Source organism: Chroicocephalus ridibundus, chromosome 1 (genome assembly GCF_963924245.1).
Source record: "Chroicocephalus ridibundus chromosome 1, bChrRid1.1, whole genome shotgun sequence".
NCBI lineage: Eukaryota > Metazoa > Chordata > Aves > Charadriiformes > Laridae > Chroicocephalus > Chroicocephalus ridibundus.
This window is the reverse complement of record NC_086284.1, coordinates 84,945,284-85,221,872: the sequence shown is the minus strand read 5'-3', so window position 1 is coordinate 85,221,872 and position 276,589 is coordinate 84,945,284. Positions and strand designations below refer to the sequence as shown.

Genomic DNA, 276,589 nt, shown 5'->3' with positions numbered 1-276,589 from the left:
TCCAGAAGCATTAGAGTGGTGATGTTTTCAGTCTGAGGTATCTTCTCATGTTGGCAGCAGGAGTAAACCAATGCAAACCTAAACAAAACACCATCTAGAAAAACAGTAAATGAGAGAACACTGCTTGATAACTTCAACCCAGTTTAGTAGTCTCACTTTTGAGATACTCAGAGCACTAAATGTCTCCTTTTGGGTGTTCTGTAGAAGGGAAATTTTGTATTAAGATGTCAAGGATGCCTTAAGAAATTGTCACGGGCATTTACTGGATAAGAAAGAATTGTTAAGAAAAAAATCTTTGTTAAGCTGCTGTTCTCTTCAGCCCATAGTCAAAGCTTAAGAGCTCATTGTCAGGGCTTGGCAGTCATTGTCACTGGAATTTCCAGAAGAAAGTTCCTGATTATAAACGCTTAAATGAAGCGAAAAATTTAAAAGCTCTATCCTGTAGCTTGCAGCTAAGGGCAAGACCTTGGTAAACCAGCTGAGCAGAAACTTTCAGAACAACAAAGCTGCTATGCAGCTCAGGGCACTTGAAGGAGTTTATGCAAAGTGATGTAAACAGTCCAGCAGTTTGTTTTGTGTTTTTTTTTTTTTTTTTATTCGCAGTACTGTAGCAGCCTGGTGTCATGTTGTAACTCTGTCATATGACTGTCTGTGTTTAAAGAGAAACTTCCAGTTGTGTTTGAATCCCTTTATTGAACTAGTAGAGTGGGACAAATGAAGAGAAGCTGCTAAGGAGAGAAGTTGCCAGTTTCTGTTTCCATGAAGCTGTTACTTAAAAGAAGCAAACAGTGAAATCCCATAAGTGTAGAAGTGAAATTATTAGAGTAATAACACATACAACAACATGTTCCTACTAAAGAGTCTTTCCAGAGGCATGAATGCTTAGTTTGTATATCATCAGATGAGATCATTAAAAGCTTTCCTAACAGCTCTGGAGTGGTTCTCCAACTGATGAGTAATGCATGATGACGTTGCACAACTTCTAGTGGTAGTGATGCAACTGGGAAGTGTATTGCATATGCACGGCAGATACTTTTCCGTGCCAAAATGTAAAGTCTGCTGGAAATACTTGGAAGGTTTATGCCGGTATGGGTTTTTTTGGCCAGGATTAGTGGAAAAATGGAGTGGGTTTTAACAAAGGTTCAGGCTCTCTACAATCTTATCTTCAAGTGGCAGCAGCAGGAGTTCTGTTTAGAGGTATTTGCTTTCCTAAACTTGCCTTTCAGCGGTAAAAGCCACTAAATGTGTTAACCTTCAGTTTATTTGGTCTATTGTGATTGATTAATCTCAGCACATGCTGGTGTTCAAATGGAGAGCCCAAATTGCACGGACTAGGAGAACTGGTTAGGCTGGCTTACTATGTTTCTGTCATGAACAGTGGGAGTCCCACTTTCTGAGCTTCCAAGGAAGTCTTGGAAGTGAGTTCTTGCACAGAGTGAGTTCTCCAAGTACTTTTTTGAGCAAGTCTTTTGGGAAATGAAATCAGTTAGTGGCAGAAGCAGTCCTACTTACTGGGGATTAATATTGCCAAGAAATAACTGATAAATAGTTGCATGTTTGATTCTGTAAATTACCACAATAGCCGGAAGTAGTTGAGAAAGATACAGGTCACAACCAGCAGAAGCCTTTTTGTTAATAAAGCTGTTACTAATAGCAGATAACTATTCACACAACACATTCACTTACTCGCACGCTCGTAATTACTCTGTAGGAGCAAAAACTGGGAGGCCAGTCCCAACCCCTGGGACCTCTGGTTCCTAGGTAGGTAGTTTAGAAAGTCCCTCGAAGAACCCCTTGCCTATTCAGGCATGCCTATGTAACCCTATAGGGTTTTTTTTTCCCTGTATGTAGCAACCACTACCTGCTTGTACAGGATCCAAGTTAATGCAACCCATGGTTGATACTAATGTGGGTAGTGGCTTTGTACACAGACAGCAGGCTCTTGATGTTCTGTATTTATCAGTTCTGGTGGATTTAACAGGACAGCTGGTCTCCAGAGCTTATCAGTTCCTGGGAGACTGTCACACGCTGCTTCTCAGCGTGTAATCTTCTCAGCCTGCTTCTTGCTGGTAACCATTCCTCTGTCCGAAGCTGTAGAACCCCTTCACACAAACTCGCACAGAAGGGGCTTCTATCACATGTAAGCTTTTGACAACGAAGTAAAATTATGCCCAGAGTCAACTTGTCTAGACCCTAAAGGGTCAAGAAAACATAGTTTTGATTTCTGAAAATCAGCAGATGTCAGTGGTTTCTGGCAGGTATCTATAGGAATGTTTCCAGTCCTCTGTCCAGGACAGTGATCGGTGTGTAGATGTGTACCTTGTCATGGCTCTATTACCACCCCTTTCAAAAGACAGATAGAAAAGGGAAGCCTGGCGTAGGAAGTGTGAGCTGTGATGCCTAAATGCACTCTTACGTCCATCTTAGCACTTTGAAAGCCAGCATAATTTAAGGCCCTAAGAAGAGGGGTTGTGTGTCAAAGAACTGTTTTTCCAGCCAAGTTGGTATAATAAATAAATCTATTTATCATAGTCATTTTTCTCTGCCGTTCTCAGGCAGGAGAAATCTGTCTGCTCTAGAGTAGTCTCTGTTGGATAGCAGTATTTCTTTTTTAAGTGTGTGTGTATGTATGTATTTCAGATCAACCAACAGGCTGCTGGCTTGTTCATGGCAGTGAGAGTTAAGCCTTCTCTCTCAGCTACTAATTTTTGTTTTCCCACAGCTTTTGGCAGTTTGGGGACTGTGACAGTCTTATGACTGCTCTCTTCTGAATCATGCTGACTCTACTAAGACAAAACAATAATGCTAGCATGTTTATCCATGAGTGAGTTATTCATTAGAGACTATTAACAAAGATGATAGGGTCAGCAAAAGGAGTATCCAAATAGTGGTGGTTTTCTTCTCCTCCCTTGTCTACTTCCTTGGGAGAGATGAAGTTTTAAACAAGTGGAAGGTAAGTGCCAATGCAAGGATTTAAAATCTTGAATAGATGTAAAGGCATAGCTTTGAGCATTTTTATTGGTGGTGGGTTTAGTTTCTTTCAGTTTTTTCTTTGGGTTTTTTTTTTCAGTGCTCTCTTCTCTGCACTCGAGGCATGCCACTGGGCAAGGACAAGGTGAACATCTTGATCAGTAGTACATAGTAGGAGTTTCTAGCCAAGAGAAAAGCTGTTCCAAATCCTCCCAGGGGAAAGGCAAAAGAGTAGGAGGTTTAATGCTGCTGTTTAGTCATATTAATTATTGCTTTAAGGAGGTGATACTACTTTGGTCTTTTTTGTGACCTCAGGTTTCTGGTATGTGGCAACCTTACCCCTTGAATGTATTGAGAAATTAATTTGTAGGTGCAGACAGCAGCTGCATGTTTACAAATCGCTTCGTTAGAGCAAAGACTGCCAAAGCCAAAGCGTGCAGGTTTCTATCAGTCCAGTTCCTGCCTGAAGTCCTACATTCACAAACCCCTGTTGCTTAACTGTGGTATTTAGGTCAGATCCACAGGTTGGTAAAGCAGTCTCAGGTGAACTAATCCTCCTCCTTACTGGCTAAATGGAGAGGTGGTGAATCATTTGCCCGGCTGGAGTCCTTACCTGCGCAGAGAGGTATAAAGGTAAGTGCTTCGTAATGAGTCCTTCAAAACAGCCTGCGCTGCCTCTGTACCTGCCCCCTTTCCTCTCCCCCGAGCCCCAGTCACAGTTTCAAACGGAACATGTGATGTCGTCTTTTGTAATCCTGCCTTTGAAATGTTCTCGAGCGCCAGAGGAAAAGCAGAAACTGCCAAAAACTTCCAAAATTCATGGTTGGTGGGAGTCTGCTGTTTCTGTACAGCCTGTGCTATTCCCTCCACACAGGCTCTGCTGACGGTGTATTTTGGGAGCTTCCCTCCCCCTCTTGCCCCAGTGATCAAATACTGAAGACCAAAAAGACAAACCCTTCTAAAATGCAAAAAATTAACTTTGCTCACTTAATCTTGTAGGAAACAGGTATGTTTTCTTTTCCAAGGGGTATAACTCTGCTAAATCAGATAATCTACAGATGAAAGTCACAACCCTGATGCAAAATGTACCTTGATGAAGCTTTCAAACGCCTGGGGCACACGAGCTAGTAATTGTGCAACAGGGAAGAAACTTCCTCTCTACACCCCTGACACCACTTCCCAGCGGAGTACTTCGTGGCTATTTATGACAATAAGCTATTGGATTTTTTCAATTTTTTTTTTAAAGATTTCTGCAATTAACGCTTATTCTTAATTTAGCTCTATTTATTGGCAGTAGATTTTAGTGCCACCTACAATATTTTAAACCTTTGCTTTAATTTTGCTTCTTCTCAATCTCATTTAAGAAAATTCAGCACTCGTTGGATGTGTTAGTATACTACTACAATTTTTAGTCACTGTGAATTTTTAATACACAAGCTTTGTCGAACTCCAGAGAGGAGTGAATCCCTGGGGGTTTTGGCAGAATCTTTCTCCTTTCTTTTTCCAACGTAGTATGAAATTTCTTAATGATGAAATCGTCCAGGTGTCGCCAAATGCAGACAACCTGTACCAGCTCCTCAGTCCCCCCAAATCAGCTGCACGAGGTAGTTACATCAGAGAGAATCATGTAACATTGTAGGTGTGTGTATTTTTCAACACAGCTGTAGAAGAAATGATAGGAGACAGGCAGAGCAGTTCAGCACTCTTCCCTGTTTGTCAGCTTTTTTTTTTAACTTGTCAGCATAGTCTAAAATAGTCACCGAGAATAGTTGTTGGGTTTGAAGATCCCACAAACTTTCTTAGAATATGCAGCGTGGGTAAGAATTAAATCACGTTTGCGATCACCTCCATTAGATCATGAATTCTTACCCAGGCTGGAGAGTCAGTGTATGTCATGTCGTATGTAGGAGTGGGGTTCGTTGTCTTTCACTGTCCCATGCAAAGACTGTCCGTGAATTAATGACGGGAAGATAAATACAGCCACCAGCCTATGAATAACAGTAATTGCCACCTCAGCAGCAACAGAGCTGAAATTACAGGTTCCAGCGGGAGGTAATCACCGATCGCCTAATGCTCATGGTTTCACTGGGATTATTTTTCCCTAATGACGTCCCTAACTTCCTCAAAGTACATGATTTATATTTAGTTGCTCAAACACGGCATTTCAGCTGTCATTTAACTAAAACACTGAAGAACTTATAATTTCAGTTTACTCCGTGTGGTTTCAAGTGATGCGCGCTACAGCATATTTTACCTGCCACTTGGCGAGAGGAGTGCCTGTGTAAATACGGAAATGAAAAAATATTATATTCCTGAGGTAATATCTTAGTGTTTTCATCTCACTGCAAAACTAAGTGAACTAATTCCGATGCAGAGTACCTCAGTAACGCACACCACCTTCTCAATAAATGTGGTATTTTTTGTAGCTAGAGGTGAGCTTTTAGTAATTTTTTGGAAAGAATATATTAGTTTCATTCTTTTCAAAGTAGCTCACTTTTTAAAAATGTGCTCTGAATGCATGTATTACTGATACTTTTCACCCAGTATCTGGAAAAAGCATGATACTTTATTACTGGGGTGTTTTACTTCAGAAAGAAATTGCTAATTTAAAAACTTTTCTCCTTTTTTTAGGATTGGACAATAAAATAGACTTGGCAGAAATAATCAAAGATGAAGAATAAACGATCCGTGCTTATTGCATTTTCCCCAAACATGAATATATTGTCTTCTGAAGTTATAACTAGATAATCCACTGAAATAATATAAACTGTATAATCTTCTCTGAAAAAAAAATACTGAAAAGGCTTGGGAAAAGAATAAATCCCTACTCTATTTTCCCACCAAAGAGATAGGAATTTGTGCAAACTACTGTATTTTCTTGATAAATTGACATGTTGTAGGCAAAAAGAGGATGAAGAACTGAGGTGTCCCGTCATTTGAAATTGAGTCCTTCTACGTTAAGTACTCTTTCTTACTGGCTGTTGAAAACACTTGGAGTGAATTGGATTCTTTAAAAATCCACATTAACCTTCTAAATTAGCAGCACGTCTGAATCGTAGAACATTAACAGTATCAATGACCCAGGATTTGAATGTTTTAAGTGACTGCGGATAGCTGGAGGTTATAATAATGATTACTTTAACACCATCTGACGTGCTTTTTTTTTTCTTTTTTTAGGTTGCTGGAATTTGTGGCGTATTAGACAGCTCATACACATGTAAATCTACCCAGCAATACAGCTGGTCTGGGGAGAACTCACTTCTCATGCTGCCGTAAACAGGCCACCATCTTTCCCAGTACTATTTCTAATGCCCTCTTAACATGCGGTGTTCAACCCACCCCACGTACCTCCCATGCTAGCTTTGTAGCTGTGGAATTTAATTTTTGCCGTATCCCTAAAACCCAAGAATCTTTGCTTTTAAAAGTCCCCAAACCTTCGACATGTCAGCAGTTTGTTTTCATGTGGCTGGGAGGTAGCAATTCATCTGTGTACAGCTACAACTGTCCTTCCTCTCTGAATGTCAGTTTTTAAACCTCTTGAGATCACAGGCAGTGCCTCCTGCTCTCCACTGCCTGCCCTTTCCCCATCCCAAACTCCTTTTTAGACCTCGTACGCTTCTTGGTTTAAATCCTGGCCTCATCCAACACAATGGCAAGGCTTTCTGAGAGCTTCCAAGGTGTGGACATCCCCGTCATGATTCAGAACCTGCTTTTCATCTCAGCAGTTTTCACATACCCAGATTCACAAGTATTCTACACTTTTGCCCAGGCTTTTATCAGGAGTCAGTAGGTACAACCTGGCTGAATTTCAAAGTTAAAGGCAAAGAACTAATAACTCATAAACACAGTAATAAATTTAGATTTGCATTTATTTTGCAGTTAGTCACTGTTTATTTGAGTCTCTGTGGTTACTTATTTTTTATTTACACTGGCAACAGATGTGATGCTTCAATTTTATTTGAGGTTGTTTGCAATAAAGCTGGCCAATAATGTGCCCATATTCCATGAGGTAACAATACAGCTCGTTGGAGTATTTCAGGTTGTAAATCTTCATGGCACAGCGCGCATTTTGACGGTTGGATGAACAAATACTAAAATACATTTGGTTTGAATACCAAAGGTGTGCTGAAGAAGAAAACCAGATTCCAGTTGAAACTATGAGAAATCATTAAAGTTACATACAATTTCAGGGCAAGGAAATACCACTGCTTTTTAAAATTGTAGTAGAAATACTATATGGTGTTTTTTTTCCTTTTAGGTTCAAATTCTTTTAATATCATAGCAAAGGAATAAAGATACACTTAGGAGTTCATGTTTCCAACTTGTAACATAAAGTTTTAGATGCACAAAGAGTAACTCAAAAGCTAAATTGTCCTTGCTGGTACTCAACTAAACATCTCCAGAAGGAATTATCAAATTGTTTTGAGTGTGCCAGCCAAAGCATAAGGAGTTTTCTGTCCATTACCCTCCTACTCAAAAATCATGCAACTTCCCTGTGACAGGTACTATGAAGTGAAAAAGTGCTACTGCAATAATTAATGTAGTTAAGCTATTTATCTGATGAGTTTGAAAGATGAAGAACACAAGCATTAGCCCAGCAGCGAGCTAGCTGTAGGGTACTCTGAGGTGATTTGTGAGACTGCAATTTGGGAATCAGCTTGCTTGCTTTGAGGCATTCTTTATATACTGCTTTGGTCTTCTGTAGATAGCGATGTTAGTACAGAACCTGTTATTTATCTTAAGAAGCTTCTACAAGATAGCTGATCCTGATATAATGCTTCAGAGACATCTGTTGCTGCTAAACAACATTGTTACCTAATATCGCTTACTGAAAAGACACAGAAGCATATAAATTCCTCAGCTGTTCCTTATACATTTAAACAGGGTTTATCTTTTCCTTTATCGGTTTACAAGTCTTATCTTTATTGCAGCTGATGTGCATTGATTTACCTCACCTTCATTCTGGAATCCCTTATCAATCTCACCTCAGTAAACTGTGCTGAGCTTCTCCACTTATAACATACTGCAATTACAAAACCATTTGCAAATTTGTGTTTTCCACAGGAAAAAAAAAAAAAAAACCCGAGTTGAATTTTTATTGTCTTAAAAACATGACTGTATCACCAAAGAAAGAATAGAGAAGTTCATTTAATACCTGAGAAATGAAATATTATTTCCAAAAGAAAAAAGTTATTTTGGTATATTATTTGAAGTTGTCAAAATACAGTCCTTCAAATACGCTTGGAAGAAACAAAGTTGTATTTAAATCTCCTTGTGACATTTACTTGAATTTAGCCTACAGCGTATCTGATGATTAATAATCAACAGTAGACTAAGATGCCGTTTGCTGAAAGCGCATCTGTCTGCAGTTGGCCTTTGTGGGTACGTAAAAATAGCAGATGGTGCCGTAGGTGAGGCTGTTTGTCTCTGTGTGCAGTGGATGTCTGCCGTCAAACTGCACGCAGAATTTTTAAGACGACCTTTTGTGGCTGCGTTTCTCAGCGGGGCAGGCAGGAAGTTTGCCACGACCACGAAACCGTTTTCCACCTCCCACCGTGCTGGTGCGGCCTCGCTGTCCTCTGCTGGGGAGGAGGTGGTCACTGCTTGGAGCAGCCTTGCAGTCGCTCCCACCGGTGGGCAAGGTTGGAGGAGAACCCTCCCTGGGATCCTCGGCCACAGGGATGGTGCTTGTCTAGGGTCAAGCATGCATCAGTGCTTCCCAGCACAGTTTTGGCCACGGATCCTCACCCATGGTCCCAGGGCACAGGTCGGGAGGACCGAGGGCCAGTCCTGTGGGGCCAGTCTGGGAGGAAGAGGGCTTAGCGATGCAGAAGCAAGAGGCAGCAGCTGTGGGCCTGTTTTGGTTAGCGTTGACGTGGTCTGTGTGGTTGGAGGTGGTTCACTCGTGCATGGCATGAAACCAAACACCAAAAGCCCTTTTGGTGACTAGCAGACCTCAGGGTGACCTCTCGTTGTGTTTCCTGTTTGCTTTGCCCAGTAAGTGTTTTGCAAGCCACCAGAGGAGCAGGCAAGATGGCTCAAAAAAACCCACACTGGCCAGCTGAGTTCTCCACCCCGAGCAAGCGGTGTTTCTGCAGTGCCTCATCGCAGGGCTTGAGCTGGAGGGTGCCACAGGGCCGGGACTGTCGACTGCTGAGCGCTCGGTCTGTTCTCTGCACCCTTCCAGCCCTGACCCAAAAAGTCAAGGAGAGAAAAGTCATTATGGAGTGATAACAGCAGAAATCGGGCCTGGGGCTTGTTGAACTGGTGCTTTGTTAGCCCAAGCCTTGTTGCATCCTCCCTTCCCTGGGAGAGGTTCCCCGTGATTTTGGAGTTGGTGGCACTGGGGATGCTCTGCATTCCCCAGCAGCTGCTACGGGATGTGCTGGCCTCGAGTGCCCCATGTCCGCAGCCCACAGGCAGGTGGCTCTCGCTGTGGCTGCGATGCCACAGCTGGAGACGGTGCTCTGGGAGATGGGGTAGCAGAAACAGTGTTCCCGCGTGTATAAATAGCTCTGTGTACTGCTAAAGTGACAGTGGCAGGGTACTATACTGCTGGTTTATTTATATCTCTGGAAGCGCCCTGAGCTTGGTAACAGAGCATCAGGTTTGTCCTGTGAATTATTTTGATTCTTCTTCCTCTCAACACAATCAGATTCATAAAAATCCTTGTTTTTCTCCATCATTCTCAGTTTCTTGCCTGCAGTGATAGCTACCAAAAAAAGTTTGCCAAATTAACGAGCAGATCCCAGTTTGGGAGTTCTTTACTAGTGGCCCAGAGTAAAAGCTGTGTATTCATCTGTTTGCACGTGGAGGACCGGGAAGCAGAAGCCTAGCTAGCCCCAGCACGGTCATGCTTTTCAGCTGCTGCCGGGCTGGGAATGACCCGCCTAAGAGACTTCGTGATTCAAACCTGAAGCAAAATCATTTTTTATGAGGCAGGTGGTTAGACGTCACTTTGCAACACCGAAAAATAAACATCTCCATTTCCAGTTTGAACACGAAGTGCCACCGTCTGACTTTCTGTTCCCAGCACTAATTGACGGATCCATTTCCGAAGCTCTCTGCTGGCGGCGGGTGGATGCAGGTGGCAGACCAAAGAGCAAACGTGTCGGGAAGGGACTATTTCTGACATCGTGGCTGAAGGTTGGCAGTGTGTGTGTGATGATTAGGATGCAGGTGAGGAATCCTTTGCGGTGAGTAGGTTAATGCATTAGTCTCGTGCAGCCGTCTCACCTTTAGATGGACCTCATGTTTCAATCCCTGCTTTTTGCCAGAGAAACAGGCCAGCATGAGGGAGGTAAAGAAGCAGGTAGGAAAACACTGTAATTCTGCAACTTCGCTAACTTGACAATTAGTGTTCATGGCCCTGACTGCATGATTATGAGCCTTCGGGAAAAGGGGTGCAATGTTGAAGTGGGCAGAGGAAATAAATGGCTCAATAAAAGGCTCATGAGATGGGCTTTTTCTGAGAAACGGCCTCCTCCTCAGGTATAAATTGTGCTCCTTTGTAACGTGCATTATGGAGATAATAGTTCTGATGGAAACCAACCGGGAGGCTGCTCTCTTAAAGCATACTAATAAAATCTAGTATTTGTTCAGGTGAATTAATACACTGTGACTTACTTTGCCTACACCCAGTAGTTTACTTACTTGCTTCAGTTTTTTTTCAATTAGTAGCGAAAGGGACGTCTCAACAGTCATATATCTACGGATGACTGTATGGGGAAATAGCTGGTATGAGCTATGTACTTTTTTGTCTTTGCTCAGCAAAAAATCAAGAGGCTTCCATATTAGAGATGAAGGAGGACTTGGTGTATTTGTGTGTAGGAAAATGTTTATTTCCCTAATTTTATTTGGCCTTTTTTTTTTTTCCTACTGTTTCACAGTATTATTATAAAGCACGCTGGTTTTTTCCTGGTAAGAAGTGCCAGACCTGCTTTTAAAACAAAAAGACTTCCCAGCCCCCTGCACGTGCCCAGGTAGTAAATGTCTAGAAGTAATTCTAGAAGCAAAGTTAAGGAGACCATTTGTAATCAGTTTTTCTTCTTTCCAAAAGGCAGACAAAACACAGTTTTGCTTTCCAAAAGATTTCTTTCCTCCTTGATTTTGTCCTTCAAATGACAAACAAAACATTGACCTCTTTCTGGATGGTCTTTTTAATCCTTTGCTGGACCTGGAAGGCAATAGCGTTAACAGGAGATTTGGAATACATGTTCTTTTCAGCTGAGAGCAAAGCTGTGGCCAAGGCACCTCTTAACACACTGAATTCATACGTCCACGGACCGTGAGGACTCAGCAACACTTACATCTGTGTCAGTACAAAGCAGTGGTTTGTATGACAGAAAGGAGGAGAGGAACTTGCTGCCTGGATGCTTCCTAAGTAGTGTGGCCTGTTTCGCTCTGATCTTGCTGGATTTGGTGAGAGAGCTGCCTTTTGGCAGCCCTCTGAGCCCAGCGAGGAGGGACCCAGATGGGTGCGCACCTGCCTGGAAGGAAGGAAGGAAGGAAGAAGATCTGCACAGGAGCAGACACACAGACTGATGTGGCCCCTGCAGCTGCGGTCTGTACGTGGACGCCCTGGAGCACCCTGGGGTGCCCAAAGTCACCCCCAAGGGACTACAGTGGTTCTTTGCTTTTCTCTGTTTTACATGAGCCAAGGGGCGAGCCGAGCGATGTACCTGGATTCCACCTGACCGGCATGGGCTGATGGCCAGGACATCACCACAAGCCTAATAGTTACTATTCTCTCAATAATAAGCTTAACCAGACTTTGGCTTTAACGCTACTTATCATCAAGCACCTTACAGTAATGGCCTATTTTGTATATTGATTCTAGCGTTTTTATGGACCTATATCTAGCATCCATCCACACCCTCATTTCTGTCACTGAACTGTTGCTTACGTTTCATTACTCAGTATAAAATCCAATACTCCCATTTCATTTGACGTCCAAAATCAAACTCTTCTAACACAGCCAAATGCCACCTAGTGATTAAAGTAGGAATTGCACTTAATCACTGCTGTATTGCGTGCGACAAACCCTGCTGGAATGATTTTTAAAGACAGCTAATTTATCTTTGTGCTTGGAGAAGTCTGTCATAAAATTCATGCTTGCTGTGAGTAAATCAAGTTTTTGTCTCCTAATTAGAGTACTGGAGAGTTGCGAAGCATCATCTAATTGTGACGAGATGCGTTTTCCCAGAGAAAATGTTTCCCACTTCATTTTAACTATAGTTTATATACAGAATATACATAGTGAGCATTTCCCAAAATACCTCTTGGGTCGATGCATTGCCATAGACAGGATGGAGGGCCAGCTGGATAGCATGGGACGTCTGTTTTGCCTCCTACATAAGTGACATTTGGCCACTTCTGAAAATCCACCCAGAATTCTGTTACGGAATATTGTGGCATTTCTGTTTGTGTATTCCTTAGTTATTTTTGTGTTTTGCAAAGACATGTTTTCTCTAGTGTTGTGTCATTCTGCTTGCAGAGGTAATGTGAAGACAGAACCCGTTCCGTGGAGAGGAATTGCTTTGTTTTCCCTGTTATGATTTCATAGCAGGAGCTCTCCTCTTGCAGGCTACTCCATTCTCAAGCTTTGAACTTTTTTTACTCAATTTTCCCCTGTTTGATGGTACCCTCGTGCCAACTAGGAGCCTCTCCTCCAGGGATCAGCCTTGTGGGCTAGCCTGCCTTCACAGGGAGCAGTGTTTGTGCAGCACGAGGGCTGGCTGGATGCTCCCGCAGGGTACTAAGCCTCCCCTTGGGACTGGTACCTATGGGCATACCGTGTTGCTGTCAGCCCCAGGTGAGGAGGGACTGTGCAACCCAACGGCCAGAGCTGCTCGCCTGACAAATCATGTCCTGCCGTGTGGGGAGCGAGGCCGTGGGCCCTGGAGAGCAGGCGAGGTACCGTGTGCTTCTGCCTGTGCCCCTGGGAAGGATGCTGTGGCAGCACCCCGCTGCGCTTGCTGGTGGTTGGCACCCTCTAGCACTGCCAGGGCGGGCTGACAGTATAATGCTGCTGAGGGAGGACAGCGTGGGGCACCCGATTCCATCAGGTCTGCACAATGAGTGAGGCAGATGATGTAATTTTTCCTCCCTTACACAGCTTTCTGTGACACTTTACTAGTCATGTCCTGATGCTTGCCCTGACCCAGCCTGGAATAAAAATTTCAGGTGTGTACAGTGTGAGTGCTGCGATGCCGGCAAATCCAGTGCCTCTCCAGGTGTAAAATACCACCCCTGGTCCTGGCACAGCATGCGAAGTGTTTTTGAGAACTGTAGCTGGTGACATCTGACTCTTTGCTTGCTCGGTCTCTCTCGATGCACCACAGTTCCTGATGCAATTTCCTATTGCTCTGCACTCATTTCTCTTGTGCTGACCCACAGGAAGATCTTAAGAAAGGGAATTGTTCATCTGCCTTTGTATGAAATTGAGCTCTGAGTGGTATAGGCTGTAAACAAAACTAATAGCTTCTGAAAATAAACTAGTACCCAGAATGCAACAGATAGACTCCATGCACAGAAGAAAACAATGCCTGGCCTGAAAGGTGTAAAGTCCTAAAATAAACAGCACAACTTTTAACAGAGAAATACATGAATTTTTCAAACTAATTTTTATACTTATATAATTATATTCACATAGAAAAGAGAGAAAAAAATAAGTTATATATTATTCTGGCCAAACTCTTCTCTGATGTCTGTGGAGTTACAGGAGGAGAGGGTTTGGCCTTTCATCTTGGTAGTGTGAATGTGCTAGAGCAGAAACAAAGAATTTGTCAAAGCCGACCAGTACACTGTACATCTATTTATCTATGTTTTGGCAACATTTTTTTTGCCATTTTTTTTTTTTAGGGAAGATATCTATATAGAGGACTGAAAGACAATTGTCATTAAAGTTTCCGAAATGTTGGTTTACTTTTAGTTGGCACAGTAAAAAGCCCAAGGAAAAAAAAAATCCTTTTTACAGGAACCGATAGTCATTTATAAGGGAGCTGGTCTCACCCAGCAGACTTTGAAGTTGATAATTAACCAGAAACAGGAAGGTTCATCATTTGGTAATGAGCTGCCTACAAACCCATCTGATGAATAAAGGCTGTCAAACAAAATCTCTTGGCATGGCACATCCACCTGCAGGGCTTACTACAGATGGCATGACAGCGTCTGACCATCTGATTCAGTCAAGAGACGCTGATGAAAAAGCTGCGTGTGCTCCAGACAGTATTTTCTAATTCTTCAAAGGCTGCAGGAACAAATGATAGAGTTTCTATATCCTCGACTGTGAATTTCAGGGGAGGGAGGGAAAGACAATCCCAGTCCGGTGTTAGAAGCAAAACACAGAGTAAAACAACAAAATTACATATGCATTATTTAACACCATTACTGGAGAGGATGCAGTGGTAGGGAAAAAGCTACTATGAGAAGACGAGATGGAATCCCAGAACATTTATAATATCCATCTTCCCTGTGGCACAGACTGGCATACATACAGCTAGCTGTTATTTGTTGCAGTTTGTACAATTCGAAGCTGTTTTTCACCCCTTTTTAAAAGGCTTACCCAGTAGCCTTTACTCAAAGGAAAACTGTAAATGATAGTTACTGAAGGCTGGAGCTCCATTCATCTAATAATATGCAGCTGAGTTGTACAATGAAAATTGTCAGTTCTTTAAGGCCGTGTTGCAGTGCTGTAGGCAACCGCTGATGTTAGAGCTTTATGGGGCTTATAGGCTACCATGCATGTGCATAAAAGCCAATTGGATAGAAATAGATGGCGATAAACACACCTTTCCTCTCTCCAAAGCAAAACGTGTTCTGGGCTTCATTCAGTCACCGTCCTCATGGTGAAGAGCCTCATTGGCACTTAGCTCACAATTGCTGAGACCTAATCCCAAGCAAGACATAAAAATGAAAGAAAAGAGCCCACCACAGCCACGTGCAGAGGCAGCTGGTGTGCAGCCGGCTCCATGGGTTTGCAGGAGCAAATGTAGCAGTGCAGTTCCCAGGGCCAGCTTCTCCTCGCGGGAAGGGAACAGTGAGGGATTTTCTTGGTGACGAGCCCAGATCTCTCTGATCAGTCATGGTGACATGGGCTGCACCATTCAGAGGGGACAGGGCAGTTGCTCTGCATTGTCCCCCATTGCTACGACTCAGCATAATAACAGCAAAATACCTGCGAGCACCCCCAAATTCCTTTCAATACAAAGTGCTTCTCTGCATCAGCTGCCAAAGAGGATGTAGCACAAGCAAGGGTGTATGGCTTGCTGCTGTTACCAGCAGATGGTGTTGCCTGGATCATTTGGGCAAAAAAGGAGCCAGGTATACAGCTGTGCCAGCCACCTCTGTGCTTGCATCATACCCCATCTCAGGTAGGGAGTCTGCCAGGAACCTGGGAGAGCCCAAAGGATGGGGAGATTTGTAACAGGACCATGAAGACTGGCAGGAACAAAGTGCTAAGGGAAGCGAGTGTGTGTGATTGAGCACCAGCAGAAGCAGCAGATCAAAGGGTTAAATGCATGGCCTTTAACAAAGGACACACACCCCCCAAGACACCTTTTCCAGCAGTAAAACGGAGGCAAGGGTTGTTATACCAAGCCAAGACGACCTGCACTATGGGAGGATCCCAGCCCAGATGACTTTCCAACAGACCCTGCATCCTAACAACAGGAGGGTGGCACCAACACAGCACCAGATCACACGTAGTGTATCACACATACTTTTTCCCACTAGCCCACAAGGAAGATAGATCTCTTTTCCAAACAAGTAAAAACAAGCAATGGGCAGCAACCTGGTCTAAGAATTAGACACCTGAAGTCAGCACGATGCTCAGACTCTGTAAGAGCAGATGCTTTCCAATGGATAGAAGAGATCTGTCCAAAATGTCATTTTGTGTGGCCCTCAAGAGGAACCCCAGGGACAAATGGAGGACTTGACAGCTTGTGTCTCCTGTCCTCGGTGTCATACACAAGTGATGCAAGTCCAATCTGGGCACAGACATCTTGGAGCTTGTGAGTACATGATGTGAGAGAACAGGTGAACAAATTGTATGAGGGAATGGCTGTGAACAGGTAAAATTGACTTTCTTGGAGATGTTTGTAAAGAAATAACACCTCCCCCTTCCATCATATCTTACAGTGAGTTTTGTCCCACTCATTTCCATCAAAGTAGACATGTCTGGTCAGGTTTAGTAACACTACCTGCCTCCCAGGCAAGCTGGATCAGGGTGGGTCGTCCTTGCAATTCTTTACCCAGCTGTAGGGACCGTGTGCCTGCAGACCCCAGTTGGCCCCATGTGCGGTGAGCTTAAGTTTGGCAGGTTGGGCCCAGACTTCACGCCAAGCTGAAGCAGTGTAGCTGTTTCCCAAGACAGCCTTGGAAACAACATAGTCACATTCATACCTAATAAACCTGGATCTATGTGAGCTGCCTCTGACGGAGGCAATGTGTGCATCACTGGTGCCAAGCAATGGGTAACTGGGGACGAGATAAACTGCCCTCCTTCAAGTTTTTCCAGTGGGATGATTAGCTGACCAGTGGAGGTTACTGGCATGTGACAGGCAGGCACAGCGTCTGTTGTTCATAAAATCATAGAATCATAGAATCTTCATGGTTGGAAGGGACCTTTGAGATCATCCAGTCCAACCATGCGCACACAAAACCCCCCCCTACAATCTCTGTCAGTAGAGCATGCCCTGAAGTGCCAAATCTACACGTTTCTTAAATACCTCTAGGCATACTCCCAGCACAAGATCTCCCTTATTTGCCTTCCCCTTCATCCTTACCCATGTTCCACATCCGTGGGATTTCCTAGAGAGGGCTGTCAGCAACGTGTTGACCTGCTGAATCCCATAATGGTCTATAATTATTGATTAATCCCTTACAGAGTCATTTGTTATATTCTGTACGTGCAAACCAAGAATAGATTGACTTTTTTTTTTTTTTTGTAGATTCATTTCAAGGTAATTGAGACTAAAGTTGCAGTGAGCAGAAAAAAGATTTCCCATTCTCCCAGTCTCAGCACATACAGGACAAGTATGACTGCTGTAGTGACACCGTCTGTCTTGAATGTAATTTAATTCGTGGAGTTTCATACATGCATCAGTAAACAATGTCCTGACTGTATAATTTGACTGAACTCACAAACCTTCACTTTAATTGTATTTTAAGTTATTTTTTGACATTTGAGATAGTTTAATTATGAAGGTTAGCAGCAGCTCCACAGGCAGGGTTAAAATGAATTTTGTACTCAAAAAGTTTCATTTTCTTAGTATGTGCGCTTCCCAAATGACATCAATTGCATTTTCTAAGGCTTTACAGATTAAACGTACTGATTAGAAATTAAAATTAATTCATATTAGTATGCCAGAGCACGTAACAACCAATGTACAAATTTTTTTTTGTGTGCGCCCTTTATCTCCCTAGCAAAAGCACACAGTGTTATCTCTTGCTTCGTACATGGCAGCAACATTATGAGGGAGCTGGCTCTTCCCCTTCCCTGCAGCTGAACTCAAAACGACCGTGTTTACTCGCAAAACACGAAGGCTGCGAGCTACACGAACCCTGCTGCGTTACCTGGTCTCTGAAACACTGAACCAGAGCCCCGCTGGAGGAATTATAAAGCGTTTTGAGCGCTGACCTGCTATTTGTCTGCACGGCGCAGAGGTACACCTCACACTTACGAAAGCCTTGTGCCAGTGTCAATTTCCATATGAATGCCCTTTGGAAGGAGCAGTGGTCACCTGCAGCTGCTCTTCCTCACAACTGACTGTCCCTCAGGCACTAGAGATGGTTGGTCGCCCGTAGTTTGCTAAAACAGCTCCGCAGAGGACATTTCCCCAAATGTCTGCCTCTGCGCTCAGCAGAAATGAGGCCATGCAGCCCTAAGCAGGGTCCATTCCCAGGAGCACACCTCTGGTGCCATTCTTGGGTCATGGCTAGACAAGGGCTTGTACGTACTACCAGCCTTTAGTGTGCAACAGATAAACTCGCAAAAGAAAAGGCCATCGAGGGGGACAGGGTGAAAGCCCCCTGTGGCTGCAACCACCAGGCTGTCCCCACAGCCAAATCTGCCAGAATCCCATGGGGATGCCACCTCCAGGTCGCACTGGGGCCTTTAGTTCTCTCCAGGAGGTCGATCAATTTATTCTAACAACACAAGGAATAAGAGGTTGCCTCTTCTGAAAAAGAACATCTTTTCGTGGAAGATAATTTTCAAATGCAGAAATAATAAGGTCAAAACCAAGTGTTGATCCAAAACTTTTTTTTGAAAATCACAAGATGCTTGCTGTATCTCCTCCAGCGAAGAAGAAAAAGGGAAAGGAAAATTAGATTGTAGAAGTATGGGATGTGTACAGGAGAAGTTGGGAGGTTGCACGGCTAAACAGAAGACTACTTGGCAGGAGTGGTACTGTAAAGGCCCACATTGTCATGAGTTGCTTCAGGAAACCAGGCGGCTGCCTATCCAGGTAGTCCTGAGGCTCCTGTCTCTTTAGCGCTGATTTGAAATGCGTGTTCTCGTTATTTATTTTTAATGTTTTCCCCTCAAGGTGTCACTGCAGGGTAGACTTAAGGCTATTTATGAGAGCCAGCTGTGTATTTTCATTCCTAAAAGTGTTTGCCTTTCTTTGAAATGCAACCTTAACTACAAACACCTTGAGTAAATAATGCATGGTTCGAAGGTAATGCAACATCTCCATATAATGTCAGCCTCCCTTAAGTTACTCTTCTTCACTTTTTCATCTTTTTTCCCTCTTTGTGTAGTTCACCTGGGAAGAGGGAGAGTTGTGAATGGCTAAGGCACTGGGTCTAAGCCCACTGAAAAGCAGCTCTTTTGCTGGTAGTGGAGAAATGCTGATCTGGGATACCACATGTCCTTCCCGTCCCTGCAGTAAGGCTGCTACCCCCACTAGCGTACTATTGATAGCCCTTTCTGGGACGCCTTTAGTTTTCTGTGCAAGTCTTGAACCCAAGAGGCTGTCAGCACCTGCTGACTCTTTATCTGGGATCTCAGGTGGTCAAAGGCTTAGGGAGAACAACACAGGCTTACATCAATGCTTGCCTCTTTTTTGAACAGGAATTGAGGCAGACTCCTTTTTTGTTATTTACTCTCAAAGTCGTGCAATTGGTAGGTGCCTTCAGTAGTTTGTGATAGGAAAAATCAATTATTCCACTGGCAGTAGGAGAAATAGATCCTTATACTCCTAGGCCTTCCTTACTTTACAGTAATCCCACTTGCCTTGTTTAGCCCCCATGACACCTCCATCTGAGGGCAAGATACTTGCCAGTTGGACAAATGTGTTGATTGTCCGGCCAGTGGTTGTTAAAAAGAATGTGTAGCACCTGACATCTGCCTATCTTGCTGTCAAGGAGATGAAGGGATTAAAGAAGGGATTAATTTTTTTAATTTTTTTTCTCCTAAGACCTTGGTTTTCATATGTCTTGCAGTACATTTTAAAAATGTGCCTTACATTTGGTGACAGTTAGCCAGTGAGCTCAAAAGTGATGGTTCATACACATTGTTTTCTTAGGACCCCAAGCTACTGGATAAAAAATACCCAGCAGATGAGATACGGAAGTTTCTTCTACTGTCACTTGAATCCTGCAAGATCACTCATCTGCTTGCATATGTACAGGTTGCAGAGATGCGTGAGAAGATGTAACTGCTTATTTAAGTATCCTCTAGAAAGGAGTTAGTATTCTCTATAGGCATGGAAGAGAATAGGGAGTTGGTTGGAGTTGGGTTGGGTCCTGCTCTGCTCCCTGCTTATTCTGTGTCCTATATGTAATGCAACCAGCTGCTAGTGACAAGTGTCTTCATCACAGGTGCTGCTTGCAACTAATGTTCACCTTAGTCTTAGCAGATACTGTGATAGAGCTGATAAGCCATGGAACACAGCCCATCTTCTTAGCCTGGAGCGCTTCATGCGTGTTGAGTTCAAATGTGTCTTGGTGGGAGAAGGTAGCTCACAGTGGTGGTGCTCATTCCATTTCTATCTTGTAGACGTTTTAACTCCAGGATTTCTCGACTTTTTTCCTCTGTCCCACCTGCTTAGCCAAGTACTTGATCAAGCATCCCTAAGATGGAAAGTAAGCACACAAGGAGGGTCAGCAAGTGGAGTCTGGCTTCTACTTCTCCTCTTCCCCCAATTGCATTTTGTCTTGTGCCCTTCATCTCCTTCTTGTGACATTTTCCTATTGCTGAAAGCAATAACATATTAACATTGCTACTTTTGCTCTCAGTAGCAGAGCATCAGAGCTACCTCTCAGAAAACTGACTGGGTCAACAGTGTGTAGTACGGTGAGAATCTGAATTAAAGCACTCCTGGCTGACATATAGAGAGATATGCAATTAGGGACCATAAAGCTGAGCATCTCTACTTGTGATGCAATTGTGATGGCATTTTAAGCCAGCATCTGCAATCTAATTACATTCACTAACTATATTAAGAGGGTGTTATGAGGGTCATAATTCAATCATCCGAGAGTTAGAAAATACCAGCATTTAGGTTATATCTGTGATCCAAAGTGCATATTATACAACAGTCTCCAAGTACTTCCTTTTAGATATATTTTGAAAATCCCCTTCAGAAAATGAAATCTGAACACAAGAGCGGGACTTGGGGGCTAGGTGTGGGCTGAAATCTTCCTTGTGGTTGCTATCCCAGCTCGCAGTGTGTACATGGTTAGTGAGAATTCGCCCACGCACTCCAGTTCACACCCCTGTCAGCTTTCAGATACCTCCGGCCACCTCTCTCCTCGCCCTCTGCTGCTGCTCTCTAAAATAACATTTCTGTTTTCCAGCAGGACAGTGGTGCACTGAGCTCAGCAGCCTCTTTACTGCTGAGCTCCCACCTGCAGATTCCTGTTCTAGCGGACCCTCATCAGGATTTCTCCCTCGCACCTTAATTCATGCGGGCACCACTCTGTGGCAGGTAGACCTCACAGCCATCATTTAACACTTGAGCGTTTGTGAAATTTGATTGCTGCCCAGTAAAAGGATAGAAATGAAGAGTGGAAATCCCACGATGCGTGGAGCCTGGGGCCTGGGGCTTGCCCAGAGTGACAGGTCTAGAAAGGCAGTCACCAGCAGACCAAGAAGGCGGCAACATGCAAATCATTCAGAGGAAAAACCATCACAGATTACTACCCCTGCACCCACAAAGGTTATGTACACATTGCAGCCACAGATGTAATTGCTGTATATGCTGGCATATCCGAGCAGGCTTAACCTCACTAATTCAGTAATAATAGCAAGTTCAAGCAATTCAATAACAGTACAAGCTCAATCACAGTAAAAACAGCGCTGTAGATATAACACGAACTTTATCTCCATGCCGTTTCCCAGGCAGCCAGAGTCTCAGACAACGAGGACAGCTTAAAGATACCAGGACATAGGCTTCAGTGCATTGTTATTATCATACCTGTCAACTACATTAAAGCTCGTTCATGTTTGCACTACAGTGCATACCTCGGATTTTATCACAAATGTAAGAAACAGCATGATTTAAGAGTGGCATATACAATTTACCTGTCCCTGGCTATGATTATGACAAATCAAATGTGAACACTGCTAATCAGTTAGACAAGTTGTGATTTATTTTCTTCAGGCACAGCTAAGTGCCAGGTATCAGTAAGGCACAACCATGTGAAAAATTTGAGGACTCTATACAATTACTTTATCAAGCTCATTAGAGCTAACCAGTATGAAATAGCTCTCACTGAATTAAAAAAAATAAAATTAAAAACATTCTTTCGGAAACAGGAAATACCTGTTATATTTACCTCAATAACCTCAATATTTCTCTGGAGAGAAAGAGTGTTGTTTTTTTTTAAATAAAGTATCTCAGAGCAGCCCAGACTCAGGCCACAGGGATACAAAGTAAGGATGCTTTTTCATTTCAGAACATAAAGACCGCTGAGTTACCCAGATCTGTTCAGCTCTTCAGCATTCATTAAGGTGCAAATGTTGAGGTTCAGAGAACACAGCAGTCACCTTGTAGTCTAGGATGTATAATTGCTCTATCCAATCTTATTTGCCCTGCTTAATGCAGTATGTCAATTCATGACATATTGATTCAACTTACAGAAGTAATTTTTTTTTCCAGTTCATTTAAATTATAGTTTAGGCTGAACATGCTTGAAGGAGATGTCTATAAATTATGTCAGCTTTCAGTAAGTCTACATTCAAAAATACAATTTAAATCAAAAGTGCTAACTAATTTTGCTTAATTATTGATTTAAGCGTACTCTGCTTCTGGAAAATGTAATTACCAAAGTTGAATTTGGCCAGATCCACAGAGGATTATACGGATTCAAATGGTAAAGGAAAGAATTCAGTCTCCTAGATCAATGATGGAAACGTGTTCTTTGATAGCTGCTCCAAAGAAGAAGTCGGACAGCATTTCAGAGTGTCTGGTTGTCCTTCTAGCCATTCCCCCAAGGACAGCAAGTGTCAGTGAGTTTCGGGGTTCTTTCCAACATGGTATCTCATCGAAATACTGACCAGAGTGATGCTGTTTGAATGAAAAGGAGGTCAGATAAGATATTGAGTTGAAATTAATGTCTGCTACGAATGCCTCATACAGAAATCATACCTTCCTGACTGCATATTTATCACCTCTGGAGGCTGTTTTACTTTTCCTGTACACCCCAATAGAAACTCCAGCAGAAGGACAGGAGGAGTCTTCTCAGGAGGCTCTCAGGAGTGGATGAGCCCTGGAAGCATCTCTGCCAGCCTCAAACCTGTGGAGTAGAGAAGGACAGAGTCCCAGGCCCTGGCACGAGAAGAGGCCTTAAACAAGGATTGCAGTATAAATTGTGATTATTCAAATGATTCCTGCATGTAGCCCAAGAAGGAGGCAACCCCCTGAGGCTTTATACACCTGAGACTTTATACACCCAGGTCCTTGGGAGGTGTGTTTTGACGAGATTCCTCCCATCCATATGAGGTGATTTTGCCAGATCAGCAGGTTAAAAAGTTGTAAACCAAAAGTTTTTAACGTAAACCTTTTTAGACTACCAAAACATGAATTCAGTTGTCTTTAATGAATGCCGTAGTACTCTTGAAGGTTAGGTTTATTAGTCCTAAAAGATTTCAGCGGTGATCAAATAAAAATCTTTTTCTGATACATTCCTGAAGGATAACATTGGGTTTGTAGGAGGATTTGAAAGATTATGTGAGGGATTGTGAAACAATTTCAGGGTAACCTCAAAATCATGTTTTTGAGTGACGGCAGCCTCAGTGCAGAAACCACGGCGGGATGCTTTCCTTTCATTACAAATCTTCAGCTTTTTTTCTGTCAGGAAGACGGGAGTCTCTGAAGGCCTCCTCTTTCCCAAATAATTTAAGTACACTTGCAGTCCTCCCTCTGATAGAAGCTGTGTGTTTTCCACTTGTTTGCACTGCTGAGCAATTAACGGGTCAAGAAGAAAGTCGGGGCCGGCAAGGAACCCAGCTGCACTTGCTCTCCTCTGTCTGCTCAGCTCACCCAACCTTTGCCAATCTCAGCAATCTTTTTGGCATGGCAGTGAGAAGATCAGGAATCTTTGGACAAGGATTTGAAGATTCGCCAGAAGAATTAGACTGGGAGCAAATGTCAGGCTGCAGAGATTATTTGCTGCTAAAGGAAGACTCATATTTATTCAGGATTGACTGACAAACTCCGTGCTCCTTGTAAAGTCAGGAAGCTGAGATCTGGTTGGTTTTTCTTCAAGGCTGTACATTTGAGAGCCTTTCCCTCTATAAACCGTCACCTTATGTAGTATCTACAGGAAAAAGGTTCCTGTGAGGAGCTGAGATAAAGTTGATGCATCTCTGCCGGGATTTCCCTGCCAAGATAAGCAAATCTGAGCTACTGCCCATCTTGGTCGGCAGCAGGGGAAGACGTCCCTGCTCACCAGGCAGCTTGGGTTATCTCCCTCCGAGCTCTTGGCCAAGAGGAAACAGCTTGCAGCCCATGTGGCACTTCAGCGTAAGCAGTAAACATCACATTAATGTTTGTAGGGACCCAATGACCTGTCACTGCGGGTTTGGCAGCACCGCCTGAACCGCGCCAGCATCTGCGAGCCGTGTGGCCAAGGCAGCTGGGAGCGCTTAGGGACAGCTTGCCCCTGCCCCTGGGGGCTACACGGGCTTGGGGAAGAGGAGCAAGGGAGGTCACCTGTGGCCAAGCCATCTCTGCACCCACCTTGCGAAGGAAAGCCAAAACTGAAATAAGAACCAGGCCCTGTGAGCTCAGCCTTGCCCTGGCCCAGGGAAGCGTGGAGAAAAAGCAGTGGATGTTAGTGTTACCTAGCATGAGGAGGAGACAGGGCAGGTCCCACCTAGCCATGGGTTGGCAGCCCCCTCCCCAAAGCACAGCGGAGACTAAAAGCCACTGCTGGCACTCCAGAGACAGTCTCTGCAAAGCTGCCCCGGGGCTGTAGCTTTGTAAAAATACATGCTTTTACCCTCTTTTCCTTTTTATTCATTATTTCTGTTCTTTCCTTAAAATAGGGACTCACTGTCTTGCATAGGGACATGGGCTGGAAAGCTGTTGAGTTCAGCCATAGCTGGGATAAGGCTATCTGTAGGGAAGGGCTGACTGGAGCAACCCCTGCTGCAGTGTTCCCTAAGGTCCTGAGGAAACCTCGGTCACTTCACAAGCGTGGTGGTGCTGTCAGGAGGTTTCTCCAGGGGAAACTCATACCCCTCCCCGCACAAAGCCCCATGGCCTGCCCTAGCTGGAACCAGTACATGGCTGTTGGAAAAAGCAGGGGCCCAAACACACTGGGGAAGTGCAGAAAATGGTGAATGTGGAGAATCATTGTAGAGCACCTCACGGCTCTTACTAGAGGATGCTGGAAGTGATGTGACAAACAGATACATATGCATAGCTCCAGCCAGAGGACATAACCGAGATCTATACCCCACTGTGTGGGAGAGTTGCTTTTTTGGATATTGACAGTCCTCCAAAAGCCTTTGCTGAAAATGAGACAGGAACAATGGGGAAGAGATGTGTTGTCTGGGAAGATTTGGATGTCCTTTTTTAATCTTCTGGTTCTGAGATACATAGGCAATGTTAACATAATGAAACAACCTTCTGGACTCACCTTTTCGCTAGGATGCTCTTCCTAGAAAATTGCCTGACAGGCATCTTTTCCAGTTTTTCTTTTTCCTGTTAAGACAACTTCTTCAGTCCTTTAAAATTTTCCCACTGCAGAGACAAAAGGTGCAACCCATCATGTCCCTGGGGGTTTTGGGCTCCAGGGAAAAGGCCAGAGGTCTGCTCAGAAACTACTTAATGGGAGAAAAAAAAGAAGAGGAGAGTTAAAAATCAGTGACCAGGAAAAACTCCAGGTAAAAGAAGTAGCTTGACCGCAATATTTAAGGCTGAGATTTCCAAAAGCACTTAACGATTTTGAGTGCCTCACTTCTTGGGTATTCCGCCAGAGAAATCTTTGGAGGCCTTACGCTCAGAGAATAAGTGCTTGGCATTTCCTGAAAATTAAGTCTCTGTTAACATATCTCAAGTGGTGCATGAAGAAAGGGAGCTATTGAAGAATCATAAGGCCAAGATGTTCTTTAGTGACTTAAAATGGTCAGACAAAAAATATTGTCATGCTGAGACACGACTCTTCAAGGATTTTGAACATTTTTTTTTTCTTTCTCTGAAAGAGAGATTAAATAATAGTATATCTGAAATCTTACACTGCACTTCAGTTGTGTCATGAAAGATAGAATTCATATTTGATATTAATGGAGCAGGTGAAACGTGAAATGATATTTCTTTAATCTTTAATGAAATTTCTGGTTTTAGCATTTAGCTCGTCTGTTCAGTGACACAGAAGAGCTAATAATATCACTGTTTTTGAAGGATTCATTCACTACAGGCAGCCTGATTTTCTGAATCTGTAGAAGACTGTTTAGGTGCTCCAATGATGCATGAAAATAATAATAATAAAAAAAATCCCGTGTCCTTGAAGCTCAGTAAGCAGAGTTGGAAAGGTATAATTAAAAAAGAAAAAAGTCTCCCGATAAGCTACCACCCTGCAAGAGATATGCAGTAGTTTAGAAAATAACAATTCTCTGGGAATTAGCAAGAGCAGCAGGGTCTCAGATAGTCTTCAACTCAGCAGGCTCTATAACTTGGATAACCACTTGTCCATTCAGCACTGAAAAGTTGAATGGTGCTTTCCGTAGCAAACCGTTTCTTTGCTGAATGATGTCATTGATTTAAAATTTAATAATTGCTTTTGCAAAATGCCCTGAGATGGGAAAGGTTGCTAATGAAGCTGCAAAGTGTTGTGGGGAGAAACCGAACTCTTCTCATGAAGAGTAGGACGTATAAATGAGAAAATACTGTGCATGACAAAAAGTTTTCTATCTGTTTGTCTGTTGATGTTTGTCTCTTAATTTCCCTCCAGGTCCTAGCTGCTTATCCTTCACTGCATGGCCTTCCCAGGGCACAGCATCAGGAAGAGCCTCTTGACTGAAAAGTGAGACAGAGCAGAAACAAGAGGAGGTCCCTGGGGAAGCATGGGGGAAGCTCCCGTGACTGTATGATCTGAGCGCTCACCATGGGCAGTGGCCAGGAAATAAGGAGTTACTGGGGCAAAGACAAACACATAACTTCTTATAGATCCCCAAAATCCCTCCCACAGACCCCTTCCAGCCTCCAAACCCACTGATATACACCCAGTGTCCCCTCTCCAGCCCAGCCTCTTTGGGGCAGAAGTAGATTATGCAATCTCTTAAGGTCGTTCCCACCTTGATTTTCCATTATTTCAGCCTTCTTTTTTGTTTTCTTTTTTTTTTTTCTGAGGGGGCAGTGATGACCTTCTCAAAACAAAGGAACATTGGAGGAGTGTCCAGTAGACGCAGTTCTACTTCCAAAAATCAGAGATGCTCTTCAGTACCCATTAAAGATAGCCGGTAATGGAGCTAATATAAACCTTGGCCATTCTCCCAGCTGACTGTCCTAATAATAGAAATACCCCTCTGAGGGAGTAGCTGATACTGGGGATCTGCCAGGTGATTTCCATTAAAAAGAGCAATTGGTGACAATATCCTTGGTGGAGTCCTGCTTGTCTTCCTCAGCGCAGCACTGGGATGAACAAGAGGAGGCCCTTCCTCCACTTACTGCTTTAAATTCTCCTTTTATCATTAGCACTTTTCTGAAGTCTCTGCTCTTTTTGAGGTCTCTGCAAAACCTGCTTCTCTTTGCTTTCCAGTTACACAGTTTTTGCACACATAGTGCTGCAAACAAATTCACCCTCTCACCCTTGCACCAGCTCAGAGGGAATCTCCCAAGCCTGCGTGGCTGAGCTGGAGAGCAGCACTGTGTGTGGTTTGGTGTTGGTAGGTGGGGTTTTCCTCCATCTGTCTTATTTTATAGAGGACTTGGCTCACTTCTTCCATCCAGCCTGAAGGGAGAGCAGCTAGCGAAGCCAGGAGGGCAGCTAGTCAACCCATCAGGTTGCAGTGGCCAGAGACGAGATGTGCATGAGGCAGATGGAAAAGCCACCGGTGTGTAACTACACGGCCATTTATCCGCAGCTTGAAAACACCAGTGTGAACATTAGGGCTTGGGCAACCTCAAAAAGACAATTTGACCAAGTTGTGATGACGAGATTAAACTACTTCAATGTAGCCTCATCTTGGACTGCTGCAAGGACCAACATCGCTCATAGCATAATCTAGATGTCCAGCAACCTCTTGCTGCAAGGCAGGACCCCCCATGCCCTGCAGGAGGCCTGGGAGGTTGGGGTTGCATTCCTAGGCACCGGTGCCATGGGGACCCTTCCCAGCTACAGATGGGCCTTTTGGAGTCCTTCTGCATCATTGCAGCTCTTCTGACAGCATCAGGCACAGGGAAAGGTTGAAGAGCTCTCCCCAGGCTTTTTAGTTCATGTTTCCCTTCTGACCTATTAACATCAGCTCAGATTTTAATTTGCAGGAAAGATGTACCTCAGTAGTGCCCACAATCACATTTTCTGCTAGATTCTTCAGATGTGACCCAGAAACCTTATCGGAGAGCACCGGGCAGAGTGCCTGCTTAGCAAAACTCACCGCAGGTACATCTGAGTGCTGCCATTTGCAGGATGTCTGCGCCATGCCTCAGCTCTTTCAGATGAAATCTATATATTTAATCCGTGGCAGCATATTAGCAGATCAGACTTAGATTAATCAGGCTGAAGATAACTTTTGGACCTTTTCCACAACTAGGTCAGACGTAAATAAGGTAGGTATTGTTCTGTGCTATAACACCAGCAAGCACTGAGTAGCAGGTGAAATTTTCAGGGACATCAGCCAAAGAGATACAGTAATAAGATTAAAGGAAGGAAGGTGAAAGGGGTGTGTGTGTATCTGCACGTGTGTGCGCAAATGAAATTCAAGCTTTTCAATTTGCAGAAACCCTTAATTTCCAGTGAAATTTTCTCTGCTGTAGCAAATATGCAAATTTGCTTTATGCTAAAACATCCTCCTCTATTTCCTTAGTGTCATAAAAACAGCCCTGCCCACTGATATTAATACAGAAAGCTACAACTAGCATAACAACGCAGTTGTTCAAAAGCAAGGAAAACTACCGCATGTCAGGAATGGGCCTTACATTTTGAGGCTTACTGATGCCTGGAATAAGTCAGCAAACGCATGGGAATTAGTTCACTTAAAAATAGAACAGGTCACATTTAGGATGTCTAATGCAAAATGTCACTGTGGGTATTAATGGGGCACTTCTTTTCTGCAAATTAAAAACTGAGCTGATGTTAATAAATCAAAGGAAACATTAAAAAGCTCTTTAGCCTCCACCAGTGTCCCTTGGAAAGGGCCTCTGAAGCAATATTATACACACGGATTCTGATGAGAGGAAAATTTGATTGAAATTCTAAATGATGTTTCACAAATTCTTCATTTTTGTGCTCACTTACCGCACTTGCAACACCAGAAGGGTCAGTGATGAAATCTCTCATTCCCGTAATTCACGGAAACAAAGTCATTGGGCTCCAAAGTGAAAAGCAAATGTGCCATAACAGCAGACGGCTGAGACGCAGGCTGAGATCTTGCCCATATTGAAGCTTTCACCATTAACTTGTAATGGCCCAGATTACATACAAGGTCAGCATAAAAGTTTCTCTTCGTTTTCACTTGAGAAAATAAGAATTTTCTTTTCACATAAGAAAAAAAAAGATGCTCTTTTTTGCTTTGCTCCTTTCATGAGTTAGTGGAAAACTCTGATATTCTTCCAAGCAGACAACTGCTTTCAGGACCCTATTACAATGAATGTAATACATATGGAAGAGGAACACAATTTTCCTGCAGCAGGCAGCTCTTTCAGCTCTTGTTTTTCAAGCTAATGGCTCAGTAGCAGCCCTGCTCTTCACTCCTCCTCTGAAGAGCATCTTTGGCAACCCCTGTTAGGACCCTCACTGATGATGTCCCACATCTCTCCCATGGGACAGTGTTCATTATCTTATTACAGGAAAAATGTACTCACTCTTCTTTTCTGAAGGTTAATTACCTCATCATAGACATTTGCCCGTGCTGTTCTTGCTGGTCTCCCACAAAAGCAGCCATACATACCCCACCTTTGCACTCCAAGCAACGGCTAAGAGGACATCTTTTAACCACCCAGTGGCAGGCTTCTTCATTTCCAGACTCTCATGCCTCTTCTTAATATCTCTGCCTGACAATGCAGAGAGAGGAGGAGGTAGTGTCTCCGGTGTGAAATAAATGGCTAGTGCTCTCATTTTCTCACTGAAAACCTCTGCTAAAGACTCTCTCCAGTTCTAAACACAACATTACGATTTCTTCCTGTTGGAGCACATGCCCGATCAAATGTTCTGCAGTAGGATCTTTGTTTTTATTAGCAGGATCATACCCAGCAGATGAGACTGAAGATATTCTGTAAACACATATTTTAGACTTGACTTTTCTTTGATGAGTTCTTCCCCTTCCAGTTAGTCTGATCTAGGATGGGCTCTGCTCTTGGCCCCACCACTGCCATAGTCTGTGGCTATTACTGGGCCACTTCCCATCCCTGGGTAGTCCCCTTTCCCTGTTCCCCTTGGCTGGACCTGCTCAGGGGTCCTGTGCTGGGCACAGTGGGCTCTCACCTCAGGCCAGGCTTGTAGAGCAGCCCAAGACGGTGTCTGCATCCGCTGGCTCATTCACACGTCTCCCTGCTGCCAGCACCCTTGAGCTCCCTTTCTTCCTGCACTAGTCCTTGTGCTCCTCAAATCCATCGCTGCACTCTTCTGGCACCTGGCTCAGGAAAAAACAGGCAATTCCCAGGCTACTGTGGGGTCACATCCTCACATGAGGGTCTTTAGCACTGCTGCAGGTACCAATAATACATTGGACTTAGTTTCTGTTGCTTGCATTGGCACAGCACTTTTCTCTTTTTTTGAGTAAAAGGAAAACAGGGAAGATGTTTTTGAGTGCTGCAGTGTTTCTCAAACTATTTCTGCAGCCACAGATGCAACCTCATTGAACGTCTTGGCGGGTGGGGCGGGGGGGTAGATAGGCTGAATGTGCTAGTAAAGAGGTCTCTGAGCAGCACTGGAACCAGGTTCAGCAACCACAACACGGTCAGCTTCAGGATGTGCTGCAAACCTGACCTGTGAGCCTCAGAGGACCTTCTTGAATGTACATCCCGGGTTTGGGCCCTCAGGGGGGCCAGGAGAGGCAGCCTTGCGCATGTGGTCCTTCTCCCACACCAAGTGCTGGTGGTGCACCCTCTTTTCTCTGCTCTTATCTCCTTGCTTGGGAGCCAATCAAATCAGAGTAGCGTAATGAGAAATCTTAAAACACTTTCCCCCCAGCTGTCCCTTCTCCCTGGGCTCAACTTCACTCCCAATTTCTCTACCTCCTCCCTGTGGATGCGGAATGGGGGTTGTGATCAGTCCATCACACATTGTCTCTGCTGCTCCTTCCTACTCAGGGGGAGGACTCCTCACACTCTTCCCCTGCTCCAGCATGGACTCCTTTCTCCAGAAGTCCACAGGTCTCTGCCAGGAGCCTGCTGCAATGTGGGCCTCCCCTGGGGTCACAGCCTCCTTCAGGCGCATCCACCTACTCTGGCATGGGGTGCTCCACAGGCTGCAACTGGTTGTCTGCTCCACTGTGGACTTCCATGGGCTGCAGGGGGACAGCCTGCTTCACCATGGTCTTCACCATGGGCTCCAGGGGAATCTCTGCTCCAGCGCCTGGAGCATCTCACGGAATCACAGAACGGTAAGGGTTGGAAGGGACCTCCGGAGATCATCTAGTCCTCCTCCTCCTTCTTCATTGACCTTGGTGTCTGCAGAGTTGTTTCTCTCACATATTCTCACTCCTCCCTCCTGGATGCTGTTCCACAGCAGGCTTTTTTTTTCCCCCATCTTAAATATGTTATCACTGAGGTGCTACCACCATCTCTTATGGACTCAGCCTTGGCCAGCTGTGGGTCTGTCTTGGAGCCAACTGGCATTGGCTCTATTGGACATGGGGGAAGCTTTTAGCAGCTTCTCACAAAAGCCACCCCTGTAGCCACACGAACATAATACAGCTGTTTTTCAAAGGCACATCTGGATTGCTGCTCTCCAGGGACCCTGTGTGGCTGAGAGAAGGGAATTGTCCAGGAGCCACGAGTAAAGATGAGATTTCCAGCCATGCCCAGCCATGGGCCTGATCCTGCTGCTGTGGTGTCAAGGGTAACACCTTCATTCACCTTAGGGAAAATGGAGTCATGCCAAAGCAAAGGGAAGGTGGAAATCTGAGAATCCTTCAACCCATCTGGGTAAATGCATTTTCACTGAGCGCTGCTAAGGGATATATTCCCCCTGTGCACCCTCAGGGGTCTTGCTGTTTTTCCCAGGCAATGGACAGAGGAGCAATGCATCCAGCTGCCAGCTCCCTGGCACGGCACACACTGTCCTCTGGCCCCAGCAGCAGGAACCCACTCTGCTGAAAGTCCAATTTGGATCTTCCTGTAAGCTGAAAAAGCTGGTTTTGAATCAGTTATACAGCTGTTCGGATGACTAGAGAGCATTTTATATAATTTGTCCCAGTAAAATCGTAGTTTTTAGCACAAGTGAAATACTATCAGGTTCCCCAGAATTCACTGCTTTCTTATTAATATTGCCTCACAGAGTTTCTCACAGCAAAGATATTAATTTAGCATGTTTGTTTCACTGGGAACTTAAAGAACTGAGTGTATGCATTTCATAAACTCACTTTTCCTAATTATTATCTGAGATGCTTATTTTGACTCAAGTTTCTATTTCTCCTTAGAGGATACTGAAGAAAGTTAATCTACTCTGAATATTTTCCCTCCCAGATTATTTCTGCTGCTTAGCATTAGAAACTTATCCTTCATTAGGGACTGATCTAGAAGCTATTGAAGTCAATGAAGCACTTTTTTTTTTTTTCCTTTCTGATTTCCGAGCACTGCATTGGAATTGGAAATAAATTGGCTAGATGTTGTCTGGAACTCATGAAACTGCTCTTGTTTTGAAGCTTAGCCCTAAATATGATGACATTTCAGATTGTCCATGCAAAAGTAGTAAAAGTATCTTCAAATGGCATAAATATCTTCTTTTCCTGTCAAACCAGAGAAGATTAATTTTTAAAGTAAAATCTGTAAGGGGCATTTATGGATAAAGCGTGACTTTGCTGAGATTATTCTCCTAGGCAGAGTTCCTCTAGGCAGCCTTGGTTTTGGTTTTGGTTTTCTAGTTTTCCAAAATATTGTAAGACATGAACTTCTATGTCAAAAAGCATTAGAATAAATTACTTTGAAAGTCTGGCAGAAACTTATTTTTCACAGATACTATATTATAGATAGTGAAAATTAATAGATTCATTAAAATTATTTTTGTACTACTTTGTGTAATGCAAATCTCATCCTTTCTTTGTTCCTTGCTGTGTTATAATTTTAAAGGAACAAGGATTAGAAAACTGTGCATGCACTCTTTACGCCCACACATCAAATATATGTTTAGAAATATATTTCTAAATATAGAAATTCTAATATATTTCTAAATACAGAAATGTCAATACTACACTGGGTCAGATCTTTTGAATAAGTTAATGAAATGTGATTTCCAGGTGATGCAGAATCCTGTTGCTGAGCCAAAATGTGAGAGCCCTTTCTGGGAAATGCCTAGGCCTGCGATTTCAAAGATTAGTTCCCGATTCCTCCACAATGCTTTCAATAAGGTAAACTATGTAAGGTTGTATGTTTTGGCTGGTACCTCACCTTTGGTCAGCAGCTCCTGTGCCACTAATGTCAACGGCAGGTTTGCACAAAGACGAAGGGCTGTAGCAGTTCAGCCTGCAGTAGATGAATGTTGTCTTTCCATCAGCAATTTCCTATTGCCTTCAGCATCTCATGCTGGGAAAGAAGGGAAGCAGACGGAGAAAGTCTCAATGTGTGTGGATGAATGGGGTTGCCCCTTAGTCCTCGTCTCTGTGGCCCAAGATAAAATCTGACTCCAGAGGCATCATCTATCCTGTGGTTGCCCGCCAGCTGTTGTGAATTGCCGGTATCTCATATCAGAGACTCCAAAAGCCTCTGTTGCTATACCACCTGACACCTGTGATTCAGTACATCCAAAGTGATGTCTCTGTGGCCTGAAAAAAATAGGGAGAAAAAGAAACAGAAAAAAGGAACAAAAATATCTCTCATCTCATACTGCACTTTTCCCCCCTTTCCTCCTCCTGTTGCAACAAGGGCTTTCTTAAAGATCTGTTTTATCAATTAGGCTTTATCATAGCACATGACAGCATCTATCCAGTGAGAGATGGCTAAACCTTTCTCCTCAAGTACTGAACCACTCGGGTCCAGCCTGTAACAACAGGATGCCAATGACCTGACCTGATGTCGCATCCTTTAAAGACATGCTTAAAGCTTTTTAAGCTTTCTTGATAAATTAGAAGTCATTATAACTGTTTTATAGCTAAATGCAAGTAGTTTAAATGCCCTAGATCTTCATTTTATCTTACCAGCTGGAATTGTGACCCGCAGGTTTTCCAATATGCCTGGAAGCTCTTCAGAATTAATCCCGGGTCTCTTTCTTTCCATCCCGCTGTGTCTCCTGCTTCACGGAGACTATTTGTCTGGGTTTTATTTTCTAAGCCATTCTTTTTCCTCCTGCAACAGTGTCTTGAAATGAAACTACTTCACCATTTAATTCTGCCACTTCTCTGAGTAAGAGGTAGCCGGTATTTGAGTCTTGTTTCTCTGATAACCTTACTAAGCATTTGTTTAAGGAAGTCACATCCTTCTGTTAGTCCTGCTACCCTTGTTATTTGACTTTGTATCTGCAGGCCGTTTCTCAGCCAGTATACATCCTCATGGTTCCAGCCATGTTCTTTGAGGAAAGGTTCTTTGATACCCACCTGGTATCAAACCATCTCCGTGAAAGATGGCCCATAGGCCACTGAGAACTCTTCTGTATCATGTGGCCATTATGAATTGCCATGCTTGGTGGCCTTTGTCCATTTGCATGTATCATTTATGTCCAAAATTTAGATACTTTCAAGACTAACAACTAATTGCCACGTATCTATAAATTATGTCTGTCTTCAAAAAGACAGATACCTGTAAGGATTTTGTGCACAGATTACTCCCATGACTGGACCTAAGTTTATATACAAGGCAACAGCAGAGCAATCTTCCCATGAATGCTGTCAGCATGCCGCAAATCTGGTCAGCAGAATATCTTTTAGCAAAGTATTTGGTCAATGCTGATAGCCAAGCACTGCAAAGTGTGCAGGTGAGTTTGTGATGTGGATGCCGGAGGCAGAGCAGCTTCACCTCAAAAAGGGACATACAAACATCCAGCAGCTGGGAATAGCATTGCATTCCTGTTACAGTAGTCTGTGGTCATACGAGGGAACTACGAGCAGTAGGCTCTGGCACTCATTAGCAACACATCTGTGCTCTGAGGATTAATATTAATCCTGGCATTACACCTTCGTTTAAAGCAGAGTTTCTGGAACAAGGGGATGGCAAAAGTGAGCTCTGAATGTTTATGTACGAATGAAGGCTCCTAACTTTCCACGCAAACACAGCTTACAGATGGGTGTCCTCACCTTGCCAGAGCTCATGAGGCTAGAACTGCACTGAGGTTACCCTCAACTACATTATCCATTAATCAAATACTGTTCCACTGTAAAAAGGAATAAAGGCAAATCTTACACTATGAAAATAGTAAATATAGTGTCTTGAGTTCTCACTTTAACTTCTGCTTCCCCCTTCAGGGGCTCTCAGTCACATCTGGATCCATGGTCTCAAGGAGATGAGGATGACTGTTGCCACTTCTGTCACAGGTGTAAATGACAGGGAAGTTTACAGAGGTGAGCACGGTACAAGGAGATAAAATGCACAACAGGCTTTTTACTATTAATTTATATAACTGTTTGGGAATCAGACTTATCAGGATCTCAGATGCCCTCCCCGGTAGTGGGAGAGGAACAAAGCCTGGCAGTCACAGGCAGCTGTGTGAGGAGAGACAGGGACATGGACACAGACACACACACAGACAGACAAATATAGGCTCTGCCAGGCTACGGTACATGTATCCACAACCTCTCAGCAGAAGCTGGTCTGGGAGTCAAAGTGGAGAGTGGGAGATGTTGCAGGTGCAGTATGTCTCTGTACCACATCTCACCGGGGGAAGGGGGGAAAAATTCGCTCTGCCCCCACGCCGGGGGCAGCACAAGTGAAGCTGAGGTGGGTTTCTTGCCATGCACGGATGCCGTGAGCGGGGAGCAGCATGCACCCTCCCCCAGCCCTGGCTCCGCAAATGCAAATATTCTGCAAATGCTCCTGTCATGCCCTAGCCGCATCTCTGACACAGTCCTTGACGTGCTCCCAGGGGCTGCAACAGCCCCTTTGCTGCAGGACAGATAGATAGCAAAATTTGGTGGGCTAAGCCAGGACAGCAGAAGGTTGCTTTTCACCCTCTTTCTGCTGACAGCAGTGGAAGAGCTGGGCACTGGCACAAATAGCCCTGCTGCTGCAAATGAAGGAAAGAGGGAAGAAATCTTAGTACCACATTTAACTTTATTGAAATTGAACAAATACCTTTTTTTTTTTTTAATAAACCCTTTTACAGCAAGTGTAAAATTTTAATGTTTGATTCATCTTATGTTACAGGTTGTCTTCTTCTGTGTAAGCAAAAATACCATCTTTTTAAATTTTTTTTAATTTTCTACTTTAAAACATGTAGCAAGGATTTGAATAACGCAGATCTGGCACCAAAAGGTAACAGGTTCTGAAAATCACAGTACAGTTTTAAAATTCTTAGGTTAGTTAATGATATTTAAAATGATAGCCACTTTGAGTAAAGATATAAATTAGAGGTCTGTAAACAAGTTGTGTTTACCTATAGAGCTATTGATTGCAGCTACAATGAGAGCAGTAATAGAAACTCAATGCTAAACTGAGCTACACCTTTGAGGAAACAAGTTCTTACTAAGTAGTGTGGTACAGGGTAGCACAATAGGTAAAATACAGTTTGGCACCTCAAGTTGCATGTAAAATCAGCAGAAATAAAATGAAGTAAGTGCACTGTCTTCCAACAAAAATAAACCGGTCAGTTTCACTGGTTTTGGAGTGTCAACTATCAAATAAATCACACGACACACAAGTTCAACCCCAAAATTACAATTCTAGTAAAGCAAGATAATATTAAAATGCACACCCACAAGGATAGTAAAGTATAAATCTTTTTTTTTCTTTTTTTTTTTTTTCCTCTCCCCTGTCAGTAGAAATAATTTACAACCCACAAAAGGACTCCTTGGTGAAACCACTAACTACAGACATGGTTATGGAATGTAGCTCAGTAGACTTGTTTCAAATAGAAAGGCAACATTATCCTGAAAAAGTTTGGTCCTCTTATAACTCACTGTACTGTAGCCATCACAGTCTCTTGGTAGATGTTTTAGGAGAATTGTTTGTTTTCTGATTCTCTTTTGTTTTGAAAGATAATATCTTGGTGATAAGGTCGGGTAAAATTTGGCCCCATTGACAGATGTTTCATCAATGCTGAATCTGGAAGAACAACACTGAGAGTACAAAGGGAGAACCTTTATTGACTGGTCTCACAGCATATTTTTTCATGCAATCACTTTTCTTTCTATACTTCTTTTCTTCTTTGTTCATTTTTTCAGCGTTCCTGTGGGGGGGGAAGAAACTCTTAGTCCAAATGACAGAAAGACATTTCACTGTTTATTTACATGTGGATTACTTTGGCTAAGAAGTCCTGGCAAACAAATGTAGCCTATTTCTTGTGAATGTCCTCATGCCGTATAATTTTGTATGTAATCCAGTAAAAGATGTTGAAAATGAGGAAGGCGAGTGGGAATGCAGCGCGGGATATTGTATCAATCCTTTTTGCACGGTCAACAAACTTCTTTTTGATGGAATCTGAATCCTTTGGTGGTGCCGGAGGTGGGTTGGGTGGAGTAGCCTTGACCGCTGTGCCGTCTTTGACTTGGAGACAGTGACCCATGCCATAGCCGCTGAAATTGAATCGACTGTCACGAGCAACTTCATCTTCCTGGGGGATAAAGAAGACAAATAAGATACATAATCACCTCTTTATCGAGCACACCATATACTTGAGTAGTTGAGGTGCACCCCTCCAAAGCACCTAAGCAAATTAGCTGGTTAAGCTATAATACAAAGTCCAGGTTTCAAAGACAAGCAAGCAGTTAAAACTCACATAAAAATACAAGGACATTAGATGACTGCCAGTGTTTGTGAATCAGAGCTTTAATTTCTCTAGCTATGACTAAATCAGTTGCCTTGTGCAGCAGGCTGCATCCCAGCCCCATAGGGAAAAGACCTGACTCCACAGGTTTCTCATCGCTGTCCTTGGGCTTGCTGTGGGAAGGAAACATGGTCATGTTGGTAGAAGAGAGTCTGCCCCAGACGGGTTGAATTGAATGACCCAGAGATCCAGGGGCCCAAGCTCATGACAATGTGTATCCGTGGTTCAATCTAACTGCAGCGTTGCATCTCCATCTCTGATCTACAAAACAAAGACAAATCACGGTCCCTCCTTGTGCACAGGAACACTCTGACAATCAGTACTTCAAAGTGCACTAGGCACTTGGATTTAGTGTGAACCGGGAGATAGGTGCAATAGTGCCAGTTAATATGGCACCATCTTGCAGAAATCCATTTTCTCTCTTGTCTGAGTGGGTAATATTTGTTTTTGGAGATGTGAGTAACTACCACTGAACTTTGTCACCATGATAACTGTGTGATGAAAGGTTTGTGACTGTGCTGGTAAATTCTCACTGCTGTTTCTCCTGTCTGATAGCACAATAATACACAAGTTAACGGCTACTGGCAGCCCTCCATGAAGGATACAAAACCAACAAACAAGTAGCTCTATTCTTTTTCATTCCAGCAAGGATGAATTGCAGGTCCAGCAGCTTGCCCTAGTTAAAGACCCTCTCTTCGACCGACAAATACTTCATTGTTGACTTAAAATTAGCGCTTCCTGGGCTCACAAGGAGCCCACTCCCTCACAGGTAACATTCCCTCATATCTCTAACTAAACCACGGAGAATCAGAGACTGCAAGAAAAAACTTCACAGCAGCAAGATATTGAATAAGGAATACATTTGCTGAACGTGGGGGTGGGGAGGGAGGATAATTTACACCTATTCAGGACGTAAATCACTGCTCCTTCACAGAAGCACCTCTTTCAGTAATTGCATTTTTCTCTCTCCCCAGCTTCAGCATTGAAATTGAATATATCACCAGACTTGCTTTCCTTACCTTGGAACTGACACAAAAACGTGAATAACCAGTTGTGTGATCCAAGGCTACCAAATGAGAAGTAGTCACTCTGACTGCTTATGACATTGAGTGCTTATGGAAGGAGGATAGGCAGTAAACAGTGCTTTGGAGCTCCTGTCACTTCAGCCTGAGGACTATTCTACAGTGTACCCACGAGCAGGTGGAAAATTGTGGTTTTGCAAGGCTGTTTGAGCACTTATCTGGGGTTTATATCCCTTTCATTTCAAAAGCTCACCATCATTAAGAAAAAGAAGCATGGTCCTCTCCTTCTTTAATTTTATTTATTTACAGTTTTCAGTCCTTCTGTGAAAACTTTGAAATTCTGCTTGTCCTAGCGATTATAAATATGTAAAGTATTTTTACGATGAACCCACTGAGACCTAAGTTCTGGATAGTCTTACAGGCAAGACTTCTCTTGCGTGACTTAATAACACCACAAAGGCCCCCAATAATACAGGCAGCTGCCTTCCTCACAGCACATTCCCTTTTATTGAATTTAAAGGATAAAATGCATGCCCAGGACATGAGAGGTGATTAAAAAGGGTAACAGATTTTCAGCAGCTGTGTTGCCATATGTACTTCATTCATTTTTAAAAAAAAATAATTTCTGTTACTCATGAGGGATCTGTGGGAGGAAAGAAAATATACTGAGCTCAACGCAGGACTTTGAGAGTCCCGACTTCCACCGTGACTTGCTGGGTCACAGCTTTGTCGCGTGGGGATGAGCAATTAGTCTTCAATGTCACAGCCCTGCTTTTGTGCTTACGCTGTTGTAACTCAAGCACAAAGCCATCTGAAATTAGGGACAGGCATGTTTAAATGTCATTCTTTCAGCACCCGGCCTTTAGCTATAAGGAGCCACTCATTTCCCAATGGGATTTAGGGCCCTGCTTTTCCCCCCACAGACAGCTGGCTGTGCCACTTCTTTCTCACAAAACCCAGAGGGAAGTGTACCAAGTCCCCATGCTAGTTTTTTGTATAGGACTGCAGTGGATGCTGATTTACCCTGGATAAAAGAGGTACAGCATTGACCACCTGGAGTATGAGGAGCACGTGCTTGGTTTCCTTCTCTGCCTGAGCAGATTTGAATCTCCTTCTCCGCAATAAATCTCTGGATCAGTTTGTTACCTGTTCTCCCAACATGGAGCTGTTCGCTTGTTGCAAAAAAAGTGTGTGTTTATGTAGCTTTAAAAAAAAAACCAAACCACTTTATTAGAAGAACCCTTTTCAAAGGCTAAATAATTAATTAAGAGAATGGCATCGTGTTTCTACCCTGCCACTTGTTTCTATGTTCGATATTACACTCTTGCAAAAACTTAGCACTGCAGACACTCAAGCTGTAGCTGTTGCAATCATCTAAGTGCCAGGGGAAGCAAGGAAAGCCACAGTACTTACAGCCCCACCTCCAGCCCTGGAGGTGCCGCAGCTCCACAACCACCATGTCATTTTCAGCAGTAAAATCCCCCAGGAGGCAAAGGGGCTTTGCAGTCTGGCACCTGCCTGCCCTCTGAGCGCTGCCAGCATTTGCAGCCTCACAGGCAAGGCCTGACCCCACCAGAGCTTTCCCACCTGATCAGACATCACCTGAAAGACCTCACGGTGGTGAGGTCTCTGCCCTCTTCAATGAAACTGACCTACACTATTGAAAATACTATAGGAGGGTACTTTTCCCATGAGACTGCAGTCGGGCATGTGTCCAGTTGGCCCCCTGAGCCCTTAAACTGGTTCCACCCAAAATGATAGAGCAGGGACAGAAAGACTTCCTCCCCGCTGCTGAAGCTAGCTGGGGGTTGACCCAAGTGCTGGAACTTCATTGTCCACACTGCTTGTGGGTTAGCTTACTCTGTGTGGACCACACCAACAAGCTTCCTCCGAGATGAATCTGCTCCACTGGGGACTAACACTATGTACTGTGGTCATGAGCCATGTGGTGATGGCTGGCATCAGCAACAATAAAAATCCCCAACGTGATTTACTTTAGCAGTACAGATGTAGTTAAAAAAATTGTCTCTAAAACACCATAATCTTATGGCAAAGCTACAATTTGACATTTCAGATGATCTTCTAACAATCTGTTACACAGAGAGGATTTTGGGGAATAGTCATAGAGAAAGAAAATCAAATTTAGATTCTTTAACAAAGAGAACCCTTTTCTTTTCATGTTTCAATATGTGAGATGAAGAACTGACCTCAAGCGCCTTCTCTTGACATAGCGGATATATCTTCTTTTAACTGAGAGGCTTGGTGAATTACTGGGCCTCCTACCTAGGTAACCCTCTGATGTGGTTGTAGAGTCACTCTTCAGTCTCAAGGTCATATTCAGTTCACACCATCTGACATACCCTACCATGGAGACTCATCCAAAGGTAGTCCTCGATCTGTGCTGTTCACCAGCTTAGTCACTGGTAAAATAGTGCAAACGACTTTGCAAACATTTCTATCATTATTTTAATCAGATTACCCATAAAACTCACATTCATTTTAAACTAGCCATGATCTCACTTCCTTAAATCCCAGGCTATTTATGTTTTCACAGATTTTAAAACCAAAATCAAAGAGCAGCTGGAAGCCACTAGACATCAGCTGGAGTGGCACTACCATTGAAGTCATTGACTTTATCCTTCTAAAGGGATGTGAAGTTAGTCTTGACTAACACCTAGTCATAACTCAATCTGTCCTTGATAAAGACATGGGGAAAAGGGTCACAAGCTAGGATGAGAAACAAAAAAGAAATAACAGTAAGGTGAAAGTGTTCTTTTGATGTTTTTTGATGGCTCACACTCCCAAGTATTTAGAAGAATTATCCTTTGAAAACTAATTACATTTCCTGAGATTTGCACAAATGCGTTCTACAGACGCTTTTTCAACAACATAGGTTTATGTGTATTATCTTATGGCGTCATACTGAACATGCTTAGGTGTTGGCTGTAAACAATTTTCATCAAATGAAATACATTTTTTCCTCAATTTTTAATTTCCCTTTATGAATGTCACAATTTTCTGTGATTTACAAAGTAATGAAATTAAATTATCTTGACTTAGCTTTACAGTAGGCAACATGTAAAGCAGGGGGGTTATATTTCTGACATGGTTTTCTTTCTTCATCTTCCATCTTTGTAAAGCTTTTATTTCTACTCCATCAGTTCTAGAATTTAATTCAGACTGCCAATTTCACACCAAAGCAATCAGGAATGGGAAAAACACTTTAGAAAACCTAGACCATTCCATGCACAACGTTCTGTACAATGCATTCTGAAGTGCTTTGTCCTGACCACTTTTAAATGCTTATTGTCAGCATTGACTCAGTTTTAACAATGAGGAAATGAGAGAGAGGCTAGCTTCAAACAGTGTATTTCATTTACTCTCTGATGTGATTTATTCGTTTAATTTTCCTACTCTTTTTCCAACATATGGTGGGCAAACGATTTAAAAGTCTATCTGCTTTAATTAAATTTCAAGGACATAGGAGATTAATTTTAGGTATAGGGTAGAGAACATCAGGGAAATTTTCCTTTTGGCATTCATAAGCACAAAGTTAGAAAACCAGAATAAATTCAGACTTGAATGCAAAATGCAATCAATAGGAATTAGATACCAAAATAGCTTTGGAGACTTCATTCCTAAATCATCTTTATGATTGAGACACCTCCCATCTCTCAGTACTTTGCAAAAGCACACTGTGAATTATGTAAAGACAGTCGTGCTCACATGGTTTCAGTTCTCAGGAGCCACTGAGGATGTGTATGGAGGTGGCTCAGCTGAGAAACATGCTTGGACTTTCAAATCCTCTTTGGTTCCCCACAGAAGGCTCTTACAAAGCTAAACCGTCAGGAGATGAGAGGGAAGGTCCTTTCATATATTAATTGTTTAAAAGGCAGTACTGGAGTAAAAGATCGATTTCATAACTGAGGGATTTGCTGGAGGGGTTCCCCAAGAATCTGTGCAAGAACCCGTAACAAGGAAGAGATTTATAAATGAGCTGGGACGAAGGTTCCCAATGGAAGGCATACAGGTGAAACAGGCTATTCAAAGCAGACAAATCTAAGGTAGGCTTTCCAGAAGGATTTCTAAATGCTGAGTGACTCAGTAACAACGTGGCAGTAAGTGAAATACAGGATTGATAAGTGCAAGGTAAAGAACATTGTAAAAGATAGCCCTAATTACACCTAGGCAGTAATGGACTCAAAATTTGTTCTTTCCCAGGTGGAGTTTGGAGAATTCCCATGTAGATGATTCCCACGTAGATGGTCATAAAATCACTGTGAATGTTAATAAATGGAAAGAAAAGGAGTAGGTTTTTTTTTTTGTTTTGTTTTGTTTTCAAGGAAGGAAATAGGATAAAACACAATGACACTATGAGGGAGAAAGGAAGAACTAAAAGGAAGTTATCTTTCATTTGCTGATGTAAATCATTGTGCAAGAACATTTCAGAGGATGAAAATAGGACAATGGCATAGATTAATAGATTCATGTGCAGCTATTGAAATTGTAACCTAATACATGCAGAAGTGAACCCTTGGTTGATTATTTTCAGAAGATAGAAAAGTCCTTTATCGTTTGTCTTGGAGCTTTTAAATACAATTTGTCTCATATCCATGCCAGACCACTGCTGGAGAAAGGATCCTGGAACAGAGGCCTTTCCCTTGCATCAAATATGGCAAGTCCTATGGGAATTCAGGTCTTCCACTTCTTGATAATATGTTGGCAGCTGGAGATAGTGTTGAAATGTCCTGCGTTTCCGCTAGGTTTTAGTACCTTGAGCGTATTTTTTTTCTCTTCACATAGTTCTGCCCTGAACCTAAATCCTGTTGATGCAGAAAGAGATGACTCTTACATAGCAAACATACACATTCCAGTTCCTTAGACGGGAGGAAAAAGTGAAGTTGGAGCAGCTCTGGTGGCCTTTGGCAATAAAGAGTCACTAACAGACTTGTCTGATTTGTTCCACCCTGAAGATCCCTGGATCTCAGCTCATCTATGCCAGATGCCATTCCCACTCCTCCTTAATCCAGGCTTCAGAGGAGCAGAAGGTGATGTAAAATTGTTGGTTTGGGTGTAAAATTGTCAGTTTCTCACCTCAATCCTGCCCAAAGTATAGCTCAAACACTTACCAGAATTTTGCCTAAGTATTGTTTTTTCTAAATATTCACCAAGGTGTTTCGTCAAAAATATAAGTGGCCTCTGACCGATCCTACTACGTAATGTTGCTCCATCAGGAGCAACCATTCTGTGTGTGATAGTGGCATTCACCCCTTTTCTACCTCTCTTAACACCAATTTTCTTCCTCACTGAAGTTTGGTTTCTCTCTTGTTTGGACACACATGTCTTACAAAATCTAAGTGAAGCAGACCTTGGATTATAAATAGCAGCGACATTTTAATTAATGGAAGAGAAATTGGTCATTGTTGTCTTCAGTAAGGGTTTCCAGTGGACAAATATAGGTTTGTTTTAGAAAGCTATGTTTAATTATACCTCCTATCTCCAATAAACAGCAGAGGAATCTCTGAAGCATGAGTGATTTACTTACTCACTCTGTAAGAACAGCAAGTGAACTGTTGCTAATACAATAATGAAATGGTAGTTAATGTGGCTTTGCCCTCTTCGAGTAGGAATTGAACATTATCCAACTGAAAGAGTAACATAATTTAAACATGTTGTGGAGCAAAAATATTTTCCTGGCTTGAAATGTCTTTAAGTGGAATCTAAATTTTTCAAGGATTACTTTAATAATAAAGATTATACAGTCAGGATGGGTGATCGGTTTGCTACCAAAAGAAAAAGATTTTCCTTTTTCTTTAGTAAAACAAGGCTTTCTTCTTTCCATTCTGCAAACTCAATTAATGTAAATTTCTTATTCAACTTCATGTTTTATATATAATATAATTAATATTTTAATTTTATGGAAGGAGGGATAACCAGATGAACTGCTGTTTTGCACAGCATCATAAATGTTACGATAGAGTTATAGCTCCTAAATAACAGCAGATCTGTTCCTGACACAGTATCTTGGTTGCCCTTTGTTTTAAATGAAGGTAATGCCTTAAAATATCCAGACCCGGTGATCTGTGAGTGGCCTATAGACATCATCTGCCTGGATATTAAATCCTCTCAGGACAGTGAAGTCTGGAGACTTGACTGCTCTTGGATAACTCTTCTGCCAGTCTCTCTCTGATGAAAGAAGAGGTTGGCCAGTTTATCAGTGGGAGTAGCACATTAGTCTGTTTTACATCAGACAAATACAAGTTAAAGACCTAGATTCGAAGGATAATCTGCTCTGACCAGAAATCTGTCGGATACAGGGCAACTAATTTCTGCTCTTGCTGTCTGCATGCAAGGCTGAGCAAACTGCAAAGCTAGTGTTTGAATATGTGACTATTTGAGCTAGAACGTGGAATAATGTTTAATGGGCACATCAAAGCAAAAATAACGTAAAGCAAGGCTATATTTGCTGAAATTTTAGAACCTCAAAAGCCTAAAACGCCAAGGAAAACATTCCTAAAAGTCACCTTTCTCTCTTTCTCTTGCTCTCTGCAAAACATCTCTCCCAGGAGAGATGAGGTGGGGCACAAGCAGAATCTCTCACCTGCCTCCTGTTGGCAGCGTTCAAGCTCCAGCTTTAGAATTCAACGTTCTCCTGCCCTGAAACCTGCTGCAGGACCAACACTGCCCGGCAAGTCCCATCCTGGGACGAGGGCACATGCTGCCCCAGCTTGGGGAACCTGCCACGGCAGCACATGGGGCAGTTGAGCTCACAGCCCCCAGTCACGGATGGGGACCTCTGAGCACACACATCCCCACCCCCGATGCCCCCCGGATTTTTCTTATCAGGTTCTCTGGTGCTTTTCTCCAAGCAGATTTAAATATTTGGGGGAAGAACATTTTTATTGTACCTTTGGGAAACATCTCACTGGTCTCTGCCTCATCTGTAATCATCTTAGATCACTTTATTAGAGCAACCCTGTGCCCTGGCTGTGGCATCTCAGAGTACCTCATTTATTAAACCATAAAAAATTTTAAAAAAAAGAAAAAAGAATAAGTGTATATGTGCATACAGGGCCCACAAATGTCACTCATGATTTGATTCGTGCAGATTACCCTCTAGAACAGTGTATTGCTGGGCTTTTTTTCCGGCTCGTGTTTTGATTCCCTCAGGTCCCCCAGTTTTTGGGGACAATCCACAGCCTAGCCCATGGCAGGCCAGGGACAGTGGACACCATCCTCCCTACCTGGGCCAGGGCTGGGGACAAAGCGCTGGGACCTGTGGCATCCCTGCCCCTTGCTGGGCAGTGGCTGTCTCCCACTTGGTGCATGGAGAAGGAAGACGAAGGGGAAGGGGAAGACGAAGGAGAAGAGGAAGGAACAGGCTTTTTTCCTCTCTGTTGATGGATTCTCTCCTTCAAGCCATTTGCTACAACAAACACCCAGAACAAACCCCAACAAACACAGAAGGAGATTACCAGAGCTCTCTCATTCAGACTTCATGAATTTAATTTATGCAAATACTGCACAAAACGAATTAAATATTGCAAATTATATTAATAATTTAAATTCTGTAGCTAAAAATACTCAAGAATATCTGAATAATCTTAAAGTGTTCACATGCAAATTTTATAAGTTTTGCGTGTTTTTTTTTTTTTCTTGAGAAGACAAGCCAACTGATAAATAAATGCCCTCCTTTTCCAGTTATCAGTTCTTAATACCAGACTTCCAATAAATAATGTTTTGGGATGGGTTTTCTTTTCTTATCTTCTATTACACAAATTATCCTTCCTGGCTTTGCATATCATTTCGTTCTTGTTGTTAGCCAAGATCTCAATCTGGATTTCTCTAGCTGTTTTTACACAGCTCTGAAGTGTGATTGGGTTAAACAAAGTATTTGCCAGCTATCTGCACTTCAAACTTGTTTCTAAAATTAAATTGTTGCATCTTAGAAACATCTTGGCTGTTTGACTGTATTAGAAATTTACTACACAAATAGACTTCTGTATTGTCATTTTGATTTGCTTCTATAAGGGTTGCTCTATAAAGCTCCGATATTATTTATTCACAGGAAAATAAACATTCATCATGAGGCAAAAATCAATGGCACTCAATGCCATAGCAACTTGATACTGTAATCTTTACACAGAATTGTTGGGGTTTTTTTTTTTCTCATCTGGTAAGTAATAAATCCACAAATCCTACAAGGTCATTGTAAGCATGCATACAACAGAAATGAAATAAGATTTTGTTTAAATGGGTTTGATAGTTTTTCTTTTACTGTATTACTTGCACACACATACTTATACACACTGACACAGTCTGTAGGCACCCACACATGTAGATATGTGTACATACATATACACGTGGGCATCTACTGAATTTAGTAATCTAATGCCTTTTGTATTCCCTAAAGGCATTTGTTAGTGGGAAGCCCACCTAGTGAAAATTTTTGTATTCCAGTTTAGGATTAGGAGACCTCTCCAGAGCATTTAGCAAACTGTAAACTCCATTTTTAATAACTTCTCAAAATGCTAACTTTTTTGCTAGTTTTTCCCCTTCAGATGGGAATGCAGTTCTGCGGAGCAGGGATACAGAACACATGGGCAAGGGTCATTAAACCTTCCCAATCCTCTCTGCCCATGAACAGGCTCTGTGGTGGGGTGCTGGCACCTCTCCAGGAAGACCATCTGCCCAGGCCAGTATCTAAGCAACAGATCGCCTGGTGGTGGACTTTTATTACTTGGCAAAACTGATTAAAGGATAACCTGAAACCATGGATTTAACAGTATATGTGAAAAGTCAGTCCTGAGAGGTACAGGCGGATGAAACACAGAAGCGTGGCTATAGCAGTGGAAGAGGTATTCTTGAGAGAGAATTTCAGATGGTCATTGGAACTCCGGTCTTGCTCAAGAATATCAAGGAAAATGGGAGAAGAAATGTCCAATTAATTTATCTAGAGGAGAGAGTATAAGAATAACACCAAAATAAAGAGTCACTATGCCAGCAGACTTCCTGAAATGTGCATGTTGTATGTTTCATCTTTTGTGTGCCATGGAGCAATTCTAAATCAGTGTTGGTAGTGCTGGAGCTCTGGAGAAGCCTGGCCTTTGGTATACTGAAGAGGTCAGGACTCACTTTGAGGGCCTACAACTGCCGGACCTTGAGGTACTACTTCTGTGAGGGAATAACACCTGGGGAAGGATCGTATTCAGAAAATATGCCTATTGTCAGAGAATGAAGCAGCGCAAGAGACCTCCCGAGACAAAGGGAGACCTGGCAGCACAGTTTTCTACTTCATTGGACCCCCAACAGCCTCAGGAGTACGAGGCAGGCGTGCTCTACCAGGATGAAAGAACACAATGGATTTGGGGGCAGCCTAAATAGGATAGCACAATAGGATATCACACACTCTGTGCATTTACAATGAGTGGGCATTAACCTCATTTTTTTGTACTCTGAGGTGGAAACATGAATGGGGTCTTAAAATCACTCATGTGAAAGACAAGAAAATTGATTAAGGAAATGGTATTCAATAGTCACTCTTGGCCCTTTTGCTTCCCGTTCCCCTTCCTTCTGCACCTGTCTCTTTTCTTCTTGACCCCTTTCCTACATTTTTATACCTCACATTTTTCCTCACTAATTCCCAGTTCTGCACCTTGCCAAGACCCGCTCCGAACTAAGAGGTGTTATTCTACATTTTAAGAATAACCAGGAACTGGTTGATTTTTTTAAAAATTAAAACCTTCCACTTTTGGATATCCACAGAGCTCCTAATTGCTCGAAGGGTTTCCAGTACCACAAAACCTTTTGAAATGTATCGCTTCTCATTTGTACTACTGTTCATGACACACAGCATTCCCCATTGCTGGCATGGGAAGCAAGATGGCCAAGTGTGTTGTCCCACAAGGAGTCTGTGCCTTTGCTCTGACCCAGAGCATGCAACACGAACCATTTGGAGGCTTTGGAAAATGAACACAAAGAGTGCTGCAAAACCAGCAAGTGGCATTTTACTTTAATTCTAACTTTAAAGCTTGGCAAAAAAAAAAAAAGAAAAAAAAAGAGTTGTTGTTTGTGCATAGTATACATGTTCTAGTCTACTGAAAACTGAGTAACATGGTAGTATATGCAAATAGTAATAGATTAAAGATTTGGCATGCTCTAGAATACTCCAATGACATGTGCAATCACAGCAGTACCATCTGCTTTTCCTTACACGTGCTAAATTTATAACACTGTGCTAGTTTCTATATTAGTTTACACACTACCTTGAGGAAACTATACTTAAAAGATAAGCAATATTTGGGCTTTGTGACTTATCTTTAGCAAACAGTTAGTAAATGTTTCTCCAATTACTCTCAGCTCTGTTCTTAGAGAAAGGAGTTTAGAAATCAATAACATTGATTATGTACTCTTTTTATCCCTGAAGGAATAGCAGTGACTTGCAATTCAAATGTTATTTCCCTAAGTTTTTTGCTCATTGAGATCTGGCTAGAATTTTGACAGATAGAAAGGTGATCAGACTTTCATAGAATCATAGAATAGCTTGGGTTGGAAGGGACCCTTACATCTAGTCCAACCCCGCTGCAATGAGCAAGGACATCTTCGACTAGATCAGGTTGTTCAGAGCTTGAATGTTTCCAGGGATGGGGCATCTACCACATCCCTGAGCAACCTGTGCCAGTGTTTCACCACCCTCAGCATAAAAAATTTCTTCCTTATATCTAATTGAAATCTACCATCCTGTAGTTTAAAACCACTACTCATCCTATCACAACAGGCCCTACTAAAAAGTGTCCCCATCTTTCTTATAAGCCCCCTTCTTCTCTTCTCCAGGCTGAACAACCCCGACACCCACAGCCTGTCCTCACAGAAGAGGTGTTCAAAACCTCTCATGTTCACCTGGTTCCAACCCTCTCCTGTTCACCTGGAGCTTGGACACCAGTACAACCTCAGTATTGTATTGTACAGCTTAATGAAAATTAACCCCTTCTGTATGGAGTGGAAATTTTACCATATTGCTAACCGTATCTTCTCTTCAGGTGGTATTCAATTTGACACTACAGGAAATACCACCTTACTGATCAAGGCCATAAATGAATCAACAAAACACATGGATATATTCTCCCTGTAATTTGGAAAGAAAAAAAAAGTAATGGAAGAAGACTCATGGAAAAAATTGACAACGCCCTGCCCATCGCGCTTGGTCACTGACACTCTGAAGCCAGGCAATGAAAGGTTCCTTTCAATGGTCGTCTGGGGTTTCTATGGGTCTCGTGCTATGTCGACTTCATGGCTGGGTGGTTTACTGGTGATCCTGGAGCTCATTTGCAGTGTATCTGCATGACGCTGCACCGAACGATTTCTCCACACAGGATGAAAGGCTGAATTATCCCTTCTTTGGGTCTGAGGGGAGCAGGTATTTCAAAGCGCAAGACCATTGAACCATCATCTGAGGGGACAGCTGTCTAGAGGATATTTTAAACATGTTTGACATGTTTAAATAGATGCTTTCAGCTTGCCAGTCTTGGAACGGTTCCTAAAATAAACGTCAATGTAAAGAATAAGGCAATTTGTTTTGGATGATTAAGAGAATCTGGCTCATATATACAAGGTGTGACAATTCCAATCACATCTTCTTTTCAATTTACAGGAAAGAAATAAACTAGGCTTCATTATTGTTCATACTGCTGGTGCTATATATTTGACATGATAATCTACAGTATTAGTCAGTAAATTGACTCACTGGACTGCCCTTGATCATATGCTCCATTTTCCGCTCAGCAGGGCCCTCTCTAACAGCTATATATAACCAGGGAGGAAAAAAAAAAAGGAGAAAAAAAAAAAAGACAGTTCTCTCTTAGCTCATTATAAGATGATGTTGCATTCAGTTTTCCTGTTGCTTCAAAGGTTATAAATGATGTGATCTTTTCGCCATCACAGAGAATATATGGCTGCTGTTTGTCTGAATTGTCAGCTCCTCACACAGAAATCCAATACTCCCCACTTGTCACATATTCATTTCAGATGTGTGTTCTCTTGCAGGGCCCAAAATGAACTAGTCACTGTATTCCTGCCTGCCAGTTTTCAAGCCTTGCCTTGTGTGGTTCTTCCTTGTAAAACCACCGCTGTCACGTTAGCAACCCACAAGAGTACTTGCAGTAAACGTAAAAGCTCCTGACCGTAATTAAAATTCTGCATGCTTTTCTATTAAATAAATAAAATCATCGTGCATCTTAATCTGTAGCTCTGCTCTTTTGCGACTGTTTCTTAAATGTCTGATTGCTGAGCTAATTGCTCAGGCAGGTTGTTTTTAGACTGCATCATGCACTTACGGCTTTTATATCACTGTCAAAATAAGTATTGAATTAATCCTGGCTCTTCATCTATGTGTTGAAAAATTGTTTCTTCAGTCCAGACAGAAGTTAAAATTAGGAGCAACCTCTAAAAGGGGCTAGAGGGTGAAGGGCAGTTCTCAGTGCTAAGAAAGGATGAGAGCACAGGCTCAGAAAGCAGACAGCTCCGCTGGAGATTGGCATGAGTTACAAAATACAAACTTGCGTAGCTGTATTTCAGCAGCCTATCTGCAGCTGTACCCTGTGCTGTTGCAGAAAGAAGGGGGACCAAAGAGCCTTAGGATAGAAAGAGCCTATTGCTATTCCTGTTCAGAATGGTAAATAATTGTTCAGAGACTTTTTTACTGACCTTTGTTCCAGGAGTACTTGCAAGTCAAGAAGAATTACAGGGTGTAAATCAGAAATACTCAATTGCAGGTCAGCACATCCACAAAGAGATATAATTCAGCTCACGGTCTCCCTGAGGAGCAATCCCTCACAAATCTCTCTTAAACTCACTCCTGATATATTGGGCACATTACAGAAGAAACTGTTTAAGAGTACTGATTAATATTTTCAGTAACTGTAAATCTCCCAGCATACTGCCTGGTGCCAGCTCTGCCAGCTGGCTCTCAAGGGCTCTTCTGGTCCTGTTCCCTGTCATTCTATGATGCTGTGTTTATAGTTTGAAGAACAGAATAGCAATCAATAACGACCCAGGCCAAACAGCTTTCTCTATGTTGTAACACTTTAAACATGCAAAGAGGCTAAACTCTAAGCCTCTTTGCTTTGAGGCTTTGAAAACTGCTGGCAGAAAAGATCCCCAGATTCATATGTATTTGGTACCAATTCCTAATCTTCACTTCGTTATGGAAGGCAGAGGGATGGACTTGTGGGAAAAGAAAGGTCAAAATTCACCTCCCACTATGGCACGCTGATCACTCCTTGGGCACCCCTGTACCCCCAGGATACAGTGCTTTGATACAGACGCCTGCCTTGGGCTAAGGCAGCCCACAGCTCACGCAACAGATAATGTGTGGTACGCCCCCAAATACCTTTCTATCTCCCTTCTGATGAATAAGGAGAATCAGGTTCTCCAGAGCAACTAGGTTCTCTTTTCATAGCTGAAGGAGGTAAATATTTGACAGACTGACGAGGGTCATATCAGGCAGCAAGGAATGAATAGCAGTGACAGAAAAAATGTGAGTCTCGGAGAACACTGTCTGGGATGCCACATGCAATAAAGCCATCTATTAGTCTCACGTGGGGGTTGAAAAATATTCAGGAAATAACAGCTATTAGGTTCAAACACAGCATCTGATGAAAAAAAATCCATTGTCATGATATAAGACTGTTATTCAACCCCAGCTACGCAAATACCCACAAGATAACTCACCAAAGAAAGGGAAAATCAGTAACGGAACAAAGAAGGGTGACAAAATCATCAGTCTTCACATGTCAAAAAGCAAAATTCAAATAGATTATTTTTACAACAAAATAACACAAGATAAGCCACAAGGGAAAGTAAACAAAGATCAAAGAGCAAATAAGAGACAGACAACACAAACAGGCATCCCCGGCATCTAGAAGTAATAGCAGAACAGGAGCATACAGCACCAGAGCATCTTAAAAGAGCTGTCGTGTATTTGGGGAAAAACGTCTTTTGTGCAAACTTGAAAAAAAAGACTATTTACAGCTAGGGAGCAAGACATTTTATGTGCCTGCAAAAAGCTACCCTCTTTGGATTTGTTATTACTCTTTCCTCACACGCTTGTTTGGTCCCTATGAAAAAGCGCAGTTTGTATCTCCACTGTATGAGCATTCAGCACACATAACAATAAGGGCAGAATAATAAAAGACCAACCCATTAGCAAAAAATACAGAACTGACTCCACTGAAGTTCATGACAGACAAATCTGGGACATCTCCAAAATAAGGAACAAAATGGCAGAGCTCAACGACATTTAAAAAAAGAACTGCGACAGCTAGCTAATCAATTGCTTTTATGCAAGATCTGAAGTTGACGTGAAAGGTGAAGATTTGGAACAGCAGCACTGACTTAGTGCTTCATGATACCTTTTTTTTTTTTTTTAGTTATGGGAGCAAATACTCTTACTTTCCTCCATTGTTTTTAATTCTTTGCTTGCATAGACTAAAGACCCCCAGACACAACCTGAGAAATCTGAAATGGCGGGATGAAGTTGGCTTATGCAAAGTCCTCAAATATGCTAAATTTGTTCCTGCTCTTGTTCATGCAAATGTAAGAGAAATACCTCAGAAAGAAACCTAGTGTAACTAGCTCTCCTCTTCCTCTTTCAACCCTGCCCTCCTTCCAGCCACAGTCACTGAACTCAGTATTACGTTGTTCATGACAAATACCGACTGAACTGTGTGAATATGCATTACAATTTGCAAAACCATCAGTCATCCTGTTTGCTTTCATCTGATACATAGCTTTGGTTATTTCTGTTTCTTGATTAACCTTGTACAAGTTCTTCCTCCACTTCCAGCACCCTTCTCACTTGTGACGTGCGCTCCTGGCAGCACCAGTGGCCATATGTACTCCTAGTCCCACAAATGCTGAGGAGCTAATATGAAGAACACATAGCAAGTTTAAGAAAAATGTTTTAATAATTCATAAATCATCACATTGAACTGACTGCTCTATCCATAAATAGTAAAGGCTGCTCACCACAAAAATACCACCTCTGGCTTAGAAAGTCCTTAAGCTGCAAAGTCCTGGAGCCGGAGGGTGCATCAAGGACATATCGCTGTCACAGAGAGTGTCCTGCACCAGACAGAGCCCTGGCCTAACACGGGACAGCCGCCTTTGTCATCTCCAGATGGAGCTCTCCACAGCAAAGAGATGCAGCTGGTTCCTGAATAGCTCCCCCATGAATTTCAAAGCTACACTGGCTGTTTAACTTCTAAGTTTGGATAATGACCAGAAGAAATGTTCCTACCAAGTGTCTTTGCCTTCTGACTGTAATGCAGCATGGTTAGCTTAAACAAGTGACAAGTTAATTTTGCCTAAGAAAGATGTAAATCTGAAAACAAGAATCTATTATTATAGAATTATTATATTATATTACACCTTTCTGTAGAATTATTATATTATATTATACCTTTCTGTAGGCATTACTAAAATAATTGTTCACAAGCATATTTTTATATAATACAGATCTTTTATTTCCACCCTCTTCTCTTTCAGAAAACTGATAGGAATCCAGTTTTATGGGGTCTGTGATAAGAAATTTGGCTATAGCTAGGTAGAGAGGTTAAGCTGAAAAAAAAATGCTACAGGAAGAACACATTGACTAGGTTGAAAAGCCAAAATCCAGATTTGCAAACCGGATAGGAAGAGCAACTAAGCTTGTACTTGGTAGGGAAAGGGTTGAAAAGTAATTTAAAAAAGCTACATAGAGCAATAATTTTGAAAGTATCAAACAAATCAAGAAACAACTAATCCTCTTTAGATTTGCTGGGAAATCATTACTAGAAATATTGATGAGGCTACCTGGAGTGAGAAGCACGGTACCCAAATGTGAGAGGCTCAGAGAGAGAACTAAAATTAACACATTCAGAAAAGCTGAAGCCCAGGCATGGCAGGACATGCCCGCATATGAGAGCCTTGGGGAAACTGGCAATTACTAGGTAGACAGGCACAAAAGAAATACAGTGACCTATGTGGCAAACACACCGAAAAGCTAATGCAGGGAGAGTAATATCTAAAATACGTTATGCCTCCTCTGCTTTTTCATGTTAGACACACACACATGCATGCACAAATGTCCAAGGAGGGACCTGTCCGATGGACAATTAGCTGACATTATGGTCTAATATGGAAACTGCAGTTGAATTGCTGCATAATTTCCCACTATTCCTCTGTAAAGAATGGGACAAGAACTTGCAAAACTTGCAAGACAGGTAATTGTCTTCCACAAGAGCCACTGGAAGCCACTACATAGGAAATACCTATGCAGTCTATTGATAGGGCTGGAAAATTACTGAGCAAGAGCACAAAGTGATTTTCAGAAGACCTGAGTACCTGCTCATTGGTGTAAATATCTGCAAACACAAGAATGCCCCCCAAGTTTCACATGGGAAGTCCCGTGACAGTGTCAGGGCCACCACAACCTTTCAAAGTTAGGACAGAGTACTTACGCAGTACAAGCACCCATGTTGCACGTGCAATGAAACACATGGGACCAGGCAAATACATCTTAACTCATCCAGGTATGTAACGGTGAAAGAAAAGAGTATTAGGACCTTGCAGTATGTCTACCAGACAGAAGATACCAAAGGTTCTAAAAGAGCACGCTGTGATGCACAAGTTGTCTCTATTTCACCAGCCTGTAGTGGCATCACAATTGATTATACTTGCTCTAATTTCCCTTGCCTGCCATGCTCAGCACAGGAAAAAGCCTACGAGACCAAAATTGTGAAGATGGGGCAAATGTAGTGTCCAATTCTACACTGCTTTGCAAAACCTGAAGATACTGAATGCGTAAACCCCTGTGGTCTTTGCAGAAAAATCTGTTGTACAGCTTTTTCCTGTTAACTTGACAACAGAGACAAACCATAGTACAAAAGTGAGCCCTCCATGGAAGTGAAACAGAAAGCTGGTGTAAGTTAACAAACAACAGATAAATTAATTTCTCGTGAAGTTTGTACTAGAGTAACAGGGCTGCTCCTTGCAGGTACCTGTAAGACTTTACATCCTGAAGAGGAAATGCACAACTTGCTTTCCTAGAAGGGCATGCAAGATCTCACATTTGTGCAACTCAGATGATCTCTAATGAACAGAGCTTGTGATCTCCATTCTTAATTAGTTATTCTTTTGACAGATGAAGATTACAGAGCACCTGAAGGCAAGTCTCTACCACCAGCAGGCTTGGAAAGGCTTAACAGAAAAACGAGTCAGTCACAGCAGAGCACTTCCACGTGACTAGCAGAAAGAGTTATCTCAGAAAACTACATGGAGAACTGCTTGAAGGGAGTGAGGTGAAGCGTGAAAACAAAGGCCTCATGTCTCCTAGGAGTCTTATCATGATATCACAGAGAAATTAAAACCTTAGCACCTTGGCAAAATAACTTGCACTTGTGCAAGTGGATTATATATGTCTGTCTACCAACGCATGGACAGTATCTGTGTGAGAAATTACGTCCAGAGGTTAGAAGTTAAATGATTCGAAGAGCTATGATATAGCTCAGAGAGAAGTTACAGGCTCAATGCAGAAATTCACATGTAGGATTCTGGACTTCTGTTACTCCACGTGTTTAGGCAACCACAGTAGCCTTTTCTGACCTTTCCAATCTGTTTATCCAAGGGCTGAAAACACTCTGGCACACTCAGTATGCCAGATATATTCAACTAGACACTGGAAAACTGAACTTTCCAAAAGTCCTTTTTGACACTGATTTTGCTGTAGTAAAGTGTTGTGTGGGAAGAGCCAGGACTGTGCCAGCTCTGAGATGCCATGAGGAGAGTCCACTCACAAAAGCAGAAGTGGGTACACTTTTAGTGACCTGTGGCTGGGCTTTGCAAGGAGTTTTCAGATGCTTCCAACTTGAAATGGGTCTTTGGGAGGACTCTGGGAAGACTCAGCAACAGGTACTCAGAATATGTGAAGCTTCAAGGTGTTTATTCCTTCTAGTGTAACTATCCCTAGCCCCCTCCTCCTGTTGTAGCAAAGAAAATCTCCTTCCTCACCTATCCATCTACTCCCAGTTGGCCAATCGCTTCTCTTGTAGAGGATAGATTAGTGTTATTAAAAAGAACAAAACCATCAAACAAAAAAACCCCAAACCAACCCAAAGAAACCCCCAAAAAAACAGGCAGCAAACAAAACACCCAAGTATGGATATCCATATTTACGTAAGTAACAACTTGTTCCAATAGTGGATCAAGTGAAATAAACATGTCTGATTATTAAATCACACTAAATGTATCAGAATCAGGCTCTGACTGATCAGTTCGCCATAAGCAATGGCTGCTAACTTGAACAGAAATGACTAAACAATGTTGTTTTCCCTCTGGAAAAAAAGATAGAGAAACAAAAGACTTCAACACCACTTTTTTAAAAGTGCTATAAAAACTGGCTTTTACTGGAACCCATGAAGTTTTTCAGACCTTGAGACAGCATGAGGTTTCAACAGTCTAGTTAATACAATTTGGTTTTGCACAATGTCATTTGGACAACATCATTACAGAATGCTTCACAATTAATTACATTCAAATAGCAGCTTCTATCCCCTGTGGAGAACGGGATTAATTGGGTCAGATGTAAATATGCATTTCATGGTTCCTACTGAACACTAGCCCATCTCACCAATTTACCATGTAATTTGATACAACTGGTGTACTATGCTCTGGAGATGCACAGGGCGAGCACAGTTGCAAGTCAGGATAGAAATACATGGGTATGGCAGCGCTGGTATTCTCAGCCTGTATTCTGCTTGGCTCTAACTGCGCGACCCTTTCATTCTCTTGCAGAAATACTAATCTGTATTTATTCATGCTGAAATACTCTGCTGTTGAAAAGAAAGCCTGGGACAGAACTCAGAACTGATAGAAGTGTCATGATGGACCCCTGGCAATGAGAGATCAGAAACTTTTCCCATCCTGGGTGTCTTCACCCCTCATTGGAAAGAGGACCTGGCCATCACTGCAATGAGAAACCCTGAGACCAAGGCCTTAGTGGGTCCTGACTCTGGGCAGAGAAAGAGTAAAGATACACTACCTGCAAGGAAAGAAAAAAGGAGACAATGCTGGGGCGAAGTTGTTTCCTTGACCTCTTGTGCAGCCCAAGCCTAAATCTTGTGACAGCAATGGCTTTTCACTCTCTTTCTGAAGTCTTGGGTATGGGTAGTTTAAAAATACTCCTCCTGAAGTCCCCTTTCTTCTTTTTTTTATAATGAAACACATATTTAACTGGCTTTTCTTCCATGAAATAAGGTGGGCCAGAACATATCCAGCAAAAGAATCACCACTTTCTAAAATAATATGGAAAACAAAAGCTTGTGGCTGTGGCAGGTGGTTCTTGAAAAAGCTACTTCTTGTTGCTTTAAAGCATCAAAAATAAGAACACTGTTTCCTGGCTCTTTCTAGCTTCCTCTGCCCTATTTTCAGTTTGCACTCTCCCCTAGGTATAATAAAAAATGAGACATTTGCACCCAGCTGGAGAGCACCTTTCATGAGCTGGAAAACCGCACACTTCATTTCTGGCGTGTTTCCTGCTGTTCATGAGTAACTATGGGGACAAACTCACTTGAGTGAAGTGCAAACTTCAGTCCCCAAGGCTTGTCAGTTCAGAGCCACTGCGTGCTGGGTAGGTACAAGAGAGGACTCGGAGTTTCTAAAGCAAAGTAACACTACTGAGAAAGCAACAAAAAAAAATATTATTGAGTACCCTTTCCGGCTTTTCCAGTCCTTCCTGTCCCAGGTGGTGCAGCATACAGTCATTTCGTTGTCCCAGATCTGAAATATTGTAATATTACTGCTCTGAAGCCCCTTTAAACAACGCTTATATCCTGTTCCTATCTTATTTAACATTGAGTAATTTGCTAAAGTATTTTCAAGCCGTCCAACATGAGTCATTATACTGTATCATGTCCTGCTTGCTGCTTTGGTGCTGTGCCTGGTGCCTCTGGTTTGATTATCTGTCCCTTGCTCCCGCAGAGTACTCTGTGTCGCACTGCTCTGATCATTTCAGGGGATATAAAGATTCACCATTCTGCAGCCTTACCAGCCTCCCCATCAGTGCCTCACTTCTCTAGTTTCCACCACCTCTAGACTAGGCATTTTTTTCCCTGTCCTCAATTTTTGGTTTGTTTGGGTTTGGTGGCTTTTTTAAATTTGTTTCCCCCCCGACCCCACCCCCCCCATCCCCCCCGGAACTATGAATTTTGTTCTGATTTTGCTCTCCTGCCTTTGCCACTGCTCTGACACCTGCATTCCATTGCTTCAGCTTGAGCACTTGTACTCTACCAGTTTAAATGAATGCTTAGATATTTGGGACTTGATATTTGGAGGTCTTTCTCAGGAACTGGTATTACATATTCCATAAATTAGTCTGCCTTTAATTACAGAATATTTAATATACCTAATTTTTTATTTGGTTTTCAGAGTTCTCTCCCTTGAACTGCAAGTACACTTTTTCTCTTCTGTTTCTTGTTCTGGGGTGAAAAGTCCACCCCATATAGTCCATCACCTTATGTTGTCTGAGGCTGTAAAACACATGAAACACAGATACTTGTTTTGCGTTTTTTACCTTCCCTCCTCTGATAAGGGAGGGAAAAGCTTCCATTTCTCTTTCGCAACACTTGTAAACAGTCCCTTATAAAAAACAATTTCTCTCTTCCGCTGTTTCTTTGTAAGTGGTTGCTTTTCACTGGAAAATCTGCATTTCCAATAAGCTTAGTCTGCCCACCTGGACAGATTTTGCTTGGATACCACCCCCAGGGCTGAACTGCTTCTTTTCCTGCAGGTGACTCTTTTTCTGGGGACTCCTGTGTCTCTTTAGACTTGTGCCTAGAGCTAGACTAAGGGTTTATATCCAGATGTTTTTCCTGTTTGAAATTATGCTTTTGTTTAAATGTTTAAACTCGCTGTAGTAAGTCCATTTAATAAACAATAAAGATACTTTGACTGATGTTAACTAGGGCCATTGCTAGTCTATCCGTGCTCACAACAAAAAGACAGACAAGGTCATTCAGATGAAGTCACGAGGTGATATGGCAACGTGTTGAAATGTATTGTGCCTATTATTTAACTGGTCCTGTGCAGTCATCTGTGGGACTACGACTTCAAGCTAAATGATCACTTTGGTGTGTTTATCTTCTGCTGGATTTTTTCTGCGCAGTTACATTAAAGTGCTAATGCAATTGCCCTGGAGAAAGAAAAGTAACCGCAATATCTTGAGGGCGTTTATCTACAGCAGAAGCTATGTGCTCTTTAATCTGTTAAGTAAGCAAGATGTGAGAGAGAAAGCCATTCAGACTCGGATTCCTATTTTTCACAATGAAACTCGTGTGCCTGAGCTCGCTTGTTGAGTACCAAAAATAGCTCAGCAAAAAGGGCTTTCCTTGAGCACTTCCATTATTCACATGATGCGGCACCTTACATAAGGCGAAGCGTGCACGTCATCCCGCTGAGCCCCGTGCACACGGGGGCTAGCAGGCAAAAATTTCCACCGGGGACAGTACTACCAAGCATTTTTAAAGGCAAAGTCAGGCTGAAGGCACTGATTTTTTCCACTGGGCAAGTCCAGAAAATCTTAGAAAATTGTTTGGGGGGGTCTGATGGAGGGATTTCAATATGATTTGATATGATTAAAATGTCAGAGATGGCCTTCGAAAATCAGCGTTGCTCAACGCATACCTCTTCTCCTTTTTAAAGATGGAAATACTATATTATCTTGACAGTCACAGTGACTTTGTTTGGGCACTTGATGTACCTGTCTCTCCACTCTCCACCAGCAGCTCCATCCAGAGACCAGCAGTTCTCTGGAGCTGCCAGGTGCTGCCATCTTTGCTTAGTGGAGTTATCCTTTGCTGCTGTAATCACTTAGTCTCAGTCCCAGCTCTTTCATTTGAAAACACCATTTGTGCCTCCCTTTGCTAATCTGCATGCATGTGAACCCCCCTGGCTGCAGCATTGTTATTTGTATTGTTCTTTGTTCCCTGCACATGGGATTAAAATCTGTCACAGCCTCCAGCTGCACAGTTTTTCTTTCAAGCTATAAAGTACTGCTTTTAACACTAGCGGTCCCAAATTTAACCCCTATTCTGGGTCACAGCGGTAACCATCACACATACAATTTAGGAATTCATCTTTGAGATGATGGTATGAATACTAGTGTACTTTGACACTTTTTGACTACTGATCATATAAAATAATAATTACTGTTTTTAAAAAGGGATGATTGAATCTGTGTAAACAGAGTTCTTGTGCCTCCCTGGAAACCCATTATTTTGAAAAATAAGCAAATCTTGTTTCAATAATACAAATCATATTTTAAAAATAAGTTATTTTCTTTCAGGTGATCTGGCACTATGCAAATTTAGATTTTAATATAGTGAAACTGTACTACATCCTCAGCACCATCAGACTCATGGCTTCTGCAGCCTGTACTCTCTCTATGCAAAAAGTAGTATCATGATATACAATAAAGAGGCAACCATTTCTCTCAGCAGTGAAATATTGCTACACCGTGAGTGGGAAGACTACACAAATCTTTAGGACAAGCATTGAATGCTTGCTCCAACAGAAACTGCATGGGGGAGGCAGACAGGCTGAAGCACTGATTACCTGAGGATATAGGGATCTATTCTGTATGGAAGAAGGCAACAAGTCCTGATAGTGCAATCTTTTCTAACACAATCACAGGTCAATGTTTCAGCTGTAAATACAATTTCTGGACCATCAAAAATACAACCCAGACTTTCCTAGAGAAATATTAACCAGTTTGATCTTTGGCTTAAGAGATCTGATGGTCTCTTAAGGCGCCTTGTGTTTTCATGCAATGACCTGAGGGTAGCAGCACTAAGAAGAATAAGACCCAGCAGAAGCAATAATGAAAGCAGTGACAGAGATACAGGCTTACAAAACTGAGAACAGTATTTTTCTTGTTTTGTAAATCTAGCCACTAAATCCAGGAATCCTGGCCAGGTGCAATTTAGCACCTATTTTTTCTCCCCCCAGATTAGCACTGAATGATGCAGTATAAATATTCAATCACGCTTCTTTGACACTATCTCCTCTTGACTATGACTTTTAGATTTGTATTCACCATAAACCAGTGATCAATACCTCAGCAAGTCAAGTGCCCTGCTTGTGAGGATTCTTGTGGCACCACAGGCTGTGTTGCTATGTTCTCCTCTGCACACAAACCTTCTCTTGAGCAGAAAAGTACGGAGCTGCAGCTATGGTAACGTTGCTCCAGAAACCTCTGTCTTGGTAGATCTCCTCTGTTCACCTCTCCAGTGCACATCACTTCAGTGGTGGGAGTTCTCCAGGGGAAAGCAACGCCAGTGCAGCTCCAGCTCCTAGGGTTCTGCAGCAAAAGTACTGCAGAGACATGGCCCCTCGGTGCACTGCCCCGGCTGTGTATGTAATACACAATATTCAAAAGCAGAAGAGAGGTTTCTGCAAGCTTTCCTTAGAGAGAGGATAACTGGGCCTTACACAAACTTAGCTGGACCACTAGCCCTTTGTGAGTGGTAAGACACGCAACACTGAGTACTTACTTGGACTGGTTTTGTAGTTGTGTGGCATCAGCTTTCCAGTGGCAGCATAGTAATGTTAGTCATATCTTCTAGAGAGATCGTGAATTTTTTCTTTTTATGTTCAGTTTTGCATATATGTAAATATGATTATTTCTACAATAGAAAGTATCCAGAAATGAAGGCTCTACTGCTTGATATCGTAGCTCTGAATGTGAACAATTTATTGCATTGTAAACCCTCTATCTTAATTTTGCCTGACTGCTTTTTTTTTGCTTTGATTTTGAAAGCTACTAATTCCCTTTACAGTATACAAAATCCACTGAAATCATCTGCATCTTATAATCACATAACTTTACAGAGCTTGATCAAAGTCAGAGGCCCATTACAGCTCAAAAGCTGCTCAAGCAATGTTTTTGTTCTGGGAAATCAGGTCCTGAAAGATTTAAATCCTGGTCCCATTTTATTTAAAAGAATACATTTCATTTCTCAGCCACCAGTACTAAGCAGTGAGCTGCACACTAAGCTCATTTCTCTCTCCACCACTGATTTTATTACCTCCACAACTCACCCGTAATCTGGATCTATCAGCTGCTATCACATTGCTTCTGACCTGCTACACGTTACACTGTGTAAAAGATTTCAGCCCCATGGCTCTTCTCCAAGCAAATAAAAAGAAACCAATGAAATACATTTTTTCATTCATAGCTATTCATACTCCACTAAGCAGGGCTCAGGACATCACAAGGAGGAACACTGCAGGTTGACAGTTCAGGAATAAATACCATACCAATAAAAATGCATTTCATTATACATACCAAATTTTGTTGGAATGTTTTCATCTGAAAGATGACACAAAGTGGGATTTACTGTCTCAAGGCATTTCCTATGCTCCTGTCCCCCCCATTCACCCTGCATTTATACAGAACCAGGCTACTGAATATACATGCACTTTCCTTGGGCGGCTTGGAATGGGAGTGGCACAACCAACCATGGGAAAAAGCAAGCATAAGGTTGGGCTACAAGAATGTACAACATGAAACTGCTGTTCATGCTGGGGACAGTTCTTTGTATTTTGCAGGGACATTCAGCAAAGAGAACACAAGAGACGACCAGTGATGCCATCAAAATCATCCATTTTGCTGATTTATGGCATCATTGCACATACTAAAACTCTCTCTTGCTTTCTCTTTCTCACTACAGTTTTACCCTCAAACTTGAATTGCCGATCTGATTCACTGTCCCGTAAGCTGATGACTCTTTGCTCCTCAAGCCATTCATGCGCCGCACGGACTCGACGCTTTCATTCCCAACAGTCATAGTCTGTGCCTGTCCCCAGAGTGTCAGCATAGATAGCAGCAGCAAGAATGAGAATAGCACAGCGGCAACACAACGACAAACATACACAACACGCAAAGAGAAGAATGGCTCAGTTAGAGAAGACCACCATGCAAAACAACGTGAATCACTTTCAAGGCAAAATAAACTGAGAAAATCGTGAGAGACGAATTCAAGTAAAGAGATGCAGAAAACATCTCCTGAAGAGATGGCCTTAGTGACATTATTTCCTATTTTGAAATTCATGCAACCAGATTCATAGGAAAAGTGAAAGAAAGCCTGTGCAAACGGATAGGTGTCTCTTACTTCAGCAGAATATTGCCTTGTATTTAATTAGGCCATTACACATTTTGCAAAGAATCTGTGTACTGACTGGCTTAGGATAAACACAGGTCTTCTGGTGATTTGCTTTGAAATAACTTTCTTTTAATAGTCACCAGAAAAATCATTCCCACAGCAGATGAATGACCACTTCCATGGACCAAAACCTCGTAATTTTTGAGTGATGCCAGTGGATACTACTAGTTACCAATGGTGGCATCTTGCCTACTTGTTCTTCTCTCAAGCAGACGTTGTTTCCAAAACTGAAATTACAGACCCCATACAGCAGCTTCTGCTGCTGCCACACTGGTTTTGGAAACAAAGGCTTCCAGTGGCAATGCCTCCAGCACGCATGCCTGCAGACGGGCAAGCATCTCTTCTCTCTCCTGTAATCTAATCTTAACGGGAATCTCAATTCACCTGACAATAATACTAAACCAGAGAGCAGCACTGAATTGCTTCCTAGAGCATCCATCAAATATTACATTAACTACAGGACATTTATTAGACATACCTGTCAAAACACAAATGCCCTGTACCATTGTTGTCATCCCTCTTGTAAAGGAAACCATTATTTGTGGCTTGAAGCACTCGTGCAGCTCAAGCAAATATTTACTTCACCTAGCAAATGCATATGTACAGAGTAAACCTAAATGTTTCTACTGATACCAAAAACCAGTGACATAGATACAGAAAAGATGAAGCCTTTATAATTGCGGGAATGATCGTAACTGGACTAAAATTCAATTTAATGTTTATTCTTGTCTTTCCATTTACCAAAGAAAAAAATCAGGGAAGATGGAAAGGCTTCCAAAAATTATTTCTAGAATGACATCTACGTTAAAAACAAGACTGTCTTCTATATTTCAGTCACTGGCATAAAATGACGTGATAATGATACTCACAAATAGGCCCTTTGTTAAAAATTTGAGGTTTGTATCAGTAACAAACTGTGAAATAGAATCTAGAGAGGAAATTCTCCTAATCCTTCTCTGTGCTTAAAGTGGCCATGTTTCCTGGTTTCAGCTGGGAAAGACACCAGTTGCTGGTGGTTTAAAAGCGAGGGCAGAAATGCCAATCGCTCTGCAATGGGCTACCCTAAGGAATCTCCCATTTTAGCCTGACTAGCTTAGGGTAGCACTAGAAAAGACAGGCCTCAGGCATGTGCTGATCTCAGCACATCTGGATGACGTCAAGGAAATACTTTTGGTCTTCTTATCTATGTCATTGCTTGCAGCCGTGGGTGCCACATAGTAGCACAGTATTTGTAAAGGTACATCTGGCTCAGCAATTGCAAGAGAATAAAATTCTTGGAATCAGTGACCAATCCATTGACATTTATCATAAGCTGCAAATAAACTCAGCTCTTTCTCAAGGAGTAAATCACTCAAAAGGAAACTTTAGAATGAGACTCCACTACAAGGGCAAGAAGGACTGAGATAAGAAATCAACTGCACGTCAGCAGGCTGACAGGGTGGACTCAGTCACCCCAAGATAAGAGCAGCTGTACCTTGTTTTGTCTTCTTTGCCTTCTTCGAAGCCTCAGAAACTCCTTGTGCTGCCGTGAAACAAAGTTGACTGCTGCATATTCCAGTAATGCAGCAAAGACAAAGAGAAGGCACACGGCCATCCAGATGTCAATAGCTTTTACATAGGAGACCTAGAAAGAAATAGGACACAGCATGTTATCTTTCAAACTTCTTCGTAAGCTGAAGATATTGACATGAAGAAATAAACACAATTCTGCACAACATGAGTTCCAGTTGTTCAAAGAGATGTGGTTCTTCTTGTTTTGTGTTTTGGCTTGTTAGTTTACTGGCTTATAATAAATAAATAATCCAGCTATTAATGGAAGTGTATGCCCACAAAGAATACACAAATTATGAGCTACTGCCTTTAGAATTAATCTAACAAAATGCAAGTGCTCCTATAGTCACAATCACAGCTTGTCAGAAAGAATACGTATTTGTGACACAGGGCGTGATACAATACTTATTGAAAAACAACTCAATAAAGCTTATAATTATCACCTTTTTCATCTTTTATGAACCAATTACTGTATTGATTAATTAGCTATGTTTGGTATACATAGCCTCAAAGTAAACTCAGGCTACTGTATCCTATGGGTTGATATGACTTTACCAATTAAATATTAGATCCTAGTTGCTTGACCTTTATCCAACAACTCTATAAGAAAAACAAATCTTCATAGACATTATCTACTACAAATACCCAAATACCAGATGCCTCTGTTTGATTAAAAGCCTATTTTGATTTGAATTGACTTGTTCACAGTAAAATCAGATATATTACGGTACTGCAATTTCACAAGATTTTTATCATCTTACCCGCACTGGGCCAAACAGTAGCCAATTAATGAGCTACGCACTATGCATATCAAAGGTACATTGTTCTCCATAGCTGTATTTGGTCTCTGCCTTTCTTTGTAGTCTTGCAGTTCTTAAGCAGAGATCTTATGATTAGGCAACAGCAGGTTGTCTCATTTGTTTATCAGGTATTACATCCAGGGTGGAATTAAAATCATCTGACTTTTAGTGTCTACAACATACACATGAGCTAGTTGCCTAAAGTACTTTGATATAACAAAATCAAGGAATGAGGAAGAGCAGGCATTTCTAGGATGTAATGCATCTGAATCGTTTTAGACGTCTTCTCTAGGATGAGATGAATAACACCCAAATAGTGCTTCTTCATCTTCGTGTCTGTAAAGTGGAGCTTATAACCACTGAGTAAGCATAGATACATGAGGCTTTACTCAGTTGTCTAAATAAATAAAGTAAAGTACCACATACAGCCACATTAGGGACCTAGCCTCCATTTGCTAAATCATGACATCCAACAGAGCACAAATCTCCAGTATCATACAAACCAATCCTCTGGAGATATCTCAGATACCAAAGGTCACCTCAAATGGCACCACCATACAACTGAATCAAGACAAGCAAAATGGATCATACCTAAACCCTGAAAAATTATAATCAAAGGTATTTAACATCTGAATAATGCCCTGCAGACCAAACGTTCTGATGCGGTCAAAACATACAGTGGTCTGAAAAAAGAGTAGAAAAGGATATGTTGTGCATCTAACACTCTAATGTTTAGGAGACCCAATCTCCACCTTGGGAAGCTCCATCTCTACCCTTTGCACACACTATTTAAAATGACCTTGCTGTTATGGTCATGGCTACCTTTTCATGAGGAAAGGAAGCACACCTATTTCAGTAGATTTTGCTCCTATTTACCATGTTCTTGAATGGCATGCCTTTTCAAAATCTGTAGAACATTTTTTGTTAATGTCAAATGGAATATATTGCATTAGGTGCTCCAACAAGCAATACGAGCAGAGGAACTAGCATTTAAAGCATGGCATGAAGGATGCAGAGCTTCATCCTGCAGATCCTGAACATGAAGCAGGACATTTTAGAGGAGCCAAGTACTGTTATTCAGCCTGCATCACGGGAACACACATTTCAGTAGCTGAGCCTATAGTGCAGCTCCACTCTGCAGTGCCCACAATACAACATGCATAGGCTGAGATGGAAGAGGAGGATTTAGCAGGCTGAGGCGACACTATGAATCTGTGCCTTTCAATTAGGTACACAGCAGGTACGCCTTTCTCTCTCCCACACATAAAAAAATTTTACAAGTTACGTATTTACTGAGCAGCTGTGAAACCCAGTGAAAACTCGACAATGTCCCAGACACTCTATGCCACAGGCTGAGGCGCAGTAGGAATCAAGTCACTGTAATTTCTGTAAAATGCAGCTGAGTTTAGATTGTTTGTTACCTTCCTTGAAGGGGCAGCTTGTTTTCCTTTACAAATGCCCTTAGGAAACGTATTAGACATGCATAAACAGCTGGACTGTGCTGCCAGAGACGGCACAATGCAGGGAGCTGAAGCCACAAGAATCAGCATTTCTGACGGTGCAAATCCTGTCCTAGTGGGCATAAAGCACGCAGGGCAAAATAATAAAGGAAGCCCTGAGTTAGCCTTCCTGCCACTTATACAGTGCTGCCGTAAATGGCATCCACACAATTGCTGAGACAGCTGGATTATTTTAACTCCAGCCTGCTGGGTTGGTATCAGAGGATCACGACATATTTGGCAGGTATGTAGCTTGCTTTATTGTTTAGCCATTGCCATACTATGGCACAGCTTTAAATGAGAAAACAGAAAGCAATTGCTTCCAACAACACATTCAAATTAAATAAATGGAAAAGTCCCGCAATGAGTGAAAGCTGACCCCTTTGTTTTCAAATCACTTTATGTAATTTTATCTATGTATCTCATGATGTGCAGAATTATGCTGCTAAAAGCCTAAAAAAACATGCAATTTTCTGAAGACAGACTATTTTCTAGCCACCCCTATGAATGGAAAATGGTGTAGATCTACTACAGCAAGCCTAGGAGGGCCTCGCCTGGTACACGCTTCCAAAGAAGTCATAAAGTGAATGCCCAGATTGTACACTAAAAATTTGGTATTTATAACATGCACAGTGCAAAGTTTCGGTGGATTTTAGGGTCTCTGTCTGCTTCAGCTGACTTTAACTTGTGTCTTCCTTCAACTAGGAAATGGTCACATCTACCAGATTGCAGACTGATCTGAAGTGGAGCTCTCTCAAACACCCCTGCTGAACCTGTTCCACCTTGTATGAAAACATTTAAAAATACATTGGCTTGAGGACTGGCAACACAGTTTCCCCTTCCTAGATGTAAATCTTAAGCAGTGGAATATGAAGTCATTCTCTGTCCCTGCGTCCCAAACGCATGCAGGGACCAAGAAAGCCCTAACACAAGAGTATTCCATGGTGCTTTAACAATTTCCTCAGTGAGATGAGCACAGAAAGGATGTGAATTTGATCTGCACATTCCAGGTGAGTGCTATAACCACTTGCCTACCAGATGCTGTAGCTTCTTACCGCAGTGTCTCGTGTGTCAATTAAATGCTTTTTTCTAGGAGCTCCTCAGCCATTTCTCACTAAACTCCACAGGAAACTTTCCATTCTGAGGCTCTAGTGTGTATCTCATTCCTAGGTTCTTATTTTTCCTTTGCACTGTACAAGGAACCTTTCACATCTAATTTTCAGTTAAAAATATTGCTGAATGACATGCTCATAGGAGCTGGGGTCTGCGAAACTGAGAAACTTTGTGATATCACAGGCACATCCATTGCTTTGGGAGATTCTCCCACCAAAATCAAAAACAGAGTTACCAGATATGTGGGTTTTTTTCCCAGATCATAGCATAGCATAAAACTTTTATGTTTGCTCAGCTAAAACACCTAGATCACCTGCTTTGGTAAGGACTCATCAATGAATATTGTATCCCTAGATTCCTTAACTACCACGTCCATGTTCCATGCTCCATAGTCACTACTGTCACTATACAAGTCAGTATAGGCCCAGATTTTTTTGGAGAAGGTTTCCTCTCACCTAACTTAAAACATGTTATGTGTATGTGTTTTTTTTTAAATTAATGGTAAGAAATAAGCATTTTTAGGACAAAATGCATCTAAGTGGAAGGTAGATATCTATACTACAGTCAAACGAACCGTACCCTAAAAATAGCAGTCTCTCATTTTTGACCAAGACTGTAGTTTTTGATGGCTATTTCTGCTATGTATGTCTGCTTGATATAGGCCAACTTTGGTTAGATAAAGCCTCTGTTAGCTCATATCTTGATGTAATCCTAAAGAGAATAGACCAGAATAACAAAAGTTACCCCACACAAGCGTATGTAACAGAGACTGTTACCTGAGGATTTGCCACCTTTCCCACAATTTCACACACAGGGCAGAACACAAGATCTGCAGTAATACTACAAATGCAGACTTGACATTATCAAGCTACCAAGTATAAAATGAAAAATTAGTGGTGATTGTTTTTTTCAAAGGTAGACCTTGTAAAAATTCCTCTGAAAAGCCTGTAGCCCCAACATAAGTTCCAGCACTTTTATGAGCGGGTATTTGGAAACTCTGCCTCATTCAGCATCATCGTGTTCAGAAAGAACAATAAGATTTTCTTGCCCTTTTCTTTCTTTAAATAGCTGCTCCATTTTTTACTGCATGTTGCAGAGCTTCGTCTCTAACGTTGTTTGGGAGGAGGGGATTCAATGGCTCCCACCAATAAAACCATAAATTATATCAATTATTCAGATACTCTGTAAATGTTTTAGGGCCAGTTAATGAGAGAACGTTTTCAGAGTGAGACCCGTCTGCACCAAGAGCCAAGTATGATAAGGTTAACCATAGTAAATGTGATAAAGCAACTTCTTTCCTTTCATAATTTCCCTCATTTGTTATTTGGCCGTGCCCACTATGTAAATAAAAGACCAGTTTATGCTCTATACAGCACTGCTGTAGCATCAATGAAGCAAAATTCCTGGAAATGAAAGTCCAAGGAGGATTACACCATTAATGATGATCTTGTAAAGATTAAACCTTCCACTTTTACAGCTCTTTTTATTTTAGCACTGTGACCCTCTCACAGCTTCTGGGTACCTTTTGGCATATTGCCATGTGTCACCACCAGAATGAAACATGCTTTTGTGGAGACAAGCCAGGGAAAAACATGGTCATGGGTCCTGCAGCTGAGCAGCTGTCATTTGTCGACATTTGTGAATCAACCCAAATGTGGAGCTCTATTTCTGCTACAGCACCAGCCTCATGAGACTCCAGACAACTGCTTTGACTCTCTGATTCTGTTGAACAGGTGTAAAATGGAAATAAAGACACAGCCATTCTCTCCCGGACTTCTGCATTGTGAAAATAACTTCAATATGCAGTGCAAGGTGCAAGCCTGTGTTAAAAAACATATATTCACTTATTTTGGTTGATAGGATCTCATGAAAACAAGATCTTTGACTTGTGATATGAAGCCCCAAGCCTCTGCTTTTGCACAACACCACATTCTAAGCAAGACTTTTTTTAAACAAGAAAATTTTCAGCTACTGTTACAATTTGAAATTAGTTTCTCCTATGCAGTAAAAGAATCTCTTGGGGAAAAAGGTTTCAGAGAATTTTTCAGGTTGGAAATATGAAACAGAACAAAGTAACATTTTAAATCAAAACTGAAACAAAAGTTATGTAAAACTGCCTTCCAGTACAAGGCATTGATGTTATATTAAATTTCACTTTCTTTTTTAAACCAAAGCAGTAACACGGAATTCTACCGTCATAAAACTTACTGGATTTTTTTTTTTTCAGATCTTGAATTCATAAAGAAATTGATAGCTCTTTCTTATATATCAGCTTTATATAGCTGAAGCTGGTTTCATCACAATTTCCAGGCAGAAAAGTTTCTGAACGAAGAACATGTTGTCAGCTGCTATTATAGGGAAATATTTTCTTTTTGTCTCACTCTTACTCTGGAGCTTTTTTTTCACCCAAGTGTTTCACCCCATGAAATATCATCATTCTAAAACAAATTCACACCAGAAAATGCAGATTACTTTCCCAGTCCTAAAAGCTCGGTCATTTCATACTATTCTGTTGTTGCAACACTTTCCAGCTACTTATCCTTCACACCGTGCAATTTTAAAGGTTCATAGTCACTGTGCAATACCTTGATGGGTCAGGTCAACAAGACTTTTTAACTTAGTGGACATTATGGCATAAAACAGTAAGTGGTTTAGATTCCACCAAGTTTAAAATGGAATTGTTTGCCTGGTACGGAAATCTTCATGAAGTATTCAGGAGAGGTCAAGTAAAGCAACTGTCCATCACAGCTGCTTTGGGACCTGCTCTTGAAGGGGGCTGCTTCTGCAGGGGGGGGAATGAGAACAAAAGCTTTCATCTTCCACACTGTGGTAAATGTTTGTTTGCCTCTTCAAGACTTTAATGTCCATATTCTTTCCATAATGTACTTTGCAATGAAAAAAGTTAAGCAATCAATCAGAGCTACTATTCTGTTACTGGTCAATAAGCACTTGTAATATGGGACAGATTTTGATGGGAGATCGTTCATTGATGAATGAATCCTGGGGAAGTTGTAGGTGTCCTTCATCAGCTCATTTACTGCATTGCTAGGTGGCTTGGGAAAACAACCAGCCTGGCTGGTGGCCTCCTTTCCTTTTGAGGTGAAATGGGGTTAAAATCAAGTCCCAGATGTCCCACCCAAGAACAAAGCTACTGCCCTCAGGGTAAAATGCCTGTTCTGAGATGATGACATAACTGATTTGGTTGGTGTGTTGGATGTATGAAAAAATGATAATATTTGGTGAATGTGCAACACACTTTTCCCAGTTATTTTAATAAAACAACTCGTGGGGTTTTTTTTAATCGACCAAAATACTTTGTTCAACTCTTTTTTCTTCTTTTTTTCAGGAACATCTACTTCATCTTCCATTTTTAAATGAAATGTGAGCAATTTTCAAAGTAAAACAAGAAACAAGAAGAAATATTTAATCTAAAAATGCTGAAACAAACTCTCCCACCCTCCCTCCATTATTCAGATTCCATCTGAAAGTATCCACCTAACTCAGCAGGGACTCACAAGTTGTTCCAGTCACCCAAAATTGCCTTTTTCAGTGAATAAACTATTCATACAAAATTTCTTGCTCTATTTCTATCGCTGGTTCTGCCAAGTCATGAGATGCTAAACCTCCCACCCACTGCTGATGCAGAACTAAATGCTGACTGCACTCAAGCCAGGGAAAGTATGGGAACCATTTATGGTTTGTTTTTCCTTCAAAGATGAAGGAAAATTTTCTTCAGGTCTTTGAAGACGATCAGAGAGTTAAGGTTTTTACAAAGATGCTCAGAGAGAGGACCCTGGGCAGGGGCCAGAAGGGGTGATCACAGATGTGCAACACAATTCACTAATACAGCTAGTAGCTATTTTTGTTGTGCTAACCAGGCCAAGATGCCGCAGATACAGTACTGGTTTGTGAGCGGTGACTGCTGTCACTGTGCCCGTTCAATCCTACTCCCACCGGAGAGAGCGAGCAAGATGCTACCCACCTTCAGAGTAGGGCTGGCCCCCAAGAAACTGCAGGTATTACCCAACACTTTGTGAATGTCTGCAACACATGGCTAACACCTGATTCAGATGACGCAGGACTGCGTTATAGTATGTCCTGCAGGGCGCGATAAAAGGAGCACAGAGCAGTAACTGCACACCAGAGGCTGGTATTTCTTTAAATTATGTAACTGTACTCTATATGACACATTACAAAAAAAAGTAAACTTGTGTTCCAGGTAAAGGAAAGCCATTCTAGAGAACCAATAAAATATTTCTTTTTAGCATGGGCTGTGTCTATTCATACTTTACGATCTTTCTTCTCAAACAGCATATTTCCACCCTCGAAAAATGTAATCCCATAAATAGAGAATCAGTTATCAGATTGGTGAAGCCAAGACTGTTTGTTTTTCCTTCCCCAGAGCGTATGAAGTATTGGCATATTCATCGTGTGTCATTTTGTGCAATCATACGGTGTAGTTGCCTTGTATTTCCCATTCCTGACAATTCATTCTTTCTGTACAGGAAATTTAGACAGAATGTACCATTTCCACTTCAAAAGCCCTTGACTTCCTTGAAAATAGTGTGACTGTTTTTCAGACATAAAGAAAAAAAATAATATCTGAGCAATAGCTTAAGGCAGTTCTTCTAACCAAGCAGGTTACAGCTGAGAAGAGAGTCTTGTGCTTTGGACAGATAACAGTGCTGGTGTTCAGCTTGGGAGCAAACTGGGGCATTTTATTATGCATGGATAATGCAGGGACGGGCTGACCTTTGCTACTGGGAATGAAGTAGCACTAATTGAAATTGTAACCAGGGTCAAAAGCCCACTTTTGCAAACAGGTACTGAACTGTGTGTTGTGTCAATTTTCGCTAAGATGAGAATAAAGTGAAATGTCTCTTATATCTAGGCCAGGAGTTCAAGTCTAGCTCAGACCACTACAGAAATAGTTAACAAGAAGGTACAGAAGGGAAATGCTGAATTATTTGGAAACAGGAGCTTCTGGCGGCCCTCCCCATTCTCAACACCATGTGGTAAATAGGAAATTGTGATTCTTGTCACTCTCCAGCCTGGTTGCCTCTCTCTGCACTCTTGGTAAAAAGAGTCTGGCGTAACTGGCCAACGAAAATGTACTCTACAGTAGTGTTGCAGACCATGGCAGCTAACCCACCCCCCCATGTCATTGTCAGAGATGGGATGGGTTCGTCAGTTCTCAGACAACCCAGTAAGACCCATGATCTGCGCTTGAGCTGTCTCAGAAAGAAACCTGAAACACCAAGCATCGGCTTCTTGCCACTAGTATTTGGCACATCTCTGCTCTTTTACTCAGTCCCACTTTTTATGTTTTGTCGTCTTCTTTATCCAAGAAATTGATCTTGAATAAGAGCTTACAACCATTTGATTAAGTGTTTTTCTTTTTTCCTTCAAAACCAAGCAGACAGAATCACAGAATCACAGAACTGTAGGGGCTGGAAGGGACCTCTGGAGATCATCTAGTCCAACTTCCCTGCCAGAGCAGGGTCACCCACAGCAGGCTGGACAGGAATGCATCCAGGCAGATTTTGAGTATCTCCAGAGAAGGAGACTCCACCACCTCTCTGGGCAGCCTGTTACAGTGCTCTGTCACCATCAAAGTAAAGAACAGTTTTTCCTCATGTTGAGATGGAATTTCCTGTGTCCCCATTTGTGCCCATTGTCCCTTGTCCTGTCACTGGGCACCACTGAGAAGAGCCTGGACCCATCCTCTTTACACCTGCCCTTTAGATATTTACGAGCATTGATGAGCTCCCCTCTCAGTCTTCTCTTCTCCAGGCTAAACAGACCCAGGTCTCTCAGCCTTTCCTCATAAGAGAGGTGCTCCTGTCCCTTGACCATCTGGACTCTCTCCAGCAGTTCCCTGTCCTTCTTGAACTGCGAGGCCCAGAACCGGACACAGTACTCCAGATGCGGCCTCACAAGGGCAGAGTAGAGGGGGAGGATGACTTCCAATAAAGCTTTCTACAGTCAAAGGGAAAACCAATCCTCCTGCCTCCACAAGAAAATTATGACTCTGTGTGCACATAGATGCCCCACAGGTTACTACAGCATCTCAGTGCCCCACCAATTAATCCTTCTGGTTTGACTTGTGAATAAAGCAAGCTTATGTTGGCAGAAATAAAGTAAATAGTTCCAATATTTGTGACATTTCTTGTGTATGGACCAAAGAAAGTAATCAACAGATTGGTGGAGCCATGGTGATCAGTTTATGAAGGTGACAAATAAGGATTGATGTCTCTGCTACAAGGAAGCAGCTTCTTATTGTTAAGTAATTGGAAGACATTTATCACACAGAAACACCCCCATATCCAGCTGGGATCAGTGCAAATTGAGAATTATATATGGCTGCATTAAGACACAGGCAAATAAACGTACAGGCAGACTTTGTAGCTAGATGACAATGTCAGTCTCGGGTCTCATTCACAGTAGAACTTTCTGTCTCTTCCTCCCTAGTGAAATCAACAGATAATATTTCTTTAATGCCATTAAATGCCCACTTGACTACTTGGACTCTAAGTGGTAAATTCTTCAGTGGATGAGAGCTTGGATAAAAACAATCACCAAGGAGAAAAAAACTGAGGAAGATTAAAGAGGAGCCACAAAACCATGATTGCATGATTGCTAGCAAGAACCGCTGGCAGGATTTTGAAACAATGTCATTAAATTCATAAACAGAGTAAAATGCTGATACTTACCAAAGGAGCATTTATATTTAAGATTCATTTGAAATAAGAAGCCAGTTTGGTCTGAGTACAGCCAGAGTGCCTATTTCTAAAATGCCAGCTTTTCTGCTGTGATTACAGTTTTCTGAATTTTTTTTTTTTGTTTGGGTTAGTTTTGTTGTTTTGCTTTTTTTTTTTCCAAACAGAGCATTAAGTCAGGTTCAGAAAACCTTTCCATTTCCTCTGTAGATCCAAAAGCGCCTCAGCCACCTCAGGTGAAAAGTAATCTTCATTCAGCTCAGCCTCAGCCATGCCAGATGCGGTTATTACCTCTGCTACCCAGTTAGGAAGAATTGCACCAAATTGCATTATTCTTTGACCTTTGAAGAGTTAACTGACTCAGTGAATGACTGTTATCAAATAACAAGTCAGGATTTCATTTTTGTAGCAATAGGAACAAATCTCTTCCTTTCATGTAAAGTGGGTAAGGATCCCAGAACTGACGGATGGCAGTAGTGGATAGCTACTATGGTCAATATCAAGAACATTTGCACCTATACATTCATTTTTAGGTATTATTTTTCCACTGGATAGCATGAAAATTGTGTTAAAGCTCAGGTGACTGCAGAACATTCTACAACATCCTCTCTGGGCTGTATTTCCTATTGTAGTCACAACTATGCGAACCATTAAAAGTGATCCCATTCATTGAACCAAACAAAAAGCTAAAATTAGAAAAAGGATGCCTAGGGCAAAATGCTTTTTTTTTTTTTTCACTCTTGGTCTCTGCTGTTTGTCAATAGAGACTTGATTTCCTAGTTCTTCCCTAAGATTATACTCCTAAATTCTGGATTGCTTAGGACTCGCAATGTAATTTGGTGGGAAAAGGCATTTGTTTGTTTGTTGTTTGTTTTTTTTTTTATGATTGCCAGTCTCTTTAGATTAGAGATGGCTAAATTAAATTAATCCTTTGGTCACAGAAAATTGCCTTACCAATACTAAATATAACATGAGAGTAAACCAACTGAGAATGGGATCGTCCATTACATTGCTCAGTATCTCCATACGCTTCTTTCTTGAGTATTGCTTGACCTGAGTCAGAAAAATCATTCTTAATTATTCTTTTGGCTCTGTATTCTGAATTGCTACCTTCATCTGATTAAACTGAAAGGAAAAAAATGGATTATTTGTGGATAATTTAAGCATCATGCAACTAACAATAATGGTGCAAGAAATAGATCTGTATATGTCCACCAAATTATTTTCTTTCTATCTTTGGAAAAAAAAAAAGAAAAATAAAAATATCCTTAGAAAAAGATCCCGAAGCTGACGTCAAAGAAAATATAGGCTCAGAAGGGATAACATGGTCCAATTCCAATTGTAAGTGTGAGTCATATTTCATGTACAGTAAAGCACTTAAGGAAATGCAGAATTGAAAGAGGATGTACAATGGGAATAATAGAATATGGCAAAGGTGAAAATGTACGTAGAAAGAAATTGATGTCTGAATATTAATAAGCATAGAGAAAGAAAATGGTACAAAGAAGGCAGGTTAAAGGAAAGAAAATGGAATTCAAATAAAGGGGGGAGTGAACAGCAGCATCTGTCAAGATTTAATCTTTTTTTCAAAATTTCACTGAATCAATTTCCATATTCTAAAGGGATCAGAGCTTCCACATTAGTGTGAATGTACCTGTCACACACACAAATTAGCTCAAGCCCTTAGGCTTAGGACCTGGGATCAAATCTGCGCTTGGTGAAACATGGGCTGCATGCCCAGACTGCTGGCTTGTGGAAGGTCACCTCACTCAGGATGGTGCAGAAAGCCAAGCACTTCATCCTTTCCCATGGACTGTTCCACCCAAGGACCTGTCTGACCCATTCTGTAGGTCCCACTAACCAGCTCCAGACCGTCAACCTGCACTACCTCTTTGGAAGAAAAAGGCTGGGATGAGGGCTCATATCGCACCGGGTTTCGTGATAGAAGGAGACCCACACAGCAGGTTTGAAGCAAGGTACTGGCAAGTACCTCCTTCCCTGTTTTTCTTGTTCATGTTCTTTGAACAGATCCTTCTGTTCTCTTTTCTAAAATCAAGTAGTACTTCCTAATCAAAATCTACCTGTCCTTTCTGTCCAGAGATGTCTAACCAATTAACGTTTGTTAAATGAATTCTGGTTTCGATCCACTTGTAGAAGGCCAGCAATGGAATAAAAAAGCAGGAAAAAACAGCACAGGAACACATCATTGTACGTTCCTTTTGTGCTCATGTAGAACCACCAGGAACCCCTGCGAGGACTCACCAGATGCGTCTCAAGTCCTCACCAGGACTCACTGAAGCACAGAAGAGACAGTGTCATCTTTCACGCTCATTTTCTGCTGCAGATTCTGATTATTTGTAATAGTTTACTGGTGGTCTGCTACTAACATTGAAACTCAGAATACAATTCTCTCCTTGGCAATTCAAGAGACAAAATAATCTGTTGATTTATAGTAAAAATTGGGCCTCTCAAATTCTGAGACTTTGCTTCCAAGCAGAGTCTTGTACTAAGGTTTTGTTTGCAGCTATCGCGTTTTTCACCGAATTTCATTTTCACCTGGGCTGTAAATCCAAGTACTTTCTGAATCATACTGTAACATTAAATTGTCTCCAGGATTCTCATACTAAGAGCTTTCTTCAAAATAGTACCATTGCACAGCAAGGCTGAGTGAAGTCATTTAGGACAGTTAGGAATCAAGTGCAAATACATAAAAAAGGCAATAGCTAAGAACATCATCCCTTCTCACTGAAAGATGTTTATGCAGAAGCCTTCTAGCCATGCAGTCTTGTGTTTGGGGCACATCTATATTCCCTTCTCAGCTTAACTTTGAGCCAAAGTACTGGACGTTCATAACAGGAGAATACTTTTCTGAAGGTTTTTTGATTGCTTAGCCTAAAGCCCAATGTATATTCCTATAAACTGCTCTTTCTTCCTCATCCATTTTCTCATCCCAGAGTGGGTGCATTTGTTCTGTACTGTCTGCAGTTGTAGTTAAAGCATCCAGAGACTCTCCAAGGAACAGGAAATCAGAGCAACATTGAGCACTAGCAATGCCCACAGCGCTCTCAGTACCAGTGGCTGAGGCAGTCTAGAGCACGGATGGAGAGCTGTATGCAGGATCATGCGGGCACATCTCAGAAAGGCTGCTGTTGGCCCTGGAGGTTCAAAGCACCACAGCCCAAGAAAGAGGAATGGTTTTCATGTCAGTCTGATGCCACGTGCTCAAGACTTGTTGAAGACTGTTGCCCCTTGGCAAGCAAAAGCTTGCTGGCTGCTTGCAGGATGACTTCATGATACTGACAGATGCATGCTCACCTTTCAAAAAAGGCTGGAGAAATCCTGGAGGGAGCTGGCAATTGTATATCTACTGAGCATATCACTGCTGCTCAGTGAATATTCCCAGTGAAGATTGCTCATCTGAGCAGGAAGCAGGGAATCAATCACTTTGGTTCTCTTAGTTCTATTTGCAATTTTATAGGCCCTTGCATATCATGTATTGGGTTATATCCTTCCTGCAAGTGTGGCATTATAATTCATGGTATAGGTCCCTTTACTTCTTTTTTTGTGTGCTCCTAGTTTGTGTCAAGTGCTGTGTCTGTCAAACAGTGAATAGGTGAGGTTGACCCTCCTACAAGGAGGGGAGACTGCTGCATCCTTGGGGAACTGCTAATCCTGCTCAAATGGAGAAGGTTGAAAAGACTTAATGGTATGGGATCTGGAGAAACTGTACTGGGGAGAAGCCAGACACACCTCACAGATGATGGACAGTATAATTTTCTAAGACTCAGAGGGGAACAAACTGAGTTTTCTGCCACTTAAAATCATTGAGATGGCTGGAATTGAGGACACGGTAGGTAGGAGGAGAGCTGTGTGAGAACCTTTGCATTTCTGCTTAGTCTTACCTACTTGCTTTGAGTTTTCTTTATTTAAAAAAAAATAATAATTCAGCTTTTCTTGTTTTATATGTGTTCTGATGAAACGTGGGTAATTTTTAAGTTCAAAAATACTTTTAATCTTTGGCAGCATCTCATTGTGAGAAGAAGATACAGAAGATACCTCAAAGCTCTGGCTGATACAGGGTCTTGACACAGGCACCAATTTGCAAAATGAAGAGACTCTGTGCCTTTCAGCCAACTGCCCAACCTTTCATGTGTCAGACACAGAGTCCGTGGGCGTTTCCTCTGATACTCCTCTCTGTTCTCCTGGGGCTTCAGAGCAAGAAGCAAAAGCCAGCTTGTTCACCAAGAGCATAATTTACGGCTGGCCTGCAATGCCCCTGGAAAGGAGCAGCCACGGAAGGCACGGGGATTCTTCCTCTTTTGAAGCCACAGACCTGGGTGCCCAGAGCCTGAATGCTGCTTTCCATCGGAGTCGGGGCCACCTGGCACAGATGCTGCACCAGCCCGAGTTCTGCAGGTCAGGACCAGCACACGTCCAAGGCGGGAGAGAAAGGGAACAGCTTTTTCGACTTTTTGGGCAATTCTGACCTGCTCAGATGATGAGTCGTGTAATGTAAAAGAAGCTGCAAAACTGAGACAGCCTATGCAACAGAAGACAACAGCCTATATATAAATAACAACCTATATAACTTTTCCCCTGTCAGTCCATGAGTAGCTAAAGAAGAACAAAGCTTTGAAGTGAGTCATGTTAACTTCCTTTCTCTCTCTCTTTTTTTTTTTCCTAACTCTGAATGTTATAAGGAAGCTCAGAAAACACATTGGTTAGAATTTTAAACCGTGAAGATCAGGGTCAAATTATAGGTCTTTCAGGAGATATTAATGAACTGCCTAAGCCAGTAATTCTATTGCATAATTGGGAATGAACATGTATCTTCCTCGCATCATTTCGTAGCCTAACTGGTTAGTCTAGGGTAGTAATAGCTCACCACCAGCTTTCTTTCCAGCACTACATATTCTTGCAACATCGATCTGTTCCTGCTACTAGCTTAAGTGCAGGAATGCACACCTACGTCTTTTATATCCACGTGGTTATTACAAGCTCCATTTCCATTATGACTCAGCAGAATTAGCATATAATACACAGGTTTGACTCCTCTTAGATCAAAAGAAGAGTCTGCTGGTCCTGTATAGAAGCCGAGATTGTGCTGCCCTGTTAACCAGTACTTGCGTTCAGCTTTAATAAATGTATCTTTTGAAAAGTCCCTACCTCTTAATAACTCTGACCCCACTAGCAAGTTGCTGAGGAGAGTGACACATGGCTAGAAATACAGAGACACACTTCATATTTAATTTAAGAGCTATCTTTATGTCTGATAAGTTATTAATAGATGTCAGAAATTTCAGTAACACTTGCTCTATCATTATTAATTAGAGCTGTGGGGAAGTACTTGCCTGGCTGGTGAACCCTGTTAAATGTTTCTCACATGAACTGACATTTACTCACTTGTCTTTATGTTGGAGATGAAAAAGAAAACAAACAAATAAAAAAAAAAAACAGAGAACTATTCTGTATGGAACAGTACATGTTATCAGAGAGTAGATTGCATCTGATGAGACTCAAAGACTACAAAAAAGGTCTCAGTATTTCTCTGCCCCTTTCCCCTGAAAGATCTTAATGAAGACTGCTAAAGAAGCTAAACCACCTGCTTCTCAAAGAGTATGTGCAATGCAGGAAAACATTTCTAGTTCCATTTTACAAATAGGGAAATTAAGGTGTGCATAGAATCATCATTCTATGATGATTCTATGATTCTATACAGCAAGTACATTGCCCAGGACTACGAGAGGAGCCAGTGGCAGAGCCCTGACCAAAATCTTAATCTTTTGGCTACCACATCTGTGGTTTAGAGTCCGGATCATCCTTCCCACCTGGCTGTGAGAGGGATCCACATTGCTGGCTGTTCCACAGAACTGCCTAAATCCATGAGAACTTTCCTGGGGAGACTCTGCATCACCACCACACTGCAAATGGGATTTTTTAAAAAATGAATATTTTTATCACTGTCAGACATATCAGGAAGATAATGGGAGAAAGACAGGGAAAAAGTGTGCAATAATAGTACCTACTCCTTCTTGACTGCTACTGTCAACTTGGTTTTGGACATAACAAGCAGTGAAGAGAAAAAGATTTGGGTTTTTTTCAGTGTAGGTTGTACTCATAGTTAAGTGTTGGGATTTTTTCTTTTTTCCAGCATATGCAGCTGCAAGAGAGACTTTGCTTAAGTTGTCAATACAATATTTATTTTGTAAACATATTTGTCAAGTTTGCAACACTTACTCTGCCTAAAGGGTACCTTGAACCTAATGTTATTCCAGCAGCCATGACTTTGATTGATTGCACATCAGGAAGCTTAAGTGCAGAAAACTCCCACACAAAATCACTTTAAAGTATGGAAATTAAAATTTAAAGGCTACTTCTTTAACATGCTTCGTGTGCCAGAGCAGCCACAGACCCAGTCTGACATATGGGGGCAGCAAGGAGGAAGTGGGGCACGGCCATTCAGCCCTACTCCCACAGGACATGTCACAGGCACAAACATTGCATTAAGAGGTGCTAATGTGGGAGGGGAGCAAAGGAAAAGAGCCTCCATACCCTCCTGCTTCTAAACGCACATCTGTTTAACACCCCTAGCTGCCAATTAACTGGAAAAGAGAACAGTAAAAGCTGCAAGCAGGACCTGGTTCTCCAACAAACATGCTCACCATATCCCTTTCATGCACACCGCATCAAAATCCATCATTGCCATACGGTTGATATTAATATGTTTTTCACCAGAGGAAGGGGTGCACACAGCATCCTCAGCCAAAGGCTTCTTATCCTTAAGGAACGTCTTCAGAGCTGCCCAGCATGTTTGACAGCAGCCTTTCCTGCACAGGACGGTCTCCACAGTGGATCTGCTGAGCTCTTGTAGAGTTCTTTGCATTCTTATCTGATGGCGGTTATTTTTAGAGTACTCCTCAATATATCTTCAGGAAGGCTGCGAGTCAGTGTTCCTGTTGGCACTGGTGTTGCAATGCAGCAGGTGCATTGGCATTGGTTTTCCATTGCTACAATAAACCGTCCCAATCTCATTCCTGAGGAAAATGTCACTCTCTTACAGGGCAGGTAAATTCTTATGACTGCATTAGGTCAAATGGCCTGTGAAGTCATTCGCTATATCATACTATGTTCTTTATTTCAACTCAACTCGAGCAATGTTCCTCTCTTGGCCTTTCTTAACAACCAAATTCTCTTAAGTATTTACTTTTTTCTTTTCCACCTAATGGCTGTACAAAGGAATAACAATTCGCTGGAGGGGAGTGTTTATTTCATCTCTCCTCTCTGTCCAATATCCTTTTGATCATAGATATAGAAAAGATCTGGGCACTTAAGTCCAAACACTTTGCCCTTGTTCAGCTGCTGCTTAACTCTGGAGATAACTTAAGATCAGTAGGTCCTTCATTGTTTAACTTCAATGTTTTCTGGGCAGCTGAGTTCTGCTCATGCCCAGAATATCTCCTTCTACGTGCAGGGAGATATCTAGCTCCAGCCTGGGTCCAAACATGATTCAGGAGCTACAATGAGACCATATAAGGACTGTGCACAGGAGTTTGTTCGGAGTCCACCAAGCACACACTGACAGTCTCAGGTGCTTTTTAAAAAATGCCTTGTGGCTACCGGTATTTTAAAACAAAATCATGCCAACCTTTCCATTGGAAGCTTTGTGGTACCGGCACTCACCAAGGAAGAGGGAAATACACCTTAAATGCCTTTCCAAGCCTGAGATGATATCAGTGCACCTCTTCTACCTCCCACAATATCTATATCAGGCCACAGCCAGGGCTGGGAAGAGAAGGGGCTTTAAAACTCAAATGGGAGCTGTTCTGCTGCACAGAAAGGAAAGCAAGATTCATTCATTTTGTGGGATGGAAGAGGAGAAAAGGAGCTATGCCTTAGATGCCTCTGGTATATTGTCAGTCACTGAATAGAATGAAGCAGCACCTTATCTCATTGGAAAGTTTTTCTCTCTCTGTCCAATTTGGTATAATGGTACTGCTGTTGTCAGAGGAACGGTCCTCAGCTATGTGAATGATAGGGGGAGGATTCAGCTCACCATCTGAACAGATAGGCAGCTCCAGGGTAGACTTCATCCCATCTACTTTAGCTGTTGTTTGGCCATAGGGATGAATTGGCTCTCTCGAAGTATTAATTTCCGTCCACTGAAGAAGGAACTAAGATAAAGAATACCTGCTAGCCAAATCAATCCGAAAAGCCTGGTCGGGCATTCAAAGGTGGGAGGAAGGGGAATCTAGAAATATAGGGGAGAAGAATCCAATGAAATTAGCTTGGGATTCAATTCAGTAACTACAAAGACGTAGGGTTCCCTGACTCACTCTGACCTCTTTCTTGCTGCAAATAGTCTCCGAATTGGAAGAGAAGGTCCCGTGTTTTATACTGGTTTGTCTATTTATCTTCAAGGCTTAACAGAGACAAACATGATTAAAACACAGTTTGGAAAAGCCCTTCAACACTGACATTTATTTTAAATATTATTGTTTAATCACCAATTTCCCTGTGGTAATTATGCTACGTTTAGGCTTTGGGGTTTTTTAATCGGTGTTTTCCTGTGGCTTGGGTGTGATTCCTGCAGAAGCCTTGTAATAACCAAATAACTAGGACAGCCTAATCTAATAATTTGTGCATGCATATGATGTTCAGGGGGATTATAAAAGTTATTTTCTCACTAAAATGTTATCAGCTTAGAAAGCCGAGCTGTTCCGGGCCGATGGCTTTTTATTGCAAAAGTGTTTAATACAGCTGTATGCACCAGACTGCAGTTGCACATGCTAATGTCATTTATTCCATGGATTTTGCCTTTTGAAAAGAACCTTGCTGGTCTCTAATTTTTGCTTTAAAAAAGTCCTAACAATGAAAATATTGTTCAAATGGTAAATGTTTGCTGAAACTGAAAGCTGGAGTATTTGTCTAGATTTTTGTCTAGGGTTGGATATGCTTTAATTTGACAGGACTTGTTATTAACTTAGGACATGGGGCCTTGAGAATTTTCTCCTACTTAAATAGCATTGTATTTCAGGCCCCCAGCACAACTAATTTCAATGGTTCCAGGGGTAGAATCTAATCAATTTTGCACAGGAGGATGGAAGTCAGTCCCTTAGTACTAATTTCCCTGCAATGTTAAAACAGTGATAACAAAGAAAGGCAAAAAAATTAAAATTAAACAGCATGAATGCAAATAGCATTACTCAGATATTTTTTTTCTGCTGGCGTAGTCTAAGTTTCAAAGCCACCTCCCACACATACACTTATATATAGCGTTTTGAAATACAATACTTCCTCAGACATTGCATTCATTGTCATACAGTTTATTCCTAGATATGGAGTATTTTGCTACAGAAAGCAAAACTACATCAGTATTTTTCTGCTCTAATGGTTCATTCTGGACACTGAAAGAAAGACCTGATATACAATAAAACAGGAGCACAAGCAAAGGGAAAGAGATAAAGATATGGGCAGACAAAAGTCAAATATTATTCAGTATCTTGGCCCATGATATGCACAGTGTGTCATGACTCTGTACTTGTACATGCCTCGTATTTCTCATTTGAATGATAATTCTTCTTGGTGTAATTGTAGCAAATATAGCCATACTGCAATTAACACTGTATCCATTATCCTTTCAGTAAATTATCTTAGACTTTTTTAGAGTTTCAGAACCCACACTAGGAAGGCTTTGTTTAATCGGCTAGAGGGACCTTAGCACCGAACATTGACAAGCCTTTCTTAGAGACTCTAAGGAGGCAAAGGCTCAAGCTGCTATTTGTATACCCTTTTTACTTAGCCTTGATTATTGCACAAATAATGTTTACTGCAGAAGAGTTCAAATAAAGCATTGCCTTCTAAAGTTCAGTTGCATCTGAATGTTGGCCTATTTTTTCAAGAGTGTTATGCAAAGCCTCTTGTTAAACAAGGACACTAGCACATGTGGTAGGGAAATGAAGATATTGTCACATCCCTAGGGGCTCCAGCAAGGCTTGCTTGCCCTGACCAGTCTCACCTGAGTCCCCAGCCAAGCTCCCTCTGTCCATGGACCCAGGAGTACCCTAGTTTGGGCTGTGTCCAATATAGGCTGTGCCCAGCTAGGTCTCCTGCATGGACCTTGGACCTGCATTATAGTTGTCCCTACCACCAGCCTGGCCTCCAACTATCCTCACTGGCTGCTTGGGCTTCCTGGATCAACCCTGGTTGGATCTGGGATCTCTATTCCTTGCCTACAGTCTTGTCTCTCCTCCAAGTTCCACCCCAGCCCTTGTCCATCATCTCACTTCATCTGGGACTGTCGTTGTATCGCATCACTGTCACCACTCCAGCCCTGCTCACATCCTGTGGGTCAGTGCCCTGGCCTGGTCTACGCTGTAGATGTCCTTGGCCCCTGGCTTGCTCTCCCTCATGGAGCAGCTTGGCTTATCATTGGGCTACCACTGCTGCTATCATTTATGACTTACTTCATTTTTTATGGGTCTTTCCAACTGCTATGGGTTTGGACTCTGAAGACATTTCAATATATAAAGAACAAAGTGCAAAACTCTACCTGCTCTAGTACATTAATAATCGACCTGGGTTTGGAAAGCTTGCTTCATCAGGGAAGGCAGTTGATGTGGGGATATTTTGATTTCAGCAAAGCTTTTGATACTGTGTCTCATAGCATCCCTCTGGACAAATTGTCCAACATACAGCTAGACAAGTCCATAATACATCGGGTGAGCAATTGGCTGAGTGGTCAGGCTCAAAGAGTTATAGTGAATGGAGTTACATCAGGCTGGCAGCCAGTCACTAGTGGGGTTCCCCAGGCCTCAATTTTAGGGCCAGTGCTCTTTGATGTTTTTATAAATAATCTGTATGCAGGAATCGAACGTACAGTAAGAAAGTTTGCTAATGATACTAAACTAGGAGGAGCTGTGGACTCTCTTGAGGGTAGACAGGCCTTACAGATAGATCTGGATAGACTAGAGAGCTGGGCAATCACCAACCATATGAAATTTAACAAGACCAAGTGTCAGATTCTACACCTGGGACAGGGTAATCCTGGTTGTACATACAAATTGGAGGTCAACAGGATGGAGAGCAGCCCCACAGAAAGAGATCTGGGGGTTTAGGCTGATGACGAGTTGAACATGAGTCAACAGTGGGCCCTGGCAGCCAAAAGGGCCAATCTTGTCCTGAGGTGCATCAAGCACAGCACCGCTAGCAGTTCAAGAGAGGTGATTGTCCCACTCTACGCTGCGCTGGTGTGGCTCCACCTTGAGTACTGTGTGCAGTTTTGGGTGCCTCAATATAAGAAAGACATCAAACTATTAGAGTGTGTCCAGAGGAGGGTGACCAAGATGGTGAAGGGCCCTGAGGGCAAGACTTATGAGAAATGGCTGAGGTCACTTAACTTGTTTGGCTTGGAGAAGAGAAGGCTGAGACTGACCTTATTGCAGTCTACATCTTCCTCAAGGAGGGCAGCAGCAGAGGGCGGAGGTGCTGATCTCCTCTCTCTGGTGACCAGTGACAGGACACAAGGAAATAGTATGAAGCTGTCTCAGGGGAAGTTCAGACTGGACACTAGGAAAAGCTTCTCCACGGAGAAGGTGGTCAGTCACTGAAACAGGCTCCCCGGGGAAGTGGTCATGGCAACAAGCCTGTCAGAGTTCAAGGAGTGTCTGGACAACACTCTTAGTCATATGGTTTAGTTTTTGGTAGTCCTGCAAGAAGCAGGGAATTGGACTCGATGGTCCTTATGGGTCCCTTCCAACTTGAGATATTCTATGATTCTATGATCATACAAATCATTATTGAAAATTAAGAATAAATATTGAGAATATTTTTTTTTCTGTAGAAAAGTCTGTCAAAAATCAACACTTAGTGTGGAAGAGTAGTTTTCTAGCAGAAGTATGAAAGCTACAAAACTTTCACATAACAGTCATAGCGATGCTGGGGATCCTGAATATATGATCTTGTTTTAACTTATCAAATCTGATGAGGAAAGACACAAGGTAATAAATACATAATAATTCACTACAGGATGGTTAAAAGCTGTGGATGCAAAATTATAAAGCTTCAAGACATCCTTACCACTTTAGGTCTAGCCAGAAATATCAGACTTCCCAGGACCTACAGGACAATAAATACTCTACAATAGAAACAACTCAGGCAGTATCCCCAACCTTTTGTGCTGCTGGGGCTTCTGGTAATGCATCTGTTTTTCTTGAGTTGTCTCTGGCCCTCTTCACAAATAAGAATGAGAGAGGACAGAAAGCTTCTTTGGGGAAATTTCTGACTTTCTCTCCATATGAGCCCTTGCTTTCTCTGATTGCAAAAAAATGAGTCAATGGTTCCCTGCTTACAGGAAGCATAGTCTTCTCCACTTTTAATGGGTTGGGTTTTTTGTTTTGTTTTTTTTTTTTTTTTTGTTATGGAACACATATTTTTTTTTTCCAGTAATCCAGAACAAACACTTGGAAAGTAAAACTTCTAGTAGTTTTGCAGTTTCGGGAATTTAATCCTAGTCTTCCAGGCCATTATAGCAAATTCTGTCTTCAAATTATGACCCATTGTCTACACAGATTCATAGAATCATAGAATCATAGGGTTGAAAGGGACCTCTGGAGATCATCTAGTCCAACCCCCCTGCCAGAGCAGGGTCACCTAGAGCAGGTTACACAGGAACACGTCCAGGTGGGTTTTGAATGTCTCCAGAGTTGGAGACTCCACCACCTCTCTGGGCAGCCTGTTCCAGTGCTCTGCCACCCTCAGGGTAAAGAAGTTCCTCCTCATGTTTAGGTGGAACTTCTTATGTTCAAGTTTGTGCCCATTGCCTCTTGTCCTGTCCCCGGGCACCACTGAAAAGAGCCTGGCCCCATCCTCCTGACACCCACCCTTTAAGTATTTATAAGTGTTGATAAGGTCACCCCTCAGACGTCTTTTCTCCAGACTGAAGAGACCCAAATCCCTCAGCCTTTCCTCATAAGAGAGGTGTTCCAGTCCCCTAAATATGAACATCGTCTTTCTAAATGTAGTCATTGGTCATGAATCTAGGGTAGAATGTAAGAAGTCCCAAAATAGGGCTATTTTTAATACTTAGTTTGTTTTTCAGTGACCTTATGGTCACAGAAACTTCTACTGCCAGGTAAGAACTCTCTTTTTGGCTTTTTCACTGAGGTCCTGCACAGCAGAGATTTTTCCATTAGCTTCTGTGAGCCTGACACAAAATACCGGTGTGAAAAGATGCCCTAACTGCAACTTTTAAGAATCTAATGTAGCTTCTTTACCTGACCTTACATTTTCTGGCAAACAACTCACTTTTGATCAATGTCACTGTCATTTCTAGGCTCATCTTCATTCACGAGTAATGGCAGAACCTCCTCTCTCCATTTCTACCCTTAGGTAATGGCAGGATACCCATGATTTGTGGGTACTGACTGTTTCATACAAGACCACAATTGACTACATTGAGAAATGCACTATAATATGCACATCACTTCTTTGGTCCTTCTAAGACAAGTGAAACATCATAATGCTATGTTGGCATCTGAGGAAGCCTGATGCTATTGTAACCTGCCACTTGAAGCATCCCTCGGAAGCCCCCTTATCTGCAGCAGACAGGAATCAACCAAAGTCTCCAGCAACACACAGTCTCCACATAAACATTCACCGAAACCTTGAGTCAGTGCCCAGCTGCACTGCAGGACTTCAGCTCCGCAGTTCACATGCTCCAAAATGAAACATGTGGCTAAATTTGGACAAAGGAGGAATACTCAGCACCTGACAGGGCAGACTCTAACAGAGCCAGCAAGGTGACTTCTGACAAATGGAAAGAACTGCAGTTTTCCCTACATTATTATTTTACCTGCTTTCAATAAGTAATGCCATTCTGAGAATTTTAATTCACAGTTGCATATGTGTATGCAACTTCAAACCTTTAAATTTTCCTTGTAAAACATGTAATTTCTCTGCCAAAAGGAGATATGATGAGTTTGAATCCCTTTTAATCTATATTTGGACAGCAGCAGTACAGTCTAAAATCCCTAATCACATCTTGCGTTTTACCAGGACCACCGGTGAAGACACGCTGTTTAACTTTTCCCAGCCCCCATTCAAATGCTGCTTTTATGGATAATGACCTCCAGGACTACATGAAAGCTTTGGTCCACTTTACACTCCTTGCACTGAGATGCAGAAGGATGGGGACACAGAAACCGTCCATGTGTGTCTGGACAGTTTGGCCTTTCCTACGCTTGCCCAAGGACAGTAAAATTCCTGTGCCCATCCCTAGAGATCTTCTGCTCTCTTCCAAAATGAAGTCCAATGCTTAGCTCAGATGCACTGGAAGCACAGGTCAGCACTGCAGACTGGGCCACCGGCACCCAGGTTGTGCTGTGGGGATATGAAGAGCAGCCAGGGAGCACGGCCTGAGCAGGAGGACACCTTGTCTCTGCCCGCTTATATCAAAATCAAGCAGGAGGGCACATAGGATTCACTTCTCACAAGCAGCTACTGACAGTGAACACACAGTTCACCCTTTTCTCTGTTGCTCAGAGCTGAGGACCAGGTGTTTATAAGCAATGATTCTCTAAACTCTCCCCTGGAGGTGCAGCTGGCAAAGGCAGTGTGTTAAACTGCCTGTAAAATCCCCTTCTAGCCCCGGTCTGCATGGCGCAGCAAGCACAAGCGCTTACAAAAAGTCACTATTTCACACCAGCAAGTTTCAAGAACCTGCATTTTCCCTTGGGGCTTGCAGTTTTAAAATACTTGAAATATATTTGTATTGTGTTTATCCTCTCCATTTTCACGTCAAGGAAACCTGTCAGCAATTTGCTATGGGGACAGGTAGAAGGGATGGGAGGAGTGCGCTGGAAATACTAGAAAATCGCCTGCCATCTTCATCAGCTTGATGCACAATAACACGTCAAGCCAAGTGCAGCTCAGCGGGGCTTTCTCTCATGACAACACAGAGCTTTAGTGTAAGCACCTAAAGATACGTGCATATAGAGATAGCTGTGGCTGCACCACCTCAGCTTTCAGCTTTTCCCTTTTAGGCAGTGTCAAACCAGTCGGGCAACCTGTACAGCAATTTTGTCACACAGGAATGGGCAAACCAACTTCTCTGTGCCACAGATCTGACCCAGAGGTTTTTTCCAAGAGACTGTTCATTGCAGCTGCCAATGCTTTAGAAATAAAGCCACAATTTTTAGTGAGGTAATGGTGGAAGACAAGAAATTTCCTTGCCTGTTGTTCCTCTGTAGAGCAGGGCAAACTCAAACCTTAGTGATATCAGCCAGTTTGTTGTCTTGAGGAAAGTGTAGCAGAGGTCTTCTGGTTTAAATTTGCATTGTTCCTACCTTTAAATCACTCAGATTTTGGAAGGATTCTTCCCAAGAAGCAAGCTTCATGTTATTATGGGAGCAATTTTAAAAAGGTGCCCATGCAGTAGTGTTCAAAAAGAGTTTCATGAATTTATAGCACTCATATTAATGTACCTTTGAAATAGCAAGGTTCCTAGGCAAAATAAAAGCATTCTTTCTATTTCTTTAACAAAAGGATAATCACATTAAGATTCACAGCAGGCCTTCTATTCCTTTAGGTTTTTTACGTGAATGCATGCTGAAATAAAAGATCAATGATGGTGTCATCGGCACATAATTTGCAAATGGCTTTGTGAGATGTTTATTGCATTTTGTGTAAGTATTTTTGCGTGACCCATGTATTCAATGTGGGTGAGTTGTGGGAAGAGAATGAGTATGACAACTCCATAATCTCCATATAAAAATAAGAGTAACAGGCCAACACTAGTTACTCATACCTTGAGAAGGTCAAGAAGAACAGCTTATTTACTCTTTGCATGACTGACTCATTGCTTTTTGTTCTCTGAAAAATGTCTAGCTGAAATCCTTGCTTAAATCATGACATTTTTACCCTGCTCGGGTCCTGAATTTAAAACAAAACAACATAAAAACCTGCATATGATAATGTGATGTAATTGTGATGGATGTCACATTTACTCACTGCCTTTCTCTGCCATGAATTTTAGGCAAATTGCAGATATCCAGACCCTGGAAAGGTGTATGTGCAAGGATCACAAAATGTTAGTCAAATTCCAGATGACCAAAATTGGTCAAACAGTTATGTATGACATCTTTTGCCTACTTCAAACAACCACTACAATAACAAGCAAGTTTCCGGTTCTCTCTCATTAACTCTGCCCTGGCAGAAGATAGACTGCCAGCTCCACCATTTGGTGGCACCCATGTTTGTTGCACATTCTTGCTGAAAATGGGACCTGGTTTATCGCAATTTAATGACATGACTAACCGGACACAATTGACTAGCCAGTAACATTCAACATTAACTGACAAGAGCTACCTCTCTGTCAGCTATTTAATCACAATTAGTTGACATGATACTGGAGGTTAAGTTCCTCGGAAGAGTCAGTCATGCAGAGCATCATGTTAGATAATTTTTGGTTTCCGCATTCCAAAAAAACATGATGTTTAATCAAGAAAACATGTGCAAAGTCTTCCGCTCTTTTTTCTTGTGCATGTTATAAGGTTTCAGACTGCACAATCAGAACTCTATTGACTATGTACAACATGTTTGAAAGTGAAGGAAGGCAAAAAAGTTCACTGTATATACCGCAACTTTCAAAATCCCAGTTTCTGGTGGAGTAACACCTGTAACAACTTTTTTCATATTTTTATTTTTCGATTTTTTAGCCTGATTTCTAAGGAAAAGAACTCTGTATTGCTGTGCATGTCCCTCTTGCTGATCCATGCATATCTCTCTCTGCCACTTCTTGGAAATTTGAAGAAATCATGCCATTTCAATTTAATTCGACAGCGGGGCAAAAATTCAAAGTTATCAAACTCCCAAAGCTATTGAATCAGCAGAGATTCGTATTCTAGGAAAAACATCCTAGAATCATAGACCAGGCCAGGTCGGATGGGACCTCCAAAGATCATCTGGTCCAACCTTTCATGGGAAAGGGAGCCTAGATGAGATTACCTACCAACCTGTCCAATTGCATCTTGAAAACCTCCAATGATAGGGACTCATACCACATCCCTGGGGAGGTTTTTCCAATCAATGATTGTTCTCACTGTAAAAAAAAAATATCTTTCTTATATTGAGACTTCTCCTGATGCAACTTTTACCTATTGCCCCTTGTTTTCTCCATGTGTTTCCTTGCAAATAGACGGGGAGGAGTTTTCTAGTCTTCCAACACTATCCTGCTAAAAAGTTGTGGCTTTATTTCTAAAGCATTGGCAGCTGCAATGAACAGTCCCTTGGAAAAAACTCTGGGTCAGATCTGTGGTACGCAGAAGCCAGTTTAGCCATTCCCGACTGACAAAATTGTTCTATGTTTTTTTTACAGCTAGTTTGACGCTGCCTAAAAGGGAAAAGCTGAAAGCTGAGGTGGTGCAGCCACAGCTATCTCTATATGCACGTATCTTTAGGTGCTTACACTAAAGCTCTGTGTTGTCATGAGAGAAAGCCCCGCTGAGCTGCACTTGGCTTGACGTGTTATTGTGCATCAAGCTGATGAAGATGGCAGGCGATTTTCTAGTATTTCCAGCGCACTCCTCCCATCCCTTCTACCTGTCCCCATAGCAAATTGCTGACAGGTTTCCTTGACGTGAAAATGGAGAGGATAAACACAATACAAATATATTTCAAGTATTTTAAAACTGCAAGCCCCAAGGGAAAACGCAGGTTCTTGAAACTTGCTGGTGTGAAATAGTGACTTTTTGTAAGCGCTTGTGCTTGCTGCGCCATGCAGACCGGGGCTAGAAGGGGATTTTACAGGCAGTTTAACACACTGCCTTTGCCAGCTGCACCTTCAGGGGTTGATGATAGCTCCCATCGCCTCTATCTCCACTGTTACTTTCTCTCTGTGGGACTGCATGTATTAGAGCTTGCAGTGTGAAACATAAGAAGAGCAAATGTGGAAGTCCCATGTTTACAGCGTGTGTTGTGACTGTCCTGGGGAAACCTCCTCATCTCTGTTTTGAAGCTCAGAAAATTGAAGAATGCGGAGTTTGGTGACTGGAGCGGAACTATCTGGCCTACAATATGCAGAGCTGGGTAGAACTGTCTCAACCATAAGGATGTTTATTTGGCAGAGCAGTCGCTGTAGATTTTATATGGCAGGCGCAGTGAGCCCACTGTCACAAGGTGCCCTCACTCAGCTGTGTGCCGCATACGCATGAGGTCCAACGTTGACTCTATTAAGTATGGATGCCCTTGTAATCTGGCTGCTTCTGGACCTGAGCCATACCCCACAACCTCAGAGAAGTGGGGAGTTGACCCTGAATCTGAAAACACCTGACTCAAGGAATGCTGGAATTCCTCACCTGTGGAAGTATCTGTACCTACTCTGTTTCCAGAGTATCTCACACTGAAGAGATGCCTGTAATTAGTGGCAGGATCTGAACGAAATATTACCCTGAGCCCTGAACAACAATCAGTAGAAAAATAAATTCATTGTGATAGGTATACACTGTTAGTACTCCTCTGTGGCCAGTTTACAGACTGCTAGGTTCAGAGCCATTCCCCAGGAAGCACCTGTTCCCCACTGCCTTCCCTGTGCCGAAGGACCTCTACTGAGCCTTTCTTCTCTCCCAATCAACTAATTAATTCCCACAACGGGGGGCAAATTGAAACAATCTGGGATCCATCTTGCCTTCTCCAACTAATCCCTGCACGTGTAACTAACCTCTACTGCCTGTTTCTCTGCTCCCCACAGCCAGGCACCTTCCCTGGTCTTTCCAGCCCATTTGACAATTCCCTGCCGCGCACAGGCTCTGTTCAGGAGCTGAAGAGTCCATCACAAAAGCTCCTGGCTTTCCAAGGAGCAATGCAGAGTGATCAGGGATTCCTCTAAACGGCCTTTACATGCTCTCTCCTTCCAGCCTCTGCAGCTGAGAGTACACATTTGCCATTCTCATTTGGCTTCTCGTTCTACAATAACCTGCAGCAGATGTTTGATGTTTCACTTGGTACTAACTAGAGATGCATATTGTTTTAATTTCCATTACTGAATCCCTGACACTTTGAAAGTCTTTTTTCATGTATTTTAATAGTCAGCTGATATTCAACACAATTAAAATCTCTGTCTCACAGAGGCTATTCAAAATGTGTACTGAAACATGGATTTTCTCTTTCTGAGAAAAAGTGATTAGACTGACCGTGCAGCCTACTGAAGGGTTGCCTTGGCTGAACAGTTTTTTTTAATACAAAACATGCAGAAAACAGTGATGACAGAGCTTTGGTCAGAGCCACTCCAGGATATTATTCCAGGACCATCCAGCCAGAATCCAGCCAATGCTGAGGAAGGATATAGCCATATGACTGAGTTCCCTAGCACTGTTTTTAGCAGCTGAGACTTGAAATCTGCTGCAATTCAGCAGAACACAAATAACAACAGAGGAGTTGCTGCAGCCGTGATGGGCTACAAACTTAAAAGAAACAGGGTTTGAGGAGATGAATTCCTTCTTATTAGAGCAGATGATGTTCCTGAGAAAAGCAGACTGGGGACAAGAGACCCTTCATGAGCATAATGCTGACATGAAGCATCACAACCCAATGAAGCAACAGAAGTACAATAAAGGAGCCGGTTGAGCCCTTCTCCCTCTCCCTGAGTTGATTCTCTGCTCTCACCCCTGTCATCCTGTAAGTCTGACGAAGGGCCATGGTCCCTGTCTCAGAGACTGCGTCACCAGCTCAACTCTCAGCTGATCTGTGCTCTTGAAGGTGAAGGCAGGGTGGAGGTCCCAAGGACATACAAGAAGCAGATGGAAAGGTGTACCGAGATACAGAAGCCTGTGTTTTTCCCCAGTCTTTGTCTCTTGCAGTGCCTGTCCAACGCTATGATGGCAACAGAGTCAATGACCCTACATTCTCCCTACTCTGGCTTTGCTAAGAGGCTGCTGTAAAGAAATGGCTATGGCATGGCAAGATATGGGGGCAAGGGTGGTCCGGAGAAGCTTCTGAGGTGAAACTGAAAGAAGAGAGCTGTAAAGGCACCTTCAGTAAGGCAAAGGAGACCTCTAGATGCAGTTGCACCTTTTCTCTGACTCTTCCCCTGAATCCCATCTCAGCTGGAGTAAGGATGGGGAGAGGGGGAAAACTTATGTGTCTGGACAGTGGATGGCATGGCAAAGACAAGTCATGGAGGGCTTCAAAAGGCTTTTTAAGATTTTAGGCAAAATTGACTTTTTCCTGATCAGGCTTGCATAAAATTGATTTTCTTCTATTTAATAATAATAAGAAAAAGCAAATATTCGATATATCCCAAAACATTAACAGCTACTTCCTTGATACGCTGAGGCATGTTAAATTTCATTAGTATCCCTTTCTTATAAAAACACCAGTTCCTTCCCCCCACCTTCTCCCCCACAATGTTTGCTTGGATTTCTATCCCAAGGAAATAATATATGTTCGGAAAATAATTTTCTTGCCAAGAGATGTGTATTTGCTTTGAATAAGGAAATGGTCATAAAAGGCTTCAGGGCAACACTCTTGCAAAGGATTAAAACAACCCAATTATATGAGTTGCTACCACTCTTCCTCCAGCAGAGTTTCAGCACAGCAGCTACCACAGCTCAGTGGTCCCCTAGCCATTTGCAAGGCTGTCACTCCCACCACCCACCCCGCTAGACGCTTCTCCTGGACTCACACAGGTGCAACATTTGAGCTCCTTCTTCTGGAAAGTGGAACTCAGCTGAGCCCTAGGAAGCAAAATATGAACTTCAGGGTAAGGATTTATTTGGTTCTAAGTGTGTAACCAAAAGCATGAAGAATTGCCAAAAGCATTATTTTTAGTTAGGAAGGAATACTCAGGTGTCCTTATAGGGGGTTTCTATATTTAAGCCACGAACATAGAGGCAAATCAGCAGCATTCAGTTTGAGTTATTTCTTTGAGAGGGGGCAACAGGCAACCCACTTTTACTTTTCAGTTCTTATTAGGACTTGCGCACTTATAAAAAATTAATGTGTGCTATTGTCCTAATGGTTCTGAGGAGGCACAAATCTGTCTGACAAACAAGAAGAGATGAGTGATGCTGCTCATGATGCTTATGTAAAATCCTGTCTCTCTCATGGTGTTTTCTTCCTCAGGCCTTGCATTTGCTTCCATCAGTCTTAGACGCGGGAACTCAGCAGTTAATGTGGCTTATTTTCACACCTTTATAAAAGTCACAATCAAAAGCAGTAGGACCTCTGCCCTGAGGGCTGGCACGTAGCAAAATAGTTGTTCTTTTTCCATAAAAGGTGAAGTCACCAATTATTCTTGTCCCTTCACACAGGCCCTCATTTGCTCAGTAAGTTTTAATTACTGTAATCTAAACCTCAGTTTCTTTTTTCATCCTGGCTACCTGCAGTAGATAAGTTGCCTTCTAAAGGATTTCATGTGAGTGCACAGGACTAACTCCTTATACAGGCTAAAAATATTTGCTCTCTTAATGCCATGGTAGGTTCTGTCCGTAAGAGGATTAATTAAACCATGGCTGTGAATATACAGATATCATGGTCACCAACCACAGAGCACATATGCACACACATGGAATGAAATGAATTAATGCTTCCAGAGAACTGCGTCACTTGATCTACCAGTGAACTCCATCCGGGCCCTGTTTGGCTGGCTCTGAAGTGGATACAAGGGACCTCATCCCAGTTTTGGGTCCTTTCAGGCCAGATTGAGTCCTAGCACACAGGAGACAGCAGGGAGTGCTCCAGATCTCTTCTCCTGCCTCCACACAGACCCAGAGGGTGCCAAGAGAGCCTGTCAGGGACTCCCCACACACAGCCTACTGGAGGCTGCATCTTACAGGGCAGGATTAACCCACACTTCACCAAGGAATACTGCAGATGACTTTACAAACCAGTTGTTGCAGGACTGAGGGTGACACAAGCTGTTGCCTGGGGGACAGAGTGTCTTTGTAACCTTATGATATCACAACATGCTAATAGCAACAATACTTTTTTTTTTAAGATGGTTATACAATAGCAGGCTGGCCAGAGCAGAGCTGAGAGTGGAGTTGGCTCACCTACCGTATGTCAACTTGAGACTGTTATTTCACTTGGAATGGGTTTGGAGTTAGCAAGTAACCCTCTGTGATGCAGAACCTAATATGGATCTAGGGTAAGTCCAGAGCTGATCAGCCATTTTCCTAGCGAAGTTCAGGGCTCCTCACACCAGGGCAAGCCAAGGCCATCAGGTCCTAATGGTATCAGTGGTAACTACCTCAGTCATTTGAGATTCTCTTCCCTTAAAAAGATGAAGTGACAACTAGAAAAGTGGGTCACAAATAGATTGTAGGACAAAACATTAAGAAATGATCTTGCACTGGCTTCATCATTGAAATGATGCTACAGTGAATTTGGTGTTATGTCTCTATTGAACTTTTTGTCTTGCTCCTGAAGAAAGCATGGGCAGGGGGAGCAGGCTGTTAGTGCCTGAAGTTTCCAGGATTTGTTATAACAGGAATAGGTGCCATTCATTTGTTGGCTGATACTTCAGGTGAACCCGGGGGCTAAGGCTCTCTTCTTACGTCCTTCCATGTCCTAGGCAAAGCCAGCCATGTAAGGAGATCATCAGAAACCAAACTGAAGTATGCCTAAGCTATTCAGGAATGAGGTGCAGAGAAAAACAAAAATGCTTGTACACATAACTGTCTGGACTTGCTATGGACACAACTGCCCTGCCTTGCATTTAGGGACTACTACTGTCACTACTACTACTTCTGCCAGCACATCATCACTGAGAGAATCTGCCAACTACCAGCAGCCAAGTAATCTCCAACTTCACCCACAGTCAGCAGTGTCACCCACAGCTACTGATGGGTTCTGCTGTTGTCCAGACTGTCAGCCAAGTAGGATACTGAACTTTTTTTATATTATTGACCAGGGGTAGGCAAAGGTCGAGAACCATAGGTGCACAGCAAGTATTCAGCAGTCATGCTCAACAGGATTCAGAGAAAAATAAGTACCAGCTGAGTGCCTTACCTCCTAGTTGCCTACTCTAGAAGACAGGAAAAGTGCCAAGAGATCAGGGGACAGAGAAAGGGAAGAGGGGGAAAGAGGTTTTTCCTCTCCTGCACAAATAACAATAGACTTTTAATTAAACATATTTGAAGAAGAAACTTCTTGTCTTTAGCTTTAGGCAGAGCAAGAAGATAATTCCAAATCTTTCATGTCCCTGAAGTGCTGCTGGCCCTAGGACATGACCATGTCTTCCCCCTGTCAGAAAATGCCTACAGCACATCTCACAGCTGGCGACACACACTGGTTCCAAGAGCTGCTTGCCAGGTCTTCGTCATGAACTTGGGTTCCTCACTTCTCGTTGGGCCAGGGGTGAGGCTGCTGGTGAAACAATATAGAGAGCCTAGACATTTAAAGGATTAAGCTTCCAGTAACGATGGGTGTGGGCCCCTAAATAGCATGAACCATTTGCATTTGATTCTCAGATATCACTATGGGGTTTAGAATATGTCTGTGTGGTATGAGACGTCTTTTCAGAAGAGTGAATTAACCCTTAGCTGATTTGCCAATATACCTTTCCCATGTCTGTTTGCTTGCTGGCACCACAAAACGCTGCATTCTCAAGCAGATTCTGTAGGAAGCTGATGGTGAAAGTTTTCTCCTACAATTCAGAGGTTGCTATGTCTGTATTGCAAGGTGTGTGTGTCTACGCCACTGGCTGTACTATCCCAGTATCCGTACAGGACAGCCCCTTCCTGTTCAGAGTGCAGCGTGAGTTCAGGCACCTGACATAACGCATCAGCCTTTCCTTCGTATGACACTGAGCTTTTTTTGGAACCTATAGGTAATTTGTCTTCTCGATGCTGAACACGTGGTATCACTACAAGAAACAACGGGGTAGGTAGAGGTGGACGCTGGCTGGGCATAATCTACCTGATTCACTCACATAACTTGCCCTGCCATAGTCCGCTGAGTTCCCATATACCACAGAGGACCATAAAGCAAGCCTGGCTTAACCCCAGCCCTTGGGAGTTTAATGCAGTTTGCCACTGGCTCTTACTGTGCCGCCCTTGACAGCATCCAAGACAGCCAGTGTCAAGGTAGTGCAGCTGAGCTTACCCGCAGCAGCATTGCTGGCACACTGGAGACAGCTAAGCAAATGGATTTTCTGTTAGTTAGTTAGATTGGGAATTTATTTTCAGTTAATCAAAGGCAAACTACAGAACAGAGAAGTGAAATTCTTGCGAAGCAATTTAGCCACCTGGATTACAGCTCTGGATCGCATTTTATGACAAATGAAAAAGGAAGGCAACTCTGAAACACGTCCTTATCATTTTTGTCAGCGCCGATGCTGTTGTTCTTTGTATAAGTGGTGAGCACCTTTATAGATTGCAGCTATCTGCATGAATCTATCAGACCATGCAGAGCTTTATCGTATAAAATGGCAGGACAATGTCAAAGCCTTTCAGCACAGAACGTGAAAACAGAGAATGCAAGGAGAGGCTGGTAATCTCAGCAAAAAAACAGATGAGAGTAAAACTGCATCCAGGACCATTACACAAATAATACAATTTTTAGTTTTATAAAGTAGGTATGAGTTATATCTTTCCTGTTCACATAACAAAGGCAATACCCAACTGTTAGACATAAAAATGCTATATGAAGAGGTAAAATCATCTTTCCACTTGTATCCACAGCTGACACACAACCCATAGACCAAGTTAGCCCCTTTTGCATGGCATCTGTTGGCAGTTCTTTTGTAATTGCTTGTCCACCTTAGTTTCTAAAACTGGGATTTACTGCTTTCCAGAACATATTTCCTGAACTGTGAGCCATGCGTGTGTAACAGTCTGAAAACAAATATTCTGTCTTGGAAATGCTTGGAGTTTGATTTTTTTTGTTTTTTTTTTCTACTATTTTAAAAAAGAATGGTTACCTGCCTATATTTTTCATAAGACACTGTGGAGGGAGAAGCTCATAAGCTAAAATAGCCAGTAAACCAGTAGTTAGCACACTAGTGGCAGATACGTATAATGGCAGGAGGAGGTCATTTCATCTAACTGCAGCATCTTTGCAACTCTGCATCTTACCTGTTATTTCTACAATAAGGGGAGAGGAACAGATATCTCTGGGGCATAATTCAGCTCATCTATTTGAGTAATTTATATTTAGTCAGTAGAGTTAGGGTTTAGTTTACTCTACTCAGAATTAAAATCAGACCTTGTTTTAATCAGACCCAGAGATTTCAATTTCCCAGTTTTATGCTTCAGTCTGCTAGTTACCCATGGATCATAAAACGTCATCCTGACCCCAGAAAACTTTCCTGAATTTCACAAATCAATATTTTCAAATAAAAAAAAATAAGATTTTGCTAAAGAAATCCCCCAATATGGCCAAAATCCCTATTCTTCAACAGCCAGCTTGGGCACTTTGATACACAGATATGAGTCCAGAACATCACTTGGACCTCTATGCACTGCTGGAGGGTAGAGTAGTTGACATCAGCACCTTTTTTGCCGCTTCTCCAAGAGACAGAAATGCCAGGTAAGCTCAGTGACGCCTAACTGAGACAAATGTGAACGACACACTGGAAGGAGAAAATCTCAAGAAGCATGTGCTCCAGTGTATTCTCATGTATTCATGTGCCTCACCCAGAGAGCACTAATGGAGGTGGCCCCATACCTCACTTCTGATGCATATCTCCTGAGCTTGCCAACACGGCATGAAAACTCTGCAAAGAGAGGCCCTCCCCAAAGCAATCACACTTCTGTACCTGGTCACAGCTGGGAGCCCTGTAAAAACAACCTTCCTCACAGTATCCTGGCAACTCCGGATGGAGTGTGCTTATGTGGGAGGGAAGAGAGGTAGGAGCGGGGAGGATGCGTGGCTGTTTGAAAACATTTGTATAAATGCGTTCAATTCAAGTTCATTTCTACAAGTGACATGAATGGCACAATTACAGATTGCTTTGTACGTTTTTTGCAGTGCAGATTTGGTTCTGTATGAAACCACCAATTTGCAGATTTTCGTCCAAGATCATAGTGTCAGAAATGACAGTTAAAGGCACAAAGGATGCAAGATAATTACATTACTCCAATACCATTCTAACGCTCAAATCCCAGTTGCATTTCTTGTATCTACTGTTATATCTGTCTGTTATTACCGGGCATTGGTAGCAATGGCAAAATAGTTAAAGGCTTTTTGTGATATAATGGTAAGCAGAAGTGTTGAACATGTACAATATCCTTGATAAAATTCTCAGAGGAGGGGAATGTTCTCTGCAGTTGGAAAAGCATGTGCTTATTTGTTAGGTAAAATGGAATTGCACTTCTAGTTTAATCTCATTACAGAATTCTTGCACTTTAATCCATTTTTGAGACTGTAAACTACAAAATATTCTGCTTTTGTCACCAAATTCTTGTATAAGCAATGAAATCTAAAAATTTAAATAGTTGCATATGAGAAGTATGGTGCAATGTACAGAACACTGCTAGTTTTTGATCTAAACTGTTGCACTGAAGGTTATCTGGTAGAATAAAATAAAAGCAAACATTTATACAAGATGGGCATATTGGGAATTTGTGGTTTCAAAGAAGTGTTTTCCTTAATCAGCAAAACTTACTGTTGTTTTAGGATCCTAGATTGTAGAAATGACCAAGACACAACCACATAGGTAGATGATAAATCACATAATGTACTCAGTACTGGTGAGGCTGCACCTCAAATACTGTTTTGGGCCCCTCACTACAAGACAGACATTGAGGTGCTGGAGTGTGTCCAGACAAGGGCAACGAATCTGGTGAGGGGTCTGGAGAACAAGTCTTGTGAGGAGCGGCTGAGGGAGGTGGGTTTGTTTAGCCTGGAGAAAAGGAGGCTGAGGGGAGACCTTGTCACTCTCTACAACTACCTGGAAGGAGGCTGTAGAGAGGTGGGGATCGGTCTCTTCTCCCAAGTAACGGCGATAGGACAAGAGGAAATGGGCTCAAATTGCACCAGGGGAGGTTTAGACTGGGTATTAGGAAAAAATTCTTCACTGAAAGGGTTGTCAAACATTGTAACAGGTTGCCCAGGGAAGTGGTTGAGTCACCACCCCTGGAGGTATTTAAAAGACGTGTAGATGTGGTGTTTAGGGTCATGGTTTAGTGGTGGACTTGGCAGTGTTAGGTTAATGGTTGGACTCGATGATCTTAAAGGTCTTTTCCAACATAAATGATTCTACAATTCTATGATTCTATAAGCAATTATGTGAACAGTGTTGAAATCTTAACAGCAGCTTCCCTTTAATATAGCACTGGAACTAGCAAAAGCACACACAACAGCATACATGTGTCAGCTTTCAAATTTGGAACAAAACAAAAATCGTTCAATAAAGAAGGGCTACCACATATTTCCTGGGGTATGGTTTAGCACTTTGTTCCCCTGGGATCCCTATAGGGTTTTCTTTCAGCTCAGACTACATGTCCTGTGATACATGCTCTTGGAAGGAGCTGGTAGTGCATTATAGAAGGTAATAAAGCATGTGAAATGTCAGGGAAGGACATAGAAGAAAGGGGACAATGACACAAGTGATTCTCAACTTTCCTGAAGCAATTGCAATAGTGTATCCAAATGGAAACACTTCAAGCTTTTCTTGGGTGTTTTTATTTTCAGTCATCTGAAGAAAAAAATCCCTAAATTTTCCATTAAAAGAAGATGAGATGACCTCGATGCTCATCTCATACGCATGGAGCAAGCACACACTCAGTTGTATGGTGTGTGCTTGCTCCATGCATATGAGAGATACACAGATTTGATAATACTTCAGAATTTATCCAGAGAAGCTTGGCTTTTTATTTTCTGTAAGGTTTTAGACTCTCCCCACGCAGCCTGTTGGGCACACCAGAGCAAAGGAGTCAATTAAATACTTTATATTAGATTCTGAGACACGCTTGTAACCTTATTCACTCACTGAATTCTAAATGCATTTACACAAAACAATAGCAAATAAAATATGACCCCAGCGAGTAAGAAGTTCTGACATTATATGCTAGATTCTAGACTTGGTCTTCTGCACAGAGGGAGAGATACCTCCTGAGTTGGAGACTGGCGCGTGCCTTGCCTTTGCCTCTCCCTCCTTCAAACAAGCAGAGTCACAATGACATCCACAAAGGCCTGAAAATCCCCTATGTCAATAAACGCAACGCAGAGCTCTCATAGAGTAAGAAACATTATATAAATGCTCTATGAATGGCACACCTAGGCATAAATGGAAAAATGCCACTGATATATCACTCAAAATGATGTAAGAAAACCAATGTTGCCTCCAGTCAGTATGCAATGTGACCATGTTATGCACAGGAGGATTTGATAAGATTAGTTGATGACAATCCATTCTTGAAATGCTTAAATCATTTTTATCTAGAAATGCTTGCATTGAAGAAATGACTAACTAATATAAGCCCTTTTCTCTGATTTCCTCCTAGAATGCACAAAACCGTGTGCTAGTTTATACTGAGAATTGATTTCTTTAATCCACTGTGAAGTTACATATCTACTGTTTCAATTATTTCTACTTTGTATGTATTCAATTTTCTTTTCTAATTTACAGCTCCAAAATTCAAACTGAGTCCTTGTGATCAAGCAGTTCTTTGGCTGTAAAACTGGTACTGGACACCGAATTACGCCCTGTGGGCAGCCTCACTGGCTCTGTACAGGGTCTTAGAGTCACCTCCTGTAACCTATTTGTCTTAAATATTAACACATGTGTAACAGACTGTAATCAAACAAGGGTTTGGATACCACCTCATCCACAATTCATTCGCATTATAACCGTGTTGCACTGCACACGAAGAAGAATGAGGAAAGAAATTAATTTCTTTTCCTAAATACAACAGGTTTGACCTTAATCACACACAGATAGTAGATGTAGGTAAGAAGATTCTTATATATCCACTTGTCTGGAAATAAAAAAAAAAGAGCTTAATGTTTTGAATATTCCTGCATTGTGATGCACATTTTACTATTTTCGTATTGTGTGTTTGGGATTGGATTTGCCTCACACTACTTCAGACATCTGACTTTCAGACTGGTCGCCCTGGTTTCCCTTGTTGGCACTTGAAACAAGCAGTTCATCTGCCCGACCTTGTGTACCTGTCTGAGCGTCAGGACAATTTGGCAGAGTGGAGGTGTCTCCTCCTCTCTGTTGACTAGAAAGGCAGTCTAAAACAACTTTCAGCCACCTCAGTTTTGACAGTTGGATCTCGCTGCAGGTTTATGAGTCCAATATTTACTTTCTGATTTAAAAATGGTTGTGAAATACAGATGCATGTAATAAAGGAGCCATCATTAGTCTAAGTGGAAAGAATTGCTCTGGCTTTCTCCGGAAAACTTTAGAAATGCAAATGCAAATGGGACACAATTTCTTCCCATTATGGGCTATTTTACTCTTTCCTCAATCTGTTATTACAAACCACAGCTGAAAAATATTCCTCTATTCATATTCTTCACATACAGCTACATATGAATATTTTCAGTGCATGTACATCACTAGTTGGTTTTGAGCAACAACTATTAAGGGTCTTGTTATTTATTTCCTCCTCTCTCTTCCCTCTATCCCCATATGTTAAGCAATTTTTCTCTTTTTCCTGTGTATTTTTTATCTTGCACGGATGGAAAACTAACTCTTTACATTACTACAGTTCCTCAAATCCAACAGCAAGTCTACATTTTTTAATTTTTACTATTTTTAACATTGTCTTTATTCACTTTAATTGATACTAGAAATGATTGCCTATCCAGTTTTGCTTATGAAGAGCTTTTTCTCCTCTCAGGCTAATGTTATCACTGGAAGTCTTGTCTCACAATTAATGAAACTCACAAACTCCTCTTTTATGTGTTTCGTCTTAACCCACATTGTTCCTATTTGATGCTGCACAGACTTGACTTCTTACCAATTCTTACTTCTCCTCAACTCATGCACCCAAACTGTCAGCTGCTTGTCTGGCTGGCTGGGGACCTGGAACTCCTCTCATTCAGTCATGCCTCTCGCAGCTCCCCTAGACTCTATTGCTATTTAACTGGCTAAATGGACAAAACCTGACATTTTTCACACTGTCTGATACTCCTTGCAAGTTACTACTCAATTTAATCTAATTTTTCCCTTTTTATTTCAATTCAGTTCTCTGTATACCTTCTTATTCCACGAATGGCAAGAAAAGTGGCAGAAACTTCCGGAGTCCTCCTTTGTGTCCTTATTTACACTCTGATATGTCTTCAACTATAGCTTTCTCTCCCACTGAGAGTTTCCTCCCACTGAGAATTAACCATTTATAATCAGCTGGGTTTTCAGAAAGCAGCAACTTTTTCCTAATTTACATGGCATAAGCACAGACTGTCACAAATCTTTTTGTATTTACTAGCACTAAGTATGTTATAACTATGCAAGAGTTAAAGATTTTAATAACTGCAATTCCATAACCATCAAACAGGATAAATTTGGTTTTTAAATACCCTTAACAGCATCACACCAGAAGCAGAAATAGCTGTTACTATTGAAAAAAACACCAACAAACCAAAACAAAACAACAACTGAAAAGGAAATACTTAAAAGACCAAGTAAAACTGAAAGAAAATGAGCACCAATGAATAGAAACAAAAAGTCCTGGAAAAATGAAGAAAAATATCAGAAGAAACAAAGGACTATAAACAATGATATAATAAGGTATACGATAAAGTATCACTAGGATTACTGGGCACGTCCAAACCAAATGTTTGTTAAAAGAGGCCAGCACCAGGTCACACTGCTGGAGTGAGGGAGGGAGCCACATCTGTAGGCAGGGTGGTACTGAAAGGGAGTGACGGTGAGCATCGGCTGCGCAAAGCTGTGGGGAAAGGGTGAATATAACCACTGAGTCTATAAACAGAACAGAGGAGGAGGAGGAAGAAAGCTGTTTTAATAGTTCCCACAGTAGCGTAGTTGTGGTTGCTATATTTAAAAATGTGATATTGGCACAGTGAGGAAGATAGAAGATTGAAGGCTGAAGAAGACATTGTACGAGTGAGAGACAAAAGAAGCTCAATCTGTTTAGTTTACCAAAAAAGAGACTAAGAGGTTGCTCGATTTCATCATAGGATTTCTTGAATGAGAAAAGACACTGGGTCTGGAAAGCATTTGTAGACCAGTCAAGAAATGCATAGAAAGGACCACTGGCTGGAGGGTAAAGCCAGAGAATCCCTAGTCTCTACAAAACATTTCCTTTTAAGGGTGTGCATGGGTAGCTATTGAAATAAACATCCACACTTCATGTTCAAACCAAGACTGCACACTTTTAAGCCATGCTTAAGCCAAATATAGAATATTTATAGAACACAACTGCAAGAGCAATTGGATGCAAAAAACCAGTGTTATCCTAGAAGGTCACATTGTCCCTTCTGGACTTGGAAAAAAAAAGAATATCTGTGATTTCTAGAAGTCACTAAGCCACATCAGAATAGAAACAGCTGATTAAACTATGCTCCCATGACTCGAAGCTTCAAATGCTGCCAACAATGAGCATGGCTGGAGCTCGCTATGAGGCAGTTTGATTTTATTCTCTTCTTCTCAGAGTGTTTCAGTGCCTAAGCTTGATCTTGTGGTTGTAGTAAGGTTTTAATTAGAACAATTTTTCTCTGAAGTCTTAATATTATTTAAAGTTGAAAAGTGCCTACCAGTATCTCAGTAAATGTTAAATCCGAGTGGGATGTGGTTTTTTCCCTTCCCTGGGGATTTTTGACGTTTCAGAAATGTCTTCTAAATTAGAATAAAAAAAGAAATGTAAAAAAGTCACAAATCACAAATTCAGTTTCTTAAAATCATGTCAATTGAGCTATTTCCATTATTTCCATTTTCATGTCAAACTTTTCAGATATTTTTAGATTGGTTAACTTTTGATTTCCAAGTAACAAGACAGATTCAAAAATATAAAAAGGTGTCTTGGAGAAATCAGACAGTGGTGGCTGGAAGTCAACAGCAATTGTTTGGGAAATTTTTCCAATAAATGAAAACATTATTCTAAAGTATCCTTTGCATAGCTTCAACAAAGGGACAACAAAGAGAAAATATCTGACCCCGTTTAAAATGTATATCACTGCTGGAGGACAGATTTAACACAAGGTGTACTACACAAACAACGAGGAGTTAGGAAGAACTATGTGTTTTTTATTTTAGCTGAAAATAGTAGAATTTGGTTTTAGCTGAAAATATCATAGCTGAAAATTCATTTTAATTCTCTCTTCAGGGTGATTTTCAGTTGTCTTTCAGAAGAGCATCTCCAAAGAGTATGAATTGCAAAAAAGAAAAGATCATAATGAGGATAACGGCTAGTACTGGGAAAGATTTATTTTAGAAGCCTGTTTCACAGATGGCAGACAGAGGAGCTGGGCAAGATCCTTTTGAACTCTGTTGTGGTCAACAGCTGCTATTGAGGCTGCCTTTCCTTAACTAAGAAGGAAGTACATCTGGAGGAAATCAGCCTAATCGCAGAAATCACGAGTGAAACTCACCCGATGAACTTGTCATGAAGTGCAGTTCCCATATTCAGGCAATCCACAGTCTTTTAATTAGATATGCCTTTCAATTTGGGAAAAGCTTTTACTGAAACCTCATTAATGTAAGAAGGTAATCAACTCTTATAGCTGCACTCACTGAGAGAGTTTTACCTTGAAACAATTCACCACGAAATCATTTGCCAAGCTACAAGTCTTTCCTGGAAACATGTGTAGTGTACACTGCTTTGACTTTTTGCAAAACGTCTGTCTCCTGTTGCAGTCAGCGTAGAAAAAGTGAGAAGTCACCTCTATATGCAGTGGTGTGGTTGGCACATAGCACTTCTAGTTTGAGCAATGCAGTGTTTATCCCCATTCTAACAGAGCATTGGAAAATTGTTAAAAGAAATAGAAAAGTGCTAATTTCTTATTTACCAAAAATGTCAACACTACCCAGTTTAAATCAACTCTACACCACTACTAAAGAACGACAAATGAACCAACTTCAGAGAGAATAATTAATCAGTTAAGAAAATAATTATGTCTATTCTTCCCACTCACTAGATGGGACAGATAAAGAAAACGAGATCTAAAAAAAGGCTACATTACTTCCTGGAGTACTATTTTAGCCATTTTGAGATATATAAAAGCAATGTTATTTTCGTTTTCGTATCCAGGGACAGATATATGCACAACTGAGTTGTTCTGCACTGTTATCTTCGTGGCATAACCTTGTCATCCTTGACTTTGGGGAGCCCTAGTAAAAAGTAACAGGAGTGGTAAAGCCTGAGCATCTGAATGCTTTAATTCAAGTCATTCACAGTGACAGGATTTTGTTTTCATTCCAAGCAGATTCTGCTTCTGCTAGAAGGTTCGGGAGACAGCAAAATGCAGCCAGCAAACTCATAAAATGGATCCTGTCAGACAACTACGGCTCCTTAAAAAAGCAAGCAAGTAGTTCGATTGTTTAAATAAGAAAAAGCAACAGAACACGCTGTCTAGCTGTAACAGGTTTTATTATAATCCTGGCATTTGGGCTGCTTCACCTTCTTAACTTTTCCTTTTTTCTTTGTCAAGCTCCATGCAAATTTAAACTGGTTTTAAGTCAGTTTTTGATGAGCAGAGCACACTCAAGCCTACAGTGGTGCAGTTCAGGGAAGTGGTACTCTCATTGCTGTCTGTGATCATCTACATGGTTCCCTGGAAAATTAAGAGGTGTTTTTAAGTTGATTGTGCCCTATAAAGTGGCATTGTTCATCACATTTTAGTAGATGATTGCCATTATGCACAGAGGGAAAATACCCTTCTGCAGAAAAGAGAAAAAATGCAATCATTTATATCAATGAAATACTTTAAATTATTTTTAGCTTCTCAGTAGACCATCTTCTAATAGAAGTAGTTTCTCCTGTATGTGACAGATACTGATATGTTCTCATTATAATAGTGTCATTACTGATAATTACTTCTAACATAACCTGTACTTTCTTTTCTATGAATACATGTTCTGAGGAACATTTGTTATGTGTTCTCCCTTTTTTTGTGACTTATATTTTCTGCTGGGATTTAGTCACTTAGGTTTCCCTCCAGACACACTGAGAGTTCGGGCTCAATTCTCCAGAGCCTTAACCTTTGGTAGAATAAGGAGGGAGAACACGCTATGCCTATTTCTCACAGGAAGGGAAGCCTAACACTAGATACGAGCTACTGAGGATCAAAGCTCTTTGCCCTGTTACTCCCTTCTCTTTGAGGAAAGATATCTCAATTAACTCTAAGCTTCTAGGAAGAAGAAATAAGGAGGAAAAGAGACTATATCATCAGGGGTTTGGACTTCACTATTAAGATTTTGTGAATAATGATGCATTCTAGAGTTCATGACTATATTTCCATGCCTTGAAAACAAATTATTTTTTTTCTTGCCAGTGCCTAGTTTAGAATTGATTCATTTCCAAAGCTGATGTTACTACAACAAACAATAGCGCGCCCCACTACTGGCAAATTAAAGTCATAGTCATGTTATATCACAGATATTATATTTAAAGACAAAAGACCAAGTCATTTAGTTGCTCCTCTTGCAGAAGTTTGTTTGATGCATCCATGAAGAAAAGTAAATTGCCTCTCTCCATTGTCTTGGTAGGGTGAGAGGAAGGGGTTAATACATCTAGGCGTCAATATCAGCAATAATTTTTTTTCCAGAGAAATGTTTCCAAGGGAAAAAAAGAGACCTGTCATTCAAGCAACGGAGTTCATACGGTTGTACTGTAACTCGAAGACACCTTTGGGGGAGCAAGATGTCGGTGGCCCAGCTGCCTTAACAGCCATGTGCAATGTGCACTGGTGTTCAGGCTGGGAGGCGGTAGCCTTAAGGTACACTGCAAATGAAAGTGTTTTGCTCAGACTCCAGGGGGTCCCATCAACATTACTTCAAATTAAATATTTACAGAGGGTATTCATAAGTAATACTCCTAGATGATCTAATAGAGTCAAGGCTTGCAATTATTTGAAATGAATGAGCCACAACAGCCTACGTCGTTGCTTCAGAGTGGGTTTGCAGTGCGTATGTGTGTGAAAGAGTGGCACGGAGTGTTCCTCAGAGAGCCGCTAAAAGCTGCCAGAAGGTCCTGGAGGGTGCGACAACGAAGCCAGAGAGCCCCAGTACCGTGCCAGGGTTATGAAACAACCAGCAGACTGGTGTGCACAATAACTTCAACTCTTCTCTGATGCCTGAAATAGGCTCCACTGAATGCCAGCCCTCCCAGATGACTGCATTATAAAACCTGCTGAGGAAGTGCCAGGAGTACTCAAACTACATCCCAGAGGTATTCAGACACATCTTATTGCGTATTTTTAGCTGTCACGCATGGCAGCAACTACTGTTTTTGTAGTACAGTAAATACCACTGTCTTCACTATACAGAAAAGCAAACTTTAAAGTTTAGATTAGTAGAGTGAAAAAAGCAACTGATTTACTCACTGGTTGTTTTACTTTCATAGAGTAGAATTTGCTATAAACCCAAATGTATTAGTCTTTATCCGGTCACCATCTTGTCAGTCAGCTTTGCGTAGAATGAAGGACAGCAAGACTTTCACGACATAACCACTTTAAGACCCAAAGATTGACCAGGACATCTCATCGCTGAGGCCAAGCTAAAAAGAACAATGTGGCAACATCTTGCAATGGATTTACGTGCTTTGTTTAACACCTACATCCTTCTTCCTCCTGCTGTTCTCACAAGAAGCATGGATCCTGCTGTTTTTTCTCTTCTTACCCATGCAGCAGACCCAAATCTTTGAATTTACAGAACTGGAAATGGTTGTGGAATGGAAGAAAAAAATTTCTTCCTATAAAGGATGCACGAACACAGCATATGTAACTGTGCCAAAGCTCATCCAACATTGCTTTAATTGAGCTACTGCTCCCAGTGAAGTTGTAACTGCATAGGTTAGCTGTGTAAGTATCTACCTAGATTTCAAAGGAGCAAGATTTGCAAGAAGGGAAAGTCTGTTTTACAAGACCAGCTGATGTAGGTGGAAGCAGCAGAGAAGTTTCTGGGCACCACACACACTTTTCTTCAGGGCCAAGCATGGATTTTCAAACCGGTATTAACGTGGCCACGTTGCTACTGATACTTGAAGGGGCTAGAAAGTTACCCCTGATACATCACATATTATCATACCACCTCTTCCACTGCAGTTCACTCTCTTGCCCTCAAGCACAAACACAGTAACATTTTGCCTTGAAAGCATTCATAAGAAAATATAAGCAAAGGTGGAAGAAGTAAGAATAAAGACATGGAATATGAAAAAGCTGTAGAGCAGAATCAGAAAACACCTTTTCTGAACTATAAATTACGAGCAGGTGTTTATAAACAACTTGACAGCAATTTATTTTATAATATTTTGTAGGAATAATTATTTTATGCACAAAACTCTCTAATTAGTCACAATCAGTTTGTACTCAAATAATTGCTTCAATAAGTCTCAGCAAACAAACACGTGCTCACTTACTTACGACACTTATTGTATATTGGAAATTTTTGTTGAAAAATAGGTTCAGTCTACATGATTTCCTTTGTTATGTAGTGTAGAACAGATTCAAATACTGTATGGAGTATAACAATAGATATCGAAAACATTGTCTGAATACAAGATTTAGTGTACCAAGCTTTGCCAAGCTCAAAAAACTACAGCAGGTTTCATGATTCTCTTAATCTAAGTAAAAAAAAGAATATATGTTATATATTAAAGCATTATAATGGGGAGGGAAAAGAAATTTATTTAAAAACATTGGAAATGAACAAAACAAGTGAGTGCTAAAACATTTCCCTGGAGGTACATGACTGAAGAGTAGATCTTTGTGGTTCCCTTGACAGGGCAGCCTGACTTCCCAAGAGTTTGGGCAGCATGCCCACTTTTATTATGGTCAAGAAAACTGACAAACGCTAGGATGTTTCTTTCTAAATCTATTCAAGGGCCCTGAACAAATTTTTTAAAAGTTTAAATTTGTTTGCAGTTCCCCTATCAGAATACATAAATATGTGACATAGGGCAGTCATATTAAATGACAAGGTAATGTTTTAGGACCATCAAGTCTCCAACAGGAATTTGTAAACATCTAATAAAAATAGGATTGGCTTAATTATTTAGGGAGTGTATGAAGCTCTCAAACACCCACATAGGTCAAGTGCCAATTAATATATCTCATGATTGCTGAATTACTCCTGTATTTCCTCTTCAGATCCTGAGACTAGAGTAAAAGTAATTTGCCGAAAAACTTCTTCCATCCCAAGTTACTTTATTATTGGGTTTTTTTACCATAATGCTGCACTAAAATGTGTCATCTCTTTGTTTTGTTACATTAAAGAGCAAACTGTCACCTTAGGTGCTCTACTTCCTATGAAAACCTATGAACACAGAATAATATCATCTCTTGTCACAGCATCTATTCATTTTTCTTTATTGATATTTCTCTTCACATCTTCCTTTTTTTTTAACTGCTGTTATGACATTATTTTAACCATAATTCAAAATAAAAAGTGTGCTGTATTCTTGGAGCTTCTTTACTTGATAACTTTTGCCATTCAAGAAGGGAGAGGTTACTTTCTCAGACTGGTCTGCTAGAAGCCCTAGAATCTTGAAAAGTCTCCAAGAATGTTGGGGATAGCAGACAACACATAAAAGCAGCCACCTACTGCCAAAGGGGATAGACCTCATTGACTTTGGTTTTACAGGTCTCTGCACCTATTAGAATATAATGCTTTTATTGCATTGGGTAATGCATTTAGTGATCCAAAGCAAAATGAAGTGAATGGAAGGACTCCCAGAGATTTCAGTGAGCTTTGAACAAGACTTTTTTCTGCACAGATTGCTCCCTGGGGATGGAACATGCATTCATTAAGCACTGAGCATTGAAGTAACACGATATGAATGCTATGCAACTGTGTAAAATACAGTGGCTATCACTGACTTGACTTAAAGTATCCTCAAATGTTTTGCTTTATGGTATTAAAAGTAATTCATTTTCTTGGACTGTTGTTGCTAAGGCTTGGTTTATATAAGTGTTTTAAGAAGAAAGCAATCTGAAAAATACCCAATTACTAGCACAGCAGAGAACTCATTATTCTTTCAAATGCCTCTTTTGAAAATGCTTTAAAACTTCTGATTCTGTTGATTCAACAGAAAGAAAGCTATTTAAAAATAAATAGAATATCAAGTCAATAGTCATTCAATGCTCTGAAGAAAAGAACTATTTTCTAACACTTCCCAACAATTCTGAACTATTGTACCTTGATAATCTCCCCTTTACTCCCCCAGCTTATACACAGCTGAGACCATAAAATATATAAAGGCATATTCTGTGTTTCTGTGTCCCTTACGATGCCCAGATATTCCTTAGTCCATATTTTGAGGAGTACATACTGCCGGTTTTGTCCTGTGGGTCAGATACTTCCAGAAGGCATTGGATCTAAGCATGTACTAAGTGTTGCATGGATATATGGTAGGTTACATCAGATTCCTGATTTGTGTGCCGTAGAATTTCTCTTCGCAAGTCCGGCAAACCCTAGGTGCAAGGGAGGTCCTGGGCTCATGCACAGGACTTGCATAGAAAGCCCAGGGTTTCCTGAGGGTTTTGTCGTGGATGTGTGGTCACACTGATCACCCAGCTGGCAACCAAGATTTCTGCTGCCTTGGCTGATTGGCAAGAGCTACTGGTGTAGCTGTGTGCACAAACATTTATCTAACCAAAGTTTCTAAGTGGAAAACAATGACACGATCAGAGGAATCTGGACATAGAGTAGCTGCTGGGGGTAAGGCTTACACACACGAACGTGTGGGAAGGGGAACCGATCATAGGAACCCTGCTATTTTGGATCACCATTCCTGGGCATCCCAGTGACGGTTTAGCCAAACTGGAGGGAGGCTGTTCAACCCCAGCTTTCTGGATGAGTTCTTTACCACCCCCTAACACAGCCAGTAAGGGTAACTCTGATTACAAGGCCCCTCACTAGTCTTCTGTAACAAACACAAAATAATTTCAGCTCTATAAAAGAGGTTGACAGCATGGTGTATATTTCTCTGCAGATATTCCCTATACAGGAAAACATTATTTCATGTCCATGAAGGAAGCAGAACGTGGTATTGCTCAGCTTATGCTACAACTGTAGAGGAAGAGAATCTGAAACAGGCACTGCAGGTCTCCCTTCCTAAAACAGTAGCTTTGTTGGGATGTAAACTCTCTCGTGGTTTATTCTTGCCTTTTGCAACAAAAAAAAAAAAAATCAACTTTCTGGAAGAATAAGGAAAAAACCCACCATATTGGTTTCTTTATCACCTTGTTGCTGATATTGGATTTTGACCATGTATTCTTAAACCATAATTTCCAAATACTTCAAAGATTATAATTCCACACAGATACTACAAAATTTACCAAAGAAATATAATTAGATTTCATTTTGAAGCGTTTTTCTAGATGCTTCTGTTATGTGCAGCAAACACAAGCCTCATTTCATTCCTTCATTAAGGAATTCCTTCAATAAGTAATTAACTTCATTCCTTCCTTTCTTTTACTTTCTTTTTCTTTTATTTTCTTTTTAGCAGTCTCAATCTTATGTTTAATTTTCAATAACTGAATGCCTAATGTCTATGTTGCCATGATCTACCATTATGAAATCCATGTATCAAAATGAATATTACTTATTTATATGGAAAAGAGTGGTTTTAAGCAAACAGAACTCTGTCAAGCAATCTTATGCCAGGGCTGAGAACAATATGTAGTTAATTACTTCTAAACAGTACAACTTTCATCATTTAGGTAGTAACTTGGAAACTGTCAAACAAACCTAACCAGGAGTCTTTTCATCACAATACTTCTTTGCCTAATAATTCCTTTGGTAAAGGAACTCCTTTGGTAAAGGAACTCCTTTGGTAAAGGAACTATTCCCTTTAAAGTTGGGGAGTTTTGATGCGTTGCTGTTGCTTGTGGTAAAGCTCTACTAAAATAAAGAATGAGCAGAAACTCTTGGCATGAAATAGGGGGTGAATTAAAGGTTATGTTAAGTTGTATAAATGTGTGTAAATAAGAATAGGACATAAAGAAGGATAGGGAAAAAAATATAACTCTTGTATTCAAATCTCGGTTGCTTTCATAAAGAAAAGTTGCATCTGTTTTTTCAGTACTCTTGCAAAAATAACCCTCCTGTCATGTCTTATTCTCTTACATATTCATGCTTGGAGCAATTTTTAAATGGATGTTTTATTGACAGCCTCACTTCCTGTGTCTTGGCAATACGTAGACAGGACTTAGAAAAACATTACTTTAAAAGAGCCATTTTGGCACTTCGGATTTAACACTGATTTGGTTCAATTTGTTTCATATTTTTATTTCTAAATACACTTCAGCTGGACAGGTTTCATTAAGAATTATAATTTTGGTATTAAGTTACAGATCAGGTTTTAAAATAGCTAGGTACCTGCAACAGCAACAGCAAGAAAAGCTTCCTTCTTCGTGTAAGGAATCAGATGCTGGTGATTCTGTGTGGCTATCCATGGCTATACAGGTACACTTGCAGACAAAGCCTGTTTTGAAGCACTTTGGTTTTGGTCAGCCCCGTGTTTCTTTGGGTACCTGAGTCATCCAAGGTGGGAGTCAGCTGGCATGTATACTAGCATCTACTTCGAATCACATTTTTAAGTCAATTGGTACACCTTCAAAAGCCCCCATGAGGATTAACTCACTCGCATAGAGACCAAAGCTGTAAAGTACGGCTCAGCTGAATTACACAGTGGAATTGCGACAACCGGCTGTAGCCTGACTGAAATAAGTGTGCTGGGCTCTCTGGTGAGGTACTTTTCCTTAGTGCCTATCTTCTGGCAAAGGAACACAGCAGAAAGCACTAGGAGAGGATGGAGTACGGCCTGAGCATCACCATCCTCTTACAGCTGCTGAGATAAATCTATTTAATCCTGAAGCTGGAGAGGAACCTCTCCAATAATCAAATAGCCACAGTCAACATATTCTGGATCTTCCCATTTCTTCCACTCAGCAGAAGCCCAGAAAATTGTCCAGCAAATACTTTTCTACTCAAACAAGGCAGAATACAAAAAGGAGAAACAAAAGTGTATGATGAAAAATCTTTCTAAAGCATTAGCATTTTGGGCATGTTAACACTGCAGAGCTTCTTGGCAGGGTATCTTTGCCCAGTTGGAAATGGGGATGGAAATCTCCACTATAGTGACTGCACCACCTCTAATTCTCAAGCCAGTTAATTTGGAAGAAACTTGGAATATATCAGCATGGAATCATGTCGTACCATCTAGACACAATTTTTGGTGACTCCAAACTTGCTGTCTACAGAGCCTGTATGCTCCTTGCCAAAATTATCTCTTTGTTGACTTTCTTTTCAGAGTGTTCACTTGGTAATATTGACTGAATTGTCTGAACAAATGTTTAAAGAATTATCCATTTGAAATTCTGAATTAATATATGAAAGGCTGTCAGTTTGCACGGAAAATTATACATATCTCCAAGTGAACAAGTGAAGCTGAACCAACTGTTGTAGTCATCAGATTTTTAAGTGATACTTTCTCATCACCAACAGAAGAGTAACACAATCTGTGCAGTTTTTGAGTTGCCCTATATACGCTCCATTTGAACAAATTACAGTATTTAGAATGAGACTAAATATGATACTGAGGGTAATGCAGAACAAAATACAACATGCTTTTTGGGATAGATCGCGATCCGTATGGTCAAAATTCGTGCTGTCATTGGTGCTGTGATCATAACCCCTTGTTGTTTTATGATCCTGGTCCCTGTGATACTGGACTGCTGCTCCCTTCTTCAGGGAGTATATCTTGTGACTCCTTAGACTATTGTAAACTGATCTACCTCTGAGCTCTCTTCCAGAAAATTGTACAAAGTCTGAGCATGCACATGAAATTCTGCTGGGAATGCTATCAGCAGAAGCATTCACGTTGTGCCCATGCTGAAAAGAGCTGTCAGCCTGACTGAATAAAGAATCCAGCCTGTAATCTGTAAACCCATCTGCAGCATCTGGCCTGGATTAAAAAAAAACCACAAAATTCGAGTGAGAGGATTTTTTTTTTTTTGGCGTAGAGAGGATGGAGATCTGCAGACGACACTTGAATGAGAACATGGACAAATTCTGTCATGAAGCAAAGACATCGGCAGTTCCTTACTGAAAATATTCTCCAGAGAAACCTTCTAGGTGTATACATGTTCTCTCTATATATATTTTATATATACATATATATATATTTATGTATATATATTTATGTATATTTATGTATCCACTGAACTAAGTGCCATATCTAGAAACATCAAGATATTTGAGAGTCTAACATTCCAGAAAGGACCAGACAGAGTTTTTTAAGTCCCCAGTCAGAGAGAATGCCCAATTTGCATGGAAGTGCCTTCAGAAATCCAGTCAGGTGCCTAAATAGTTCAGAAAATTCTGGCTTTCAAATGCTGAAAACCAAGTGTCAAAACTAGTAAAAACTCATTAAAATTCCGTACCTTTGACCCCTCCAGCCATCCTGCAAACCAGCAGAAACCTGCCTTAGTCCAAGCGCGAGGGCAATGCAACAGTTTAACACCACACTGCTACCGCTTTCTCCTGTATTCTTATCAGATGCGTATTTACACAGATCTTTCAGAAACTTCAAAATTAGAACAAACATTTGCTTTTAATAACAAATAGGTGGTACAAAATTATTTCCTTACTTTTGGGAGGGAAGCTCTTGATCCTGAACTTTGCGTGGTCATTGTCAAAACTGTAGTGATACCCAGTGCAACTCTAGCTGGAGCAGCATCCATGTTGATCCAGAAAGAAACCCAGGACAAAATGACAATCAGCAGGCTAGGAATGTACATCTGGATTAAATAGTATCCCATCTGACGCTCCAAATGAAACTTCACTTCAATGCATGTAAACTTTCCTAGAACACGAAATTACTTTCATAAATGCTTTTTGCACATTTTTATCTTGTTTTCTAAACATAATTAGATGCATGTCCCTGTTTTCTAACCTAACACTATAAGCAGTTCCTGATACACAAATGCAAGTTGGCGGTTTGTTGCACGATAGCTTGGGGAACACACAGGACCCCTGAAGCAGACTGTGCCCAGTTCTTCACATTAACTGAGAAAACGAATACTAGCACAGTTGTTTCACCTCTGGAAAATATAACGTAATGTTTCTTTTCTCAAAATTTAATAAGATTTTACTTTAGAAAAATATAGTGTTTAGCTTTAAAAGGGGACAGCATTTTGCTCTTTTAATGGCATGAGATTAAGCAAACAAGTACTTGAGCAGACAAAATTGTAAACAATCCTATGTTCCTACAGCCCCACGGTGGAACAAACCCCTTCTCATTCTGGTCATGCCATTTGCCTGTGTCTGTGGAATACTTCTCAAGGCAGAATCAGCTCAAAACCTACTTTGAATTTTGCCAAAAATCTAACTCCAGGAAAAACACGACGATCTCTTGAGGAAGGCGAGTGATTCTTCAAACAAATAGCTGCTCTACCTGGGTAGGGGAGGGCAGAAGTTTAGGATTTCCTGACAGTGGAGCTAGTCATGCAGCAGGGGACGAAGAGTCCTGAGCTGCAACATTTCATCAGCTGCTAATCCAATCACTCTGTGCTGCCCTCCAAATTACTGTGTATCCTGACCGCGCTTTGGGTACTGGGAAGGCTCTCAGTGGAGGCAGACTAATTCAAGCACAAAAATGTCTGTTCTTCCTGGCATGCTAATGCTTTCAAAGGACCCCTTTTGTGTTGGCTGGTCAAATGCATGAAGGTGCATTGTTCCTTGTTCATCCTTTCAGGTGAAATTAGACTTTTTGCTCTTTTTTGTGATGTGTGCATACTTTTACTAGTCTAGAAAGCTGAATGGCAGGGTGCAAGAGTTGGTACAAAGGACAATGCAGAGGCTGTTTGGCAAAGAGAGGAGGGGAGAAGAACTGAATAATATTTTTTGGCAGGACAGAAGCTCATATATGAGTGGCCTGACCTGTGACCCTGAATACAGGCTCTGAGACCTGGATTGCGACTGATCCTGACCAGTCTGTCCATGCAGGAGGGGACTTGAAAAATGTGGGGTGGCCACGTGTGGCAGCAATGGCATTAGAGCAGCCCAATCTGCCACATGCTCTCCAGATTCCTGCCGTGCAACCTGGACAGGGCGCTTTGCAGTGTGGGTAGGAGGAGAAGGCTGAATAATATAACTTTTATCCACATTTCAATTTCATAGCAAGCCTGAAGGAGCATGCTACAGAGAAGACAGCAATGTGGGTGCAGTAGGCAAAGTTTTCTTTTGCTTGAATACTGCTTTTCCGTTGCCCTGGCCAGGCCACACACTTTTAACTTTTGGTAATTAGACATTCATTTTGTTTAACTACAAATGGGTAAACTCTGGCTATTGGAATTTACACTCGATTTTCCCTTTTAAGTGTGAGAAAAGATGAGAAGTCGCAGCAGTCCCCCTTTCCACGAGTCTTGGACTCTAGAATCACAAAGTTTTCCTTCCTTGGCACTTTGGGCCCCCAAATAAGAAGCTGTATTTGTAAAAATTAAAAACAGTATTTTCCTTTTCATAAGAAATGAATGTGACATTTTTGGCAGAGGCAGAATTTATCACATTGTGTTATTTCAGAGAGTGAAACAAATGTATTTGTTGCAACCAGATTGGCTCTTACGCTGAAATGATGAAAAAACTATTTCAGATGAGAGGGATTATATCTAATCCCAGCAAGTACCCAGCAAACCGTTCTCTAAATGCTGTCCGTATTAAATAAACTCCAAGCAGCTAAATCCAAATTTTAGCATTCTCTCTGCTCTGTAAAGCTAAAGATAGAAAACACAGCCTTTGAAACTTCAAATTAGCAAATATAGGAAAAAGATTACAGTATTAAGCAAACATTTAATTTACGAACATCTCATGTCTGTACACTATTCAAATCAGCAACAAAGGCATTGTCTTTTCAAATACTACATTTCATAAATCAGACCACACATAAAAGCTATTGAAAATTTGGTATTTTTCCTCATTGTCACTTTGATATGCTGGAGGAATAAATCAAGTTCAGAAAAATCAGTACTTTAGAAGTTCTGAATCAATATTTAAGAAAAGATTCTGTTTGTTAAAAAGTGGAGTTTTTAATCAGTTTTTTTAGATTTTAAATTCCTTAGTGATTTTAAGGAATTAAAATATGTATATTAGAATATCTTTAATGAAATTAAAGGACATTTGGAAACAAAATCTTTCAAATAAAAATAAAAGGGAGAAAATTTCATTTTTTCAGATTTAAAAATGCGTGGCTGAATGATATTTTAATTTCTTTTTTTTTTCATTTTACCCATCTTTTCCCTTTAAAAATTGACAATAGATACCAGCAGAGAAATTAACAGAAAAAAATAAAATAATGCTCACCAGTGTTGTAATGTTTTGTGCAATAACCAAGTTCTTTATCTTCTTTCAAAATAAACTGTGGCAAGGTTAAACCCTCCGCAACTTGCACAGGTCCATCACTTAGCCACTCAAATATCAGATCATTCATAGTGTAGCCAACTACAATCAAGAAATCAGAGTTTGTTAGATGGTAACAATGGAAAATATCAAAAGCAAATATTATTATGTCTGAAAAGCATTTCTTTTATCACAATATAGCTTATTGCAGTTATATTTTTAAACTGTCTGATTAACAACAGCACTATTGATCTTAGTTAATAATTACCATTACTGCACTATTGGTCTATTAAGAGCAACAAGTAGCACCATTATGTTCTGAAATACTCCCCTGGTTTGCCACTAAAAATAATTTTGCTGGCCCATCAAAGACACAGTTTACAGCTGAAATGACATTTCTCTGCGCCTACGTACAAGCCTGCATTTTCCTTTATTTTCATCATTCTTTGATGATGGTGGGCGCCAACAAAACAAGGATTTCTAAACTGTGGAATGCTGGGCCCTTACTGAAAAGAAAATGGCAGCTTTTGTAACCTATGAACCTACCACTGAGAGTTGCGGAGGGGAAAGTGAGGCTTCGACTCCGTGAATTACCCTTTTTTCTTAAATGGCTACACCTTTATGGGTAAATTTAACAACCTATGGCCACTCTCTGGCCACAGAGGCAGGGGGCAGCCAGCAACTCATACCCACACAGCTAAACCCATTCTCCCCTCCCCACTAAAGAACCATGGTGACCTGGTACCTACTGACTATTGGAAATGATCGCCAGCACGTGCCATTATCCAAGACACTCCTGGTTTTGTCTGGTTGTTACCTGGTAAAGGTCAACACGGTGCCACGGTGTGTGCTGACAGCTATGCGGTACGGATGGGTCTGTGCTATGGACCCAAGACCGTGCCTTGGCCGTGTTTATTTTACCAGCATAACTGTGCCTATAGGACCTCTGCTCCATTGAGTATGTTGCTTCCATTTTTCAAAAGACCATAGCATGTCTTGATCAGACATAGCTAATCCCTGGCTGTGTACTAATTGCTCTTCCCTGAGATTTAATTTCTGCTGCAGATTTCTCCTCTTTCTCGCTGTGGTTATCCCTGGAAGTGGCTCAGCCCTGATGGGCGAGGTGATGTGCGCCGGGAGGGGGAAAGGGAAAGGAGCAGGAACAGCACAGAGACAGGGGATCCGCACGGTATGATGATGGACAGTTAAAGCACCTTTCCTCCTTGATTTTCCCTTACGAAATCGGGATATTGAGTCTCACCACACAAATATGACAATGTAGGTCCTATCTAACCACCGAATGTCATGGTAAAATCTTGTTCTTCGCTAGATAAAGCAATTGGACACTCACAGCTCTCTAGCTGCATTGTACACGTCTGTACATCCATAGGAAAATTCTTCAAGTCCATGGGACAGGATAAGGTTAAAGTAAGCCTAAAATTGGAGGGGGAGAAAAAAAAAAAGAAGAAAAGAAGCTATTGTTAGAAATTGACAGGTTTTATTCAAAGCCCCATATTTAGAGTTTAAAGGATCAAGACCAAATCTTAACACCTCAGGCAGGGGTTGGATTCTTTCTCCCCTCTGAGCTTTTAAGGACGTAAGAGCTGTGAAGACAGAGCGTGTAAGCAAACCAGGCACTCTCTGGCTATGTTGGCTGAGCAGAGCAGGGACAGAGAAGACAACATCAAGACAGCAAGAAATGCTCTCCACTAATGTACCAGTGAATGTTTTATGTATTAAACCAAACCCAAATAATGCAGAAGCTGAAATGACTGATCATGGGACACACATTTTTAGGTTTTGTTTTGGAAAAGCAAAGGAAGGAAACAAAAATCACAGGGTGGGTTTTTTTTCAACAGAGAGTGCTTTTGTTGTGTATGAGGCCCATTTCCAACCCTTCATTCTTACTGCTTAGCCATTAAAAGAAAGAAAAAACCCACCATACAGTAAAAGCTAGAATCACATAGCATTAAAAGATAAAGAGTGCAGACAGTAGAAAGTAAGCCTAAAGGAACATTATCATACAAACTAAATTTCTCTTTTAATTTTTCAGTTGTTATTGTCCCAGATAAAACATAATTTTACGTGGGTGGGAATATTCTTAATGTTTCTTTCTTTTTTTTTTTTTTAGTCCAGCTTACTTTTTCACATTTGATTGAAATCTGTTTCAAGACTTCTCTGCTTTATTTCTTTTCTTGCTTATGCAAGGAGAAAAAAACATTTTTAGCAAACCAAGATGCTAGGATGACATAATTACAAACAACAGGCTGCTTTGAAAAACAGAAGAATTGTTAAGATTTTGGGTTAAGTCTTATAAAAAGAGTACATTTTTATTTCAGATTACCTTCAGCACAAAAAGCACTTTGACACAAAGAAAGAATATAAAGACAAACATATGCCCCCATTTACCATCAAGGACGAGAACTAGATTGTCTGATTTGAAGGTACACTGAAACAACAACACAGTACAATGAGAATAATTTTTTTAATTTTGCCAGTGAAGCCATGGGCCAGCTGCTAATCTTGAAAGTATGTTTTCCCACAGACAAATGTGATTTGTATGGACAAATACTTCACTGAGCTCTGTCTCCCATGGTGATTTCTTGCTTCTCACCACATAGAGATGATTCAAGCTCTTTCAGTCTATTTCTTCATGATGTGAATATTTGGGGATGGCCTGATTGGGCCTTTGAGTCCTACTGTCCTGCCACAAAATCACTATGACAAGAAGACGATATTTAGGTAACTGAGATCATAATGGTCTCAGCCTGATCAAAAATCACATTCAACATCTCTGCTTTTGCCTACTTGTGGGCCATATAGAAAAAGTCACATTATTTTCCTCTTGACACAGGCTTCAGTGTACAAGATGATCGTATCAGGAAATTAGAGATCAGTTGTCTGTGGCAGTGAAGTGCACTGAGATGAAGAAAAGCTCCCAGTAGTCCTCTCAACACCACCATAGTAAATAAACTCTCATTTAACCTTTGGGAGCAAATAACATCAGCATTAAAAAAATATAAAAATTAGTCATCTAGAAAAAAAAGTATATCTGGTAGGCATATAAATGTCATTGAAAATCTGCCCTTTATTCATTTAAATATTTTAAGTGCCCTGCAAATGTTAACTAGTCACATTTTTACTGGGTAATTTCCTGGATTAAAGATTGAGCTATTTAAATTGCTAATCTCCAGTATTAGCAAAAGACTGCTTCTGCCTTCTTTTCAGAAATTTTGATATATCAAACTCTCCTCCTTCTTTTCTGTCATCTTCTAAATATGGCTTAGATGTTTTAAGTTCATTTCAAACATGCCTATACACAAATGCAGCCTTTCTAAATACATTATTTCTTCGTATTCATTGAAGTAGGTATGGTCTATGCACCCCTCAGATCTTACTGTGTTGCTTGCATGCTGACTATGCTTCCTTCCCCTCTTCATCCCTTTCTAGTCCCCAAAACCCTCAAATGATCTGAGGGTTTGACTACATACATGGGCAGGTGGGTGTTTTTTATTAGTCTAGTGTCAAACTCATGAGAAAGAGAATACATCCAGTTGCAGACTTCAAGACTCCCAGGGATAAACTGATCTGTCTCCATTGATGCTAGGTAGATATATCAATATTTTTTTTCTGCAGGTGAGCTGAGAAAATGTTTATTATGTTGGTTCACACAAAGGTTGACGTTTCTTCTTTCTCTTCCTAACCGATGGTGTCTTTCAGGAAGACTAAATTATCCTCTGCTCACCCTGACAAATGGAAAAAAAATTCTATTCACCATATTGATGAGGCTAGCTTGAGAGATCATGCCCTTATAGCTTTAACTCTACTTCTTGTTCATCTCAGCAGAATAGCCATTCATAGTTAACATCTTTGCCTCTGTGATCCCTTTTATTAGGAATAATGCAAGTGTTGAACCCAACACTTACTGCCTGGTATTAGCCTCAGATCCATTGATTTTTAACAAGATTACTACATGCTAAATGTTCAGCTACTGGAGTCTGAAGTAGCTCCAGTGAAGTCCATGGTGGTGGGTCAATTTATAGCTGTTAACTCTTTTTCAGTAAAAATATGATCCTGCAAGTGTTTCTAATGCCAGGTGCCATGTTACTATTTGTATATTTACATTAATAAGGAAATAGGATCAGAAACAGAAAGTGCTAGGCAGATATAGCTACCCAGGTTGCCTATAATAACAGTGTCATTGACAGAAAATGTTTCAGAAAAATGAATGTCTCACACTTAGCAAATTCAAGAATGGCCCCTGGAGATTTGGTGCAAAGTGGAAGTTTAACTGGGGACTACATTTATTTGTTAATAAAACAGAAGAAACTGCTATGGAACAATTATTTTCTTTTTCAGGCACCCAGCCACAAAGGCATTTGAGATGCATAAACAACAGATTCAGAGACGTAGCACCATAAAACACTGATGGGAACAGTTTTATGAACAATCTGTAAAGCTAAAAGGAGAAGAAGCTGACCAAGGACTCGATTGTGTGTTCAGTTACCTGAGCACCCTTTACTCCCTGTTAGCCAGGCTCAGGTCGCACAGCTCACTCAGGGGGAGCTCTGGGGTTGGGCACGTAATATTTTCCAGGTGAGCAGAAATGAGCGCAATGACAGGGCCAGGGAGCTGCCCCGGAGGAGAGGCAAAGTTGCTCTCTTCTTTCTTTCCCCCCTCCCTCACCCATCCCGCAGTCAAGGAAGAATCGAACCCCGGAAAAATGCAAATCGAGTATGAACTGAACAAAATGCAGAATCAGAGCCAGAAAACCAAGAATGAACAATTAGTCAGAGCTGTGACAAAAATAATAAAAAATAAATCAATAATATTACTGAGCAATGCTGTGGTAGAGGCAGGACTGTAATCCAAGTACTCCAGGGCAGCATTGGACCCTCTTCCTCAGGATTCCCGATAGACTCCTAGTGTCCTGCTCAGTCCTTCTGAGTGACACGTGCTGATTCTTTAAATGCCTCCAAAGTGCAGTGGGCACTGCCAGTATCTCTTCATTCAGCATCTCATTCAACACCCCCCCGCCCCCTTTCATCCCCTGGTTTCACCAGAATGTCCTGAGAAATCACTCAGACTTGGGCTGCGGGCCTGTCTCTCTTCCCACCCCAGCTCAACGTCTTTCATTTCTGTTCACCCCAGAAACCCCCTTACAGCATCACGGAGAGGTCTGTATCGCACACTTCTGCAGGCAGGAAGGCAGAAGTCCTGCAGGCTGTGGCCTCCTTCCTCACAGAAGCCAGAATAAGGCAACCCGTGGGAAAAAATAAATATCCTGACAACATGCTATTAGTCAGAAACCCCTCATGCTGGTGATCTTTAACACCTGAACACGTTGTTTTGCAACGTCAGTGTTTTCTCCAGATGGGAGCAGATGTTCCTTCAGATGGGCCAGCAGCCAGCTCAGCACAGGCACGACTGCTGCCCTAAATGTAGCTGCTGCCGCCAGCCGTCATCCTTGGAGGAAAAGCCGGAGGAGGGGGGTGACACGCATGTGCAGCTGAGGGAGCTCAGAGGTATTTAGGCACAGTGCAATCAAGTTCTGAGCGCAGCAGCGGGGCTGAGACACTGTGCTTCCTCTTCATCCTTCACCCATTCCTGCCCTTGTCGTGCCCTTTCTCTGGCCCTGAACATGCTTTCCACACCTCCTCTGATGTCTGCCCGTCTGTCCTACATCTCTCCCAGAGACACCTACGTGACCCAGGGCCCAGCCTTTTTCCTCTGCATGCTAGTTCTGTCCTCGTACCCTTTCCGCATCCCTTTTCTGTTGCCCAATCCCTGCCAAATCCCACCCTCACCTCTCTTCGGTGTATTAAACCTTGAGGTCTGTCCGCTCTTTGACACCTAATCCCCAAAGTAGCACCATCAATGAAGGATAACATCCTTTAATGCAAACCAAAAAAAAAAGCCAATAAATGTTTGTAAACAGATTATTCTCAAGATGATCTCCAATCTCATCCTTTCTCTTAGGGGTTTTGAATGCTGATGCTCATCACCATCATCCCACTTCTCTGATAATCTCACAAATGCTACAAAAACATTTCAGCACACTACATCTACAGACTGCCTGTGAATGATCTGCAACACAAAACTGAAATAAAGAACCACTAGTATTGTATTAAACCCTTAGGGAACTGGGCTTACACATTACATAATACAAGAATTTTTTATATAAATTTAAGAGAATATTTAATTTTAACTGGGGTTTGATGTATTGCCTAATCTGCAGCAACCATTAAACTGTATTCTAACCCACTTCTTTACAAGCAGCTATCACGCCTCAGCCTGCTGTGTTGTGACTCACTCAAAACTTCCCTTCATCTCAGTGATAACTCTTGCCCCGAAGGAAGACACAGATCCCACAAGAGAAGGGCCCGGTGGATCACAATACAAGGTATCTGACGACAAGGGGAATATAATTTTCATTAATTGTACTGCAAGTGGGGCAGTTTCTGAGTAGGCTACATAACAACGGCTTCCTCATATAGTTTTTTCTAGTGAGAAATATCTAGAGTGAGTCTTAGTAAGTATCAAAGTATTTAATTTAAATAGTCCTAGAATTACAGGTACAAGTCCCTTCCAAGTCTCCAAAAAAAACCATTATTATCTCTTCATAAGCATGAATAGTAACAAATGCCTCACCGTGAGTGGGCACGGTATCAAAAATAACATTTTCCTTCTATTCTTATCCCTTCATTCTTTCAACCTACACCCATCTGCAGCTCAGCTGTTGGAACAGGAGACTTCACACTTTAGGATTTTACACTGCAAATACCAGAACACAAGTAGCACGTGCATGGTCACTGCTAACATTGGCTATGCGTCACTTTTATGAAAAGTCTTACACCTGTGCAAAGCCCACAGCGTTGGGATTAGTGAGACAAATGGGATTATTTTTTTTCAGTATTGACAACTCTAAAGCTGCTATTATAAATCGCAAGATTTCTGGTATTTTTCTTAAAGCCCCAAGCTAACAATAAAGTTAAAAATATTTTTAGCCATACATTTTTCTTTGGAAGGTTAAATTCCTTGTCCTTACAGATGCTGAAATAACATTAAAATATTATCTAAGCACAAGCAGACAAAGTTCCCCATTAAACTGGCAGGGGAGATGGAGTTGCACAGCAACCATGACAGCGTCTCATGACACAGGAGCAAATGCCGTTCAGGCTAGTGGCACTGAAACAGGGAGGAGAATCTAAAATCTCATTATATTCCTCCCAGCCCCCTCTCTTACGTGGTCTGTGCCTGAAACAAGGGCACACACACTGTTCATGTATCAGAAGGCCAAAAAGAAAAAAAAATTCCCAGTGACATTTTCCTTTTAAAGGGCTTTTCATTTTGTAGTCCCTCATTATTTTTTCAGGGACTTGACTCATCATTTTGAACGTCAGTTCTGCTAATTTTTACAGCCTACAGGCTTTGTCCTGTTAAATGGAATAGTCAAACTGTCTGCTTTTCCCCTTATTTTTGAGGAGTCCTGGAATTCCTCTCTAATATTTGTCATGTTCTGCAGCTTCATTTCTGTCAGACAGGAATGGGCTGAAGTTGAGCTTAGAGGAGACGTGGAGCCTTCCCTGCCATGGCAAAATAGGAGATGTAGACTGGAGTTTCACATACTGCTGTTTTGGAGCGTGTTCTCGCTCCCTCCAGTGCTTTGCTTTGCTTCATGTACTGCTTAACAACACAGGAGCTGGCACGGAGCGGGGTGGTGGATTTCTCATTACAGGCATCCCACTTCTCATTGTAATGCAATCATTGTCTGTAGATACACAATGCCAGCACATGAGCTGCCAGCAAATGATCTTCCAATTATTGCTCAAGCAAATCTATGAAATTAAATTCAAGTATGATTTCATGTAACAGTTAAATTCTGTAAGCACCTGTTTCATTTCCATGAAGAACAATATTTCATCTCTCCTTTCTCCTCTGTCATTTTCTATCTTAATTTTCCTGCAGTGTGTGTTTAGTATGGTGTTGCTTTCCTCCTGGCATGATGACATCTCTAAGCCATATATTGAAATGCAATTGGCAAATGACCTTCATCCCTGGGAGCATGTTCCAGGAGACTGTGCTTTTTTGCACCATTTAGAAAGGACTCTTACACCTGCATCATTTTATACCTAACCTTTAACTTCTCCAGTGCAAGTTCAATGGGTAAATGGAGTGATTGATCACCAGTAATCAAGGACAGGCATTGCCATCACCTAAAAGGAGAGCAGGTACACAGACGTGTCCTGGCTATGCAGCTATCCCATTGGCATAGAAATAACCACCTGCCAATATTTTTTGATCCCGTCAGCCAAGAAGAACTTTATGTGTACAAATTGGTCTCCAGCAGCACTTCCTACTTTTTTACTTAGAACAAAGTCTTCCATTTTATTTGAGACACAGGAATATAGGGCTATGGAAGTGACATCTTGGGCCATCAAATCTGTTCATCTGCTGTCACACATAGTCACATCATTAATCCCTTTCAAAACCGACCAAGGTTCATTTAGTGATATCTAGTTCCATTCTCCTCCCCATTTCTGTTGGAATATTGTTCTAGGAATTCAACGTGTAGATGGCTGGAAACTTTATAACTTCCACTTTAAGCTTACTTATAACTAGTTCAGAGCCATTTGTTCTCCTGGCAGCATTGTCCTTCAGTCTAAGCAGCTCTTCTGTTGCATTTGTATTTACATCACCTCCAGTGCTCTTGTGTGCCAGCTGGAGACGTGCACGGCATTAGAGGAAGAAGTGAGGCAGTACACGTTCAGGTATAATGTCCATATCCCTACTTTGCTTTAAATGCTTTATGAAGTGAAAAAGCAACTAATTTTGTGTCATTAAAATGTAAATTATTCTTTCCTTAAGCAGGATGATCAATAGGGTTTTGACAATAGCTGTGCTAGTTGCATAACAAAGTACCCGCATTAGGCTTTATTATTTATTTAGTAGCTTTTATTATTTGTTATGCAAAACAAGTACTTTAGATACAACAGAAAAATAAGGGTATTGGAAACCCACGGCTAAATCCTCAGTCTGGATTTGTAGATTGGGAGGGAATGAGAAAGACAAGAGTGCGTGATGGGAGGGCACGGTTAACAGAGTGTTAGTAAACCGTCCCAAAGGATGAGAAGAGTCTTTGGCCATTTAATTAAAAGACCCCAAAATGACGGGTGTTGGGGGTAGAAGGAGAGGTAGGAGTAAGGGCAGGAAGAGAAAAAAAAGCACAGGAGAAAAGCGGGACTCAAGGACGCTGGGTTCAGCCATAATGAGAACAGCAGCTTGTCCCACAAAAGGCTGCAATTTTTTAGCCTCTGAAACCATTGTTACTATTGTAATCGTGCCCATGGGAAGACGAATTTGTCAAATTCGCTGTATTCACATAGCATGCAGCCACAATTTGGGAAGTCACTGTGTCCCAGCGACATTGTGCAGTTTAATAAAGTGCAGAGATTCTAGCACTATTTATATAATGTCTGTAAGACTTCTGCCTATAATATATAATAACTGTCAAACCCAAAACTTCTTTAGATATGTGCTCTATTTTAGTTAGCATTTCTTCATTGATTATTCTTCAGTGGTTTGGTTTGTTGGTTTTTTTTGTTTTGGTTTGGGTGTTTTTTATGTGAAAAAGTTGTTTTAAGGTGTATGAAGAAGTTTTATGCTTTTGGAAAGTCAGGGCAGTGAGCATGGGACAGTGTGCAGTTTTGTTAAGGGGAGAACTAAATAATTTTCTATGAAAATGTTCCTGTGCTGATTGAGATTAACTTCCAAGGGAAAATCCCCACCTTGTCAGTATTGGTATTACTCTGATAGGAGCTGAGGTAATAAATATGACTGTGTGAGGTCAGAGAGAGGGGTTCCTACATAGTAAACAGCCACGTCAATCATAAAGCGCTCTCTGCTCCCCCTCTACTAATCTGTCACGTGGAAAGACAATGCTGCTAGTAAAGTCCAAATCCTCTTAAATCCCAACATTAGATTGTAAAATAAAATTGAAGTCATCAAATTAAAGCCCACAGAGAGCTGTAGAACATAACATTTTCTACCACTCTGCTAGGCTAGACTGTGCTGTGCCATGGATGATTTACACACAACGGTGTTATGAGGTGCAAATGAAGCTTCGTCATCGTATAGCTGATAACGTCTGTACCCCAAAACTGTTTTAGAAAAACCATGCCTGATTTTACTATAACAAGGCAACATATTCCATAGCAGCCATGCTAAAGGTCTAACATCTGAAGAATAGAGGGCTTTTTTCCCTATGAATAGTTAATTGCAGAGGGACTACCGGTGTTACCTATGCGTTTCCTTAATCTGCTTTCTATTTCCTTCCCATAGAGCAAAGAAGACAGGTACAGAGGAGACTGAAAAAAATTCACTCATAAAGCTGAATTATAAAAGTGCTATAGATTACTTCTGATTATTTACATGAGGGACAGGGTAATCCTAACTTGGAATATAACCCAGAATGGTGTGTGGAGCGCTGGGGGTGTAGGGGGAAATCAGCTCCCTGCTCTGTCACTTGGCAGTATTGCCATGCTAGGAAGAGTTGAGTTTGGAAACTCCCGAGTAGTGCAGCTGGCACGGGAGATAGCATTGCAAATAAATGTGCTGTTTTCACAGATACTCCTCTTTGGTTGCATAAGCAGGCGAGGGCTTTTGGATGTGCCAGCTCATCCTGTCAGCTACTTGTTGCCGAGCGGAGGGGATAGTAATCACTTCCAGAACAGCTGCACAAAGAGAGAGAACTCCAATAGCTTGAATTGTCTCGTTTTTGTGGTGGCCTAACAGCACGGTACTGCTCTTGAGCAGACTTCGTCCGTAACCATGTTGAACAATTAAATCTAGGTCAAGCATCGAAACCACGAAGAACTAATTGCCTACATAACTGTAACATTTCTTGCACTGCGAAGATAAACAAAGACAGAAACACAAATATTTTGAAAGGCTTGAGGAAGTTCTTCCTTGATATTTCATTGCACTTTGAACAGGAATAACAAAAATGGGGGGAGAAATGTAATTTGTGAATTTGCACAAATCTCCTCCCTAGAATTCCAAGTGGCTCTCTTGTCAAATTATGCAATGCCTTCTAAAATATTTGCACATTTTAAAAATATGAAGTAACCTGCTTTGTAACTCTTTCTGGCTAAATGCCCTGGCACTACGTTTCAGAGCACAGCTCTACAACGTTATCAGATGGTTGGGAGTGTTTTCTGGAGCAGCAGGTAAAAGAAAGGAGTTACAGGCCCTTTAGCTTCCTGGCTGATATATTCTAGGTTCAATGCCATGTATCAATATTACAGTTGAGTTATATCACCTCCTGCAACAAACTCATGTGGCTGAGATGCAGTGAAAATATTAAAAGGAGAAGGAGGCGATTAATACAGAAAAAAACTCCAAACCTTAAATAAAACTATTCCACTTTCTATTACTTTGCTAAAATAAGCCTTTTGGCAGATCCTAATATTCCGAGCTGGCTGGCAGCCTGAAATGAGTTTGTGGGAATCAGGTAGCACAAATGAGTGGCTTGGAGAGAATGTGAAGCCTCCTGCGAGGTTATTTGACGTTTTCATGGTGTCCCAGGTGTCCACAATGGGCCAGAGAAGATACGATCCTTGACCCCGGAACATAAAATCAGTGCAGCGGTGTATATAATGCAAAATCCAGGTGTCATAAAGAATGTGACTGCCAGGAACAGGATTCTCAGTATCATCACACAGTGCTGCCACTCTTTCCAAGTCCATAGCCCCCTACAAAATCCAGTCCATGCAGAGATCATTCAAGGGCCGGGAGTGGGTGAGTCACAGGCATCTGGGGTGTGACACTATGTGGGTTCTGTTTTTAACTTTCATTACTTTTTCAGCATAAAAAATACACACAACTTAAGCTAATTTTATTGAATGCCGCTATAACAAACCCTTCTTGTTGACTGCTCTCTGCAGAGGGCTTTAAAATAAAAGTTATAGCTATTTAGCTGTTTTGCAGCTCAAAGAGTGCAACTGGGACTGATCTTGACTAAAGTGTGGTTGTTTGCTGAATATAACTTTGCTGTAACTGCTGAAATCCCAAAATACATGCACCTCTAAGAGCTGTTGTTACATCCCTACTGGCAATAGCATATATTCGCGGTACTGATTACTGCTGGGTTACCTCCACAAGTTTCTAGTTCTCTCTGCAGTACCCAAAGGTTTAGACCAGTTATCCAGATATAGAGCCTCAGGCTCTATATAGTATATATTGCATGCTATCTGAGATCAAAACAAAGGTAGTCATTTGAGCACGCAGCAAATATCTAAAAATAGGTTTGGACTCCTAAACTTATATGGTTCATAGGTGGTTACTTCAACCATCAACAACCCTGGCTTCATTTTCTGTAACAACTCACAGAGAATTAAATATAGATCTAGGAGTCTGCAAGCATGAGTGTCGTAACTAATTGTTGTAAGGTAAACTATGATGGAAATCTACGTCATGCCTACCACCACCAGTAAATGCAGGATGGCTTATCCCTCACTGTGAGAAGGACGAAAAGCCTCATGCTTACCATGGTGGGGGGACACAATTCCCAGCGCCAAGCACTGCAGTGGAGGTACCATATGGGGCAGACCCTCACTGACCCTCTGTGACTTATCTGAGCACTCATACCCTACACCAAGTGTCTTGTTTTAGTAAAATATGGACTGTAAGATCTGGTTCCGGGTGACCTTCCAAATTCTTTTCTGAAAGGGCAGGATTGGCCTCTGAGAGCATTTAACAGCATAAGCCAGTTGTGCCTCCTGCGGAGCATATTTCCATGTTTTCAGAGCAGTATATAGGGAAGAGGAATACTACTGTCGTATAACACACACACCTTGCTTCTTACCCATTAAGTACTGGGAGCTGTTCTAAACTCATTTTATGCAGAGAGCTGTTTATGTGAGATTACCTTGACCTTGATTTTATTAAATTTGGAAATATGACAAAACATCCTACACCACTGCTTCTCGGACATCTTTGTGGAGTGCTTTAAACATTTACAGCACACTAAATGCTAAATGTTAAATATCATGTCAGGGGAAGTGCTGTTGGTGCAGGGGTGAAAAAGGCAGCATTATAACACTCTCAATGTACTGACACCAATTACTAAAATATTCTTGTTTGTTTCCACATAGCACAATTAAAAGTGACTAGCAACACACAGATGCATCTAGCCCAGTATCTAGAGAATAAAGACAAGTTTTTCTAATTACTTCTGACTTAAAGTTTCTGTACTCTGGGAAGTTTTCTTCTCTGTAAAGTACTATTCAAAATTATACGCCATGTTAGAGATGCCAAGCCTCTATCTCTGCTTTGTGATACAAATAAGAAACAATGAGTTTGCTTAGTACTCTGTTGGAATACCGCTTCCTCTGCTTCAGATTAATTTGCATTTAGGTGTGGGAATTTTACAAATGTGATATGACAGCTCAAAATATTACTTTTCCCGCATGGACGAATGTCAGGAAAATTATCCATCTGCATTCAGAACAGCACCCAACTGTACTGTTGCCTCCAATAAGATGGTGTCTGATGTCATTCAAACAAACAGATGCATTCATTCCTTTCCCAGGGTGAAAGAAGAAATATTTGTGACAGCATATTTATCACTCTGCTAGTGCTAGTTTCTTCTTTGTATTCTATTATTTTTCTGTAACTGTTCAGGTATGCCGGTTTGAAACCTTGCTCAATAAACATTTGTGTTCCGTGCTGCTTAATCCATCCATATATTACTGGGGTTTTATCAAGGAATTTCCACTAGAATTAAATAAATGCAGGAAAGCCATGTTATTAGTCATTTATTTAGCATCCTAAAGAACACAGATGTCCTGAACATGGATCAATAATAATTCCTTAATGAAAATGCAGGGCACAAACAGAATGCCCAGCCAGAAACAACTGCCTTCTAAACTAATATTCCTTACCGATGAGTAAATTCACTAAAAATCCCGTTAAACAAATACTATCATGTTTACTTTCCAGAATGTGAGAAAAGCAAAAGCTGAGAGGCTGTCCCGAACACAAATAAAACATATTAATTACTTTTTTAAAAACGATTGTAAGAGCAATATTACAGTGTTTTGCATCTTTGACTACCTATATTAAGCAATTAATAGTGCACAGTAAGCTGAATGTCAAATAAATACTGCAGACTATTTGCTGGTGTTTATGCCTGTGCAATGCAATTCTGATTCTATGCATATGTCCCATTCCATCAGGTCATGTCAAATCATGTTTTGTCGGTATTTATTAATTCAGCCCAAACCCATTCACATGACACACACTTCAGTGCACTTAATATTAAAAAACACTTTCCGTAATTCCAGTTATTTTTAAATGTGAATAGATACATCCGATTACCCAGTGACTTGCATGTCAAGTTTATTGCATTTCAAGCATGTTTTTACTTCAGGTGTTGAACAGTCATTTAAAATACTGTTCTTCACTTTTAAACTGCAACCCACAAACTACTGAAGAGTTGATTTCCTCTCTTTGTAAGAGAGGCGATTTGAGCTAACGCTAATGGGAATTATTGAGGCGTGCCATTAAAGTTTCAGACAGGCTCAAGTTTCCAACAAGACTAAGAAGTACTGCTGTGCCACTTATAGACTATTTTGTGAAAAGTAAAAGCTTAGCAGAGGAACATAGGCAAATTTTCCTTCTACCCTGCTGTGATTAAGTCTCATTTCAGTTGTACACATGGGACAACAAAAAATTAAATATGTACATTATGTTCTGTAAGCGTAGTTACATCCAGAGAAAGAGGGAGTGAGGGGAAAGAAGGGGATGAAGAGGAAAAAAAAAAAAAGTTAACTGCTTTACCTGATACTGTACAACACTTTTCCAGTTTTAGAAATCCTCAGCAACTTGTTGTCTGTCGTGACATCATGGAAGTTTGCTCCCTTCTCATTGGCAAAGAATAAATCCGGCTTCCAAATAGAGTCCAACATAGAGGGATCCAAATCCAGGGAATCATCAGGATATTCGCTGTAAGCCAGACGTGAGTCGTTCCACTGCTGTCTCAAAAAAATGTTCACTCTGTAGTCCTACAGAAATGCCATGTAAAAAGGTTACTAAGCCACTTACCAAATCTGGAAGCCTACTTTAGCTTTCTTTATGCTCTTAGACTTACTGCAGTACCAGTGTTACACCAAATATTTATATTATCCTTTGACCAGAAGAGTTGTCATTTGAAAATAAAGCAGTCTGAATGATGTATTGAACTAAACAAACACGACTGGTACATTTTCCAAATCAAAATTACTCCAGTGATGAAAAAATATTAACTGCAACCTCCAATGCTAAATATAACCCTCTTTCAAATGCTACAGATTAACGCAGATGTACTTAGGAAGTCAAAAAGCATTGCAGCTAGATATACACAATTTCAACAAAGATTCTATAAAACTGCTAATTTAAATAAATTGCTTCCAATATGTAAATCAATTATTTCTAATGTACTCATGAATAGTTGCTAATTCCAGTGAAGCCAGATTTGTATAGAAGAAATTAAACCAGCACTTCTTATTTACTGTTTGTATCCTTTTTCTATCTACCATATGCTTTTCTCTGTATGTTCCTTCATTCATTCCTCCCTCTCTGCATCCCATTAAAATTCTTCTAATTGCATTCTCCTGCTCAGTGGTCTGCTAGTCACAACTGGGAAAGGCAGCAATTACTTAGAGGTTCGTTTAGAACCAACATTAATGCTGTGTCAAGAACTGGCTATTAAAGGGGAGTGTGAAAAGAGCTTTTAGGGTCTAAATGCTCCGGAGGGAATGGAAAGATGCTATTGCTTATTCTCCTTATCCTGAATTTCTGAAGTCAGCAAATAAGAGCTTCATCTCCCCCGGCTTCCCCTGCTATTATAGCATATTTACCTGAAATTACATTAAACCTCCTTGTGAACGCTCTCTTAGAAATAAATCTACTCTTCGTCTAAAAGGAAGTATTTAATAATATTCATATTGATTATATTATCTGAAGGAATATGTTACCAAATAATTCTGCCAACTGTACAAATCCCTGACATGCAGGATTTGCTGTATGGCAGCTGCAATACATTAAAATGTCAGCACGGTGTTTTTGACTTGGAAAATGTATGAGCTGACCTGGGTTTAGTTAGGCCACTGAACTGCGTAGTCTAAAGAACTTAGCATCCTTGAAATATAAATAAATATTCTCACTCTAATTAGGGCTGCAGAAAGCAATATGCAGGCTCTGTGAACGAGCCACTCCAAGCTTCATCATTTCCCACCCTGACAGAATATTATTTCTGACATCCGAACTGACGTAGTTTTTGAACCCAATGGGATGATGCTTTACAGTCTCACCAGGAACAAGATTTTTCTTCCTTTCTTTATCATTTTCACGTTGCTGTTGAGTAGATGTGAGTCAAAAAAGGAATGTCTACTAATCAGAGCAAAACAGACCTGAGAGAGGTCTCAAGAGTAGCACAATAATTAAAGATACTTACAAAAGCCTGTATCTGCTTTTCATAAGCCACTGTACTTTTTTATGATGGTCTTGTTTCATACGGTTAAAGATCAAATAGCTACTTGCAGTTCTGAGCTTATAAAATTATGTCACATCTTGTGAGGATCCACTAACCCTAAGCATTTCCTAACCTAACCCTAAACTTTCCCTTCTTTCTTGGTCTTAGAAACTGAGTGTCTTATAAGTCTATATGGGACAGTTTTATTTATAAATCCAGGAAAGCACTTGCTTTTCATTCTGCAGAAGAGAAGGCAGGAGCTGTCATTGGCAGCCGCTGGTAGAATAAAATTGCTACAACTAGTTGTGCGACTGCCTTTAATTTTTCTTTGAAATAAAATATGTAATGAAGTCTATAGAAAGCAGAGGGATTTTTCTCCCCATGACGCAGAAATCATAAATAAGTCAAAACAGTAAATTGTTTAGAAACATCTAAAAATAAATGTACTTTCATGAACTTCAGTAGTTGGTGATTTAGATAACAAAAAGCAGTCTGACAAATCTTTATTCATAGAAGAGCTTGCATATGATGATATATATTATACCAAAAGCGTAAGTAATGCCAATAGGGTTACATTATCTTTTTTAGTATGTACCTTCCTAAATATATTAGAGCCATCACACTAATAAACTTAGAAATGCTTTCTCTCTGCAAGCTTTATTGTTAAAAGCAAAATAGCACTGAAATCTTTGTTTATGTCTGATAGGTTTTGCAGATGTATATATAAATACATATATATATTTTAACAAGAAATAAAAATGGAAATGTAACATGTACATCACAAAACCGTCATTACTTTTTTATCCTATGATTGAGGTATAAGCAGTTGAAAGGGATGTGTGTTTACACAGTCAGAGCTAATCACATGCAGAAATTTTGAATTTATTTTTCCTGTGTTAATATTGTAACTATCTTCTGAAGAAAAAATTCTCCTGAGAATGGTATCACAACATGGAGCAGGCTACACTGTGTATTTTGCGAGTTCCTGAGGGTAGAAGTGGGTGGACTGTAGTAATGCACTCCTACACGACCACGAGTACACCTGCTCCACAAATTCTTTCTGACAGCACCACAGCTCTGAACGAGGAGCGCAGACCTGAAGATTTAATCTCAGTTGCAACACCGATGCCAGCGATAGCTCAAGGCAACTCAGATAAACAGATTTCCTCTGTTCTCAAGCCATAAGATCAGAGTAGTACTAAGATACTAAAGGAATATTTATCTGATTAGTTTTAGTAGATTTATCTGACGATTTAGGACTCAATCCACAGATGTACTTAGTTTGTGTTGTAGGAATCTAGATAGAAATGGTCTTTCAGCAAATCCGTGGCCACCAGATTCACTGCCCAGGGCCCCAGCAAAGCTCTGGGTCCCTTTTGTCTCAGGCCCTGCTGTGGCAGGGGGGTACAGGGGAGACCCGCTCCCTCTTCAGTGCTACTTTCGGTCTCGGAACTGACACTCATCTTAGACCTTAGCCTCCCCCTCCTCTTCCCCTCCAACAGCATTGATCACCCAGGTGTTGAGTCGGGTGTCTGAGGCAAACAGCAGACTGAGCTGGCCTTCCATGCATAGGAAAGGCTGGCCAAAGAGACTGCTCTCCCTGTCTAAATCCTAAATAGGAATGTTACCTGAAAAGTCGTGGTTTAATGACCTATTTCAAGGCCATATGACGGAAAAACACTTGATTACCTATGTACCTAAGCATGCAAGGTGTCCCCAGTGGCTTTAGTGGGAGACTCTGATGCAGTTAAAACTATACATGTGAATTAATCAGGATCTAACAAGCTGATTTGTAATTATGTTTTTTCTAGTGGGAAGATAATATCATGCAGCCAGCCACAGCCAAGCTTTCTGTCTCTTAAAATTTTAAAAGGAATGGCAAATTTTTCTACTAACATAAGTATTCAAAACACAACTGGAGTTTGATGCATTTACCCCAACAGAGAACCTGCTGCATAGTGTCAGTCATTGATTATAGGGCATAACGACAATGATAATGTCTTCACAGTTAGTCATTTCTGTAATTAACAATTAGCTCGTCAATGTACAAACTGCTCTTAGCTTCTCCTGTAGCTGATAGCTAAAAAATCCTGGTCATTAGCAACACTGAACATCTGAGTTCTTTGGGACTCTGCCCAGCCTGATGTAGATTACTCATCTGTGATACTCAGCTGCAGTCATGCTGTACAGTGAATTTTCTGCTGAATACTGCATGTGTGAATGCTTCCAAAAATAGATACAGAGCTTACTGGCATAACTGCTTTATTCAGTGAAGTTACTCAGGAATGTCTTTTTCTCTTTCTTTGCAAGTTAGGGCTTAAATGAAAGACAAGTGAATCAATGACAACAATTCCATCTTGACACAGGCCTTTTTTTTTTGGCTATTTTTATTTTGGTATAATATACATCATTATAATATGGAAGAAAAACATTTCTTTTGGAGAAAAAAAAAATATCAATTTTGATACTGTCCCATACGTGCATTATAGTGCAGAAAGACTAATACATATGCATTTTGTTTCCCTAGATCTTCAGGAACAAAACTCATGAAGACTCTATGGAATTCATCAATTTGGAGACAACCAGCACAAAATCCAGTTTTATTTCTTAGTGAAAGATTTTAGCTTTTTGAAGAATATACTAGACATAACAGTTGTGCTGGCCTTTCACACAGGGACGAATTTCGTCCTGGTGCCTGTCCTAATCAGAAAACAGAAGCTACTCCTGCTAATGTTATTGAGAACCTGGCTTACTGAATTTAGTAGGTCTGGGACCGTAATCCTGTTTGTTTGCTGTGTTCATTTCTCCTACTGAACGCTTCTCTAAAGAAGTATTCGTGTCCCAAGTTTCCAATGAGCTGCTGTAGATCATCAAGTTATACTCTGATAATGTCCCTTCAGTACATATAAATGGTTTCACTAAGAATTCCTGTCCTCTGAGACAGGAATGTCTCTATCGAATTTACAATCCAGGGTTTTAAATGAATCTCTTAGTTTTATGTCAAAACCATCAAGAGCATTTTATGGGGGAAAATGAATCCTAGGAGTCAAACAAACCTCATTATTTATCACAAGGGATGCCAACATTTTTACCACATGATAACATCTATTTCAGAAAGGCAAAGTAGATGGAACAGTAATTGATGTCTGCCTCTCAGAGCAGTTTTAAAACATCCTAAAACTAGTCACACTAGTCATTAAAGAAGCGACAGCATTAAGAAAATCAATATCAAACCATTAAACTGCATCTAAGAGAAATCTTTCCACCATTTCGGCAGATATTATGAACAAAGCAAAATAAGAAAGCCAATAGTCCTTGTTTTCATCTACTTGAATGTTTAGCTGTTTTCAGCAGAATGTGTTAATGAACATTGGAAAGGTGCACATTAACATATTTGATAGAAGGTAAAATGCAATGAGGGGATTTAATCAAAGCAATGAAGGAGTCTAATTAATGCAATCAGCATTAGGTCGTGCAAATATTTTCATTGAATGCCATCTTGTAAAGCCAGTGACGTGCAGGATTTTTGCTACTTAACACTATGCTGATGCCTCTACATGCTAGGATCAACAGACGTGACTGGTTAAAAAGGGCTACATTCATAGTTATCTTCTCAGAATCCCTTTGACACAGGAAAACAAATTAAGTTTTCCAAAATCCTGAAAATTAAGTCTGTTGATAATTATAACAAGATATGGTTTTTACCATCATTTTTAACTTGATTTTAGTTTTCTTTTAAGTTGTTTTTAAAATGTTATAGATGCATACTCTAAAACATTAACTTATCTGTTTATTTTATAGCTCTTCTTGTTATAGATTGTCACTTATAGAAGACTCTTTCCCACACTATTTAAGAAACCAACCTGCCCTAGCAATAACTCGCCCTTTATATCTAGAAAACATTAAATAACAGGGTGGGTTTTTAAATAAAGATATTTAGGAGCAGATTTGTGTTCCTACATGCCTTAGGCCCCACTTTCTAAAATGATGGCATGAATTACAATTGAGTTTAAATGAAGTATTTGAATATTTAATAAAATAATTCAGTTGGGCTAAATATCTGCTCTTCCTTCATAATGCAAGGATTGCAAGGCAGCAACTATCCCACTTTATAAAAAAGTAGTTCTTTGGTATACCTTAAGTCCTTTTGTGGGTAACAAGTTCATTTTTAGTTACCAAGAACTCAGTCCTACAGGATGCTAAGCACCTTTATTGGCTCTGGCTTCATCAAATACAGAAAGACCTGGACACTGTGTAGGAATCCCTGGAAAACAGAGTTGTGAAACTACATTGTAGTTGCTTCAAAAGTGCCCATAGTTGTCCATAGTGTCCTGAGGCAATAAGAATAACTCTTGCAAAATTTCAATGAAGGTGAGAGCACTCATTTTTAGTTTATTTTGTGGCAACGGTGGCTTGAAGAGTTCCAAATCAAGCTGTGATTTGTCACTAGACCCTTTCTAGAATGGGTTTAGCCCACTTCTTCCGTACGAGCACCTGATAATTATTATGGGTTTATCACATTAGTATTAGAAAGCCATCAAGAGGCTCTCTCTGGACTAATTCCAGTAGTCAGGGGTGTGTATGCTTGAATAAATAACTGATTTCTTTTGTTCATTGTTTGAAAAAGAAGATTAAAAACCTCAGCATCTTTTTAAATGCAATCAGAAAAAATATTTTTCATTTTTCTTAGCAATTATTGAAAAAAAGAAAATTCACTTCTAGATTTAAAAAAAGTTGGACTAAAATTTTCATTTACATCTTTTTGGTTTGACTTCATTAATCCTAATTTTTGGCAATTTTTAAAAGAAAAATCTCAGCTTGAAATGAAAAATTGATTTATTTTTATATATATCAAAATTAAAACTCTGAATTTTCACTTTGGTCTTGATTTTTTTGACTGATAACGTTCTGTACATTCAATCAGCACATTTTGGTCAGCTGGGATCCCATCACTTCCTAGTACCAATTTAACCCTCAAAATGCCCAAGTCTCCTTATAGCTATGTGTTTTAGTCATTTGACTCAAGTTATGCATTCACTTCAGTTACTGGTGTGGCTGCAATTCACAGAGAATTTAAACAAGGCTGTCCTAATGGCTCTGTCAGCACAGTCTGCGGCAGCAGATAATTCGGCATGTGGTGTAAGACCCACTCAAAATATGGAGTAGTTGGCAGGGAGCCCCACAGCTAAGCTCCAGCCATTCCTCTGCCTCTTCAGTGCTAATAAAACCTGAGCAAGCTGGTTTGCACACACTTGTATTTGCTGCCATCACAGTCACTACAGACTATGGTGCAGCCACTACATACATACGTTTAGACTTGATAGCTGAGTTTAATAATTTATAACATCTTTATATAGTTATTCTATATTTATTTTATTTTAGTTCAGCTTGTAGGTTTTTAGTAGCTTAATAACTTAGTAAATGTCTCCACGTCCTGAGCATCTCTATTCTACATCACATTCCACTCCTTCACAAGATGGCTTCAATGACCAGTCCCACTCACCATTGTAGTTTCTGCTATTGAACCAAAGCTGTTGATAAATATGTTGCAGGTAACATTTACAGGAGGACCTGCAAGTTGAACAATAAATAGAAAAATTGACAGGTTGTGTTCATGACATATGTTAAGTATTGTTGTTCTCTTGCCAATGGCATCATAGCACTTACCATTGTGGTTTCTGTGACTGATCCAAAACTGTTGATAAAAATATTGCAAGTAACGTTTACTGGAGGACCTGTGGAATGCAATAAAAATGTTGCAATATACATTGAAATAAAAGTACAGATCCCTCAGCCTCCGTACAATCTGGTACAGATGCGGCTGAAAACAAATAGAAAGTGAGTTTTCCCAAACAGATCATGTAAATCTCGATCAAAAGGAAAACATTATCGACACTAATTAACCTAGTTTCATTGGAAGTTGTTATAAATATAACTACATCCTTGTATTTAAGGATTTATGAGAGGAGTTGAGTGAGGGCATGAGTATAACAGCTTTTTCTTTACCCACAGTACCAGCCCAGAATACGCTTTAGCATTGCAACCACTTCTCTCTCCCTTCTTTCTCAAACTTGAAATTAAAAGATTATCTCTCCACACCTATTCCACTCTGTATGCAATGACTTGACACCGAAATTCCCAGCAAGGGCCATTTTTCACATTGACTCCAGTCCACTGAAAAAGGACTTAGACGAGTAGCTCTTCATGCACCTGATCTGGAGATGTCTGCCTTGCCATAAAAAATATTTTAGGAATATTTATCTGTTCTGGTTTGACACAGCTTTCATTAAGCAGCTATTTGTGATCTCTTCCCTCCCACCTCCTTTCCTTTTATTTAGCAGTCACTGAAGTGTAGCAGAATGAATGGGGACTTAATATTTAATTAGTTGTCTATTAGCCTCCTAGATTTTTAGGCGCGGTGAAGTAAACAGGGGTTCTCCACTGAATCAAAAAGGATTAATGCTAAATGCCTGAAATCCAGTGACACAAAAGTTGATACAAGCATTGAGTATCAAGTACTTTCTTCTCTCTTTTCTCATTATTTTTAATCACATAATTTTCCTTATATTAAAAAAACAATGTCAGTGCACAGAATATATATACCTACATTTGGTTTCATGTTTAGATGTGAAACTGCTTGACAAAAGATGGAAACATTATTATTTTCTTTTTTGAAAAATGGAAAGGTAAAGTAACTTGCCCAATGAAACCCAGTACGCTATCAGCTTCCTGAGTGCTAGGCCACGCACCTTCAAGGAAACAAACATTGGAAAAACCACAACAGTAGTATGTTTTGAGGCTGCTAAATTGTATGTTGTTTAACTCAGTTTCTGCAACATTTGTTTTTAAAAAAACACTTCCTTTTTACGTGGTAAATGCGTTTTCACTTTCAACACCAAGCTAAAACAAGTCAAATAGTCTGCTGTTCTCTCTCTATAATTTCCTTTTTTTTTTCCTTTTTACTTGTTGATATTTCTACTAGCCAGGCAGCTTGACCAACATATCTATCTACATCTAAACAAACAGAATCACTGAATCATTGCAGATGGAAGGAACCTCTGAACATCATCCTAGTCCCCCTAGTCCATCTTACATTTAAGTGCAATGTCCTGTGTTTCATTTTGTGGCCCCTACCTCTTGTCCTGTCACTGGGCACCACTAAGTATCCGTCTTCATCTTCTTTAATTACCCTCATCAGGTATTTATGCACCTGGATAAGATGCCCCTGAACCTTCTCTTCCCCAGGCTGAGCAGACTCAGCAATCTCTTCCTGTATGACAGGTCCTCCAGTCCTTCAGCCACCTTTACCACCCTTTGCTGGGCCCATACCAGTAAGATCTCTCTTGTAGTGGGGAACCCAGAGCTGGACCCAGCACTCCAGATGTGTCTCAACAGTGCTGAGCAGAGTGAAGGATCCCTTCTCTCAACCTGCTGGTAATGCTCTGCCTAATGCAACCCTGGAGGCTATTGACCTTCTTTGCTGCAAATGGGCCTTGTTGGCCCATTTCTGCAACCTATCCAGGTCCCTCTGAACAGCAGCACAATCCTCTGAGCATCAACCATTCCTTCCAATCTTGTATCTCCTGCAAACTTGTTGAGGGTGCACTTTGTCCCACCATCCAGATAATTAATCATGTTAAATGGTGTTGGCCCAGTATCAACCCCTGCAGTACACCAGTAGTGACTTTGTGCTGCGGATCACAACCCTTTGAGCATGGCAATTCATCCAGTTTTCCATGTATCTTACTGTACATTTAGCTAGTCTGTTCTAGTAGTTTGTCTATGAGGATGCTATGAGAGTGCCAGAAGTGTTGCTAAAGTTGAGATGAACAACATCCACTGCTCTCCCCTCATCCATGAAGCCAGTCAAGCTTCAAGTCTAGCCATCGTAGAATGCTATTAATGTGTTCAGGAATGATTTTCCCTTCATAATTTCATGATAACTACCCCCAGTCATCTTCCTGTCCTTCATACCTGGAATTTACTTCAAGGAGGGTTTGCTCCAGTCTTCAAGGTAAGACTGGCCAGCATGTAGTTCCTGGATCATCCTCCTTGTCCTTCTTGGTGATAGGAGTGACATTTTTTTTCCCATGATGAGGAACCTCCTCCAGTTGTCATGACTTTTCAAAGATAATTAAGAATGGCCTCACAATGCCATCAGCCAGCTCCCTCAGCACTTGTGGGTTCTTCCTGTGTGGTCCCATGGACTCGTCTGTGTCCAGTTTGTCTAAATGCTCTGTAGCCTGATTCTTCTCCACTGAGTTTTCGTTGATCTGGACTTTCCTACAGGTCTCATGGCCATGGGATTCCTGAAGACCAGTCTTATCAGTAAAGACTGAGGCGAAGGAGGCATTGAGTACCTTGGCATGCTCTTTGTCAACTTCTCTTTAATCTCATGGGGTTGTCCTGCAAAAGCTGCCGTATGTGACCACTACAGCTTTCAGTTCCTGAGTGCCAGCAGAGCCTAGTAAACATGCTTAAACATGTTAGGAAATAGACTACCGCACCACGGACTGCAGTTCAGATGTACGCTAAGTAGGCACATGCTAGAGGACTGTATCTTACGACAAAGCAAATACCTTCTTCCATTTCTCTACTCAGTTGTATAGCGTCTCACTTGCCTTTTGCTCGTAGATGTGGAACAGTATAAGAACTCAGTAAACCTAAATACTGCCAGCAAAACAGGTGACATTCTCTTTATCCTCAGAGTTTTCTGGAAAAAACTTTATTGGTGAGATATCACCAATTCATTTTTTTTCTGATAATTTATTATTGTTTATAAACATCAAAAGTGTGATGTAAGATTTGCAACCAAATGACAACAGAAGATACTTATCAGAGAATCTATTCTATGATTCTATGATCTTAAAAACTAACATTTGATCATATAACAGATTCGTTTTCCATTAAAGTCAATCTGCTACTGATGGGGTTTCTGAACATGCACAGGAAACACGAGCTAAACGAAGTAGATAGGAAAAAGATAACTAACTGAGCACTGAAGTTTGTGATGCTTTTATTCTCTTTTTATTGATTTTTTTTTCTATTGTTGATATTATTCCAGTGGGGAGGGTGTGTATAGGTGTTGTACATCTTAAGAAAGAAGTGCTCTTTAAAGAGGGCATACAACATCACTTTTTTCAATGAAATGCTTCACACACTCAATCCCACAAGATTTTTATAATCTAATAGTTCATTTAAAATGAAGTCAGTAAGCTTCTATGAAGTGTAGCCAATGTTTGAGAACATAATATAAAACTCTTCAAAGGCAATGGAAACATTCAATATGACTTTACTGCCTAAAATCTAAAAAAAGTTGACACTACCTCTAAAAAATTAAGCAAAGTATACTTTATAATTAAACCCTTTTTTCCCCCTAGTTTTTCTTTTCTCATCTCCAATGCAACAAGGTAGCAGTCCAGGTGCCTTTCAGGTACATTTGAGATAAAGTGATTTTCAAGTCATAAGGAAAATGTTTGTTCTTGAAAGGACACAGGTAAAAAAACCCAACCCCAAAACATGTAGCTAATGCTCAAATCCACCAGAAAGTGGATGACTGGTGTTCTGACAAACAGGTAAGATATCACTTCTGTTCACTTCTGCTCCCATCCCCCTGCTTCCCTAGAGGGTGTGCTGCTGCTGCTGCTGCTGCCAGTCGAGCGGACTCTCCAATACAGAGCCTTCTTGAAAAGCCCTGACGTTATAATATGCCATACACCTCCTGTCACTTCAGGGCACTTAGCAGTTACAGAAAGTCCTCAGCACTCTCCTGCTCACCTTACCTGCAAGAAATCTGAATATACAGAATATTCCCCTGAATTTACTGTGGCATATTGCCTCATAGCTCCCGTACCAAAGGTGACTGTGACCTTGCCACCATTTGGCTAGAGAGTGAATCCTTTCCTTATCAACTGCGCCAAAGCTTCCTTCATTTGGTAGGTTCTTGGGAAGATTTACTTTTACTATTGCCCTGGAGATCATCCTAACTGCAGCTAATCGTATCTGTAATCTCACGTGTAATCGCACCAACTCTGCCTTTTTGGTGTATGGTTTTCAGACTGCACCTGGAAGCTTTTTACTCTTCACATTTCAGCCTTAGAGCTAAGATTTCCTTAGTGGAATATTATAATCATACAAGACATTTAAAATAATACCTCTACACTTGACAATTTTCTTTGATATGTGTATTTATTAAGGATTTTGTAAGGCAAACTAAAATACAGTACACACACATACAGAGAACTGTGGGCAAAGCATGGAGATGGGGAAGGAAAAATGGGAGATTATGAGGCAGAACCACGTCAGGCAATGACAGTGAAAATATTGGCAAGAAATTGACAGGTCTGTGAAGAATCTTCTGTCTTTCTCTATATGTAGTATTTTTTGGTCCACCTCCTGAATTTGGCCCACGTGCCAATGGAAAGAGTTTTTTACCACCCTCTTGGATGGTTTATTTTGTTCTGTATACAGGGGAGAAAGGTGAGCTGAAATGCCCTTCTCCCCTTAGCACAGAGAACAGGATAAGCGTCAGGACTGTTTGAAAAAACTAAAATCAGTCCCACCCAAGTGTGGGGATAGAGCAGGGATCGAGGAACAGGACCAAAGTGAGGAGGCAGTGATCCCACCAGGGATGGAGCATCCCTTTGCCTGTGGAGCAGGGATTTCACGTCAGCTCAAACGAGGGAGGGGATGAAAATGAGGGTGAGGGCAGGACAAAGACCCACATGCTGACCTGAGCACTGGTGACACAGATCCCAGGACAGCAGGAGAGGGTAGCAGAGCTTGTTGGAGATGGTTTATTAATTTCCAGTTCAGGAGGCAGCTGGGCCTTTAGCAACCATTTCTCCTCAAGCAAACTGAACAGCCTCCGACGTTCAGCACAGTCCTTATGAGACCTGAAACAGAGCTAACCCCTACGGAGGGCTCTGCTTTGCAGCGGCAATACTACAGGTGCCTGAATTACCACTTCAAGAGCTTACCAATGCATCTCTTCATGGCCCTGCAGGCACATCACTGTAAGTCAGACAGCAAGGCTGAGCTACTGCTGGGACACCTCAGCTGGCCATGGTCATTAGACAGGAGGAAGTTGTTTATCATCCTAGCTTCCTCACAGCTTAGAGTGCGGCATGCAGGGTAAGGGCTGGAGAAGTGCCATCAAAGGCAGCTCAGTCAATCCTGTGGCTAGGGACCATGGATGTTCGGCCAGGGGAAGAAAGGCAGCTGTGATGCACTAGAAAAGTTCCTCTGAGCCATGGGGATTCTTCAGCTACTCCACGAGCAGTGCAGCTAGAATGCTTGTTTTCAAAGATCTGTATAATGCATAGTCCAACCATTGATGAGAAAATTCACATGATTTAGCAAGTTGCGTAAGGATCTGGTATGAAAGCAGGAGGTAGACCACAGGTAGTCTTTACTGCAAGTACCTAGGTAAGCCTTCTTTCTTTCCCTAACATTCTGCCTTTGGGCAAAAGCAATGTTTCCCTCCATTTAAACATCATCATCTCATTAGAGTGTTATCAGCCAGGGAAATGTATCAGTCACAGGAGGCAAAATTAGTGACACCAGGACAACATAGTTACCCTAAGGCTTACAAATCAAGGTGACATTTCTTGTCTTGTTGGGGAGTGATGCTTTTCATTTATGAGGTTGTCTTTCTATGGGATTTCCACAGAGTGCATTACCCAGACTCCCTAAATATAATCATGTCCAGCAAACAGAGAATTCCTTCTCCTTTAGAAGTATTCACCACAATGCAATGTACCACAGAAATCATTATGCTTATGTCACTTTTATTATTAATTGATGACAATTCTACCTACTAAACAAAAAAACAAACACACAAACAAACCTCAAAACTCAAAAAAAAACCCCAAAAAAACCACCACAAGGGCAGAGATCTCAGGAACCTCCGAAATACAGTCATTGTATGGTACCTTGCACTGATGCAATTTGCTGGAAAAATCAAATAAAGACAAAATTATTGTTCTGCTTCATCAAGCTAAAACCAACATCCTCTGAAAGTTCATCTGTCATATATAATAGCTTGCTGAGAATGCTGTATCTCCTGGTGGGAATGTGGCAACAGTGTTGGGTGCTTACTGTTGCATCTGAGGCTCAGAATCATATTCTGTGATATCATGGAATGGTTTGGGTTAGAAGGGACTTTAAAGGTCATCTAGTTCCAACCCCCCTGCCCTGGGCAGGGACACCTCCCACTAGACCAGGCTGCTGAAAGCCCCATCCAGCCTGGCCTTGAACACTTCCAGGGATGGGACATCCACAACTTCCCTGGGCAACCTGTTCCAGTGCCTCACCACCCTCAGGGTAAAATATATCAACATACATTTATAATCAACAGAATAAGGCTAAGAGCCACAGAGGCACTTACAGAGGCAGAGAAAGAGCTGCAAAGATTTAGGTGTCTGAATCCTTTTTAGGACTCTCATTCCTGCTGATATCACTGAGCCCAAATACTACCAAGTGTCTGAGGAATACATGTGAGCAGCACCACTTACGGCAATGGTATTTACAGACTGGAGGAGACAACACGTGCATACCCAAAGCAGGCAAGAGATAGAGGCAACACTGAATGGAATCAGCAGGAAAGTATTACAGATAGAGGAAAGTGCAATATTTCCCTAGTTCCAGCTGCCTATTTCCAGAAGTGCACATTCAGGCACACACACAAATATAATTAAACAAAATGGCATCAAACGAACTCTTCTTTTGCATCAAGATTTAAGCTGCTTCCCTTCACTTGGTTAACTTGAGAAAACATCTGAGCAAAAATTCAGCCTTATGACATGACCTGGATATAAAAAGGGCACGTCACATTCCAAAATTGGAAGATCTTCTTCATCAAAACACCACTGAGGAGTCACAAGACAAATACTCCAGTGATTGTCAGATCCAGGTGATTACAGAATGAGTCACAGAAAGAAAATGTCTGTGGAGTAAGTACAGCTAAAGCCATCTATATATACATTGACATATTCTGAGGTCAAACAGTTAGTAATCAATTTCTGAAGTGGTATGTGAGCTTTCAGCTGTGGGACTATTGCTGAATGTAACGGGAATCATGCCGGTAAAATCCTATCAGCACTTCACGGAAGGAGAATCCCTGCTAAGATCCATTCTTTTTGTGCCTTAAAGTGCTTGTGAAAATTGTTGGATTGGCATGCTTCACACTCAGCAAATGTCTTTGTCCACAGACCCAGCTCTGGAAGAGGAAAGTAAGTCTCACACTACAAAACCTCTTCAGTTCTGCATTTGGCATTACAGGATAGTCCATACGACATGTTCATTCTTCCCTGCCTCTTTTTGCTGAGGCTGATAACAGAAACATATATTACTGTCAGCTCTGGGGTGCAGTGGGATATTTCCACATAAGTTATCTAATAGACACTGCACAAGAACAATTTTCAGGCACTATTTTATTTCACTCCACGAGCCAGGAGCTCAGAAATGAAAAGCCCTTTAAAACAGTTGACATGTGCCTGATTTATCCAGCTAACCAGACCTAGCCTACAAAGAATATATAGCCATAGCAGTCACAACGGATTGTGTAAATGGACTGGAGCTGGCTTTCACGTAGGTAGTTTGAGGGCTGCTGCCGGTGTAGTCATGTCAGGCTGGAATTCACCGGAGGCCATTAACCTCAGGCATTATACCTTGTGCTGAGCTCTGTATCATCTCAGTGTGGCGCAGAGCACCTCCGAGCAAATTACTTGAAAGCTAGCTCAGATATTCCTACACAAACTGCACAAGTCACACTTGTGACTGAGTGCAGCCAGTCCCAGAGCTAAGGCCTTCCATGTGCAAACGAGTCCGTGGAAATAAATCTAAAAAACAGTGAATCAGAAATCTTACATCTGGAAACTTCCCTGTTGGAACTTGAAGCCTATTGTGCGATGTTACTTAGCACTTATGTCAACTTTGAAAATATTCAAATAAATTAATAAATGTTTTAATTCTTCATATATCTGTCAAAATATTATTTTTTTCCTCTGAGCTTTTTACTCTTCTTTCAAATATTTTCATTCCAAGTCATAACAGGCACCTCACTGCAAGGCATCTCTTTCTGAAGTCTTCCTTCCTCCAGTGCAATAGACCAATGGGTAGTATTTGGGGAAAAGGAATTGCTTGCTTTTCTTATGACATGAAAAGATCCAGGCACCTACTTCTTGTCTTATCACAAAACAGTGCTCACTGAAATGAGCAAATGGAAAGGCAGAGGCACTCGGCCTCACTGGGAGCAGGTAGCAGAGATGCTCCTCAGACCTGATTCTGAGAAACTGCTTGGTTGCTTTGCATTAACGAAGACAGAGCTCTTTGCTGCTAATCAGCATGTGAACCCCATAATGCGTGCAGAGGCCTGGGGCACTCCCAAATGTGGTGAAATAAAAGAGGGTATTACATCTGTAGTCATGAAATCTGCACTCCAGCATAGGGTCAGTCAAACACCTCCTGGGTAATCTTATTTTTAATAATCATTTACGAAGTCATTGTAGCCAACTCATCTAAGAGACCACATGGAACCACATGATAAAAATGTTCACTAAGAAGAGAAGGCAAGAGGGAAGATCTACTTAATGAAAAAAAAAGCATTATATAATAATACTGAAATGTTGTCAACCAGTCTAGGCTTCTATTTTCAGTCAGAATGAACTGCTTCATTCTGCTCGGCATACTCACCTTGAAACATTTATTTAAAAAAATAAATTGGTACTTTGTTCCCTTCTCTCTAAATATTTCTTACTTTGATCTTTCTCCGTTATTCTAATCTCGCGCTGCAGAAATTAATGGATGCTCAGTTATAAGAGTCAATAGATACAGTCTCAAATGCAGGGCTTGGTCAATACCTCTCTCTGTGGCCACACAGAGGTCTCAGAATTGATTTTAATTCCTTTTTTTTGTTCCTCTGAGCTTGGACATTTGCTTTATTTCACAATTCTGACGGCTTTCTCTTTAATGTCTACATAATGTTCCTTGCTTTACTGTCAGAAGGCATATGCAGGACTTGAAGAAAAAGAGCAGTGTGGGTGGCTAACATTATCAAGCAGACATTGATTTATGGCTGCTAGGGAATTATACACCAAATGATACATGGGACACAGATGAACAATGGGATTTAGAGAAATGGGATGGCTCAGGCATAGGGACAAGTGACAACAGGAATGGTCAGGAGCTGGTACAGATGGCAATCTGCAACTAGTCAGAGACACACAGACCAATATACTCACCACATCTAGCACTAATAAAATAACTTTTTCCTTCTGTTTTCAAACCTTTCAGCTATTGGGAATGTCCCATTTTTTGCCTCCTTATAGTTCAACTCATTGCCATACAATCTGCACAGAATATTACTTTGAAATTAGTTCCTCCCTCCTGACTCTCAACTTCAATTCTGCCATCAGCTGATCTCTTGTTATGTTTAGCTCAGTCGCCTGTTCCCTCCCCTTCACTCATCCCCTCTCCCTTTGGGAACCTCGTATGTGATGTCTCACATCCTGAATACCAAAAAGGATCTGTCTTTTAACTCCAAGACATCCTTAAAGCACTTCTTGGGTGCCTTTCCCCAGCAATTATTTCAGTCATCAGTTCTTCCTATGTAAAAAAAATGGATGGAAGAATGGGAGAATGAATGAGAACTCTTCACCTGCCTAGAAAATAAGCATCTTATAAACTGGCTTACTCTTTTATCAATACCAAACCACCTGTTGTAAGGAAATTATCAGCTCTTTGATGCAGGATGCTCACCGCATTGCTGAGAGGAGCATCATATGCTTTTCACATAGGTTCAGAACTCCGCTGACATAAAGTGTGTTGCAGGGTCAGGGCGTATGTTCTTTTTCTGGTTTCTACCAATTGTCATGCTGAGTAGGAGTCTTCTACAAAGTCATCCAAATCAGACTATATTCACACTGAGGAAATTATTAGCCTGAATTGAATCTGTCCCTAATTATATATAAATTTTATAAGTCAAAGTTTTATTTTATTAAAAAAAAAAGTTAAAATCTTTTTTAACAGATTGTGCTTTACCTCACACAAAACACGCCTCAGAAGTGTGACAAAACCAAAATTCTCAGGGGTATGGCGACAAAGACCTGTGAAATTATTCTCAGGAGTATAGAGACAACGAGCTGCAAAATTCTCCCAGATGCTTCTTTTTTGGATGACTCCTATAACCAGACTGACCAAAAGGATTTTAATACCTCAGACTGCTCCATCTGATGGGATGTCACTATCTAGAAAGGGAAATTGCTGCAGCCTGAAACCTTTATGTGGAATAGCCACATCTGCATTTTAATTAGCCTGGGGAAGAATATGTGCATGTGCTTATGCATAGGCAACAGGCTACTTTCACATCTAGTAGAAAATAAGTTTTTACATGCGCTTCTGGTTTGGCCCTATGCACGTAATCTGCATGCATCTCTTCAACAACTGCTTTAAATTGCAGTGTGAGAGTTTGTAGCAGCATTCTGCTCTCACATTCTCACTTCTGCCAAAGTGTTACTGATTATTTAGGACTAAATCTTTGTTGGACAGAATAAACAGCACAAGAAGAAAGAGCAGTCCTGATAAGAGAGTTTTATAGCCTAAGATGAAGACATTAAAGACAGCACACATTGGGAATGTAGTCATTAGAGGCAGCCTAAGATAATGAGTATTGATCTGGTAAATTTTAATCCTAGGTTTTCCCAAACTAACTATGCTGGTTTAAGGAAAGCATTTAGCTTCTTCTCATCTATATTTCTCCAAGTACAAAAGTGAGGGAGATAACCCGTAGACATGTTCCCAGGACAGAGGAAGAATGAGTTTGTTCATGTCATGTGTATCAACTGAATATCAGTTGCTATTCTTTAAGAGAATGTGCCCAAAATTCAGCTAGTCACAGATGTGTCCAGTTGCTTCCATGCAGTCCTGGGCTTTGGAGACATAGAAACACACAGGTAGGGGTTATTAGCTTTTGGAGGAGAACATCATACTACTACTGTGCTTCCCTGGACAGCCCACTGCTTGCTATAGCCAAAAAAATATCCGCCACGTGACAGGTAGAAGCAGTTGCAGTGTCTGATGCTTTTGTGCATAACACCCAGGCCCTTGTGGAGGAACCCTAAGGACCTTGTACAGTCCATGGACAGTGCATGATGCTTCAGCACAGTGGGGCACCATTTGCAGAGAGCAAATAATTCACAATTGGCTTTTTAGGGCCCTCCTGAAAACCTGATTCTTAGCAAGGTTGAGGTACCTTACTCAGGATCTGCAGCTCAGAGGATTTTCCACCAAGTCAACACATACAACCTTCCTTTGAGAAAGCATTCAAAAATTTCAGTCTTTCCTCTTAAAACACAGCCAGTTTTGCAGCTCATAACAAAACGTTGAGAGATTTCATGCAGAAAGAGTCCTTTCTAGGATCTTCTACGCCTGCCTCAGATTGAAAGGATGCAGACTTGCACCTCCTAGGCTACAAGGCTGTGGAAACTGGGGTGGTATATCTCTCACTGTCTCCTATTCAGAGGGGATGGCATTCAGCCTAAAGTGCAGCTATGGCCACTTTTAAAAATATTTAACAGGGGTGGATAGCCTACTGAACCCAGCAAGATGTGCTGCAAAGCACTTGGGATACAACATTTGGAAAGAGAGGGAAAGTGCACTCACGCACGTCTGTGTCTTAGTTGTCGGGGCAATTACCAGGAAGAGTGAGAGAAGTGCTAGCTTCCAGTCCCTGTCCTTACCACTTTTTCTGTAACAGTTACATCAACTGCCCCTAAGGTGTAATGGCTACAGCAATCTCTTCTGTGCATCACATCAAGAGTAAAAGGCTCTCCTTTTTTTAAGATGAAGAGTAAAGGCTCTCCCCTCTGACAAGTAGCTACATTGCAAAGTTGAAAAGCCATGTTCCCCTTGTATTTTCTTCCTGGCTTAGTGAAGTTTGAAATCCTTTGTTGCAAAAAGGGCCACTCAGAATCATTTATAGTCCTTTGGATCAGATACTGAATCATTCAAGCTGTATATTGTACAATCTTCTGTATATTGTAGAGAGAGTCAGGCCACCCACAGACACTGTTTTGTGTTTGTAGGGGTTTTAAAGTGATCACAGATCCACCCTGAGAGTAATCCTTTTCCTGTGGAGTTTAAGGCAGGCTCCGAGATACCTGGTCCCCAGAGGGAGATGGAGGCAGAGCAGTGCCACATCAGAGAGCCTGGATTTGGCTTAGGAGTGAGGTGGGTGCTAAGCGAGAGGCTGGGGCAGTTCTGGGCAGACTCAGGAGCAGAACTGAGAGAATCTGAGGAACTTTAAAACAAAACAGTAATGCACTGACAGCATCATACAGCAGGTGTATCAGGGCTTTCCAGGGGGGTTTGTTTCATTGTTTGTGGACTTATTCCTTCTAAGTCCTTTTTTAAAAGCTTACTTCTCTTATTGACTCTTGAAGCCTTTACGCTTCCACCCTTCCCAGCTGCTGACGTAGCTGAGGCATAAGGAGTAATCAATGTGCCTTCATGCCCTTGCACTACTGGAGGATTGCTGGTAGCTGGCACAGTTCAGATAAGCTGCTAGGCTGCTCCGTTTTATTCCTTATAAGTAACTGAATACCTGGTGAACGGCACTTCTCTCATGAACGGTACTGCTCTGATCTTGCGTGGTTTCCCGAATCAGAGCCTTTATATTTCTGTACATTTTGAATTTTAACCATGGAGTTGGTGTTTATGACATTGGCGGGTCACTATTTATGCCAGACATTGTGCACCCTTCATCTTAGAGCTGTGTCAGACCCTGTATGACCCTGTCTGCATCATTTGGGAGGCTCTTCTCTGCAGAATGTTAAAATCACTCATTTCTGTGAAAGACTGTGAAACGCATATTTGGAAGCTGAACCATCAAACATACATTTTCTGATGACTTAATCAGAGATTTATATTCATATTTCCAGAGGGGGAAAAAAAAAGATAACGAATCTGCCTAATAAAACTACATATTTCTGCTTTATGTATACATAGTCCTAGTTACTATATCACTGTATGTAGTAGATTTGTAGTTTATAAATGTGTATATTTACAGTAAATTAAGTGTGCATGTTTTTATATATCCTGTATACAAATTGCATGTTTTCTAAGACAGCCAAAACACAACAAGATGCTTAATGAGTGACCCAAGGGCATTGGCTTCAACCATATAGAAAATTTAAATCTAAACAGGACACTGGATGTGATAAAAGCAATACAATTAAATTAGAACATGATCAAAACAATAGTGTCTCCTGATTTGATGTCGAAGGTCTTTGTCTCTTCTTTGACACTTGTTTTTCATAAATTCTCTTGGCAGTTTATGCAGCAGCAGACCAATATTCCATGACAACAGTCAAATCTACTGATATCTCTTAATTAAATCATTGGTTCTGAATAAAGGCAACACACCAATATGATACAGATCACTGTGGCTAACCTTTTAAAAATAAAAGAAGACGAGGGACCGATCCTCAGCTTGGACTCCAAGCAGCATTGGTTAGCTGGTGCTTTACACTGCTGCGTGCTCACAGCCTTTCTTCTGACTTGCTTTGGAGGGAGCTGGCTGCAGGAATCTCTGACAGAGATCAGGAAATGAGCAAACAGCTAAGCAGCGTAGATAATCAGGAGGGCTGCTGGAGCTTGCTGTCTGGCCCCATTTGTCTAGAAGCCTAGACATAACCTAACTAGCTATGCATCTCCCCCAGCCTACTCACGTTCTGGAAAGAACATGAAATTAAAGAAAGAGGGGAAGAAGGACAAGTTCCGTAACCCTCTTTACCAGCAGTTTTAAAAGAAACACAATTAAAGGGATCCTTGCATAATTGTGGCAAAAAAAGGTTTCTGCATGACAACATGCATACATAGGGCAGGGGCTGAATATAATTTCCTTAGCTACATTTTCGTAGTTGAAGAAAAATTAAAAAAAGCCCAAACAAACCCAATATCCTGTGGGTAAGGATCCTCATGCAACATCTAACTGTGCAGTGGGATGTGTGTACACAGCTTCACCTGAAAGCAGCATAAAGTTGTAGATGTGTTTTAAGGCAGAAGCATACCTCTCATAACAGATGTGTGCAGATCCCAGGCAAGCTGTATTTAGGGAGTGCAATGGCCTGGCCACATCCAAAAACTGGCCACATAGCCTTCCTCCTCCTATAGTGAATCTTCAGCCCATGCCCTACAATGGGAATGCACCAATAGCGTGCACTTCCTTATTACACGCCATCGTGCCTGAATGGGATTTGAGTCTCCATTGGACATTGCCCTTTGAGGCTCAAACTGTCTGGAAAGTTGCCCAGGACAAGATACTCACTGCACCTGACTTCATGGCCAGTAGTGGTCAGCAACTGAAGTCTGGCTTTGGGAAGGTTGTTAACTACTGCAGAACAAATCACTGCAGCCCTCCAGCTTACCTTAGGTATACTTTTCAACGTTTATATGTATTTACAGCTTGTTTTTCCAACAGGTATTTATGGTGAAGTGTCATGTCTAGATTAAGGTCGTCTACTGAAGACAATTCCTCTTCTTAGCACGTACATAGAAGCTGCTTTTATTTACTTAGCCTGATGCCATTAATTTCACCCTTAAATGTCATTCAGTGTTTTCCATTCATGCCTTTTTAAGAATTCCATTAGTGGTCAACTCAGGGGCCAAATAAGTAAGCAAAGGGCTTGAACATATGGGAAAAACTGACCTTTGTTGCCAAGGAGTTAAAGTATTAAAGTGCATAAGCCATTTCCTGTAACAGTTGTCAAGCTAATTTTCAGTAAATTACTTAGTCCATGTGTTTATTATTCAGATATAAACCCACTGACTCGGCATGAAAATGACATTACACCACTGTAATCACAGACTAATCTTTTACAACTACAATCACTACACCCCCAAACTGCATCCCTCTAACAAGACTTCTCTGACTTCATAAACTGCAGCTTCTGAGCAAGTTAATTCACACCGCATTGTACCGTCCAGCAAGGAGGGTAACATTAATGGGCGCTGTTGCTGCATGCCTCCATGTAACTCCATAAAAATAAGAATATTCTTTAGCAAATAATGGCTTAATGGGAAGGAATGCACTTGAAACATAGAATGAAATTCAATACAAGAGAAAAAAAGTATCATCTTCATTGCAGGCATTTTCCATGCCAAAAGATAACACTCTTCTGGAGCTCTTGGTGACATACTCCCCGTCTCTCCACCAGTGCATGACAGCCAGTCTACTACTTAAAGAATTTGGCATAAAGGGCATAGTAGTGCCTATAGATAAATAGTTTTCTGTATGTGATCATTTCTAGCTTATGTGTAGGTTTTAAGTGCTTCTAGAAGACGAGCGTGTTAAAAAAGTGGAAATAATTCAGTAACCTCTGCAGGTCAACACCTGCTAGGAAATTTTAAATTCAAGCTGACTTTCCATTAGCCCCACGTCTCATGTTGTGATTAAGTTGTAGATTGATCCCTTGTATCATGGCATTGCACACAGTGCTCTTGAGGGAATCTGAGCTAAATATACACTAATCTAAGATACCACTTCACCATCCCTGGTTTCTACCAGTGCAAAAGCACATTCTTGGCTAGTTTTATAACACCAGTGCCCTACACTGCTATTTCTAGTGTTGTTGAGGAAAGCAAAGTGAGCAGTGGAGAAAGTACAAGGCATCACTCTGATTTGTTGTTGATGGTTTTTACCACTAAAAAATGTAACATTAATATAAATCAGGTAAAAAGTACATCATGCAGGTTTCACTTTTTATTATTTTACAGAAACCATGCTCAACTGACATTACAATTGAGGAAGAAACAGCATGTCAACTCATAGGACCACGAGTGTGTGTTTGCTGTCAACAGAAAGACTCTCAGGGACTTCAATTAGTATTAGATTGCAGTCTTCATATTTACATTTAAAAGTATTCCCCTATGTGTCCTTATACAAATTATTAGCCTATTCAAATTCAATAATAGCTAAGTGTAAGATAAAAAAGTATGCATTAAGTATCTGACAGACAGTGATTAAAGAAAGGAAATTTTGAGAGCTGTCACTCTGGCACTTCTCTCTGGCTGTTCATCAGAGGGACAGTCCCTCTCAGTGCCTGGTCATTTTCTGTACTATCACTTGCTGTGTCAAGAAGAATCAGAAATGTGCTCCTCTGCTTTCAAATGATTGTGTAAGACAGAAAGGTACAAAAAAAGAAAGGACTTTTCAGTACACACTACTTCTGAAAAAAAAACCAACACCGAACTGTTTTTGATGTCTAAACATTTCTATATTCACATGTTTCTCTCCCACTATCTTCCTGAATTTTCTAATTTGCAAGAGCAAGTTAGGGAAAAAGAGTAACTAATGATGAAATGTTTTATCTGGATAAAACACCTTGTTCCCATAAGTAGCATTTTTCTCTCTCTTTAGAATGTGCAGCCTTTATTCCACAAATTAATCAAATAGCTCCTGTTTTCCAATAATTCAGACTAGTCATAAAAGTATATTTAATTATTGAATAACCAGTGGTGTAAGATAAAAGGGTTCTACTCAGTTGCCTTTCCATGAAAGGCAGACTTTTCTGACACTTTAAAATGCCCACAGTGGACTTGGAGAAAGCTATGTAACTGGTCTAAAGCAGAAAAAACTAGACAAATGCATGAGCAGTGGCACAACTATCTTGATCCACAATGTCTTTTGTGAAACATAGGAATCAAACATTAATCCCAGACTACATGTAAGGCCGGATAACAGATCTCCAGTTTAAACCATTGTCCCTGCAGACCTCTTTTATGCTTAAAAGTTCTTGCCCTAAAATACAAAAACTGTTACAAATTAGGTGATCATTCAACATTTCATACATCCATCCATTTATATGATTTAGAATATTAGTATTGTACAATAGCCCATTTCCCCAAAAAGATCTCAGATTATTAGAAACTGAAAAAATTTCTATGATGATCACAATAAAGACTCAGTGCAAAAAATACCTTTATAATACTTAACTCTACGAAAGGTAAATTTATTTTGACCTCTTTGCAGCTGTACTTCTTATTCTTTAAAAGGAAAAAAATGCAATATAGAAAAATAAGTATTTTCATTTTTTTTTAAAAGTTAGGACTTGGTCAACTAGAACATGGGTGTGCATCATATTGACTAATAAAAATGGTTGTCAGCTGACAAGGTTTTGACTGGTGGTTTGAAGTTCAAAACTGCATGACTTAACTCTCTAGTTCTGAACTCTGAGATACAAAATACCCTTCAAAGGAACATAGCAAAGAACAAAAAAACCTTTCAGAGCCCTCAGCAGAAGACTGAGAGCTACGGGAGAGCTCAGAGACGTGAAGTTATGAAAAAATGCTGAAGATCTGTTTATCAGTTCAAACAGCTGCAAAGTACCATCCTGCTCTGGAAAGTGACTTAATAAAACAAATCAAAGATAAGAAATGGCAGATTCCTTGCCATTAAGGGTTCATAGGTGCCATCAGACAGGAGCTTCACTTTGGGAACATAAACAAACCACGGGACTCGGAGGGTAGCAGTGTCTGTCAAACAGCTCAGCATGCACCATACAGCGTCCTGCACACCATACCTGCTCTACCCGCTTAAACATCAGGTGAGCGAAGCTGTGAATTTGTCTCCTCCTGGTTTTTTCATTAAATGGTTTTAGACACGTACAGAGGGTCAATAAAGAGCTGTCTTTAAGCTGTCCTGTGTACAGGGACTGCTACTACGCCTGGTTTTATCTGAGCTTCAAGAGGTGAAGCAGAAGTCTTCTTTTAGTGTCCCTCCCACACAAAGGGGAAGAAAAAGTCCTCAGTGATTGCTGCCTTACTCAGTTCAGGCAATTTCTGCCTTCATGTGGATTCTCTAAAACTTCACTGATACTCACGCAAATGCACAAAATGAATGTGAAAGCCTAATGCAGTATCACTGACAACAAACTAATACGGACCCCAGTTCAGGAACTCAATAAGCACTTTGAAAACTATTCTGAAAACAGAACTCAAGACTTCGCTGACTAGAGATTTTTTAACTTGTCATTTTCCAAACCTTTGTATCTGAAAGCCATACTAGGTTGCTCCTCAGTCAGGCACAGGAAGCAGTCAAAAAAGGCACTTTGTTCCACATCTTGCAATTTGCACATGTGGTACAGGGAGAAGAAATTGATCTTTGATCTAAATTTAATTAAACACTTTTCTCATTGACATACAAGCTGCTTCTTTCCAAACAGTTAATTCACTGGCTAAGAAGTGATTATCTTTTCTAGTCATTATCAACTTTCACAGCACTGCTAATAAGGCTCAATACAGGAAAACATGCATTTTGGTGACAAAAGCTGATAGATATGAATGCAAATGCACGTAGGCATCAAATTTGTTAAGGAAGCATTTTATCAGTTTTCAAAGTAAAACCACATTCTAAGCTGTAAATTGGTATAGAAGAGCCAGTTAGGGTGGCATTATAGGGCTCTCCAGAAATGCTAAATATTTGCAATGAAAACTTCTCTCTCAACTCCTTTCATTCAAAGCCACAAGACATTCTGTGCTCACTTCCATAGAGATTTACAGGACGACAGCAAGGAAAACTTGTTGTGAATAGTAATGGTTGCAAAAGAAGCCTCCAGTCCACAGCCTCTTTGTGCTGGCGTGGCGGTGGTGATTCTCCACGGCTCAGGCCAAGTTTTGGAAAAGGAGGGAGTCATGGAAGTGACAAACAGCATGTGGCTTCTATGTTTTGTAGGGATTCTGAGAAATTGCCACTTATCATTCAGTCAATGTTCACAGGATAAAATCTGCTGTGTGCATAACTTGAGTCCTATCTCCCTACTTTGGGGAAGAAGATTCTTTAAGTAGAACAAAAGTATAGACCATAAAGAAGATAATAGCTCAGCATGGAAGTGTTGAAGATATTGTCTTCATGGCTGAAAAAATTCAGGAATAAGTCATCTTGATTGCTTTTAGTGAGGAACCTGGAACCCTATTTACTATGTGGAATTAGTAAGGTCTTCAGAAGCAACCTCTGACAGCTAAACATTATTGTGACATGAAAAGAGTGTTTTCAAGCTCTGGAGCCTTATCACCTACACTGTTCTCCTAGTCCTCTCCATGCATCAACTATTCTCCATGACACTATCACACTGGAAAACTCAAGTTGTTGAAAAGAGAATAAGAACCCAGATGTAAAACCCTCAAACCTATAATTTGTCCAAAACATAATTGATTAATCAATGAGAAGTCTTAAAAAAACTTACCTTTAAAATTTGGTCTGATCCTAGCATCATACCCCGATGTCCTTCCCATCAATTTGTCCAAAAAATCTGAAGGAGACAGGGTCTGTGAGGGGGATTTTCCAGATCTTGAATCATGTTCTTTACAGAAAGTCGTCCTAAATAAATTATTAGCCACCATTAGCTAATATTTAGCTTGTATTCTATTCAAATCATGGAGAAATTAAAGCACTAAATAAAATTGTTTCAATTCAGTGCATGTAGCAATTAATATTTTTATAGAACAACCTAGTCTATTTTTCATCTGAAATCTCTATTCTAGAAATAAAAATGAGTTTAAGGTAGTATGCATGGATACAATTTGCTATTCAGAAAAAAAGTTCTGCTTTAAAAAGAAATTTATTACAGCTTTAAGACTTCAGAAGATTCAATTTGCTCTTCATCTTAATGAGTAGAGCAATCTTACAGGGTCTTTGATATCCTGTTTCATACCATTGCTTTGATTACATGTATGCAGTTAGAACTATATGTTAACACTGGTTTGAGGTGGTCTTAAACTTCCAAAAAATAGCTGGCAGTACTCACCAAGCAACACTGAAAAATACTGGGTTTGTTAATATTGGGAAGGATATAGATGCAAAGAAAATGTTCTTTACAGATGCTACCCAACAAATATTTGAGTGATGCTAGTGAAGGTCTGGTTTCTTACCCAACATAGCAAAAAAAGGGTTCCAGAGTCAGTCACAACTGATCTTGCAGGTTTTTTTTACCAATGAACATCGAGTAATAAAATTTATCAGTAATATTACCAGCTGGCACTGGAACATAGCAAGCTCTTGGAACACATGTCTGTTTTCAGGATTTAAGAACAAACTTCTGGTACCATATCATGCATGCAAAACACTGTGTACATAGCATATTACGTGTTGCAAGCACATTAAATATTGCAGAGAAAGATAATTTAAGAGTCCCTCATGGCTGTTCCCTAGGGGGAAAAAAAAAAACCCTAGAATGAAGTGGTCATATTTGGTGTGTAGAGATACAGATTTCATCATAAAGCATTATCTGGATTCTTAAACAACCAGTTTCATTGTATCTATGTTTCAACATAATCTCTGAGCTTTATTAAAAGTACTTCTATGACTGTGACATCTATACCACTCTCTGTTTAAATATTTGCCCCAAGGGAACCACTCAGTTTCAGGAGTGTTTCAGGATGGGGGGATGGAGGGGGACTGTGCATCTATATGCAAATATAAATAAATTAGATATACATGTGAGCATCTGAAATGAGAAGCAAATATCATGTCCTTTATCCCTTTACGAAAGCACCAGAATTGTTAAAAGGCAAGTGATAGTAAATTCTTGTGGTGTGATTCCCCGCGCTTTTTAAGGTTCCATTTACAGGGGGTGGTTGCTTCTTTTTGCTTTTGTCAATGACAGGGTACCATTAAAAAATATCTTTAATTTTTAATACATAGTAGATGATATTCCCCACCTAAGTGATAAAAACAATCAATCAAGATAATAAAAACTGTAAAATTAATCCAGTGCACTTATTTGGGATGTTCCTGTACAAATTACTTGTTTTCATTCAGAGCCCACCAGTTATGAGTTACGTCGTGATCGCAGGCTCACGAATATAAATACTATTTCACTCTGTCACTGTATATATACCTCATTACTCACCTAAAAACACTTTATATGTGTACATGTAGATACACAGCAGTGTACAGTATAATAATGAATCTCAGCTAAAATAGTGTTTTGGTTGGTAAGACTGACCTGTTTGCTTTGTAGTGCAAAAGTCAATAGCCAAAGCAAAAGCTTGTGAAATGTTAAAAAAATAGTTAGAAACAACAATTATATGTACTGGTACCTTAAGTGAACACAATACTGTCTGATCCAGGGTTTTCCCAAAATCAGAGGATAGCTTCTCTAATTGCAAATAACTACATCTCTGACAAAACTGGTTCACTCGTTTCCAAAGCTTGAAGAGGAGGAATCAAAGCAACTTCCTAAACAACCTCCAGTGGGAGCAGAGAATCTGTGTTTTGGAAGAAAAACTGAACGAAATGGTTTTAGCTGTATTGATATTCAGTGAAAAAACATGTCTTTGAATCAGAGAAATGGAAAATAGATCACCCAAACTTGAGATTATTATTTTTCGTGTTTGTTACCAAGCAACGAGTCTCCGAGCGTAAAAGGGATAGCCTACATAGAATGAACATGAAATACTCTCAAATATAGCAAACAAAGTAGGTTAATGTGACGTAGTATCTTTATAGTTACAATTTCCACAACCTTTTGACAAAAATCATCACATAGAGTCGTATCACCTACCTGAAGTGGTTTGTCTCTAAGAAAAATGCAAACAAGGTTGTCAAAATTTTCACTAGCTGCCGGTTCATTCCTTCTGCTTTCTGTGATGATTTGGAAAATATCCCAGAAACAATTCCAGAGAGATGCAGGTAAAAAGTAAGCTGGTGCTGCCTAGATTCCCAAATTCAGCAATGATTTAATTTTCTTGACAATCAGGAAGAGAAGGTCTGGATCTCTACAAACTGGGGGTAGAAAAGAAGTGCCAGTCCTTGGAATCATGGTCAGGTCAAGCCTAGGCTCATCTCCAGCAGCCAGCACAAAAGAGACAAAGCATCAGACCTGCTCGTTCCCCCGCCTCGCTTTTGGTGATTGGGGGTGGGGTGGGGGGGTGGGGGTGGGGAGAGAGGGGGGGAAAGAAGGGGGAAAAAAAAAAAGAAAAAAAGGAAAAGAAAGAGAAATAAAAAGGAAAGGAAAAGAACAGGAAACCCAACTACCCGAGGAGCATCACACAAAAGGGAATAGCGCTGAGAGCGCTGCTGTTGCTGGTATGTTTTATTCCCCTTTCGCCTTTGAAAATTAGTATTTATGAACGGTGGTGGGGCTACTGGGTCGGTCTGCTTTCCCCCTCTTTGGGCAGGGAGGCGTCGGCGCTGGCGGGAGGGGAGGGCTGGAGGGAAGGAGGGCTGGAGGGAGGGCTGGGGGGCGGGATGGATGGAAGGCTGGAGCGGGCGGGGGCCGCGGGGAAGCCCAGCGCCTGTGCTGGAATGAGGCGGGCGGGAGCGCACGGCGCCGGGAATTCAGCACTCGGACAGCTCCGCGCCCTCCGACGCGCATGCGCCCGGCCGTGACTTCGCCACGGGTTGGGGGGGGCGCCCGTTGCGGGCGTGTGTGTCCGCATGTGGGCGCCCGGGGGGGCGTCTGTGGGGTAGGGGGGGTGTCCCTGTGGGGTGTGTTTGCGGGGTAGAGGGGGGTCGTGTTTCTGCGTGGACGGTGTGCGGTGTGTTTCTGCGAGTGGGGATGCGTGGCGTGGGGGGGGGCTTCGGGGAAGGGGTGTATCTGCGTGGCGTGGAGGTGTACCTGCGTGGTGGTGGGGGGGGGGGGGGGGAGTCGCGGGGGGTGTGGGGTGGTGGGAGTGGGTGTCTGCGTGTGCGACGTCTCTGCCGGTGGGATCGCGCGTGTGGCTGCGGGAGGTGGGTGCGTGGGTCCCCCGGCGGGCGACCCCGAAGGCACCATGTCGCGCCCCTCTGGAAGGTGCCGCCTCCCCGCTGGTGTCTGTGGCGAGGCGAGGGGTAGGGAAAGGCCTCCCCTCCCTTCCGTGGTGGGGAGGGGGAGGAAGGAGCCCCCGCTGCCCCGTGGCTGAGGGAGGAGTGCGGAGAGGGATGGGTGCCGCCACGGGACCAGGCCCCTCTCTTGAGAGCTTCTCCATGAAGACCTGAATGGGTGTGGGGAGGAAGAAAGAGCAGTCCATGGGAAGTTTGTGGAGAAGGCAAAAGCGGGATGTGTGTGGGTGTGTACCTTTTCTTCAACTACCCAGCGATGTCAAAAGTGGCAATGTTCAGTGTATTCCCAGAGGCAAAAGGGACAGGGTGACCTGCAGACGCTATGAATAGTGCTTTCTGGAGCTGGGATTCCCACCTTCTGTCCTGGCCATGCATGGTCCTCAGCAGGGGCCATGAGCCGGCTGTGAATCTGGATTGTACCATCAACCTTATGGCAGATCTTTCTGATGCTGGCCAAGCTGCAAGCCCCAGACCTTTTAAGACTCCTGACTCAACTCCTTCAATTGTTACTTGGTTTTATTTCTCTTCTCCATGTCATAGAGAAGGAGATAATGACAGGCAGCTTACTAGAGGATGTTTCCATCTCCAGGCCCCGGCATGCTGGAAGGAGATACTTCTCTTTTTATACATGGGGAGTTGAAACAGGGGATGCAGTTACTTGAGATCCTACTGATGGCCAGATCAGAGGTGAGGCCCAGCACTGCCATTCTCCAAAGCCCCAGTCCCGTGTCCTTTCCTCAACACTTCCCACCTTTTAATTGCTCAGTCACAGGTCCTCATGTTGAACACAAGCAACCACTGAGGAGTCACGATGTTGAAGAGGAGGAAGAGAATAACCTGCCCCTCTGAAGCATGTATGGTGTCTAATGGAAGCTCTGCTCAACACACTACAACCCTTAAAGCATTTTGGTAACAAGGGCAGCTGCGGAAACACATATAGTGATGCTCAGGGAATATAAAATGCTTATTCCTCTGCTACCACCATGGTTTTCCCTCCTCCCCTTCCCACCACCAGTTACTCTCTGGTTCTGTGTATTCTGCAAAACACTGGGAAGACAGTAGATACTTCCTCACCGGTTTCATTGGTTCCTGTTGGAAATTCCTAAACTTTGTATTAATCAAATCTGTTTCAACAGTCTGGAAACTAATTGTCTTTTTTCTACCCATCCTACACTTCCAAAACAAACAAATCTCTGTTCTTCCTTCAATTTTAGGTCCAGCTGTATTCTCCTGCCACAGAACCAGTCCATCTGAACACTGCTTCTCTTCCACAAAGGTATTTGCACACACACCCCTTCTCATATCTCCAAGTAAAACACCTACCACCTCATGACAGGCACTCTTACCATGTTTGTATTCATCTTCAAAAATTGCTTCTGCAAAATAGTTTTTCTGTTCCCACATTAGCAAGAGATCAAAGCCACTTAGTGTTCATTAAATGAAGCTCAGTTTTTGAAATTTGTTTGCTTATTTTAATTTAATAGTGTAGGACATGTCTGAGAAAAATCTACCTTACTAGTTATTCATAGGTAAAATGCTAGATAATACATCTTAAGCACAAAAGATTGAGATAACTGGAAAAAGCAGTCCCAACTCGCAAACTTAAGTATCCGTTATCACCTTGCCTGCCGAGTCTGTTTCAGTAGCATAAATGAAGGTCCAGTAGGAGAAAGGCCACAGAATTTGTTTTTATTAAAACTATCAATGTTTAACAGTAAACACTGAGTGTTGGTGCTGAATCACTGCACTGTAACATCCTCTAACCTCTTCAGAAGATAGGTCCTCCTGCTGACATATTAAAGAAGAAAGGTTGTGTTACATCTCTTACTGCAGTGTCTTGTTCTGAGAAACAGAACTCACAAAGCTGCATCTGAAAATAATGGAATAGTTTTGAGTCAACAAAGAAATACTTTTCAAAATTTGTGCCTGCTCCCATCTAGATAGGAACCCAATAACACTGGTAATATTGTTACCTTGGGTTAAGATAAATGGAGAAATTGGAAAGCGACAATTTCTATCAGCTGCAGGAAAAATCTATGTCTCTCTAACCTACACTGCCACCTGCTTAAAAGTGTGGGGAATCTCAGGGCTGCTTGCAGAGTTTCTAATGCAGAAATCACTGAATACAGCAGGTATTTTTACGATAAGGCTGTTCACATGGGTTTTGTGACATGACATGCTTTTAAAGCCCTATAAATGTTCCTTTTTTTTTGGGGGGGGGGGGGAGGGAAGTAACTGAATGTTTATGTAAGTTTTCTAACTGGAGAAAAACCTAATTGAAAGTCTGCTTTCTAAGATTTAGCTGCTAGTGGCCATTTTCTGCACTCCATGGCTATTTGAAATGCCAAATAACTATACCCCTAAGTGAAATCGAAGTTGCGGGAAGTTCTTTAAAAGAACCCGACCATTTAATTGTGTGTTACCGATACTAACTTAAGTAATAGCAGCAATCACTGGAATAGCTCTCTTCTCGAAACTCCGAAGGCTCAAACCTGGAGGATGGCAGGTCATGCTGGGTGTATATGGAGCGGGGGAAGGTAGATTTCAGTGCATCCTTCACCTCTTTTCCATGAATTAGAACGTGTGGAAAAGTTCTTGCAACACAGTCTCTCCTCACCCTCTTCCCATTTAAAAAAAAAAAAAAAAAAATGGTTTGTAGTTGTTTTGAGTACTGTAAGTCTCTAAGTCGTCATTCAGCCACAGTTAAATAGTGTCTATAAAATGCACAGCCGATGGTGAGGGATGATTCACAGCTCTGCAGACCAGGAGGACCCATTTGGAAGCACTGTGCCTGGGTGTACACAGGCTCTGCCCGGTGTGCCCTTCCTGTGCAGGAGCAGAGCTGCGAGCAGTTCAGCCATCGATCTGCAGCAATTTCTGGATGAGCTGTGTACATCGAGTTGCACTGATGTGATTCTTTCCAGTGTCACTCGTCTCTTATCTCTCACAGGACACTTCTGACAGCAGAAGTGTGGCAGATGAATAGGAGTCAAGGACTCCCACCCAGGATGGGACGAGGGGCTTGTAGTAAAATGGTGCGGGGAGGTGAAGAAAGATGAGAGGGAAATGCTGTTCTTCTAGTGAAGAGGCTAAATAACACATCCCTGTGGTTCCCCAGGCATACACCAAAGCTTAATAATCATACTAAATATAATAAATTACATCAAATATGAACTAATTCAGTCATTTCTCTATTCCACCTGAGTTTCTTAAGCACTAACTACTGTGTAGAAAATAGGACAGAATCACCCTGTTTCCATGTAAATGGTTCTATAGCAGTTAGTTGATGGCATGTGATTTATGTTTGCTTGCTCTGTGTATGCGTTTTTGGAAACCTAAGAAATGGAAGAAATAAGGCCATACCACTTTCTCAAATTATGATAAGTGATCCAGAAGCATGCTTCTGAGAAACAAAATCCATCACTTCAAATATGCAATTAGTGTCTATAAGAAGAGAAAATTCAATATAACTTTCAAAATAGTATGTCAGATTATCATAATTGTTGGATGTTTGTTAACAATGCCAAGTGTATTTCAATATACTGCCAAATATAAATGACTAAAGGGTACAGTCTCTGTAAAAGGTCCAATTATAGTGAAGGTAAAAATGCCAAAACAAAAACCTGAAGGTAATAATGGAATCATAGAACAGAATCATACAATAGTTTGGGTTGGAAGGGACCATAGAGGCCATCTAGTTCCAACCCCCCTGCCATGGCCAGGAACACCTTCCACTAGACTAGGTTGCTCTAAGCCCCATGCAACGTGGTCTTGAATACTTTCAAGGATGGGGCAACCACAACTTCTCTGGGCAACCAGTTCCAGTGCCTCACCACCCTCACAGTAAAGAATTTCTTCCTAATATCTAATCTGAATCTCCCCTCTTTCAGTTTAAAACAATTACGTCTCATTCTATCTCTACACTCCCTCATAAGGAGGACCTCTATCTTTCCTGTAGGCCCCCTTTAGGTACTGGAAGGCTGTTATAAGGTCTCCCCGGCGCCTTCTCTTCTCCAGGCTGAACAACCCCAACTCTCTCAGCCTGTCTTCATAGGAGAGGTGCTCCAGCCCTCTGATCATCTTCGTGGCCTTCCGCTGGACCCGCTCCAACAGGTCCATGTCCTTCTTTTGTTGGGGGCCCCAGAGATGGATGCAGTACTCCAGGTGGGGTCTCACCAGAGCAGAGTAGAGGGGTAGAATCACCTCCCTCAACATGCTGACCAAGCTTCTTTTGATGCATCCCAGGACGCAGTTGGCCTTCTGGGCTGCAAGTGCACATTACCTGCTCACGCTGAGCTTCCATCAGCCAACACCCCAAGTCTTTCTGCTCTCAAGCCATTCTCCGTCCAACCTGTAATTGTGCCTGGGATTGCCATGACTCAGGTGCAGGACCTTGCACTTGGCCTTGTTGAACTTCATGAGGTTTGCATGGGCCCACCACTCAAGCCTGTCCAGGTCCCTCTGGATGGCATCCCTTCCCTCCAGTGAGTCAACCACATCACACAGCTTGGTGAGGGTGCACTCAATCCTGCCAACCGTGTTGCCAACAAAGATGATAAACAGCACAGGTCCGAGTACCACACCCTGAGGAAAGCCACTCGTCACTGCTTGACACCTGGCCTCTGAGCGTGGCCATCCAGCCTTATCCACCGAGTGGTTCGTGTCAAATCTATGTCTCTTGAATTTGGTAGCCAACTTCAAAGTCTGACCAACATTAATTCAGCTTTAGTATTTCAAATGTTTTAAGTTCTGACAGAAACAGCAGCAAGAAAAAACTATACAAAAGATTTATCTAATGTATATCTGATAGGATTACTAACAAAGAATTCTGTTATAATAAGATGACTTATCTAGCGAACATTTGCTTCCGATATATATATACACACACATGAAAATTCTGTCACACTTCTTGATTTCATTTGCAGTAATTATTTTGTTCCAGATGTTATATATTAACACGATGAACAAAATATCTTACTTCTACTGTAGATTAGAGACTTTAGCAGACAGCAGAATTGTGTAGTAACGATGACTAATGCTGCGCATCGTAATTAGTTTAATCATGTCTTCCCTTAATACTTGTAGGCTGAACTTGCTTCTGTTCTGCTGGTATTATTTTGTAAATTTTGGTCTTTGATATTTAATGAAGTATGCATTCTTCCTGGCTTGCAATAAAACAGTTTTTTACCCCATTTAATGCTTATCAAGCTTATTCAAAATAACATTTTTAAATAGACTTGACAATATGGCATCTGATCTAGCCATAAGGGTGCTGAGATCCAGAGCGGTGTAATCATGTATGCAGACTAAAAAAAAGACGTAAAGCTTAATTTATTAAAAACAAATTACAAGAGTTTCTTTAAACTGATCTTTTAATTTTATATGCCTGGTGAAGAGCGTGTTGAAAACAATCATAGTACAAAATGTAGATGATTTAGATAATTATGTGTGTCCTGCTTGTGCTGCTTCTACCTTACCAGGATTAGCCATCCCCTAGCAAATCCAAAATGCAGGCACATACTCATTTTCAGTACTGTTAACTGTAAAAAAACCAAAACAAACCAGAATAGAAAGGGCAAAATACTTTGTTCCAGGTGATATTTGAACACTTACCTGTGGCATTTGGACTGCAAAGTTCTTTAGTCACAGAGCAACATGCTGTTACTATGGCATAGAGTATGCAATAAGGTATCAACATCACCAAACAAATACTGATGTGTGCTCTGAAAAGTTCGTTTTGTGGTTTTTGACAACACGAAACTGTCTCTCACTTCTGTTTTTTTCTCTAGCATTCACTAGAGAGGAGTATCAAGAGGAAACGTGTGAATGTGTGGGTGCATAAGCACTTTCCCCCTCTCTTTTCCACAGTTCTAGCTACTGGGAGGGAAAGTGCTTTTTCTACCACATCTGAGAACATCTTCGGTTTCTGTCGTGCAGCATAGAGAGGGAGAGATCTCAGACTCTTCATTCCAGTAACTCACTGCTAGCTCTGCAGCCACCTAGGCAGGCAGAATGTGGGTATTCCTCTGATAAGGAGTCTATTAAACTTCAAAAGCAGAGGAAAGATCCAAAGATGGGTTGACTCCAGGCACACAGGCTACATGTTATTGGTATGCACATTCATAATCAGTTTTCTCTGTGAATAGAGGTATCTGCAAGGTATCCTCTAAGTCATTCACAATATTACATCTATGATTGAGGTATCATCTAAGTCATTAGCAATATTAGAGCTACGATTGTTTCTTAATGTTAGAGCAGCTCTTTGCCTGTGACAGTAATACATCCTGTCACGGGGTTGTGTGCTCAGGACCTAGAGGAATTAAAATGCCACCGAGTTATGTCTCAGACACCTGTAAGGCTGTCTGAGATGCAAAGATGAACTGTTCCAGAAAGGGTGATTTACTTGTAAATTTATTGAGCCACATTAGCATGCTATGTGATTTTATATAAAAGACTTTCTTGCATTCTTCCTAGCATACACAGAATAATAGATAGCACTAGAAAAATTGCGTAAACCAGTATATTTAAAACTTGTTGAAGAAAATTGTGTTATTCAAGAAGTGGTATACGATCATATAATTAATGGCTGTGACATAATGCATTAATCACTATGGGGTAAAATGAAGCTTACCAATACATTTCCTGACTGGAATGCTTAACCATGCAAGTTTGTATTCTCTCACTTTGCTTTTTGTATGAAACTTTTGTTAATCCAATGGTTAAATGATCTTCCCACATCTGGTGGTATTCACTGACAAAACCATTACTGAATGATAGAGACATAATATAAAGAAAAAATTATTACAAAACATATCTTCTAGCTAAACTCTTTTCACTTTGGAAAGTAATTGAGCAACAAGTTTCTATTAAACATATTACCTGTATTATTGCTACTGCCCCAACAGGAATTTGACTAATGCTTATTAACTCACTGCATTGAACAGTGGCCTAAAAAACAGTTGTAAGGAGATATTATGAAGAGTTATCAATTTAAAATTTCCATTCCCTCCCAGAGCATGAACATAATTACTATCGACACCAATGTGAGTTACACATTCATTACACAGTATGTGCTGAGAGGAGAAAAAGGCTCCTACAGAGAATGTGGATCTGTTCATATCTATCTCTCAATTGTTTACACTCTAGGGAATAAGCAAAGGTCATTCTCCCAGGCTTTTCTCCTTTCCTGCCAAAGTATGAGCCAAATTAAAGTCAATTGGAGTTTCATTGGAGCTTTCAGACATTATAAGTATTCGGCTTGTTAAACAGGTTTGCATCAAAGCTCTTATACACAAAAAAAACCCCTGCTTTGTTTTTAAGTAAATTCAGTAAAGGTTGCTTATGCCAAGGTTTCAGTCATCTCCACAGTTTTATTTTATAGTTAGGTAGTCACTGCCTCTTCCAAAATCTTATGGGTGGTAGTGTACCCTAACAACATCCTAGAATCATAAAAGAGTATATTTTGCTAAAATTGGAGTGTTCAGCATTTGCTGCTTCAGTAATCATTAGTACATAACAGGAGACAAAAAGAAAAAAAAAAATCAACAAACCCAAAGGCTTCCTAAAAACATAACCTTAAAATACTAAGATCATCTTGCAGCTCTTGGTATCTGTATTAAAAAAGACAAGAACAGTACTGATTTTTTGAAAGAAAGATGTTAACCACCCAGTAATTAATGTTGTAGTGTTGTGGGATTATTTGTGATAGCAAGCTAAAGACTGACACCAATATAGAAAGACAACCTTCAAGTTTATTTAAGCAAATATAGATCCAGGAGTAATAAGCACCTAAAGCATAGCTACAGACCCTTAGTGATACACTTAGACTGTTTCCATGGTCCAGTTAGAGACACAAGGAACCTGGACTGCCAGCATCCTGAGTTTTTGTCTTTTCTCTTAAACTTGAGGTCCTCCAAGCTAAAAAATACACATTTCTGTCTAATTTTCTATGGCTTAGAAATGGAAAAACATTTATAGAATAAAACAAAACAAACCCTATAAATTACAGTTAATGGCACTGAGAAGAAGGCATCATTAAAAAAATTACCCAGCCTGGATCATTTCCTTTTTTTTTTTAGGAAAATCCTCCCTATAGCATGAATAAAATTTCCTGTACAGTGCAGGATGCCCTCCAAATTTGATCTGGCAAAACAGGATGGAGAAAAACTTTGAAGCCTGTGAAGCTTTCACGGAGACTCAGAAAGGTCCTCTAACCTCTGTCTGTTGGTATAAGCCAAGGCAGCTCTCATGCCCGGCTGCCAGATCTGATATTTCAAAATTCATTGTCACTTCTAGCTCTACTCTCTTGGATGCCAACCAAAAATTAGGTAGGAAAAAAAAAAAATTGGTCAAGGAAAGTATTTTTACTACACATGCAGAGGAAATGCCACCACCACAGCAAATATGTAGCTCTTACATAGCATCTCCTTGAACAGATCTTGAAGGAGATGACAATGGATGTGTCAATTTTCACGGTATTTAAGCTCAGAATTGCAATTCACTTGTGTGGGAACCTTTTTGGGCACCTGAAGGCAGCCTTCTAGAAAACCTTCAGATAGCTCCAGTTCAGATAAACCTTCAGATAGCTCCAGCATCAGCCTGCGTTACCCTCTCCCACCTAAGCCATTACATACAGTGAATTCCAGCTGCGTCACATGAATCAAACCTCATGCTCTCCAAGATGGAGAAAGCTCAACTGAAAGTGTATGTATGCTACGGACAGGTACTGTCTGAGTAGTACAGGTCTGACAGGTACGTCTGACAGGTATTGAGAAAGCAATTCATGTCTTTTAATTAAACCCAAAGATCATGTGTTTCAGTTAACTATCTATTTCTTCTTTCTCTTCTACGAAAATTTTGCTACGTTGCTGAGGTCTTCCTTGTGTCAGTATGGCTATTTGAGTCTTTTAATGTGGGGCTATCCTCTGGTATCCGTTGTGGGGATAACACAAAGTAACTGGAACATGAAACAAATAAGAATCACCAAGTTAAGATGAATGGTAATCAGTGCATAATTAATGAATCATCTTCCCTATTGCGCTTAACCTAGGAGGATAATCAAATGTACTTCAGACCAAACTAAATTGTGATATACTCTTCCAAGTCCTGCTAACAAGTAAGTTGCTTGCAGACTTTTAAAAAATTAGATTTATTTACCTAGTGGACCTAACTGGTCCCTTTGGAGTACTACTGAAGATGTTTCTATGAATTATTCATACAACTTGGTTTTAGTATTTGAAGGGTTATAGTACATCATTGATAGTACTTTTTGTAAACAAGCAGTGCAGAAAATTTAAAAGATTTATTTTATGTATACTCTAACCACATCCTTCTGTTACGTTGCTACCTAATTTCAATGCTGGAAATAGAAACTACCCTCAGTTCACAAGGGAAGCTTTACATACTTAAATTCACTTACATATTCTATATTCAGCTCATGAATGTTGGCCTATATCAATGTTGATTTTCTTTTTATTTTTTATTTTACAGAAACACTGCCAGGAATATATTTTATATTTTCTATTTACTTATTTTGTTTTTTAAATCTAAATTCTCTTCCCTGATCTGCACCACTGATTTCTACATCTTCATACAGAACTCATATTGATGTCAAGAGGAATTGTGACTATTTAAGATTTGATTTACCTCATAATGCAATCAAAACAAGTCTGTGTTCTGACTTGAATTAAAACTCATGTTCATTGGGAAAAGATGAATAACTATGCAGAGAGAGGAAAGGGAGAGTTCAGACCTTTGCTTACTTTTTTGTTATAATTGCTTTTGAAGCAACTTTTTAGAAATGTAAAAAAGATATCTCTGAATAAAAATGCTCGTCTTTTCCATTTAGCAAACATCGATCATTTTCTCCTGTATTTTCTTTTGAACAGTCTTCCTTCATTTAATTTCCTTCCTTGTGATGGAACATTATTCATGATGTCTCTGATCCTTCACAACAAATTCACAGAGCAGTATAGTCTCTTCCATATTGTTTATTTGCCATCAGTTTTTAACACGTCCTCAAAATAACTTCCCACTTAGTCATATGCTAAACACTGGTTCAGTCCCACAAAAGCACTGCTCCCTAAAATATCCTTCACAGGAAAGATTGCCCAGTTCTTGCATGGCCATGAACTTCTTCTAGGGCTTCCTGTCCCATTATGAAATTTAGGACATTACTGGAACCCTGTCTGAGTCACTACATGATCTCAACATATGGCAAACATCTGTAATATGAAATGCACCTTTTCCCAACAAAGAGCTACAAAACACTTTTCAGGATGACTTGCCATGGAAACAAACCTAGACTTATTCTACAAGAAAAATAACTTAACATGAAGGACATGGACCTGTTTGAGCTGGCCCAGAGGAGGGCCACAAAGATGATGAGAGGGCTGGAGCACCTCTCCTATGAAGACAGGCTGAGAGAGCTGGCGTTGCTCAACCTGGAGAAGAGAAGGCTCCGGGGAGACCTTATAGCGGCCTTCCAGTATTTAAAGAGGGACCTAGAGGGAAGATGGGGAGGGACTCTTTATCAGGGAGTGTAGTGATAGGACAAGGGGGTAATGGTTTTAAACTGAAAGAGGGAAGATTTAGATTAGGTATTAGGAAGAAATTCTAAGGGTGAGGGTGGTGAGACACTGGAACAGGTTGCCCAGGGAGGTTGTGGATGTCCCGTCCCTGAAAGTGTTCAAGGCCAGGCTGGATGGGGCTTTGAACAGCCTGGTGTAGTGGGAGGTGTCCCTGCCCATGGCAGGGGGGTTGGAACTAGATGATCTCTAAGGTCCCTTCCAACTCCAACAATTCTATGATTCTATGAAGATGCTATTAAAGCTAGAAGGCAGAAATCCTATTTGGATAAACAAGGTAATATAATTTATATGTGGGATGCTGTGTCGATCTGGCTAAAGATCTGTAAGTATTATTCCGATTATGTCATCACTAAATCTGATGAACACAATCTGACTGAAGAGTAGTGCTTCTGGGTCATCACTGCAATACTTGTCTGACAGAAATCTTGTTTCAGGACAGCTGCCAGGGAACACTGAGAAATCCAAATCTCCTACGTCCAAACCACTTTGAGAGTCACTGAGAACTCTTCAGATGTAGTACTAAATCTGAACTTTGAAAATTCGGCAAGTTGTTTCAGAATAATATAATTTCCCAATTAGCCATTTCTTCCAGAGGAAATCCAAAACTTGTATGATATAAGCAGTATTTCCCTTTAAAAACCACATCTCACCCACAAGACCAAATGAGTGTCTGTTCTTTCTTCCCCGCTTTCCTGCATTCAGACCTTCAGAGTCCAAAATGCACAAGGTGGTAAATAATATTGCTGGGAACACTTACTGCTGTGCAGCTGAGCAGCTCACAAGCTCCAAGTCCATCAGCTTTGTTAAAAGGCATGAAGAAGAGGAGAAGCTCTCAACCCCATCTCCATTTATTGGCCAGATTCAGAAGGTCCCAGATGCACTCAGTAGATGAAGACCATCAGTCCTGGAAAGAGAGTGTGTCTGACTCTCCAATAATAATAATGGTGGATCTTCACTGTTGATTCACATTTGTGAATCTCTTTTCTAACACCTTTTTGCAAAGTCAAATATAATCTAATACCACATATATGGGAAACAAAACCAGGCATAAAAAAAAGAATACCTTTTCTGTCATTCCAGATATTCAAAAACATCAAGAAAATCCAGGCATTCGCATCACATATGCATGACACAAACCCTTCATACAGGACCTGAAAATGTTAGAATATTATAGCCATTCTTAACAGAAGCAGCTGATCCCCACGGTGGGACGGCCTCAAAGTCTGCTCTGACTGCTCTGGCAACGCCAGGGCACTCCATTATCAGCTAGTCAGAGCCCACACCAGCCTGCCCAGCGCTGGAACATTGTCACCTACACAGAGTTTTCAGGACCTTGAAGGATCCCCAGCCTTTAGCCTCACTTGATTCCGTGAGGATCCATCTTAAAATTTAGCCTGTATGGCTAAAGAGAAAGTAAAAGAAACTTTTACAATTTAGAGATGACTAGTTTTATTTCACTTTGCAGATGCCTTCTGGGTTTTCTTGATTCCACTCATCATTTTAAACTTAGCCACAGCAGTAATACACTGCTTTCTTCACCTGGAGGAAATGATGAAATATCTCTCCTTTATCTCCATATCAAAAGGTTACATGTAGTCTTGACTGACTGATGGTCCAGCTACAGAAATTTCTGTTTTACTTCCTCTCTCACCTGGAAGATACCTGAGCCACTGGGGACATGTGAAGCACAATGGTCACCTGAGTGAATTACCTGACTCAGTCACCCAGACTAACAATGAAATATGGGTCTACGTTTCCATGGAAATAATACAAAAGAGGTGAAAAATTATATATACCAACAAGTGAATTCTAGATTTTTTGAATCTTCTGTAGAGTTATAAAAATAAAATTAGCTTAATCAAATTTTCATTCATACCTTTTTTACAGAATCTGACATTTGCTGCAAATATTTTGGAGGTATTTGCCTGTTCTAATTTTTTCAGTTCCACATCATCTAATAAAATGTCTCTGAGAATTGGAGGCAGGGGGGTTAATACCACTTTCGGAGCAGGAGGTGGATTCCTCATGAATCATTGGAGCTAACGAAATAAGTTTTAGATGAGTGATTATTAAGGGCAACGTTATTTTTTCCTAACAGATAAAACCTCATTTTCATTCTTAAAGATTAGCCCACATTAATCTAAATCAAAGCTGCAAGAAAACTTCTAAAATTTCTTGTGTAGACTGCCTATTTCCAGCTAGACATCTCAGTGACGCTTGCAGTGCTTTTAAAAAGGGGAGGGCTGTATAATCACTAACAGTACAGCTTGTCAAGAACTGTGCAATCCATCAAATCAATTTTTTTTTTGGCTCCTCATCTTATCTCTAGAACAATGAAGTGAGCCTCAGGTCATTTACACCTGTTTTTCATTAAAATGTAGCATGAAACACAGATGCAGCAGGAAGAATTTAACTGTAAACATCTGACTTTATATAAGATAGATAAAATTAGTAGCCTCATATTATGTATGGTGGAAGATGCTCATGGAATTTCCACACTCAGAACCAATGAAGGTTTTCATCTGGTGTTTAAAAAATTGCACACATATTTACATATTTATGATATTTATGTATTAAAGTTTTTGTTTTTCAAATAATATTGAACTTTTTAAAATTAGAAGACCAGATATATTGCTTTTTTATTTGTTTTTTTTTTCTGCTATGCCATGCACACTATTAGATGCATCCACATATCTACTCAGCTTATGACTTTGCCAGACTCTTGTTTTCAAAACACTAACTTCCAGAACAAACACCGCTTTCCATCAATAAGTGGAATCAAGCAGTGAAATCATAATGGAGAAAATGACTGGCTCGCTGAGATGTTTCAGAGTGTTTCCTGCCTGCAGACCGGTGCCCTGCGATGCCCCCTCTAAGGTCTTCCTTGCATTAGGTGAGTGGCTTCACCTCCTGGCTCCTGGGCTCTCTGCTGCCCTGTCTTTTCTCTCCTGCCTTTCAGTTGCAGCTCTCAGTACTCTCCCCAGCAGCAACCCCTGGCTTGCTCTGCCTGTGCATATATCTCAGAGTCAGGTCTCTTCTGGTCTTCCTTTTACCTAGACTCTGAAGAATGCTAGTGATGGGATGCTTAATATTGCAGGAAGAATGAATGAATGGGTGAAGGACTCCAGCGGATCATATGAAAGGATTGAAACAGCCAACAACCAACAGTCAAAAAAAAGAGGGGAAAAAAAGTCTGCACCCGATTTTGGATCAAACAGTTTGAAATTATCAGTAAATTTATACCTTTGTGCAAATAAAATAAATCTCTGTAACATAAATTGAATTATAGCTATAAATAATAAGAATTTTCTTATTTGATATTAAGTCCTGGAAGTTATCTTACCCATATTGTTGATATAGGTATTTAAAAATGCCAACATTACGAAACATTTGTTTGGACCCAAATTTTAGTTTGCCTTCTATACCCACAGGAGACAGCAGGAGCTTTTTAATCTACATCTCTTTGTATTAACAACTTCACGACTATAATCCACAGCCACTGGTGTCTGTGAAAATGTAAAAAAATGTGTTTTCAGTTAAAAGTTCAAGACAAAGGATGCCCAATGCTCCAGGAAAAGTTGTGAAAGTTGGTAGTAATATAAACCAGGACTCTGGGGGTCACTGTTATAGACAATTTATGAGATGAATGGGAGGCTTTTCTTTTGCCTCACAGTTCAGTATGATGTCCGCAATATCGGCACTCCCGCTATTTGATGGCTTTCCTACTCTCCTTGACACACCTTCCTTCATCTGAACACCTTAGAAACAGCATGTACCTAAACGTAGTATTGTGTGGCCTGTCTCATTTAGCTTTATAGCCACCTTTTGTCCTTCAGCTCTTTAACTGAACAATAGCTCTGCATCTTTCAGACCAGGATTCATTAGACATGCTCCATTCTGCCATAGATCTCTTGCAGACTGGCCTCGCAATTCCCCCTGGTCTCAGTTTTCCTCATGGAGGAAAGCATCCAATGACTACTAATGGATTTGAAGGCAAATATTTCACTGTTTTTTTACCACAGTTTGAGCTAGAAAGAGCTAAAAAAGGTTTCTATGAGGCATCATTATTTTAACTAATCTGAAGTGATCTATCCTGTGCATAGTACTCCTGAGGCATTCCTAGAAGCATTCATTTAAGTGATAGTGTTTTGTTGGTAGGGAAGGCAGCATTTCAAGGCTTCCTCATTATTTCTAGATGTCCCTCAGAATATGACTGTTAACAATTGCATTTGGTTGCAGAGAACACAGAATAAAAATTACAACATAAAAAGTACTGTAGCTAATAAGGAAATCCAACCAGGTACAAGAACTGTGCTGGTTTTTTTAATCCTTTGCAATGAGCAGAAAATTTAATGTAGCCTGCTGTTCTTTCTGATAACAGATGACAAAACAACACCCAGTATTTGCAATAATTAACTGAAAATACATGCTAAGATATTACTACTCAGCTGTAAGTACCCGTTGCTCCCCTTTCAGAAGAGGTCATATATTTCCCTAGGACAGGGAGGCGTATAGGAAAGTCCATGATCACATTTTCCTTTGAAATACAGCCCTTCTGAGTACCACAGCATTGCAGCCAATGGTCTCCTATAATTTCTGTTTGCTGCTGCAGAGAGCTGTGTCTCACCAAAGGATGTAATAATAGCAATGTGATAATTCAAAAATGTTTGTGAACTTTGGAAGTGTGGGTAACGTTTTAACATGCTTACAGTTGAAGTTGAGTCAGTGATATTAAGCAGTTTTTTAAATGGTAAAATTGTATCGTGATCTACAAAGAGGAGCATTATTGTTTAAACTGTTCAAATAATCTCCGTTCTGCTCAGCACTGGGAGAGGCTCACCTGTGAGACTGGGTCCAGGCCGGGGCTTTGTTTTCCTGAGATACATTGACTAATTAGAGAAGGTTCAAAGGAAACAAGAAGGATGATCAGAAGTCTAGATGTCCTGTAGACTGAAGAAATCTGGGTTGCTTAGTCTAGGGAAAAGGAGCCCAAGGTGATGTACAGCTGTCTTCAGCTACAGAAAAGGTAGCTGCAAAATGAAAGGTTAATTAAACAAGCTTTGTTAGCATTGGGTTTAGGGCAAAATACAATGGGCTTACATTATTTCAAGGAAGATTCAGATTTGATGCCAAGAAAAAAATCTTAATAATAAGAATACTTGGACACTGGAACAGATTTCTGCGAGGCTGTAAAAATGCCCAGGCACTGAGAATATTCCCAGTACTGCAGTTCTGAGAAACAGGAACAGGTGACATATTGCACTGGGAGAGGAGGGACTAAATGGCCTTCTAAGGCCTTGTGCAGTGCAATTTTCGAGGCTTTTTATGTTATAAAAATACACCTATGGACTCAAAGAGTAATTTACTTTGTAAGAGATCTCTGGAGGTCATCTGGTCCTATTCACCTGCTCAAACAATGCCAATTTGTGTTGCAATTGCCCTGTTTGGTCAGGTTGCTCAGGTCCTTCAGGACCCCATTTTTTTCCTATTGCTTGAACAGGAAAGTACCCATCATGGCTTGTTGTTCTATCTCCTCTTGCGTTCATCCTAAATTCTTAATAGCTCGAAACTTTGTGTATCCTTGTATGCCTTCCCATCAAAAGGACGGGCATCTTTCACAATCCATGCACATGGATACTAATGTAACTGCATCTTCAGATTCCAGTGTCTGGAGAAACAGCAATGAACACTATTGCACTTGGAGGCAGAAAATTTACCAAAGTGCTATCAAGAGGGTAGTATGAATCAAATGATCTGTGTAAGCGGTGTTTGGAATCAGTGCACTTCTGCATAATTATTTTCCTGCATACGTCTCACAATGGTTGTATCTTTAAACCTCTTGGTTTACGAACATTGTGAAATGTATTCAGAAACCAAAAGGTTTAAAGACCAGAACTCCACAGAGCAACTCCAGTGACCAGTGACCTGCTTTTCCCAGAAGCATCAATTGCTTGATTAACAGGAATGGCTTAGGAGATACCCATCCTGCTGAGTTTCAAACACTGCTCAGCTCTACAAACAGCAGACAGAAAGCATCCCATGAACACCTCTCCTACTTTCCCCTATTCAAAGTGTTAAATGTCATTACAGCCAATAGAGATAATACGGGTTTCATTTTAGCTGCATAACTTTCCTCCACAACTGCAAAAACCGTAACTAATCATTTCACCAACCTAAATGGTCAACTAGATTGGAGCCTGGAATTTAGGAGTACAATAATATGCACAGCTGCCATCCAGCAACCCAAAAGTTTCCTTAGAGCCTTCTTGTTCTTTTTCAATAATGTCTGTAATGTAAATATTAAGTACACCACGGAAAGTAAATGTTCAGCTATTGGGATTTTCAAATTTGCAATGAGAGCATGAAGTGTATGAGAATTATTTCTAGTTGGATAGCATCTTTGTGTGTTAAAGATTAGCTGGGTTAGGAATTGAAACTTGTCATCTTACCTCTCACCTTGAGAAGTAAAATGTCCTGATTTTTGTGTAAAAGCAAAAGTCACCATTGCCTTCATTGACATTTCTAGGCACATAGCACTTTTGGGACCCAGTTTAAACCAAGTAAGTTCAGCAACTTGTTAGTCTTAGATGGATCCCAGGAAATAGCCACCATTCTTAAAAGAGATCTGGAGGTAAACACTGCTACGGATTGCTTTGAAATCTTCATTATTAGATTTGGGTGTAGGCAAGATAAATGTCAGTTAGGAATGATGAAAGTTGAAAACTTTCTTCCTGTTCTTTGGGAGAGGGATTGGACTTTCTGCCCTTCGAGTCTCTGATGATATTCTCAATGCATACAGATTTGTTTAATGAGGCTTCCTTTGCCTCATAGAAATCAATGAATAACTGAAATATTAGGTTGTTCGGGAATTGTCAGCTTCTTAATTTGATGTGTATTCTTGGAGCAGCTCTTCAAAGTAGTCTACCGCTAATATTGTACCTTTTGCAGAATTACAGTCTAGTCCCAAAGAGACAGAATAAATCTGTGAAGAACAGTTTTGGTATTTTTAAGGAACTGGAGGTATGCCAACACTACTGCTACTAAGATTTTTTTTCCTAATTACAATGTTAACATGGTTAATTTCATACCAGTCATGAGATTTTACAATAGGTTGTAATATACTGTGAACCTACACTTCCACATTATATCAGAATCAGAAGTGATAATTGCATTGTATCATCCTACAATAATGGTCCAATTAACCTATCATGCTCTGCTCTAGTAGATCCCATTTTGATGCAGTAGCTTTGTATGGTTAAAAAAAAAAAAAAAAGATTCAGTTCACTTTAAGCATTAAAGAAGTAGATAATTCCCAACTTCTTATGCCAGAGATAGCATTAAATGAAATGACTATTTTTCTCCTACAATCTGGGTTGTCCAAGGAAGAGTACCTTGGGTTATTCTGGAATATTGCCAACAAAGGTCTATCTGTGATGAGGAAGAAGTAATTAAACAGAAAAGTTTTGCTGACAGCCTTCCTCTATTAGTCTAAGGTTCACACTGAAGAAAACATGATGGGTTTCAACAGCTGCTACAAACATCTTGATTTTGGGTCCCAGTTCCTCCCACTGAAGGCTGATTTCCATAGACCCATTTCTTGGCATTTTCCTATTTTCTTGCAGTATATTTCCCTTTTGGGATTTCTGAAGTGTACTCACATTTCAAATGAACTTACACTAAAATGAAGTTCCCACAATCTGCCAGAAACTCACTGTGAATCACGTGCAACGTGTCTACTATGAGGGCAGCCTTTGGTCAGTGATCCCACATTCATTTAGGGCTACACCTAAAAGAGTGTTTGTTGAACACGTCTCTTACCTAAAATTGTCTTGACTTTACACTCAGAAACATGGTCCTACCACCGTTAGAGCTGCCATAGGTAAAAAGAAGAGGAAGGACTTTGGCACACCTTTTCTATTGGATAAACGTATAATGAGAGAACCAGAACAATTCAGTTCATAAGCGAAAAGGGATCTTAATTTATGTAAAGCCATTTCATATTGAGAAAATCAGGATAGACAACCATCCATACAGTGTGGCAAAAACATAGTAGGGAGGAGTGTTGACCTGCGTGTCCTCTCTTTGATTTTCCCTCCTGAGTTCAATTCAAGGTTGAATTTAAAGTTATCCTGCTTTATTTGGTTTATTACAATTATTGTAACTGTTACATTCATAACCCATCCCTATCTCCATGAGTGGATGGGTTCAAAAGCATTTGCTCTTTTTCCTAAAAGGACCTGTGGGAAGGAGTTCATCCTTCTGCTGGTGGGAAGCTGTGGATGTCTTTCACTGAAACCATCTTTTTTAATGGTTCTTGATATCAATGTAGATCTTCTGGACCTATTGGAGGATGATGGTGGGTTTTTTTTCTGTCCTGAAACTTAGTGGAACTGTAGGAACTGAAACTTAGACATAATTGCCATAAAAAGGGCGAGAAATCATTAGAGGAAGATGAGGACTTCTATAGAGATGGAATAATGAAAAATGAAACTGGCACACATTGGAACTCTTTTGGGGAAGAGTTAACAGATAAGACAGAAATAAAAGGGGAAATATTTAAGAATTAAGGGTGCCTCAAAAGTAGGCAAATTAAGCTGTTCTACTAAAGAAGAGAATTAAAGGAAAAAATGGTATAATTTATGCTTTACAAATGCATACTGACCTGAAACGTGGAAAAATGTTTTCTACAAAATAATAAACTTGTTTTTCTTATTACTGTCAGTAAATAATATCTAAACTCAAGTTTGCAGAGTATAATTGGCAGATTTCCATTTATGCCAGTTTCTTGTTTCTTTCACATTTCTGTTCCTGGTAACAGCAAAAAGAAGTGTTAATTAACCTTAGCAGTAAAGCTATGTAAGACCATGCTCTGAATTCCGAGTATCTTCTGACAGGAGACAGCAGTCTGCAGCAAATTGTAAGTAATGCTGGCCTGTCAATTAAACAGGACAAGATAGGGAAAGAGGGCAGAAGATCTTCATATTGTTTTCTTGAACTGCAAAGATCAACAACTCAGTCAGTCAGAAATAATTGTCTGCATTACTGCCTGCAATTACTTCTAATGGGACTGTGATAATATCTGCATGCTGTGCCGACACGGTGCTTGCGAGCCAGAGAGATGAAACAGTGTTTGTTCAGCTTTTTGAAAGACAGGAATCAAGGAGAGATGTTTCACTGCAAAATTGTAGGTGTGTTTCAGAAAGAAATGTTCAGAACAATGATGTTCTGTACGTTACCTGGAAATAAGCACAACAAACTTCTGAAATGGGCCAGAATTATTCAAGGCTTGGATAGGAACAGCAATGCTGTGCATGGGCTGGCCAAATAAAACTAACGTAATTGAAGACACTTCTGTATAACTGCTTTTTTTGGATTTTTGTAATCATAACCATTCTTATGCTCTTGAGCACCTACCTGAATTCTAGGAAAGAAGGCACCATGCGTAAGAAGCGCTGCCTTTCCATGGAAGGGAAAATTCAGTTCCAGTGAAAAGCTTCTGATAAGGTGGATGAAAATTGACAAAGACCTGTGTGTTTCTTACCTGTTGTTCACTTAGTAGAAATGATTTGTATTTTGATTTTTTTTTCTAGGAAAACAGACTTTTCTTGAGCCCCTTATAAAGTTTTTTTCATATCTTATTAGGTTTTTATGTGTTATTCATAAGCAGACGATGTTTGCTTGTTTGTCACCTGCCCTTACAAAGTTCATACCAATCAGAAAACGGAAAAATAACTTTTCTAGAAATATGGTCCCAAAATTCCAGTGATATTTTCAATATGTGGAGCCAAGAATGACGGGGGCATGTGAGGGTTTTCTGTTTGTTTGTCTGGAGTAAATAAGCCTTTAATTATAAGTTTGTTAATTTATCAAATTAAATACACATTAATTAAAACTTAACAGCAAGCTAGAAGAGATGATAAACACCATCAGCCTCTTCAGTTTTCTAATAATAAAAATTTCATACACACAAACAAAAGTTTATTAAAAAACTCATGCACTAAAGGGGACAATTATAGATGGCATACTTTCTGGGAATTAAATAAAAATACCATCATGAATTTCAATGAATTTATAATTTTTTTGCTGTGGCATTTTCTTCTTTATTCTGCTGAGGTCTCTTTGCCTGAAGAATCTACTGCTCATTGTCCAAATCATCTCATGGTTTTGCTAATTAATAATAAAAATATCTCTTTGTGCCAGTAATGGGAAGAATTTCAGTTCTGAAGCTGGAAATTATTAGTTTCGGTTCTATAGAGACATGTTACCCCAAGAAATTAAAAAAATTACAGTTTACTGACCAATGATGTGCTCTGTTGTCTCAAGGGTTTTCTCCACTTACTGTCAGAATCAAGTTCTTCCACCTTCTACTACTCTTTAAGGAACATATTTCATTCCTGTGAGAAGGATATTCAGTGTAAACAAAGTCTGCATAACATCCATGCACTCAGTTTAAGATTTCTACTAAGAAAAAAGATCCAAGACTCCTTGTACTGTTTGACTACTGCCAAAAACAAACTCTGCTTTTCATTATCAAGCCCTACCTCTGGGTTCATATTAGAGGCATGAAGAGAAATCCTTTGCCATACATTACCTGCAAATAAATGCCTTCTGGCATTCATATGACCACCCCAATATCTTACCTTTCAGAAACAATTTGCTCACGAGTTTTGCAAGAGCAAGGAAGCATGAAATGACTTGTCCCTAGCATCATAGCAACGTCAGGAGAGTTCCCAGCTTGTGCTTGATCTATCATTTGTATTTCTAATTGAAGCAGCTGAATTCCAACACCATCAACTCTTCCCCTGAAATTATTTGCAATCACCTGCAAACACTTGTGGGTTTTTCTCATTCTTAGCACAAAGGTGGACATTCGGCTTAATATAATTTCCAAGTTGAAAGTACTGCTCTGTTTCTCCAGTCACTAGGATGCCATCCAAATAATACTGTGTAGCAGCTGCTCTACAGTGATTTGAAAAATTACGCTGCTGTACTCCGGCATCCAGGGCAACAAGCCACACTGGAATTATGCTTTTAATAACTGATGGCAAGGCAGGGTGACCAGCCAGCACCACCTCCTGGTAAGCAGGGACTGAGCTCGGTGAGCCCCTGTGCTCCCATGACGCACCGAGTGAAGGAGGCATTGATCCACGTCTGAGGAAAGATTAATTGCTACTTTATAATCCTCATAAACTGGTACGCCGCCATCTGTTTTCACTACAGTACACATATAGCAGGGAAGATTATCCCTTCATTTTCTACCTCCCTGCACTGCTGTTTCACAGACACTCTTCTTGTGGAAGCTTTTGGGGGGGTGCGTTTTTATGGATTGTGAAACTGCTCTGCTTTTGGACTTAACTTTTAGACTCAACTTTTGGATTCCTGACTGTTAACAGAGCCTGCTCCTAAACTCATTTACTCAATGAGCAGATCCCTACTGACCGAGCATGCTGCCCAATGCCTGACCTCTCTCAGGTTCTGAGTCCAGTTTATGTAGCAGGCTCCCATAAAACTCCAGACTCCCACACACCTACTGCGTCTACTGTATCAGCTGTCAGTCGCCAGCAGCAGGCACACTGGTACAGGAGGGTATCTGAAGGCCCTGGTCCAACACAGCCCTGTATGTCCACGCAGCTTTGCACAGGTATATGGCTCCGCTGAAGCACAAGGGGTTGTACTGGCTGCAGCGGTAGCACAAAAGCTCACTGAAGGTGAATATTTTTATCCAATACCTGCATTGTCTGACCACCTCTATTGCTACTAATTGAACCAGGATGACCAATTTTTGAAATGAAGAGCACGGATAACACATTTCTTTAGAGAACTGAAAAGCAGCAGTCACCTCAAAGGACAGAGTATCACAAATACTGAGATTTTCTTAAACTAAAAAAACCCAGATGGTGTGGTAAACTCTTTGGCAGTTACGCCTTTGCTCTGGCTAACTGAGAAACTGATGAAATGGCACATGTTTAATGATATTCCTATTGTCAAACCACAGTTCTAATGCTTTGCAGGGTTGTAACAGACTGTGCTAGTCTTTTTGGCTACAACAGTAAGCAAGGAGATGTTTGTTTTGCTATACCCAGAGGTCTCATGAGCTCTATTAATAAAAAACACCTCTTGCATTGAAATAAAAGCAGCAAACTTTCATAGTGTGTCGTCATGTGCAGTTTTTTTATTCAATGCACAAAAATCAGAAAACAAGCCTATAATCAGCCCATGGCAGGGAGGTATGTCCTTCCTTCCAATCCCGTTTTCCCAACCAGCACTATTCTGTGGCTTCTGGGCTCCAACATAACTCTGGCATCCAAATCTCTTTCTTCCACCATCTTTGAGGTCTGTCTGTGAGTCTGCTCCTTGCAGAAAGCAGCCACTTGCTTCTCTCTTGTAGTCTGTCCCCGTGCCACAGGCTCCCTGCCTGCTCTGCCTCCTCCTCCAACCCCACCTGCCACATCTTGGCTCCAAAAGTTTCTCCTGACGGAGTTAGCCCAGCAGCACTCAGGGTAGAGGGAACCTCCTCTTCTCTGAATCAACTTTCTCAGCCAGGATGGGACATCTAAGCAGTCTTCCACTCTGCTGCTCAGTCACGTGCTCTTTAAGAAAATGAACAATATAAGCACTAACAGAATAAGCAACTATAGCCTCTGTTGCATACTGCCGTGCCTCTTCTGCAAGGCTGCTCCAGAATCTCACTGCTTTCCTAATTAATGGAGTTCTACTGACCAGCCTAAGGTTAATTCTTGGTCCATTCTCATCCACTTGTTTTTGTGCCAGTAATATGTACCGGGTGGCACAAAAGGGCCAGACACTGGACAAAACTAATTTCCTGGAGTCTCATAGTGCCATGAAAATATCGGGATGCTGAGGAACAGTTGCAATAGTTCCTGGCCATTTTCCAACCAATCTCTTTATTGAAACGGATCTCATCTTTTGGTGAGGTCTTCCAAACCCGTCTCTGTTAGAGTTACTTCAGGGCCTGCATTAGCAGTCAGCTGCCAGACATCAGCTTGCAAGGTATGGCAAAGCCCACTGCAGAGGGACACCAATGGAGGAAAGGCCAATAACCTGGACTGGGATCTCCACAGTGTGTATCCACACAGATTTAGCAGCTTGGACCTGGTTTTGCATAATTCAGTACCCAGTTAATGCAATCTTTCCTGGGTTATTAGACTGGGGAAGAAGTGGGGAACATGCCCTCCACTTCCAGAGCTGAGCTGTTTCCACGCTGAGCTGCCCACTGACTCTGCTGTGCCCTAGGTGGCTGCAAGCAGCAGCAAGGACCACCTTGTTTCTTGTCCAAGACCAAGCAAGAACAGGACACCAGGCCAAATGATTCATCCCTCTGTCTCTTCAGACTATCTGGACAACTGACTCTTGACCAGCTAAGACAGTAAGCGTTGATGCTATTTAGCAAAGGTGGTGAAAGCTGCAGGGAAAGAGTTGAAGAATTTCAGCATGAAATTGAAAAAGATCTGTCTCTAATGGTCTGCTGGAAGAAGAAATGGCATTGAAAGACTTTTCTCATGCCTCCGTGCGCTGTCATAAACCAATGCACAATGAAAGGCATTCAGAGTCAGTTTATAAATTATTTTAAGCTTTATTGCAAATTGCCCTAAAGATACCTTAGTATGACATGGCATAAGTTTGTTGCCCATGACATTTATTTTAATTCCTCCAACATGACAGCTTGCCACGGAGTCTGCAGTGTGATTCAAGAATGGAACAAAGTGCAAACAAATGTTAATGTGCCATATGCAAACAACATTTAAATTTGCTGTTGGCAGCATAATTCAAAGCATTATTCAGGGAACTTCCAGCCATGACCCTTATTAAAAATGTCAGTCTGCAGCAAAGCACTTGCATGCATATGAAACGAAATAAATCTGCAGGCTTTTTAAAATTAGCTTTGATTGGGATATGCTTAAACTTCTTTACTTATTGCTACTGACACCAGCATACACCTTCTAATCTTTATTAGAAAGGTACCTACCTTTATTAATAAAGTATTGAATCATATAGTTTTTACTGTGAACAAGATGGACTTCATCCATTACAATAGTTTAAGGACTAAAATGTCAATTTTGCTTTTAATTTCAGAATTTTACATCAAAACCGAGAAAAGTTATCTCAAAAAGAGGGAGACCTACAGTAAGTTTAGCCACAATCCATGTAATCACTTCATGTTAAAAGGACTTTTTGTCCAGGAAATATCACCTAAACCAGTAGACTGCTGTAAGATGTATGATTTCTGATGAAAGTGCATTCTTGGAGAAAACTTGTTGCAGCTGCAAAATACGTCAGGAAATAGAAGACCAGATATGTTAGTATAGCCAGCAGAATATATGCTCTTAAATGCTTTCTAATAAGACTGAAGCAATTAATTCCAATAACCTCAAATAACAATATTAATCAAGGTCCACAGTGTTCAATGTACTTAATGCTAAACTAATAAGGCAGGCTCCTGGCAAAAATGTGGGGGAGGATGATCCATCAGCTGTAGCCCTTTTCTTCACATCAAGCAGCAATGGAGAGGTCCCCGAAATGCTCAGCCCTGTCTCTCCTCTGTCAGTGAGGGTATCACTGCACCCCTAATACATATTTTGCTAACTGTAACTGTTGTAATACACTGCATTGGTCAAATAGATACCTACCTTCTGATGTCATCTTGACCTATCTTCTCAAGATAGAAGGTAAACGTTAACATTTTTCCCAATGGCTTTTGATAACACTGTACCTTATATAATGTCAGCACTAGGTGTATGTGTGTGTGCGTCCTGTGAGCTTCTATATATGTCTGAGTGTGTCTGGCCAGAAAACTCTTTCATCCAAGGTTTTCAGTTCTCAATAACAGGACATAATTATGTTTCTTCAGTCAGATTCTTCTAATGTTGTTTTGTTCTATCCAAAAGCAAATGTGGCCAGCACACTTAGTCCCATGAATATTTGTCACAGATGTCTGTATAGTGTTTATTCCTTACTGGCTGTGCTTGGTAGAGGAGTACTTACTTATGTGTTTTGTATTCATGAGTGTCATGGCATTACAAATTTGTCTTTAAAATCTGGCAAGTTTTGAATAGTTCAGGAAGGTTTTGTTCATCCTATGATGGATCTGTAAAAACATTTTAATGTTTTTCCTATGGTTTCACTAAAGTGGTTTTTGGTTTAGGAAAAAGAAGGTGTATCAGTGTTCAGTATTATCATTCCAGGTAAAAGCACAACATCCTAACAAACCCTGTATCTATGGCTGATAAACCCATTTGCATGAATCAGGTCAGCAGAGATGGATACAAGACCTGCATTTATTGATCAAGGAATCTCATCCGAGAGAGGTCTTCATAGATTGCTGAATTTGAGATTCTAAACGTTACCACCAAGTAATATTAATTTTGCTTTTTTGCTGCCCAGAGAGTGCAGATCTAAGCACCGTGGAGCCGTAGGTATGAGAACAGCAATGGGGCTTAGACCCTGATTCGATTCCAACACTTGGTGGAAGGAGAAGCTGGGAAGCTGCACAGGCAGCTAACATTGCTGTCTTCCCACTGACAATGAGCCCAGTCAACTCCATCAGGCTGAGAAAAGTCTCGAAAAAAATAAACGCTCAGGTCATTCAAGTGAAATTCTTTCAGTCCTTGGAGAAAAAAAGTGGTGAAATTAAGATTGTCATATGACTTAAGGATTCATATTACTAGGAAGGTTTTGGGGCATTCAGTTGCTGAAAAGCACTCTGTCTGGGAGAGAGGAGGTAGATAGCCTCTGGGAGCTGAGGCTGGCATGAGTGGAGGAGCTCTAAATTCAGGAATGAGAAAAAGAGTTGGCAGGCAGTTGTGTAACCACCATACTTGGTCCTAATATGCAGCAAAGCAAAATGCAATTCAAGTGATGGCAATAAAAGCATCAAATCCTAGAGGCTGTACTTCCTGAAGAAAGAAGCTAGTAAGGATGGTTAGAACTATAGTCAAATGTACAATCTACCCAGACAGCTGTATGTAAAATCTTGTACAGCATCCACACAGATACTGGGGTAAAATCAGTAAGAAATACTTCATAAGCGCAGCTGGTCTTTGGCTTACGCCTATTCCTATTCACAGCAAGATCACTTTATGGAATACACAGGGTTGCCTTCCTTGAAACGCACAGTAACTCTGGGAGTGTTTTCCTATTAGTTTCTCAGGGATTTCATTCTTGCATTTACAACAGCACCACTGCAACACCTTTTTGCCCACAGAATCACAGAATCATAGGGTTGGAAGGGACCTCTGGAGATCATCTAGTCCAACCCCCCTGCCAGAGCAGGGTCACCCACAGCAGGTTACACAGGAACGCGTCCAGGCGGGTCTGGAATGTCTCCAGAGACGGAGACTCCACCACCTCTCTGGGCAGCCTGTGCCAGTGCTCTGCCACCCTCAAAGGAAAGAAGTTCCTCCTCACGTTTAGGTGGAACTTCCTATGCTCAAGTTTGTGCCCATTACCTCTTGTCCTGTTGCTGGGCACCACTGAAAAGATCCTGGCCCCATCCTCCTGACACCCACCCTTTAAGTATTTATAAGTGTTGATAAGGTCCCCCCTCAGTCATCTTTTTTCCAGACCGAAGAGACCCAAATCCCTCAGCCTTTCTTCATAAGAGAGGTGCTCCTGTCCCTTCGGCTTAGTAGTCTCTGCCCTTGGGGTCCCCCATGCACCCAGGCCTGCCCCTAGCTATCAGTGCAGGAGTGCAGCCCTGCCCCATCCCTTCTGTGATCAGCTGCACATCACTTGCTTTCAGGCCTCCAAGCCAGGGCTTGAACAAGCCTTAGATATAGTAGCCTTTGAAGCCTTGTGCAGGAACAGGAGGGAGTGTCGGTGAAAAGAAAGAGGGGTGACCTCTTTCAGTCTCTCTCACCCTGTGGGCATTAGACCAGAAGATGCATTAGCCTTACAACCTATTGAATTAATTTGTCCAATTGTGGCTTATAATGATCGCATGATGCTTTAGGTACATTGTTCTTGAGATGCCCTAAAGCAACACACGTGTTCTGGCATGATCTGTGCTTTTAAAAACAGTTTCAAGAGCCTGTGGTGTATCAGCTCTCTATGGTTCTGGTTAGACTGTTAGGAACAGATAGCTGAAGCTTGCAGTTGTCGTCTATTGTCTTTCACCCATATACATTTATCAGATGTCACCATTTATATTCTAGCAACAAACTGTCACAAGGCACAAATGCCTTTGATGCCTGTAAATCCCGAGTTTATTAAAAGAGGTGAAGAATAAAAAATTATTATCCCAATCACAGCTCAGATATCTGGCAGCTGTGACAGATCTCATAACTCATGATATATCATTTTCCTAAGTCATCTGAGATCCATGCAGACACGAGACATCCTGTGATCCCCAGTCTTTGGGAAGGCTGTTCAAGCAATCCTTTGGACTTTGATTTGCGTGGTGTCGTAAGCATCTCCCATCATGCAAAGAGAGTAGATCTTACCTATTCAGTGGGTAAAAACATGCTTTCCATTCATCTCTCGCAAAGCTCACCCTGAGACCTGTGGGAGCTGAAGTTGTGGGAGGCTGTTCCACTCACCACAGGTACGTGAGCAGGTAAGTCCCTTCACCTCTTCAGATGTGGCATGCATGGACTGGAAGACAAGTGACCTGAATCCCATTCTCGCTGGCCATATTTGTCTTTTGTTCAGACCTTGTACACCTGGCAATTGCTGTTTCTTTGTTTTTAACACAGCCCATTGATATTTTCAGGTTCCATTAAACTTCACATTGAACCAACTCTTTGTGCACACACTTTTATCTTCAGTTTCTTCCCACAGGATGTATGAATTGGTGAATCGATCAAGGATCAAAGTGGCACCTGATTTTTCTGATTGGAGACAGAAGAAGACCCTTGAAAGACTCACCTTTTTACCAGAAAAGAAAAAGCAGGAAATATCCTTTGGTTAACGAAGGTGAGGAAAGGATTAATAGAATTGATGAAAGCAGTGGAAAACTATTTCCACAGACAACTGTCTCTTCACACCACTTCTCATGAAACATTTTAATACACTTATTTTTGTGCCCATGAAGGAAAAGATGGTGGTCCCAAGCTTTCTTCTCATGTTAGAGAATTTGTTGTAGAAAGGAAAACGATCTCTCTGCTTCAAGTCAACTGTTTTGAAAAGCCTATTTTTGGATTTCTGATTAAAGTTTCCCTAAAGTTCTTAATCAATCTGAATCTTTCTTTCTTCTTGAGTTGCAATTACTGTTCCTATTTAAAGGAAATGCATTTAAAATTACTCCACCATTTCAGAAAAAAAGAATCTGAAGTTTTGGATATCAAATATCTGAAGTGAAACCCTGCTGGTCTGCAAGTCAGTGGGAATTCTCCTGAGGTACTAAAGTTACCATAAACAGGAGAATGAACAGGGTTTGTTTGAAACTCATACCTCAGAGACATCCAGAGAAGCCCTCTTCCAGGCCTGCTTTTCATCCTTCAACTTCAGAAACAGAGACTGACACCTTCAGACGCAGAATATCTCAAGTCTCTTCACATGAACATGGTGGGAAGAGAGATTACCTTCTGAATGCTGTGTCTGAATTTATGTAGATATTTGTTATTCCTGTTCCAGGTATTCTGGGTTTACAGATTGCACACTTGGTTCAATTTTTATTACTTAAACCAAAGTTGCTGCCAAAATAACCTACCAGAAAAATTCCTTTGTCCTATTTCTGCACCTCATTATTGCTGGTTTTTATGTCTGTTCCCTTCTGAGGAAGAAAATGTGTTTTATCTCCATTAAATCTGAACAATGACTCATCCTGCAATGGCAACACAAAGACAGAAAATTTCTGAACCCCATCCTCAGTAACATGCAATGGAGAGGTCTCTAGTGGCTGTAAGAAGACATGAACACAGAGCAGATGATTCATCTGGCAGTCAGAGGAACAGGCTGCCACTGTTTCCAATTTGATTCCTATTTAACTACAAAATGCTTTCTAAACAAGAAATTCTACCAAAATTAATTAATAGAAACTTTAACACAAAGCTAAAACCAGTCTGCTTACGGCATTTCTTCCATTTCCCTTAGAGCATGCCCTGGGGCTTTGGCGCTTGGTTTCACAGTGCTGTTGGGCTGCTTGAATTCATTTTCAGTCTTCAAAGGAGAAAGTTTGTCATCAGTGTCCATCAAAAGGTAATTCAAGCTGTTGTGTTCTGCCTCTTTAAAATACATCCAATCAAACATATGCAATCTAGCACCATTTTTTCTTATAATTTTCCTGAATTTCCTCTACCACCCATGAACATTTTTAAATATCTCAAATTATCTTACATTTGGTAATGACTATGAGCTTCCCCTTTTGTAGATACTCCAACAACAGGATCCTAAATTTAATTTGGGTTTCTTGCCTCATCCAACAATCTTGTAAACAATCAGTTTCTTCTCATGGGAAATCTGTTTAAAAGGAGCAACTGCAGAGAAGTTCTTTTTGGACATGTAGGAAGGGTTCCACAGAAAGAAAACAGTAACCTCACTTTTCACTTAGCTGGAAGGTAGTGGATTTTGCAGTGCATGAATGAAGTGCTTGTGAAGGCTCAGCCAACCGAACTCGTATTCTCTCCTTCACAGTTATAGCTGTGTCTGAGGGAAACAAGGTCAGCTCCCTCAGTTCCTCTGGCAGGTGAACAACTTGTTCCCTCCTTTTTCTATTGTTTGTTTGGAAATCAAAAGGAATGATTTTCAGAGAGAAAGCTGGTCTTGTACGAATTAATCAGCTGTTTGTGGGGGAATCTCCTCTGAGGCCATACATGGAAAGGAAAAGCCAGTACTTGCTTCAGGAAGCAAGTCCTTAGTGGGGTACTGCAAAGACAAATCAAGGCAACCAATTGCCTTGCTGGTGAGAGTAGGCTGAGGAAGACCTTGCTGTAAGGCACACCAGCAGTGGCATGCGGAAGAAGCTGTGTACGGCAAGACTTTTAAGAATATTTCAGTACATAAAGACGCAATCAGGGGCCACTGGGATTTTCCAAAGCATTGGAGCAACTCAGGTGCTTTACACCCCCTTACTGGAAATCCCTATCTGGTTCTTCCAGTGCTTCAGGGCTTGCAAATCTGGATGATCATCTGAGCATTACCCACAAATGGCCAGAGTTAAGCGGGAAAGATATGGTCCTAGAAACCTTCCTTGTACGTATAGCCAAAGTTAACAGGCCAAATTGCAGCAGCAGCAAGGCAGCCCCCTCAGCCAGTCACCTCTTCTAAGCCCACTGCTACAAGCTTTGTATGTGGTGGCAGGTGAGAGGACAGATTGAGAGAATTTGGAGAAGCGCTCTCAGTCCCTGCGGGGAGTGAGGGGAGAACACAGCACCAGAAGAAAGGTAGGTCTTGAGCAGGTATCAGCAACTTACAAGTTAATTGAAGGTAAATTAAAATGGAAATCTTAATATGAGTCTCTAGCTTAAGAGGTCTGGGTATTCTGCTCTTTCACACATAACACACAAGCGTAGTCTCGTACTTTCTAACATCAAGTAAAGCGTGCCTAAGTGGTAACAGCTTCGTTTTTGATCACCTCCACATAATTTTTTCCATTCACTCTTCCATATTCCTACTATATCACTCTTGCTCACCTTTGTTTCACCCTTTAGCTTTCAACCATGTTTCTGCCGGTACCATAAAACAGCCAGAAGACCCTGAGCTTAGAATAATATTGTGAATAGTATTAATGTTGGGGGCTGGTAAAATGATTGTTCAAAATACGTTCTCTGGGCGCAGGAAGAGGTATATTGTCTGCCATCGTCATAACTGACAACTACTCTCACCACAAAACTCCTGAGAGGGACTACTGAGAGGAATGCCATCACCTTATGCTCTGTGGAGTCCCCTTCCCACCACCCTGCGCCGACTGCAACGGAGCATCCTGCAGCACTGCTGCCAAACCACACAGATCTAGCTTTCACTTGGATTTCAAAACACCTTTAATCCATCACAATTGCAGCCTGGAACTCAGAGCAAGTCTAGAAATGTCCCAGGAACTCCCACTTTTAAGATAATTTCATATTGCTCCTTTTTCTTTTATTTTTTTGGGTTGTTTTTTTTTTTAAGATACGTGTTTGAAAGTGCCCTTGTAATTGTGTGTGGTCACATATAACCACTGTTGCAAGATTGCTGTGGTTTCATATTACCATTAATCAATGCAACGCATATTAACTAAGTACTTCATTCTGCTCTTGCATGATTTATTAGGTCTTCCTTCATTAATGTGTTTGATCAGAAAACTAATTAAACAATGAACTGTGGCAGCAACACATATTTTGCATCAATTATTAAAAGCAGGTTTCTTGGAATAAAAATGTGGTAATGAATACTTGAGTTACCATGGGTTACACTTTATGTCAAATTATCTGAACTGTTAGTAGCACTAATCTTTGCCTTTCCCATTTATGAACAAACTAGATATGACAGTGTTAAAGACACGCATACTAAGTTTGTTTCCAACACTGATACTTTAAATATCGGCAACTAAGGAGTGAGTTCCTGGACTTGAATCACTGTACAGGTATGTACTATATATTAACATCTGCTTTTTTGAAATAAGGTAAGGCCTCGTTTATCTTCATTACCAGTCACTGAGTATACTCATATCTGGAGTTTGATATATACTCCATATACTCGTATCTGGAATTTGCTATGTTGAACACTGAAGATATTAGTAATGTCTCCATGAATAAAGCAAGACTTAGTTTCCCTATGTAGAATTTTAATGTAACAAATTTCAAAGCAATTTACTCACTCATTCTTCAAAATGCATTCTTCCTGCACCATTGTGCAGGTTCATTTTCCCATGGTTTATTCAGCCTGGTTTATGCCAGTCAGATTACCCATGCTGTTACTTATTCACATCTTACAGACAGCAGAGCCGCTTACCTGCCTGAGCCTCATTCCATTCACATTCCACCTTCTTATACAGAGAATTATGATCACGGGACATAGTCCATATTTGTTTCCTTCACAGTTGTTTCTGAGGAGGGTCTCTCATACATTTGTGTAGTGGAAGAATAATATATATAAATAAAAAAAAGGAATAAAAAAGAGTAACCATCCCATACCTCTAAGAAGCACTTGGTTCCACTTTTCATTAAATGCCACACTGCTTATAAAGCTCCCTCTCCCTGTTATAGTTGGGGATTGAGACAATAATCCAGCAAGCACTTTATTTCAAAAGCTTGATGGATTCCTCAAACCTGGGACCCAAATTGTTTCAAGAAATACTGCATCCCTAGAACCATGCATTCATACTGGCCTTATTAAAATGTACAATTTTGAGAAGCAGTTTCCCCTTTAGTTCCTGCTCACCACACTCTAGCGTCAATCTCCTGCACCGTCATGAAGTATTTGGAGTGAATTTCCTCAGTGATAGTTCCAGATATTGCTCGGATCATCTCCCAGATGTGGCCGGCCATGAGCTGATTAGCTTCTCGACCAGCAGGATATTTGGAGGAATACATTTCTGTAATGGGTTTTAGCTTGTGCCAGGGGAAGGGAATATTTCTGTGAGTGGGAGTTTACTGCCTTTCCTGAAATCGGCTTACAGCATACCATTGCCATCTGACTTACAAAAGGCACGCTCGCTGCCATCTGGATGAGTTAGTAAGTTATCTGCCTGCACCTATCCTTCACTTTTAGCTGACAACCACACATTATGCAAATCCCTGCACTCTGATGGAGAACAAAGATGAGCAATAAGAAATCAGAAGTTTTCATAATCAGTGTACATTTCTTACAAGTTCTATGCTCCCGAACAGACCTCCACCTTCTCCGCTGCAGTCAGCTGAGCACAGTAATGATCCTCCTCTAAATAACTACTTACTGCCTTACTCTTACCAGCTCCTACTTTCCTTTCTTTAATTGGTATCTCACTAACAGAAAGGTGCATCTGTCTTCTTTCTGCCTTATGCAGCAGCCGGAGCACACATACCCGACATGTGCAAGTACAGAAGAGCGCATGCCTGCTTCTATATGGGCTAAAAGAAATGGGCTGTCATTTTGAATAAGGGAAAGATTTTGAATTGAAATTGTTTTGAAATTCATTGATTCATTTCAGTGCTTACTCCCATAACTGTTAACCTTTTTCCCCACTATGAATTTACAAATATGTATATTCTACACGTAGTTACAGTATCACACGAAAATTTTAACAAGGTACAATCAATAACACAGCTCAGCCCAATTTTCATTACATTTGAAACAGTCTCTTATGCAGGATTCTCTAACAGATTTCACTGCATTAGACTACAGAGTGCAAGTATCAGCATGTTTTAGAGCATTCTAATGTTATACTATGCTTAACATTTATGTTATATAGCGACAGATAAAAGCACTGTTTCAGATAGAAAGATTCACTTTAATCAACTTAACTCAGAGAATCCTCAACCTGCAGTAGGTAACTATATTATACAAGCTTTGCAGGCTGACCAGAGCTTGATACAGCCTCACAGGTCCCTGTTTTTGCATATTCTAGGAGATATCATTAATTGTGAGGCAGATAAAAGGACGCCATTATCTGTAGGAGGAAAAAAACCAAATTCAACCAAAAAACGCCCTGACCTTTCTGCATGCAAAACACACAATCCTTTTACATGAGCAAAGATAACTTATGGACAGCATCAGCCTTTACCTGAGATAAAGACTTAAACAGCAAGCTGCTATGAAAAATTAACTCTGATAAGTAGGCAGACCAGCTTCTACCTGACCCCCAGCGCTCTCACTGGTTTCACCTTCCCCGCGATTTGCTGTGACTCTAGCCCCCTCGTTCTGCGTTATCATCTCCCAACCTCGGGCTCAGCTTTCAGGCTCTCGTGCCGTTTGAACACCGTTGGCGTCATACTTCAAAAAGTTGCCTTCTGTTACCTCAGGCATTTTGTGAAAGTCCGATTGTGGATGTTTTTCCCAGGTGGGTGCTGCAAGCTGAATGCTTTTTGTTATCATGTGCCAGCTTAGCTACAGCACGCACGCTCTCTGCAGCTCTCAGGAAGGGATTTTTGCTTGTTATACACTTGAGAGCTCATTCAGAGCTCAGAGGCCACAGATCCGCTCACTGTTCTACAGACTGTGTTTCTGTTAGGGGCCATGCTGGACTTTAGGTGACATTTATGTATTTATGGTTTTACTGCAATGCCCATATTGCCTTTACTGCAATCCAAGGCATGGTCCTTCAGAGCCAAAGCAATTTCACGTTGTTCTGACATTGTCCAACCTTACTGAACTGTTAAAGCTCACAAAGTACTTCTAGCTGTCTTGGGATACGGTAGAACAAGGTGAAGAGTGTTTCAAGGGAAATTCCTAATGCTGAATGTTTAGTGCTCTTTTTAGGATTTGGCAAAAAATTCCCAAGCTGCAGATAGGATGAAGAATGAAATTTTATGGAAAAAAATAGTGACTTCAAAGAGGACCAAACATAGAGGTTAGGGAGTGGCAGAGTGTTTCTGCCGTGCCAGTTGTCCCAGGAGAACATCTGCTTCAGAATCTTGTCTCCATGTGAGCATTTTCCTCTTCAAGCTCTTTTAACTCAGTAGGTTTTTGTCCTAAATTTTGCGTCTCTGCCAGTACCCAAGCTGACCACGCAAGAGCTGAGCACCCAAAGCCACTAGAACAGGTGATTTATCCTTCCATTGTCCCAAAGAAAAGTCTCCAATTTGCTGATAGAACGCCACAAACGGAATGTGGTTTACATTTATAATTGCATTTTGCTAATTACTGCAGCAAAATGAAGCTGTATGGACGGTGAAACAGAGGAAAGAGGAGTTTTAAGTCTCATTCACTATGAAGAGTGGTTGGAGAGAGAACTCTTAAAATCAAAGAGCAGAAGCTGCTTGATAAGTCCTTTTCCCCCCCATAGCGTTTGCCAAGGAGGTTTCAAACTATGGTGCTTCTGCCAGTGATAACTCATCTCCTCACCCACGGGTGAGGCTACTTGGTGTCTCTCTAGGTATGTGATATTCCTCCAGGGGGGGCAAATTATCTGTGCAGCTGAAGGTCGATGGATCTCAAAGATCTCCCGTACCCTTCCTCTGCTATATATAGCGAGAAGAAAGTGAAGTGTCTGCACACTGTTTACTGCTTACCTGTTGGGCTAATTCCTTGCCTCTGAAGACAGGCGACTCAAAACTACTGTGGACTTGCTGCTTCTCAGAGTTACTCGTGTAGCAGTCTGGCCCTCAGTTTGCATCAGTGTGGCAGAGCAAATGTCCGTGCTTTTTTTCCCTCTGATACAAAGTACTGCTTGTGCACAAAGACAGCCAGCCTTCTGTCACTATACAGAAGACATCCAGGCTCACTTAAAAACAAAAAAAAAGCCCAATTTTACATGGCAAAGAGTTATTTGCAGGAACATGAAGATCCCATAGATATAACCCAGCTGCTGTACATTGATATTTCAGCCTTCAAAGAGCTCTTCTTCCTTCTATATTGAGCTCCTGTTATTGTGAAATCCCATGCTGGGAAGCTTTAGATGGATTACTTACGCTTTCCAATGTCTCTTTAGTTCCCACACCGTCATGTTCTACAGGAAGGAAAAATTTTGCCAGTTTCGGGGCTTGATTAGATTTTTTTTTAAAGGATTGAAAAACTAATGTTCTCCAAGAGCAGCATTTTCTCACACACTGAACTATCCTGAAGCATTTGTACTGCAAACATGACTCTAATTAGACTTCGTACTTTTCAAGTCATTACTTCTCTATCAACTACTCCAGCATCTTAGAAGACAAAAGGCAGATGTTGCTGGGTAGCGCCTGCATTCTTGAACCCAGATTTGATCCCATCCTTCTTACCATTGTAAAATCAAGAGTAACGTATGCTTTTGTCTCTCAAGTAAAAGCTCCAGCTTTTATCCCAGTGAACAGTGTCAACACTCAAGCAAGTTTTTTTCATGCAGACCATGTTATCAGCCATTTTTCAAAATGGAAAACAAACAGTGAAAACAAAGCCTAGCACTCAAAACTGAGTGTTGTAGAAAGACCTATTAGACTAGAAGTAAACTCGGAAATGCAGAAGAGTTTCTACAGCCAAACATACTTTATTTGACCCAAACCAACCAAACCCCCTTTCCCTGTCATTTCTGTGCATTTCTGTAACATGCTCAGAGGGGCCTTGTATCCTAAAACACATATAAGTAAAATAAATATGTATAATGCCATCACAGAGTTGTTGGAATTATTTAGAGAACAGAGAATGAAAGGCCAAACTAAAGAGGACATGTTCTAGGCTGTGGAAACTGAAGTGTGAAGAATTTTAGGTAGACATCCACCACAGGAAGAAACCTGGTCCCTGAGAACTGGTCTTTCGCTCTGCTCTTAATTTCTGAGGCTGGCAACACCAAAAAGATACTTGTGCTATTTTCTGGACCTGGTAGGTCTGACTGGAGTACGGTCTCTCCTGCCCGGTCCTGGACATGGTGATCACATTTCTATCCAGATTTATTGGCTACACATGAAAAAACAAAGAGCATCAATGAATTGCACTTATTACCACCAGCAGCTGAGAAGAAGAGTGCCATAAGGCATACAGAGATATTTTGCCAAGAGGCATTTTACGTCTGGGTAAGATAAACATGTGAACACAGAGTGTCTGCGACTTAAAGCAACACAGAAGCCTTCCAGCCAGCTGCCTGACACAGCGTGCGAGGGCAGGTCCAGTGCTCAGCAGCAGCAGCAGCAGCAGCCGGCCGTACGCTTCTGCAGCCCTACACGCACCTGTGGCACATCGGATGCGCGCAGGCTGCTCACCCAGAAGACTGAGATGCAAAAGTCAAAAATGAACCTGCAAGTCGCACACAGCAAAAATATGTCTTTCATGTTATCATCAGATGGGCTTTGCTGAGTAACAGTTGAAAGTACAAGCCTGCTGAAATAGGCAACTGATCCCAATCTTGCTGCTCGAAACGTTTTAACGTGTGCCTCCTTTTAGATTCTTTCCCTTCATCTTGGAAGAATTTTTATCACGCAAAAGCCCAATATTTTCTGAGTGTAGTGTAATTTTTTCTCATATATATGGGAGGGTATAATTTTGTCTCTGCTACTGTATTTCCCTGAGTTTGAACGACTAAAAAAATTCAAAGCTTATCTAAAGATTCTGAAAGTATTTGGCCAAATTATAGGGGTTTTATGTACGTTTTTCTCATACTTTAAGGAAAAATATTGCTTATCTAAAATTTGCTCAGACAATTAACTTCAGTTATCCTCACCAGGTACTTCTAATAGGTCATCAGGTTCTTCTAATATGTACTTCAAATTTTCTTTAAAATCACAAACTCAGAGAATTAATTGTAAACATTCCATGAATCTCTTGACATTTAATGTTCAGGAAATGTGTATTTCCTCTGAATGTTGTCCCGCAGATATACCCCTTAAAGGAAGAAAGTAGTCCTTACACTTCTGCAGGTACTTACAGCACTGTCAGCTCTACAAGGTTAAGTGCTGAAGTCTGGACATAAGCAGTAACAGGAAGAAAGAGAAAAATTGAATATTTTCCTCACTACTTTCTTTGTTTGTACCTCTACAATTTTCACAGACCCTCATCAATTATTCTTTTTGGCTTTCTGTCCATTCCTTTTGTAACTATACTACAGTTACTATAACTACTTTTATAACTCACCAAAGAGCAATGCAAACACAAATTAAGAATTAAAGTTTCCAATGAAATGCAGCATCAAGAATTTCTCATGCAGGCTACTGCCAAAGGTAATTCTGTAGGCTCTTTTTGTCAGTAAATGCTTCACAGCATAATAAAATGAAATCGTTTAAGGCAGGCAGTCACAGGCTGTAAAGGATATCACATATAACACAATGACATTTAAAGAGGCTTCAGAAGTTCTGTAAGTGCAACCTGTATCTAAGTCAAGGCATTATGTCTCAAACTTGCAGCTGTACACTTTAATATTTTGCTTCAGTGTGACATTAAGTCCCTTTGGCATCTTTCGAAATCATAAATCCATACAAATCAAAAGCTTAAATATTGTCAAGATAAATAAAAGTGTAGTGATGTGCCTGGAGGGATTCTTAAGGTCTTTGATTCCTTTTAGAAACTCTGTCACCAAGCTGAGGAGAGGCTGGCATGACTTTCCTGCTTCTGATGGAGATATTTCAGTGCTGAATACTGCCAGATCTGAAGCTGCAGGAATGGGAAATGCTCTGCTGAGCTTACTGCCCTGGTTAGCTCAGTGTGTGTCATTCTTCCACCCTACTCATCTCAGTTGCTTTGTATTATTTGAATACAAGCAATTCTGCACAAAAGAACAGGAAAAGGAATGAAAACCTAAGGAGGATATCTCCATATTGTCCCCATAGTCTTGATTTCCTCTGTACCGAGTAACTACCTTGTAACACTCAACAGACTCAGACTTTTCTGCCTTGTTACCCTTTAGCAACGAGGTGGAGGAGGTTGCTGCAAACACGGCCTACTGCTCGGCCTACTGCTAGGCCTACATGATTTCCCCATCAATGGATCAAAAATCTAGATTCAGAATTGCAACAGTTCCTTCACTAAAATGCCTTCTTTGATGTTGTTGTTGTTTCAATTCTTTTCTATGGAAAGGTGGGACATCTAAAGAAAACATCTTCATAAAGAGAAAAAAAAAAAAAAGAGGGAGGAGAGTTTACTAATCAGCTCCAAAGTCTGGCTTTTGCCCTAAGTTTGATGTGCTGTGGGAAAAAAAGTTGTATTCTTAAGTATCTGTAAAACACTTCATAAAGTTTTTATGCTATTTTGGCAATTAATCAATGCAATTAATAATGAAACACTGACAAGTCTACTGCTTTTAAAATGTCTTAAAGGGTTTGCAGCTTCATTCGTGTGCCATTGTACTCAAGGGACACTAAACAGATTTGTATCAGGCCACTAAATATTGTTGATTTTAAATGCACATCAAATAGAACTAAGTCCTGCTTTGAGATAAAAAGTTCTAGGGCCCTGAAGGACACACCGAATTTTCTCTCTTGTATGAATCCTGTCACGGTATTAAAAAGGATGGGGAAGAACACAGGTGTACACACATGCTCATACATCCATATACAACTGCATGCATATTTTCTTCTGAATGTGAGAACTGAACTAAAAGAGAGGGAACTGTGAGTGAGAGTGAAAGCAAGTGAGAGCCTCCATCCTTGGAGACGGTCAAAAGCCATCTGGAAAAAGCCATCTGGACATGGGTCTGGGCTGTAGGTGACTCCACCTGAGAAGGGGGATTGGACAAGATGACCTCCAGAGGTCCCTTCCAACCTCAGCCATCCTGTGACTCTGTGATTCTGTGAATTCTACAACTAAGAATAACAATATTAAAAAAATAACAACAAAAAAACTCAGACCCTATTCTGCTGAAATATGAGGTAAAAATCTAATTTTTTTTCCTCCTTAATGGTATTATTAATTCAGGAGCTTTAAGAAGAGTAAATGAGACACAGAAAAAGTCTGTCTCTCCATCCATCCATCCATCCATCCATCCATCCATCCATCCATAAACTCCTCCGACAGCCCTTGTCTCAGGGCACTGTGGAGGATGTCGAGATGTTGAGAACATTTCTGGTTTTTGTATTGTCTTTTCTGCTCCCCGCTCCCAACCCTGATTTAGGACCTATCCCCAACTACAATTTAGTGCCTTGGTTTTCTTTCTGTTCTACTTTCGTGTAAGTACGAGCTGAGTCCTTTTGTCCCAAGCTGAAATGTCAGCCTTTCCATAGCTGCTGTGCACATCAGAGGTGTCTGCTGACTGCCAGTCACTGCCTTCAGTTATGCTCTATTTTGATGCCCTAATTGTCTTATGAAATGCAGAATTAAAACTATTATTTTTGAAGAGCATCTACATTTCTTCAAGTGAGTTTAAAATCTACTCAGTATCTGTCCACACCTTCAATAACCAGAAGTTCAATTGGCACCTTACCAACTCCAGGAAGGATCTTAAACTGAAATGGGAAGATCCTCTGAGAGTGTCCTTGCAAATATCATTAAGTTTGTGGCTCACAGCCATTAGACCTGAAGTCTGTGCAAACTTTAAGTGAACTCACCTGTAAACTAGGACTTTGTTAGCATGTCTCTTGGGCATGAATACTAAATATTCATGCTTTACCACCCCACAAAAGGAAAGGAAAAAAAGCATCTGCAGGAAAAACAGATGAGCAAAAATAAGCAAAGGGCAGAATGGTGCACCAGTGATGCAGACAGCTGTTGATGTTAAAGCATCACAGAGAAAAAGGTCATGAGTGAGAATGAAATCCCTCAGCCCAGGATTTCAGAAATAAGATGTTTGCTTTAGGTTGCTTACGGTACCTAAAGGTTGGAGGATAATCAAGACTGTGCAGCAGTAGTGTCTGGGTGAATACAGTGTATAAGGATGTCCAAGCTTACCGCAGCTGGGATTTATCAACTTCATTACCCTATTTCTAAGATCAGTGAGTGCCACATGTCTCAGAGAACTCTACAAAAACAGTCTGTCATGGACAATTAAGGATATTACTTCTTTTTGAAGGGAATCATCTTTCAGGCCCTTGGTCTTATTCAACAGAACTGAGGACTGACCAGTGGATCCAGTTCCCTGCTATTTTAAGCAACCACATCTTGTAATGCCCTTCAGAAACTGATCAAAAAGAATTGGTTAAGCCCTGAAGTGTGAAAGTTTATCTCATTACTCTAGGTGGACCTGTCTCCAATGTAACTATGATACATCTACACATCCCTTTTTCAGCCTTAAATTCCTCACATCACTAACTTTTTATGACAAAATGCTGCATAGGCTAATATCTCATATTTGTTGGCAGGCTTTAATTTTACAGCCTTTCAAAGCAGCAGGAGTGGAGTTCAGCTCAGGTTCAAACACCTAAGCTTATATGACCAAATTTAGATGCCGTAGATGCCTCAAATTTGGCGGCTGAGCTCCTACTGACCCGAATAGTGAAGTTAAATATGAGAAAAATACCGTGTAAAGTAATGGGAAGGACAGAAGCTGTATTTGAAGGACCCATTTTGAACCTGGTCTAAGCCATGACATTTGTCTTCAGAACTGAGAAAGGCCAAATCCACCCACACAATGAAGCCACCTCAGTTGGGCTGAGAGGGGATAACTTGTAAAGCCACTGCAACTGGTTTTCTTCTGATTTTTCTCAAATGCTGTATATTGGGTTTGCATGGCAAGGTTTTGGTAGTGGGGGAGGTACAGGGGTGGCTTCTGTGAAAAGCTGCTAGAAGCTTCCTGCACGTCCAATAAAGCCAATGCCAGCGAGCTCCAAGATGGACCTCCTGCTGGGCAACACTGAGCCCATTAGTGATGCTGGTAGCACCTTTGTGATAACATATTTAAGAAACGGGGGGTGAGTGGGTGTGAAGACCTGCTGCAGAACAACAGCCAGACAGAGAAGTGAGAATATGTGAGAGAAACAACTCTGCAGACACCAAGGCCAGTAAAGAAGGAGGGGGAGGAGGTGTTCCAGGCGCTGGAGCAGAGACTCCCCTGCAGCCCGTGGTGAAGACCATGGTGAGGCAGGCTGTCCCTCTGCAGCCCATGGAGATGCACAGTGGAGCAGATATCCACCTGCAGCCCATGGAGAACCCCATACTGGAGCAGTTTGTGAAGAATTGCAGCCTGTGGGAAGGATTCACATTGAGGAATTTTTCATGGGGGATTGTGTCCCATGGGAGAGAGCTCACGGTGGAGCAGGGGAACAATGTGAGGAGTCCTCCCCCTGAGGAGGAAGGAGTGGCAGAGACAACACATGATGAACTGACCACAATCTCCATTCCCTATCCCCCTGTGCTGCTCAGGGGGAGGCGGCAGAGAAATCGGGAGTGAAGTTGAGCCTGGAAAGAAGGGATGGGGGTGGGGAAGGTGTTTTAAGATTGGGTTTTATTTCTCATTACCCTACTGTCATGGTTTAACCACAGCTGACAACTAGGACCATGCAGCCACTCACTCACTGCCCCTGGGTTGGTATGCAGAAGAGAATCAGAAGAGTAAAAGTGAGAGAACTCATGGGTTGAGATAAAGACAGTTTAATAATTAAAGCAAAAGCTGCACATGCAAACAAAGAAAAATGAGGAATTCATTCACTGCTTCCCATGGGCAGGCAGGTGTTCAGCCATCTCCAGGAAAGCAGGGCTCCATCATGTGTAATGGTTACTTGGGAAGATAAACGCCGTCACTCCAAAAGTGCTCCCTTTCCTTCTTCTTCACCCACCTTTATATGCTGAGCATGATGTTATATGACATGGAATATCTCTTTCGTCAGTTGGGGTCAGCTGTCCGAGTTGTATCTCCTCCTAACTTCTTGTCCCCTCCCAGCGTGTGCACTGGCAGGTGTGAGGAGCAGAAAAAGCCTTGACTGCTTAGCAGCAACCAAAAACACCAGTGCGCTATCACACTATTCCCATCCCAAATCCAAAACTTAGCACTATACCTGCTGCTATTAAGAAAGTTAACTCTATCCCAACTGAAACCATGACACCTACTCTGATTTCCTTGACAATAAATTACATTAGTTTCCCCAAGTCAAGTCTGTTTTGCCCGTGACGGTAACTGCTGAGTGATTTCTCTGTCCTTATCTTGACCCACAAGCCTTTTGTTATATTTTCTCTCCCATGTCCAGTTAAGGAGAGGCAGTGACAGAGCGGCTTGGTGGGCACTTGGCATCTAGCCAGCGTCCACCCACCACACACTAACCAGTTGCCTCAACCACCTCTCAGTGTGCTTTTTTCATATTGGCATTTTGGAATAGAGTAAAGTGTTTCTTGACTTATTGTGGCATTGTTTTATATGCCACAATGTTTTCTATGCATTACCTACAGATGCGAACATGCTGTTGGTGTGCCTAAGCCCAGCACTTGGAGGACCTGGAAGATGTTTAAGCTGTGAGTGGTTCCTTACTGAGTAGCTGCTGCTCATGCAAAATTCATCAACATTTCTGTTAGCAACTCAGATGGCCAAAGAAGAGATATTTAGCTTCTAGGGCAAGCTTTGCTTATAGGAAACACTTAGAAGTCTAAAATTAGGAAAGTATAGCTAATTTCTAATGCATGTGCTTGATGTGGGCTATTTTGTATTAGATTTTTGACAGCTTTAAGGCTGAAAACAATATTCATTGAATTTTTCTTGATTTATAAGGCTCAGTTATGAAAATAATGATTACTGGTGCCTGAAATGCTTATTTTTAGGGTTTTTTTTATTTATTCGGACACAACTACTAGTCTTACAAACACTCAGAGAACTCATTTGATTACACTCAGTTTATTTTAGAAATCTTTTGCACTGAGCAGTCTGAAAGTGATAAATCACTAAAAAAAAAAGAAAGTTTAGAGAAGGTGGAATCTATAACTAAATCCGAGTGTAAATTGATATATTCCATAGTGTGTATGTGTGCCCTATACAACCCCATAATTTTCCTGAGAAGGGAATCCCTCGAATAGTACATAATAATTATAGAAGAGGTTTTAAAAGGTGAGTGGATGAAGGGACTGATGAGAATAAGAGAGTAACAAGCTGTGTTGTGAGTCTGGAGTTTAAAAACATGATGAGCGTATCTATCTGCACAAGTGTGTGGGGTTGAAAATTTCTGATTAACCTGTTTTCACCGTACAATGGGATTTTGACAAAATGTATGTTTTCCACTTAATAGAGAAATAATAGCAGTACTGAACGGACTTGGAAATACCATCCTTCCTGTTCAGAGAAGTTGTACTTCAGTTGTGTCCTGTCCTAGTTCTCTACAACTGATTGCTTTCACTAGTTCAGCTTATTCTTCAGACCGTTGACATCCATGATGAAAAAGGCCCTTCTCTGCCCAGAAAGGTGACTTGCTTCTGGTTATATGTAGTTTAACCATAGGAGTCCCCTACAGAGGAATGCAGATCTAATGTAACTGAACTACAGCCTCCATGAGACATCATGGAATTACTTTCAGTTTGAGGATCTAGAAGCTCTTAGCCTGAAATATAGCTTTGGCCAAAATATTTAATTTTTTTCTTAAGAAAACATTAGCACTTTAAAATCCCTTTTATTTTGCCAAGAGCTGGAAATTTGTATCAACAGTAACAGAAGCAATAGGTGTAGTCCAACATCAGAGAAGTGCAGCAGCCACCCAGCTTTCTAAGTCCACCTTTTCTACACAAGATGTGGTTCTAAATAACTAAAAGTAGTAATTAATGACCAGTCATCCAAAGAATAGAGCTACAGCTATTACAGCTATATGCTATATTGTGTTGTAATAACACATAGCTCTAATATCCCTGCCTCTAAGTAGCATCAAACGAACCAAGAAGAAACAAACTTTTCTGGCATTCACACTCAGTCACCATGGGCACACATACATCCAGGGATCCAGACGGATTTAGTCAAAGGGCTGGAGAGAGCATCCTCACAACCAGCAGACAGACATTACACAGCTAGGGGTGGAATTTGTCTGTAAGGTCGCACTTCTTTCACAGCTACAATGTGCTACAGTCACTCAGCTCTGCTGAGTTTACACTCCTCCAGAAGCACAAAGCAGCCATCATCTGTGCTTAACTAGACAGGCTTGCAGTTGTTTGGCGTCGCCAGAATGATCTGAAGACATAGACTGAACATGGGAATCAACCACAGCAAGTTACCTTTCTCACATAGTAGCAAAGAGTTTAGTCAGTTTATTCATATTCACTTACAAAAGGTCACATTTCTCTCCCTTCATTGAAGAAAAGCATCGTGAAGAAACGCACAGGCCCAGCTGGGGCCCCAGGAGCACCACCATGCAAAACCGATGAGATGCACCTGGCTGCTATGGCAAGCGTCTGAGGGCTTCTTAAACATGGAGCAAAGCAAGAGCCAACAGAGAGACTGAACTCTCTAAAGGAAGGCTCTTCTATTCCTATACATTACATACAAAGTTGAAGTGGAGGAGTGGTACAAGATTTTTTTCCCTCTCAGTCAAGGTCCAGTCCCGAATTGACACAGCAGATTTTTAAAGCCATTTCTCCTTACAAGCCCTGAACACCTGGAGCCTACAGCAATGGAAAGCACATACATAATAAAAGTAACGAGGGCGTCACAGCCATGATTTCTGTTCCTCTGGAAGATGGTCAGTTTTCTCAGCACAGAAACATCAAACTTGCAACCTCAGTTCACTGCAACCTTGTGATCTCTTGGTTCATAAACCTGCCACTATAGCTTACTTCCATAAACTCGGATTGAAATTTCTTTAGTGCAATCATGTCTGGTCTATTAACTCACAATTTGTCTTGATCCTTTGAAGATGTCAGGAATTGCATGTCCTCAACATAGAACAGTAAAATAAAATAAAAAACACCCTCTTTCTTCTTGCACACAAAATCTGTTAACCTACTGCACTGTACCTGATGTGAACTCTGCAGCAGAGGGAAGGAAAGATGTGTTTGGTCTGTTTGGTAAATAAACCCAGAATTCAGAGCTGAGCCACAGGGACAGGTTTATAAGTCAACAGATTGTAATGTTTCAGAGAACAGAGGTGTCAAGTCTGATGGTTATCTGGTGAGAAAATTGCTTATGGAGAAAGAATTTAAATTTGCTTTAAGTGAATGTGTGAGCAAGTAAGTTTCAAGTTCATTTTTCATAAATGTTTACGACAGAAATAAATTAACCACATATATCTACAGAAAGAGAAAACCAAAAAGATTATGTGAGGTTTTATCTGAAATTACAAGTTAAGAACCAAAAGCTCTTTCAGTAAATACTGTTATAAGTTTATTTTCTTTTATAGTTACTCAGGACCTACTTGGAGGCCCACAGTATGCACATAGGACAAATAAAGGAGTTTATATACACCTACATAGACCATTCAGCCACCATAACACAGAAGAAGCCAAGCTATTATTCTCTTTTTCTGTATTTTTAAATGCAAGTGCAATATTCACAATAACAAAGAGCAAGAAAGAACAATGTCAAGTACAACATGGAAAATGAGACAAAAAGATTCCCCACAGGAAACACAAGAATACCAGGAGAATCTTAAAAAGCTTTTCCTTCCCACAATTTGCAGAGGAGAAAGAAAACTGGCCTATACACCCTCCTCCAGGCTGATTCCTGTTGCTTTCTCTTGATAAAACTTCTTTCCTGTGTTTACCATGCATAAAGAGAAATAAATCCTCCCTCTTGCTCCACAGGCCTGCAGGCATTTTTAGTCAGTTCAACACGGGGGGGAAACAGGAGGTTTTTTCTGCTGTGACCATGCTAGCTTGCCTCCCTGCCTCTTCCCTCCCAGAAGGTGACCGAAGCCGGGCTGCTCCTCTCTCACGCAGGACAGCACACAAACACCAACACACAAACACCAACACACAAAACCTCCTCTGCACCCTCCCACAAAAAACTCTCTCACCCACTCTTTGAGAGCGGTCGCTGGGGTGGCTCCAGGCTTGTGAGGATGCCTGCCCGCCTGGGGTCTGTGGACGTACAAGCAGAAAGACAACTCCCAAAGCACCACCATGGAATAAGCCTTACCAGGGCAGCTTGTCCAGCAAGCAGGCTAGGGATTTCAAATGGTAAGAAATGACAAAGCTGTTTGCTGGAAGATGAACATTAAAAAGCTACACACAGACATTAAAAGGTTAGACACATCCCTTTGTGGACCATTCTGCGTGGCTTTTAAGAATACTATCATGTGTTTGCAGCTTTTCACAAATGGGAAATATGACTTGTCAGAAGTTCACTCATTCTTTTTTCCATGGTTGCTGTTTGTTTTCTTGACTGAGAATCTGACAATGGTTTCTGACATATGTCCTTCCTCATATATCTCGGAGATTAATTTTTTTTTTAACTAAAAAATATTTTAAAAAAACCCAACTTGTAAACAATTTTTTTGTTTGTTTCTTCAGTTAAAATTCCCCCAAAATGTGGGCCTTCAAGTTACGCTGCAATCAAACTCAAAAAAGACATCATGGATAATGTCACTACACCTTTAGTACACTGAAGGTGTAGTGTACTAGATGTACACTACATTTATTGGCACAGCAGCCACTTAACTTTATCAGTTGAAGACAGAAGTGATAAACTTTGTAGCTGCTAACTTAAACTGAAATATCTTTGTCATTGTATAGAATAAGAAATAACTTTTTTGGTTGTTTGAGTTCTCTTCTTTACTCATAATTTCTTCTCTCCCAAAGCTTTTTCCAAAACACACGTCAAAGACCACTGTGATAGCACGTACCTGGCATGATTCTTCTGAGCACTCGCTAGGGTTTTCCTAGCATCTCCCAGTTGCTTCTTCCTGACTGTATTCATTAGCTGCCTTCAAAGCATTTCCACAGACCTCCCTTCTCAGCAGGATCTAAGAATCCTTACACAGCCTCCACTTCTGTGTGAGCAGCTTTGCTTTATATATTTCTTCGATAGTTTTGAAACTTAAACAGTAACTTTGGTTTATTCAGCATTCACTCATAATTAGTTCCCTCCTGGTTCTTTTTAACGTCTCATTTCCAAGTGGAAAATAGTCACTTGGAGACAGTCTTTGTTTTAATTCTTCCAGGGTCTTCCAAATCACATGGAGGAGTCGCACTGAATCCGGATAAGCCTGCCTTGAAGGAGAAGGTCTTCCAGTTTTCTTTTAACTCCTTGACAACTTTATTCCGCGCTCTTGATTGTTTAGATTGTTTAAATGTAAATATTGACTGATTAGCACCACTGTGTCAGGGCTGAGTTCCCAGTTCGTCAGCAAGATGCTTGATCTCCATGTGACACCCCATACTTTTCTAGACAGTCAGCCTTCCAGCATGTGGTCAGACCACCCATCCCCACAAAGAAGAAGGCTCATGCAACTGCACTGCTGCTCACATCAGTTTGTACCTGTAAATCTGCTTGCCCAGCTGTGGAAACCTAACACTAAACTTCTCTCTGGAGGCATTTACTTATGCAAGTATGAGATGGGTTGCAGAGCAACGTGCCTAGCTGCAGAACCAGGGCTGCCATCTCACTTGTGATGGGAAAGGACGTTGGTATGAGATTTTGCATGATGGAAGTGTGTACAGTGCAGCAAAGCTCTTGGAATAAAATATTTTGAAGAATTAATCAGCTTGTTTTGAGGCATGTTGATGGCAAAGGATTTGACTCGAGGCTACTCATGTCTGACATTGTCTTTGCTTGCACTGAAACTATTCACACGGAAAGCAGCATTTTGCCCACTGTAAGTAACTCACAGAGACAACGAAGACCAGGGTATCTCAGGCTGCATTCCCCTCAGTCCTCCCGCCTCCTTTGAATAAATGAACTTCTTTACACACTGACAGGCTAGGGAGATTAATTCAGGATGCGTGTGCACAGTACACCTGGCAGACACGATAAAGCCTGGCTCAAAGAGCTGAGATGAAACAAAGGCATAAATAATACCGGAGAAGGATTTACAAAAGGACAAAATATGGGCAGCCATTTAGAGGTGACAGTAATTACTTAAGTAAATGTCAAAACTCTTCAAAGAAACAAGGGGGAAAATATTCATGAATATTTAAGACTGAAACATGTAAGCATGTTGATTTGCCATTTGGAAGGTTATGTTCCTGTCTTATCTTCCCTGTGATAGCTACAGGAATGGGTATTAAAATCTGTTGCAGGACAAACACTTACTGTTTGAGGGAATATTGATTCTAGATGTACTGAAACCAATGGTCTTTTAATTCACTCAGCATCTAAGAAAGGTTTATACTGTTCCTGAGCCTAGCCATGAGAACAAAACCAAGAAAATAACAGACTGGACTACAGACACCTGTAAACATGCAGAGGCACTTTCCCTGCTATAGCCAGTGCCTCCTGGACACAGTGGGACAAAAGAAGTTCACTGGACCTCATTGTAATCTTTTTCTCTCAGCTCCATCCCAGCTTCCACCATGAGAGGCAGAGGAACTGGCAGGTGATTGCACAGCTAGCAATGGTGCCCAAAGCCAAAGATGGGGAGAATTGCAGTGCTGCTCTGCCACACGCTTTCCTCCACCATTAAATGCCTTTTCTGCAGAGCTCCCTGCTACCCGACTGTCACTGCCTGACCATGCATGTGGGCACACATCCAGAACACGCTACACAGCTGCAACAAAAAGAGTTTACAAAGTCTGAACAGCATCTCCAAAGATATGCATTTTCTGTCAAGATTGGCAGAACCTTATAAAGTCAAGTGATGGCAAATAAAAAGGCAGATGAAATTTGGTATATTGAATTCTATATTCAAGGGATACATGTGGAACAAACCCCACCTATTATGACTCTGTGCTTAAAATGATGGGCTCTGGGATGTCTGTTACAACACAGGAGAAGAATCTTGAATTTATCATAGACAATTCCATGACAAGTACACTTCACTTACCAAAACAACAAGTCAGTGTTAGAACTAATTAGAAAGGAATAGAAAACGGGGGGGTGGGGGGGGAGAACAAAACAAAAAACAATCCAACAACATTATTATGTAAATCCATAGTTTGCTTCGGTCCTTGTCTTGGTCCTTGTATCTCAAAAGTTAAAGAATATAACTAGAGAAGAGCTGAAGAAGAGAAAGAGGGGTGATCAAAAATAAGCAATGGTTTCTACATGAAGAATGACTTTGTAAGTTAGATCCCTTTAGAATAGTAAAGGAATGGCTGAGGGGAATATGCTGGAGATCTATACAATCATGGCAGGGGAATAAGGGGCAAAGTGTTAGATGCACCCATTTTCCTGCTCACTCCACTAGACACCTGCTTTTGACAGATGTTGGAAACAGTTTATGGACTAGGAAGCTTGGATCTGATTTAATTCAGTTACTCTTTAGTTTTTACCTAACATTTTACATAAAATGTAGTAGCTATAGAAGCTACAGAGCTTAGTGCTGTACAACAGAATTATCCAGTGTTTAAATTTTGTTTTTTCTGACCAGTTGATTCATTCATATTTAAGCCATAAACAAGTCCACCCTATCTGAACCCAGGGAGCCACATGTAGAAGAAAAAAGGAAAGGCATCTTATGTTGCAGCTAACCCAATCTCTGAGGCCATCCTTGACCAGTATAAATGACATAATCCTCATTATTTTCTCATTTGTGCTATCGACAAAAGCAGCAGTCTTACAGATCCACGGTTAGAATATAATTTTATCTCTCTGCTTCTTGTTGAATTGTGCCAAGCACATACATACCTACAATATGTCATGTCTCAGGTAAAGGCCATCAGGAGATGACCTTTAAATCCGAAAGTGTTTTAGACTCCTTTATATTGCAGACATTTTTTAAGTATGATATAGACAATGCTGACCACAGAGTTATCCAGCTAGTTTCATTTAATGAAGTGATTTGTGTCAATTGCCACTTTTACCAAGACTAAAATTAGGCAATGAGCTAGTACTCACTCACTAGACATATTTTTAATGTTCCTGGTAAATGCTGAACAGCAGGACATAAGGTACTTGCAATTAGCCAGAAGGTCTCTTATTTGTTCTCACATCTGACTAATCTGGGTTTGATATCAAGGGAAATCATTTAAGTTATTCCATCTTGGAGAAAGAGAGCCTGTTTTAAGTAAAGGTAAGTGGGAGAATTCAATCTGATGACAATTGAATACTGTTAAATCCTATAAGATGCAACACAGGGCTGTATGAAGAATGTTTCACTTTGAAAAACAATGACAAATTTTTATTCTAAATTATCACCAGTGATGAAGGAAACCGTGGTTAATTAACATCAGTAAACGTGATGCTAGCTTAGTCAAATCCACCAAGAATTTACATTTTTTATATAAAATGGAAGTAGGAATTCTTCTACAGAAAGAAAAGGAATGGTATAGAGAAACCTTTATAATAGGCACTAAAATATTTGTCTGTACAAGTTATTTGCTCTAACGTAATGAGCAATACCCCAGTAACACTCTTAGGAACTCAGCACAGGAAGGCATGACCTGATCACCAATGACAAGGACAGTTTTCTGTAGGTGTCAACAACCATTAAGTACAAAAAGGATCACAGAACATCTGCTGCCCTTAATGTCCTTATTGACACAATGCCCCCACCAGCTTGTATTAATCTGAAAGCCTTCTCACTCCTTTCCTATCTTCTAAATTGTCATTATAAGGAAGAGACATTATTCTTTAAAACTGTAACAGGCTAGTAAAAAGCATAGGAATAGGGGCAGTCTGAGTGCAGAAGAAAGAAACCAGTAACTTTGAGAAGAAAATGTTCTGCATTTTAAAAAGTCCAAATTTGCAACTGAGATGGCAAATACCTTTGGGAATGAGAATTAAACTCCAGCTCACATCCATCACAGAAGGACCAGAGGTCCAACTGCCAGCTCTGTGCATGGCACTGTCTGCTGCTTCCACCTCCAATATAATTCACGACGCTTTATGGCAGTCTGGCAAGATCAAGCAGAAGGTGGATTATCCCAGTGATGTTGGGTGAATGGTGGCTTTGATCTCAGATATCCATAGTCCCAGGTTTTTCCTCCTTCTGTTCCTTGTGTCTTTATTGCCAGAAAAGAATAATCTATTAAGTTCGTGGTCAGTTAAGAATACTTATTTTCTCGCATAGGTAAAAGTTGCTTAGTAGCTTTCAGACAGGAGCATTCCTTATTTCCTTAAACTAATACAAAATCTGACCTCTGTACCATATGGTTACAGTCTGGATCTTAGGGCTGCTTGTATCACTAGTTATTTTATCTTCCATTTGCATTGAGAAAAATTGCCATTCAGAATCCTCAATCACAGTGTGCGTGTGGGGAAATATTATACACCACACCACCCCACCACCACCCCAGTCCAGTGCAAAGGACTCCAAGGAAACATGCCGGTGTCATCACTGAATTGCTTCTTTGCATGCCTGGGCTCTTTTAACCCTATAAGCTAAGCTTTTTCCCCAAAAAAGAAAACAAACCCTAAAACAGAAGAGGACTATTCACTCAGTGCATTAAGTGTGCTGACGCTAAGCACAACTCTCAAAGAAACTGGAGCTCCCAGGAGACAGGTTTCCATGGAGGTGCTAGGGCTATCAGGGGCTTGCTTAGTCCTGTAAGTCCTTCCAGACTTCTTCTCTAGCAACAAAGCCAAGTATTGCTCCACAACACCACGAAATTTTCTGCTCACCTGGAGCCAAACTGAGCTAAACCAGTGTCCTCTTTCCCAGCCAAGGTCTCACACACCTTCTGTTAACAGCTATAATTATTGTAAGTACAAGCATGCATTTGTGTTTTTAACTAAGTACCCAGCCATTCTATCATTCTATGATTTTGTTCCAAGGAAATGAATTACTTTTACCTTGTCTTCTCTGCCATGAGCTGTAGCCTCCACCATGCTCTTCATATATGTGTTTGGATGTGGGTAGTTTTTGTCCATATTTATCATATTCAATGAAAGATGTTACTAGTATTCTACATATATGGTGACAGCTCCTTTCTCCGTAGATCTTTAGAAGGACTGAGTACTTCTACACTGCTTCTACTGGCTACTGTAAAGATACTACCTGCAGTAGTAGTTTATCAGTCTTTTGGATTAGAGCAAACTACTAAAATTAGAGTATTGACACCTAGTTATTCCATAACACATCATTTTACATTGTCAGTATAGGGCAGAATTAGGACCTTTCAGGCTGGAAAGCAACACACAGGTCCAACTATCACTATTTAGAGTAATAGCACTGTGATCATGTTTGAAAGGAATTTAATTCCTCAACTACGTGAGATTACCATTCCTTTCACTCACCGTCTCAGGCTGTACAGTCACCTCTGAAGAACACATTCAGCTTCATTTGATGAGAACTCCTTGTGCCTTTTCCTCTGTATGCAAAGCCATGCTCCAAGATATCCAGTTCTATAGGTCCCAAGAGCAATTGGTCTGAGGAAACATCAACCTCAACTTCCTTAATTCCTGGTGCTAACAATAATTATAGTGCTTTTTACTTTTTACCTTTCATCTCACAATCACTTTCAAATAGCAAATTTCTGATAACTTATTTGTTCCATAGAACACATTACAGACTTGCAATAGATGATCTATTTCACATTAATATACATTTATTTATTTTGCTTCTCTCTCAAAAAGTGAAACACAGTATGTTAACAAGATTCAAAACATTTACATTTAAAATCATGTTCACTCATCAGAATTTAATGAGCTTTTCTACTCTCTGATCTATGTATCGATTGCACCAACTCCTACAGCTTTGTTCACTTCCACATCTTCTCCCCCATTTTTCATAGTAGCAATTAAAAATGTATAAATCAGGCTGTGTCTGAAATGGCAATATATTAAATTTTTTTTTTCTTTATCATATGATAAAGCGGAAGAAAGTCTATGCTTGCCATAACAAGCTGTCTTGTGATTTACACCATTCTTGAGAAGCTCTTGTAGTGCAAATACTATTCATATATTTGCATAATACCTACCACAGTCTAGACATGGACTTGACACATGCTGTGAGTAAAGAAGACACTCACTTCTTCCACACTGGCTATGAAGGTACAGGGTAGAAAGATATGTTGCTATTTTTTGCATTAGGAATTAATCTACGTTGCGAAAAGCTCACATTCAGGTTCTTCCCATCCAGGTTAAAAACTCTGTGCTCATTTGCAAGGACTGGTGAAGCCTGGGCCTGCTGGATCTGCTTGGCTTCCAGGTTTGCAGACACTTCAGCTGCTACCCATCTTGATGTCTGTGTGGAGCTGTGAACTGCAGAGTGCCAGTATGGGCCATCTCCAGTGGCCACCCAGCCAACAGCATTCACTGAAATGGCAGGTCATGGTCACTGACCGCATGTTTAGGTAGGGTCCCCAATTTCCCTAGGCTCTCATGACTCAGAGCTGTTATGGTGTGTAGGTGCAGTTTCAGACTATTTCATTCATGTGTTCTGGCTCCAGAAGGATGAGGTAAGCTCCTTGCACAGGTTCCTCAGAGGAATCCAATTCCTCTGAGAGAAGTTTACAGACAGGGTAAAAGAGTGTCAGCCTCTCCCAGGGTCTGTGATCCTCTTCAGCCAGAAACACTGGGTCTCAAATGGAGATCTGTATTGATCACAGCAAAAGACACCTCAAGAAAGCCAAGTGGGATATTTTACTTGCCTTCTGTGGTCTAACGCATCCTTCTCAGTCCTAATAATAGGCATGTTGCACTCACAAGGATGAACTCATGTGGTCAGTGAAGGGCAGAATCACATGGATTTTAATGGGAGGAGGTGCTTCCCAAAACAGCCGTCCCACCTCTGGGACAGTTCAGTTCTGAGTCTCAAGGTTGATGGACAGTTGAGCCCCAAAGGATGAAACTGGAACCTTGGCTCAGCATTCCAGTGGATACTTAAAATCACAGACATAAAAAGATTATTTTGGCGTACTACTATTTACCCCTACCCTCACCTTTGGTAACCTCTCACTTCCACTAGTGATAAATAACTGCCTTTCTTTCCATGTCACAGTGACTAAAAACTGTAACTTTCCTTCCCTTGCTAGCATCCGTCTCTGCTCCAAAGGTGCCAGTCATCCTTTTCTCTCAAATTTTATATGGATTAACATAATTAACTAAACTCAATTGTTCCCTGTTTGCTCTTAGCTTGAAGTGTGATGCTGCTCCTCCTTCAGAGTTCAAGAAGGGCTGTTGTATTTAAAAGCCTGGGTGTTTTTGCAAATTCTGTCATCTGGAAAAAAAAATACTACCTGTGTCTTCGAACTTTCCCTCCATTAAGCCCTAAAAGTATTTCAGTAACATGATATATACACCTCTGACCCTTCACCTGACTGTTCTAGCTCGGTCTCTGAGCACCTTCTCTTCTTGGCTATTTCATCTTTCTACAAGCATATCAAAATACAGTGCAGGAAGCTTGTGTTGACAAAAGCAATGACAGGGGCTAAAGCATCTTCTAAGATGGGTATTCTAAGGTGGGAGCTGCTTAAGAAAGAAAAAAAAAATGGGAATTTAAGAATTTGAAGAATTTGTCCCACAGCACCCCACAGAAAAATTCCCAGAAAGACTCAGCTGTGTGTATCACTCGGGAATTGGGGATACAACCCACAGGCACCAATTCTGCACAACAGTGTGCCAGGTACTGCGTGAGTGCAGATAGGCTGTGCCCAACACATTGCAAGCAGCAATGGGGACAGGCAGGCAATAAGTTATATGACATAAAGTTTAACGCTTGTCAACAGAGGAATAGATCTATATACAAGTACAGCCTAAGAAATGGTTACCCAAGCACTCCAGAAAATGGCAAGACTTTATGTTTTGTTTCAGGTCAATGGAACATAGAAGGGTGTGTAGTTGTTGGTAATAGCGGCACTCATTATTACGGGACTGACTTGTCTTTCAGTAGCTGTGAGAAAATAGTGTAATAAGGAAAAGATGTTAAACTGTGGACGCAGGGGTTAAAACCAATAATGTAATTAAAAATTATTATAGGTATGTATTTAATACAAATTTGTAGTGACAGGCAGAGTACTGTTATCTGCCCCTAAGGTTCGTCCTGGTGTCTGTGGCATGTGTGAAGGCACAAGCAGAAGTGAGGAAAAAAGAAACTTTTTCACTGTAGTTAAGGTTGCTTCATTCTGCATTGGGTCTGCAGAACATCATCAAATGTCTTAGTGGGGGATGAATGGGGATACATTTGCAAAACCACTACATTTGGCAAACTGTTTGAAAAGCTAAGTTTACACAATCAAAGCTGCCTGAAGCATAGTAGCAGATGGCATTGCAGACAGATGCTAGGAAAAAAAATGTTATTTTCTGCAAACATACATAAGCACTGAAAAGCTGTTTAGATGAAAAGGTTACTCCCTCGTGCACTAGTTGCTAGCTGCTTTTTCAAAAACAGAGGTACAAATTTAAACTTTTCTATTTCCTTGACAAATGGATAAGACAAAATAAAGCCACGTTTTAATTTATGCACTCGAAGGAGGTTATAAGAGAGAAAAATTAACAACTTGGTTTTGAGTTCCATCTTAGTTTCTCTCTCTCTTTTTTTTTTAACCTTAAAACATTGTATTAAGAAGAAACACTGCCTTCCCAAATTTATCAGTGCCAGTTTATGCCTTTGTTGAAGACTGCCAAGTATGTGAACACAAACAGATTAGAATTCTAACGTTGCAGAATATTTCTCATTCTAGGAAACAACCCCATCTGCTACAGAACTTTATTTACATGTAGAGCTGTTCATTGCTTCTCTCCTTGAAACAATCTTGCAATTAAAATCATACTCAAATGAGAGTAAAAATTTTCCACAGAATGAAATTCAGAATGCTCTCATCCCAAAGTACCAAATTTATTTTTTAAAAGTTGAAACATTTTAATAATGGCATATTATACATATATAATTATGTTAATGTGGTGTGTATTTCAAGTTTACTATTAACATACAGCATAAAAACTATATAATTTTTTCATTGAAAATGAAGTTGAAATGAATTTATTTTCAAAATTTTCTTATTGAAGTCCCTGTGAAATACTCTTGATTTAACAATCTCAATTTTCTGATGGTAGGTTGTTCCATAGAGTTGTTGGCTGGACAAGATGAATGCTTCACTGCATTAATTTCACGGTTATCTTTCACAGCCTTATGTAAAGACATCTACTTTTGTCCTCAGGTCCCCTCCACCCCAAAATCAGACAAAAAAAACACACACACACACAAAAAAGAGAGTGTATAGACAGAAATTGAATTAACATCAAGCTATGCAGCTATCCAGCCTCCGTTCAGGCAGCAAAAGTTTTTAAAAAGTAATTTCTCCCATAAAATATATCTCTGACCTTCAGAAGAAATCACTGCTGTGTTTAATGGGTCTGTCTTTAAATATAACTTTGTAACTGGAGAGTACAATATTTTAGAGGAAACACATGAAAACTTGGCCCCCTCACTTTCAGGGTCTTGAGGGAACAAGCTTTACCCCGTTGCTAACTGCTACTCTGTGTAAGCAATCCGTTATTGGCTAAAGGCTGTTTAGTGACAAAAAGCCACCACGCATGTTTTAATTTGTTTTTCAAGCTTGCGATTTTAAAAGAGAACGATGAAAATACTACGCCAAGTTTTTTCAGTGGGTTGCTGATTTTAATGCAAGCTGAAGGAATACAGTTCAGTTTTCCACAAAGTGACTAGGCAATTTAATTATAATATGTATTGATTGTATTTTCTAGTCACAGCAAGTAGGTGAGAGAAAGTAAAAACTTCATGCAAGCTTAATACACAATTAGGAAAGACGGATGATAATAGTGCTTCTTATGAGTAAAAGGTATCACCGTTTAGGGAATTAAGCTTTTTGTACAGCAGAAAAATCAGTCTGATGTTCACATTCATCTATTCTATTGGTATATTTTAGTATTTTTCTTGTAAATAGCACTGCAAAAAGAAAATTTAAGGCAGTTTCAACATATGTGGGGAGCTTTAAATGGTCATTCCATCAATCAGTGCCTCTCACTCTCTTAGAAATTGACAGAAGGTAAACTGGTCTTAAATCTTTCAGGGGTAAACATCTCTAAGCAATGGTCAAGAGGAATCAATCCCGGTACAATTAAGCAGAGAAACGCATGAGATCTACTCATACTGGGAGAGAAGCAAGTCTTCTGGTTAATATGTGAAAGATGATTCAGAAACATAAAAGACATTTTTAGAGCAAGTTACTTATGCATGTCAAAAGTATGGTTCTTGAGAAGAGCTATGAGTTAAACGACAAACAACCATAAATTCAGTGTTAAAATCTCCATACACTTTTTTGTTAATTTACCTTAAGACATGTAGCAACATATCAGAAGCAGGTATTTAAGGTACATATTTTAGCAATTCTATGGCAGAGGTTTGGTTTTAATAAACCAAGCATATGGTTTACATTTAAAATAAAGCAGGTGTGCCTCATGCACAGACTAATTATACTGCAAAGCAAAACCAGCATGTTCCTCTACACAGAATTACCAAAGCCATCATCCTTGAACTAGATCTGGCTACTTAATAGTGTTCATTAGTTGGGAACAGTTCCCAGAGCGGTCTATTAAGGCCTTTTCCAAACCACCTTGCCCTAGATTTGGAAGGAAAATTAGCACATGTCCAAACAAAAACTGCAACAACTTTTTCTGTTCCCAGAAGAAAAATGAAATGAACAGACCTGAATTTTCTCCTACATGACATGAGAACACAATACAAATATAATAAGCAAGCAAATAAGAAAACAACAGCTTCAGTGACCATGAACTGTAATGAACAGTTCCATCTTTTGGTTCTATCAAATAGAGAACCTCAGCATAACCAGTGTGTCACTGACAGTGCTAGTGTGAGGATTAGAAGGAACAGTAGAGAAAAATGTGTTTAAATGTATTTTTATGAATAAAGGTGATTAAGTCACTTCATCAGTTTTGGTAACACCGTTTACCTGCTTTCAGGGAACATCTCTATGAGCAATCTCCACTTGGAGCAATCCTTCTGAAGTGCGAAAGAACACCTTTCAGTTTCTAAGGCCAACATATATCTACATGAGTGCTCACTCACAAAGCATCTATGCCTTGATGCACTAAAGCTTCCCCTCCTTCAGGCCACGAGTCACGTAGGGCAAGGAGCAAGTTTTCAGAGCAAATGTGGTAAGAATAACTCACGTGCTGAAAGTCACGCTCATAAAATACTATGTAAAACATGATGAGTTTTCATATTAGCACCTATGACAGAGATACGGGACATCTTCTCTAACCTACTGATTGCATTCTATGAATACATATACACGAACCTCCCTTCTCTCCTCTCTGCCCTGTCCTTTCAAGCACAGGGCACTCACCTGACAGACAATTTAGATGGGAATCTTCCAAATAGACGTAGGACTGCTGGTGCCAATGTAGTCTCCCTAGCTTCCCACTTGGCCTGCAACTTTCTATCTAAAAGGGTACAGGTCTCCTGTAGGATCCATGACTTATCTGCAGCCTTAGGAATGTCTCAGGTGCCCCAAGGCACCTCGAAAAATATACTAGACACTGATGCAAAGTACCTGAATACTACCACATGACTTGCAAGGTAAAAATCTCATGAGTAACATGAGAATGCTTTCTTGCAGTAACATCATCTTCAGGTTTTGGTTCCTCTCCAATTTTTTCCTACTTTCACCTATATCAGTATTCCTTGGATAGGAGGGAAAAAAAAAGGTGATACACATCCTCCATTTCTAAGCCCTTTGATAACTGAATTTCTAGCACAGACTGGAGAATTCTCAGTGCAGCTCTTTCCATTTGACACCCAGCTGCAATTTGTGCCAAAGGACTGCCATCATCCACCCAAGCATTGTCAGAATACAGAAACACACTAGATGGACTTCCTTTGTTTTAAGTCAAAAGAGCAGTATTTCACATATTATGATGCTGGTTGTGACCAGAAACTGCACTGACAGCTTCCAGAAGGAGCCAAGCCAAATAACAGCAGTTTGAAGTATGGAACAAAAATTAAAAGAGAGGGAAAGCGTAACTGATGGTTCCCTGATACTCTTAATGGAACCTAGAAACAGGAACAAAACGGTGCTTGTAGTAATGTTGGGAGTAGCACAAGGAAAACTGCATTAAAATAAGTGTCCCAGAATTTACTCCTGTAACCTTGCTCTTTGCAAAATTACTGCTTGCTGATGGGCTCTTGTGCTGGATCCTCTTTTCTGTAGATTCATCTGTTAAAGAGAGAATTAATTTATTTAGGACTTGTAATTGATGGTAAGTAGAAGTATGAATAAATGATAGCCTAGAGTTCACAAAACAGGATAGAATTTTTTCAGATGAAGACCCTACTCAACAGAACAGTAAAACATTTTTTTAAAAACTTGAATAGACATTTAAGCTGCATTTATATAAAATATGTGCTCTAGTGATAATTGTAACTTACAAGCTTGCCTGTATACCCCAATGAGCCAAACTGTTGGAAAAGTGATGGATTGTGTTTACTGTAGGACTAATTTTCCAGGTCGCATTTGCACTGTATCCTTCCTGCAACAGTGAATTATGAAAGTATTTAGCTCGATATTTTGAAATTCATTTTCTCATGCCAAGTAGCACTGTGAATACAGATAATATTAATCAAGTATCCATTCAAGCGGCAGCCTGTCAAGACAGATTCAGTTCATCGCTATATTTTTTTGCTGAATGTGCATACATACGCCTATGATTTCATCAGAGCTGTCAGATTACGTCAGCTTTAAAATTTGGAGTATTTCCTGGCTTCAAGTTGCCAGCATCAGAGCTTTCTTCCTCCTTTATGCTGCTTTGTCAATTTTATTACCTCATCTGCTTCAGATTTGTTTGGTAGCAGTAGGAAGAGATTGTCATATCTTTGTTCCATTCCTTCTTTAATGGTTCATCCAAAAGAGAAATGGAATGTACACAGACATATAAATGTGACTGCTGATTACTTTCTAAATTTCTCTGGAAATATGATGCTTGCTTAAGCTTTGTCTGAGAAAAAAAAAACACATTCGCTTATAGTATTATAGTTTTCTCCTTTAACTTCCCTGTCAATAAGCCAAACTCTCATTTAAAAAAATTGTTTGGAAGGTTCATGTATGTGTAGGTTTGAAGCCAATTCCATATTAGACTTTCTTGCTAACACTAGACGGAAGATAACTTCTTGACTGTTAATTGAAATGATGACTTAGATTTTTGACATTTTTTCTCCAAGAGTAGGGTGTGTACGACAATAATCACAGTAACCAGAGACTTCAGTGAGCAGTACAAAAAAAAAGTAATTTAGAGTAAAATCCTGGCCCAACTCATACACCCATGTTGTGAGTGCAAGTGCCTCATTCTAAACAGTCTGAAGGCAGCTGCTTAAAAACATGAATGAGAGGTCCTTTTTCTTTCTGGTATCAGGCCATCAGAAAATACAGCAACACTCGTCTCTGACTGGGAATTGGGCCTGGTGTAGCCTGACCCTTCACACTGTGACTTTGCAAAGCAGGCATGAAACAAACTGCACATGCTACATGGCAAAGCAAGCTCACTGCAGCAATGAAATGATGAGTAGTTAAAACGTTAGTACTAATGGAAATTTGCTGAATGTGAGTGTTCGCTCTCAAAGCTTTAGCAGAAGGAATATTTTCATATGTTGCAAATGTTCAGCCCAAATAAGGCAACACGAATCAGTCTAGAAGACAGAAAGGCTCAAAAAAGTGATTTTAACAAAGCCAAAGATGTTGGAGAAAGCAATTGGTTGTAAATTATTTCTTAGTGGTCATCCTCTATTAATATTCACACACCGTATTCCATTGGAACAACTACTTTCCCATTCACACTTAAATTATACTCCATATTTCTACCTACAAACTGTTCCTGACTCCTTTCTGTTACCTTCAATTTTTTCCTTTCTTGAAACTTGGCCATTTAACCAATATATTCATAAGTGTAAATGTTGCAAATTCACTGTGAAATATGATTTTATTTTTGGTTGTTATTGGTGTTGTTTTGAAACATTCATCTCTAAGGTTCATGCTTGGGCAAGAAACCTGGATATAGAAAGCAGGAACAAAGAAAAACTGGGAAAAAAAAGGGAGCCCATGGGCAGGGTGGGGGGAATCCCAAGAGGCTGACATAGGGTCCTGGGCTGTGGGTAGGGTGGGGGAAGCCCAGGGAAGGTGGGCAGGGACAGGCAGGGCTGGTGGTGCCCTTGGGGCCCAGACATTCCTGCCCTGTGAAGTGTCTAGAAAACTTATCCTTTAATATACCTTTAAATTGCTGTAATCCATGATTCAAGTTGCACGTTATAGGAAACACTACAGCAGGAACCACTCAAAGTGAAGGAGGACAAGGCTCACAAGAAGCTGGGCAAGTGCAGCAGTGACTCAACCTTAGTTGACTTTGGTGCCCAACAACACGCTGCCTCTCCTGTCCCCAGCGACCACCATAACAGGTGGAGCCCAAGGCATGGACTAAATGAACTCAATGGACATTTTATGAACATTTTATGGACATTTTGACACCAGCCAGGGTCAGCCCACCACAGCAAAACAAATAAAAATTTCTTCTGAGATTCAGAGCAAGAATGTTGTTTCTTGCTATGCTTAAATAAAAGTCATGAACTGGGAGGGAGAAAATAAAAGATTCTTGTTTTCATGTGTGGTGTTGAAGGTGCAGCATACTGAAGAAACATTTTCAACACTCTGCCTACTGACATGAAGCTGCATTGGACAACAAAGGCCAGACTCAGTAACACCATACGTGAGCGTTCAAAACCCATTTGAGTCAGCCACAATGCCATCAGGTCACAAGTTACACATGATTTCCTCTGGACAAACCACTGTTTGAGTAACCTCATAAAGCTGTCTTTGTAATTCAGGACAAAAACTAACCACCCTGAAGAATGCAATCTGCTTGAGCATCCCCAGGACAGCACAGGACGTCTCTCCCTATCTGCGGGGACTGCTGCCCTTCAGAGGTAACGCACAGGACATGTCAGGAGGCACCGAGGGGTGCCTGAGAGAGGGGTGTTCTGCCTCCTGTTCAAGAAATCAGGCACAGAAGGAGAAGCACATGCAGCCTGTCCCCTCTAGGTCCAGCTGGAAAATCTTTGGTGGCTTCTCCCCCTCCCCAGGCTTCTCTCTGCCCCAGGCTTCTTGTATCCGTAGCCAAGATTATGCTTTCTCTTTTCTTCTTCCAGACAAGTATTACAGCTATCCTAGACCTGGCTATCATTTCCTGACTGGGTTTTTAGTAAAAAAAATTACATCCAAAAGAAGTTTCACCAGTCAAAAATAAAAAAGAATTTACATAAGAATTCCCAGTCAGATTTAGTCCTTCTTACTGTCTTTTCCATCTATGCAGGGACTGCAATCAGGAAAAAGCCACTGCACTGGTAAAAGCTCTTCACAGCTGGCCTTGCTGTGGCATCATCTCTTCATAGACAAAACTGAAGATCAGCAGAAGTGTAATGGTGGAGCTGCAGTAAAAGCAAGCCTATCTCATTCTTCCATCCTTTGCATGGGCCAAAATATGACCTCAAAAAAAGAGCAAAATTTTCTTTCAATTGCTCCTGGTCATCCTTTCCATGGAACACGCAAAATAGATCAGTGAACCTGTGTAAGGAAAAAAAGTTGTCAATGAAGACCAAGTTTCAGGCCATGTACAACAGAAAATGCAATGCTCTTTTGGATCAGGGCAGGAAGGAAGCTTGGTAGGGAATGTATTAAAGATGGGAATGAGGCATTACAAGGCAAGCAGAAGCCAGTTATAGGACATAGTGCCAGAGGAGACCAGAGCTACCCACAGTATCACCTCAAAGATACCAGCTACTAAACTGCCTGTTCAAAAAGCATTGAAAAAGGCAAAACACAAGCTAGCAAGACTTTGACAAAGTATCTTCTAAAAGCTGATGTTCAAAAACAGTTAAACTCCCAATTTAGCTGGCTGGTGTTGCAATGCTGAGAAGAAGCATTAAACCCTGAAGGCGATGAACTGGGAAGTCTAGTGTTAGTGGAGCCAGTTGCTCAGGAGCCATGGAGCCATGCTCAGGCACCTTTCTCAGTCTGAGAAAGACTTCCAGACCAGGCTGGTCTTCTCTAGGGGTGATTTGCTCATCTCATTGATGTAGCTGGGGGCTGACCCTGTTTTCTCTTCTCAGTATAAATGCTCCTGTGGACTTGGCCATGCATAACCACGTCTCAGACAGATTGAAGTACCTTGTTCTCCACTTGTTAAAAATCTGCTAGCACAGCTTCCACAAGGCTTGCTTCATATTGTGATCAGGCATAGCTCTCATCTTGCACAACTGCTTTTCTACATTGATGTAACTGTAATAGGAAAATAGGACAATGGGTCCAGAAGTGAGCCTCTGCTTAAAACAGTTATAATGCTACTAGCATTCAAACCCCTAAGCAGTCCCCACAACTTTCTAGAGTTCATATCAATCAAAATGAGAGGATGTGGCTTTTACTTAGTGATGGTAAAAAAATTTTTTGGTTAATTCTTGCATACTACTGATTTTACCATTTGCTGCTAACATACTCTTTGCTACAGTATGAGTAACTGAGCACAGCACTCTGCATCTTGGTGACCATTCTCCCTAAGAGGGAACTCTAGCTCTTATGAATTGTTTTAACAAATCAGATTTTGTTGTCTGATTTTGTCACTGCAGCCCAGCATTTCCTTTTTTTCTTTCACTTGCTGTTCTTAACATACTTGTGCTAGATACTGTAAACCAGCACGGCCAGTTTCATCCCTTGTCAGTCTGGATCATGGCCCCTCCTGGCTGTTCTCTGCTCCTGAAACAGGATTTGAGGTTGAGATTGCAATTTATCCCCAACTTGACTCTATTTTCATTTCTGAGGAATCATTTTCTTCCCACTGTGCTTATAAGCCTGAAATGCAGTTGAGGACTTTCAGGCCACCGAACTAATTTAAATTTAATTGTTTCATGAAATAGAGATGCTGTCTTGAGAAAACACTGGCAGAAATCCTGCCTGTGATACTAAACAAAGATTTGGATGGGAGATTCAGGAGTATGACTGCAATATGATCTCAGTGTTAACATAAATAATTGTTAGGAAAAGGAGGAAAATTTACACTGCCTTTGGAGGCCACATATGTAGCATGAGAGGAGACGGACTATTTGTTAGACATTCTAAACCCTTATTCCAGCAGCTCTTTCTGAAATGCTCCATTTCCTATTTGATATTTTTTACTGAAATTCTCTAGAATTCGTCCCAACGGCTTGCCACTATCATTCCTGGCTCTACCACAGACTGAGCTCAGCACCACCTGCGGGGACCACAGGTGCTAGCATGCTCCTTGGCTCCACATCATTCTTAGTCCTGCTTTAAAGCACAGACATCTATGCCTCTCCCTGGGATGTCCATTTACACAGGCATGGTTATCACAGAGCTGACCTTAGCAAAAGTTTCCAGGGCACTGTGCATTACCCCATGAGGAGAGAAGACATGTCTCCTTCATCCTTCAGTCTAATGCTAGTAAGTCTAGCAACTACTCCCAGATCACACACCCCATCTCCCATGAAGACAGACACTTCCCCCTGTGAAGTGAGAGGTCCAAGCACAGAACTGGTCAGATGCACGTCTATCCAATCTTTAACAGCGATAATCACGAGGACATATCCTGGTTAGTGAGCGTTCCCCTCATAAAACTGCACTTAATTTGGTACCTCATTTTTTACTTTCTGCCATTTTTTGTATCTCAGCTGGAACTCAAGGAGGGAGATGTCAACGTTTCTTGAATTTTCAGAGGAGCTGCCTACTTAACTCAGGGCTTTTGAACAATCCTTTTTAACCATCACTATTTATAAATCTTTTCAAGCCTCAGCATCACCTTAATCTACGTGTTTTCCTTTTACCAGGAGTCCCTGATACACACTACCACATATCAGTTAGGTATAGCTGAATAAAATGTATAGCTAATTATTTAGCACAAGCACGTGCTGCAGCATCTCAGAGTAAGTAATTCATGGAGCCAATCGTGTGTCAGGAGTATGTTATGCGAACCTCTAGCTTTTCACATAAGAAGTTATTTTAGTACATCAGCTACATTCATGGACACCTGGCAGATTGCTAAATTAATCTCTGAATAAGATACTATAAACTGCATAAAAATAGGACCTTATTTCCACATGGGAGACAGAGTTGAGCCAGAACGAGAACTGTCAATAAATCAAATATGAATGCAGAGTTTAGCCCAAAAATGTCCACGATAAATATCCCTTGGAGCTGTCTGTGGGACACTAGACAAGGAACAAGACCCAAGCTATAGTTAATATTTTTCTTTTTTTTTTCTTTTTTTTTTTTTTATTTTCTCTCCTGTCTGGAACTTAGCAGCATTTCACTGCAGAAGCCATGTATTCACGTGAGGCCAAATTATAGCTCATAGCAGCTGTATCTCCACCCTCAGACCATTTATTCTGACTTTTAAAACCAACTAAAGGAACCACAGGGAAAAGAAAAAGTTGTTGGGATGCAGGTTTGTCCCGGTTTGAGGTAAAACAGAACAAACTTTCTGTTCTGGAATTTTACTTCTTAGCTAGATCTCTTCTAACTCTCTGAAATTAACAGCATGTTGTGCTGAAAATGGTTCGTTCTCAGAGTGATAAGACCAATGTTTACAGTTTGTGCCAAGGAATGGTATGCAGAGAGGCTTGTGCTTATATTTATTGCTATAACAACCAAGCTCAGCTAATTTCATTATTTGCCCCATTGGAGGGTCATAAATGGAAAAGAGTAGAGGGGTCCCACCTGCAGGGAGGAGCAGACAGGACAGGTGACCCCAAACTGACCAACAGGGTATTCCATCCCATCTGCCCCATGCTCAGTATAAAAGCTGAGGGATCAAAGGGTCAACTTCTTTTTCCTTCAATGGCTGATTCCGAGGACCCTGTCTGTTCATCTGCCTTTGATGCCGATCTGTGGGTTCCTGACTCCAGCTTTGGAATCCAGTTCCCATCCATCGCTGAGTCCAGTCTGGGACTTCCCCAGTGCCTGCTGGTGACATCATCCTGGGAGCTTAATACAGTTTTGTATATACTGTACCTATTTTATTATTTTCCATTTTATTTTACTATATTTCATTAAAGTAGTTTAGTTTCTTCTAAACTCGTAAATCTCTTTATCTCTCCTCCTCCTCTCCATGTACGAGAGGCTGAAGGGAACATCTGTGTCGCCGGCCATTGGCCAATTTGGCCAAAACCACAACAAGGTTGCACGTGCAAGAGTAGATATCCATGTATGTAGAGGACACCCCTGACTCTTAGTTTTGCTGAAAAATGATCTCTGTAAATTCCTGATATCAAAACGTCATGGATTATGTGAAAAGAAATATGTATTTGGTCTTCAAAATATCTCTCTGCCTTCCTCCTACTGGTTCTCTGATAGCACCTACAGTCATCACCATTTCAGATCCAGCCTGCTCCTCTGACTCTTCTTACGGTCATATGTTTTTTCCTTCTGGAGTCCCAAAAAATTCCTCTACTGTGAAAGAAAAATCCACCTGCTACCTCTTCTGACACCCTGGATATGTCTCAGTCTCTTGCAATCTGTACCATTTGACAAGTGTATACCAGGCCAAGTGACCCCTGGAAAGGGCAGGGAATGACAAAAATGTGCTGTTACAGCTCTATTTGAGAAGAGCCTGCCAGCTCTGGAAAGTGGAGAGCAGACTCATTATCCTCGAAATTGGATTCACATGCTATCTTCTGCCCCCTTCCATTAGCATCAAGAAAATTCCCTTGTTTTGGCTCAGGAATCAGCCATCCGAACAGAGACAGACCCTTTCAGAACAGGATAAAGAAAGGTGACCCTAATACTTATTATTTGAAAGAGAGTGCAGCTATTTAAGCATGATATGTAGGCCACTGATCATAAACTACAATTTAACCACATCTGGCACGATAAATCACATAACCCAGTTTTGCAGCAATTTGATTCTTAGTTAATATTTTTCTAGGAGGTGATCCCTTGCGAATTCTGATTGAATGTAGGAGTTGCCACTTTAAATATACCACAGTATCTTTTGCAGAGAAAACACCTTCCACTCTTTCTGAGCAATAATGTTAATCATAAGTATTTTGTTAGAAGTGGGATTCAATCCATATTAAGATTCTTTTAACAAGCTTCCTGACCTCCAATATCTTTCTTCATGTCATTCAGTATTGTATAAACACACAAAAGCACAAAAGAAAAAAAAATGTTTGCTTGCTTTCTTTTCACTTGATTTTGCAGAAAGGAGTGCAAAACTTGAATAAAGATTTTTCTTTACTATTCATTCCATATTTCTGAAGTATAATTTGCTGCCTTCTCCAATTTTTTTTTTTTTAATATCTTCCCAGAGGACTAGGAAACTGGTTTGTGGAGTTTTCTCAAGCCCCGACTGTCTGGCAGGTGCTTGAGTTAATCAAGAATCAACAAAAACAGACAAGGGAAAGAGTTTTAAGCAACCTGGCTAAAAATTCTTGCCCTCTTTCTCACTTTTCACTGGTTTTGTGCTTCTGATGACATAAATGTGTGAGTTCTTCAGTTATCCATAGAGTCCTCTGGGGAAAAAGAGTAGACAGTGTCTGTATTTCTAGTGAGAAAGGAAACTGGAAGACAAATAATTTAAAAGAAAAGAACAAAATGAATATTCCAGGCTTACTTTATCTAAATAAAGAAACAAAAAGCAGACCATATGACCTAGACATAGTGTCCCTTTAAACCTTGTTAAAATTTGAAATATTTGAAACAAACTGCACTTGCAAAGATTTTCCTCGCGCCTTCAGCTGCAAAACCAGCCTCCAAGCTGTTAAAAAGGGCCTTTTATCCACACTCCCATGAAGGTAGAAATGGGAGCGGTAGGGACCCGAGTGTACCCAGCTGCCTGTAGATGTGGCACTGCAGCGGCTGTGTGGCCTGTGGTCCAGGCACACGATGAATGGGGAGCAGAGAAACCGGAAATCACAGGCAAGAATCAACACTTCTCATTCACCAACTTGCCTAGATTTGTTCCAGCAACAAATGGACACTTCTACCAGTAACAGAGGTTGTTACCTGACGGCGAAACCTTGCTACTGCCTCCAAAACTTCACAGTTGGCTGACTTGGTCCAAACCCCAAACTGAATCTCCTCCTGGATGAACCCTGTGGGGAAGAGCCATGCACCTTTCAGCTCTCAGTCCTCACAATATCATTCCTTTCTTCCTCCAAAAGAAGTAATGCTGCTGAAAGGGTTACTTACAAAGAGCTCAAATATTGGTTTAGACAACATGTGCTATGGCTGACTACATACACAGGGCCTCCAGCAGAAAAACTTTCAGGAAAATTACAAGGAGAAAAACTATGAGAAACATTTTTTTCTTTGACTAATGAAGTAAGCACCCTGACAGGCGAGCTGTGTGCTATATTTATTCCAGCAGCGCAGAGTTATCTTCTTTAATACACGAGGCACCAGGGAAGGAAGATAGCAAATAATGCTGGAAATGGTAATAGGATGTGGAGTCAAATGACAGCTGAGCTCATGGTGCATGTTCCTCCTGGATCAGCTCGGAGCCCATCGGGGGTCTGCTTGGCAGGGACACGGGCACAGGAAGTCATCAGCCCCCCTCAAACTGTAGTAAGTATAGAAGAGACATGCAATCACAGACAGCTTCCGTTTTTCAGAAAGATATGAAGTCCTGCTTTTCCACTGCATTGCAAATCACTGTGCCTCTCAAACATGTTGTTTTCTATTCACCTGGTGCTTCAAGGGCTAGAACACCAAGTCAGTGGAGAACAGGGTCCCAAGGCCCTTGGCAGAAGCACTGTCTGCCTCTCTAATCCTTCAAGGCTTTCTTGGACAGACTGAAACACCGTGGCTGCCTTCCCAGGCACGCTGAAGCTGTACTCCTGCAATGTAGATGAAATGGGTTCCCCTGCCTCTCCATGTCTGCCGCTGAAATCTGTAGTAGGAGAGCATATGATGTAGCTGAATTATTCAGGTAAACATTGTGCCTGAAAGGGGAAAAACGTAGAAGGCGAGTGGCTTTCCTGCTGCTCACATCACAGTGCATCGGGTCTACATTGATGGTGGCTCCTGAGGGCTGGAAGAAGCAAGGAAGCAGATCAGGGAAGGCTTGATGTCTTCTTTGCCATAGCCAAGGGTGAGCCAAGAGGCTTGCGTTCTGCCTGCCTCAGACCACAAACTAGTCTCTGTCTGGGGTCATTACTCCCGTGTCCATGGATACCAGATGCTACCAGCAGCCAGAACAGTGGTACGCTGAGTGCAGGGCTGCAGAGAATCAGATGGTCTTTAACAGTACAGCAATCTACATAGTCACACAATAGTCAGTGTAACTTTGGCTGTGTCAGGAGGTTGGGGTTTCTTCCACAGATAATAATTCCTTGAAAAGCAAAATCATCCAAGCTCCAAAATTATCTCACGTCAAAAAGCAGAAACTGGTTTATTTTTGACCACACTGCACCAGCAAGTGGATGGTCTAAGAGCGTAACATTCCCAGCTTCCTTTTCTGAGCAATTTTATTTTCAGATGGTCTCCAGTAATAGGCAAATAGAAAATGGGTTTTCTTCAGGCACAGTGAATGTTGTTAAGGGGCTTTTGAACCCTCCTGCATCTCCCTCCTCCCCAAAACTCAACTGAGCTGCTGACTCTCAACAGCTGCTCTGTACAGACAATATATGAACCATCCCACACAATCCTGCCATTTTTCCAGGCATTCCCTTCATCTATCACGTATTGCCTCATCACTGAAAACTGTAAATGTCCTTGCTGCTTTCAAGGTCCACTTTTACTCTACAGTGTTATTTCTGAGAAGCATTTGTTCCATTAATAGCATCCTGTTTTTCAAACAAAAGACTCATATCAGGAGGGTATACAGTCCTGCAGAGAAGGTGGATTTATTTATCACTGAAGAGATACACATTAAACCTCCTCACGTTACCTATAGCCAGGAAGACAGATTATTGCAGCTATAGGAGAGGAGCAGCTCCACTGAAGGAAAATGAAGCTCCAGCTAATTTGTTCTAGGCTACTAAGAAAGCCAAGGAAGTGATCCTCAGTTCGTCATAAGACAAATTCCTCCCACTCATAAGCAATATAATTCCTCTATTGTACATGCTTTCAAAAGGTTTTGTCCTAAGAAATCCCACAGACAATGTCACCAGAGCAGATTTTGCATGATGTTCCTAATGACTTAATTTTCCAAGAGCATCAGCATTTTTCTGAGAGCGCTTACTCTGCAGTATTTCCTTCTTCAGATTTCTAGTCCCAGCCTGCATCTAAACCAGACGGGGTCCATACAGGGCCCACAGCTCTGTTCTGGTTCTGATTTACAAGGTGTCCCTAAACAACTTTAGCAGAAGGACTGGGTGAAATCCTACCTCCCAACTGGCTATATGCAGAGCTGACTGAGACTTTTTGATAAATGACTCTTCCACATCTTTCTTTTGTCTGAACAGATTTGCCCATCCTTGGTGTGAGTGAAAACAGACAACACCTGTCTAAGGTTTCTGAGTTTGGGAAACAGGTTGTTTGTGAGAGAAAGTTCTCCATGTGGCGATTGGAAATGGAAATAGCTGAAATGCTCACAGTGTGCAAACTTGTCAGAAGCCTCACAGCATAATCTAGACCTCTCTTCCTAACACAAGCTCCACTGTTGCAATTGTTCAGACAGCACGTCTTCACAATTGTACAGAGAGAGAGAGAGAATAAAAATTAAACCTTAAAAGAACGCCAAGCTATAAATTATGGAGATCCATATTTGCATTTGAGAAGTAGAGTCGCATACGTATGATAAAGCCTGTCTTCCGTTATCTTTCCAAAGAAATTGGATTGCATGTGACTGCACCCCCTGCTGCACCATGCCACGAGTTATACAGGAGCACTGCTGTGATTCTACTGATCTCTGAAGTTCCTGGCCCCTCTGCAATTTTCTTTATAGTTTTCTAAATCTATAAAATGATCTCTACGTGGAACTGCACAAACTTGTTGTTTTCAGGATGAAGTGACAGTCAGAAAAAGAAAATGGTAGGGAAGCTGTCTCTGAAGGGTGCTAAATACTCCCAGCTTCTCATAGAGTCCAATTTTTCTTTACAGATACTTTAAAGAGAGTGTAAAAGTAGCTGCCCTCCCTTTAAAGAGCATTCAAATCCGAAAGCATTAGGATAAAGGAGGCTGAGGCCCATATGCTTTAATAAGCACTGAAGTATTCTTTACCTCCCAGGCAGCCCTTAGCCATTTGTATAGTCAATCCCATAGAGCAAGTACCCTGTTGGATAATCCTGAAGGATGGGGGCAGCTTTTTCGCAACGTACTGCAGATGTCTGGCTTCTCTGTGCTCTTGGTCAGCAACATTTCGTCTGAGGAGGATAAGACCAGAAGCTTTGCATTCATGGAGTAGAAATGCCTTTCAGAAATACATAAAGCATGAAAACAAGGCATATCCCTTCAAATCTGTGTTAAAGATTTGCTTATTCAAATTAGATTTCCACAGAGTTTAGAGCTCAATCCTTTTAAATGGATGTTTTAACATGATTGATTGACTGCTCTGGGCATTTGGCAGATAACTGAATTCATAAGGTACTATTCTTATTCCCATATTTTAAGCTAAAAAATGACGAATAACAAATGGCAAATTTCTTGTCTATTGGACAAATATGCAGCTTCACATTAAATCTATATGAAACCAGCTATTCTCCAAATACTACACAAATAAAACCATATTGTCTGCCTGTTTGCAAATAGAAAGTTGCAAAATATCATCAAGCCTGGCAGCTATGAGGCAGTTAAGTAAAGTTGTTATAAACTCTATTTTAGGTTTATAAATGCAGTAAAAAGTGCCAAAAGTTGCAAACTAGCCACAGTCGGTGGTTTTATCAGCCTTAGTTCAGAATAAAATATATGCTAACACATGCGTAGCTTCAGGCCTACTGACCTCTAGGCCACGCTCGTCTGTACTAAGATAAACTTACTTACGTTCCCTTTTCATCTCTCCTAAATAAACCAGGCTTAGGAGCAATTATATCAATAAAGTTACAACATTCAACAGGAAAGTATGGGAGAGTAGAGACAGTCTAGACACCAGCTGCTACTCAGAAACGTTTTCCTGTAGACAAGGTTTCTATATAACTTTTGATAAAATGGGAGTTTGTATTTTGTGTGATCCCAGCTCCTTGCATCTTTCTTACAGTAACACAATAATAACTACATCACGTGGGTTTGTTCTTTTCTTAAAACACAAATGCTCTATTTTGTCATGTCAAAACTTTGTGGTGCTGCCCTTTGTAAGCAGCCTTTGCTGCTTTGATAATAATCTTGGATTCTGCTCTCTAGCACGATTGCTGTTGCACCACATACAGTGACAACTTGTTATCTCTGGCTCAAGGGACATAATCTTCCTTTTTTTTTGGTCTTCCAATCCACCACTGAATCACCGCTGCACTCCTGAAAGACGAAAGTAAGCAAGAATTTTCTATTTGTTCCACAGCTTTCAATTGCTGCATGGAATAAAAACACAAGAACAAAAAATGTGTAAGGAGTAAAAATTGTATGTTATACAACGTTATATATAGAAAACATACATTTATGGTTTTATACTGAATTTTATAGAATTTTGGGGGAATCAGCCAATACAAACAAGTTAGATTCATAATTCCAAACATCTTAATGCCAAAAGAGTCATTATGGTCAACTGACTAAGAAGAAGCATTTAGGCATTACTACATAGAATTAAGACTAAAATCATATTCAATAAATGATTCTTGTGGGCTTTATTCTCTTATATGTAAGAATAAGCAGGCAGGCTCCATGTTCTTTTTCTATACCAGCTTCTTTTGGCATTCTGAGAAGCTTTGAATTTGTCTAACATCTTATTGTACGTAGGATGATCAGCACAGATCTCAGAGGCTTCCCCTGCAAGACACAGGATTGTTTGCTGCACCTTAGCCTTAGCAGAAGGTGAGAAAATGTCCTTCCTGAACTCTTGGGCGTCCCTAACACAGGCACAACATTAGCATATGTGAATTTCACCTACTTGGCTGCTTGACATATTTCCACGGGCTTCCTCACAGGTGACAGCAACCAGAAAAGTCGGCAGCCCAGTAACCTCTTCCTCCAGTCCATTCTTCTGGTATGCTCCTAGGCCAGAGACAGTACAGACAATGACAGAGAGCTGTGTGACTGTATTACACGCTAGCATAAAACGCTTCTTTACACACTTTCCTTCTTTAGCATGGCTTTTCTGCTCCCACCTGGGAGCTTCGTAAAGACCCCTCTCAGTAGCTGGCTGTTTCTACTGATGGGGGTCTCACAGTTAGAAGTATTTTTGGTGTAGAGCAAAGGTTTCAAATAGACAAACCATCTCATCTAGAGCTTGGGCACAGAATGGAGCTGACCTGTGAGAGTCTCTGTCTCTAAATGATTCTTTGATCAATGTATCTCAATCTCCCAAGGACAGCCTTCAGATCACAGAGGTAGTAGTGGTGTACAGAGATTTCACTTACATTTCATGTGTGGAGTCAGTAAGAGCAAGTCCATGTTTCAAGCATATTTGAGGAATGGCCTGCTCCTCCATCCTTCTAGTGCCACTAGGATGCTACCCTGCGGGTAGCACTAACTGTGGGTTTGGAAAAAAACATCTTTTTGGCTAATTGTGGCTGAACATGTGTCTTCAGCTTCACTATGTTCTTGTGTAAGGATTTCTATAGCAGAGGAGCAGTAAAACGCTATATCCTTGCAATTCTGCAAAAAGCAGGGGCAGACAGAGGCTCGGTGAATACAAAGCATTGAAGAATCATGGTTGCTGCAGAGTAACTTTTTTTTGCAGGTACTGTTGAGCACATGCCCTCTTGTAGATATTCACAAAGTTCAGGAGGTTTCAGCTGAACGCTGATTATTGTATTGCCCTCCTGAACTTGGCGCCTTACCCAGTACCTAATTCCAGTGCATAGCATTCTATAAAGATTAGTGACTTACACCATGTCACTGCTTTGCAGACTTCTGATTTGGCATATTTTTGAAACCAGAAGAAAATGACCTCCAAGTTCTGCTTCAGTCAGCCTTGCTGTCTGGCTGGAGAGCTACATCAGCTACGCTGTTGCACGCTTTTCAATCCATACTGATATCGTCTGGGATGAGATAACTTGACCTTTAGGAAACCCATCTACTGCTGAATGTGCAAGAAATGACAGCCTGGAATGGTGTGTTCTTGTCAGGGTTGTAAAGCCACACTCCAAAAAAGATCTAACGTATGCGGATCCCTTTCTTTCAGCGGTGACTGTAATTTCAGGGAAAAGGCAAGCAGGTGATTGATTCGTTTATAGGGAGTCATGAAAGCACATCGGAGGTGAATTTCAGGTGTGCTGTCTGTGACAGCTGTGGAATAACGCATGGGTTAAAGGGTCAGTCACAGTGCCTGCAGTTCAGACGTAGTCCTGGATACCTTTTGGTTTTCAGAAAGATAGTTCAGGGTGAAAGCATATGATGAGTATTCTGGGAAACATTCAAAAAGATAACCCATAAGATGTGGGAGGACTGAGCAGTTAAAAATCTAATTCTTCTTTGGAAAATTTTCAATATCAATGATTAAAAGAAGACTGAGAGCAACTGCACCATCTAAGATTTCTGAGAGACTATGTAAAGCTAAATAAACAATGAGGGTCTCTACTGTGGTAAGTATTCAGTGATTTCACAGTGATTGCCTGGAGGAAGCCCACGTGTTATATGGCTGCATTTGTTGGAATCACTTCCATTTGAAGAACTTGTCCTGGCAGAGGTTTTCCTGATCTGCAACACAATGTTCTGGACCTGTGAGAAGTACTTGCTCACCCATCAGCTGTCACGCCTTTGGGTCTGTGTATGTGTACTGTACAGAGAGACAGTGTGTAAGTATATTGAGAGCTGCCTTGGAAGTTGAATATCTGACATATATCAGTCAGCCAACATTGCCTCAAGTCAGCATAAGAGTATTTTTTCCTTTTTGACTCTAGAAGCTATCCTGGGAATTGGGGAATTCTTTGGAGACATTGGTTTCTATTTCACTGAAGGAAAAATCAAACAAACACATGACTCGGGACTTAGGCTCCCTCCAGAGGAGAAATTCAGACACTTCTTTAAATCCCAGATAACATATAAACTTGTCATAGGGGATTCCTGTGAAGCATAGCCCCTTCATGACTGGTCATAGGCAACCTGCTTAGCGGTTCTTGACTTGCTGGAAATGAGGGGAATGGGAAGGATTTTGCAAATATCTATGTTACATATCATGGTGATGATGGCACAGTGGCACCCATTTTTCCTTATGGGTCCTTATGTGATTTGTTGAATGCAGTATGTGAATTCTGCCCTAATAACCCTTCCATAAGATAAAGAAGGAACTGAAGAAAGGCAGCGATGCAAGCACAGAAACTGGAAGGGATTATTTATGGCTATCCATGACCTTGCAATGGACTCCTACCACGGCACAGGCATCCTGGTTGGTTGTGTTTCTGCTGATAGCGCAGCCTGAAAAAAGTTGCCTAGACATACTAAGATAATGGGAATGAGTAAATTATTAATTCCAAAGGCTTACCTGCTTGAAAAATTCTAGAATGATGACTTATTTGTAATATCAAGTAAAGCACAGATCTTTTGTCTAACTGTCATCTCAAAATGACAGTGAACTAAACCCTTGGTAATGGGCTCATTTATCCAGCCCAGTTAAATTCCATTTTATCTTCCTAATTTGCACTGCAGCATCACAGAAGGAACAGTTCTTAGGGTTCAGCATGTTGCTGTGAATTATTGAATGTGAAGCTGCCAAAGCTTTTTGTATCAGATTCATAGTGTGTGTTTGGACCAATTTTGTATTCATTATTGCCAGAAAAAACAAGATATAGAAATGAATTACATTAATTAAAATGAATTTGTACAAATGAAAGATGACCTTTGTTCTCTTTCATAAATTTCGTTAACTTTTTTGCATATTGCTGACAAACAACTAAATATTAATGTATGTTTTGCTCTCACACAGGAATGCACACTTATTACTTAGTTATACTCCCAGAATACTACAATAATAACGGATTTTCTCAGATTATCTGCTAAGAAGTATATAGTGTAGTATCTGAGGCTAATGTTCTGCCACAGATTGTATTCCTATAAACAGCTCATGCGAAGAATCATGCTTATACCCAAGGGGGTGCTTGGTTAGGGAAGACCCCACTGGCTGTGGTAATCCAACATTTCTCAAGCCTGCAGTATTTTAAGTGCAGGAGAATGATCTAAAGAGAAATTCAGCATCTCAAGCTTTATTTTGATTACGCTTATACCATATAACAACTCTATATTTTCTGACTATGAGGCCTCACGAAAAATATATCCATCTTCCATAGAACACAATAAAATCGTACTGATTTTGGACTTGTAATACAGGGCGTATTTTGGCAGACAGCTGTTTTATATAGCTTTTAAACTGGTGCTGTTCTCAGATCTTCCATCAGCCTATGAGGAGCCTGAAAAAATCTCAGCTTCCACGGTGCCTCTGTTTCTCCATCTTTTAACATGATTTGTACTCCTCTCTGCCATTTTGTCACTTGCTGTGACAAGCAGCCAAGACTTACCGTTGCAACTACGAAAAAAGCTCTGGTTGTGCAATGCTTTTTTTGGTGACAGACATAGTCTAATTTTTTTTTTTTTTCCATTTTGATTCCAAATACTCAATCTATAAGTGTTGGCAATAAGATATGACAGATGCCCATTATAACTTGTGATTGCTACTACATTGTCAATACAGTTACCAGCTCTTTGACCATGTGGAAGTTTCTCATGGTGGCAACAGAACGCATGCAGTGTCTTGCTGTCTGAGTCTTGATTGAGGACTTTTGCAAAACTGTATAAAGTCCTGTTTTGAAATTCTAATCCCAAGTGTGATGACTGGAATTAGATTTTTTGCAAAAGCAAAACTCAGTCTGCCTATTTGGTAGGGTTGTGTAATACATCATTTCATATATAAAATGAAATGTGTTTATGAGATACATCAGAGAAGACTCAGTCATTCAGGAAACAGTGTCTGACCAAATATATAGCATGTGCTTTCTCTGTTTTTATTCTTATAAACAGTATTTTTAGTGGAAATGATGTCCTGTGTCAAATTTCAGCACATCAGAGTTTGCATTATTTGTGGAATATCTACTCTGGAATATATTTATTTCCCCGGAAGCTGCCCATATTGCAACTGACAAGGTAAGGAACAAGTTCGCGCACAAGCTTAATCACACATATCTTAAGCAGATGATTTACACGTACAATATTTTGAGAGATGAGGGATAAACTGAGATATGTGAGGTTTCTCTGGATTATGAAATATTTCATACAGTAGCTACTTTCCTTGAGAAAGTAGTATTTTAGTCATCACAGCCTACTTTTTTCCCACACACTGTGCCATTAACACATATTTTCCTTTCACTCAATGTCTTAAATGTAGACCAGCAAGAAGAATGACTGATACATTGTACTTTCTGCCCACTAAATGTAAGAAAGCATTTGCAAGTGTACCTGTATGCATAGCAGTGTAGAGCATAAAGACCCCTCTATTTCAGACTGTCTGAAGAGCTAAAAAGGAAATAAATCCTACTTACAGCTCCCTGTGCGTGCCGTCTGTTGGTTTAAATGAGTTGCAACATCTCACAGCAGCCGAACCAAACTGAACCTGCCCCTTCTCAAGGACTCAGCATCCTGGGGAACAGACAGAGCGAGTGTTACGTCTGTGCTGGGGAGCTGGTTCATCCCCTCACAGATGACAAGGGCCATCTGCAGGGCTCCCCGGGGCAGAGCCGGCCCGTGAGAACGCTAGGATCTCGACAAGTTTATTTGTCTTCCACTCCAAAACACGGTGGTAGCAAGTTTGCAGCCTTCAGCACACAAAACCCTCTAAGTATATATTTAAATAAACTGAGCACAGGCGTTTGTACATATGCCAGGCCTGCTGTCCGGCTATTCCAGCCTGAGTGACAGGGAGAGCATCTGTGCGTATCTGTAGTAGAGATACCATGCCCTGAGGGCCAGCGTGCTTAGTCCTGCTGAGCTCTTACACTACTCCTTTGCAAGACTATTCTTTGGTTCCTCTGGTCGAAATCAACAGACCCAACTTTTCTCCCCCTTTCACCTTGCCAAGTCCCCCTTCCATTTGCTGAAGGAAGCCAGATGCATCAAATTTCTTATGGATCAAGAAAACAAGCGCTTAGAAGCCTGGCCCCTACAAGAGCTGGTTGTTCATGCCTTTCTTGGTCTTGTGCCATGACAGGGGTGTCTTGTCCAGGTACCTTCCCTCCCTCAATATCTTCTCTCCTACCGTGCTCCAGCAAATGGGAAGACTCACAAGGCTTCCCCCAAATCCACTTTTTGAAGTCAGCGTTCCACTTCCAGGCCTCCTCTTCTGCCTTCTCACAAACATCCACAGATTGCCCTGCTTGTTTAATTCAGGGACATACATGCAGTCCCTTGTTCAGAAATCTCATTTTCAAATGCTTTCCATGATGGCTGATGGTCTACCAGAAGGCACTCTACAATAGAGGCTTTTGCCACAATACCATCAACCCACCTTGAACTTGAAATGCAATATGGAATGGAGCGGGATACAGCACTATCAGTAAGTATTACTTTATTTGATTTGGTAAAATGTAACATGGTAAAATAAAATGCTGAATTGAAAATTAACTGCAGCCACAGCAGAGAAAAGTTACAATATAATTCTAACTGTGACTTCAAAGAAAAAGACTAGGTACCATCATACCAACAAGACAATGTCACTGTTTCTGAAAGGGGATGATTTGGGGCTTTTTAAAATTAGCTCTTGTATGTAGCAGTAGCATTGGCCCTCTGTTTTTCAGCTTGCATTTTGCATAGCTCACTCCTACATAGCGGTGGATCGCCATTCTGTGAGTTTTAGATTGCCAGTCTGGTTTGATTGCTCTTCATTCACTTGTGAGCACCACTAATAAAACACTCAGAAAGCTGATGTTTTGTGTGTCAGGGAACAGCTAGGTTCTTTTATTCCTGTTGACAGGCACTTACCTGTCTTTTTACCAGAGTCTCTGGTAAAAGGAGATTTTTAAAAAAATAAAAATAAAAAAATAAATAAAAATTTCTGTAAAGGCCAGTCCAAAGAGAAGGGCTAGGAAAACAAATTATGTGTAAGCAGTTGATGGTATTCAGAGATGTTCCCTTACTCAGGACTGGCAGAGTTGTGAATACAAGCTGTTGAAAAACACAGAAGAGGCTGGAGAGTTCATTGTCTCAGTTCCCAGAAATTTTAAGCTCAGGCACGCACTGAAATGGTGAATCTTTATACTTCATGTTGAATGCGCACATGGATCTGACTGGACCAAACGGTGTCCACTTCAGTTATGCAACTAGTCCAGTTAAATTCCACTGGGATACTGCCCAAAACATCAAGATGTGCCAGGATGAGCCTTCTGCCACAAACCCCCCCCCCAGAGGCAGAAATAACAGTCAGCCCCAGCATTCACTTACTAGTGCAGGCTCATCCCATGCAGTATGTTCTTGATCAGAATTATAGATATGTGACACAGCTAAAAAATAATCAATCCATTATTTTAATGGTAAATTAAGGCAAAACAGAGTCTGAGGGGATTAGGGAGCCACTAATTATATCTGCCAGAGGGAAAGCAAATAATACTTAGAAAGCATTAAATCAAATGTGCTCTTGAGGCTGCAGTTGTGAGCCGTTGTTCTTACAGAATGCCTTAAATTAGTTGCATAAAAGCTCAGCAGCTTCTGTAGTATTTTATTTTAAACTAAAATTAATTTCATTTTAAAATTGAAGAAATATATTCAAAACTAGACTTGTTACATTAATATCACTATAGTGTTACTAATATTAGCTGTTATTAATAAAGCGCATGGCATCTGCTAGGGCCAGCGATTAATTTCTTACTCATACATCTCTGTCCTGTGGCTCATGCCAAAAGCCTACGTCAGTCTGCCACCACGGCCTGCCATTCAGCTGATAGCAGTGCCTCCACAATCTGTTCGTTCTTCATGTTGTACACGGGGTTGGCTGCAACCACAGCCAAATCAAGAGCACTTATGCTTATTCCAGGACCTCAGGCCCATGCACGGTGCAGAAGTCACTAAGGCAGACCAGGCCATCAAAAGCAACTCTGAAGACAGCAGGGCCTTCCTTAAGTGGCCATGGATCTGTCCTGGTCCAAGTTTCTTGCCAACAGAATTAAGTATTGGGCTCACGTGGACAAATGAGCACCGATCAGATCCAACAAGTATCATTAGGCCAGGTAAGGTTAATGCAAACAGGTGCTACAAGGCATCGTGGTACTGGGAGTCAGCAGGATAGACACTCGGGCGGGTGTTTTTTTCTTGTTTGTTTGGGGTTTTTTTTATAGAATGTGTTGGGTTGGAAGGGACCTTCAAAGGTCACCTAGTCCAACCCCCCTTCAGTAAGCAGGGATATCTTTAACTAGATCAGGTTGCTCAGAGCCTCATCAAGCCTGGCCTTGAATGTCTCCAGGGACGGAGGTTATGGTAGTCTCTTCTCACGGACACTGGGCAAGATTTAGGGCAGTGGCTGGCAGCATCTTCTGGATAAGTGCCAAGATTCCTGGCCCCGAATTAGTATCATTTGTCCTTAGGAGAGGAGAGACAGTTAGGTAATGACATCAACCTCGATGTCATCCCATGAATGTTCACTCCAGTATCTGCAGGAATTTTGCCACTGACTTCAACAGCAGCTGGGAGAGGGGCCACTGCTCCTGTCAAAGAAAACTGGAACTTTGCTCTGGTTATTGGGAAACTCTAATGTAAGACAGGTAATTTTGGGTCTCAGAACTTTTAATATGCTAATTTCCCATTGATTCCTTAACAGATCAATAAAGTCAAAAATCCTCAGTAACCCTCCCCTTTTAATTATCAGAGAGTGACATAATGTATTAAGTCTATTGACTCGCAGTAGTGGGTTGCATAATGGAAATGCCCTTGGAAATGCATGCTTTCGTACCCTTCATGTTTCCCCATTGTAATTCCATAGATTTATACGTCATCAATGTGCTATTTCAGGCTAATATATTGCAAGGACATTGGGGTGGGGGCAGTTTACCAATGACTTCTTGTCCTCCTTTTTGTCATTAGTGCTATTTAAGAAGGCAAGTAATTTCTGTCAGGAGCTTCCTATAAACGTAATGGATTTTACAGTATAACCATAATAGCGCAGTATTATGCCTGTCCCTTCCTTGTATTAATTATGATCATATTTGCATTCAGTCTGCAACCTTATCTGAATCCAATGCAAATTACTGTCTTTGAAGGAGAAAGGCTCTAGCACAGCAATTGTTAGAGCTGTCCCTGGAGGCGATACGACACTATTGCATGTGCTACCGAAGGGCCAGAACAAATACCTTCCTTGATCCTTGCAAATATAGCTCAGTCTCTGGAAATTGAAAATGTGCATTGTAATGTAGATTTTTGGGGTTAGGCTAACTTTCTGGGGTTTTTGCCTTTCCATTACCTCACTGGCATTCAGTCAGTATTATGTCAGAGCATAACCAGGTTCATTTCAACATAGCTTCCTTTTAAAATCATTCAAAATAGGCAGTAATCCATTTTTCATACATATTACTTTTACTAAGAGAGATTTAATAGTTACTCCTTTGACTGGGATCTTTCCAAAACAACCTGGTATTTTTCATCTACCTACATCACAAGTGACAGATACATAAGCCTTTGCTTTTTCCTGGGCTCCTAAGTCAGCAATATTAATTCTCGAAGGCTCCAGCTCTGGGAAGAACTGGAAAGGCACTTAACTATATTCTTAAAGCCCACTTATTCAGTGAGATTAAAAGTGTGTCTTATGTCCATTTCAATAACAAAGGATTAACTCCAACTTCAAGACCTGATAACTATACTTACTTGTGTATGGTCCTAATTAACAGACTATCCTGTTTAATGCACATGTATAAGAGCCCTGCTAAATCTTGACCTTTGATCCATACATATACCAGAAGACCAGGGTGCTGCCTGGAAATGTGACTGTCCAGGATGTTAACTGCTGAAATAAGCAAATCAGAAGGTCACTGACTTCAAAGGATATACCTTACAAATGAAAAGCCAAAAGAAAATCTGGGAGAAAAAAAAAAAAAAACAAACAACAAAGTACAGAGTTGCCTTTTCAGAGGTTTATTCTTTTTTTCACTGGGATATTTTTTGGAAAGGGGTATTTTCTTAGAATCACAGCGTGGTTTAGGTTGGAAGGGACCTTAAAGATCATCTAGTTCCAACCCCCCTGCCATGGGCAGGGACACCTCCCACTAGACCAGGTTGCTCAAAGCCTCATCCAGCCTGGCCTTGAACACTTCCAGGGATGGGGCATCCACAACCTCCCTGGGCAACCTGTTCCAGTGCCTCACCACCCTCACAGTAAAGAAATTCTTCCTAATATCTAATCTAAATCTACTGTTCTTCAGTTTAAAACTGTTACCCCTCATCCTATCACTGCACTCCCTGATAAAGAGTCCCTCCCCATCTTTCTTCTAGGTCCCTCTTTAAATACTGGAAGGCCGCTAGAAGGTCTCCCCGGAGCCTTCTCTTCTCCATGCTGAGCAACTCCAGCTCCCTCAGCCTGTCTTCATAGGAGAGGTGCTCCAGCCCTCTCATCATCTTTGTGGCCCTCCTCTGGACCCGCGCCAACAGGTACATGTGCAGTTGGTAAGGACCTCATGGTGGTCTGATGTACCTTTGTAAGCTGCACCCTGAGGGAATTACACCTGAGGGACAGACCCTGAGGACACCAATTTAATGGCTTCACAATATCACTAGAGTTTTCCAGCTGCTTTTCAGCCATTAAAGATCCATTCATAAGCTCATCACTTAATGAAAGAAAAAAATCAAATGGGAAAAAACAGCTTCAGAAAATGCTATGTGTGTATCTATACTGATCAATAGTAATGGTTTTCAAACATTTTTTGGAGAAAAAAAATCTCATTTTCTCATATGTATATACAGAGGAAGACGGACACACAGAGAAAATACATAAGCATAGGCAAGTGCACTCAGACTTTCTTTTCCAAACAACAAATCAGGCTGCTTGAGGCTTTCCAAATTCAGTTAGATGCCCTTTGCATTGCACAGCCTCCCAGACCCATCTGTACAAGCTTCTGTCACACAGCCATCCTCAAAGTGCATGTATTAAAATTTAAGCTAGGTTGTTTACAAAATAGTTCCAAGACCGTCCCTTTGTGGAAGTACTGGTTTGCAGAACATCTGTTGCTTTCAATAGTCAATACAGAGCCATTTGTTTCATCTGAAAGCAATGGCATTTCCCTCTGCTATAACCATGCTCCCATGAATCAAAGGAAATATGTTAAGGCCATTCAGCCATTATTAATCTTTTGTCTGGGGACTCGGTCTTTCTCTGATCACGTATTTATCAGCATTAATTTTGGCCTGATTTTTAATAGCACTTTCTCTGTGATGATTTCCACTAAATAGGAAGACACTCAGAATCTGAATGGGTAGAATGGCTCAGTGCGGATTTATCAGTGCTTTTGTCTTCATTTCTGTATGTCCAAGTTCATCCATTGTGTTGAAAAAGCAAATAACTAGCAACTATGTCAGCTTCCCTTTGGCTAGCATCAATTTCTCTGAAAAGGAGTTTCAGCAAGCAACGCCTGTCTGGCCCGTAGTGATTTACTCCTGTTTTTCTGAAGAGTTGCTCTTTTTTTCTCTTTCAAGTTTTGTTGATGTTAGAATTCAATATAAACCTAGACAAGGTTTATATTAAGTATTACTTAAGTTACGTCACTGCAAAGACAAGGCAGGCTAAGGGTCAGATGTGCAAAACATGATTCAAAAGCATCATTGCTGAGATATTTTATATTTCAGATTTCTTTTTTGTTATCCATGTCATATCTCCAGAAAGCATCAGGATTACTGAAGATGTCTGAAAAGCATGAAATTAAGGGCTTGATTTTTCTCTTGGACAAGTTTGTAGAGAAAATATTGCAGTGGTCTCTTCTAACTTGGTAGACTTTCATGTAATAGGTAATCAGGATTCGAAGTAATGGGAGTTCAAGTAAATCCGATCTTGAAATGGTGTCCTCAGTAAACTTCTTATTGTGAAAGCTACTGCAACTTCTAAATTCAAATCAGGACTAAAAAGATGTAAAGATGTACGACATTGGTAAAACAACAGAAACATTTCTAGTTCATGTGATGCTCTCAAACTCTGCACATCATATAAAGATCATCAGAGAAACTCCTAATAATCATTTTTATGAAAGTTTTAAATTTTATATTTAGGACCTAGTTGGGGTAAATGAATAAACAGGTTATATGGCAGGAAATTCCATCTAGCTTCTAAGAGGCTTTGGAGTCTCTGCTTTTTACACTATGCAGGAAATGCTTCACATTCAGGGAATAACGAATCAATAAAAGAATCAATTTACAAGAAGTATATGAGTGCCTGGGGAATTCCTCCTGACAGACTGCACAAGCTGAGATTGGATATCCTATTTCTTAAGAGGCATGGCTGCAGCATCTTACAAGATGGATGATAGTGTGAACTGGCAGGCTAATTTTGGGCACTCAGAAGACAAGCCATTGGAGCATGCTTATGATAGAGGTGCCTGAAATTAAATGAGATGGGGACAATATGTTTGGAGGGGAGAGATCTTGACCTTACCTACGGCAAATAACAAAATTTAAAAATTAAAATAGAAATAGTTCTTTTTAACAGGAATTTTGAGAAATTCCTTTTCAAAACTAAAGCTGGGCAACATTAAGTATTACATTAAACTACTGCTCTACTTTTCTGATTGTCCCCATTAGGAATGACACAAGAACCTACATTTTGTACCTGAAAATGCGGTGTGTATAGCCCTTTCTGAGTCATATACACAAAGCCAAACTGCTTTGAAATACATTATTGGGATATAAAAACAATGTATAAATTATTAAACTAATAGAATATGTCTGCTGAAGAGACTTTAGAGTCTGGAAAGATTCATTGGAGAATCAGATGTTTATTCAACCAACACTTGTAGATGGATACATCTGCGTTTCTGTTCTCATAGGTAGGTTCAGCTCTGCACGTCTCTTCCTCTTTCCACAAAAATCACATCCAGCTGGTCTTCTTCCACTACAAAGCAGTTGCTCCAGGTCTCCAGTGAATTTACATCGCATGAGAACACCATGCTGTTGTGCTGAAACATGGTACTGAATTAGGCATTTAAGACACGCTAATATATTGAGCATAGGTACCTTTTAGCTTTTCAGAGACGTAGGCCATTAAATGGAAAAAAATGGTATTAAGGCAATGGTCACACAATTAGAAGAACCAAATAAGGGCCTTTAAAAGTTACAGTTCAAGTGCTTACATTAGTTTGAAGGATTCTTGCTGCTGTAGTATTTTCTGCTCACCTGACTTCACAATGGAAATCCTAGTAATCATCATTCATTTCAGCTGCCCCAGTCATTTCACCTGAGTCATAGAAATTGTTCTGCTTCCTTTCTGATGTACATATCAGACTGCAGAGGCTGTGGAAGGAGTGCTGTGTGATTCCACCAGTAAAGGAGAAGAAATAGGATACCTGGAAGGAAACCTGAGTCTCCTCTTGATTAGAACAAATACTAAAAATATGTAATTTCCACCAGCCAATAATTTGGAAGAAAAGCAGCCCATGAAGATTCTCTTTCAATTTGTGATTTTTAGTATTTGTTTCTAAACTACTACAATCTAAAACAAATAAGGTATTTTTCACTTAGGAATGTAAAATCAGGGAGACTGCCTTTTCATACATATAATTCTTGAAACATTATTTCCAATGACAAAAAGTATCAAAGCCAACTCAGTCTTGTTGACAATATCCTTCTTGAAATATCAGCAAGAAAATCAGTGAAAACGGTTTTGCAATTAATTTCTGAATTTGATTTGGAAAAAAAACCACTACGTGGATTCCCTTCTTCACAGTACCTCAATTTCTACACTCTCTACATTCAGAAAAAATAAATATATATACATTAGTAAATATCATTTTCCAGAGGGCAGAGGTTAATCCAAGGGAGAAGGCATGCAAACCAGATTCCCACTTTGTGTAGCATGTATAATGGTTGGTTACAAATGCAATCTCCATTTTCTCATGAGCGCAGATGGCATCTCTTGTGGACGTAAGTAGTGTTGAGGATGCAACATAATGAATATTGGAGCATTCATCCTTCTTGAACAGCAGCCACTCTCTGACTGCCTGTGAAATGATTTAGCTTTTCAGCTACTTTGCAGAGCAGCACCTCGCAGGCATCATAGAGACCAGCATTTACCAGACACAGTCAGTGAGCTCCTGAAAACAGTCAGGGAAACTCCCAAGGCATAGAGTGTGGTTCTGGGCATGTTCAAAGCAGTTAATTAATGAAGCTGAGTACTGCAAAGCTTCAGCATTTCAGAATTCTGAAAGCAAAATGACCAAAAAGCTCTTTCACTCCTGTATAGCCATTCAAAAAGATAAATTTTTGTTTCTAACTTAGAAATGTCCAAGAAGTCAGTGGCTTTCTCCAACAAGCTTTATTTTTCAGCTGAGACCCAGTGTCAGAAGTGCAAACTGAACTAAAGGCTAGTAGGAGGAATGAACTGTCTTCATGTTATAAGCATCTGGATTTGTAGCTACAAAGGCCTTTCCAAGAGAATAAAAGGCAACTTAATTTATGATTCATCATATTACTATGAAAATGGGGAGACAAAGAAAGTGATAGCTTGTGCAATTTTCAGACTTCCATTGGCAATTTTATTTTGTTGCAAATATATCTCCTTCCTACATCTGGCTCATAAACCAGCTTGTTAAGTACTCAGAATTGCTGTAGGGCAGAGAAACCTATAGGTTATGAAGAAAGAAACCCTTGTAGGTTTCTGTTGTTGCCAGGAATAACAAAGCTAGAAAAATAGATCTGCTAGGCTAGGAAAATATATGTGGATTTCTGAGTAATTATAACAAAAGGCCATCAGTAATCTTTAGGAAAGTTATCTAATATTTTACGCTGTAGAGCTACTATACAAATAGCATTACTGATTCTCCATCTGGATGAAGAAGTTCACTTCGAAAGATTTACGAAACTGAACAAGATAACCACCTTCAGTACCCTGTAGCAACCTAGAAATCCCAAAACTGTTTTTATATGTGTGTGGTTTGGGTGTTGGTTTTTTTTTTCCCTCAGTATTCATCCTTCACCTTAAAGGCCATTGTCAAGTGCGTTGAATTTTTTGCTGTCTGTAGGAGTTGTTAAAGCTGACTTCAGGGTTACTGCTTTAAACACCTCATGCTGGAAAATCTCTCATTTCCTTATCTTCTGATATTTCTTCTCCAGTTTCCATTGATGAAGTGCATACTGATCCTTAATTAACAGAAGCACCTTTATTGGAGTGAGCAACATAGTTTCTAGACAGCTAATGATTAGTCGGGTTTTCCCCAGAACGCTATTTAAAGTTGAATTCTTCTTGTCATAATGGAAACACCTTAAAAGTTTATCCTCATGCATAAAATGATATGATGAATAAAAAAATAAAATACATGATGAATAAAAACATAAGCCAATAGCCAAGGAAACTGGCTGGGTAAGTAGCAAAGTTTAAAATCTACTGAAGTGCAGTTGACCTCATTCAGAAGAAAGAAATCTGACCCAAGAGAAGTCAATTTCTGTCACTGTGCAGGAAAGAAGAAGAGCAAAGAGGGAATATGGAGAATAATTGCCAGATGTTACACAAACCTGATTAAATTCTCCAGCTATTACAGAAAGAGGAAGTCATGAGTGAATTAGTAAATCCCAAGACAAGATGAGCAAAAACTGAAAAGAGCAACAATGGAAATAAACGAAAAGAATTCTTTGAATAATCCCTTCCTGCCATTTGACAACAAAATTATACACTCACTAATCCAGGATCAGAAATTTCAAGTAGTGAAGATAGGCCATGAAGAGAGACTCAAGATGAACAGAAGCACAAGAAGAGAAGCTGGAACAAACTGACAAATAGAACAACAACTCACTAGGACTGGCTGGTATCTATCCAAAAACTCTGCAGGGGCTGAAGACAGAAGGGATTTAACAGGCCATAAAATACGCAATCTCTGGTTAAAATGAGCAGCTATATTGGAGGCCTGCAGGGCAGCAACTGTTCTAGGTCTAAAAAGAGTAGTAGGAATCTGGGGAATTACAGATCACAGAGTTTTTTTTCACTATAAATTAATCTTCTGAAAACAATAATTAAAAATAGTCTTTTAAAAAAACAGTGTTCTAAAACACCTCTAGGAACGTGATAGAACCAATGTATGGTAGAACCCCATATCTTTAATATGCATAAAATCATTCAGAGAAGATCAGAATGGTGAGGCAGGCAAATTTGCAGATGCCAGAAAATTATTTCATTTGGCAAGGCCAGAGAAGATTGTAAGGCATTCTGTAGGGACCTCATAAAGATGTGCTAGTGAGAAGCATAATGTCTAAAAATCAGTACTGGCTGATATCCAGGAGCAACTATTGAACTGAACAGCTTAAACTATTTGCATGTATTACCAGCAATTTGCTGACCCAAATTGGTTTTGGAGCCAAGAAATCAACAGGATTTTTTTTATTTAATGAAAGTCTGTATACACTATGAAAGATCTATGAGGATTTTAAGATCTTATGGTTTAAGGTATAGAGTAATTATTAACCACCGGGAGCTACAGAGCAGTAATCTTTGTAGCATGTCTTCATCCCTCCTCAAGAAGAGCAAGCAGGAAGATCCAGATAACTAACTAGAGGCTGGTCAGCCTCACCTCAGTCCCTGGGAAGGCAATGGAGCAAACCGTTGTCATCAGTGGTGCAAAGTCCAACTTGCAGCAGTAACCAGCAGCATCCCTCAGGAGTGGACACTGGAGCCCATGCTGTTTAATGTCTTCCTTTCCAATCCCTATAGCAGGACAGACTGCATTCTTGGCAAGCCTGCAGGTAACACTAAACCAGGAAGAACGGCCAATATGCTAGAAGGCAGGGTTGCTACTCAGAGAGACCAGGACAGGCTGGAGAAATGGGCAAACAGGAACCTCATGAAGTTCAGCAAAAATGTATGCAAGATCTGGGATGGAATAACCCCATGCAACAATACAGACTGGGAGGAGATTGTCTGGGAGGCAGCTCTCTAGAAAAGGACCTGCGGGTCTCAGTAGGCAACAAGCTGGACAGGAAACAGCAGTATGGCCCAGCAGCAAAGAAGGCCAATTGCATCCTTGAATGTATTAGCCAAGATTGTGGCCAGCAGGTCGAGGGCGATGATTATTCCCCTCTGTTGTGCACTGGTGAGACACATCTGAGGTGCCATGTCCAGTTCTGGATTCCCAGTGCAAGAAAGACATGGACGTACTGAAGCAGGTCCAGCAAAGGGCCACCCAAGATGACTAGGGACTGGAGCACATGACACAGGAGGACAGACTGAGACAACTGACTTTGTTCATCCTGGAGATTACAATCAGGGGAGACCTGTATGGCTGCCTACAGCTACCTGATCAGAAGATACAGAGAAGGTGGAGCCAGACTCAGAAGTGCATTAGGAAAAAAGGCAGTGGGCACAACTCGGAACATAGGAAATTCCAATTACATATAAGGAAAAACATTTTTACCATAAGAGTGGTCAAATACTAGAACCAGCATCCAGAGAGGTTGTGGAATCTCCATCCTTGGAGATGTTCAAGACTTGAGTGGATATGTCCCTGAGCAACCTGAACTAATTAGACATCCTTTGAGCAATGAATTAGATTAGATGACCTCCAGGGGCCTCTTCCAACCTAAATGATTCTATGTTTCTGTGATTCTAATTGCTTTCAAAACTCTTCACCACTAGTAGTCATGAACCTTCGTTTGAAGCATCTGATACCCAGCTGTGTAAGAGATGGTGTACCAGCTACTTTGCACCTCTTAAATCCCACAGCCTGTTCTAATTTAGTGAATGGTGCAGGGCACAGAGGCATGCTAGCAGTTTGCCTTTATGCAAAGGTAGTTTAGGTACACAAGGTGCCTGTGACTGGGCATGAAAGAGTCCACATGGAGCAGCAGAGACAGTAAGAGGCTTTAAAGCTTACCTCAAAAGGTAGTAAAGACTTAGCCCTAAGGCATCTTATGTCTAATCCCATATGTCTGTTCCTGTCTGTTTACCAGAAAAAGTCTTCTAGTAGGATTTTTAAACAAACAGCAAGATAGCTTGAAATAGGGGAAAAGAAATAACCGGGCACAAAGAAATTCAGACATTCCATTTTGGCCAGGTATCAGAGGGGATTGAGAGCACCCTCAGTAAGCTTGCAGACGACACCAAATTCGGTGGGAGTGTCGACCTGCTTGAGGTAGAAAGGCATTGCAGAGGGATCTGGACAGGCTGGATCAGTGGGCCAAGGCCAATGGCATGAGGTTCAACAAGGCCAAGTGCCGGGTCCTGCACTTGGGTCACAACAACCCCATGCAGCACTACAGGATTGAGGAGGAGTGGCTGGAAAGCTGCCTGGTGGAAAAGAACCTGGGGGTGCTGTTTGACAGCTGGCTGAATATGAACCGTCAGTGTGCCCAGGTGGCCAAGAAGGCCAACAGCATCCTCGTTTGTATCAGAAATACTGTGGCCAGCAAGACTAGAGAAGTGCTTGTCCCCCTGTACTCGGCCCCACCTCAAGTATTGAGTTCAGTTTTGGGCCTCTCACTACAGGAGGGACATTGAGGTACTGGAGCGTGTTCCTAGAAGGGGAACAATGCTTGTGAGGGGTCTAGAAAACAAGTCTTATGAGGAACGGCTGAGGGAACTGGGGTTGTTTAGCCTGGGGAAAAGGAGGCTGAGGGGAGACCTTATCGCTCTCTACAGATACCTGAAAGGAGGTTGTAATGAGGTGGGGGTCGGTCTCTCCTCCCAGGTAACAGTGGATAGGACAAGAGGAAATGGCCTCAAGTTGCATCAAGGGAGGTTTACACTGGATATTAGGAAAATTTTTTTTACACTGAAAGGGTTATTAGGCATTGGAACAGGCTGCCCAGGGAAGCAGTTGAGTCACCATCCCTGGAGGTATTTAAAAGATGGGTAGACATAGTTCTTAGACGTATAGTTTAGTGATGGTTTTTGTCAGAGTTAGGTTGATGGTTGGACTAGATGTTCTGAAAGGTCCCTTCCAACCTAGGCAATGCTATGATCATTTGATGGCCCTTCTTTGATGAAGTTGTTTTTGTCGCAGCATCTCTAGTTGAAAGTGTATTCTTCCTACTATTGAAAAATCACATGTACATTCTCAAATGTATGGAGGGTGAAAGGGAAAAATGGTTGAATACATTAAGATAATTTAAAATGCATATATTAGCAATTTCTTTGAAGATGATGTCTCTAATTTTTGTACTGACATTTCAAGTATGATATAGTTGCATCAATCTGGAGAGGCAATTTAGAGCTTTAACATTAATTCATAATTAACTGGTAATGTTTCCTTGTACTTTTATGAGCTCATTTCCACTGGTATTGTTTACCTGTATTGGTTCCTGTAGTGACACAATTCAAAGTGTTTCTCTGTCTAAGAATACAGGTTAATAATTGTTCTCAAGGGTGAAAATTATTATAGTCTGTTTTACATGGAATGGTAGATTAGAGGAAAAATGAACTCAATGAATGATTATAAGCAAAGAGTCGCAATATTTACAAGTTATTGGTAGGGATCAGGACAAGGCAGAGGCATATTCCAGCTGGGTGCAAGAAATGCTGCTCAATTTTTTGAAATCTTCCATAACTAGACAAAAGAGTCAAAAGCATGTTACAGGTTATATTAGAATAGAAAACACTGCAATCACTAATGAAATGGAGGGAGAAAGAAACAGAAAGCATGAAAAACAGAAAAATGAGGTCAGGTTTAAAATATGTAGACTGATGTCTGTGAGGGAAAAAATTCAAAACATACATATTCACTTGTGTGGAATATTTTAAAATACATAGAGTTAAAAATATTCTAACTTGTGCCTGAAGATCAAAATAGATATCTGCTTGCAATGCAATACTGCCATATAAAACACTGATTGTGAGGAGTGATAGTCTTGTAACACATGTCAAGGAGGCAAAATCATCTGTTTATCACAGTGGCAAACATCAGCTACTACACTGCATACATATCCAAGCACTTCTGCAGAAGAAAGATGTCTGTGAAGGATTTTTGAGAAGAAAAAAGAAGAGGAGGTGATTTGGATGCTTCTATTTGGTGAAAAGCTGCTGAGAGAAGACTACTACTAACGTGTTTTATAAACCCTCCCTTGTCTTTGCAACTGGAAGGCATGAGGACACGCTAGGAGACATGAAAATCTGTATTTCAGGTAGGGTTACATAGCTAAATGTGCTTAAAATAAGAACCCTCTGTCTTTCTCAGACCTTTGACAAATGCAAAATTAAACCTGCAGCCCACATATATTGACATTTATAGTTCCTGAACAAGTATTTCTTAAGCATATATTCTATCTAATATGAGACAACCTATCAATCCTTTCCCATCTTTCCAAAACTCCAAGTTTTTTATGCTATTGTCTATAGAAACATGTAGGAGACCTTGAGAGAACTGTCTTTGCTCAGTCTTAAGATGAGAAGGCTAAGGGTGGATCTTATCACTGTCTTCAACCAGCTAATGGGAGGCTAGGGAAAAGACAGAACCACAGTCTTCTTGCAGATGCGTAGTGAAAAATATGTGAGACAAGAGACAACCATAGCAACAACGGGAATTCTGATTAGATGTTAGGAAAAAAACCTTCTTGTAACAGGAAAGGTAGTCAAACTCTAGAACACCTTCTACCACAAAGGCTGTGAGACCTCTTCCTTCAAGATATTCAGAGCTTGACTGGTGAAGGCCTTGAGCAATGTGATTTAACCTGTACCTGACTTCAGTGTAGGCGCTGCTTTGAGCAGGACCTCTAGAGAGGTCCCTTCCATCCTAAGTTAGTCTGTGGTTCTAACAAGCATCCGGAGGAGAAACCTAAACACCTGATACCCTTCATAAGCAAACAGTGTTCACAGAATGAAAGTGAGTGACATATCTGGGAGCAGACACAGCACCAGTTCAGCAGACAAGTATGTCAATCACTGCCCCTCATTGCCAGACTGCATTTGTCATAGCTTTTTCATTAATCTATTCAGAGGAGGATTCTGGTTTTTTTGGCATGGTGATGGTAACAGGATTTAAAAAGTGATAATCAAAACCTAAACTCTCTCCACAGGGAAAGAGGAGTACCCCTCTTGCTGTATGTCTTCTTATTTTTAATAAGAGCTTCTTAACTTAGAAAAAAAAATCATTTATTTGACAAATGTATGTTCCATTTTCTTAGTGAGGACTTCTTATAACCCTCATAATAATAACCCTCATAATAATAACCCTTATAACCCCTCAAGTTTACTTAAGAATATTAATTTCTTATACTTCCTTTTTTCTCCTATTGATACCCTTTTGATTTGCAGGGGCTTAACTGCAGTAAGGTGTTATTAATAGGACAATTCATAATGCACATCTGAGATACTTTTGCTGATTTGAAGGAGATTATGGCAGTAGCAGTAGCAAATTTTACTCACGTCATAAGTCTAATATACAATCATAAAATTAACTCCTCCTGCCAAATGGCAAGGGCTCTGCCTGGTATCAAGCTGAATTCAGCACAATACTAAAAAGGAATTTGCAGGCAAATGCTCTAAAAAACAAATGGTTATAGATGTATTAAAATAGCAGCAAGTGTTCCATACAAAAGTGGATTTTACAAAGAGCAAGAAAACCTCACAATTCCTTCAGCCACCACATTCAAGGACAGTTTATACCACTCACGTATAAATACAAATGCCCATATTATAATAAGGGCAAGGTTGATTCACAAGCCCATGAGGATATTTGTATTGTACTAGAAGTGAATTACAGGGATGGCATGGGCTTAAAGCGGTAAATAAAGCGATGTCTTTGCCATTTTTCTGGCACTGTAGAGGTTCTGGCTTTGTTCCTTTTTATCTTGTGCAGCTATAGCAGCTAAATCCCCTGTTGTTCCCACTACCACAACAGGTACATAGGCGGGAATTTTGCAGTGGTTCCCTGCCGAACCCAGCCTCCCACTCCCACGGGTGCAGGAACAGGGCTTGGAAACCCCAGGCACTTCTGTACTGGAACCGGTGCTGTTCAATATTTAGTCAGTGGGATCAAGTGCACCCTCAGCAAGTTTGCCGATGACAACAAGCTGGGTGGTGCGGTTGACATGCCAGAGGGACGGGATGTCATCCAGAGGGACCTGGATGAGCTACAGAGGTGAGCCCAAGCAAACCTTATGAAGTTCAACAAGGCCAAGTGCAAAGTCCTACACTTGGGTCAGGACAATCCTCATTATCAATACAGGCTGGGGGATGGCATGATAGAGAGCAGCCCTGTGGAAAAGGACTTGGGGGTACTGGTGGATGAAAAGCTGGACATGAGCCAACAATGTGTGCTTGCAGCCCGGAAGGCCAATTGCATCCTGGGCTGCATCAAAAGAACTGTGGCCAGCAGATCCAGAGAGGTGATTCTGCCCCTCTACTCTGCTCTGGTGAGACCCCACCTGGAGTACTGTGTCCAGCTCTGGAACCCTCAGCACAAAAAGGACATAGACCTGTTGGAGAGGGTCCAGAGGAGGGCCATGAAGATGATCAAAGGGCTGAAGCACCTCTCCTATGAAGACCGGCTGAGAGAGTTGGGGTTGTTCAGCCTGGAGAAGAGAAGGCTCCGGGGGGACCTTATAGCGTCCTTCCAGTACCTGAAGGGGGCCTACAGGAAAGCTGTGGAGGGGCTGTTTGCAAGGGCATGTAGCGATAGGACGAGGGTCAATGGTTTTAAACTAGAGCAGGGTGGGTTTAGATTAGACATTAGAAAGAAGTTCTTTACAATGAGGGTGGTGAGACACTGGAACAGGTTGCCCAGAGAGGTGGTGGAGACCCCATCCCTGGAGACATTCAAGGCCAGGCTGGATGAAGCTCTGAGCAACCTGATCTAGTTAAAGATGTTCCTGCTTACTGCAGGGGGGTTGGACTAGATGGCCTTTAAATGTCCCTTCCAACCCAACACATTCTATCATTCTATGATTCTATGAAAAGGAGAGGAAGCTCAGCTGTCACCCCTCTGCTGCTGGAAACCTCTGGATATTAGAGTTGGTGGAAAAGGGCAGTCAGGGTCAGACATTTCATGCCACACCTTCTGACATGGCATCGGGCACCCACACATCCCTGGACAATCATCTTTGCAGCCTCAATTGCACCTTGTAACTGCACTGTGCCAGCCAGGGACAGGGGGAGAGACAGCTACAAGGCATGTCTTTTTTTTTCCACATGGCAGCAGCACCTCAGCACAAGCTATGGAAGCAGCAGAGGCAATCAAGAGCTGAATAGGAGTGAGGGTGCAATGTGAATGAGACCAGGAGGGTAGCAAGCTTAGGAAGCGGGACAGCAGCGTGAGGTGAAGGATCTCCTTACTAGAATAAGAACACTGCTGCATAGGAGGGAGGCTCTGGGTCAGAGAGACTGTGGGATCGACTGAAAGACCAAGCTGCCCACTGCAAGGAAAAAGCAAGTTTTGATGGCAGCTGTTGATGATGGCTCAATGCGTCAGACCTCAAGGGTTGCTATTTAAGCAATGATCTGCTGACTGCTCTGAGAAGCTCGAAAAGGAGAAACTAAAGCAGCACCCAAGTAAGGCACAAGAATGAGGAAGAATAAGCCCAGCTTTTGTTAGAGTATTATGAAGTATTCACCATACGATATAACTATACTCTGGATGAGTATCTTGATACATTTCTTCTTATCCAACCAGGACGTAGTTGGACACTCTTACAACTGTCCATGAAAACTAATTTAAAAAAAAAAACAACTATGAATCTATCAAAGTTATAACAAACAAAGGAAAGATAAAACATTGAAAAAAGGTCTCTGCACAGAAAAATACTGCATTGGCAGGAATCGCTAAGAAGGCATTTTATCTCCTTCCTCACACCTCAAATACCAGTGAAAAGCCACGGGAATCCTGTATGCAGCACATGGATGAAAGAAAGTGGAGCTGAGTTACACTTCTGCTAGTCAAGCTGTAAATTTTGTAGGATACTTCTTCCTGTGTTACAAAATAGGGTTGTCCTTAGTCCACTCTGCCAGAGTAATTGGCTTATTTGCTTTGAATTAAGGCACCACAACCAGTTTCTTAGCCTTATTTTTTCTCTTCAGTATTCTTCACACACTTCTGCATCTTCGTGCAGCTGGGACAGGGTGGGAAAGGTAGCCTCCAGTTAATAGAGGAGAAAACAAGGGGCCTGCTTTGTTCTTATAGAAATCAGTAAGAGTAATGACACTGACTCCAATGGGCCCTTAATTATCAGGAAAAGGTGGCTTTTGAAGAGATAATTACTGCTACAGGTCTCAGAGTGTTATTTAATTACCCATAATGGTAATCATAGCCACTATACACCATTTCATTCTTCCATTCTACAGTATATATCAAACACTTTGCAGAACTGTGAGCACAGGAACAAAACATAAACAAGTGTAAGGAGATCTAATTAGTGATCTGATGTCTCAGTCACTCACCAGGCTGATCATTATCAGACTCGGTAATTTTCCTGGTTATTCTATTGAGTTTTCCAAAAGGAAGAAAAAAAAAAAAGAAGAAGAAAAGGGACACAGTGTCCTCAAAACAAGGAACAGATTCTGCCACACTTACTCCTATTGAATAATATTATATCCCACAAGCTCTTCATACAAGTCAACTGACAAAAGGGATTTCAGATTTCTTACAAGTTACAGGGGATTCAGTAAAACACGCACCTAGAAAAGTATGACATAGTGTGAGCAGAGGTGGAAGAATAAATCCCGTATAAATCTTTATCATGCTTAATGATCTGTTTTTCATGTGACAGCGGTGATCTCACTGGCCACCTAGACACATGCAGATTCAGAAGTACCAGTGTGAGAACATTAGGTCTTGATTGCAACCTGTCCTAATACTTGACACGCACAAAAGTATTGGTGTATCTCTTTGAAGTGGTGGTATGACATAGCACAATTTATAAGGTCATTTCAGCTGCTGCATGCCCAGTTTGGGAGTGAAACAACAACCTCTTTCACAACATTTTTACATCCTGCTCAAGGGAAAATAAAAGGTTTTTCAAGTTCTGAATAGTTATAAATCTGGAAAAAAATGGGCCCTGAAACTAAGGTGTTTCTTCCTCCCAATCAATTCACTAATTCAGTCTTGTTCACCGGTTCACAAGGATCCTGAATGTCCTGCTTTCATGCTGAAGATAATTTCCTCAGCATTGCAAACAAAGTATTCAGAAGTCTCATTACAAAGAGGCTTTCTGAGCAGCAGAGCCCGTAGTCTTACACAGAATCTCAATTCCTTTTTTAACCTTCACAAATAACTGAAAACCTTTCAGGCAACAACTTTGAAACTTCTTCTCCTTAGCTATTCACTCAGCTGGAAATGTTAATCTCAAAACTCATATGTTTCTATTTTCAACATCTTCTGGAGGGTTGTTTTTTTTGGAAGCTTCTGAAATAACACTGTCTTTTTACCAATTAATCTTCAGAATTGTTTTCTCAGAGTCTTTTTAGATTTCTTGCTGTTGTCAGTTTAATCATAACAATATCCTGATTTTAATCTCCAACTATGCCTTCTTTCTAAGGTGATGCTTCAGGTCATATCACTAACCTTTTCAAGAGATCAGGGAGTCAGAGGTAGGAAAATGTAGACACTCAGTCTCTCCCTTATTCTCTGACGTTCTGACAGAAGACAAATTCAGATCGCTCCTTTTCCTTTCAGTGATGTTTGAGATATTTAGAAATTCTTCCAGGTATCAAGAATTAGGCTCTGTGTAAAATGCAAAACCTTTCTGATTCCCCTTTGGAACCAAACTGAGTCTACTTAGGTGAGTGCAGAGCGCACCCCCTGAGAAAACACAAGAAGATAGGAGGATGAGAGGTGACACTCTCTATGAGTAAATCCCACTCAAACTGTCCAGTTTGTCAAAGATACCTTTATCACTCCCACCTTGTTTATACCTCCGCTGTTAAACAACAATGCCTCTCAATGGATCTGGGTACAGCTATTTGGTGGTGAGGTGAGTTTAGACTGGAGGTGCCTGAACAAGTAACATTCCTAAAATCCTTAAGTCCCCACAACATTGGGTTACAAGAAAGAGGAGCAAAATTACAGCAAATGAAGCAGGGAGCCTAATTCAGTGCTCACTAAAGACTCAATAGTCAACACTTCTAAAAGGCACTAAATCAGCAAAGCCAGATTGTATTCTGCATGACAAGGAGCAGAAATTTAGCCCTTTTCTGTTCTTTTTAGTAACTGTTCTGGCTGCTGCAGAGCATTTATCCATGGGCTGAACCATGTACGTAGAAATCTTGCAGAGACTGCTCCAGCTTCTGACAGCTCGAAGTCTAGGACAACACAAGGGTGAAGACCACTTCTTTTCCATTGATGAAAATGCAAAGGCACACTACGGTTCAAACTGCTCGACACTAAACCTCCTGACCAGAAAATATAGGCCGTCCATGGTACGAACCTGCACCGTCAGCGTGGAGCCTCTTTCTTTACAGGAGATTTTTGAAAAATATAATAGCTGTCAGGTGACAACTTCTGTCTCTGTTTCCAAGGTGCGAACAAAACTAGCCCAGAAACCACCCCTAAGCACAGCTCAGCTGCTGCTGTCACGTACCAGGACTGACACCTTACCACAAGTAAAGACACTATAGGGCGGCCAGTTTTCCAGAGTACCAGCTCAAAACGTTACCGACATTTAAAAGTGTGCACTAATTTAAAGACCTGTTTTTTCTAACTTTCTACAGTAGTAGTCTGGTTTTCCCACTGACTTTTCATAGGAATGGATGGAGTCCCTGCTGACAGTCAGGGTCCTCACACCACCCTTTTCAGGGGCTCATGAGCATCGTTTTTGCACCAGTTTCCTAGATAGGGTCAGCGGCTCCATGGCTGTTTGACAGTAGAGCTGATAAAAGTTGCAAAAAGATCTTATGATATTGCTAAGGCTAATTTATATGTGCAAAGGTTTGAGAATACACCTGGCATTCAGAAGGATGGGAAGGCTTCTGCAGCATCAGTCCAGCACAGAATTTTCCTGGTTTTAACACAGTTAAAGCTGCTAGCAGAGTGGTATGGGGGCTTAAAAAAAAAAGCCAAAGGTAATAGGTAGTTATTTACAGAGCTGCTGAGTGCTCACTGACTTCTACCAATGGAGCACCATTAGTTCCTCTCTTACAATGATAATTTCAAGCAGAAACACAGAAACCCCACGAACTCCCTCCACGAACCTAGAAAATCTATACTAACATCTAGATATATAAGGCAATGGCCCACAGATCTAGAGAAAATAATTTTTCCTTATCTCTGTGTATGTTTCTTACTGGGCCACATGGGTCAGAGGAATATCTGAACAGAGGAATATCTAATGGAACTGGTGATTGAAAGAAGGCTGGAGAGTTTCCCTTTGAAAGGAAAACACCACTCTACATTTTGGAAGAGAGTAACTTCAGTATTAACGCCATTACATTATATTACACATACTCACCAAAGAGATGAGTTTTTCAATATCTGACTTTTGTGAGAAAAGCTGATTTGCACAGTTTTATGCACCCTGAGTTCCCACATACACTGTGGAGGTACATGTTTATACATTCATAGAATCATAGAGTCATAGAATCATAGAATCACAGAATGGTTTGTGTCGGAAGGGACCTTAAAGATCATTTAGTTCCAACCACCCTGCCATGGGCAGGGACACCTCCCACTAGACCAGATTACTCAAAGCCCCAGCCAACATTCTTCTTACTAAAGAAAATGGCTAAAGATATCTCACTTTTAAGGAAAGAAAAAAAAAAAAAAAAGTAGACCTTTTATTTCATCAAATAAAATTTCCCATACCAGTGGTCTCTGTTTAGCTAAGGTTTTCACAACTCTGTCTGAATGCTGGGTAGATTAACTGCTTTAATTAAGGTTTTAAAGGAATAATGTCTGACAAAATAATTTTCTTCTTTCTGAAGAATTCATTCCTGCTTTCTGACATGGAAAATCCTCTTGTATTCTAGAATTCATAGCTGTTGAGCCTTACTACTTCTGTTTGTATTTATCCTGGCACCCAATCTGATGCCTAATAGGTCTTGCGTTGGAAAAGACAATAAATTATGAATCCATACCACAGGTAACACCAACATTGTTTGAAATGTAGTTTCATTACACTTGAAAGATTAATATCACCCAAAGCTTGCTTTCATGTGATGGAGATGTAATGAATTATGCCCATTAATGAAAGAAATGGGCATATTTTTTTCTATCTGGGACAAAACATCACAAATCTGCTTCTCCAAAGTCCTCATACACTGCATAAGATAAACTGTGTCTCTGAGAGTCAGCACAGCTTTGGATATAAACAGGGTAAGTGCTGTTTAGACAGAGACGAAGGAATGTAATGAATTTTGCTTCATTGACTTCTAGGGGAACTCTGGTTTTTAGCCTTGCTAAATTCCAGATGCAAAGTTCTGAACTCTCCAGTGCAGACCTCCATTCTGCAGCACACCTATCGATTCACAATGAGGGCAGAATGTACCAAGGCCATGTCTTTTGCTGAATGCCCGAACAGGTCTATGTCACCAGCTGCTTAAAAGCATTTGAGGATTGCCGGCCTCTTCATGGAGATGGCTCTGCCTTCATATAAGATGAGACCTAGTAACCATGTTACTGGTTATTGCACTTTGAAAAAAGTGTTCTATTTTCTTTTCTTTTGACTGAAGGTCTCTGCTACACTAAATATGGTTTATGTCTTGCTGATACCGTAATGTTATTAAACTTTCCTAGTCAAACTCCCTGCTGGTGTGGATGTGCTAAACCAGTTTTGTTGCTGTTTGAGAAAATGATACACATTGGTCTATACATTATGAAAAAGAAACGTATCTGCTTTTTTCTGTTAATTTTCCATGACAATCAAGTCTACATTTTTGGTATGCTTCTCCCATCTGCAAAACAAAAGCATTTTGCAGAGTATCAGTGATGTCAAAGGTTTTGTAAGAGAGAGGTTTTGACAGATGACCTCTTAGTAATAGTCCCCGGCTCTCCAGACAGACACTTTCCTGCTTAAAGGTGCTGAGATTTATGCTTAGTAAAGTAGCATTTATACTGACCTAGGGGGGCTGACAGATACTCCAACCCACAGGCATTACATTCCAGGATCAGTGAGTTCTGAGAAGGGCAGGGAAATTCTTCCCATCTGGCTACAAAGAGAAAATTCACACACAAGGGCTTGCAAACTGATGCTTTCAAGAAAAAACAGTAAAATCCAGCCCAGATGACTATCAAATGCGGGACCCCTTCACCTACTTTGGGAACAGATCTCTCAAGAGAATCATCATTGTAGAAGCACTTCAATGATTTTTTTTACTGCATTCATATATTTTTGCATTAATACATTCCAAAAGTATTTTGAATGACTATTCCAGTTCCTTGTGCCCTTGGTGGATCCGTTTGACATTTAAAATTCAATCTCTGTTGAGGATGCACACGGATGAAATTTATTACATAATGAATATGAAATGCAATAACACACCGACTTATTCCTACAGTGTCTTAATCCTCAAAAGAGAGATCAGATCCATGTAAGTCAAGGTGGAAAATGTTTGCCAAATACTAAGTGACAAAAAACCTTCTTCTTCCTCTTTAAATAATTTGCCAATAGATGAAACTAATTCTTGGGAGAGGTTTTCTGTTATTCACCATAATCATTTGGGACTTTTTTAGATCAAAACAAATTGATTGGGAGTCTCATTGTTGAAACTGGAAAGCATGAAAATATCCTTTTCTTGGTTGATTTCCATACTGCTCCACTGAGTGAAAGTGTTAACACAACACAGGCAGGGAACACAGAAAAGACTAGTAATGTTCTGCCAGAGTTGTCATCCATGAAGAACCCCATATGTCTTCAGTCTGATTCATCTTTCATTTTAGATCAAGACAATTTAACCAGGTGAAAAAGTAACAAGAAGAAACCACTAATAGGACTAACTGCTATTCTTATCAGACTCTTTGCACAGTCCTATAATCTGCCATTGTAACTTTGCAAATCTCAATATTACAAGTCTTCAGCAGGTCTTCACAGGCAGCAATAATTTTCATTATGTTTAAGAATTTTATACCATCATCAGATTTTGTCACCTGTTCATTCATGCTGGTTTCCTGATCATTTATAAAAATGTTGCGTGGCACAGATCAGAGTGGGACCTCATGTTCAACCTTAGTTTCTGCTCTGAAAGCTATCCATTTATTTTTGTCAATTTTTGGTGTTTAAGCAGTTATTAATTCATGAGAGCACCTTCCTTTTTCATTCTCCGATTGTTTCATTTCTTTAAGAGCATCTGCTGACAGACCTTGTCAAAGCTTTTTTAAAATTCATGTACACTAGATAAACCAGAGCCTCTTTTCTGTTGCACCTCTTGAGCCTTTCAAAACTAAAGATTTTGTAAGGTATTACTTTCTTCTACAAAATTCTAATATACTCATCATCATTATATTAATATTTATTTGTGTGTCCATTCATTTTTATTCTTTGCTACTATTTTTACCAATCTGACAGATACCTTCCTTTCTAATGTGTAGTTCTCTAGAGCATCCTTAGACTTATTTTAAACAAATTAGTACCATTTTTGTCCCTTCATATTTGTCTGGTACTGTCCTTCAGTAATCCTTCCATGCTTACGCCAGTTATCAGCCCCATGGAGTCTCTGGCAGGCTTCCTACTTCCGATGTGTTTTTTAAAGTCTTCTTTTTATGGCTAGTTTAAATGCTTTTAGCAATTTTCTCATAAAAATCTTTTTTGGCTTGCCTTGCTATGAATTAACTTTTAACTTCCCTGAGTTTATGTCTATTTCTACTTTCCTCATTTGAGCAGACTTTTAAAGATGTCTTCTTACTTTCAAGATCCTCCTTTTGCTTCTTTTAGCACGGCCTTTTTTCTTTTAGAAGATCCTCTTCAAGTCCTTTCTGATTTATGATACACTTTTCTGAACCTAAAACATTGATTTGTGATGCACATTAACTCTGATACAAAAAATTAGCCTGAGCCTTCAGTCTCCATGCTGTCTGCAATATTTTTATGCTTTTAGCCTCTTTTTAGTTAATCATCTGCTCACTTTTGGGTAGCTTTACTATCATGCCAATTTGTGGGTTTTTTTCACTTACCAGGATATTGAATCTAACTACACTGTTACAGGTGGCTGATAATTATGTCTTAAACCAGTCCCTGTACATCGTCCAAGATGAAATCAGGAGCTGCTTTTCTACAGGCAGGACAATGTGCTCTAAGGAGTATATCTGATGGTGTTTGCATACTTAACTTCCAAAGACCAGTTCCATCTAGATGACCCTGTGGCAGGTAGCATTCCATGGTCACTGTCTCTCCGCAGTCACTGGCACCACTGGTTACATGGGCTGTCATTCACATGGCTGTCATGTTCTGCTCTGACCATTTTGGTGTGGAATTTCCACCCACGGGAATCCCGTCGTACAACTTGTTACATCATCTCATTTCATTTACATTGTCTGATACTTTCAGGCTTACAGTCCAAGTATGTCACCTCAAAAAAATGCCATGTTTAGACTCCAAAAATTGGTCTCTGTATTTCAAAAGTGTCAAAATACCTCACAGACGTGCATGGGAGCTGCTGATCATGATAATGAAAACAAATCCTTCAGGCGCTTAACTATGGACTTTAAGCATTCATGTTTGGAAGAACAGAGAAAATCAAACAAAAAAAGAACAGAGATCTGTGCACATTGTTTTGCAGAGAATATCACTCTTTAAGCTAAGCTGTAAACTTGGCACACCATGGACAATAAGGAGATGGGCTTTATAAAACATATGACTGAAAACTATCTATCTCCCACACATCTGGGTCATAAGACTTTGTGAAGCCTTGCTGAGTTTCTAGCTTTAAAAACAGTTGTGCAGCATTGCCTTCCCAAAAACAGGTTTGCTCATCTAGAAGTGATAAGATTAGTAGGTACTCAATAAATACATAGCATTTAAATATTTCTATAAAGGAAAAGGTTCAATTTTTTTTCACCTTGAAAACACATGCAGAGTTATAGCTATTGTTTACGTTTTATTATACATTTCTATAACATATATTGTTTACAACAGTACTTGTTCATATAAAACTGGACTTTGTTAGCACAATCATAACAGTGTAAGACAATTACAAAAAAGAAGACAAAATTTTAATGACAATTTAGCAGTAGCACAACATGCAATGAGTGCTTGTAGGTAAAGATTGAGTCTATGAGCTCCGGGAAAGTGTGATGATAAGACTGATCAACATATTTTTCCAATAACTAATCAAAACAGATACTCCTTTCTGTGGCTGCCATAAATCAGCCATAATTATTTTGGCCTCGACTTTTTTTGTTGCTATTGTATGAATTCCTTATACCATACCATTGTGTTGCCTGACAAATACTTAGTGTGGGAATTCCATCTTGCTGTGATTTTTGTCTTTGCTTTTGTCTTTGCTTATTTGTTCTCACACACTGAGTGGAAGAATGCAGACTCACAGGAACTAATGAGGTAATTTGTAAACCTGTCAGCAAAAGGCATCAGAATTAATCTAGTGGTGGTCTGGTAAAAGGGGAGATGAGGATTACAGGGGCCTCATTTCACTATTGCAGCAAAATTCGTATTTCTACATCAAGCCAGGATTTTACTTGCGTAGGTAAATCTCAGAGCTTGATGTTCCTGCTCTGCAGGAATACATGACTGCCAGCCAACAGGCATCCACAGGAGGCCTGAAGTAACACCTGAATTCCCTTTTCCCCTAAATCCCACATGAAGCTTCTACATTTGTGCTGCATATTTCCGTTTTTGTGCTTCCTTGCCAGTAGCGCTATACAGGGTATAAACTCTGCAACAGATGTGATATTCTATCTCCAGCAGTCCTATTCTTTTCATGAATGTCTGCTTGGGGCCCCCCTGAATGAGACTTCTCAAGGATGAAATTGTGCCAAAACCCATAAGGGCTGTTTATTGCCGTATTATTTTTACTCTATATGATTCTTAGCAACAATACATGCTTTTGAGAATGTATTAAGTGACAAAGCAGGACTTTATTCCTAATGTTTTGTGTATTTTATTTTCTTAAGAGGAACCAAGGAGAGCAGTCCATCATGTAACTTCGTGCTTGTTAGTTTCATTCTGCAGGGAAGTGAGAGGGATCTTCTACATCTGTTGTTGTCCTTTGTTTTTCATGGGGGAGCAAGAAGCCTTGCTGGCTTTATTGTTGCTCTATTTTTCCTACTCACAGAGTCAGGAGAGACATCTGGGAAGAAGACTATGAAAATGTATGGAAGCAGAAAGGCTATGAAAGGCAAGGGAGGTTGTTTTATAATAACCCATGAGAACAGTTTCCCAATGGGAAAACAATCTTTGGAGGAGAAACTACTGTGTGAAACTTAAATGACAGGATGCTTGGATAATCCTTGTCTTACTTGCATTATGAGTTTCCAGGTAATTCATGATCTATTATGAATACCACCAATTTGTTTCATTATTCGATTGCTTGGCATACTTTATCAGTATCTGGTTACACGGTTCCACGCTGTTGCTGATCCCCGCTGGCTATCTGATGATTCATCAATGCCATGCTGAGCAAAGGGCCACTGGGATACAAATAAGTTTTTGCCTTGCAGTGACCAGCCAGAAGTGAGTTCTGTTTGACTTTTGCTTGACACGGATGCTCACATCCTTTGTGTCTCATGGTACTTCTCCTAAGACAAACTCACCAGCAACAGATAAGACTTCAGGAATTCTTACAGGTTTGAATGACACACATACTGTATACTTGAGTTGACTGATTTATTGACAGGTCTCAGAAGAATGTTTAAACCCCTTATGCCATGCCATATTCTCATTTTCTCAGTTCCTTGAACACTGCCATAATAATAAGGATGAAAATAATAATTAATCATTATCATTTAATCAGGATCTTCACATTTGGTTTATACTTTAGAGAGGAGAGAGCTGAAAAGTTGATCTCTTGCCCTGTAAATAATAAGTACATGCATTATGACCGAGGCAATGAGTTTGTCAAGGATAAATCTTGTCAAGCAAATCAAATGTGCTATCACAGGAAAAAGTTTTGTGGGGTAAAAAAAGGAAGAAGTGGTTATCATATAAATTAACTTCAGTAAGCTTTTAAGGGCAGAATTCAGAGGAAAGCAGCAAAAGCTTTCAAAAGTCTAGAAAACATAACCTTCAAGGAACTTAGGTATCTTGGCACTAGAAAGAGAATGTTGAACAAGGTATATGAGAAAAATATAAGCGTATTTGAAAAGCTGGTACAAAGAAGAAGGAAATAAACTCCTTCCCAAATACATAGTCAGTAAGACAAGACACAACTTAAACTGATGCATAGAAGAGTCTGGGCAGACATGAGGAAAAATGAGAAAGGCAAAGTTAATTAAACACTGAGGTGTACTATTGGATGGATAAGTGATATCTCCATCATCGGACAGTTTCAGGCTAGACAAACAGTGGTCAAGAGTGATACAACTTGATCCTGCCTTTCAGGTGGCTGACAGAGTAGATGATATCTTAAGGCATCTCCTGACTTTTCGGTCATATAATATATATCTTTGTCTTCAGGTACTGAAAACAGCTGAACTCTTTTTAGTAGAATTCTATTTTCTTAAATAGTTCTGAGCTGATGAAAAACATCTTAAGATATCTTTCCTCCCAGATAAGTTATTTAATTAATGCTGCATTCTTGCATATTGTTATTTTGCTTTTGTTTAACTATCTCATTGTTTTTCAAGGGTCAGGTTGCTTTTAAGTAAGGGCTCATTTTCCAGTCATTAGTAAAGCTTTTAGAAAATATTTTGTATAAAATCCTGACAGTAAAACTAGCAGCTTCATGTAGGAATTACAGGAACTTGGCTGGAGTTTTTGTATTTGTAATTTCACTTATAAGAAAGCTTCAGAGACCTTAGGAGTTCTATTTTTCACCCTGAAGAAGTCATGCAAGGGCATTAGGAATAAAAGTTACCACCACAGCATTCTGTTAATTAGCTGCCACCTTGTTTTAAAGACAAGGTGTAGTTCAGATACTTTACCTATCCTTTTCATTATCTCTCTCCTGAGCTTGTAAAGCAACAGGATAATGATTTCATTTGTACGGTGTTGATAACTGTCCAGCAGGAGCAAGTCTGAGACTATCAATTAATTTCCTGAAAGCCATCGATTACTTAATTGTAATGACTGGGATTCAGATGACTCAGATACAATACTCATATTGTGCTGTGCAGTCTGGAGTCTTTAGTAGGCAAAGCCTTAGGAAAAAAAATTATCAAAAACACTACCTATGTAAAGCATTATTTATAAACCTATCTAGAAAGAGGTAACAATATGGAATACTACAGTAAAAATCTGTTTATCTTTGTAACAAAAGACAACAATAGTCACATTAAAACCTTATAAAAGAAAAAAACCCCAAACATTGCATTAGACCTGATGTAGTCACATGAGGAATCCCATTTTAATATATGAGAATACTTACCTGAGTAAAACCCCTTATATCATCCTTAAAATAGTAGTATTTTGGGGAGTATTTACTCAGGGCTCTCTAACCCATCATATTTTAAGTTGTCTCATCTGCTCATTCAGCTCCATCACTATTAGCATCAGTAGGAACATCAGTTGATGTGCTGCAATATCACTTGTCCACATTTTTTATGTTCTCCTATGGCAAGCAGAGGAGCTGCTGAGCTGAGGTGGTCCCATGGTGGATGTCCAGAGCCACCAGGAAAGGTCCCATGGGGTGCAGTCATTACTACCTTCCTGCCAGCATCTTGGGGATTGCCTCTGATATCCTCGTGTATATCAGGGTGTTCTCAGACTTGGGTTTGGGAAAGAGTTACCCCAGCATCTACACATAGAGGTTGCTCAAGATACTTGCCTCTGATTTGGGTGTGAAAAATCCCCAAGGAACTTGTGTCTCTGCCCTTGAGAGCTTCTGCCAGTACTTGGGAACTGTCTTTCTGTCTGCACCACACTCAGATAACCTCTGGCAGGATGTGCAGGCTTGGGCCCTTTCTCTAGCACAAGCGTAGAGACCTCATCTGATGTCCTCATTCTGCCAGTGTGGATTTTTTGCCTTTGCGTACCCTGCTTGGCACCATTTTCCCACCTGCTCAAGGCCTCCTTTGTGGGGAAAGGTGTGAAAATGGGGCAGGATGACCTTCCTTCTCACAGTAGCTTCAATGTTTGCATGCTTTGGGCTTTTGCTGCCTGATTGTCTGAGACTGACATTAAGGGATATAAGTGACCGCTAAGTAATGCAGCCTGACAGCAACATATTTACAGAAAGAATGAATAACCTATAGGGTGAAATTTTGGGGATGGGTAAATGTATCTCTCCTTTCTTATAGTTCTGTACACTTTATTTTCTCAGCACTATGTTTTTCCATCTGTCTTTTTTCTGCTGGCTGCTATCACAAGTATTGCTGTGCCCATTCTGTGTACCTGTCAGTATTTTCTCTTTCTGCCCATTCTCATTGCACCTTCATAAAAACACCTGCTCCATCTTAAAGATGTGTAATGCTAAGGTTCCTCTCATAGACACTGAAATTATTTCTGCCCTTTCTCATCCTCTCTCCCCTGCATGATGCTGCTAAATTCTCCCCCCATGACCAATTGACTGTATGAAAGGATTGTCTTTGATCTTTAAGCATTGAGTAGATATGTGTAATATAAATTGCAGAGACATGTAAATGAGTGTCCAAATACAATTATGAGGAACCAAAACAGTAAGTAGAATCTTCACTTTTTTATACAAGAAGATCACATCAGATTATTGGAAGCAAAAAAATAGCTGAAGAAACATTCCCCAGAGCTTTCGCCATCATAAGGTCAGTGAAAGTCAGCAAAGATCTGCAATCCAGAGGAGAAATCTCTGGGGAAGAGTGAGTAAATCCACTTGTGGTGAGAAAAGTCATTGTCTTTCCCTGAGCAAGGAGACCCAGGAAGTATTCTGCATCTGAGAACAGCTGTGGGGTGAGACCACACTGACACTGGGGGATCCTTGCAACATGCAGTTGCAACACTGATGGAGTCATCCAACTCGTTGCAACATGCAGTTGTC

At 40.9% G+C, this 276,589-nt stretch overlaps 1 protein-coding gene across 7 annotated transcripts; it reads right to left on the bottom strand.

The window, feature by feature from the left end:
- Nucleotides 1–36,054: 36,054 nt before the first annotated feature.
- GLRA2 (glycine receptor alpha 2) lies at nucleotides 36,055–165,585 on the bottom strand. 7 transcript variants are annotated; one of them, XM_063342118.1, is made up of 10 exons: nucleotides 165,210–165,585; nucleotides 162,891–163,024; nucleotides 143,317–143,384; nucleotides 135,978–136,201; nucleotides 122,488–122,570; nucleotides 121,101–121,238; nucleotides 118,391–118,467; nucleotides 65,466–65,615; nucleotides 63,506–63,625; nucleotides 36,055–37,503 (listed from the first exon to the last, which is right to left on the bottom strand). In XM_063342118.1, the coding sequence occupies exons 1-10, from the start codon at nucleotides 165,275–165,277 to the stop codon at nucleotides 37,225–37,227; spliced, it is 1,341 nt and encodes a 446-aa protein (XP_063198188.1). In that variant the 5' UTR covers nucleotides 165,278–165,585; the 3' UTR covers nucleotides 36,055–37,224. The 7 variants fall into 7 exon arrangements, with proteins under 7 accessions (XP_063198188.1, XP_063198199.1, XP_063198151.1 ...); XM_063342129.1 differs by having other exon boundaries at nucleotides 36,056–37,503; nucleotides 118,391–118,605; nucleotides 162,891–162,956; nucleotides 165,210–165,573; XM_063342081.1 differs by having other exon boundaries at nucleotides 36,057–37,503; nucleotides 118,391–118,605; nucleotides 165,210–165,573.
- Between the last annotated feature and the right edge of the window lie 111,004 nt (nucleotides 165,586–276,589).

Bases quoted from the DNA above. Each gene is read 5' to 3' on its own strand.
- GLRA2 (XM_063342081.1), bottom strand. From the start codon at position 165,277: ATGAACCGGCAGCTAGTGAAAATTTTGACAACCTTGTTTGCATTTTTC. The intron at 143,385-162,890 runs GTAAGTTTTTTT...TGCATTCCACAG, and splicing joins GATCAGACCAAATTTTAAAG to GTCCTCCAGTAAACGTTACT. The intron at 63,626-65,465 runs GTACAGCTGCTC...CTCTGGGGACAG, and splicing joins GGCAAAGAAGACAAAACAAG to GCACAGACTATGACTGTTGG.